The sequence below is a fragment of the Callithrix jacchus genome, chromosome 1 (genome assembly GCF_049354715.1).
Source record: "Callithrix jacchus isolate 240 chromosome 1, calJac240_pri, whole genome shotgun sequence".
NCBI lineage: Eukaryota > Metazoa > Chordata > Mammalia > Primates > Cebidae > Callithrix > Callithrix jacchus.
The window spans coordinates 155217235-155505592 of record NC_133502.1 but is presented as its reverse complement, the minus strand read 5'-3'; the positions used below and the strand labels follow the sequence as shown (position 1 = coordinate 155505592).

Sequence of the window (288358 nt, the reverse complement as noted above, 5' to 3'; positions counted from 1 at the left end):
CATGTCCTTTTCAGGGACGGGGTGAAGCTGGAGGCCATTATCCTTAGCAAAAGAACTATCAACAGAGGCCGGCGCGGTGGCTCAAGCCTGTAATCCCAGCACTTTGGGCCGGCTGCAGTGGCTCACGCCTATAATCCCAGCACTCTGGGAGGCCGAGGCGGGCGGATCACCTGAGGTCACGAGTTCAAGACCAGCACTTTGGGAGGCTGAGGCGGGTGGATCACGAGGTCAAGAGATCAAAACCATCCTGGTCAACATGGTGAAACCCCGTCTCTGCTAAAAATACAAAAAATTAGCTGGGCATGGTGGCATGTGCCTATAATCCCAGCTACTCAGGAGGCTGAGACAGGAGAATTGCCTGAACCCAGGAGGCGGAGGTTGCGGTGAGCCGAGATCGTGCCATTGCACTCCAGCCTGGGTAACAAGAGCTAAACTCCATCTCAAAAAAAAAAAAAAAGAAATATCAACAGAGTAAACACACAACCTACAGAACGAGAGAAACAATGCATCCTCTGATACCTTGAATTCCAGGCCATCAGCCACCTCAGGAACCAAGGGGAGATGGATGTGGCAGGCACACTGGGTGCTCTGGCCTTTGCTTCCCTTCTCACTTTCTAAGTAGACGGTGGCTCTGGAGAACTCAGGCATGGGAAATACATGTCAGAGAAGGTCACTTAGAGAAACAAGTGAAACCCTCACATTTGGAAGGTTCAGGAATAAATTGGACAAGCGGAGAGATCCAGTATGGCAGAGACAGGCCTTCTGGCCTCTGGAAGCTGTGCTTTGACCTCTGTGCGATAACGCACAACTCTTCTCTCATAGTTTTCCAATCAAGGTGGACTTTGACTGTGACATGGTTCTGCCACCCTATCCTACTTCAAGGGCAAGTTGGGGAATGTCCCTGATACCTTAGCCTTGTCAGATAGGAAAACTTGCCTGCATAGACTAAAGGTGGAGGCAGGTAGTGTATTAGTTCCTTATTGCTGCTGTAGCAAATTACCATAAGCTTTGTGGCTTAAAACAGCACAGATTTATTATCTTATAGTTCTACAAGTCAGAAGTCCAACAGAGGTCTCACTGGGCTCAAAGTAGGGTGTCAGTAGGGCTGTGCTTCCTTGTGGAGGCTTTAGAGGAACATCCATCTCCCTGCCTTTTCCAGCTTTCAGAGACAACCCATATTCTTTCACCCATGTGCCCCTTCTTCCATCTTCATAGAAATGTTGCATCTTTCTGAATCTTCCTCCATTGTGGCAGCTCCCTCTCTGACTCAGCTGGGAAAGGTTCTCCACTTTTAAGTACTCCTCCATGTGATCATATTGGGCCCACCCAGATAATCCAGGATAATCTCCCAATTTCAAGGTTTGTCCCCTTAATCACATCTGCAAAGTCTCTTTTACCCTGTAAAAGGGGATTAGGGCATGGACATCTCGGGGGGCCCAATTTCCTTTATATCATAGAAGTTAAAGCAAGCAAGAGAACAACAGCTAGAGAGCCCTGGATGTTAAAACCAAGGAAGCTAACATTCACCCTCAAGGGGCTAGAAGTCGGAAACAGACTTAAGAAATTTGTACATGGGGAAGACACATGAGTAGGCCAAAGGGCAAGGACAGAGCCAAGACTAGACAGAGAAGGTCTATGATCATTGGAGGACGAGAAGGGAATGATGGGGTCTAGCATGCAGGTTTATTGAGTACTGACTGGGCCAGCCTTGACTCCATGGGTAACAGGAGAGAATACCTTACCATTTTTTTTTAACCTAACAGTTTTAAATAGCAGTAAGACCTGATCAAATCTGTACTGTAGAAAGAAAAGTCTGATGGCAAGGCTAGGGGGTAGATGGGAGGCACCAACCCTGTAAGCAGAAGGAGACCAGTTATAAGAAGAGAGGTGGTGAGAGAGTTACCCAGGACTGTAGCAAGAGAATGACGATATGAGACACTTCCTGGGAAGTCAGGTGATGGTGCAGAGAATGCAAACAGTCAGGCAAACTGAGGACCTATTGCTCCTGGGTCCTTCCTCCCTTCCCCTCTTGTCACCCCTTGTCTTTTGATCATATTTTTATAGACTCTTTTTATTTTGACTCCACCCCTAAAGAGATGGGTACAATCAGAATTAGTTGTTCATTTCATACACATTCATCCTCACCAATATCTACTTCAAATACTTTACTCCAGCCTCTGCTGACCCAGCTCCATTGAGCTGGTATCTTCCAGACACTTTCTATCTGGGGAGGGAGGTAGGTTGCATCTTCCGTGAGGCTTTGCTACACTCTCTGATCCCAGTCCTAGTGACTGGGCCTTCCCTGCTGGGGCCCCTTAATGCATCTCAGTGATCTTTTGCTGCTCATGGGGGATGCCCTTGGAGCATCTTTCCAGGCTCGCATCATCTGTCTTTTCCCAGCCATAGGACTGGCCTTCTGTCTTGGTTTCTGCTTTCTGTGCATTTCCTGACTTTGGAGCGTTGGGGTTCAGCTGCCCACACCTGGATTTCCCAATTGTCATCACGTGTGCCTCACTCTAGGGCAGTACTTCTTGAAGGGTTGTCTGTGCACCTCTGCAGGGTCACAGATCTTTTTAGGGAACTCCCAGAGTCAGAGCCATTTTCACGATAGTACTAAGGTATCATTTGTCTTTTTCCGTTCTCATTCTCTCAGATAGTAAAGCTTTCCAGAGGCTATTATAATGAAATGTGTCAACACTCCCAGATTTACAGACGATCTCTGTAAATCTGGGAGTCAGTAATTTCCAAACGACCAATGTGTGATATTACAAAACATGCATGTGCAAGACCAGGTGCGGGAGCTCACGCCTGTAATCCCAGCACTTTCAGAGGCCAAGGTGGGCAGATCGCTTGACTCCAGGAGTTCAAGACCAGCCTGGGTAACATGGCAAAAATCTACAAAAAAAAATACAAAAATTAGCCAGGTATGGTGGCACATGCCTGTAGTCCCAGCTACTAGGGAGACTGAGGCAGGGGGATCACCTGAGCTCAGGAGGCAGAGGTTGCAGAGAGCTGAGATCGCACCATTGCACTCCACTCTGGGTGACATGGTGAGACCCTGTCTCAAATGAAAACAAGAACAAAAACAAAACAAAACAAAAAACCAACCAATAACAAACCCAAAACATGCGTGTGTATAAGAACCATTCAAAACACAAGATAAACCAACAAATTTCAATGTTACTGAGTATGAAAAGTTTGTTGATAGGTATTCAAATGTCACATTGCAATTAGTTTTTTTTTTTTTGAAACAAGTCTCACTTTGTCGCCCAGGCTGGAATGCAGTGGCACAATCTTGGCTCACTGCAACCTCTGCCTCCCGGGTCCAAATGATTCTCCTGCCTCAGCCTCCTGAGTAGCTGGGACTACAGGCGCCTGCCACCATGCCTGGCTAATTTTTTGTATTTTTTTTTTTTTTTTTTTAGTAGAGACGGGGTTTCACCTCTTGATCTGCCTGCCTGGACCTCCCAAAGTGCTGGGATTGTAGGCATGAGCCACCGCACCCGGCCACAACTAATTTTTAAGAAGCTACCACACATTGAGTTTTGGTATGAAGAATAACCACAATGAAAGCTATTAAAAGATTTCTCCCTTTCCCAACTACCTATGTGTGTGAGGCTGGATTTTCTTTATATACTTCAAAGGAAACAATGTATTGCAACAGATTTAACAGAAGAAGCAGATGAGGAAATCCAGCTCTCAATTTACACAACTGTAAAGGCCATTCTTCTCACTAATTTTGTTTTGTTTCAGAAAATATAGTTCATTAAAATAAAAATGTTTTTTATGTTAACAGATATTATCTGAAAATACATTAAAAAATATTTAAAACATTTTCCGTTTTAGTTCCTTATGCAGCATTGAAAGACATTCACATAAAAACAACTCTTTGGGGTCTCAGTAAGTTTTATTAGTTGTTAAAGGGGTCCTGAGACCAAAAAATTTGAGAACCACAACTCCAGAGTCTCAGCTGCCCACTGGATTCCCTGCTGTGGAGCTTGGATGAACGGATCAGATTCTTCCATTCTGGGATTATAACTGGGTCATCTGTGTCTTCTGAGATACTGACAATCCTTAGTCCTATTGCCTTTCAAAGCTGGTCTGGCTGCACAGATCTGATTGATTCCTAGCTCAAGGTGACTTTGGGCAAATGATTTTTGATTCTCTGAGCCTCAGCTTCCCATTTAGAAAATGGGGCGTTAATACTTAGGAATGTGTTCTCCTGCTCCACCTAGGAGGGATAGACCTGGCTCCATTTTCTAACCAGTAAGCTCATTCTGTCCAAGAAACCCATACTGTTTTGCAATCACAGAAAGGACATATTTGATACCCTACAGCAGTGATCTCCAAGATTTTCGGCACTAGGGACCAGTTTCACGGAAGACAATTTCTTAGTGGGGTTTGGGGATGATCTTGGGTTAAAACCATTCCACCCAGATCATCAGGCATTAGATTCTCATAAAGAGCACACAACCTAGATCCCTCACATGTGCCATTTGCACTCCTATGAGAATCTAATGCTGCTGCTGATCTGACAGGAGGCAGAGCTCACACAGTAATACTGGACTCGTGCCAGTCCTCAGACTAGGGTCAGGGACCTCTGCCCTACAGAGCATCCAGAGTAACATTCTATCCTTGTGGAAACTGAGAGCAAGAAAGAAGGAAGTCCAGCACTTTTACTGTTTGCTCCACTTTGGCAATTAGCACAGAGACCCTGAGCATACAAATGTTGGGTAGATGTCACATGAACATTGGTGCCCTTTAAACTATGGTTAGAGCCCTCTGGCACTATATATGAAGGCAGTTATGCAGGAGAAACCCTGGGAGCCAGTTGACCAGGGCCACTGAATACACAGGAAGGCACCCCTGTGTATTGCCAGTCCCCTGAGAACAGGGACCTGCTGTCTGGATCATCTTTGAATCCCTAGTACCCAGTATGGTGCTTCGTATACAACAGGTACTCAATAAATGCATATTGAATGAAAGCATGTAAAACATAAGTGCCTGGAGAAAGAGCCAGGAGGTAAGTATAACACTCATGTTTTGGCAATGGGGACTTCTTCTCTATCTTTGGATTTTCCCAGTTTCTATAATAAGCAGGTAATACAGTCACAATGGGAACAAGTGAAATATGCATCTAAAAAATCTCGAGTTCAAATGTGACCTGGCTGCTTGCTGGCTGTGTGACCTTGGGTAAGTCGCTTCTGTCTGCGTCTGTTTCCCCGTCTATAATGATATCATACCTACCTGCTTTGGTGGTGGTGAGGATTAAATGACACCAGTGCTCGGGGCATACCAAGCACGCACTGCCGACTATTCGTTTGTTGTTTGCATACTGATCGTGTCTTGATATTTTAGTGGATACCTCAAGACTCCACCTCAAGGAAAGTGACAGTTATACGGTGGAAAAAAACTGGGGTTGGAACTAGTTGACCTGCCACTTACAGGCCAAGTGACCTCACACAGGGTCACTGTCTTCTCTGTGCCACTGTCCTTTTTGCCCCACAGAGACTTTTCTGTGAATCTAAATGAGGTGATGATGTAAGGTGCCCTCCAGGTGTGAGTCATTATTTTTATTGCCTAGAAGGTTAAAAAAAAAAAAAGAAAAGGGCTCTCCAGGCCTCTCTACTGTCCCTAATGCGGTTACTGCCTTCCTTTGGTTTGAACAGAGAGTTCCTTGTGCCTGAAAGTCCCCACGGCCTGGTCACGGGGCAGTGCCCACAGCCCAGGGTGACTTTTTTGCCAGGGCCTGCGAGGCTCCTGCCTCCAGATAACTCTGGGCCTCCCCTTCTCCTGCCCCAGCGCTTCCTACACAGCTGCGGCCTCATTATCCAGGGTGACAGTGAGCAGCTGAAAGGAGCTTAGCCAGGGGTAGGCTTTCAAGTGTTCATAATAAAGCTTCAAAGTTCACACCTTCATTAAGATGTGAAGAGGCAGGTCCTCCCCCACTTCTCCCAGGGCTATTGTTGGCTCCCCATCTGGCTGCAGATTCAAAAGACAAGTGGGATTGGTTTTCTTTGTCCAGACGGCTTTCCTAACCAGAAAGGCTAGACCTGTTTGTTAAGAAAGCTTCTATCCTGCAGCCCCTTCAGACCTGCTGTGAAGGTGTCACAGACGCTGGGGAATTGGGGCATTTTTCAGGGCTGGAAGGGCTGTCTCAGAGAGGCAAGACTAGGCTTGTTCACTGGGGTCTCAAGGGAGTGGACCTGGGGCAAAGGGGTTGGAAGGAAAGGCAGGTAAGTTTTAGAGTACCAGAAGGAAGAGCTCCTGAACAGGCGGGAACGTGCAGGACAGACCTTAGTGCTTGGGGCCATAATGTGCTCCCTGTCCCTTAATGTGAGACCTGCAAGAGCCAGCAGGCTGCTCCTAAAATAGATGCTGCAGAAGACACCCAGGCTATGGATGTGATGTTCAACAAGCAGATATTTCAGGCCCCTTCCAGTCCTGTCCCGCTGGGGTCTCTTGAATCCGTGAACTCTGCTTCTGCATAATCATCTATGATTTAGTTTTTAATTTCTTTTTTGAGATGGAGTCTTGCTCTGTGGCCTAGGCTGGAGTGCAGTGGTGTGATCTCGGCTCACTGAAATCTCTGCCTCTCGGGTTCAAGCGATTCTCCTGCCTCAACCTCCCGAATAGTTGGGATTATAGGCGCCTGCCACCATGCCCGGCTAATTTTTATATTTTTAGTAGAGATGGGGTTTCCCCATCTTGGCCAGGCTGATCTTGAACTCTTGACCTCACGATCTACCCGCCTCGGCCTCCCAAAGTGCTGGAATTACAGGTGTGAGCCACTGTGCCCGGCCTAGTTATTTTCCTTTCAGTTGTTTTTGTCCCCCGAACTCCCAACTGTGGCAATTTTCATGGGTGCATGTTTGGCCCCCCTTGCCTTTTTGTTTTCTTTCTTTTGTTTTCTCTTTCTTTTCCCTCCCTCCCTTCCTTCCTCTCTTTCTCTTTTTCTTTTCTCTCTTTCTTTCTTTCACAAAGTACAGTGGTGCAATCTCGGCTCACTGCAACTTCCACCTCTCAGGTTCAAGTGATTCTCCCAGTCTTAGCCATCGAGTAGCTGGGACTACAGGCCTGCGTTACCATGTCTGGATAATTTTTGTATTTTTAGTGGAGACAGTGTTTTGCTATGTTGTCCAGACTAGTCTCGAACTCTTGGCCTCACGTGATCTGTCTGCCTTCGCCTCTGAAAATGCTGGGATTACAGGTGTGAGCCACCACGCCTGGCCATCTTTTCTGTTTTCTTTTATTCATTTCAGAGTAAAGCTATCCAGACATCTTGGAGCATCCTTCATTATTGAGAAATTGTTTGCTTGCATTGGCTAAACACACAGGGTCTAAGGGACCTGTTTTCTCTGCACTCCCTGCTCCACGACAGGGCAGAACTCTCACAAGTCCAGACACCAGCCAAAGCTGGGACAGTAGGAATGTGTTCTCATAGGTAGGAGACAGCCTCGAAAAGAGGCCTGTCTTCTGTCTCCTGAGAAAGGAGGCAGAGGGAATTTTCTGTGAGGGCACATACCCTTCCAATGGTCCTCTTGATTTAATGATGAGCAGTGAAGCAGGAGGGTAGTTTTTAGGTGAGACAACAGGTGAATTGGAATGAGTGATTGCAGATGAGCAAGTTTCATGGGCAAAAAAATTGTTCTTTCTATTAAACAGAAAGAGGAGGCTGAAAAGGAAAATCCATGGTGTGCTGGAAAGATGGTGGACTTGGCAAACAGGCCTGGGTTTGGGTCACGGCTCTGTCACTTTATAGTTGGAAGACTTTGGGTGTGGCACCTCCATGCCCCGAGCCTCAGTTTCTTTCAGTTTCATGGGGAAACAACAATACCCACCCCGACAAGTGCTTGTAAGACTGAATGTGAAATACCCATGGAAAACTTCAGAGGCCCTCATTAGGTATTAATTCCCTGTCCCCATCATTATATTCAATAGCCGGTCTTTGAAAAATTGAGTTATTGATTGGAGTCTTGATACAGGATTATTCTATAGTACCATTATTTCTATTTTTAACTGTTCATGAATATGATTGAGACTGCTTGTATTTTAGGTATCTTTCCTGCAGACATATTGATGTATACTGCGTTGTGTGAACAGGAAGTTGGTCCTAGCAGTGTTTGTAATAGCCAAAAATAAGAGCTGGCTTATCTTTCCCTTCCACACTGCGTTTAAGAAAATTCGATTGCATCTATACCAAGGTGTGCCAGGCAGCCACCAAAAAGAATGTAGATGAACTGACGTGGAAATATCCACAAAACGTATTGCTAAGTAAAAGGGCAAGTGGCAGCCCAAGACACAGTGCGACATCATTCTTTCAAAGGGGGATTTGTATGCATGTGTCTACAAAGTACGTGTCAGTGCAGAGAAAGGGTCTTCAAGGAAACATTAGATAGTGGTGTCTAGTGGGTATGTGGAGTGGGATTGGCATGTATATAAAGGGGAAATTACTCTGTATACAACTGGGTTGGAATGTTTTACAATGAGAATGTATCCACATCTTACTAGAGTAATATTTTAAAAGATAAGTAAAGATTACACCTTTTGCTCCCCTTCAAAAGGTTTCACCCATACTGGTGAAAAGCAGTTCCTTGGATCCAATTAAGTAAGCAGCTTTTTTTCTTCCCCTTTAAGGAGTCAAGATTGCCAGGATGGGGGGCTTAGAGGGAGGCCATCTACTGGTACAGAGAGCTGGGCTGTGTAGAGTGAGCTGGACAAGATTCAGGACACTGCCACGCTAGACAAATGTGGGAAGAACATTGGTTCATTCATTCTTTCATGCAACAGACACTTATTCACCTATTAGGCCTGTCACCTATTAGGCACTCTTCTACGTGCTGAGGATAACAGGACAGAAGCAAGTACGTGGTGTCCTAGCAAAAGTTGCATTTGACTTGGGGGAGTTAGATACGAAACAGACACACACAAACATGACATCAATGTTCTGCGAAGACAAATGCAATAGGATAACGGGATGAAGAGGGAAAGAGTTGAGGTGTGGGTGGGGCTGGCATGCTGGGAAGCGGGGCTTTGAAATAACATAGTTGGGGAGGCCTTCCTGAAGAGGCTGAGTGAAGACCTGCATGATATAAAATAAGGGAGTGGCTCCCACATCAAAGCAGAAGCCTTGGAGTGGGACAAGCGTGGTGTGGTCATGGAACTCAAGAAGCTTCTGAACAGCACAAGGCAGGTCACAGGGCAGGGGCCTTTTAGGGCATGGCAGGGACTTTGGATTATCTGCACGCACAGTGAGAAGCCATTGGAGAGTTTTGAGGGAAGGATTCTGTGATGGCTACATTTTGGAAAAGGCCATCCTACTGCTTTGAGGGAAGAGAGGCTATGGAAATGCTGCATATGAAGTCCTCAGACTAGCTGCACAGATATTGCAATTTTCCAGAAGAGCCATGATGATGACTTGGGCTGCGGTGATTATGGGGAAGCTGGAGAGAAATGGCTGGAAGCATGGTGTATGTAGAAGGTAGAGCTAACAGGATTTTTGATGCCAGTTATGGGAGAAAGAGAGGAGTTGAGGCTGACCTTTCTGGGAAACTCTAGGCAAATGTGCCCTTTCATGATAAGAACACATTGTTAATAGCAAACCCTCCAGGGAAGCTTTACAATTTTCTGTGAGCTTTAACATCCATTTTCTGACTTTGTCTATCCTGTAAGGTAAAACAAAAACAAAAAACAAAACTGTTGTTCCCATTTAACAGAGGAAGAAATTGAGGCTCCGACAGGAGATGTGACTTGCTGAAGGTCCAAACCTGCAGCCTAGAGGAACCGTGTTTTGATCCTCTGATGTGCTATGCTCAGGATGCATCCTGCCCATGGTCATCACCAGGGATGGCTTGTTTGTTAGCAAGTTGTGCAAAGAGGCCTCCAGGAGCTTTCTATGGAAGATATTTGTGAGCCAGGTGAGTGAAGGAGGAGGTGGCGGTGAAGGAGGAAGGTGCTTCCAAATGGGATTTCAGCACCTGTTGTTCGGTTCCTTTCAAATGACAGTGAAAAGTAGCTCATGCTACAGCAGCCTGGCTGGGCAATCAGAACCAAGTACTGGCTGCTGAGATCTCCACAGGGGAAGGCAGAGAGTGACTCCCTGCAACCCCCACTGCCACAGTGCCAGGCACAGTGGGTTGCTCTTTAGGGAGTTGACCCAAGTTGCCTCAGGTCAGTCTTCCTGAAAGGTCAGCTCCTTTCATTGTCTCTTTTTCTTTATCTCTTCATCCCTGAACCCACTGCCTCCTGGCTCCTACCTCAGTTATTCCAATAAAAAATTCTGACCCTCTCTTAGGCCGAGCCAGTGAGCTCTTTCTTCTCTCTCCCTGCCCGCCTACCTCCTTGCAGCATTTGATGCTAGTCATCCTCCCTCCTCATTGTCACCCTCTTTTTCCTTAGGCTCTGTGCTGCTTTCTGATTCCATTTCTCTTCCCACACCAACATCTTTGTGCCTTGGAGCCTCCTCCTTCCACTCACAGTGCCTCCTCAAACACTAGTCTACCTGAGATTTCCCTTCCTCCCTCTTCCCTTCTCTTCCCCACCTGCACTGCCCACTAAGCTCTCCAGCTCTAAGCTTTCAGCTCTTTCTTGTATAGAGATATTCCCAATCTATGTCTCCAGCTCCGAGCTCCTGAGCTTCCTTATCTCCATTTGCTGCCTGGACCTTTGAACTCCCAGGCAGAGATAGAAGTCTTGAAAGCAGCTGAGGTACCCAGGAAATGAATGGAGAAAGTCTGTTTGACCTGAACTGGGGGTAGTAAGACTAGAAAGGGGAGACTGAGACCAAAATTGTTAGGGGTTCTGAAAGCTATGATAAAAGAATTGCATGCATCTTGAAATCAGAGTAACTAACACAAATTTCTAGGCCCAGAGAATTGGAATGATTGTGTTTTGGAAGAATCACTCAGCATCCTTGTGGCAGGTGGACTAGACTGGATTTTAGGAGTTCAAGAGAGAGGAGGAAGAAGCCTGAGGCGTGGCTAGTTTAGGAAGACATAAACAAACAAAGAAGCAGACTTATGAGTATACAGGGTAGGAGTTGAGTGAGAATGGGAAGAAAATGGTGAGAAGCGAGGAAGTTTTCAAGCTTGCCTTATAGCAGACTTGGTCACAGCTGTGCTGTCTCTCCCTAAAGCGGGATGTATTAATATATCTCGCTTAGGATTTTCTTCCCAAAGCCTAGCCCAGTACTAATTTTTATGGTTCAATGAATGAAACAAAATATTTTTCTGTGTGAGACCAAATAGATTCATTAATGCTTTGCTCTAACCAACTGGGCAAATCCACGTGCTTTTCATTGCTTCTGACAGTGTCAGGTTATTGGTTTGTTTGCAGGCCAAGAGCTTTATATAGTCTATATCACACTCAAACTCACATAATTGTATTTGATTCTTACAGTCAAGCAGTCAAGCCGATATTGCAATTGCCATTTTGCAGATGAAGAAAACGAAGGTCAGAGAGAAGTGACATGCCTGGGGTCACACAGTCATCAGTAGCAGGGCCTTTTGAACCCTGCCTTTTGACTCTTTGGCCAATGCTTCTGTCAGGCCATGGTAACTGACTGATTAAACCCATCAGGATGTCTGAAATCTTCAGCACTAAAGAGATAGAAGCTTTGTAGTGGACATGAGCTGTTTTGCCTGTTCAGTTTACAAATGTCCTTTTTCTAAAAAAAAAAAAAAATCTGTTCCTCTATTAGTGAAGATAATGTTAGCTGCTATATCAAATTCTCAAAATAGGTAATGTTTTTAACATGACAGAATATCCACAATGGATGTTTGTTGGGCAGTTCTCCATGTGGTAAAAGATTTAGGGACCTAGACTACTTTTTGATTTTGTGCTTCTGCCATCTTTCATTCACGGCTTTCAAAGTTAGATCGACCTAGAGGTAATACATATTACTTTTCCTCACTTTCTACTAGTTGGACCCCAGTCCCATGGTCACACCAGTCAAGAGGCTGGGAACTATTATTAGAATGTGTAGTTAGGGGCCAGGTGCGGTGGCTCATGCCCGTAATCCCAGCACTTTGGAAGGCCAAGGTGGGTGAATCATGAGGTCATGAGATCAAGATCATGCTGGCTAACACGATGAAAACCCATCTCTTCCAAAAATACAAAAATTAGCTGGTCAAGGTGGCACGTGCCTATAGTCTCAGCTACTTGGGAGGCTGAGACAAGAGAACTGCTTGAGCCCAGGAGGTAGAGGTTACAGTGAGCCGAGATTGTGCCACTGCACTCCAGCCTGGTGACAGAGGGAGACTCTGTCTCACAAAAAAAAAAAAAAAAGAAAGAAAGAAAGAAAGAAAAAAGAGAGAATGAGTAGTTAGGAAGAAGAGAAACAGACTTGGGAAAGAGTGAGCTACTCATCACTATAGGTGAGCTGTTGCTCCCTGTAGCTCAGCCCAACAGCCCAGGTGGAGTTGCCTGCCTCCTACCCTCCGCCCCTCATCTAAGATATGAGATGACACAGCCCTGGCCCCTCAGCTTATTTCATGCCCTGCACATGGTGATTGGTTCAGGCTCTGACACATGACCCAGGCTGGTTCAATGAGACTCAATCCGAGGACTTCATTGAAACCTTTGGCAAAGAGAAGCTCTCTTTGCATCAGGGTTGCTGAGCTGTGGAGATATGAACCAGTGAGCCACCATTTTATCAGCATAATAGGCAAAGTGGCTTGAGAATGAAGCTGACAAGTAACAAAGCAGCATTGAGAGATAGAAAGAGATACATTTCAATGATATCCTTTGAGTATCTATATTCAAGCATGTCTGATCAGTCCTACCTCTGAATTTTTCAACTAAGACAATCAGTGGATTCTTGAAAAAGGATTGTTTTTCTTGAGCCTAGTTTGAATTGCGATTCTGTTACTTATACAGAAAGAGGCCTAATAGAGGCTTATAGAGGCCTATTTGTAAGACTCTTGGACAATCTTTCATTTCTTCCCTCTATTCTCAAACCCAAGGGCTCTCTCACCTCGCCCTGCTGTCCTCCATTAGAACATACTCTCTGCTGGTGACTGAATGGGCCCTCTGAGATGGGCCTGCCTTTGAGTTATCCCATCTCCATATGGCTGGACTGCTCATTTTCTTACTTGTCTTAAAAAACTCATGGGAAATGCTTTGAATCAAATACACCATTTGTTGTTTTCTAAAGAGGTCAGAACTATTTAGAATCACATTGATTTTTTAAATATCCTACAATTTCATTATTTTAATAGCCGAAAAACACTTATGAAAGGATGCAAACTCAGTATAGGGTGAATGTTGGCCTTACATTGGTTGCCCATATGAATGTATCAGTTTTGAATTCTATAAGGAAAACTCTTCTAAAAATCAATCATGCAAGAGTGTTTTAAATGTCAGAATATGGCATCCATTCACAAAATTTTTACTGGTACAAAAACAGGGCAAAAATCTGGTAGAGTTTAGTGGACATGTAGCATCACATTCATGCACACACACACTTTAAGACACTGAGATGGACAGTAACATTACTATTAAGGAAGTTCAAAGAAAATGTATTGGAGCTTTCTGAGAAGCCCCAGGGCCATTGGAAGTTCTGTTGAAGAGGTGGCAGGAGCTAGGAGACTGCTCAGTTTTGGTTTTCACTGCTGGGAAGGGCTGTAGGAACCCAGAGAGACTTTGGAAACCAACCCTTCCCCCTCGTTCACAGTCAGCTCCAGCCACACTTGAGGTGGAACAGATTCTCACACATGGAAGCTTCCTGAACCCTGCACATATAAGGTACTTTCCACACTTCTTCACTTAGAAAATGTTATTTGAGATGCCTCAAACAGGACCACTTCAGTGATACTTTCTAGAGAAGAGTCGTTCACCCTCTTCTCTGTGTTCCACAGTGCTTGCACACCTCCATGCTGAAACTGATCACATTGTATATTTTTGTTAATGGCTTCCTCATTTCTCTCCCTGGCTTACCTGTGAGTTTTTTGAAAGCAGAGACTAAGGCTCAGCCATCTATGTAGTTCCAGTAAATTTAGGCTAGAGCTTGGCATATACTGAATGTATCAAAAATGTACAATAAATCAAAAAGATGCCACAAATCTTATACAATTACATATGAAGATTTATAGGAGAGAGAAAGAAGTTTGCTAAGCTCCTCGAAGAACACTAATAACAGAATGGTCATTCAAAGAGATGGTGCCAAAGGTTGTTCTGGACAGGTCAAGCAAGTTTTATGCATACTGTAGTCTGTGTCTGACTTAATTATTTTTTCTCAATCACATGGGAATAACTGTGACAGCTCTAATGAGTACTTTGAAATGAAATGACCTGATTTCCCCACTTACTTCATATAGACTGGTCCTTACTTGGTTAGTACTAGGGTGGCCACTCTGCCTGGAAGAGGTCAAGTTCACACCTGTTGTTCCTGGTAACTATTTATAGTGCTCCAGTTACGCCTCAAAAGTGTCTCAATGTGGATGTAAATTCTTTGGCCAGCCTATTAATGGAGAAGTCTGTTGGTCTGAGATAGCAAAGATAGAATTGTACTAAGACAGCTGCTTCTTAGTTGGAGACCTTGACTCTAGCCATCCTCCATGTCTTAACCACCAAGGAGGAAAGTTTTAATCTTGGTGCCCTTCTGTGGCTTTCTGCATGGAAAGATGGGAGTTTACTTTCTTGTTCTATTAATCTATGGTAAAAATTTAGTTGATGTTCTTTATTATTATTTTAATCTTTAGAACCACCCTGCAGTAGATATTAGTATTTTTTTTTCCTCACATGGACACAGGGAGGGGAGCATCACACACTGCGGTCTATAGCGAGGGTATTAGTATTTTATAGATAAAGAAGCTGGGGCCCAGAGAACTTAAGTAAATTGCTCAAGAGCACACAGCAAATAAGGATTAGGGTCAAACAATCTCATTGGTCTGACTCCAAGTTCACACCCTTTCTACTTTGCAGCATTGCTAATAATTTAGCAAACTGCTTTTATGCCCCAATTCCCTTATTTTGGAGCTGATTTTCTCCTGTCTAAATTATTAAGTAATGATGTAATTCTCTCCTTACCAAAGAATATCCTGCTTGACATCTGTTTGTTGTTAAAAGATCACTCTGGTCTGTGAAGTTCCATCTGTAGATTCGTGCATAGTTTCTGATAGGAAATGAGGATTAGGTTTGTGCGAACAAGGGTCTCTGTTGTAACTAATCCCAGCAATGATCTTTTGACTTAGGAACTATTAATAAATAATTAGATAGGTATGACTGGAAAACATTTTAATTATTTATAAATAGGGACAAACAGGAGAGTTAGAAGTGGGGACAGGAATTAGATAGCAGAGCTAATAAGACATTGCCTTGTGATTTTTTTCAGCATTGAAGATCACAGCATTGATTGCAATAGCAAAACTTTGGAAACCACCTACAGTCTAGGCTGTGTCCACACAATGAAATATTATGCAGCTGTATAATAGGCGATTGTAGGTACTTATCTATATGGAATGACAGATCTAAACCACTGCTAAGGGGAAAAAGCAGGTAATAAAGCTAAATGCATAATGATACATTATGATACACATCTAGGAAAATATCTCAGTAAGCATTCAAGTACCTCTGCTATCAAAATTATGAGTAGGTTTCTTTTCCTCCCATTCATTTATGTTAGTTAGACCTTGGTCTGTCCGCTCAAAATCCCTGGTCTGGCCACACAGCCTGATCTCCTACTCCCGCCTGTGATAGCTGCGTCTTGTGTCAACCCAGCTAAGCTGGATATGGGCTTGCCAGACTTGCCTTCCCTGTATAATTCTGGGTCAGGGTTGACTGCGGATAAATGTATGATTTAGGTGTATTTTCTAAGTTTTCTATCACTAACAAAAAGTGTGTGTATAAATTTTAAGTTTAAAATTAAGTATTTAAGAAGATAGAAAATGCAAATTTCTCTCTCATCACTATCCACAGGCTGTATGTCATTCAGTATCAAAAAAGAAGGAATTGCTACCACATGCTGCCACATGGCTGAATCTTGAGGACATTATGCTAAGTGAAATGGGCCAGTCACCGAAGACAAGTACTGCCTAATTCCACTTATATGAGGGATCTAAAACAGTTACACGCATACAAGCAGAGAGTCGAGTGGTGGTTGCCAAAGGCTGGGTCAGGGAAAAATGAGGAGTTTTTGTTAAATAGGTAGAAAATTTCAATTATGCAAGACGGTTACTTTCTAGGGATCTGCTGTATAGCATTGTGTCTATAGTTAACGTTGCTGTATTGTACATTTAAAATTTGTTAAGAGGGTAGATCTTATGTTAAGTGTTCTTATTACATACAAAACCTTCAAAGGCTGTATATGTCCTGCAAGGCCATTTCTTGGAGCTGAGTTCTTCACCACTACCTGCAGGGAGTTCCCCGAGTTTCCCTTCTGAGGACCTGGAGACATACGATTCAGTTACCGAATGCCTGTTGTGTGCCGGAAACTGTGCTACAGGTTTTCTTCTGTGAGATTTTCTTTAATCCTCCTATCAACCCTGTAAAATAGACATCATTATTCCCATTTTGCAAATGAGAAACTGATTTTGAGAGTCCTGAAATTTGTAATGGGAACTTGAACCCATCTGAGTCACCACTGTAGGGAAGAGAAAACTGAGGAAGGCACCACAGGCCCAGGCTGCCTCAGCTCAGACTGGGACATGTCACTCCTGTTCACAGTCCACTGGCCAGAACTGCATGCACCTGCCCAAGCAGTCACGAAGAAGTCTGAGAGACCAAGGGGAGCCCATGGACATTCAGGGCCAAGGCATGTTCCATGCAATGAGTGTTTCCTTCTGTCCTTCTTCTGAAGGTATGTGTTTGGAACTGAATTCATTCTCTTTGGTTCTAGCCAAGTAGAGTCAGGCCTTCACTGCTTTCATTTTACACTGCATATGAGGAGAAATATAAGTGACTTGTTCTGATCATGTTACACACTCATTTGCCAGTGGAAAAAAAATCAGAATTAAATCAATACCAACACCACATTTTGGGAAACGAATTAAATGGACTGAATGTCTCCTGAAAAAAGGAAGTGTCTTAATCTGATGTGTGCACATATATTTCATGTGTGTATCGTATCATAGGTTATTGGAACTGAAATTACCCTAGCAATTGTTTGCTTTTGCATTCTCATCTCAGCTTCTTCCACAAGGATTTCAAGCAGCTTAGAAAAAATTACAGAAAACTACAACAGTCAGTTCTTCCTGCTTCCTGTCTCCCACCTGCCAATCCATTCTCTACCCTGACACCGAAGAGATCTTTTAAATGCAAATCTAATCATGCACTTTGTACTTAAAAATAAAACAGAAACTTTCTAAGGCTTTAGTCTGTCCCCTCAAAATCCCTGGTCTGGCTGCACAGCCTAATCTACCCCTCCAGCATGTGATAGCTGTGTTTTGTGTCAACCGAGCTAAGCTGGACATGGGCTTTTCAGACTTTCCTTCCCTGTATTATTCTGGGTCAGGGTTGACTGCAGATAAATTTTCTGCAAGGGAGACTAAGGTGGGACTCATAATATTAGAAGATTTCTAATGAAAAGCTATAGGATGAGAAAATATGAGCATGTGAGATGCTCACTATCAACATGAACAGTGGACGAGCAATGTGGTCAGTGCCAGTCCAAAAACCCTTACCTGTATTGAAGTGAGCCACTGAGTCTTATTGTTATTCCCATTTTACAGATGTGGAAACTGACATTATGTCCCTTACCAGAAATCACCCACTATATGAGAGAGTCAGCATTTGAACCCAGACTGTGGGAATCCACAGCCATGCTTTTTGTCATGATTATGTTTATATACTACAGAAGATTCAACAGAATTTCTGTGAAATTTTACTTCTCTCTGAAAGACACACAGAAAGAATCATCTCTCTGTCTCTCTTTTTTTTTCTTTTTGAGACAGAGTTTCCCTCTTGTTGCCCAGGCTGGAGTACAATGGTGCCATCATGGCTTACTGCAACCTCTGCCTCTAGGGTTCAAGTGATTCTCCTGCCTCAGCCTCCCTAGCAGCTAGGATTATAGGCTCCTGCCACCATGCCAAGCTAATTTTTTGTAGAGACAGGGTTTCATTATGTTGGCCAGGCTGGTCTCGAACTCCTGACCTCAGGCAACCCACCCCTCAGCCTCCCAAAGCGCTGGGATTACAGGCGTGAGCCACCATGACTGGCTAGAACGATCTCTTTTTATATGAATATGATAACTGGAATTTTCAGTCCTCTCTTCAATAGCCTGGGATAAAGACAAACCCCAAAGAGGACAGAGATGATAGAAACTCAAATAAGTGAATTATAGTCTGATTGTGCTTGCACATGTGGGTGACCAGAATTTGTATGTCCATCTCCAGTTAGCAAGAGCTTTCCTTGAGGTCAAAGGATCCCATCAGCTGTGCCACCACACAGTCAGGTTGGGAACAGGTTTACCGCGGAAAGAATGACCCCCCCTTAACTCTTAAAACAAAAGAAGTTCATTCCTTGCTCATCTGATAGGCCCCTTGTGAGTTGGCTGTGGATCTGCTGCAAACTCTCTCCACTCCAGGATGATCTGGAGCTTTGCTGGTCCCTGCAGCAGAGGGAATGAGTAAGGCGGAATGTGCTCCGAATCCTAAAGATCCCGCCTGGAGTGACATGTCACTTCTGCTTCCATCTCATTGGCCAAAGCAAGACGCATGGTTACACAGGAGTCCACAGCATGAGGAGAAAGTATAATTGTCTCTCTGGAAGGGCCACTAATATGGGTGTTTAGTCAACCAGTGTGCCATGGAGATATTGATTCTTTAGCTACAGGGTCGATGAGCAGAGGCTGGATGATTAGAACTCTCTAGAGGTCATTTTTTGGTCACAAGAAATCCTTTTTTTTTTTTTTGAGACAGAGTTTCGCTCCTGTCATCCAGGCTGGAGTACAGTGGCATGATCTCAGCTCACTGCAACCTCTGCCTCCGCCTCCTGGGTTCAAACTATTCTCCTGCCTCAGCCTCCCGAGTAGCTGTGATTACAAGTGCCCGTCACCACACCCAGCTAATGTTTATTCCCAGTATTATCTTTTTCTGTACGATGAAAGAAAATCAACTGGGAATTGTGACTCTAATTGCCTTACTTACTTCTCACAAGAATTAGAGAATCACGACACCATTGGTTTGAGCCCAAATCTAGTCAGTAATACAAAGACAGAAGCAGAATTTGGGATTTTAGTCTTTACATGCAAGGTTCTGTGGCTTTAATAAGGGATATCTGGAGTAGGTCAATGGAATCTGTGGCCTGAACAGCCGAAGCCCCTGGGCCTTTAGTTCACCATGCCCCCATACCTCTCATTCTGGCTCAGGAAGAGCTAACTGGCTGTTGACAGGTTAGTAGTGACCACACAGGCTTAGTGATAACCAGGGAGAGTGTTGAGCACATATACACTCCAGACTGTATTTTTTCTTCTTATTAAGGCTCTGAAGACAAGAACATGACAACATTTTGGCAGCTGGGACTGTAGCCATGTGTGAGGAGAAAGTGATTTGCATGAGCAATGCAAAACCACCTGGTTTACTGCAACTGAATCTGAACAAGTTAAATGAATCAAATTCCCAGTTGGATACCAAAGGAGCTAACTTACATACACACACAGCCCCTGCAAAAATAAAAAAGAAAAGAAAAAAAAAAACGCTAAGAAACAGCACTCCGATGTTATACAAATGCACTACTAAGGAATCTTTGCCCTCTTGCTCTTACCACCCCACATCCCTCTCCCACCCACCCCCCACCCACGCTCCCCTTGTTCCTTTCCTAGCGAGCTTGTGTGAATCCTCTTACCCTGAGAGGTTTATGGTTGGGATTTCTCTCCCCAACTCCATCCCTCCACAGACACCCTCCAGAAGGATGACCTCAGTGGTACAAAAGAGCTGGAAGAGTGGGATTGCTTGTTCACCCACCAGCAATTAGAACTCCCCACAACCCCGCCTAACTGAAGATTCTTGGCTTCCACCTGGACATATTACCAAACTCCCTGCTGAGCCTCCTGCATTCTGAGTTTCAAAACCATTGTGTTAGCCTCTCAAATGCTGCTTATAACATCAGACAGGCCCTCACATCCCCTCCCAAGGCCCTGCCCTTTCCTTCAGGTATGAAAGCAAAGATTTATTTCAGTAATGTGTGGTGGGGTTTTTTTATTTTGCTGGAAGGGCCAAAATCAGGTTGTGTACAGGCTGGTACAGGCTGGGAAAGATAGGGCTGTGTCAGAGTATTGGAAAAGGGGGCATATGGTAGGAGAAGTCATAAAGAAGACTTTGTGATATAGGAAGAGAGTGCTGAGTAAGAGACTGAAGACCTGATTTCAAGGCTGACTTCAGCTACTGATGTTGGTAATACTGAGTTGACTTGAGCGGTCCTCCTTCACTCATTCACTGAGCCAACATATATTAGGTACCTACCATATGCCAGCATGACACTGCTTGCTAAGGGATAGAGTCGTTGTGGTAGCCAGCTTTCAAGATGGCCCTCAGTGATCCCTGTTTCCTGATATTCACACCCATGTGTGATTCCCTCCCACAATGAATAGGGCTGACCTGCATAACCAATCAAATATTGCAGAAATCACAGCATGTGACCTCCATGGCTGGGTCATAAATGACTCTGTGGCTTCTGCCTTGCTTTCTCTTTGAACACTCACTCTGGGAGACTCTGGCCTCTAGGTTGTACAGATGCTCCTCAAGTAGTGCATGGGGAGGCCCCTTGTGGAAAGGAGCCGAGGCTTCTGCTGATAACCAGTACCAAGTGAGTGAGCCTTTGTGGACCCTTCCACCCCAGCTGTGCCTTTGGATAACTGCATCCCAGCTGACATCTTGATTGCCACGTTGAGAGATTCCAATCCAGAGCCATCCAGAAAAGCTGCTTCTAAATTCCTGACTCACAGAAACTGTGAGCTAATAAATGTTTATTATTACAAGCTATTCTGTATTGGGGTAATTTGTTAAGCAGTAGTAGATAATTAATACAGTAATGAATGAGGCATATAAAATCCCTACTCTACCCTTATGGAGACTATCAGTCTAGCAGTGTAGGAATGGGAGTAAGGATAGACAAAAATAATTAAATCAAACAAATAAGCATAAATTGTGATACATGCTGTGAAAGAAACAAGCAGGAATGCTGAGCTAAGACGAAATTATATGCTGAGTGGGCTCATTTAGATAGGGTGGGCAAGGAATGCCCCTGAGGAGGCCCTTAAGCAGACACTGAAAAGTGAAAGAGCTTGGAGGAGCTATCTGCACCCAGATACAGAAGCTCCACTCTAAAGATGACAAAGCTTGCCTGGCTTCCCTTCACCACTCATCTGTGACTCATTTTCATTATTCATGCTTTTTTATTTACAATAAAATTTCACAGACCAGATGGGGTGGCTCACGCCTGTAATCCCAGCACTTTGGGAGGCCAAGATGGGAGGATCACTTGAGGTGGAGGGATCAAGACCAGCCTGGGCAACATGGTGAGATATCCTATCCCTTCACCATCTCCACAAAAAATAATAAAAAAATGGCCGGGTGTGATGGCATTCACCTGTAGTCCTAGCTATTCAGGAGACTGAAGTGGGAGGATCTCTTGAGCCTAGGAGTCCAAGGTTACAGTGAGCTATGTAAGAAAAAAAAAGTAAAGTCTTTAAGGATTTAAATGTAGTAGATATCACCTGCGCATCCTACTTCATTCCTTCAAGATGTGGTTCATCATCACTTGAGCTACACACCACCTTCCCTTTTCTGATCCAGTCTCCTCTTCTTACTCTTCATCGTGTATGTGAAGTAGGCCAGGGTCTCTTTTTTGTTCCTGGGCATGTTCCTGAAGTGTCAGCTGACAGTGTTTGTCAACTGGGCCTTACTGAGGCCCGGCCTGGTCTGCAAATTGTGGTGACATTTATAACAAGGTAGAGAAATAAACTTCTACCTGGTATCTGGGGGCCTCTTGATTGCATACCTCAGCTGATCCTCTACCCAACAGAGGGACCAGTGCCTCCATGTGGGGGTCTTGGAGGCCATGGCTTGGGGCTGGCTCTTTATTCTAACATCAGTGGAGAAGTCATTGGATGGTTTTAGGCAGCAAAGTGATCTCATTTATTCTTTAAAATGTTCACTCTGGTTATTCCCTGTGTTTGTGCTAAGTTTCAGGTTCCTAATTTATTAAAAAAGAGTCTGAGAGAATTTTCCACCCTGCTTATCCCCACAAAAGTCTCTCCTTTCCAGGCTAAACATTCCAGTTCTTTTAACCATCCTTTACACAGTTTGGCCTCTTCATGATCGTGGTTATTCTCTGCAAAACTGACACGTGGTCATGTCCTCTGGATTTGGGGTACTTCAAACTCCAACCCAATGCTCTATCCATGATATGTCCAGCGTTGGGCAGAGCAGGGCTGCCAGTCCTCTTGTGAGATCAGTTTTGACATGTATTAACAATCCTATTTCACTGCAAAATCTCTTTGCTGCTAACCCTGAAGGTGAATTGTATGAAATCATTCTTTGCTCCTCTGGAACTGTTTCCCTCTATCAGGCATTCTCTCCATAGTGGGCAACAGCAGGGCAGAAAGACCAGGGGTCCATGCCGGGCATTGCTTCTGAGCTGAGCTTGGGCAGGAGACTGCCTAATTGGGATTTAGGTACCACCCCTGTGAAAGTGTCAAGTTCTTTTGAAAAGTGGCTACAGAAACAATCTTTACATTTAGAAACACTGAAGAGTCACAAAGTGAGTCATCTGAGAATGATGCTGCAGATGGGTCTGAAACCTGATGGGTAGTTCTCATACAAAGGACCAGCTCTGCCTGGAGTTCAGATAAAAGATCACACTGGCTAATTTAGATATGAATGATAACTTTCCAACTGGGGTAACAGATAAGTGCTTCCAGAAACGGCTTCTTTAGGCAACGAAGCCACAGATGGCTGCCTTCAGAGAGAAGAGAGAAATGGTAGAAGACAGAGAAGAATTTAGGTCAGCCTGAATGGGGCCCCCAAAAAGTCAAGTTCAGAAATAATTTAGCAGATAGGGATCCAAAGAATATGTGGTTTGCCTGACAAATGACATTCACTTTGAAAGTGAAAATGAAATTGGAGAAAGCAAAATTGCTGCATAATAGGTCCCGGAGATTGAAAAGATTCTAGAGGAGAAAGGAGTTGTAAAGCCTTCCTAGTTAAGCACAGAACTGGAATGTATGAATTTTGGTCCATCAGGGGTCAGGTGAAGATCACACAGATAATGGCTTAATCCCAACCAGCTTCAAAATGACATTCATTAGCAGAGCATCTCAAGCTCTTGACAAGCGTGCCTGACCAGGCTCACGCTGCCTTCTCTCAGCGTCACTCATTCTGGGTAGAACTCTCTAACAGAATAAGACCACTTAATTTTACAATGAAGCCTAGGAAAGATGGAAAAAGACTTTTACCCTGACTGTCAAGGGGCCCAGAAAGAGCTAAGGAGGTGTGGGATGGGGGAAAGATGGTGTGCATTGAAACTGAAGAAGCACTGTGGGGCTGGCAGAGTCTCACCCGCGCAAAGTAATGATCCTTGGCCACCTCGCAAAAGGCACATGGACTTCTGCCTAAGGACATCTGGGCTTCATTCCTGCTCTAATGAACGACTCTCTGTGAGATTGTTAGACTACTCACTTCATCCCTGTGAGACTCATTTTATTCACTCTCGGGAGAAGTATAATCATATCTATTGACTTCTTTCTACCTTACAGAGAAAAAGGTTTACACACTGGTTTCATCAACATTAGCTTCACATTTAACCCTCACAATAATTCTGTAATGTGGCCTGATTGGCTTTATTTGATGGATGAGGAAACTGAGGCCCAGAGACGTTAAAGGATGTGCCCAAGGTACAGACCCAAGTGGAAGAGCCAAGATCGGAACAGAAATAACCTGATTTCAAATACAGGTCTCTTTCTTGGACCCCATGATCATTTGTTGAAGGAGAAAGAAAATGATGAGTGCATCTTCTGGGATATAGTATGCTGTGGTAAACAGCATTGGTTTTGGAATAAGCCAACTTGGGTTCAAATCCCAGCTTTGCCATTTTCTAGTGGCGTCCCTTGGTCACACAAACAGCATCCTTGTTTGTGAAATAGGGATCAAAATGGTCTGGTCCTTCAGTCATGAGGTTACTGTGAATTGAATGTCTACAGTGTCTGGTGAATCACTGAGCAAGTGCTCAATGGTGGACACTTACTCTCCTAGCCAGCCAGCCACAGGAATGTGCTGCCTGATGGGGGTGTGATTAGGAGGGATGGCTCCAAAGTCAGATAACATGGATTTGAATTCTGGTTCTGCCATTTATTAAATGCATGACATTAAGAAAAGTATTTGACTTCTCTAAGCCTCCATTTCTTCATCTGTGAAATCAGATATGTAACAGTCCATGTCTCATATTATTGTTGTGAGAATTGAATAAGGTACTTGGAAGAATGCCCGGTACATGGTGGGCACATCAGAATTATTACCCATTATGGTGCTATTGTCCTGTAGCTGTTTATTAATGAACAGGAGGAAGGACTAGGGCCTTGTAAAAGTGAGCAGTTCCAGAAACCAGTACACCACTTTCCAATAAAGTAAGTCCAGAGTGAAATACGGGGTTACTCGGGCTTAAAGAGTGTTTTTCAGTTCACTATATCTGCAGTCATATTTGCATTTTGGAATCATCTTAATCTCAGTGTGTTTCCTTTCTCCAGTATGCTTTGCAGTGAATCCTATCTCATCACTCTCTATAGTGGCTGCTTGGCATTCTTGCCATCCTCTATGGGTTTTTACTTTCATTAGTTCATTCTCTCATTTACTCCCTTTTTCATATATTAATTCATTTACCCATCTGTCTGTTCATCCTTCCATTCCACAAACAATTCTTGTGCATCTCCTAGGTATCAGACCATTTATGTTGGGAGTGTAGCAATAAATTAGACATGGTCATGCTACCCCAGAGCCTCTAGTGTATTGGGGGACATGAGACATGTGTATAGATCCTAAAGTACAAGGGAAGTGAGATAAGGGTCACTGAGGGATGGTTAATTTGGAGAAGAACAGGGAGACATAGCTCACAGCCCTCTGGATGGTGGGTCATGAGGAAGTCACCTTGAGCTGGATTTGGGTGGGAAAAGGAGGACCAATGTGAAATAGCAGCACAGCCAGAGACTCATGGGCTGTGGAAAGAGGTGAAAGGATGCCCACCTGGCTGCCTGAGCCTTACTGTGGGCAGTGCTGTTGGGTGTGTGGGGAGGTGGAAGGGACTCAGTGTGCAGGCAGTTGCAAGGAGCACAGAGACCAGGAGTCAGATAGACACACGCTCACTTTCCAGCTGTAGCTCATTCTAGCTAGATGGCTTCACTTCTTAGAGTCTCGGTCTTATTTGACATGGGATCATACAGCCTTTCTCATGAGAGGGTTAAAGAAACTCAGATTAAATAATATATGTGAAAAAATCCCCTATGAAACTCAGATCTTGCCCTGGAATAGGAAGGACATCTACTTTTGTTGCTAACTGACAGTTTCATCAGCAGTAGTGGTAACAGCAGGCGGTGACACCATCTGAGAGCTGGCCCCTGAACAATCTCATCTTACTTTTCCTGTAGGTAACTGATCTGTCACTCACTTGAGTGCACACCCATGGAAACTAAATGGCAGAGTACTTTTTGGAGATACAAACTGATAGTTTTTCTTGGTGTCCTGTTCTACCCCCTCACCATTTAGGCAGGGAGGAGGCTCTGTGCCTTCTTACCTCAAAAGAGGTTTATGACAGAATAAAAACCAGGAGTTGCTTGCAAAATACTTCCCTTTCTGGCTTTTGTTTCCCAAAATCTAAGCTCACTGAGGAGAGGAAGCCAAGTGACCTCAAGGGAGACTGCTGACCAAAGGAAACCCTGAAAAAGAGACCAAAGAAAGGATATAACCTAATCAGGTAGAGGCAGAAAGGTCAGCAGCAGGACCCTAATCCTGGTAGGCATCAGAGAAGGGCTGCCCATGTTCCAGGCTTGATCAATAGCACTTTGCCCCAGAAGCAGCCAGAAGCAATGGACCCCAAAGGACCATATGCAGTTGGGCTGTCTTAGGCTGATCTGTATAAACAAATCATTTTGCCCTACCCTGGTAGAAATCCCCAAGAAGACTAAGGTTAAATTCTCCATAGCTTGGAGGAAGGGTAGCTTTAAAATGTGATACCGCTTCCACCTTTGCACATACAAAATGATATTCATTTTGTATAATATACAGGTTCACACATTTTCAGTCCATTTTACTTGGAGATGTGTTTGGGGATATATTATTTGCATAATCTGTTGAACTAGATATTTAATCGAAAGCGAAGTGCTTAGTTCCATATGCAATTTTCTTGCCACGACATCACAGCAGGAATAGTCACTGCAACGTGCACTTTTGTAAATGTCATCACTGCTTAAAGTTTGGATCAATCAGATCATGAAGTAACTCAGCCAATCGGACCTCAGCTGGGCCAGCCTGCCACACTCAGAGGCTGCTTTCAGAGTGCTCAGACCGGCCTGCTTTGAGGGTTGGTGTGGCACTTCATATGCAACTTCAGCCCCTTGACTTACCTGCGGCTAGGAGGGAGTACAAAAATAATAGCGATCTTCCTTCTAGAAATGTCTACAATAGGACAAAGCCACACATTTAAATCATTGATAGAAATGTCTACAATAGGACAAAGGCAGACATTAAATCTGCTTCTGCCTTTGAAGTAGAGACCAAAAGGTTGATCTTGCTAGTCTGTGACTTTTCTGTAGGTCTCCTCGGCTTTAGCTACTTTTGATCTGTATTGACAAACATAGAGGTCTCTTTGCTTTTCACAAGTCACATCTGGTAGGTGATCAGGATTGAGGTGGTAATGGTAGTGGTGGAAAACTTAACCGTAATCTGCTCTTTCCTAACCCTATCCCAGAGTTCAATATACAGGCACTCAAAGCATATTTTCCAAACTGTATAAAACTTAAAAGAATGGGCTTCATTGGTATAGTTCAATGACATGGGCATCCTGCTGCTTAAATGCCAGAGATTGCTTCCCAATTTCTATTTCTTTCTCTTTGCAAGACCCCAGAGATCCTACCTCCCAGTCAATTTCTTAATAACGACATAACTTCTATCCTAGCTGGAAATACCTCCTTTTCAGGTTAAAGCTTCTTTACCCTTTATGATCACCTACTTTATTGCCAACTGTTGCAGTCAGTTCCACAGCAAACCCAGCCCTTGCTCAGACAATATCAGTTACAGAAGGAAAAACACTATGTATGTCAGATCATGGTCAATTCCCTCACATGCCTAAGCCTCAGCTACATGGGTCGTGTGGCCACAGGTGAGACGGAAAATTCAGGAGCCAAGTAGATTTTCTGGGGAAGAGACTTCCCAGGGTCTTGAGCAGTTTGAGGTTCTCCATCAAGGTGGAGGTTTCCGTGTGTAGTTTCCATGTGTAGTTGGATATATGGGTTTGAAGCTCAAGGGACTTGGCTGGAGATATTGATGGGGGAGTGATGATATGGACACAGATACAGTAGAAGCCATGTAAGTAGGTACCATGACCCAACAGGTGGGTAAATAGCAAGAACAAAAGGGGATTCAGGACAAATTTCCCAAGAACACCTGTATTTAAAGAATGAACAAAGATAAAATATCCAGGGAAAACTTCCTACAAGGATGCATATAGAAGGAAGAGTAAAATTCAGAGGGTGCAGTTTAGAAGACAGAGAAGAGGGTCTAAGTGGAAAGATATGGCCGAACTTGTCAAATGCTTTAGATGTATCAACACAAAGGTTAGTAAACACAAGTTGACTGGGTTTGGCAAATAGAAGACAATTTTAGAGGTGGAGCGATAGAAGAAAGAGACAGGTTGCTGAGATGTGTACTATTTCAAGATGATCATAGGTTTCAAGAGTGAAAGGATCAGCTTTGAAAAGAAGCTTTTCTTCCTAAGGGACCACAAGAGAAGAAATAATAATAGATATAGTTAACGTTCGAAGTGAATGGCCAGATCAGAAGCTGGAGGGAATCTGATAATAATTTGTATGTGGTGACATTTACTATGTGAGGTGAGACCAATGGCATTGTGACAGAAGAGGTGTAGAACAGGGCTTGAGAAAAGTGGTGGTGGTTTGGATCAAGCCTGTGAGGAATGGGAGAGGGGAAAGAATACAAGGTTGTGGTCAGATGGACGATGTTTTGATGTCAAGGTTTCATAGGCAAATGCTGGCAGGGGCAGACTGGGGCCCATAAATGTGAATTCCTGGAATGGCAGAGAAGGCTATGAAAATAGGTAAAGCGAGATTCTGGAAGATGAGATGCTGGAAGGATCTTTCAACAGATCTTAAGGGCATCTGAGATGGCAGCAGGGGTTGGGGGTGGAGAGGAAGACTGTAAACTGATGCCAACATTGAGCAAATGTTGAATGGATATCTACTTATTGCCAAGCACTAGATGCCATGGTCTCCAGTAAACACAGAGGATGAATTTAAATACAGTTCATGTGAAAGAGGGCTGGTGGTAGGAGACAATGGTACAGTCTAGCATAGTGGGTCATGGAGTCAGAAGAGTCTTGGAATTCCATAGGAATGGACATTCCTGCTAATCATTATGGGACCCAGGAGAACGCGAACCCCTGGGTTGTGGGCTCCGTGTTTTAACAACGTGGTGGTGAGGATTGTAGGCAGAAGAGCAGCCTTCCCTGGAGAAGGCTGCAGAGAAGCAGAATCATTAGGGACATACCACGTGCCTAGCCATGTGTTAACCACTTGAATAACGACAGTGTTTGGCCCTGCTCTGAGGGTCCCTGGAACCTTTTCGAGCACCCATCTGTGCCGCCAGACCTTGAAGGGTTTACTGTTTCTCTCTGCTCTGTTGGCTAAGCTCTGCTCACACAGGGATAATGAAGGTCTCATTTGCCTCCGACAATATGGTGCCTTTCTGCATAATTTACATGTTTTCTTCAAGGCTCAGACACTAAGTAATGAGGTAACAAATTCTGGTGCAGGGTCTTGCGACTGAGACATGGAAACCCAGACTCTGTGCCTTTATTCTTCTGTGGTCTTTTCCAGGGCAAGTTTGGAGCCTGGAAAGGTGTCTCTCTTTCTTGGTCTTGACAGGCACCTGTTAAAGAGAGGACTTGGACATCTCAGGGTGACTGGAGGCATCTAAGGGCTAGCTCTATGCCACTGTCACCTTCTGAAATTCAGCTGCAGTCAGTAGATTTATAAATACTTCTCAAAGATTGGATTTTGTTTCCAATTTGTAAGAACATTAACCCCCACTTATTGAGTACTATATATGTCAGCTGTTCTGCTAAGGATTTACATGAACTATATTTTTAAATCTGCACAACAATCAATGAAGTAGATTCTTTCTTTCCTTTCTTCTTTCTCTTTCTTCCCTTCCTTTCTTCCTTCTCTCTTTCTTCCCTTCCTTTCTTCCCTCCCTTCTCACCTCCCTTCCCTCTTCCAATTTTCCTTCCTTCCTCCCTCCTGTGTTTTTGAAGGAGGTAATTGAAACTTAGGGAAAATCAGATGTGATAGAGACAGCTCCTGATGAAGGTAAGATTCACACGAGGCAGTTGACTCCAGAGCCTGCCCACTGAGACACTACCAGATCACTTCCTTAGGTCTTCTATCTCAGTCATAATGTGGACTCATTCTATCAGTGTAGTAACAGTGTTTCTGCACTCATATATCAATTCATTCAACAGTCTTTTACTGAATATCAACTCTATGCTGGACCCCATGGGAGAAGGCCTTAAGGAGTTATGCATTGGTGGAGTGTAAAATAAGGCAGAGTCTGAAGGTCTCTAAGGCTAGAATGGATACAGGAGCCAGCTCAGCTCACAGCGGGTGGTGTTGGCCCCATTCAGTACTTTGGAGTTTCTTCTGCAGGTGATGGGGAGACAGTATTTCAAGTAGTGGAAAGAGCAGCATGCAAACCAATATTCACTACCCATCTCCTGCATGTCAGGTATTCAAGAGAGTGACAGTGCAGGAAACAGGCAAGTCAGAGCTCTAGCACACAGCATTTTAGGGCTCTTAGAGTGAGTGCTTTCTTAAATTTTGTGCCCTAAGCACCTGGCTTGCCTGGCACTCATCCAGGCCCAAGAGGATGCTACTTGGGAGTAAAGGACAAATACTACTTGGGTCTCTACCCTTAAAACATGATGAACTTTGGGGAGAGGAGAAGAAGAGTGGGTAGAGTTACATTTAACAACTTTCAAAGGAGTGACTTTAGGAGTATTAGATATTATTGATGTTCCTATTAGAGAAGATGAAGACCTAACTACATCCATAACCTTCTACCATCCTTTCCATTGAGCCCAATATTAAATGTTTTCAAGAGCTTTGTGTAAGTCTTCTCAGGTGGGCAATGGGATTTTACTAATTTCGTTTGCTTTCTGCTGTTGACTATACACCAGCCTCTGGTACACCAGGCCCAGAAGCTGGTTCTGTGATCTCCTACAATAAAAGTTCATCTCTGGTCACCAAGACCCACTAGGATTCAAAGTCAAGCTAGATAAGAGCTCAACTGCTTGGGATGAAAGTAGGATGACAGAGCAGCCTCTGTATTTTTCTAAGTTCTAGGATCCAAGATCGGGGAGCCTTCAGATCTTCCCAATCTTTTGACTCTTACTCTGTCAGTCCAAAAACTAGTTCATTGCTCTTTATGAATTATGATCACCTTTGCCCTAAATAAAGAGCAGCTGTCATTCCAGGCCACTTCTGCCTGCACCTTTTCAACCTCAATAATTCCTAATGATTTAGACTTGTGTTATTAATATGTAGCCAGGATTAAATGGCTAAAGAGCAAAATTGCAACGATGTATCACATTGCTAGAGGCCAGGGAACACTGCTGGCACAACGCAGAAGGTAAGTGTAGAGTAAAATGTGAAATACAGCCATGCAGACCCTGCCCTGTAAAGGGCCAGTTAGACATGAAAAATGTTCAATTCTGAGAAGAGTCAACAGCAAATTCAGTGTGGATTCTGTGAGAATGCTTGCCCACCCTGGACATCAACTGCAGTGTGTTTGAGATTCTCTTAGGAAGAGAGAAAAGACATCTGCTTTCAGTTTTTATTGTCAGCAAGATGATGAAAAGCAGCTCAGTTCAGTGGAAAGGGCATTGGCCTGGGAGATAAGACGTTTGGTTTGAGGCCAGCCCTGCTACTGTCCCAGGACAATTAACTTGGCTTCCCTGGCTCCTGATTTTTCTTCACCTCCAAATGACTAAATGATCACTCAGGTTACTTCCAGCTCACAGATTTCCCATTCTATGAATGCCCAGGAAAAAAGAACACATCACCCCATCTGGCTCCTACCATATACAGGATGAACTGTAGTTCTTTAGAGACAGATGGTTAAGCAGGTATTTGTTTCCATATTTGGTATGAAGTACAAGGAGGAGAGAAAGAAAATAATGATGTCTGAGCCAACCTACTTAGGCAGACTGGCTCCCCAGCCAGGCTCCTTCATCTTCTGCTCAAGGTATGTGACTTGTCACAAGACCCACAGCAGACGCCAGAGGTCCCTGCCCCACCCTCCTCAATCCAGTGGGTTGTTTACAGGGTTCTGCCCCAGGGAAACCTCTCAGTCTACCTGTTTGAGTATTCTTTGTTTTTGATGCTGCTTTCAACTGTTGCTCTCACAGTCCTCAGCCCTAGAGGTCTTCATTGAAGCCAACCAAACATGTAACACTTAAAAAAAAAAAAGTTGCCACATGTAAGACATTCAGCTCCAAAACTCCCCTCTCTGGGCACAGCTTCTGTCTTTCCACTTTTCTCCCAGAACCTGCAGTGCAGAGTAATAAATAGAGGAGAGGCTTTGGAGCATGGCAGAGATGTGGGACACTGGGCAGGGGCCTGCTGCCCCAGCCTCTATGTTCTGATTTGTAAAGAGAAAGTAATGGCATGTGCCTGCAGAGTGGATGGGAGCATTTAAAGAGGGGAACATGAGAACATGAGAAATACCCAAGGGCTTAGAAAGAACACCTGGGCTCCCTCCTTTTCCCCTTGCAGGGGCCATTCATCTGACTCCCCAGCATCTATTCTACTCCAGATGATATGTCAATCATGGAAACCCCTTCCTACTGCTGTGCTTGGCATAGACATGGACAAATGGCCTATTTCAGGCTAATGAGACATGAGAGGGAGTCTACTCGGGGGGGCTTTTGGAAACTGTTTCCTTCTTCCCAGTAAAAGACACAAGAAAGAGACAGTCCCAGATTTCCCCTGGATAATGTACTCTCTAGAGTGATCTCTGCAATTCTTGTAGCTGTTTTGCTACTGACCTGAGGATAAAACCAATATATAATAGAGAAGGGTACAGAAACTGCAGATTGTAAGAGAAGCAGAGCCCTCACAGTCTTTCTCTAGTGGTGCCTTACTTATGGACTTCTTGTTATATGGGTTAACACATCAATTTCCTTATAATTTAAACTAATTTGATTCAGAGTTTTCTGTTCCTTGCAGCAGAAAGAATTCAAATTGTTAAATCCTTTATTACAGGCTCCTACTCTTCTTCATCCATCCTTCATGTTCTTATGGTCCATCCCAACTTCCTTCTGTGATTCTCTGTGATTTATAGCTCAGCTGAAGCTCCAGAGCCAGCCATTGCCACAGTTGGACACTTTGTGCCAACCCTTACATCATTGACATTTGGCCATTTCTGCACTGGAACAAGTTGTGGTATTGTTCCTGTGCCCCCAATTTCCAGGGCTATAGAGTATTGATGGGGGAAAATAAAATTATGTCCAGTGGCCGTATTATAAGGTCATGCTTCCTTCTCCTGCTGGAGCCTTAGTTGCTGCTCCAGTCAATCTGGATTACTGGATATTTCCGCCTTTATGTGATTATTCATAGAGGAGTTCCTGCCAGTGGATATGCCCTCTCACTGTCTCTCCCCTAGAGCAATCTTTACAGGCCAATCCCAACTGCCACCTCCTGTGAACTTCCATAACATCACATCTCTTTTCAAATCCAGGTCAACCTCCTAAGATAGATATTTGTCCATTTCTTTTATATTCCCTAGTAGACCCTGATTTACTTAGACACACTCCGTTAAATATGAAGAGCCACACAAACATTCGCTAAGAGGGAAACCAAGGATAAAGAGCAAGGGGGCAGTTTTTCATTCAGCCAGACTTCAGTTTGAAGATGGGCTTTGCCACGGAACAGCCAAGGGAAGTAGGGAAAATGATTACAGCCTGTGTTACAATGTCTATCTGAAGGTAGAACTAATAACACCTACCTAAGGTAGTTTAGAAGATTATAGGAGATATCTGTATAAAAATATATGGAAATGTTAGGCACATATAGTTGGCCCTTGATATTATTTTCTTTTCTTCCTTTTCACCATAAGTCTGACAGAGCACGTCCTTTCTTTTTGCTGGCCAAATATGTATGTATGTATACATAAAACCTTTCTCCATGGATATCAAGTAATCTGTAATATTATAAAACTAAATTCATTTTGGCAACATTTAAGTAAAAATCAAATGCTTTTCCCTGCTTTGCCCATCAGATGGAGGTTGACATATAGACATAAACTCAACATTCAGTGCACACCATCTGCCGGCCAGCCCTGTGCTGCATGAAATGATATACGCATGAACTGAATATGGAACTCGTCTTTTGCCCTAAGATTTCTCATTACAATTTCTTGAACACGTGGGCCCTTCACAGATAGCAAATGCTTCTGTATGGTGGATTCCCTCACTCAGATGTTTACACAGTCCTCTCCATGGATAAAAGCAGAGGGAGGACTATGTAATTTTAAGAGTCTTTTCTGTTACTTTCCTGGAGTGCTTCTCAACCTTTCATCGGCACAATAATGTGCTGGGGTGTTCCTACACTGGCAGATTTTTAGCCTTACCCTTAGAGATCCTGCTTGGGTAGCATGGGTATAGCCCAGGACTCTGCATCTTTAGCGTGATTCTGTTTTAGATGAGAAACAGTGGGTGCTGGGTTGTGGATGGCAGCAAGGGAGTTGGTTCTTACAGAAGTGAGTACATTGTGACATTTCAAGAAGGCATGGCTAATAATTAAGGTCATTCAGTGGATCTCAGCAGATAGACCTTACAGTCTTACAACTAACATGGGAACCAGTAATCCCATACCAGAGGAAGAACTCCTGAGGCAGAGGAGATTTTAAGAGAGAACTGGTTGAATATTAATAAGGAGGAGCTTTGGCAGTGGTCCAAGAAACAGGATAATCTAAATCACTGGATCTATTCTGAACACCAGAATGGTCTAGGGACCATTTAGAGGTGAGATGGGCAGGTGAGCTTGATGAAGAAGATGAACCACCAAGGTATGGAACCATCAGGAACTTGGACTATGGAAGTGACAAAATTTTCTCAGCCAAATAAAAAATCTATTCATTTATTTTCTTTTAGCCTCCCTTATTAGTTTATATAGTTTCTGTGGAAAATATAAACCCAGTTTGAAGAAACAACTCTGGGTGAGGTCAGATCCTGGAAGGGGGGAATTAAATAATAATCATCACTCATTTTATGGAATGCTTTTCCAGGCAGGCACTTTACATACATTACGTTTAATTTTCACAAGCATACAGTAAGGTAGGTGTTAATTGTCTATTTTTTCAGATGAGTAACTGAAGTTTCAGAGAGGTTAAGCAGTTTGCCTAGGTTCACACAGCAAAGACAAAACTTACAACCACGGGGTGAGCCGTTCTTACTAGAGGTTCTCTTCGTGTCTCCTGATGCTCACATATTGGAAGACTTAATCCTTCAGTGACCAGGAAAAGACCTCCTAGGACCTACCAATCCAGTCTTATCAGACACCTGGCAGAGAAAGTGATTTCTGAAGCAGGAGAAAACCCAGGAAGATTGCTCAGTTCCTGTGCAAGCTGCTTCCCAGCTGGAGATGACAATTAATCTTGAAAATCAATTCAGTGCCTGCTCTCACTGCAGACACTTCCCAGGGCAGGCCACGGCTCCTCTCACCACTGTTAAACAGAACAAAAAGTGGAGAATTGAGCAGGATAAGACGTGCAGTGGCTGCCAGTGGGAAAAGGTCAGGAACAACTGTGTGCTGGGCTGGGGTCGCCCTAGAGCACTTGCTGTTGGGCTGACAGGTGGCACCTTCGACCTCATGGGCAGACAAGGTGTGGGTGGACAAGAAGTAGTCCTGCACGATTTAGCCTGAGAATGGGCAAAATCAGCTCATGTGGGCAACCTCAGTCTTTTTCTAACAGCCTGGGCACGGGCTGCTTTGGCTTTGCAGCAAGGCTGTTTTTATCTGGATACTTTCTGGTCTGTGACCCTGTGTCTTCTGAGACTCTCCGAAAGTGGACGAGGCTTACCCATGGGTGATGACTCAGCAGGGAGCCCAGGGCGCCCTCTGCGTGTGGCTGTAAGGCTTCAGATATCTCACATGTATGTTTTCTCAAGGTTGCAATTATGTCCCATGCCTCCAAGACTGGTAGACTAGGCCAGATTATTCTAGAATGTTCTCTCAGATTCTAAAAGGAAGGCAGAAGACACCGCTTTCAGAGAGAGAATCAATTCTGCTTCAGAAAAAAGTGAGAAGAAAAAACAATGATATCTCTGATGGGACAAGTGACAGTGTCATCTCATAGCACTGTAGTGTTCATCTTAATGTATTTCACTTATAAGATCAAGGTTCTGGGGGGTAGGTAGGCAGGGCAGAAACTATTGTTCCCATTTTAGAGAGGAGGAAACTAATGTTCAGAGACTTTAACAAGGATTGGAATGGGAGAATGCAAATTCAAAGACAGACTTTACTATAAATATCTGAGATTTTTTTATAAACCATTACCCCTTGCTACATGACTATATATATCTGAGACTGCATATCTTCTTTCCTGAGGATATTGTCTGCTTGAGGTGAGGGTAATTATGATAATAGCAATGTGTATATAGGAAGGTGGTGAGGAGTCCCAGAGACAATAGACTTGAAAGTGCATTGTAAAGCAACGTGCCATGCAAGGGAATGGAATATTAATGTTATTCAAACTCCTTCTACCTCATGTTCTCTTCAAATGTCTCTTCAGCAATGACTTGCCTTTCTGTCCTTTGCCTACCCGGCTTCATCATCTGAGTGAGTATAATGAGAATGAGCATACGGGGCCTGTGCACTTGGTGCTTACTATCAGTGTTTTACAGATGAGTAAGCTGAGGCTTGGGAAATGACTTTCCTCTTCATAAATCCAGAGTATGGCAGGATGGCGATGCTCCACCCCTCCTGCTGCAGCTCACCTCCCAGGTGTGTTCCTGCTCACATTCAGCGTTGCTTCTCTGTATGGTGACTTTGAGGCTCTCAGACCCGGCATGCTGAAGAGAGAGCCTGTGCTCTCCTTAAAGTATGGTCACGTCTCATTTACACATCACCCTGTACACAGTGGCTCTCAGGCAGGAGGAAATCTTATTCCATCTGAGGCCTGGGAACAGGGTTGTGTGAGGCTGCTTCCCCTAATGTCACAGTGGAGGCTGCCAAAATGTCTTTAAATACGGGATGGGCTACAGGAGCAGCAAATGGAACCCTGGTATCCTGCCTCCTACAGTCTATGGGGAGAAAGACACTTTCTCAAACCCAATTTGTCTGAGGATCTCAGAATTCAGGGAGGAAAAAGCCACCCAGTCCTCAGTCCTCCCCTTCTAGGAACAAGGAATGGTGGAGAGAACTGGGAAGTGGGCTCAAAGACAGGGTATCTGGACTTTTAGGAATGAGTGAAGTTTCCAGAGAAAGGCTGCATATGGTCAAATTCCAGTCTGCCATTTCTTCAGTGTGTGATCTTGGATAACTCACTTAATTCCTCTGAGTCTCAGTTATCCCATCTGAAAAATGGGTGTTTACTTGTTAATTAAAAACATTTATAACGCAGGAGCAAGTGATGCTGTAGGTATGGAGGATACATTGATGCAGATGAGGTCTTGGGGGTTGAAAATAACTCAAGGAACGAATCGCTAGTGAAGGAAGCAGAGCAGCTAATAAATACACAAGAAAAATTACATAGTGTGAGTACCATAAGGAAAAAAGCAGCATAAGGTGATGACGAAAGTGGCTTGTTTGGATTGGGTGGGTTACAGACGATATTTCTGAAGAAGTGACATTTGAGTAAGATAAGAGTGACAAGAATAAGCCAGCTATGCCAATACCTGCAGTTGGCCAGTGAGGATGTAGAAAGAGGGTTTCAGGTAGATAGGGCAGCCTGGGCACAGGTCCCGAAGGAGGAGCAACTGTGATGAGTTCAGAGAGCTGCAGAGTTGAAAGGCAGCCAGTGTGGCTGCAGAGAAGCAAGAAGTATCACTAGTGGTGGAGGAGGTTAGAGAGTGAGGCAAGCCTGATCCTGCTGGCCTCAAGGCATCGTAAGAAATATGCATGTCACTGCAGTGTGGTGGAAAGCCGTTGGAGATTTTAAGCAGAAGAGCAACATGACCTGATTTGTATTTGTAAAATCTGTCTGGCTGCTAGTAGGGAAAATAAATGGGGCGGACGGTAAGAGTAGAAGCAGGGAGATGATCTGTGGCATTGCAGTAGTCCAAGCCATCAATGGCAGTGGCTTAGACTATAGTGGAGTTAAAGAGGTCAGATATGGGATGTATTTTGTGGGAAGGGCTGGCAGAATATGATGGGGGATTGGGGATGTGGGAAAGAGAGAATCAAGATGGTACCTGGCTTTAGGAATGACCCCATAGTCATCTGGTAACAACTGATCTAGATGATGGATGAGTAGTATGGAGCAAAGTGCCAGATACGTAGTAAAGGATCAGTACATTTTTATCACATTCATGATTCCTGTAGGCTGCTTCTGCAACTGACATCCAGTTGCACTTTTGGTGATTGCCTCTCTGATCCTCAGTTTCCCCATGTATACAATATGGCAGGCCATATATTATACATCCATTTGACAAATATGTATTAGACATTTATCACACACCAAGCTCTATGGTGAGTATGAGAGATACAGGGCAAAGAAGACCAAATACTATCTGTCCATATGGGAGAGTGGAGAAAACACTATAGAAGGGAAAGTTACCAGTCCTCAGGAGGGTCAGGAAGGAGCTGCTGGGAGAAAGACCTTGTTCAAGTGTGTGTCCTGTATGGGAGGCTTCCTGTATGGGATGACATTTAAGTGGGGTCTCAAGGATGAGTAGGGGTTAGCAAGGTGAGGGATGAGGATGGGTGGCGTGGGGTGAACAGGGAAAGAGGGTATCAGATAGGGGTAGTAGCATGAGTCAACTGCTTGAGGCATGAAAGAGGGCATGGCCTTTCCAATGCCAAAATGTTCAAGTGTTAAACTGCCCAAACACACCATCTCCTGCTTGGGAGACCAAGGAATGAGAGGGTGCCAGGACTCATCAATACAGACCAGTGCATTTTCAAGTATCTGGATAAGCCACAGATTTGTTCAACATTTTTTTAAAAGATTCACAACCCACATTAAATGCTTGTGATCTTTTGGAAAGATCTGGTCTCTAGTTGTGTGTTGCTTAACTCCTTTGCTAAGATAATTTATCAGCTGTTCTTAAATAAGAATGTGCATCAGCATCTCTAGGGAAACAGAGAAAGTGGCCCCACTCCTAAAATTCTGATTCACAGGTTTCTCTATAGCTATTCCTGACATGCAGCCAGGATTAGACACTGCTTAATGATGGGACTATGCTTCACTGATTCTGCAACATGTTCTGAGTTCTGACTTGAGTGCAGCTGGGTCACTAAAAAGCTACTGGACTTTATTATCCTAGCTTCCCAAAGGATGAAAGCCTTAGAATTATGCACAGACGTGGAAAAAAGTCATCTTAAACATTTCTGCATTCCCTGTAGAACTATTTTTGAAGCTATTACCGTGTTTGTTTGTTTTGGAATTGGTTTCAATCAAAGAATTGGCATGCTTTCTTTTTCCAGATGATTAGCATTGAATAATCCAATCCAATTACCTTTTTGCCTTGGCCGCTAGGTATCTGAGAGTCAAATCTGAATCCCACCTATAGTAACTATGCTCGTCTGCACAGAGAGCCTATTGGCATACCACTTTTCCCCTGGTTTTAATTTCAAATGTTTAGTTTAATACTATGCCAAGTATATATGAAGAACCCACTGTTTCTACATCTGAATGAAGGTTCGTCACCAGCACCAACCTGCACGGTTGCTGGAGTCCATGGGAGAATGACAATCAAAGACCACAGACATCACTGCTATGTGGGTTGCAGACACTGTGAAACCAAACCACTAGGCACTGGGAAATAGAAGCATTTGTTGAAATCACATGCAATTAGATCAAAGACAAACATATTCTCACAATTTCATCCAGAAACAAGACTGGAGACCAGGTCTTGTGGCTCCTTCCTGTAATCCCTGCACTTTGGGAGGCTGAGGCAGGTGGATCACTTGAGGTCAGGAGTTTGAGACCAGCCTGGCCAATGTGGTGAAACTCCATCTGTACTAAAAATACAAAAATTAGCTGGGTGTGGTGGCACATGCCTGTAAGCCCAGCTACTTAGGAGGCTGAGGTGAGAGAGTTGCTTGAGCTTGGAAGGTGAAGGTTGCGGTTAGCAGAGATTGCACCTCTGCACTCCAGCCTGGGCAATAGAGTGAAAAGAAAAGAAAAAAGAAAGAGAGAGGGGAAGGAAAGGGAAAAGAAAAGAAAAGAAAGAAAAGGAAGGTAGGAAGGAAGAAAGGAAGGAAAGAAGACAGGCAGGCAAATAGGCAGACTGGTGTGAGTCAGGTTTGCCTTATGAATGTTTCCTCAAGAAAATAAAAAGAAGCAGGTTACATTATATACAATCAGTTTCCCTCACCTTTGATTATCACAGCAACCCCCAGAAGCAGCCTTTTCACAGAAGGGAAACTGAGGCTCAGAGGGTGTCAATAGATGATCTAGTGCTGCAGACCCAGAAGGTACAGACCCAGGATGTCTGTCTTTTCCTTCTGGATGTGTCTTTCTATTCCCTGTAAATGAGCCCTATTACAGGTACCAGCCTTATAACTGTGATTTTCTCCCTCTCCTTGGGTATTCTGCCAGGCCCCCCATTGCTGGCACTCTGCTTCTTTTCAGCCAATGAGGTCTTTCATGCCTCCCTGTCTCTTGTATTCCAATTTAGGTCTTGTATTCTGATTTTTCCTTTATCTCCAATATTACAGAGGATTCTCTGTATTCTTCTCAATGCCTTTCTCTCTCTTATCTCCCCACCTTCCTGTCTCACCTCAATCCCATTCTAAGCTTCATGTGTAATACCTGTATAGTAGAGGTGCTCACCCCCAGAAGCCATGGGATCCATCCTTAGCGGGGAAAGCTGCACGAGATGCTTTGCTGTTGCTCTTGCATGGATCCTGGGATGACTGTTGGAAGCCCTTATCCACTGGGCCCTCAACTTCTAGAAGGAATTTTCTCTCTTTTTCTTTCTCTATTTATTATTATTAATTTATACTCTTTCATGTTCCACAAAAAATTTAAGGGAGTTCAAATTTAGAAACATTTCCTACTGAAGCTAAAGCTGATATTTCACTCCAGGACAAAATATTTTTGCACTGATCCAGGGGGAGCTGAGACCCAGTGCAATGGGAAAGACTCGGGCTCAGAAGGCCCCTTCTGCCCATGTGCACCATCCCCTCTGTTCCAATTATGCTGTCAGCAAATGTATCCATTTTTAAAATCATACTATTATAGGTTATTTATGTAGGATAGACTGAAATGTCCATAATGCTTATCCATAAGGTGAGCACTTTCTTATTTCTGACTGCTCTCTACTCCACCTGTTTCCTGAATTTGAGCCAATTTGCCACCCATTTTTAATAGATGGTCCTACTTCTGTGCTTTTAGACTGTTATCCAGTTTCTTGAGTGCCACTGGTCTCTATTAGTTTACTGAGTTTAGAAGGGTCACAGTCTCTACCTACCAGGTTACAAAGACTGGTGAGTCTGTTCTGTTTTACACACACACACACACACACACATACACACACAGGGCGCGGGGAGAGAGAGAGAGAGAGACAGAGAGAGAGAGAGAGAGAGAGAGAGAGAGAGAGAGAGAGAGAGAGAGAGAGAGAGAGAGAGAGAGAAACATGCTCCCAAAGCTTTGTAGTCTGATTTGGGTGGGTTCCCATGAGCTCTTATTGCCTAAATGAATAAAGAAGTTGAAATGTTTTCCTTGCTCTGGAACCATCAGTGTCTGTCTAAGCAGTTTGTAGTTTCCTCAGTCCAGTCTACCAGAACTTCTTTCTTGCATGAAAAAAAACTGAAATGGAACTTGAATGATCCTCCTCTCACTAAGTACTGTTCTCTGAACCTTTCAGCTATGAGAAATTGCCTCCAAAGAGTTCCTGTTATTTTCCTCCATTTTTTCCTTTGTATTTAGATTGGCCTCTTTGGAGCCACGCTTCTTCTCATCTATCTTCTGTCCTGAACACCTTATTACTCTGTTCATGAGAGAGTCTTTTTCAGAACATACCTTCTAGTCCCTCAAGATTATCTTTAACCATCTTCTTCTTTGAAAACCTGAGTGCAAGGGAAAGCCATTGTGAAGATATGGTGACAGGCATTGGTAGGTTCAGGTCATTTCGTCCCAGCGATTGGCCGGCCAAGCCAAAGCACTAGAAAGAGTCGACCACTTCTGCATAAAACTTGGTCAGTGGGTGGCCAAAGAATTAATTTCAGTCCTGACCCCTTCAGAGCCTTGCCTCCTTCAACTGTGAAATTATTGGGTTGGATTGGAGGAATTCTTCAACTTCATTTCTAAAATTAGACTTTTGGTTTTGATAAAATTGCGGCCAACTGCAATTGCAAGAAATAATGCAGAAAGATCCCATGTACCTTTTATTTCATTTCCTCCCGTGGTAACTCCTTGCACAACTCTAGTACATATCACAACCAGGATATTGACATGGACACAGTTAAGATACAGAAGCTTTCCACCGCCACAGAGACCCCTCATATTGCCCCTTTGTAGACACACACATCTTCCTTCCTTGTCCCGGACTCCTAGCAACCGCTAATCTGTTCTCCATTTCTAGAATTTTGTCATTTCAAGAGTGTTCATACAACATGTAACTTTTCAAGTTGACTTTTTTCACTCAGCGTCATTACCTGGATATTCATCCAGGTTGTAGCGTGTATCAATAGTTCATTCCTTTAATTTCTAAGTAGTCTTCCATGGTATGAATATACCACAGATTATTTAACCATTCATCCATTGAAGGACATGAGGGTTATTCCTAGTGTGGGGCTATTATGAATATAAAGCTGCTGGAAACATTCATGGACAGATTTTTGTGTCAACGTAAGTCTTCATTTCTCTGGGAGAAATGCCAAGGAGCATAATTGCTGGGTCATATAGTAGTTACAGGTTTCATTTTTAAAGAAACTGCCAATGATATCCAGAGAGGCTGTGTCATTTTACATTTCCACCAGAAATATACATTTTTCTACATCCTTGCTAGCATTTAGTGTTGACGCTATTTTTTATTTTAGCCATTCTGATAGGCGTATAGTGGTATCTCCCTGTGGTTTTAATTTGTATTTCCCTAATGGCTAATGATGTTGAACATCTTTTCGTGTGCTTATTTTCCATCTGTATGTCTTCTTCAGTGAAATGTCTTTTCATCTCTCTTGCCAATTTTCTAATTAAATTTTTTTCTTTACTGTCAAGTTTTGAATATTGTAGATGCTAGTCCTTTGTCAGATTTCATGCAAATATTTTCTCCCATTTCATAGCTTGTCTGTTCATCCTCTTAGGATCTTTCATAGAAGAGAAGTTTGTAATTTTGATAAAGCTCAACTTATCAATTTCATCTTTTATGGATTATGCATTTGGTGTCATACTTAAATACTTTTTGCCTAGTCCTAGATCCTGAAGATTTTCTCCTGTTTTTCTAAAAGTTTTGTAGTTTTATGCTTTACATTTAAGCCTGTGATTCATTAACTGTTGCATAATGTATAAGATTCAAGATTTTTTTTGTATGTCTATGTGTATCCAATTTGCTGCAGTACCATTTATTGAAAAGGACCTTTCCTCCATAGACAGGCACACCTCATTTTATTGTGCTTTGCAGATATTGAGGGATTTTTTTTTTTTTTTTTTCAAATTGAAGGTTTGTGGCAACTCTGCATTGAGCAAGTATTGGTACCATTTTTCCAACAGCATGTGCTCATTTAGTGTTTCTGTGTCACATTTTGGTAATTCTTGCAATATTTGAAGGTTTTTCATTATTATATGTGGCATAGTGATCTGTGATTAGTGATCTTTCAGGTTACAACTGTAATTGTTTTGGGGCACCATAAACCACACCCATGTAAGACATTAAACTTAGTCAATAAATGTTGTGTGTGTTCTGACTGCCCCACTGACTGGTCATTTCCCCATCTCACGCCCTCTCTTTAGGCATCTAAATTCCTTTAGACACAACAATATTGAAATTAGGCCAAATTCAATAGCCCCACATTGGCCTCTAATTTGCACATCTCCTACTTTAAATCAAAAGCTACAAATGGTTAAGCTCAGTCAAGTTGTGAATTTAAAGGAAAAGCCCTTTAAGGAAATTAAAGTGCTACTCCGGTAAACATATGAATGATAAAAAAGGGAAACAGGTTGGGTGAGGTGGTTCATGCCTGTAATCCCAGCACATGCTGGAATTGATTTTTCTGTGTGTATTTTACATCCTGTAACTTTATTAAGTCATTTATTTGTTCTAGAAAGATTTTGAGGGGATTCTTTTGAACTTCCTATGCAATCATGTCATCTGATAATATAAGTGGTTTTATTTTTTCCTTCCTCTCTATGTAACTTTTATTTCCTTTTCTTGCCATATTGTACTTGCTAGAACTTCTAGCACTATATTGAATAAGAGTGGTGAGAGTGAATATCCCTGGCTTGTTCCTGAGTTTTGGAATAAAACGTCAGTCTTTTGACATGAAACATAATGTTAAATAAGTTTTTGTAGATGCTTTTTTTCAATTCAGGAATATTCCCCTTTATTACTAGTTTTTATCATAAGCATGGAATTTTGTCAAATTCTTATTGGATTTCATTGATGTGATCATTTTTTAAAGTCTGTTAATAGGGTGGATTACATTGACCAATTTCTGAGTATTGAGACAGCCTCACATTCTCTGGAATAATTTCACCTGCTCATATTTATATGTATTATAATATAATACATATAAACACATAACGATATTTGAATCTATATTTATGAGAAATATTGGGCTATAGTTTTTCTTGTACCATGTTTGTCTGGGTTTGATGTTGGGGTAATACTAGTTTTGCAAAATAAATGGGGATGTATTCCCTTTTCTACTTCCTAAAAGAGGTGGTGTAAAATGAGTGTTAATACGTCTTTCAACATTTGTTAGACTTCTCCAGTGAGACCAGCTGGGTCTAGGGATGTCTTTTTTGGTAATTTTTAAAATTATGAATTCAGTTTTCCTTAATAAGACTTTCTAAATGGTTTCATATTAGGTGAGCTATGGTAGTTTGTGTTTTTCACAGAAGTGGGTCCATTCATCTAAGTTGTCAGATTTATGTGTGTACAGCTATTTCTAGCATTCTCTTGTTATTACTTTGATGCCTTCAGGCCTTTAATGACTTCTGATATTGGTAATTTGTGTTTTCTTTTTTTTCCACTGGTTATCTTGTGAATGGTCTATTAATTTTATTTCTCTTTTCAAAAAACCAGCTCTTTGTTTCATTGTCTCTATTGTTTTCCTGTTTTGAATCACATAATTTCTGTTTTTATTTTTACAATTTCCTTCTTTCTGCTTGCTTCGGGTTTATTTTGCTCTTTTTTTCTCCCTTCTGTTCTTGGGACAGAAGATTTGACCACTAATTTGAGTCTTCCTCTTTGGAAATGGAAACATCTTCAGTGATAGAAATTTCCCTTTCAGCACTGCTTTAGTTGTGTCCCACACATTTTGATATGTTGTGTTCTAATTTTCATTCAGTAAAATGTATTTTTAAATTTCTCTTGAGACTTCTTATTGGTCCATTTCTTATTTAGAATTATATTAATTCCAAGTATTAATATTTAAATATTATCTTGTTACTTTCTGTTATTAATTTCTAGTTTGGTTCCATTACGGTCAGAGAACATAATCTTATTTCAATTATTTTAAATTTGTTGAGGTTTATTTTATGGCCCAGGTTGTGGTCTATTTTAGTATATGTACCATAGGCACTTGAGAATAGTGTATATTTTTGTGTTTGAAGGTGACAGGTTCTATAAATGTCAATTAGATACTGTTGGTTGATGATGTCATTGAGTTCTTTGTCAGCCTTGCTGATTTTCTGTCTAGTTGTTCTATCCCTTGTTAAGAGAGAGATTTTGAAATTTTCAACTATAATTGCCCATGTATTTCTCTTTTTGTTTCTATCAACGTTTGCTTTACATATTTTAAGCTATCTTTTTCTGTATTTAGTTGTGCTGTATCTTCTTGGTGGCTTGACCTTTTTATCATAAATAATGTCTCTTTCTGTCTCATAATTTTCTTGGTTCTAAAGTTCACTTTATATGATATTAATATAGCAATTCTTGCTTCTTTTTATTAATGTTTATATCCTTTTACCTTCAACTTGCCTACATTATACTCTATGAGTTTTTTATAGGCAGTATATAATCAGATCATGCTATTCAACCAAGTTGGCCAATCTCTGTCCTTTAATAATTGTATTTAGTCCATTTACATTCAATGTGATTATTAATATGTCTGGATATGTATGCCATTTTTGGTGGGTTTTTTTCTCTTTTGTTTCCTTTCTCCTGCCTTTCAGTGGGTTTCTTGATCATTAAAAAAATTATTTTATTTATAATGCCTTTTGGGCTATTATTTTTAATTGACACATAAGTATACATCTTTACGGGGTATAGTGCGATATTTTGATAGATGTGTGCAATGTGTGATGATCAAATCAGGGTCATTAGCATATCCATCACCTCAAACACTTATCATTTCTTGTGTTGGGAACATTCAAAATCTGGTCTTTCTATAATGCTTTGGAGTATACCTCTTTATATAGCATTTTTTAGTGGTTATCTAGATATTATATTGTATACACACAGCTTATCACAATCCACTGGTGGTATCACTTTACTAGTTCAAGTGAAGTGCCAGAAACCTTGCCTCCTTTTATATCCCATTATCCTCCTCCTTTTACAATATAATTGCCTTAAATATTTCCTCTCCATATGTTTGGAACCACATCAGACAGGGTTATAATTTTTGTTTCAACCATCAAACATAATTTAGAAAATTCAAGTGCAAAAGGAAAGTCTATTATATATACTCATATTTTTGTTTTTCATGTCTTTTATTCTTTCCCAAAATTCTGAAATTCTTTTCTTGTTTCCTTTCGGTTTAGAAAACTTTTGTCATTCTTTGAGGGTAAGTCTGCAGATGACAAATTCTTTTAGTTTTTCTTAATCAGTGAATGTCCTATTTTTCCTTAATTTTTGAAGGATAATTTGCTGGAGGTAGGATTCTGGGTTGACAAAATTCTATATTTTTTAGCACTGGAAAATGTTGTGCCACTGTTTTCTGACCTACATGGTTTTTGATGAGAAATCCACTGTAGTGTGAATTATTTTCCCATGTAAGTAAGGAATTTTACTGTGGCTACTTTCAAGATTTTTTTCCTTGTCTTTAGTTTTCACAGATTTGACTCTGATATGTCTTGGTGTGGATTACTTTGGGTTTATCTTGTCAGAGTCTTGCTCAACATTTTGAATCTGTAGATTTTATGTCTTTATTATTTTGTTAAGTGATTTTTCAGCCCCACCCTCTCTCTCTTCTCCTTTCATTACCCTGATGACACTAATATTAAGTATTTTCTTATAGTCCTACGAGTTGGTGAGTTTTTAAAAAAATGTTTTTTCTGCTGTCTCTGTAATTTCTACTATGCAATCTTTCAACTCACTGATTTTTTTCCTCTATTTTCTTCATTCTGCTGTTAAGTGTATTCTTTTTTTGTTTTTAACATTTCAGTTCTATTTTTAGTTCCAGAATTTTCATTTGGTCCTTTTCTATATCTTCTGCTTTTTTGCTGAGCCTTTCCCATTTGTGATTTGTCTAAAGTATGTTTGTATCGCTTATTGAAACATTTTGTGATGACTGCTTTATAATCTTTGACAGATAATTCTAATACCTCTATCATCTTAAGTGATGAAATCTATGGATTTTTTTCATTTGATTTGAAATTTTACTCAGTTCTTTCTGATTCTTGACATGTTGGATAATTCTCTATTGAAACCTGGGCATCTTTGCTACTGTGTTATGAGACTATGGGCCTTATTTAAGCTGTCCATTTTATCTGGCTTCCTCTGACACTGTTTCAACAAAGGAAGGAGAAGCAGTGCTGTGCTGTTACTGGCAGGGAGGGGCAGAACTCTGGTTTTCCCCACTAAGTCTCTGTTAACACATGAGATGGGGGCTCCTCATTACTGCTTGGGGATGGTGGGGGCTGTGGTTCTGTCTAGGCCTCTACTAATAACTCCCTGACTAAAAGGGATAAGAATGCCTCTTTCTCGTTCCACAGGTGTACTCTCTGACACCACAGAGGTGGAAGGGTGGCTTTATTATTGCTGGGCAGAGGTGAAAGTCCTGACACTCCACTAGGCTCCACTTATGCCCAGGAAGGAGGGAGGGGACACCTCGTTACTAACAGGTGGGAGGTAGAAACTCAGGCTCACCAGCCTGACATCATGAGGAAAGGTATGAGCTCATGACAACCCACTGAGGATGGACATCCCAGCTACCTTCTTTGGCTTTCTGGATACCACCCCAGCAGGAGAGGAGGTGTGGTGGGTGGGGCACTTCATTACAACCTGGAGAGGGTGGGAGTCTAAGCTTCACACTCCATGCCTTTGTGTGTGTGGTGGGGTGGGTGAGGATAGCTTTTATCTGTGTTGTTTGTCTACAGTACAGTGGTTACTACCTACAAGTTTCTATCTTGCTAGGCTGCCCCTTTCCTGGTCTCTTGGCTGGATACAACTGGCTTCTGTTGTTTGTGCTTATTGACATGTCTGGTTTGCAGCTTCAGTCCCAAGTCTAGGATGCATAAGGTGAAATGAAAACCCAGGGAACTCACCATGTCCAGAAGTTCCTAGCTGGCCTGTCTTCTTATGTTTACCTTTCAGAGTGTTCTTGTGTTTGTTTTATATAATGTCCAGAGTTTTAGCTGTAGTTAGGAGATAGGATAGGGAATGATCCATCTATCCCACCTTTCTGGAAGCAGAGAGGAGAGGTCCCTACTTCAGCATTTGTGTTTTTTGTAATAGTGGAAATATTTGATGGCTATCTTATATCAAAGTCCAGAACATGTTAATAAAATCTGTATAGCTGTCCATTCTGCTTAATGAGCAAATGTTTGAACTATTTTATCCACAGGTTTTGGTTTCTAGTTCTGTGTCTACCTAGGAAGTTTTCTAACAATTCTACAGCATTTCGGCTTGGGACAGATCCTTTCCAACATTTAATCTGTGCCCTGGATGAAGATATAGAAGGCATTCTTCTTATCTGCAAGGTTCTCAACTCTAGAAGTGAGTTTTAAACTATGTACTAAGTAGTCCTGGACAATTAGACATCCCTGCTGGAGACTCTGAGAGGATCATGCAAGGTAGCCAGTGGTTTAGGAAGCTGTTCTTAGAGTTCTTTGGTGACAAACTTTTGCTTTCTAGGGTTCTGTCATCCCTCATAAAGCTGGTTCACCTCTTGTTTCGCATGTTTCTGGCAGAGACAGTCAGGAAAGGAGGAGAGCAGAAAACCTGGCAGTAGTTATTTGTTAGCCTTTAATAAGAACAGGAGCACAACCAGGGAAATGAACCGATGTCCCATTGCAAAGGACACCAACCCCCTGAGGACAGCTGTGGCTGAGAGAGGGTTATCCTGATTTTGAGACTGATGTTTTACTAATATGGTATTAACTCTGCCTTTCTATCATCCTGGGAAATGCCAACAAGGGCCTCAGTGTTGAAATGCAAACTGTGGAAGAGACTTTAGTACAGGAACTCCTAATAAGGAAGTTGTTGATATTGCAGCTGGATTATTCTAGCAAACCTATTTTCTTCTTGGTAACTGCTCTGTGGAGGGGATGGAGTCTGAACTCCGTAGCCTGGTGGGTAAGGCTCCTGATGATCTTGTTGCAGAACTGAGGATGGCTCATAATAAAAGGTCCATAGCTAACACACAGGCTTTTTAGGTCACCTGATGCCCAGGGGTTCTAGTATCATAGCATTTAGCTAGAAAAATATTCACTTCTCCAGGCCTGGCACGGTGCCTCACGCTTGTGATCCCAGCACTTTTGGAGGCTGAGGTGGGCAGATCACCTAAGGTCAGGAGTTGGAGACCAGCCTGACCAACATGGAGAAACCCATCTCTACTAATAATATAAAATTAGCTGGGCATGGTGGTGCATGCCTGTAATATCAACTACTCGGGAGGCTAAGGCAGGAGAATCACTTAAACCTAGGAGGCGGAAGTTGCAGTGAGCTGTGATGGTGCCATTGCACTCCAGCCTGGGCAACAAGACTGAAACGCAATCTGAGAGAGAGAGAGAGAGAGAGAGAGAGAGAGAAAGAAAAATATTAACATCTCCAGAAAAGCCAGTGTAAGGAACTGCAGATAACTGAAGACCCATTTCTTAGTCTTTCAGACAGCGAGTCAACTACAGTTTTTGATGTCTTCTTTGTTACTTTGACTCTTGTGGTTGCTAAGTATTGCAACTCACTTATGCTCCATCCAGAAATAGAAGCTCAGTAAAGAGATACATAGGAAAAGACTTGAAACTCATAGAAAACCAAGAACCAACTCCACTGTGAAAACTATCTGAAAGTTCATGGATGATCCAGGTTGCAAGAAACATTGCAGCAATTCTCCACCTGGCCCAGGTGCTCTTAGGGTGGCCGTTTCCACCTATCAATTTTGTCACATAACCCCTCCAATCTTCTTTGCATGTCTCCTTTTACCATGCTTATTTATTCTATTAGGTTGGTGCAAAAGTAATGGCAGTTTTTGCATTATTTTTAATGACAAAAACTGCCATAACATTTGCACCAACCTAACGTCATACCTCTTTAGTTCACTCACAGCACCTAGTACTTATCTTCTTTGGAACTTGTGAGCTGTGGTTTCTGTTGCCAATTGGGTGAATCTGTCTGCATTTTATGGTTTGAATTTTTGAGACCCTGATCAGCTAATTTTGCCCCGATTTTGGTGGTACTTTTGACAACTAGATTAAGTCGTAAGTTGTTGGCATGCACCGGCTGCTCTTAGGTCAAGTGCTAAGAAAGAGGGCACCACACCATAAAGCATGACTGCCTAAGGCTGAGCCCTCAGCAGGGGCTCGGGAAGGGGCAGGCACCATTGGAGGGGCTCAAGGATGCGACCTTTACCAAAATTTACTTGTCTGGCTTTCTTGCACCATGATAAGCTCCGTGGATAGAGGTAAATTAAGGGAGCCCTTGATGGTGGGAGACACAGAGTCTAGTGGATATGGGACACTAGATCAGGATTAAGGTAAGGGATCTTCCATGTGACTATTGCAAATCAGGTGTTTTTAAACAAAGTAGAACATTAAAGGGCTTAGCAAAGAATTGTTAAAGGTAAAAAAGTAAGCTATTTATGGCCAGGTATGGTGTGGCTCTCGCCTGTAATCCTAGCACTTTGTGAGACCAGAGTGGGAGGATCACCTGAGATCAGGGGTTCAAGATCATCCTGGCCAACATGGTAAAACCCTATTTCTACTAAAAATACAAAAATTAGCTGGGCGTGTTGATGTATGTCTGTAATTCCAGCTACCCAGGAGGCTAAGGCAGAGAATCGCTTGAACCCAGGAGGCAGAGGCTGCAGTCAGCCAAGATCTTGCTGCTGCACTCCAGCCTGGATGACTGAGCAAGACTCCATCTCAAAAAAAAAAAAAAAAGTCAGCTATTTATAGAACCTAGATTGGAAACTTAAATAGTAGTTGAATTAAATCTAAACTGGGAAAGTGGAGACAATTTGAAGGAACTGGGAGAAGGATGCATTGCAATGGAAGGTAATAAAAATCCACTGCAGTGTAGTATTAAGAACAAGGACTTTAGAGTCACAGATTTAGGTTTCAGTTCTGATGTATCCCAAGCTAAATGAACGACTTTAAACAAGTTACTTAGGTCTCTGAAGTTTGGTTTCTTTTGTCTGAAAGTGGACTAACAATATTTACCTTGGAGTTTTTATAAGGATTAAATGCAATAATGCATATAACATACTTATCATAGAGCCTCAAACATAGATGTTCAATAAATATTAGTTGTTGTTGAGTTGGTGCAAACGTAATTGCGATTTTTGCCGTTAAAAGTGGCAAAATTACTTTTTGTCAGTACAGTAATTACTTTTAATGGCAAAAATTGCAATTACTTTTGCACCAACCTAATAATTAACAATGATAAAGATGCATTCATGGCTTCAAAAAAAGTTCTTGGTTTACAATGCCTGAGAAGTCAACAAAAGGTCAGCTTTGTGGCTAGGAGAGGAGGTCAACCTGAGCTGGTAAACATTGGGGGACCTTGTTTAGGTCCAGGGAGCTGGTCTATTAGCCAAAGAAGTTTCAGAAACTTTAGGCTTTGAAGTCCATCAGAAATTTTCCCCAGACACAGGACGTACCAAGCCACAGATGTGCACATCAACAGGAGTTCAATGAATGATTATTGAATCAGAAGGTCAAAGAGATCTGAAACTTTCATGAGAAAGGGGAATGCTATAGTTCCTCTTTGGACCTTGGTTACTCCAGCTGTCAAATGAGGTGCTTTCTTTGAGTTATGACATCTCAGGATTGTATTTTTATTATTTTTAAATTGGCAATAAAATGGCCTGTATTTATGATGTACACTGTGATGTTTTGAAATCTGTATACACTGAGGAACCACTAAATCAAGTGACTTAATGTGTACATTATTACCTCACATGCTTATTTTTTTGTGGTAACACTTAAAATATACTCTTAGCAATTTCCAAGTATACAGTACAGTATTATTAACTATAGTCACCATGATGTCCAATAGATCTCTTGAACTTATTCCTGTGTCTAACTGAAATTTTGTATACCTCAGCCATGATCTTCCCACCCACCCTCATACCCCCAGTCACTGGTAACTACCATTCTACTCTTCACTTCTATGAATTTATATTTTTTAGAATCACACATGAATGAGATCATGTGAAGTTTGTCTTTCTGTGCCTGGCTTATTTCACTTACATGATGTCCTCCATGTTCATCCATGTTTTCACAAATAGCAGGCTTTCCTTCTTTTTAAAGGTTGAATACTATTCCATTTTATTTACACACACACACATGCACACACATATATATGTATATATATAATGGAATACTATTATATATATATATATATATATAATGGAATACTATTATATATATATATATATATATATATATATATATAAAATGCTTTTCAGAAAAGACTCTTCTAGTAGATTAGAGTGGGTGAAGAGTAAAGAAAGGAGATGGCACCAGCATATGACACAGCTCTTTTCTCTTTACAGTCTTAGAGAAAAAGTTACTGAATTTGGAATCTTCTGAGATTATTGTTGATTTAATTTTGGAGAAGTCATTTGCCTGCATTTATTTCTGGGGACCCTGCTGTATATTTTTATTGTTGATCTTTCTTCCATAGATTCTTTACATTTCCTTCCTTCCACCCTTCCACCCTTCCTTCCTGCCTTCCACCCTTCCTTCCTTCCTTCCTTCCTTCCTTCCTTCCTTCCTTCCTTCCTTCCTTCCTTCCTTCCTCCCTCCCTCCCTCCCTCCCTTCCTTCCTTCCCCTCCCTCCCTCCCTCTTCTTTCTTTCCTTCCTTCCCTACCTCTCTCTTCTTTCTTTCCTTCCTTTTCCTTCCTTCCTCTTTCTCTCTCTCTCTCTTTCTCTCTTTTTTTCTCTTTCTTTCTGCAGAGTCTCACTCTGTCACCCAGGCTAGAGTGCACTGACAGTGGCTCACTGCACTCTGCCTTTCAGGTTCAAGTGATTCTCCCACCTCAGCCTCCCAAGTACATGGGATTACAGGCACCTGCCACCATGCCTGGCTAATTTTTGTAGTTTTAGTAGAGACGGGGTTTCACCATGTTGGCCAGGCTGGTTTTGAGTTTCTGATCTCAGGCGAGTGATCCACTTGCCTCAGCCTCCCAAAATGCTGGGATTACAGGTGTGAGCCACCGTGCCTGGCCACATTTCCTTTCTTGTCAGAAGTAATCTATGTTTCAGTGAAAACCACAAGACAATGTTCCATTTCATAGACATTATCAGTAAATTCCAGAGCTAGCATGGGGCCTGGTAGGTAGTAGGCACTAAGGAAATGTTTGTCACATGCTAAATAAATGAAGTGTCCTAGAAGAAAACATAGGCAAAACCATCCAGGACATAGGCATAGGCAATGATTTAATGACTAAAACACCAAAAGTAATGGCAACAAAAGCCAAAATAGACAAATGGGACCTAATTAAACTCAAGAGCTTCAGTATAGGAAAAGAAACCATCATTAGAGTGAACTGGCAACCAACAGAATGGGAAAAAATTTTTGCAATCTACCCATCTGACAAAGGACTGATATCCAGAATCTACAAAGAACTAAAACAGATTTACAAGAAAAAAACAAACAAACCCATTCAAAAGTGGGCAAGGGATATGAACAGACACTTTTCAAAAGAAGACATATATGAGGCCAACAAACATATGAAAAAATGTTCATCATCACTGATTATTAGAGAAATGCAAATCAAAACCACATAGAGATACCACCTCACTCCAGTTAGAATGGTGATCATTAAAAGATCTGGAGACAACAGATGCTGGAGAGGATGTGGAGAAATAGGAACACTTTTACACTGCTAGTGGAAGTGTAAACTAGTTCAACCATTGTGGAAGACAGTGTGGCACTTCCTCAAGGACCTAGAAACAGAAATTCTATTTGACCCAGCAATCCCATTACTGGGTATATACACAAAGGATTATAAATTATTCTATTATAAAGACACAAGCACAGGTATGTTCATAGAGGCACTGTTTACAATAGCAAAGACCTGGAACCAACCCAAATGCCCATCAATGATAGACTGCACAAGGAAAATGTGGCACATATACACCATGGAATACTATGTAGCTATAAAAAATGATGAGTTTGTGTCCTTTGTAGGGACATGGATGAACCTCGAAACCATAATTTTCAGCAAACCGACACAAGCACAGAAAATCAAACACCGCATGTTCTCACTCATAGGCGAGTGTTGAACAATGAAAACACATGGACATGGAGGGGAGCATCACATACTAGGGTCTGTGGGAGGGGACTAAGGGAGGGACAGTAGGGGGTAGGGAGATTGAGGAGGGATAACATGGGGAGAAATGCCAGATATAGGTGATGGGGATGGAGGCAGCAAACCACATTGCCATGTGTGTACCTATGTAACAATCCTGCATGATCTGCACATGTACCCCAGAACCTAAAGTACAATTGAAAAAAAAAAAGAGGAATCTAGTATGATCTGCCTATTTTACAGACTGGGAAACTGAAGCCTGAATAAGAAAAATGAGTTACACAAAGTCATCAGTGACAGGGCAGGTACACAAACCTAAGATTCCTCCAAGCCTAAACATAATTATAAAACTCCAGGTTTGTAATGACCAGGTAAATATGATGATGAACAAAAGAGATTCAGTTTTAACTAGAAAATAATCTCTGGCAGGCATTGGCAAAAATTTTATATAAAAAAGCCAGAGAGTAAATATTTTAGGCACTACAGGCCACATGGTATTTGTCATATCTACTCAGCTCTATTATTATAGCACCAAAATAATCACAGATAATATGTAAGTGACTGAACACGCTTGTGTTCCAATAAAACTTTATTATTCATGGACACAAAAATCTGAATTTTATACAGTTTACATGTGTCATAAAATATCATTATTCTGATTTGTTTCCAACCATTTAAATGTATATAAAAACATTCTTAGCTTTCAGGTTGTACAAAACAAGATGGTGGGCTGGATTTGGCCAAACTTTGGTCTGTGACATTACAAAACAGAAAAAGTTTCACCATCAAAACTATCTTTTTTCTCCAGAATTTTTGGCAGCTGCAGAAATTCCCTTAGCCCTTCTCTCACACTGCAATTTGGGAAGAGTGCCATAAACTTAGAAGAATGGAATTCCAAAACTTATTTTAATTGTAATCTGTTTCTGTCCACAATTTTTCAAAGGCTATCTTTTCAGGATCAGGCTAATTTCTTTTAGAATAGTTCTGTGGGTTTGCTCGGTACTGAAAAAACTGAAATGGTCTAATGAGGGTTGGTTAAATAATTATTTGTTCATCCACATGAAATAATAATAAGCAGCAAAAATATTTATAAGATCTATTGATACGAAAAATTTGTTAATAATTAAGAGTGGAAAGGCAAGTTATTAAACATTATCCTGTTCAATCTCATTGAAGTAAATTTAGTGCTATGTAAATCCATAGGAAATGATAAATAAATATAACATGTTAAAGATAACAGGTGTTATTTGTATTTTTTCTTATATTTTTATTTTTCAAAAATTCATAACGGTGAATTGTGTAATAATTTTTAAATTACATGCAACAGAACCTTTAAGAGAACAAAAGTCTTCTGATCCTTTTTGGAAATTAGGAATTTATTATTCAGTTTTACGAGTTCCTTAAAACTGTATATACGATCTGTATATAAGTCCTTTATGAAATAGGTGATTTGCAGATATTTTCTCCTAGTCTATGGCTTTCCTTTTCATTCTTTTCAGTATGTCTTCAATAAAGCAAATTTTTAATAACAGAGTCTCTAACTTGTGATCTTGATGCAAACTGTACCAAAGACCAGATTCTACCCAAATAATGGCATCGGCTTAGATCCTTCCTGTTCTGCATTTTTTTCCACACATAGCCCTGTTCAAAGGGCACAGATGCAGCCATGCATGACTATTTCTCTACTTGTTTTTGTTTCTGTTTTTCTGTTTTTTTAAGCCACAAATCTTTCCATTTTACAGATATACCTCTTGGACGGAGGAAGCACTGATAAATTTGTTAATAGATAAATCAATTTCAGTATTCCAGAAAAGAACATTGTTTGTCAGTACAGCAAACTTCCAGCCTTGTTGGGGGTAATTTCTGTAACCTTTTGTCTCTTGTAAATCTAATCCAAATGTTAGATATAATTAATTACTCAAAAATATTTCAGGGACGTCATCTCTTTTGCTTATGAATAAATTCTTAAATTAGATGTGGAGGAAGGAAGGAAAGGAAAAATAAATATTCGTGGAATAACTACTGAGTGCTAGACGTTGCACCTGTCTTTCTTTACTTACTTCTCATACAACTGCGTAAAGAAGTTAATAGTCCCTCTTTGTAAGTGAGCGCTGCAAAGCTCAGGGAGGTGAAGTAATTTGGTCAATGTTACACAGCTAGTACGGAGAGGAGCAGTATTAAGAGTACAACTCCACCTGGCTTCAAAGACCTTGTGCCTGTCATAATGCAGAGGTTATTAATTCAGTTTTACACATGTAAATGGGGCTCACTCATTTTTCTTTTAGGAAAAATTTGAGAAACAAAAGTTTAGTCAATGTCTTTAAGTCTCAAAACAATACTGAGTAAATATTTAATAAGCATATCTAAAAGACACAAATTTATGTAAAATTAGAGTACACATCTCAGGAACTGTAATGAACAATCTGAAAACTGTCCTAGAATTCAAGATTTTTAGAGACAGGAGAGAAAGAGACCTTGGTGATTCTGTAGTGCAATCAGCTCATTTTACAGATGAGAAGACTGAGGGTCTAAGAAAGGACATGGTTTGTTGGAATTCCTAGAAATCAGTGAGACAGCTGGGGCTAGATTCAAGTCTTCCATCTCGTCTTTCCTTCTGCCAAGTCACAGGGCTTTATGTTTTTCTGTTCAGCAAATAAGACTCTGTGTGAAATGTCCAAGAGGTTTTGAGAGCTCAAATTGAGGAAGGAAACAAAGATGAGTAAGAAAAATGTCCTGCTCTTGAAGACCCTCCAGTCTATTGCAGGAACATCCCTGGGAAATGAATTCAGCACGTTCAGTGTGAGAATAGAAGGGGACATACATTGATAGTTCACACAGCTGCAGGAGGTAAATCTATTTTATTTTTTTCCTGTGTGTGCTTGTGTGTGAGTATGTGTATATGTGTGTGTCTTTTCCACAGGTGACCTCTTAAATTCTCAATTAAATTATGTTTTGAATCACAAAAACCTAATTTTAAAGGTATCCCTAAATTGTACTTCCTGAGATATAACAGTTGGATTTATAACTGGTCAATTGCTTAGTCTCTCAAGAAGTAAAATTTAGGGATACCATTAAAATCTAGTTTTTGTAATTCAAAGCAGAATTTAATTGAGAATTTAAGAGGTCACCTGTGGAAAAGACACACTTCTTGAGATGTAAAAGTTGGATTTATAACTAGTCAGCTCCTTAGCCTTTTGTTTAGGTCCATGTGGCTTGAAGAAACAACTCTGGTTCAGAGGGAAAAATTGCTGACAGTTTACAACAGAGCATTCCCCAAGCAAAACAAAAGTGTTGAAAATCTTTCTGGGTAGCCAAACTCTTGGCAAACAAGGAGTTTGTCAACCTGCTTGATTCCTTGCCAAAAGCCTTTGTTGTACAGGCTCACAGCTCCTAATAAACCCTTTTGAGGCACAAACTTGTTGTAGGCCTCTTGGTGCTTCTCTTTTGACAGCATCTGAAGGTCTTTATGAAGAAAAATCATCTTTAACCAAGGAACTGGCCTGTGTTTTAGACTTGTTGTGTAATCTTGATCTAGTTTTTTCTCTCTGGACTTCAGGTTCTCTCTGTAAAAGGAAAATGTAGGACTATCTCCAGGACAGCGAATGCATGCCACTTATACCAGGGGTGTGCTGGAATTTCCTTGCACCAGCTCATGAGAACTAACTGTTACATTTTTAGAAATTTTGTGAGACAGTTCACAACTTATTGGTTGCTTGAAATCAGCCATGTGAGAAGGTTTACACGACATATTGATAAATGCTACAAATCAGAATGTCACCATCACACTGCCATCAACCCTGAGAATTAGTTACTAGTACTAAACATTTGCCAGTATACTATTGTCTTTATCCCACATCTGTGCTGTTCTACACTCATGGAAGATAATGCTAATCATTCACAGAATTCTCACCTAGTCCAGCCTGCATATGACTTAGCAATCTTCCCTTTCTCCCTTCCTAGCTCACCTCTATTCCTTGCTCTGCCTTTCCTTTCCCTCTCCTCCCCTCCCCTCCCTTCCATTCTCCTCTCCTCCCTTTCCTTCCCTTCCTCTCCTCTCCCTTCCCTTCTTCTCCCTTCTCTTCCCCTCGAATTCCTTTCCCTCCCCTCCCCCTTCTCCCTCCCCTTCCCTTCTTCCTCCCCTCCCTTCCCTCCCTTCTTTTCCGTGTCTTCCTTCCTTTCCCTTTCCATTCTTTAAAGCAAAATAATCTTTTAAGTGCCTTCATATGCCAGGCAGTGGGGACAGAGTAATAAACAAAATCTGTAAGATTCTTCTCATAGCATTTATTTTTTAGTGGCAAGAAACAGGTATTAAACCAGTAAAAATTAAAAGCAAACATAACTTCATGTAGTATACATGCTGTAAAGGAATAAGATCCAGGTGGTACGATAGTGCCTAAGAAGATACATTCATCAGGCAAGACATCCTTGAGAAAGTGGCTTTGAGCTGAGCCTGCATGATTAAAAAAAAAAAAAAGATTGCCTTGCACACCCAAGGGAAGGGCATTCTGGGGAGAGGAAACAGCAAGGGGTAAGGGTGGGTGAGAATAAACTTGTGTTGAAGAAAGCACAAGCTGCATGCCTAGTGTGCAGGATAATAAGAGAGGTGAGAGAAGTAGGCAGGTTAAGATTTTAGAGTCACATAGTAATGAATGTGGATTAATTGCAAAAGAAATAGGAAGTTGATGGGGCAGTGGGAAGGGTTCAGCTACTATTAACTGATGAGATTTCTAAAAATTAATGGAGTTGAAATTCATATAACATAAAATTAACCATCTGAAAGTGAGCAGTTCAGTGGCATTTAGTACACTCACAATGTTGTGCAGCCAGCACCTCTGCCTAGTTCCAAAGTATTTTTATCCAAAAGAAAACTCCAGACCCATTAAACTCTACCAACAAGATCTGAAGTGCCAGATTGAGCTTTCTTGATAGTGGATCACCTCTCACTTTTGTTCCACTTCATATGAATCTACGATTCCATGAGCCTTCATTACATATAGCAGAGCTTCTTAGGATGCTGAGGCCTCAGCTTTTCAGGTAGAGAAGAAAATGTATCAGATTAAACCTAATGTCTTAAAAGAACCTGGTCTCATTACCAGTGCAGTTCTCTCTTATAATGTAAAACATTGTGCTAAAATTTTAAGAATTAAATTCTTAGAGCAACCTTATTTACTCTCACAGTTGTTGTAGGTAGTATTTCCTGTAGTAGTTAATGCTAGTTACCAAAATACTTGACATGGTTTTTTCATTACCTAGTACCAGTTTTTTCGATTTGTGAACCAAAATCTCAATGCCTATGGCAAGGACTCTAGAGGTCTTCATTTTCCTCTTTGATCAACTTCTTTAACTCAGTGTGGCCCATCCTGCTTCTCTGCAATAGCGTCTTCACCACCTGGGATAGTGCTCATGTGCCCAGCACTGTATAGTAGACTGGTAACATGCGGGTGACTTCTGGAGTTGTTCCAAACCATCAGAAATGGCTCCTTCGTGAGCATGTCTTACCACACAACATAAATGTCACAGGAATTGAAGATTATGCTGTTAACCTTTTTTTTTTTTCCTTTGGAGTGCAGTGGTATAATCATGGCTCACTGCAGCCTCAAACTCCTGGGCGCAAGTAATCATCCTGCCTCAGACTCCTGAGTAGCTGGGACTACAGGTGTGAGCTACTGCACTCAGCCTTATGCTGTTGATCTTTAATATATTCTTATATATCCTCAAATTTCAGACAATCCAATTCCAAAAGCATTACAAATCTCACAGCTTGATTAATGTTGCTCCCTCTGCTATGCCTTACTCATGGAGAGAGGAAAAATGGGTAGATGTCAGTGTAATTTATTTCTCTCTCTCTCTCTCTCTCTCTCTCACACACACACACACACACACACACACACACAGAAAGTGGAAGAGAGAGAGAAGAGAAAGAGAGAGAGAACATGAGATAAGAAGATTTGGAAGCCAGATAATTTTGGACATATTTGAGAAATAAGCCAGTACAACATCTAAGTGAAAATGTGGCCATTGTGTATGTGATTCTAAGGTTGGGGAATGAAGTCTGTGTTGGGGGTTTAAATTTTAGTCATCAGATTGTATATGGCAGTTGAAACTGTGGGATTACATGAGATGGTCCAGGGAGACAATATAAAGTGACCATAAAAGACGACCTAGGGCAGAATACAGTATCAACATTTAAAAATAGAGAAAGAGAAGATTCGGGATGCCCAAGAGCTTTCTAGAATAGGATGTACGGCAGTCTTCAGGGCAATATACTTTCATGAAGGGACACGATCTCTTCTCTGGGCCAGGAAAAGCTTTGAGGTGGTGCAGAAGCACCGGCTGTGATACTCTTGAGGAACAGTGTTCACCAGATGTCCTCCGGCCACGTCTACTTCAGTTTCTCTCAACTCTTTCTTCCCAACAAAGAACTTGAACTTCAGACCTGTATTTTCCAGTGCTTCCCCAGTACCCACCAGTATCTCATCCTTCTTCGCAAAGCCAATCCCCATTGAAAAGTGTTTAGAAGGTGGATTATCAGGGATCAGAGACTGACTAATGGGAAGAGTGAGGACAAGGAAGGTGTTCACCAATCAAAGGCTGCAGCATCCTTTAAAAAAAGACATATAAGGAGAGAAAAGCTGTATGTTTTTAAAGAAAAGATGTGCTTTCAGAAGTATTTCCTGTATTAAACTTCTGCATCTACTGTAGACTCGAGCTCTTGATAGCTAATGCTGTATTATTTATTTCTGTGTCCGAGTACTTAGAGCAGTGTCTGGCACAGATAAGAGCTATGAACAAATGTTTATATCATTGATTTGAATGCACTTTCAAATGGGGCCAGCAACAGCTTCCCACGAGGATTTATCACAAACATTCCCTAGTCACTTTTACTTAGGCAATAATTTCATCAGTTAAATGAGGGAATTGGGTCACATTCTGGGACAAGCAGCATAAAACTTTTCTCAATTGCACCAGACTAGCTTATTACACCTATCTACACTTTATCACTAATATCATTGTTTTCACTGCTAGCTTTCGTGTGTGTGTGTGTGTATGAGAGAGAGAGAGAGCACATATGAGAGCACATGCAAGGGAGCTCCATTTTATATATATACACACAACCATTATATATGTATAAAACCATTACATATACATAATGTATGTACATTATTGTGTATTATGTATACACATACATTACACATGTGTATATGTAATATACATACATCACTATATATGTACAGGTGTAAGAATAATATGTAAGTATATTATACACAGAAATATATAGTTTTTATATATGTATATGGAATGGTTATATATTATATACAATGAAACTAAAACCTTGGTTTAGAGCAACTGAATCATTAATTGTCCATGATAAACTCCACACTAAGAAGAACCATCAAGGGAGTGAAGGATGGGTGTTATTGTTTAATGGGGACAGTTTCCGTTTTAGCAGATAGAGTTCTGAAAGTGGATGGTGGTGGTTGCACAATAGCGTGGATGTACTTAGTCATTTAACTGTACCTTAAGAAACGGTTAGAGTGGTATTTTATGTTATATATATTTTGACACCTTTATTGGGAACCACAATTAAAAATAATAATTAGGCCATGCGTGGTAGCTTACACCTGTAATCCCAGCACTTTGGGAGGCTGAGGAGGGTGGATCACCTGAGGTCAGGAGTTTGTGACCAGCCTGCCCAACATGGTGAAACCTTATCTCTACTAAAAATATAAAAATTATCCAGGTGTGGTGGCAGGTGCCTATAATTCTAGCTACTCTGGAGGCTGAGGCAGGAGAATCGCTTGAACCCAGGAGGCGGAGGTTGCAGTGAGCCGAGATTGCGCCATTGCACTCCAGCCTGGGCGACAGAGTGAGACACCATTTCAAAAGTAATAACAATAATAATAATAATAATAAAAGTTATAGCTCAATTTGAAAAAAAAGAAACTATCATTTCTTTTTCTTTTCTTTGTTTTGTTTTGTTTTTGAGATAGAGTCTTGCTCTGTCGCCCAGGATGGAGTACAGTGGCACAATCTCAGCTCAAATCTTTGCCTCCCAGGCTCAAGCGATTCTCGCACCCCAGCCTCCCAAGTAGCTGGGATTACAGGCATGTACCACCATGCCTACCTAATTTTTGTATTTTTAGTAGAGATGGGGTTTCACTATGTTGGCCAGGCTGGTCTCAAACTCCTGACCTTAAGTGATCTGCCTGCCTTGGCATCCCAAAGTGCTGAGATTACAGGCATGGGCTGTGGTGACTGGCCACTATCATTTTTTAAATAAGGGTTTTGGGGTTACTGCTGTCTCTCAGCAGGAAGGTAGAGAGGAGGTGTAAGCTGGGTTACTCATCTGCAGTGCATGAAGGATGGCGTTATGTGACTCTCTGTGAGTAAGCTGTACCGGGAGGGCTGTGGGTTGAATTGTGTCCTCCTGCGAAAGATGTTTAAGTCCCAACCCCCACTACCTGTGTATCTAACCTTTCTTGGTACAGGGTCTTTGCAGACATAATCAAGTTAAGATAAGGTCATACTGGGTTAGGATGGATTTTAATCCAACATGCCTGGTATCCTTATAGAATAAAAGGGACATGGGGAAAGGAGACACCACGTGAAGAGGGAGGATTGGAGTGAGGCACCTACAGCCAAGGAACACTGGGGCTTGCCCACAGCCACCAGAAGAAAGAGGCAAAGAAGGGCTCTGCTGCTGCCTTCAGAGAGGGCATGCCAACACTCTTATTTCAGTCTTCTGGCCTACTGAAATGTGAGAGAATAAATTTCTGCTGTTTTAAGTCACTCCATTTGTGGTAATTTGTTACAGCAGCCTGAAGAAACTAATACAGGTGCCAAGGAGAAGGGGACCCCCCACCAACCCTTTCTGGGTTGCAAATACATTTGATTGGCTCACAGGGATTGGCTGATATTAATCATCTTTACAGAACATTCTGACTGTATACCAGCCTCATTAAGGAGTATGTGTGTGTGTGGGGGTGTGTGTGTGTGTGTGTGTGTGTGTGTGTGTGTGTGTAGGAGGGAGGAGGGAGTCTTGCCATTACAGGTAAGGATTCATAAAAGAATGACTGACAGTCCTTCTTTAATGGGTGACAAGAGGCAGAATTTAAAGGCTACCTATGTGTTAAGAAGCTATGACAACACCAATCAAATGTTTCCATTTCAAGGAGACAAACTATCGAGATAGTTTAGCCACTTCTCTACAGGAAAGAGGCAGTTTGGAGTATTGGAAAGGATGCGAGTTTTAGCATGAGATGAAAGAGAATTAGTTACATGCTTTAGGAAGCTTATAGTCTTGAAAGGGTAATAAGATACAAATAATTAAATCTATTAAAAGGGAGAATGATTCAACGCCATCTGTGAGATACAAAATGCCCCAAGAGTACATATGATTCTAACTCTCCAGAAACATTTCCAGGAAAGAAGGGCACCCCAGTGAATTTCTGGGAACGTGGGGGCAGAGAGGGCTGGCCATCTAGTTAGAAGGAAGAGAGTGAATGAAATGCAGAGAAAGGGACAATCAAGGCCTAGGGAAGTTTAATGAGAGCCTTCATTCCATAATGGCAGGTGGCATCAAGGGCCAGGCTAAAAATTACAGGTTTGCTTTACCAAATGATGAGAAGACGCTGAAGGTTTCTGAGCAGGAGAGCAATGTGATCAGAGCTAGGGCTTTGAGTAGAGTATTATGGTGGCTGGGTTTAATATGAGTTAGATACACAAAAATATGGAAGCAGGGAGAACAATTGAAAATTTATTATTAAACCAGTTGTATTTTCTTGGGTGACAACTTGCTTCTTGATTTTCTATTCTTTAGAGATTTAATTACAAACGAGGCTTGGAATCCACAGAGAAAGTTCATAGAACAAGAGAGTGTTCAACAATGAAGTTAGAACAAAGGAGCAAGTCAGCTGCCTCCATTTACCCTCTTCCTGTCACCATAAATAATAATCAATAAATATCAGGGGAGCTACTGATTCATTTGTTTTTATCATTTCTTTACAGTTAATAGAATGTAAGAAAAACAATTTTTCTAAACAATTTAATTGTGAGCCCCTGATTTCTAATTGTAATACAGAATTACTGTAGGCTAATTGAGATTTACTAGTCACCTACAAAGTCTACTTTGAGAAACCTTAGTTATTTATTTCCAAAAGTGTTAGAAATATTCTATCCAGTAACAGGAAACCTTTTATTTTACACTCTCTCTCCCCTCAAAAAAGTGTATATGACCCATTTTCTATTTTTCTATCAAACAAAATGAAAAAAAGCTTTATTGATTCCTGTGGGAAAATGTATATTCTAATAATTTTATATCTGTTATATTTCAGTATAGAAAACCATGTTGAAAAATGCCAGTTAAAGAATTTGGCACTGCCTTTTTGTCACTAAAATGTTAATTTCTGGGAATATTGTAGAAATTGCAATAAAGAAGCAACTTTCTAATTTCTAACTTTATGCTTAAGTTATATTGAAGATAATATTTACTGTCATAACACACAAATTAGCTTATGTGTGTAACTAGGTGAGCCAATGCATTCTTCAGGCCAAGAGTTTGCTCATTGCTGATTTAGGCAAAACCTTTTATTGCACACCTGGGAAAATGAATTCCAAAGATGTAAAGTGATTTGCCTGTGGTCACATTTCTAGTAAATTATTTAATTCTAACACAGGTCATTCATTTAGGAGCCTGCATATTTAGTGTCTTATTATTTTTCTACTGTTTATACTCTCACGTAGATCCTTCTCTTAGGTTACACAGAAAGCAATTTGGGCTAATACCTTGTCATTCACTCCTAAAAGCAAAACACCATTCACAACTTTTCAACTCATTTTCAGAACTGTAGATTGTTGGGGTTGCTACCACTGCTTGTATTGGTTCCATGAGAATGTAACCAGGACATCAGTTCTTTCCTGTTCTCTTATCTGAACTAACTTATAGAATTAAATTGTACATCAGCATTTGTGAACACTGTGGATTTCAATGGAGACTGTATAAAGAACACAGAGAAGGTTTGCACCATCCACTGAACAGCATTCAGCTTGGAATCCCAAGTTCAGACATCTCTATTTATCTCAGTCCTTTTTCTATTGCCCAACCACAAGGAGTCCTTCTTTCTATCCTTTGCACCAATGGCAAGGTGGCCATTTTCCTTTCCCACAGGTCAGCTCCACCCCAATTGCTACCTCCAAAATACCTCCAGAGGATCAGTGAAAGAAAAGGTTGGCCAGTTCATAGACCCACCACTGTAGCAAGCAAGGGAGAAGCCCCCTTCTGCACTTGATCTCTTTTGAACTCTTGCTCTTATATACATAGCTTTCGCAGCATTTTCCCACAAATTATAGAAATGCTCTATCAGAGGAGAAATTCTATTTTCTACTCATTATGGGGATGATAGATGAGCAAAGCAGATGATGCCCCTCAGATGTTGCAGATGAAAACTTACTGTGCACAGTGGGGACAAGAATCTTTAAAGCCAATGACTGAGATTTTGTGTACTCTTCTGTGCTCAAGGTTGGTTGTTTAATTAATACCAACTGGCTCATTCACCACTAGCTAACACAAGGAAATACTTAGAGGACCAGTTTTCTGATATTAAATATTACTTTTGAAACTCAAATAGTTCTTATTATTAAGCTTAGATCAAAGTTGAATTTAATTAGCTTTAAGAATAGAATTGTAAATAGAAAAGGCATTCATCCACAAGCATATTACACGTCCTTAAAGATCAGCTCACACATCATGTATCTCTTCATGACGATGAAAAATAACATGTTTGGGGAAAAATATTAGCATAACACTATCAAAGGAATTTGCCTGACATAAATGTATATTAAAAGAAGTCTTTTTATATACAAATGTATATATGTATATAAATACTACTGTGATAAAAGAAGTCTTTTTATATACATATATTTGTAGAATGTATATCATATATATATATATTTGTATATATACATATAAAAAGACTTCTTTTATCACAGTACTATTGTATTTCTCCATGGCTTCAATATTTTTTCCTAAGATTTTCCTCACCATCAGACATTCAGAAACATTTCCTGAAGGATCCTTTAGTAAATTAATACTGCTATATTAAGATTCTTAAATCCTTTAATAATTCTTTGAATAATTCCTAAATGACTCTAAGAACTGTAGCCTTGGAAATAAATCCTAAGAACAAAACGAACATGGTTTTGTTGGAAGGACCAGCCAGAGAAAATCGGCATCTTAAAATGCAGTCTAAAAGTGGCAAAAGCTTTTAAACAACCATTAGCTATCCTCGTGGAGGAATAGATTAAAATGTCTCAAAGAAATAGAAATGTTAAATGTTCTAATTTTGCATCAAGTATGTAATTTTTTATTTTGTTTCATATCCAACCAGTTGGAACCTACGAAATAATACAGCACAGATTTCTTTTTGTTGGTCCTATAATACTTCCCCGGGAACAATGATGCATGCGATTTGGGGACTGTCACAGCCAAACTGATGTCCTCCCTTGGGAACATGAGGAACAATTGCCCTTCCCCATGGGGTGGCTCTAAAAGCTGAGCCCATTTAATGAATGGCAGCAGCCCTCTGGACTGTGCCACCCTTTGTAGATGGGACAGAGAGGCTACACAATTGGGCCAAAATACTTTCTCCCAAATGGTCAACTGCAAATTGTGTGTGACTGCAGTAGAGCTCTATAAAAACCAAGGAGGAGAAACCATGACAATTTAAAAAAGCACTGAAAAACTTGTTTGTTTTTCCAAATCCCTAAGGGTCTTTTTTTTTTTTTTAACTTGTCCCAGTTTGTTTCCATCCTTTTCTAGACTTTTATGTCATTAAATGAACAAGGCATGGACATTTTATTTGCAAACTGGGTTACACATAATATATTTCTGTGTTCCAAACCCCACATGATGTAACTTCAAATCCATAATGTGTGAAAAACATGTATTAATTTAATCACTCTCTAAATATCTATCTTTTAATTCTCTCTGAATTGCTCTCCCATCTCATAGGGTTTTAAACTTCCAGAAAATGCAATGATGAGTTCTAGTAGACCCTGCTTTTGCCTCTGGATACTGGAACTTAAGCATTTATGTCAGGCTTTAATTTGCAAAAGCTATGTACACATTAATAAAATAGATTATGTTAGGGGAGATGGTGGTGTCAAATTATTGCTTATGTCATTTCTTAAGCAGTTCTGCTCTTAATGCTTAAAAGGAGGCTAGCATTGTTTGCACAAAAAGTTGGTGATTTCCTCCCCCAATAGTAATGAAATTACCTCTGTTGAGTAAACTTGTAAAGTCATTTTAAAAGCTGAAAAGTTGAAAGAAAAAAAAAAAACCTTCCAGAAAATGAACCTACAGAATGTGTCATAAATAGGGTCAAAATGTGGGCCTTGGAGGCAGGGATTGAAATCCCTGCTTGGCTAACACTATGATTTTTAGAAAAATGTTTTAGCTTCTCTGTAACTCAACTTGTTGTCCATAAGATGGGCCAGTAAAGCTGTCAGCATACCTGAAATGATTGAATTATAGATGTGAAATATAGCTGTAAGAGAGGAATAGAGGTTAGGCCAGGGGTTCAGGAGCCAGCAGCCTGGGTTTGATTCCCCATTCAACCACTTACTATGTACGTCAAACCCCTTCACTTTGTGCTTCACACTTTCCTCATACATAGAATGGAAACAGGCCCAGCGTGACGTCTCACACCTGTAATCCAAGCACTTTGGGAGGCCAAGGCAAGTGGATCACTTGAGGTCAGGAGTTCAAGACCAACCTGGCCAACATGGTGAAACCCATCTCTACTATTAATAAATGTAAAAAAATTACTTGGGAGGCTGAGGCAGGAGAATCACTTGAACTTAGAAAGCAAAGGTTGCTGTAAGCTTAGCTCACATGACTGCACTGCATCCTGGGTGACAGAGTGAGATTCTGTCTCAAAAAAAAGAAAGAAACAAAAACATTATGTACTTTGGCTGGTTGTTGGAAGGCTTAAATGACTTCATACATGCAAAACTCTTAAACAATGCCTGCCCCACAGCAAACAGGCGATGAATACTTGCCACTATCATTGAACAGCATAACTTCCCTGCTCTCAGTCTACCTTCTCATGTTAATGGGGTGTCAGAGGCATGTCTTCTCTCTCCACCTTAAGCTCAAGGATACTTGAGTAAGCCTGACTAGGTCCAAAGTTCAGCTATTTTCTCATAGAGAGATAACACAGTGTCCCTTTATGAGTTTATGAGTGTGTGGTGGTGTAGCTGTGGGGTGCCCACTGACAATGGTTAGATTTCTGTCTTGCAAGGTTTAGAAGTGCAGGTAGGGTGTAACAAAACTTAAGCAGTTTTGTTGATGGCATTTTTTCCAGGGAAGAAAAAGTTGCAGAGCTAAGTGATGACCCCACCCACCAAATGGTCTCATCTGCCCTGACCAGTCTGTGGGGTTGGGGTGAGTGCCTTAGTCTAGCAGGGCTCTGGGTTATGATCCTCATTCAGGTTACACCTGAGACACCTGAAGAAGGCCTAGTGCTTCTGCAGAGCTTCGGATTACACAGTAAGCATCAAAGAGCTGACCCCCAAGAAGTACTCGCCTAGTCATACCAGGCAGAGTTGGACCCTTGCTTGTATACAAGGTGCAGGGAATGATTGGCCTAAGGGAAGTTATAGTGATCCAGTGAAATAATTGATTGTCAGAGATCTGGTCATGAGAACAGCTGCAGGAGAATAGCCCAATACACTTGAGTCGGCCAAGTGGAAGCCTAGACCTACTCTGCAAGAGGAACTTAAGACGTTTGACACCTGCCTCAGACAGGGAAAGCAGAGTGTCCAGGCACAAGCTTCACAAGTGGAGTTTTATTAGACTTGCACCCTCCCATTGAACTGGGGCCTTCTCACAGTAAATTACTATTACGTTTGTCCTGAAGCTGCACGCATACTATGTTAATCTTGGCCTAAAGGTTTCTTCATGCATATTAAGCTGTAACCTAACTTGCTGTGTACACAGAGAGTAACGTACTCTCATAACAGGCAGCTGAGCCTCAGCCAACCACTGCAGCTGAATTTCAGTCCATTACAGGTAGCCAAATGTTTAAACAGTGTTCGGTTAAGGCAAATGCCAACCTGTACCTAATCCTGCTCTTTCTGTACCTTGCTTCTGTGTTCTGTATGTCACTTCCCTTTTTTGGTCCATAAATGTCACTCAAACAAGTAGCAGCCCTGGAGTTGCTCTGAACCTATTCTGGTCCTTTAGACTGCCCAATTGGTAAGTTGATCTTCATTCAATTAAACTCTGTTACATTTGATTATTCTAAAGTTTTTCTTTTAACACTATTTTCAGAATTTTTACATCATCTGGGTAAATTCTGATAGGACACCTACATACTAAAACACCATCTCTCCTATAATCTGGGTGACTTTGTATAGTGGGATAAGCCGGGCATAGTGGGTGAAGCGATGAGTACCTGCCTGTGTATTTCCTAGTTGTGGGCTCCTTGCTCTTCCAGGCAATGAATGTGTAAGCAGGTGGTTGTCCGCCTTTGAACCGGCACACCCAGTGACCCTCTACACATATGCCCCAACCTTGCAAATGATTGCTTAAGGCCAGCAGTTCTGATTTGTGAGTTGGGTGCCTGGTCTGTCATATACACAGGTCTTTGGTAGTGTGATTTGTAGAGTCCCTTTCCTCTTCATTTTTGCTCTAATGTAATTTAATCCCAGGCCCTCAAAGCTGATTTTTTACATAAGATAAGGACTTAATGGAATCTTGTGAAGGCAGAACTCTAAATACTTGGTCACAGGCCTCCCTTTACCAATCCTCCAAAGGTGACAGGCAGTGGTGGTAGAGATGTTGGGGTTATTATTACTCCCAGAGCTTCCTCTCCCTCTTAAATAGTACCCCAGTCTTAACGGGATAACCTCAAAATAGATCACTAAGTAGTTTAGCAATCCAGACATAATCCTTCACAAATATCCTATAATACCTCTAACTGCCCCAAAGCCATCCTATTCTGAGAAGCACTAAATGTACCCTGTCAGCCAAGGTCTTCTTTTTAAAGATGGACAGATTTTTGCTACAGCAGAAAATAAATGTGTTCTCTGCAGGTCATCAAAATAGCCAAGTATTTGGGGAAATAAGTTACTGTATTCACAGCCTTTTTTTTTTTTTTTTTTTTTTAAGAAAACCATCATGAGGTCTGGACTATGAGATCCTTAGGGACCCAGCAATTAGTTGGGATATTTTATCTGAAATATTTGGCCATCAGAATATTGGAAAGGTTATTCTGGGACAACTGTAGGCACTTCTCATGATGACTTTTTAAAAAGATAGTTTAAAAACTTTTAAAGCCTGCCAACCTCAAGTTACCTAATCTATTTGAGCCGTGTTTCTAAAGCTCAATCCTAAATAGAACCCATGAAATCAAAAGCTTTGTCCCTCCTTGGGACATTGTCTCTAGAGGATTATTGTAGAATGCTGAGGAAGTCCCTTTACCTGAATAAAGGGTTGTGGCATGGGAGAAGTGGTGCTGATGCATTGAAGACTCAGTATTTGAATGACTGATTTGGCCTTCGTCTAGCTGGGATCTAACAGAGTAGATCTCACACCAGCACTACAGCACTAAGGTAGAGACAACATGATAATGGCAAAGTAGAATTACCACAACCTCAGCAAGTCAGTACGGTCAGAATCAAGGTTGTTTGCTTGGAAGGAAGTATGCAGAGGAGAGTTAATACTGGCAGTAAAGTGGGTGTGTCCCTCTAGGGGTCAGTATTGAGCTAACATTCTTAAGGTGCTCTCACTGGCATCCAAAAGCAGATACTCATTTAACTCATGCAGACATCTGTAATATCCAGCAATTGCCATCATCTGATTTAGCTACCAAGACCTCCCCTGGAAAGCCTATGACTCCCTTGCATGTTTTATGCACAGACATTTCCATCTTAATTTGGGACAATCCCTCAAGAAGACACCAACATCTTGCTTTTATTTTTTGCAGGTGATTTCTCTGGACTTTACCCTGTCTTTGTCTTGATGTCTGTAGAGAGTGCTGGAACACTGGCCTGGCCGCAGTTACTTTCTTTTTTAGCCTGGCTTGGCTTGGCTACTGAGTGATTTAAGACCTGTTTTGGAACTACGTGTGGGAGTTGGAATGATGTGGAAGTGAAGGTTAGATAAATAACTGTCGTCGTGAAGAGACCCAGGCAGAAATGGGTCTGCAGAGGCACAGAGAACGTTCTTCATGGGCCCTGTTCCATTGGTTACAAATGGCCCTTTTATTTTCCTTGGAAGGGCTAAAGAAAGTTGTCTCCTAGGAATGTTCTCCCAAATCCAAGGCCCCTTGCTCTTGCAGAAAGATATAAGAGCTTGTAGTCCTGAGGGTTATCTCTTTCCAGGAATTCCTCCCTTGGAAAAAGAGATGGTGTTGGAATCCATCTGAGATGCTCACATGTTGGGGTCAGAAGGTAGAGACTGGATGGATGCCATTTTTCTAGTTTAGATGAATAAAGACTTCCTTTGCTACTGCACTAGCTGAGCCTTATACAAAACACAAACCAGATCATGTCCCTTCCCTGCTTAAAGCTCTCTGATGATTCACCATTGATTCCAGATTTCCACCTGCCATTTTAGCCCTCCATGATCAGCCAGTGCTTGCCTCCCTGGCCTTTCTCCTCAGTGTGGACCCTCCCTACTCATCCTTTATGGCAAGGGGTTGGCATACCGCCATCCAAATTTGGCTCTCAAGGACTAAACTATAAGCTAAGAATGGTTTTTACATCTCTGAACAGCTACATATTAAATGATTATGCAAGGAGTTTGCGAGGCAAAAGGGATTCAGTTAAGGTTTTCCAGGCAGAGGAACAGCATGTGAAGCCATACAAGTGTCAAGACTTCATATCAGGAGGAAGTTGTTGTGGGGTCATAGAAGGATGTTTCACAGAGAACGGCAAAGTCATATACGCCCCATATGGTAGGAGCAGAAAGGAGAGGGCAGGGCCAAGCTGGGTGCAGGGAGACCAGACAGGAGTTAATTTTACTCGTTCAATTAAGCAGTCACGATGTATAAACTAAGGCAAAGGTGAGGGTGAGGGGAGGAGGATGAGCACTCAGATTTGAGATTGCTTAATGAATTATTGGTTACAGATGGGCTGTCACTGTGGGGTGGGGGAAAGCTTCGCTGTGGTTCCCTCTTAGAGATGGTTAGTTCTAGTCACTTCAGAGATGATGGAGAGACACCTGAGCTAGAGAATGCCTTGGAAGTCAAGGCATTGGCGGGCAGGGAGAATGAGGCATTGGGTCTCTCATTCAAATGTGAATACCTTCAGGCATCACCTCCTCTAGGAAGCCTTCAGGCCAAGTTTGGGTTCTTCTCTGTTGGAACATTAATTAGTCATTCAGAACCTTTACCAAGTAGCTCTTAATTGGTTTATACATTTCTTTTTTACCCCACTTAGATGGGATGAACTCATTGAAAGTTGATGTAGTGATTAATTAATCTTTTTTTTCCTCAGGGCCAGGCAGCATCCAGTTGCTTAATAAATGATCATTGAGCTTCACTGAGTAGAGGTGGGGACTCTTGGGGAAGGTCCCCCAAGGTGATGTGGTTGGCAGAGTAACCGCTGTGTCCTCTAACAGACCTGGTTAAAATCTTTCCACTTTCTGCCTTTGCGAGTGTTGATGAAAAGGGTCAAACTGTGTAAAACATTTAAAGAGATTTATTCTGAACCAACTATGAGTGACCATGGCCTGTGCCACAGCTCTCAGGAGATCCTGAAAACAAAGGCCTAAGGTGGTCAGGGTGTGGATTGGTTTTATACATTTTAGGAATGCATGAGACTTGAATCAAATACATTTAAGAAATACATTGGTTCAGTCCAGAAAGGTGGGACAACTCAAAGTGGGGGTGGAGGGGTGTTGGAGTTATGGGTTCCAGGTTAAGTTACAGGCAGATTTAAAATGTTTCTCATTGGTAATTAATTAAAAGAGTTATCAATAGAAAGGAATGTCTGGGTTGAGATAAGATGTGGAGACCAAAGTTTTATCATGCAGATGACACCTTCAGGTTTCAGGCCTCCCAGAGGATAGATTCTACAGGCTTTTTATCAGACTTAAGGTTGATGTTGGTGTTAAAACTAGAGAGACATAATGAATTATGTCCCACCCCCACTTTTCTTCATGGCCTGAACCAGTCTTTTAGGTTAAATTTTAAAGTGTCTTGGCCTAGGAGGAAGTCCATTCAGATGGCTAGAGGGTCTTAGAATTTTATTTTTGGTTTACATGAGTTTTGCCAGATCACTTCATTTTATTGTGCTTTGTTTCATTATGCTTTCAGATTTTGAGTTTTTGACAAGTTGAAGCTTTGTGGCAACCTTGTGTTGAGCAAATCTATGGGTGCCTTTTTTCCTACAGCATGTGTTCACTTTGTCTCTCTGTGTCACATTTTAGTAATTCTTGCAATATTTCAAACTTTTGGCCAGGTGCGGTGGCTCACTGCTGTAATCCCAGCACTTTGGGAGGACAAAGGCGGTTGGATCATCTGAGGTCAGGAGTTTGAGACCAGCCTGGCCAACATGGTGAAACCCCATGTCTACTAAAAATACAAAAATCAGCTGGGCATGGTGGCAGGTGCCTGTAATCCCAGCTACTAGGGATGCTGAGACAGGAGACTCTCTTGAACCCGGGAGGTGGAGGTTGCAGTGAGCTGAGATCACACCACTGCACTCCAGCCTGGGGTACAGAGCAAGACTGTATCTCAGAACACTTTTGCATTATTATTATATCTGTTATGGTTATCTGTGATCAGTCACCCTTGATATTACTATTGTAATTGGGTTGAGGCACCACAAATTGTGCCCATCTAACAGAGCAAACTTAACAAATAAATGTTGTGTGTGTTCTGACTGCTCCACCACCGGCCATTTTTCTCTCTCTCTCTCTCTCCCCTCCTACCTCCCGATTCCCTGAGACATGACAATATTGAAGTTAGACCAATTAATACTCCTACAACGGCATCTCAGTGTTCAAAAGTGAAAGGAAAAGTTGCACATCCTTCACTTTAAATTGAAAGCTAGGAATCAATTAAGTTTAGTGAGGAAGGCACACTGAAAGCCGAGATAGTAGGCCTTTTGTGACAAAAAGCCAACTCGTGAATGCATTGGAAAAGTTATTGAAGGAAATTAAAAGTGCTACTCTAGTTACTACACAAATGATAAGAATGCAAAACAGCCTTATTGCTGATACTGAGAAAGCTTTAATGGTTGGGATATAAAATCAGACTGCTACGACATTCCCTTAAGTCAAAACCTAATTCAGAGCAAGGGCCAAACTCTCTTCAATTCTATGAAAGCTGAGAAAGGTAAAGAGCTGCCGAAGAAAAGTATGAAACTAGAAGAGTTTGATTCAAGAGGTTTTAAGAAAAGATGCTGTCTTCATAACATAAAGGGTGAAACAGCAAGTGCAAATGTAGAAGCTGCAGCAAGTTACCCAGAAGATCCAGCTAAGACAAATTGATGAAGGTGACTCCATTAAACAACATATTTTCTTTTTTTTTTTTCTTTGACACTGGGTCTCACTCTGTCGCCCCAGGCTGGAGTGCAGTGGCGTGATCTCAGCTCACTGCAACCTCTGCTGCCTGGGTTCAAGGGAATCTCCTGCCTCAGCCTCCCAGGTAGCTGGGATTACAGGTGCCTGCCACTGCACTCAGCTAATTTTTGTAGTTTTAGTAGAGACGGGGTTTCACCATTTTTGGCCAGGCTGGTCTTGAACTCCTACCTTGTGATCCACCATGCCTGGCCCATTTTCTTTCTTTCTTTTTTTTGAGACGGAGTTTTGCTCCTTACCCAGGCTGGAGTGCAATGGCGCAATCTCAGCTCACCGCAACCTCCGCCCCCTGGGTTCAGGCAATTCTCCTGCCTCAGCCTCCTGAGTAGCTGGGATTACAGGCACGCGCCACCATGCCCAGCTAATTTTTTGTAATTTTTAGTAGAGACGGGGTTTCACCGTGCTGACCAGGATGGTCTTGATCTGTTGACCTCGTGATCCACCTGCCTCGGCCTCCCAAAGTGCTGGGATTACAGGCTTGAGCCACCGCACCCGGCCCGCCTGGCCCATTTTCAATGCAGACAAAACAGCCTTCTCTTGGAAGTAGGTGCCATTTAGGACTTACCATAGCTAGAAAGAAGTAATCAGTGCCTGGCTTCAAAATTTCAAAAGACAGGCTCTCTTGTTAGGGACTCATGCAGCTGGGGACTTTAAGTTGAAGCCAACGCTCATTTCCCATCCTGAAAAGCCCAGGACCCTTAAGAATTATGCCAAATTTACTCTGCTTTTGCTGTATAAATGGAATGACAAAGCCTGGATGACAGCATTCTATTTATACCATGGCTTATTGAATATTTGAAGCCCACTGTTAAGACCTACTGCTTAGAAAGAGATTCCTTTCAAAATATTACAGCTCATTAAGAATGTACCTGATCAACCAAAAGCTCTGATGGGGATGTATAGAAGATCAATATTTGTTTTCACGCATGTTAACAGAATATTCATTCTTTAGCTCATGGATCAAGAAGTAATTTTGATTTTTAAGTCTTATTGTTTAATAAATATATATAATGTTATAGCTGCCATAGATAGTGACTCCTCTGATGGAAAAGTTAATCCCAACCTTCACAGATCACTATGAGGCGTTCAAGATTTTAGTGGAGGAAGTAACTGTAGATGTGGTGAAAATAGCAAGAGAACTACAATTAGAAGTGCAGCCTGAAGATTTGACTGAATCTCATGATAAAATTTTATTATAAAATTTGAACAAAGGAAGAGTTGCTTTTTATGGAGTTGAGAAGAAAGTAATTTACTGAGGTGGAAACTACTCCTGGTGAAGATGCTGTGAATATTGTTGAAATGACAAAAAAGATTTAACATGTTAAATAAACTTAGTTGAAAAAGCAGTGACAGAGGTTGAGAGAATTGACTCCAATTCTGAAGGAAGTTAGGAAATTCTACTGTGAGTAAAATGCTATCAAACAGCATTGCATGCTACAGGGAACTCTTTCCTGAAAGGAAGAGTCAATTGATGCCACAAACTTCATTGTTGTCTTATTTTAATAAATAGCCATAGTCACCCCGATTTTCATCAGCCAGCACCCTAATCAGTCAGCAGCCATCCATATTGAGGCAAGATACTCCACCAGCAAAATGATTATGACTCCCTGAAGGCTTAGATGATATTATAATTGGCATTTTGTTTTAGCAATAAAGGATTTTTAAAATTAAGGTATGTACTTTTATTAGACATAATGCTATTGCACATTTAAGAGACCAACAGTATAGTATAAACACAGCTTTTATATGCATTGGGAAACTAAAAAATTTATATAATTCGTTTTATTGTGATCTTTGCTTTATTTCCATGATCTGGAATAAAATCTACAATATTTCCCAGATATAAAGAAAATGTACTTTTCCTTCCTATTTTTCAGGGCCACCGTAAGAATGAAATGGAGGCAGCTTGCATGGGTAATGGAAAGAACATGGGAGTTTGGAATTTGGAAGGTCTGGATTCCAATCCTCGGTCTGACACCAGGAGTAACTTATTCCTGCTCTCATAGCCTCAGTTTCTTCATTTGTAACATGAGGGTGTTGGATTAGATTATATTCCCCTCCCTTCTGGAATTCTATTAGAATTTATGAAACTAGATGACATGTAGAATTGTCATGTAAATGTAAATCCAGAAGCAAATTTCGATGGTTTGAATGTATCCCCCAGAAAGCATGTGTTGGAAACTTAATCCCCAATGCAACAGTGTTGAAGGGTAGGGCCTAATGGGAGGTGTTTAGGTCATGAGGGCTCCACCCTCATGAATAGATTCATGTCAGTTATTAAAGGAGTTCATGCTAGGAGTTCAATCTCTGGCTTTCCTGCCCTCTCTTCCACCTTCCACCATGGGATGATGTTAACAAGAAGGCCCACACCAAATGCTGGCACCTTGATCTTGGACTTCCCAGCCTCCAGCACTGTGAGAATCTTTTTTCTCTATAAATTACCCAGTCTGTGGTATTCTGTTACAGTAACACAAAACAGACTGAGACATAAGTGACAGACAAGAGTCATATTTTAGAGTCCAAAGAGGGCTTCACCAGTAAATTGTATATACGTAAAGAGTGGCCTCATGGTAGATATGATACCACTCACATTCCGTCTTCAGAGCTGAGGCATTCACTCCCCAGCTGCTGCAAGTGTTGCCTACTGACTATCTACGAAAACATCCTTAGCTGAAGGGAGCTGCCTTTCCCAAGGTGGCCCCTCCGTGGGGGACAGCCTCTGTTCAACCACTAGTCAGGTTGTGGGGATACAAAGTCCCAGCCCTTTCATCTCAGTTTTGGAGATCTCTGAGAGGCATTTCAGCCTCAGAGCTCCCCTGGGTTCTGTTGGAACTACATCTCAGCTCAACTTCCCCTTCGACTCCACCCAATTCCGCTTTCTTCACTTCTTCACAGGTATTCTTAGGGCATTCCCAAGAAAACATCTGCACACAAATCCAGGCATTTCTCCTTGGACTTCATCTCTGACTTCTCTCCTGGCTTCTGAACCTCTGTGGACTTGGCTTGGGCACCTCATCGATAGGCCAAGGTGGAAGGCGGCAAAACCTGGGCTCCTTTACGCTTCTCACTCAACAGTTACAGAAATGCAAGTTGGGACCTTTTACGCTAAAGATAACATCCATGTGTCCCATTGTACTTTAAAATGGCAAAGAAGATTTCTCCTCCCAGGAAAACTGTTCTAATAGCAAAGTCAGACAAAGGAGTAAGTCAGAAGGACTGGTCAGTAAAGCCCCCTCCAAATGGTGCCATGGCAAAAATAAAAACAAAAGACTAGGAAAATAAATCATACGTAACGAATCTTAGCTCTATAAATCAACAACTGGAAGGTGGGGGCATCAGCTTTCTCTTTCACGGGGCTTGCACCAATGTCTGAGCCTCACAGTTTGGTCAAATCTCAGCCACAAGTTTTCTTCTGATATCACAAGGCTTGGAATGAAGAAGCTAAAACTTCATTCTGTTCCCCAAGGTCTGAGTACTAAAAAGAATACTGTAAAGAACTAGAACTTCATTCTGTTCTCCAAGTTCCGAGTACTATAAAGACTACTGTAAAGAACTAGAACTTCATTCTGTTCCCCAAGGTCCGAGTACTATAAAGAATACTGTAAAGAACTAGAACTTCATTCTGTTCTCCAAGTTCCGAGTACTATAAGAAAAGAAAAAAGAGATCAATGGTTACAACTCTTTGAATAGCTAGATAAATATTGACTAAGAGGGCCTATGAGAAAGAGGCATTCAGATCTGCCTGGAAAAATTAGCTTCCCTTCCTCCCTCCCTCTTCTACTGTTCAGCATCTCTGCTGCAAGAATCTGGCTCCGTTATTTCTCTCAGTGGGAGCTGCCATTTTAATGACTCAGCACAGCACTTTTTCAGCAGGAGATCCTGCCTCAGGTGGCAGATCAGGCCTGGGAGAATTGAGGTCTCATTTAAACTAAGTCAGAAATTTCCCAACTTGTTTTAAAGTGAAATAGATTTGTAAAAATAACAATAATAATTACTTGACAGTGCTGTTATAGCTCCCATATCAAAATTTAATCTTTAAAGTAGAATCCATTCTTTTTCTTTCCCAAGGAAACTAACTCTGTCAGGCATTACCAACCTGAGTTGAAACATTCACCAGCTCAGAGAAACCTCATGTACTTGAATAAGACAGCAGCAGAACAACTCATTTGAGTTTGACGTCTTTCTTAAATACTCATTATTGTTCACATAGTAGGCATTATATTTAGATTTTAAAAAGTCGTTTTATCTTCTCTATACTTTAAACCTCTGAAAAAAGTATATAGAACCCAAACTTCTTCATTTGGGGGAAATGGTTGATATATTTCTATGTAATTTACATCATTTTTTAAAAAGTTGCCCTCATGAGCTTTTATTTCATTTTTGAAAATTGGGATATAATTTATATACAATGAAATGCACTAGTCATAATGAGGCTTGCTGTCTTCCTCAGTCCAAGGTCCATCTGGTAAGCTCTTCCCTCCCATTTCCTCAAAATCCCACCCTGGTCAGCCCTGGCCCATTCTCAAGCCATTCTCCTCTTGGGATCTCTCTCCATTGGGCCTCTGTAAGATCCCTGCCTATCCTCAAAGGCCTCCTGGTATGCTCTCTGTACTGCTTCACCTGAACTGAGACCTGGTTGCATCTGAGCCCACTGTATCTTTCATGGCTGCAATGGACTGAATATTTGTGTCCCTAACATTCATATGTTGAAACCCTAACCCAAATGTGATGGCATTTGGAGGTGAGTCCTTTGGGAAGTTAGTAGGTCATGAGGGTGGCACTCTCATTAATAGGATAAGTGTCCTTTTAAGAAGAGCCCAGACGGTTAGTTAGCTCTCTTTCCTCCATGTGAGGACACAACGAGAAGTTGACAGTCTGCAAACCAGAAGAGGGCTCTCAGGAGAACCCCACGTTTACTGGCACCCTGATGGTAGACTTCCCAGCCTCCAGAACTCTTGAAGTTAATTTCTGTTGTTTATAAACCAGTCTATGGTGCTTTGTCCTAGCTGCTGGAGCCAACTAAGCCTCTCAAGCAAAGGCTGCTCCTGCTCTCATACCTTCCACCTCAGGGCCACACCATGGAGCTGGGAATCCTCCTTTCTGCTCACGTGTCCAGAACACTATCTGACTCTTTCCTTATGCATCTTCTTTTAGACAATCCCACTGCTCTTTTCCTAACTCCAGTGATGTTCTTTACCAACCTCTGTGCTACTTTCTTTCAGTCATCAGGGATTTTTGCACCCTATTCACAGACTTTTTCTCCTCCCACATACCTGTCATCTTTTTAAAAGACTTAAAATCCACAAAGTTGAGCTTTTCAACCAACCCCTTTATATATCCCTAAGCTTGTGTCACTGTCTAGTCTTGATGGCCATGTCTACCCAGAACTATCAACGTGTGGTATCTCCCTATTGCCCTGGACTTCTGAGGCCCCAGCCCTCTGTCCAACTCACCAGCTCATGAGGCTCATGAGGTTCCTGCAAGCTACATTTCCCACACTAGAACTAATATCTGATCTTCCCCACCATCTCTTCAATGGCTTTCCATTGATTTGACAAGGATTTGCAAGTGCTGCCATGCTCTTTCCAGCACCCCAATTCTATACCCTAAAGCCAAATTCTCATGTAATATTTTAAAATTTGGACCTTGCATATCCATATCATGGTAAGCTGGCTGGCTTTTAATCAAACCCATTCACTCCTCCTGCTCTGCTCATGCAGTAAGATTACGTTTCCTGCCATTCTTGCTGTTAGGTGGGGTCATACAACGGCAATCTGGCTGATGGAATATGAGTGGTGGTGAAGTGTGTCCCTCTGAGGCCTGGCCCACCAAAATCTCCCACATCTAATGCTCTTCTCCTTTTGCAAACTGGATGCTAACACCAGGATGACCTGGAAAGTGACTTGATGCAGATGGCAAACTCTGCCACCTTGAATCCCTAAATCTCTACCTTCCCCTGAGGACTGCTCCCCTGACTGAAGAAAAACATACACATTGACCACAAATAAAAACAAGCTTTTAACAGAGTTAAGCCACTGAAATTTTAGAATTTGTACAACAGTTAGTTTTATCTAACAAATACAAATGCGTAAGGAAAAGGAATTCCAAAATGGATCATATTCAAATAGAGTCATCAGGGACCAAGAACTGGGCCACACTGAAGGGAGCAAGCTTTGGGCAAGGCAACAAAGAGACCTGAGGTTCTCTCTTTATAGATTTTTTTTTAAATAAAATGCTTTATTCTTTCCAGAATGTTCCATTCATGGAACTGGTGCTATCCCTGTCTCTATGTGTAATGCCAGATAGGAATGAGGGAATGATCCAGAGAAAAGGAGGAATTCAGCAGGCGAGAGGAGCTAATAATGACCTCCCCTCCCACAATCTAGATGTTCCCCCACCCGCAGCCCCTCGGCCATCCTAGTGACAGACAAAGTGTTTATGTTTTTTTTTTGTGGTATGCACCCACGAGGGACCTGTGACATCAGTAAGCAGCTAGGGAGGGAATTTGGAATCCTGGATCCTAGCTGTCTTTTCTTCTGTCATAACTGACCACAGGAATTAGGGTGAGAAGTGGAACACAAGATAGGTAAGAGAGAAAGGTTCAGGATCAAGGCTGTGAGCAAGGCTCCGGAGCCCCTGGCAGTCTGTTTAATGTGTGAGTAGCGTGTGGCCCAGGGGAGAAACTTGTGAGTGTTTCCCCAGTGAAAGATGCCAGATAGGTCTGAGCATCTGGACCCAAGATCCCCTAACTGACAAACTGGCGTTTCTCTGTGCTTGCTGTAATGGATTGTTCTAGCCGTGATGCTAATGAGAGAAATTACTTAAGGACCAAGTCTTCCCCCTCCACCCCGCCTCTGTTCTGTCTAGCATTCCTGCAGTCTGGCATCTTCACTTAGAAACATTATCTCCCCAGATCTTGCAGAGTCCCTAAGTGCTAGCTGTAGCATATCGCCTTGGGGAGTTCAAAGCGCCTTATGAATATTATCTCATTAAATCCCTCAGCCTTTTCCCCCAGGAGTAAAGCCACGCCCCTCCCCTACTCTAACTCACAATCCCTGCTTCATTGAAACCAGACTCTGAATAATAAATATTGTGATTTATAGCAAGTCATTTAGAAGGAACTGTAAATGGACCCTCAACTTCCCCATCCATCTGAAAGGAACCATCTTAATGTGTATATAGAAGAAATAATGGCTGTTCTGACACCTACTTACCTGGGACACTAGTGATTTATGGTTCTTGGGCAGAGAGTGCCAGATGCCCTTTATTCCCATGGGACAAAGAAATGCCAGAATCCTTATTCTTTCCCTGAATACTGGCATTTCACACCTTCCACTCCTCTCACTATCCCAGCAATACAGCAGGCATCTGGAAGTATTTGCTGCTCTTTAAATGTACCAATTTTCTTCACACTTTCAAAGCTTTGAATAAACTGTTTCCTCTATCAGAATGTTCCTCTCCACCCCAATCATCCTCTACTTTGTGATCTCCTGTTCATCCTTAAGAACCAGCTCAAATCTCGTGTCTTTCATCAAATCTTCTTTGACTTCTACAGGATGAGTTAGATGATCTTTCCTCTAATCTGCCACAGCTTCAAATAGAAGAGCAACCACTTCTACCAAGCTCTAGTTACATGCTGTACATATATATTATCATTTAATTCACATGATATCCCTCTGAAGTTGGTGATACAATCATAACTAATTTTACTGATAAGAAAAAAAGAGGCTTAAAGAGGTTAATAACTCTCCCAATGTTTGTTTCATTGATAATCAGGAGGTAAAGCCAAATTTCAAACCAAGGTCAGACCCCAAAGCCCACAATCTTTTACTTCATAAGCTGCCTCCACTTTTTTTTTCCTTGATCACTTGTTGGCTTCTCTATTAGGCTTGAGCTTCTTAAGTGAAGGGATGACCTTGATGCTTATATCTTTGTACCTAGCACAGTGCTTAGTATAAAATAAGTGCTCAGTAAATGTTTGCGGAATAAATGGATTAAAGAAAAATGAATATTAATTTTGTTGCTTCAGATAAATTTGTGTTGTATTTTTAAATTTGGGAGAGCATGTAAGTTGCCATATTTCCCGTCTGATGAAATGTTGGGAAGAGGGGTCCCTATGGAGAGGAGAGGATTATTTCACCAATGAGGCAAATCCAGGAGTCGTTAAAATTGGGCTATACACTTGAACTCATGGAAGCTCTTGAAGAGCTCAGCCTCTACTGGGCTTCCCCATAGAGTAATTAAAATATAAACATAATCTCTGAGCTAATTCATCCTTTCAGCTAATATCAATAGAGTTCTCTTTACGTGGCAAGCATTGGGCTGGGCTTTGGGGAAACAAGAGTTAGCACAAATAGTCGTGGTCCTTAAAGTGGACTTCTGTTGTTTGCTTGCCCAGCATCTCTTCTGCTAACAGAACCACTATTTTTTCTTGGGAAAATCTTCTTCCTGTTCTCAGTGTGATTTAGGTTGGGCTAACTTCTGGTTCTTGGCTGTAAGTTAGGGCACTCAGCCAGGCACGACCAATCACTGTGTTGTGTCCTCTCTATCCACAGTGATTGGTTTAGGAACGGTCATGTGGCTCAAGTTCGGCAAATGATTGTCAGTGATGAGTTTTTGACTGGAACTATAACATGCATCAGGTCTCAATGGGATTCATTGAGAATACATTCTGAGAAATGTGACCTTAGGTAATTTCATCCTTGTGTGAACATCACAGAATGTACTCACACAAACCTAGATGGGATAGCCTATTACATACCTAGGTTGTATAGTATAGCCTATTTCTCCTAGGCTACAAACCTGTAGAGCATGTCACTGTACAAAATACTGTAGGCAGTTATAACACAATGATAAGTATTTGTGGATCTAAACAGAAAAAGTACAGTAAAAATACAGTATAATCTTATGGGACCACCATTGTACGTGTAGTCCATTGTTGTTTGAAATGTTATGTAATGCATAACTGTGTTAGAAAAGTGAATGTTTATTTCTTCTGGTTAAATATAAACCTGGAATTACTGAAAGAGAATAAAATCAAAGGAAATCAGAGCTGAGGTTTTGAGGGAGCAAGAGTAGACTAATGGCATAATTTCAGGCTTTAGAAATAGCCACATCTAAAGCCAGCAGAAGCCCTGGATTTCCCATTCACATGAGCCAATACAATTCCCTTTTCTTCCTAAGCCATTTTAAGATGGATTGCTTTCACTTGCAATGAAATGAGACCTCAATAACAATAGCATTGGCTCTTGGAAGTGAGGTTGTGTAAGTGACATCCTAAAATGTAGAACTGGCTGAATCACAGTAGGTTGCAGAGCACCAAGTCTGCTCTTGGCTGGGAAGTCAGCTGGGTTGAACTGTTTTAGGTAATATCTTAAGGCTCAAACCATGTTCTAGAGATAGAAAATATAATTATATTGGAAAGAACTGTCCATTTCTTATGGCCTTCAGTAATGCCCTATAAGGAAGAAGCAAGCTTAATGGGAAGAAAAGAGAGCCTCTCTCAGAGAAGCCCACCCTGTATCAGTCAGCAGTCCAGAATGGCAGAGAGGAGTACTGTGAGTTGGAAAAGCTAAATTCTCTATCCCAGGATAAACTTAACATAAATGAAGTGAAGGGAGGCTAAACACAAAGGGAGGAGATTAGAACCTGGAGGTAGCATGACATCCAACCCTTCCAAACATCATCTTTTGTAGCATAAAAAGCCATTCTTTGGGATGCAATGGGGAGCAAAAGGAATTTCAGTCTTGCCTCCCTGCCTCAGTGCATCATTAGCATAGTAGATGGAACAGGAAGGCCTGCTGCCAAGGGGCAGAAACTTCCAGATGGCGGTTGAGATTCAAGGACCCATCTTTCTGACTTTGGATTTGACCAAATGCAAATCAAGTGTTTAATAAGATTTAAGAAAGTTGTAATGCCTGAAAAACACAAAACCTGACAAATGATAATCTGTAACACAGTGGTCAACAATTGGGGTAGTCCCAGGCTCATGAACTCACTAAGACAAAGCAAGTAGCCGTGGGAAGGGAAGCCTCTTGTTGTCCCGCTTAGTTATGGCCACAGGATCAATAGACAAGGAATTTCCCTGAAGGGAAGACAGATGGGTTAACCAAGGAATACCTTTCATCACAGGGCAGAGATGCCCTGGTTATTCCTACCCACCATGCTCTTTTCCCCATGGTATATGCTATACACTAATGATTACAATATATTGTTTCTCTTTTGTCCAAGAGGGAGTTTTTAGTTGTAGTTATCTTTTTCTTTCTCGTTGTATATCATGTATTTTGGGGAGGAGGGGTGAATTTGTCATTTACCATGAGTTTCTAGACACAAGAAACTTTATCCACACCAGAATAAGATTTTCATTGCAGAAACCCTGTCTTTGAAGAGAAATGCAGTCAACTAGTGAAGATTGTATAGATATTATGAGCACTGGCTCTGGAATCAGATTGCTTGTGTTGATATCCCAAGTCCACTACTTAACTTGCATAACTTTGAGCAACTAGTAACACTCCACTGTGCCTCTGCTTCTTCATATGTAAACCTGGAATAAAACAGTACTATCTTTTTTTAAAAATAATTTTGTGAGAATGAAATAAGTCAATACATGTAAAGCAATTGTAGCAACTGGCATAAATTAAGAGCTTAATAAGTGTTAGTTATTTTTATTATTTATATGGACTTCCCTTTAGAAATGTATGAGTGTGTTTTCAGTTTTAGATGGAATATTTGTATTATGTTAAGTGGGGGCATTTTGGAAATTGTATGTACATATGTTGGGCAATGGAGTTGCCTGAATGAATACTATATTTTTCTTCTGGTAACTGAATACTTTTTTTCCTTAGAGAATCATTTTTGTGGTACGTGTGGGTTGGATAAAGATTATCACCTTGGCCCCTCTAATATGGGGCTAAGAGCACATACTGCACAGAGTTGGTCGTATTAAATGAAGCATTCTAAGGCTCTAGAACAATGCTGAACACATAATAGTGAGTCCAAAGTCTCAGGACTCTTCACTGATGCTACCTATACTATTAGACCCTGGAACTCAACAATGGCAAAATAAATAAAAGATTCAGGGACCCCTCTCCCCAACATCCTTACCTGCTGCTTGACTCCTAATCTATTACTTCCTGAAATGGGCTGTTCTGACAAATGTCTATTAATTTGGTGCAGGGAATGGGTAAGGGGAGAGAGTTAAGGGGATCACTTTGAGCCTAATACAGTCTAATTACCCACATTCTGGTCTTACCACGAAGGCTCTCAATCTCCCTTCTGTGCCTGTTCAGTGTGTGCCCTTGCCCACAATGTCCTCCCTCCTCTCCTTCCTCTACACAGAGTTTAAACCACTATTTAACTTCAAACCCAAATAATTCCTTCCCTCCTCTCCAGCCACCTGTACCTAACTTTGTCTTGGCCGATGCAACATTTTTTGCTCTTTCAAGTCTCTAGAAGCAGAGTCAGTAAATTATGACCCACGAGACAAATCCTGCCTTTCCCACCTGTTTTTGTAAATAAAGTTTTAAAATGCCCATTCATTTATGAATGAAAATGCCCATTCATTTATGTATTCTCTGTGGTTGCTTTCAGGTTATAACGCAGAGTTGAATAATCGCCACAGACATTCTATGGCCAATAAAGTCGACAACATTTAATATTTTGCTCCTTACAGAAAAAGTCTGCCAGCTCCAGCTCTAGAATGTAGGCATGACCTAGGAGCTTGTTAGAAATGCAGAATCTCAGGTCAATCTCAGACCTACTGAATTAGGTTCATTAGTTTAACAGATTCCAGGTGACTTTTATGCACATTGAAATTTGGGAAGCTGCGTTGAAGCCCTTTTAGGGCAAGCAGGTAATCCTGTCTCAAATTCACAGCACTTAGCCCACTTCAGGATATGCACGAGGGTCTCAGCTGGTGCAAGCTGATTGAAATGGATAACTAGGAAAGCCCTGGGCCTAGACAGTGATTCTCAAAGTGTGGTCCTCAGCTCCCCCAGCATCCACAGCACCTCTGAACTTGTTAGAAACGCAAATTCTAGGGTCCACTTCAGACCAACTGAATTAGAGACTCTGCAGGTGGAGCTCAGCCATTTGGGTTTAATGAGCCCTCCAGGTGATTCAAATGCAAGTTACATAAAGCTCCAGAGATTGATTAATTTGGTTTAGGGTAGGAGCCTGTTGAGATATAGCATATATAATCTCCCAGGTGAATCTAATTTTTAGCCTGGATTAAGAACCTCAGGTTTAGATCCTCTCATCCAAAAAGTATTTATTGTGCACTTACTATGTGGGCATATATCTGTATCTATATTAATCTCTGTCTCTATCTCGATATGAATAAACAAAATCCCTGCCCCCCAAACAATCACCTAATAGAGGCATCATGTAAATCAATAAATTTCATTCAGGGTAATGTCTGCTATAGAAATGGCCTGGCACCCAAAGGAGGAGGGTGATCAACTCACTTAAAAGGTCACATTGGCTTCCAGAAGGAGAAAATATTTGAGCTGAGTTTTAAAGGATGAACAGGACTTCCCAGGGAATTTCAGACAAAGGGAACAGCATGTGCAAAGGCACCAGGGCACAGAACAGGAACACATGAAATTGCACAGTCAGAAAATTACAAGAAGCTTGATGTGGCAGTGCCGACTCTGAAACTGGAAAGGTAGCTGAAGAAGTTCCCAATCTACGGGGAGAAGTCTAATGAGGTGGACTTAAATAGTCTTTAGTCCATGGAGCCTTTGTGCCAAGGTTGGCTAGAATCCATCTGCATCTCATTGCCTAGTGGAGAGTGGCTACGTATGGAGAAATTCAGGTGCAGATAGAACACTGTGGAGGAAGAAGAGAAGACCCAGTCGCTGAAGTTCCCAGTCAATCTGCTTGGTCCCCACTGTCTTTGAAGGGAAAGCAGATTTCAATGAGCAGGAACTGCCACAGCTCTACATCCAGGTAGCCACACCCACAGGCACACCTGGGCTGAGAGGAGTTGGCCCGACTTTTCCTAGGAATAAATGCCCGCTATCTGCCGCCACCCAAGCCAAGAGGTTTCCTCCTCAGCCGGTGGGTCCGACAGACAGCTGAGGCTGGCGGGGCTGCCCTAGTCGTGCAGCCAGGGAGTGGATGTGCCAACACACAGCTGCTGACTTTCTCCCCCCTCACGTTAAACTGGAACATTCTGCACTTTTCTTCTCCAACTCTTTCAAAGCAAGTCATTTTCCTCCTCTGGAAGGACGCCCATTGTTCCTTTGACATTAAAGATAGGTCTTCACTGTTTTCTCTTAAGGCAGCAATTGGTGAAGTTAAGATGTATTATGGTGACTTGTCAGAAGGATACAACATTATACAAAGGAATGATGTGAAACAAAAATTGCTCTCTTCAACCTTCCAACCTCTCCCGCATACAGATTTCAAGCCATTTTTCTGCCCTCGTGTGTTCCCGGCACAGCTGGGAATTCGGGGGTAATTGAAGAGATGGAGTTTGTGGTTCTCTGCTGATGGCCCCTCCGGCTGCCGGGGAAGCAAGGTGGAACAGGAAATTGTTCAACGGACAGTGCAGGAGGGGAGAGGGAGGAGTCAGGGGACAGGAGACTCAGGAGGAAAACCTCACACATGTTTTTCTCAGGAATTTCTTAGGAATGCTTGCTTCAGGTTCTCAGGGTTGCAGGATGGTTGGTTAGTTTTAAAAAGCTAAAGGTCTTCTCTTTCCCACAGTGAATTCAGAGTTGATTTCCCAGTGACTTTTACTCAGGATGACATGGTTAAATATTACTACTGAAAAGTGGTTCTATCTCAATTTTGAGCAGAGGGTCGAGCCAGAGTCACAATTTTCTCCTTCATTCATTAATTTGATTGGACTCTGGTCCCCACTCATCACTTATGAAATGTGTCACCTTAGGTAAATTAACATCCCCCTGCATTGGTTTCCTCATTTATAAAATGGGAATGAGAATTAGAGTTTCCTTATAGGGTTGTTGTATGGGTTAAGTGATACAATGCCCATAATTAGTATGGTGCCTGGCAGTGTAAGTCCTCCATAAACGTTTGGCACATGTTATTATTTTCATCATTATTAGTCCACAGGCATTTAAGTGCCACTGGTACTGACCTGTGCTCTGGACAGATGTAGATCAACAAAATGGGAAGTTGCTGGTGTTCCACTGGGAAAGGCAGTGATGGTTCAGGGTTGGTGGTAAACTCTGGGAAAGAGGGGTCACAGGCTGCTATGGCAGGCAAGGGAGGGGTACCTGCCCTAATCCAGTGGTCAGGGAGGGCTTCTGGAGGAGGTGGCTCTTGAGGGAGACTTGAAGGATGAACAGTGGAGGAGGAGACAGTGGTAAGTGCAGAAGTCAGCAGAGTCTCTTCCTGCCAGAGAGAACAGCATGTGCAAAGATATCAAAAGACACTGAAGCTTTCCCAGAACTGTGTGCAGGTCTAAGTGCCTGGAGCATAGATAGAACTGTTTGATGGGGAGTTGCAGGGGATGTGGCTGGAAAGGATAGACTCGCCCCCTCAGGAAGTGCTTTGGGCAGGAGATAAAAGGCTGGGATTTTACCCTGAAGCAATAGGGAAATACTTCACGGTTTTCAGTAGGCATGTGGCATGGCTGCTGGGAGGAAAGTGCCTTGGGTGGATAGGAACCTAGTCAGAAAGACACTAAAGGGATCCCTCAGGGCCCTGAAGAGAAAGAACTGGGACAGAGGTCGTGTAGATGGGGACCTGGGGGTGCTCCTGGGGAAGTCGGAAGCTAGAATATCTGGCATTTGGTAATAACCTGATGCAGGAGGGGTTGAGGAAGCATCCCCCACATAAACTACCAGGTCTCTGCCTTCAGTGACCCATGAGTGGTCCTTCACAGAGATGGGACACCAGGAGTAGCTAGTGAAGACTCTGATCCATTACAGACATGCTACATTTGAGGTGCCTTGTGAACTAGCTGGGGTGAATGCTATCAAGAGGCTCAGCAATCTCGGGAGCCCTGGGTAGGTGATGTGCATTATCCACGCAGAGGGAGCAGTTGAAGCCATGGGGTGAATGAGGTCACTCAGGGCAAGGAAAATGGCAAAAGAAGGTGGTTGAACACAAAGTCCTGGGGAGAGCAAAATTAAAGAGAGAATGAGGCACAGAAGTCAGTTAGGAGACTTAATTTGGGAGGAGAACCAGGAGAAAAGGGATATTATGGAGAATCATGAACAAGGAGTGGTCACAGGCGTTGGTGGCCTCTGAGAAGCCAGTGAGGTAAGCATCTGCAAGTGGCTCCTGGATTTACAGTGAAGGCAGGTTGTCAGTGATGGAGGCAAGGACAGAGCCAGTTGTGGCGACAACATAAGTTGAGGATGGAAGATGGATACTGATGAGGCAGGGTTTGCCATTAAAAACTTTGGCAGTTAGAGAAGCTGCAAGAGAACCTCATGCTTTTCAAGCTGTGCAGGTACCTGTGGAGTGTGTTATAAACACATCCACACAGGCCCTTACCAGATCTGAACCAGAGTCTTCAGAGGTGGAATCTGAGAACCTACCCTTGGAAAAGGCTGCCTTGATGATTCTGCTGTGAGAATTCCAAATGCCTGGGATTAGAGCATAAACACTGGGGATAGCATCAGCAACGTTGGGTCTAAATCTAGCACCAGCCCATGTGAGTTGGAAACCACATGAGTGGGGTATAGATTTGACTACAGACCAATGGTAATTTGCTGTCTGTGAGTGGGCAAATCATTTGCTTCTTCTCATCTACAAGACAAGGAGAGTACTAACCCTCTCTGGGTTTTTGTAGGTGTTGGTGAAAAAATCCACAATTGAAAGCACTCATTCTTGCTTTATTAATGTTGTTGTTAGCTGCATGACCTTGGGCTAATTTTACAACCTTTCTGGACGGACTCTCATTTCCTCATTTGTATAAAGTAGCAGTTGTTTCTTACTTAGCAGATATTAGAAGACCAAATCAATAGTGCATAGGAAAGTCCCTGACATTATAGCAGGTGCTCAGTGAATGCTAATGTTGTGCATTAGGGCAGAGGTTACTCTCAGAGATGGTCACTGGTTAGGAAGACTATCTGCAGTGGCAGCTCAAGTCGGCCCTCTGCCTCCCCAGCTCCTAGCAGGGACTGTGACTCTGAGGGTCCTGCAGGTGAGCCACAGAAATCTGGGTGGCTGGCTCTGATCAAAGGCTTTGCAGAAGCAGTGAAGAGGCTGGAGCCAGCTGCCAACTGTTAACCATCCCAGTCTGGGGTCCTAAAAAATTGCTGTTACCCCTTCTAGACTACGGAGTAGCCTCTGATACCATGGGAGGAAGGTGGCCCAAGGACAGGGTCCTCTACATACCTAAAGGCCTTGGGAAACAAGGAAAAGGCTGAGAATTGAGATGTTCACCCCAGCAGGAAAGAACTAGCCGAATGCCTTGGATTTTCCTCATGGCTATTGCACAGCCAGGGACTGAGAGCTACTGTGCAACATGGGAAGATTGATAGCCCACTCTTCTCAGGGCCCAGCGGGAAGTGGACAGAGGGAAGGATGGACAGGGGAGTGGTGCTGAGGCCAGCTTTCTGCCTTCTAGTTGTTCTGGGGACACTGTTCTGCTGTTTTGTTTAGGGCTGCTGTTGGAAAGTTGGGCTCCTTTGGGATCTTGGCTACAGATGGCAATAGGACAATGAGCAGTATTCATTCAGCGCCTTACAACTTACAAAGCGCTTTCACCCAAGCTGGATCCTTTGATCTTTTTAACCACACAATACAGGAGGCCCAGCAGGAAATGGCTGTCTCCATTTTACAGATGAGGAAACAGTAGCTTTGAGAGACTTACTTAGGCCTCAGGATTGGTGTGTGCCAGGGCCTGGATTCAAGTTCATCTGGATCCACAGCTAGTGCTCTTTCTACTAGCCAGGAGTTGCTTTAAATATGGTAGCCCTGGACTGAGATAGGAGAACTGGTTTCTTTTCAGGACTTGTCCCAGCCTTGCTCTATGGTCCGGGACAAGCCACTTAACTGCTCTGGGGCTTGAGTTAGCAATGCTAACAATACAGATCTTGGAACAGAAAATTGGAAAGATTTCTTCCAACTGGACTATCTCGCTGTATTGATGCTGACAGTGCTCTTAGCCACCAGTTGTTCCACACTCAACCTCTGAAATGCTAACTTCTGAAGGGATCCTCTAGACTCCACCCAGCACTCCAGGGAAATATCCCTTGCTGAAGAGCTCTTTTTTCCTACCTGAATGCCATGATGAAGTATCTGAGAAGAACAGAGCTTGATTCAGAGAGGGGGAATTCCACAGACATCAAAAATTACCAGCAGGGTGATGCCATCCTTCTTGCCAGTTCCTGGTGTCTGTGCCCAGCTGCTCTTCCAAGCATGACCCCAAGCCTGGCTCTCTCTGCCCCTTTAGGACCCTTCTGTAGCATCTGCAGAAGGTTTTAGGCTGAATAGGTCTCCCCTACTTTTCTGATCGGCTTGTGTGTCCCTAGGGTCTGTACAAAAGCAGCAGCTCAGCAGGACCTCAGCATGGTTTGTGAAATGAATCAGTAACAGAATTATCCATCACTCTGTGGCTTTATGTCCACTTAGGCTCTGCCGAGTGGCGTCTTCACTTCCCAGAAGGACCTGCTGTTTTCCTCCTGAGCATCAATTTTTCCTTGGGAGCCAAACTTTGGTTTCTATAGTTTACAATCACAGGAAATGCAAAAGAAAAATGTTAAAAATTAATGAAGCCCTTCTCTCCTAGAGCTCACCTTGTCAGGCTTCTGGCTGGAAGGATGGAGGTTAAATTTCTTTGTACTTGGGGAGAGCACATCTGGGCCTGGTGGTCTCCCCGGTTCTGCCAAGCAGAAAGAAGGCTGGACTTCCTTGGGGTCCATACCCTGGCCTAAAGTCCTCTTCCTTTATTTTGCTTTGGTTTCTTTGAACTTTTGGCTCAATACACAGGTTATGGAGAGGGGTCTAAGGAACAAACCCTCTCCAGTGTCACATGGATTATTCAGGAATTAGGCCACTGCTGTCAATTTTATTTGGTGATCCCAGTTGGATCTCCAAATTATACCTGTAATTTGGTGCACTCCGTGTATTGCAGTCTGTCAGAGAAATCCTATAATTATTTTTTAAGTGACAAAGTTTTAAGGAACAGCTAAATAAATGTAGCTAAATTTAGTGCACTGTCTGTACAATGAAATGTGGCAGGAGGCAGAGATATGATCAGTGGCTGGTGGAAAGAGAATTTTGTTACTATCCAAAAGGTGGCAGCAAAAATTACCTCAATTAACTTAACAAGAAGCCCGTTCTACTCTGCCAGCCTGCCCGGGAACCCTGGCACGCACCTTTTCCCTTTTCTGCCAGGATTCCAGGCCTTCCTCACCAAGCAGTCCCCGGCTCCATCTGCTGCTCCTGTCTGAGGCTGATCCTTTTGCCCTAGTCACGTCCTGCCTCCTCCCCGAGATACTCCAGCCCAGCATTCCAGAAGGAGCAGTGTCAGGAGTTCATATCTCCAAGAAACCTCAGTGCAGATCATCACCTAACAGGGAGGCCAGATAGACAAAGCAAGGGCCCATTTCTGCCCTCTACTTACTCCATAGAAAGCAAGAGATTTTCTACAAACCCAAAAGTGTAAGATTGTGGAAGAAAACATGACCCATACCTCACACTGCTGTTCATTTACGCTTTTAATTGTTTTGATTTTGTTTTCTGAGATGGAGGCTCGCTCTGTCACCCAGGCTAGAGTGCAGAGGCATGATCTCAGCTCACTGCAACCTCTTCCTCCTGGGTTCAAGCGATTCTTCTACCTCAGCCTCCCGAGTAGCTGAGATTACAGGTGCCTGCCACCATACCTGTCTAATTTTTGTATCTTTAGTAGAGATGGGGTTTCGCCATATTGGCCAGGAACTCCTGACTTCAAGTGATCTGCCCACTTTGGCCTCTCAAAGTCCTAGGATTACTGGCAGTAAGCCATCGCACCCAGCCTAAGGTTTTCATTCTGAGAATATGCTCTGTGCTGGATCTTTAGAATGACTTAGATGACTGAATGGATTCATTAAGAAAATATTGTGCTTTTTCTACGTGTTACATGCCCTGCGAGGTTCTGGGTTTACAGAAGTGTACAAAAGGGGAGTACTTGCCTGCATGTAACTAACATTCTACTGGGGACACTAGATAAGATAAATGGAAAAACTATGTGCTTGATTATAAAATTATGTGCTTCAGAAGTACAAAGGAGAAAGATAAAACAGGATAAAGGGCATGGACTGCAAAGGAGGCTGCTACAGTTTTAGATAGTGTGGCCAGGGCCAACCTCGCTGAGAAGGACGAGGACATGAAGGTGGTAAGGAGGCAGCCCTGTACTGTATGAATAGACCCTGAAGAGGGAAATGTGAAGTGGGCTGTTGGAGAAACAGAATAAGAACTGCAGGTTTCTGCTTAAGAAGGTCAGGGGAATTGGAGAGGAGAGATACGTTTAAAAACTAATTACTATTCTAAGTTCATTGTAGCTGTTTAGGCCAGGGATCAGCATGCTATGTGTTTTTGTACAGCCTGTGAGCTAAGATTGGTTTTTACATTTTTAAATGGTTGGGAAAAAAATCAAAAGAAGACTATTTTGTGACACATGAAAACTATATGAAATTCAAATTTCAGAGTCCATAAATAAAGTTTTATTGGAACAAGGCCATGCTCATTCATTTATATATTTTCTATGGCTGCTTTTGTGCTATAATGGCAGAGTTGAGTAGTTATGATAGACAGCATATGGCCTGCAAAGCCTAAAATATTTACTATTTGGCCCTTTACAGAAAACATTCACCAACTCCTGCTCTAGGCGATACGAGAGAGCGGTTAGACTTTGGCTTTGGGGTCAGGAGCCCCTGATTCCAGGTTTGGGTAGGGCCAACCACTTGGTGGTTGTAAGGCTTTGGGCAAATGTCTGTGACTTTTCCTCATTTCTGAGACAGGGACAAAAGTACTGTATTATTACTCCATTTAACAGTGCTATAAAGGAACACGCAAGGCTGGACCATTTATAAAGAGGTTTATTTGGCTCATGGTTCGGAAGGCTATGCAAAGTATATAGTGCCAGTATGTCCTTCTGGTGAGGGCCTCAGGAAGCTTTCAATCACAGCAGAAGGCGAAGGGGGAGCAGGTCTGTCATGTGGTAAGAGAGGGAGCAAGAGAGGGGAGAGGGTGCCAGGCTGTTCTTAACAATCAGATTTTACATAAACAAATAGAGCAAGAACTCACTCATTACCTGTTACCACCAGGGGAGCACCAAGCCATTCATGATTGATCTGCCCTGGTGACTCAAACACCTCCTACTCAGTCCTACCTCAAACACTGAGAGGACCACATTTCAAACTGAGATTTGGAGGGAACGAATATTCAAACCATATCAATTACCTACCCTCTTAGGATAAGAGAATTGAATGAAATAAAAAATATGAAGCACATAGTAAATGCTCGATATTTGTAGTCATTATAATGATTATACATAGTAAAGTATGAAGGTAGGATAAAGGGATTTATGGAATGAGGAATGTTTGTACCCTTCTGAAAATTCATATATTGAAGCCCTAACTCCTAATATGATGTTATTTGCAGGTGAGGCCTTTGGAGGTTAATTAGATTTAAATGAGATCCTGAGGGTAGAGTCCTCATAGGTGCATGCCGTTATAAAAAGAGAACAGAGAGCTTTCTCTCTGACTACCATGTGGGGACACAGAGAGGAGGCAGCCACCTGCAACCTAGGAAGAGCCCTCCCCAGACCCTGACCATGCTGGCACCCTAATCTGGGACTTCCAGCCTCTCAGAATTGTGAGAAACGAGTGTGTTGTTTACACCACTCAGTTCATGGTGTTTTGTTTATGGCACCCTGAATTGACTAATGCAAGGTAGGAGCAACTGTCTTTACCTGGGTACGTCAAAGAAGTGGTCGCTGAGGATGAACAGAATTTCCCCGGGTGGAGAAGGAAGGAAAAGGCAGACTGCATGGGCAAAAGCAATGATGATGTGAATGAGCATATGAACGGGCATGGGGTGTTTGGGGACTGGAGAGGACAGTTCTGGCAACTTGCAGCACAGACAGCAGTAGTGGAGGTGAGAGAAAAGGGTGGGATTTGGTAGAGCTGAGGCTGGAGAAGCACATTTGTGAAAGGCTTGCATCCCATACTCTGGGTAGGCTTGTTTGTTAAGTTCTGCCTATTTGATATTTGAAGTGCTCCATTCTCTGTCCCTGAAGACATTTTAGACTACAGGGAGAAATGTCAACTGATAAGAAAACCTCCTCCTTGTTCTTTCATGGCTATGGATGGTTCCTGAGCTGCTTCTCTGTGGTTAACAGCTGCTAATCATGGGAATATACAGTGGTGAATAGGAAAGACACAACCCTTGATGTCAGGGAAAAAGTGTTATGAGAAATAAGGATTTTCTTTTTTTAAGAAAGGGGCTGGGCAGAGTGGCTCATGCCAATAATCCCAGCACTTTGGGAAACTGAGGTGAGGGGATTACATGAGCCCAGGAGTTTGAGACCAGTCTGGGCATCATAGTGAAACCCCTAACTCTACAAAAACTAAAACAATGAGCTGGGTATGGTGGGATGCACCTGTGGTCCCAGCTATCCCAGGGGCTGAGGTGGAAGGATCACTTGAACCCAGAGATTGAGGCTGCAGTGAGCTGTGATTTTGACACTGCACACCAGCACAGATCTTTTTTAATAAAAGGAAAGAACACAAGATGCTAAGGAAAAAGCATACTGCAGCATAACAAGGGTTTTGAAGGGTTTTAAATATGCAAGTGACATTACAGGTTTTAGGTTTTATTTTTTTATTTTATAAATGGGGTCCTGCTATGTTGCCCAGGCTGGCCTCAAACTCCTGGGCTCAAGTAATCCTCTAGCTTCAGCCTCCTGAGTAGCTGGAATTACAGGTATGTACCACCACGTCCAGCACTGGCCGTCTTTTTGAGCCTGGAGGGAGCTGAAATGGAAGAAGTTGTTGCTGTAGCCCATGGAAGAAATAGTGGCAGCTTAAGCTAAGGAAGTGACTGTGGGAATGAGGGAGTGGATCTGAAGCAAAACGGGTGGAAGGAAGAATTCATAGGGCTTGCTGATTGGGTGTAGAGTGTGAGGGAGAACAGAAAGATAATGAGCAGAAATCTGCCTGTGCAACTGCTGGATGATGATGCCATTTACTGAGATGGGGAATGGGAGAGATCACTAGCTTCAGGGGAGTGAGGGTGTAGTGGGGATCACGAGCTCAGAATTAGGGATGCTGAGTTGGAGATGCTTGTGAGAACATCCAAGTGGGGGTCCTTCCTTGAGGTATTTTGCTCTCTCATTCTGAAGATCAGGGAAGAGATCTTGGGCTGCAGCTAGAAACTGGAGAGCTGTTAATAAATGGACGGTAACTGATGCCCTCCCTGGAGTGGCAGAGGTCACTCAGACACAGGTCCTGTGTGCCCCCCAGCCATGGAATAAACCCTACTTAATAGTCTGCCTTTTGAAAACAGACAGACAGCTGGACTGAGTGGCTCACACCTGTAATTCTAGCACTTTGGGAGGCCAAGGCAGGCAGATCATGAGGTCAGGAGTTTGAGACCAGCTGGCCAGCATGGTAAAACCCCATCCTACTAAAAATACAAAAAAATTAGCCAGGCATGGTAGCATGAACCTATAGTCTCAGCTATTCAGGAGGCTGAGCCAGAAGAACGACTTGAACCTAGGAGGTGGAGGTTGAAGTGAGCCAAGATTGTGCCACTGCATTCCAGCCTGGGCCACAGAGTGAGACTCTGACTCAAAAAAAAAAAAAAAAAAAAAAAGAATAGAAAACAGACACACACACATGTGCATACACAAATAAATAAACACTTCCATCCCTGATGACTCAGTGGCATGTATCTGGCCCTGACTGTGCAGACAGTTTTACAGGAAGTTGCCAACACAATGAACCATCTGAAGCCTTTAATGAAGCAATTATATTATGTGGAAGGAACAATCAATCAACTGTAAACTGGGTGGTGAGAATTTTACAGAGACAGAGGGTCGATGACGGGCTTGCTGCGGTTAAGTCAAAGAGAGTAACCTGATCCCTTATTGGAGATGAAGTACACATAACATGGGAAATTCCCCACCCCTCCACCAGCAGGCACAAAGAAAAAAATTCCTGTAACAAGACTGCTGCCTCACGCCAATCAGTGCTGCTCTCAAAGTGTTGTTGTGAAATCCTGAAAACACAATTGCCCACATTTTGGGATGTTATGCCTTATAAATACCTTTTTACCCCAGTGAGATCTCTGCATGTCATGTAGCTCAGCACTCCACCTTTCTCATTTGATTCTTGAATCTTCAAGAGCTGTGCTAAGGGAGATGTCCCATCTAAGGCAATTATTATGGTATTCTTATTTGCACTGCTCTATAGCAGTCCTCTACATGTATTACTTCTAATTCTCATGAGCCTGCAGAATAGGTATTATTGGGCTTAATTTATAATAAGGAAAGAGAGACTCAGAGTTTAAATAACCTGTCCTGTGTCACAGAGTTCAGATGTGACAGAGCTGGATCAACCCAGGACTGTGTGACTCCAGAGTGCATCTCCATCCCCATGCCCTGCCACCTTCCAATCTGCGTCTCAACACCTTGAGTGACCTTCCCTCTGTTCAGCCCATTCTCTTGACTGCTGGGCTATTAGATTCTTACTGAAATCTCCACCCATTGTACTAGGTTTACCTTCGAGAGACACTCATACAAAAGATTTAGGATGTTTGAAGACAGCAGTCATACCCTCTCATTATTCTCCCCTGCAGTAAACACTTCCAGTTTCCTCAGCCCTGTCCCACGTGCTGTGGGGAGGCAGCCGCTGCTGGCTGCCTTCCTAACAGCCATTCTCTCTTCCCCCGCAATTTCCTCGCCAGAAGCTCACCTCCTACTGTGGAAGCTGAAAGGGCCAGAAACTCGCTCCTCAGATCAGAATATCGAAAAGCTGATTTTGGAGCTAGGGAATGAAGACATTGGAGATGCAGAGATGACTGTGGCATAAAGGAAGTACCTAGATCCTGATCCAGATCCCCACAGCTGCGGGCAACTTGTTTAAACTCTCTGAGGCCTCAGTGTATTCACCTCTATAATGGGGATGAGCATACTCACTGCAGGAAGACAGAATTGCATTAAGCATATAAGCACCCAGCATAGCGCTGGACACAGGGAAGTTATATAGTAGAGGGATGCTATTGCTTTTATAACCATTGCTGAAGATGGGAGCTGCAGTTGTTGACAGACGTTTGTTTACTTTATGCAGTATATGGCATGAGATTCACACATAGATTAGGCAAAGGGACATTCATATCCTGTTTATCCATGTATGTTTCCCCTCCCTGTAAAATATAACACTTGAGCAGTAATATTTGTGTATATGTATTCATTATTGACTTTGTTTTGTTGGGTAACATGTCATCCCAACCACAGCTGCCAATATTTGTCTCAGGAAAGGAATGCTCATATTTTGGGAAACACAGATACATTAATTGTTTAGCCTTTCTTTTGAGAAGCTTACAATCACTGAAAGCCAAAGATATACGTGTAAATTATAATCACCTACAGAATTCAGTACAGTAACAGGCTGTACATGATTGCAGCCTAAAAGCAATAGGCTGTATGCCATACAGCCTAGGTGTGCAGCAGGTCATACCATCTAGGTTTGTGTAAGTACACTCTGATGTTTGTACAATGATGAAATCACCTGACAACACATTTCTCAGAACATAGTTTCATTGTGAAGTGATGCATGACTGTGTTTACACACATTAATGTAAAAATACATATGTATCTATATATGCTTATCTACATTTATGCATATACATATACATTCCTGTGTTCTTCAGATAACTCTGATTACTCTCCCTCCTGGGAACACAGGAGACATAACGTCTCCCAATCTCCTTATGATGGAGTGGGGTCATATGACTAGTTCTGGCCAATGAGTTGTAAGCAGAAGTGACGTGCAAATTCCGACATGTGTCACTTCTGGATTAGAACATTTAATTGGCAGGACACACCCCTTCCATCTTTTTTACTTCCAGCAACATTTAAATCAGTGGTTGCTTCATCAGCTTTGGTCCCAAGTAAGGGAATGTAGAACAAAGTTCTCAGCTGCCCCTCAGTGTACTAATAATAGTGTGAACAAGTCAGAAACCTTTGTCACCAGCCACTGGGAGATTGTGGTAACAATCTCCAAGCATGGCCAGTCCCAACACTGAGGGCCTCCAGCAGCCCAGTATTTGTAGGTACAGTTCATGGCTTTAGCAGAGGGAGAAACTCTCTCTTTTAATCATCTTAATAGGCTGATTCATGGAGAGACCCTCTTTGGCTTTCTTTTGTTATGTCCTGTCCTTTGTATCCATCACTGAGGACAGGAAGATGTTGTGACAGAGTTGACCAGATCTAGACCATGTGGCTTTCATCTAGAGAATGAGGAAACACTACAATAGGTGGTCCTCCTGGAAGCATTTCTCAAACAGAATGAGGGAGGCAGCACAGAAAATACGACAGGGATGGTGACCCATGGGTATAGCGAAGGAGCTTTCTCTTTCCTTTTTCTTTCTTAGCTTTGTTCCTTCCTTCCCTCTATAGATCTTACTTCCTCCCCTACCTCTTATCCATGACAGTACATTTTCAGATTTCAGAAACAATGTCATAGCTTCCTTGGTGTCCCCAGTATCTGACATAGGGCCTCAATAATTGTGGAGGGAATAAACAAATGAAAGAGGACGTGTGAGATAAGACAGAGCCAGAATGAAGAAGCACTTTTTATTTTTTCTGTGACTGGGTGATCAAACATCAAACAATGGATTATATTGACATAAAACCTCCCAGGATAGGCCAAAAAATGTTTAATTCTCACTCTTCAGAATTCCCTTTAACAAATGCAACCAAACACCTGGGAATGAGAGATCTGCCACTGCATTATCCATTTGATTTCAAACTGGAAACCCTAGACAGATTCCCTTGCCTGCAATTAGCCAGGTGGAACACAGACAAGTTAATATCAACAGCTCATCTTGATGCCTACGCTGTCTCCAGAATCCAGGGAAAGGTGTTCTTCCCTTTAATCCTCTGTGGCAGGACAGATGGCACTTACAACCCAATGCAGCACTTGGGAAATGTTTTTTATGCCGCCAATTAAGATGCGTTTCCTCCACTGTGTCCATCACTTGCACCTGCAGGACAACCAGTACCCTCACCGTGAGCCTATTCCATCTGATCGTTCCTTGTCCATTGGGGCGTGTTGCTACAGATTCAAACAGTGTTGCCAAGGAAGAAAGTGAGAGTTGAATCCATACTGGAAACTTTCTAGTATGCTCCTAAAGCGCTCAGCAAGTTCTTTTATGTTTTCCTCCTATTGACAATTACTGTGAACCTGCTATGTGCCAACTGATACTAGAGGGAAAGCAAAAGGTGAACAAGACTCTGCCCATGAACTCACAGTGTTGTAGAAAGACAGATTATTATATAGCTCACTAAAATGTATTGTGAAAATGCTTTAAGTAGAGACAATTTCAGGTACTGATGAACACAGAAAAGGGAAGGCTCACTAACTTGGGGGAAGGGCCCAAATCAAGCCTCAGTTACAGAGAGGCCATTAGTCTGTATTTGTATTAAAATAGTAACCCACCTTTTTATAGTGAAACATGGTTTTAAAAGCATTTCCACATATTTGTCTCATTTCCAACAACCTTTGCATAGAAATTACTCTTCTTCTCTATTTACAATTTAAGGAGTTAGGGCTCAGATAGGCTAAGATGTTTGCTCAAAATTACAAACAAAAATGGAAAAGCAGGACTCAAAACTAGGTGTTTTGATTTCAGAGTTTATTTTAAACTTATTTTTATTTGATCAGGTTCTCATCTGCAAGCAAAACTTAACAACGACAAAATTAAAACAAATAAACACCTCTCCAGCACTAAGCTTGGAGGCTCTGTAGCCAGGACCCAACCAGGATCAAGAACTCACAACTGACTTGGTGAAATCACCATTGTAACCTTCACTGAGCATTAGATACCATAGCATGCATACTGAAATCACCAACATACTTTGCGCTACCTCTTGGACTTCTGCTTCAGATGCTTCTAGAAACTCAGTAGAGTTGTCCCACCCCTTGGCAGGTGGATTATCAGTAATCCCTGCTTTTTGAGTTTGTAACTTCAGGTAGAATCTGGAGATAGGGTACTGATGGGCAGCGTCTCCATCAGGTCCCCTAAATGCAGGGAAGGTAAGTGCCTGGTATTTTCAGTTTCTTTTGTGGGCATTGGACTCAACTTCACACATTTGGTAATTTCCAGTCATGAGAAGGAGGTTTAGATGCCAGATAGCAACATTTTATATTCCCTTCAACATTACCTCTCAGTAGTGCTTATTTCCCTGTTTAAAAATTGCATTTACTCTATTCAGCTCAGTCACTCACACCCTGAAGCCCTTTTTAGCCCAGCATGAACAAGCAAGACTGCTCCTAACCACCTCCTACATCCTGAAGCATGACCACGGCTTCATCATCACAATCATGCGAAAACCAGCCCACTTCATTATTGATCAAACCCATTCATTTAGGTGTGTGGTTAAAGCTTCTTCCCTCAATGACTGGCCAACCAAGCTTTAATCATGAAAAGTCAGTGACTTTCACTTCCGAGCACTGATTGAGAAAGAAGGAACAAGAGCCCCTACTCATCTGTGAAATGAAAAATGTCTTTCTCTGTTGATAGGAATGGTGCTGGTCGCTGTGCTTTGAAAAGCAGTCATATGGGGAGTGACTCGCTGTCTCAGATCTGTAAATCTTTTAGATCCACGATTCCTTTTTTTTTTTTTTTAAACTTTAAGGTCGCGGTGCAAGTGAACTTAAATAACTTTACAAAACAAACAAAACAACCCCATAAAAAGGTAGGCAAAAGACATGAACAGACATTTCTCAAAAGAAGACATACATGTGGCCAACAAGCATATGAAAAAAAAAGCTCGTTATCACTAATCATTAGAGAAACGCAAATCAAAACCACAATGAGATACCATCTCACACCCGTCAGAACGCTATTATTAGAAAGTTTAAAAAAACAGATGCTGGCAAAGTTGTGGAGAAAAAAAAACACTTACACACTGTTGGTGGGAGTGTAAATTAGTTCAATCACTGAGGAAGACAATGTGACAATTCATCAAAGACCTAAAGACAGAAATACCATTCAACCCAGCAATCCCCATGGTGGGTATATACCCCCCAAAATATAAATCATTCTCTTATAAAGACACGTGTGTATATATTCATTGTAGCATTATTTACAATAGCAAAGACCCGTGATTCTTCAAGTGTGGTCTCCTGGATGTTAGCAGCAGCAACTGGGAACATTTTAGAAGTGAAAATTCTTAAGCCCCATCCTGGACCTACTGAATCAAAAATTCTGTGGGTGGAACACAAGCACTTGGATGTTGACAAAACCTTTCCTGTGATTCTTGGGCATGCTGAAGCTTGAGAACTACTACTTTAGACCGAGAAACTACTTCTGATGTGGGCACCAAGCTTAAGATCTTTCATGTACTCAACTATCTTTCAGTTTCCCTTAGAGAATCTGGATGGGAACTGAAGAAACTTTATTCACAGCAGTAAATGTATCCCATATCATCCTTTTAGGTAAGGCTAATAGTAAAAAATTCAGCCTCAAAGAAACTATAGTGGGCACTCCAACAAAATAATTAATGTTAACTGTTGCATTATTTCATATCCATTATCTCATTCTACCCACATTACAGCCCCAGAAGGAAAGTAATTTTCAAGGTGAAGAAACAGACTAAGAAAGGTTAATTTATTTGCCCAAGGTTACATATCAAGGAGTAGGGAAACTTACAAAGTCTATACTGTGCCAGAGCTATGGGCATGATGAGAGACCTGGGAGGGGCAGAATTCTCTCACCACCTGTCTTTAGTTATATCACAAACACCTCAACTGATCATCTCTTTCTGCTAAAGAAGTATGCCTCTTTGACTTGGTGAAATTCTCGATAATTTTTCTTTCTTGAGGAATCCCTCTTTATAAAAGCAATTTTATTCAAATCTCCCATTATCTCTATGGCTTTATAACAAAAATGATTGAACAGATGAGTCCATCCTAGGAGAGAAAAGCAGAGGGTACAAAAGGAAGATCCACTATCAGCCACCAAATCCAACTCTTAAGGATTAGACACAAATGGTCCCTTCACAAGTTCTTGTGAAATAAGATACATTTTAGAAGATACTCCTGGGCTGGGCATGGTGGCTCTCGCCTGTAATCCCAGCACTTTGGGAGGCCGAGGCGGGTGGATCACGAGGTCAAGAGATTGAGACCATCTGGTGGTCAACAAGGTGAAACTCAATTTCTACTAAAAATACAAAAAATTAGCTGGGCATGGTGGCGCATGCCTATAATCCCAGCTACTCAGGAGTCTGAGGCAGGAGAATTTCCTGAACCCAGGAGGTGGGGGTTGTGGTGAGCCGAGATCACGCCATTGCACTCCAGCCTGGTTAACAAGAGCGGAACTCCATCTCAAAAAATAAAAATAAATAAATAAATAAAAAGATATGCCTAAGCCCTCTTTACTTTTACTGAACTATTTCTAATCACATATAACTATTTTCCCCCATTAAATCCTATCTGTATTAGTCTGTTCTCACACTGCTAATAAAGACATACCTGAGACTTGGTAATAAGAGAAAGAGGTTTACTTGACTTACAGTTCAGCATGGCTGGGGAGGCCTCAGGAACGTTACAGTCATGGCAGAAGGGGAAGCAAACACATCCTTATTCACATGGCAGCAGCAAGAATTGCAGGGTGAAGGTGGGGACAGTCCCTTATAAAACCATCAGATCACAAGAGAACTCACGATCACAAGAACAGCATGGAGGTAAGGTTCTGGCCGGGTCCCTCCTACGACTCCTGGGGATTGTGGGAAACATAATTCAAGATGAGATTTAGGTGGGGACATGGCCAATCATATCATCCCATTTTGCTTCCTTCCTAACCTATCCTGAATTCCATGGACAGTTATAGTAGCTACATTCAACTTTCTCAATTTCCCCCTCATCCCCCAAAACACACAATCCCCTCCTGTCCTGGATAAATTCACTGTTCTCTTTGCTCTTATTCCTAAACTATTGTTCATTCCCAAATTAAAGTACACATCCATGTTTTGGATCAGCTTTCCTTAAAATCTATGCCTTTCTAGGCAAAGACTTCATGACCAAACACCCAGAGCAATTGCAACAAAAGCCAAAATTGACAAATGGGATCTAATCAAACTAAGGAGCTTCTGCTCACCAAAAGAAACTATCATCAGAGTGAACAGGCAACCTACAAAATAGGAGAAAATGTTTGCAAACTACCCAGCTGACAAAGGTCTAATATTCAGAATCTATAAGGAACTTAAAGAAATTTACAAGAAAACAAATAACCCATCAAAAAGTGGGCAAAGGATATAAACAGACCCTTCTCAAAAGACATATTTATGTGGTTAACAAACATATGAAAAAAAAAAACTCATCATCACTGGTCATTAGAGAAATGCAAATCAAAACCACAATCAGATACCACGTTATGCCAGTTAGAATGATGATCATTAAAAAGTCAGGAAACAACAGATGCTGGTGAGGCTGTGGAGAAGGAATGCTTTCACACTTTTGGTGGGAGTGCAAATTAGTTAAACCATTGTGGAAGACAGTTTGATGAGTCCTCAAGGATCTAGAAGCAGAAATACCATTTGACCCAGCGACCCCATTACTGGGTATTCACCCAAAGGATTATAAATCATCTACTATAAAGACACATGCATACGTATATTTGTTGCAGCACAATTTACAATAGCAAAGACTTGGAACCAACACAAATGTCCATCAATAATAGCTTGGATAAAGAAAATGTGGCACACATACACCATAGAATCATATGCAGCCATCAAAAAGAATGAGTTCATGTCCTTTGCAGGGACATGGATGAAGCTGGAAGCCATCATTCTCAGCAAACCAACACGGAAACAGAAAACCAAACACCACCTGTTCTGACGTATAAGTGAGAGATGAGAACATATGGACACAGGGAGGGGATCATCACACACCAAGGCCTGTCAGGTGGTTGGGGGGAAGGGGAAGGAGAGGGAGAACACTAGGACAAACCTAATGCATGTGGGGCTTAAAACCTAGATGATGAATTGATAGGTGCAGTAAACCACCATGGCACATGCATACCTATGTAACAAACCTGCACATTCTGCACATGTACCCCAGAACTTAAAAAAACTATAGCTTCCCTCAAAATGGGGTTCTCCATCCTGAAAAGGCTTCCACTGCCCCGTCAATTTCTTCCCTTGCTCTCCACTGCTCTATTCAGAAATCTTACTCCTCTCCTCTGGCTCCTATCACACCCAGATCTCATTCAGGTGTCTTTGCATCCTGTGTCTCAGAGAAGATAATGGCCACCAAACAGGAGCATCCCCAACTCTCCTCCCCTCTACTTCCTGCATGATCTGATTGGTACCTCTATCCACCTCTTCCTCCTTTTCTCTTATCACAAAGAAAGAGATGACCTTTCTTTCTGCCAAGTCTAGTCCATCTATCTACCTCAGCTTTGCTTTAACTTAATTTTTTTCATGTATTTCATATTTTGTCTTATCCTCTCCCTCCTATTTCTTGCTTCATCAAACTCCCTCCTCTTTTACCTTCAACCTCTATTTCCCTTCATTTTTCTTCCACTCAAACTATAAATCTGATCAAGTTTCTCATTTAAAACCTTTCTTCTTCACTGTCTTCTATAATGCTAAAACATCATCCATGACCACAGATTCTATTTCCTCTTTCTTTAACTGCTCAACCCAGAGCCATCCGATTCCTTCTTCCATCACTTCTCTAAGATGGCTGATTCCATGTAGGCATATCCATGGGCTTGCCCAGAATCTTAATGTATCTGTTAGGTGCGTTTGAGATTCTTGAATCTTCTTTTAAACCCCTCACCATTTAAAAAAAAATTCCCTAATACCAATCTTCTTCTGTTCTATTCTTACCTCTTATTTCTGCTTTAAATGTTGGTGTTTGCCATGATACAGTTTTCAATTTATTGTTCTTGCTCTTTTTTTTTTTTTTTAACAGGACTTTACAACACCCACATGGTGATGTCGAGGTGTTGCCACGGGAGAACAAAGGGGAAGCTTGCCTCTGTAAAGCTCCCATAAGATCACCTTAATTGTGTTGGCATGGCTGTTACCATCTGACTTCTATTTCACAGCTCTACAGCCTCCCTGCAAACCTGATTCTTGTCAACACATAAGAGTAGATTTATCTCTTTGAAGTGAATGTACATTAACCAAGCTCAAAACACGTATGCGTAATTCCAGAAAACCAATTTGTTAATTTATAATAGATATAAAAATTGTGTTGGACCTATATTTTTTCTTGGATAAATACTTGAGAGTACAATGTCTGGGTGACTAGGTAGGTTTATATTTAACCTTATGAAAAATTGCAAAACAGTTTTTCAAAGTGATTGTGTCATTTTACATTTTCACCGTCAACATATAAGACTTTAAGTTCCACATTCCTATCAACATTTGATTCTGTTAGTCTTTTAGTTATACGAATGGATTTGAAGTAGTATGTCATTAGAAGTTTAATTTGTATTTCCACTGATGACTAATGTATTAAATATCTATTCACATAGTGACTGGTTATATCTGTATATATTCTTAACAGCCAAAAACTGGAAATAAATCCATTAAAAAATGATATATCCATACAACAAAATACTAGTCAGCAAATGCATTAATCAGTGTTCTCTAGAGGACACAGGAATAATAGGATAGATGTATATATGAAAAGGAGTTTATTGAGGAGTATTGACTTACGTGATCACAAGGTGAAGTCCCACAATAGGCCATCTGCAAGCTGAGGAGCAAGGAAGCAAGTCTGAGTCCCAAAACCTCAAAAGTAGGGAAGCCGACAGGGCAGCCTTCCATCTGTGGCCAAAGCCCCAAGAGCCCCTGGCAAACCACTGATGTAGTCCAAGAGTCCAAAAGCTGAAGAACTTAGAGTCCAATGTTCAACAGCAGTGAGCATCTAGCACAGGAAAAAGATGAAGGCTGGAAGACTCAGCCAGTCTCTTTGCATAGCAAGAGTGATCTTTACTCCCATTCTCAACAAGTTCCTCATCTCCATCCGAGACCACCGCAGCCTGGACTTTATTGTCCATATTACTATCAGCATTTGGTCAAAGCCATTCAACCAGTCTCCAGGAAGTTCCCAACTTTCCCACATCTTCCTGTCTTCTGAGCCCTCCAATTCTCTAGGAAGTTCCAAACTTTCTCACATTTTCCTGTCTTCTTCTGAGTTCTCCAAACTGTTCCAACCTCTGCTCGTTACCCTGTTCCAACGTTGCCTCCACATTTTTGGGTATTTTTACAGCAGTGCCCCACTACCTGGATCCCAATTTACCGTATTAGTCCATCCTCAAGCTGCTATAAGGACATACCCAAGACTGGGTAATTTATAAAGGAAATAGTTCTGATGGGCTCACAGTTCAGCATGACTGGGGAGGCCTCCGGAAACTTACCATTATGGTGGAAGGGGAAGCAAACACATCCTTCTTCATGTAGCAGCAGGAAGGAGACTCACGAGTGCCCAGCAAAGTAGGAAGTTCTTCATAAAACCATTGGATCTCAAGAGAACTAACTCACTATCACGAGAGTAGGACAGGGGAAACTGCCCCGCCATGGTTCAATTATTTCCACCTGGTCCCTCCCACAACATGTAGGGATTATTGGAATTACAATTCAAGATGAGATTTAGGTGGGGACACAGCCAAACCATATCAGCAATTAAGAGGAATGCCTACAAATTCACATAGCAATGGAAATAAAATTTACAGACATATAAGTGAAAGAAGCCAGACACAAAAGAGCATACACTGTATAATTCCATTTATATGATGTTTAAGAACGGTTGCAACTAATTCATGGAAAATGTAACTCTGGCAGTGGTTGCTCGGGAGGTGGTAAGACTGAAAGGAGAAAAACACAACAGAACCTTCTGGGGCTATGAAAGTAGTTTATATTTTTATCAGGAGTGTGGGTCACAAGGGTGTATGCATTTTGTCAAAATTCATAGACTTGTAAGATCTGTGTATTTTGCTGTATGTTAAGTTATACCTCAATTTCTAAATTAAAAAAAATATTATTGAAGTCTTTTACTAGTGCCTTCTCCCTCTTAAGTCAGAACTGCTTGGCGGAGCAGGAGGTGGGGCCTGGGGAAGGGTAAAAGATTGTTGGGTGAGCCTGGAATTAGCGCAGAGGGAGTAAGGTGAATTGAATGTTTGATAGCATTGCACTAAGATGCCTGATGAGGGCCTGCCCTGAGGACTTGAAATCTATAAGCTACAATCTTCCTTGGGTCATCTAAAGCTAAAAAAGAGAAAAAAAAACCCCACAAAATTCAGTAGTTTAAACAGAAAATTCTATAAAATTATCCTGGCTTAGCTGGGGGGTAATTTTACTGGTCTTACTGATATTTACTGGCTGTTTTTAGTTGACTGGTCAGTGGGGGCTGAGCTCAGTCAGAACCCTGGGTTGCCTGGGTCCCCTGGGTCCCCTCTGTTTCCATATAGTCTCAGGACCTCTTTCCCCACATGGATTTCTGTAAGGTCTCTCCAGCAGAGCTACCCTCTTTCTAATGTGGAGGCTCAGGGCTCCAAACAGCAGAAAAGTAGAAGCTGCTAGGTCTTGAGGTTTATGCCCATGCCTGGCACAGCATCACTTCCTCTGCAGTCTGCTAGTTAAAGCACATCACAGGACAAGCCCACACTCAAGGGAAGGGACTACACGAAGTGTGGTTCATTGAGGGCCATCACTGTAACAAAGTCTTACCAATATTTTTCATATATTGATTTATACCATAGAAAAGAAATTTTCAATATGACTGTCCACATCTGTTTTTGAAATTCTTGATGTTACCTAGAATTTCTAACTCCATATTCTGAATAATATATCTGCTAAGATATCATAGGGCCCAGTTTATTTTGGGTACCACTGTCTTGCTCAGGTGACTTTGCATATCTTGAAAAGAAAAAATTTACTTCCAAGTTCTTGGCAGAACATCTTGGCAGAACATCTTTTAGCTTTCAGGTACTGACAATTATGATTTTAGGGAGCTTTTGCCCTTGCTATGTCATTGCCTTCCAGGTCTGGATTTTAGAACCCGCACAGATTTGAGCTCTGGCTGTTTTCAATGGTTTGACAAGGCTGCAGGTACTTGGCAAATAAGCTAGGATAAGATTTTGAGTTAACCCGAGAATTTTCCCTGCTTCACACACACATACCTCCACATTTCTAATGTATCATGGGAACCTTCTACTTATTTCAAGGCAGCAGCTAGGGCAATTGGAGCTCACTGCCTCAAAGAAGGGAGGCCACAGCCAAACGAAAGACAACAAAGGCATCAATTCTCAATCTTCAGTTTCAAAAGAGCCTTTCAAAGTTCTGGCAAAGAAAATAGGTTGATAGAAAAAGTTGTTGAGTTTCAAAAGCTTGGCTTTTTTGTGCCAAAAGCCACATACTATGAGAATTGGGGCTATTGAGTGATAATATATAAAAGCTAACGGTCTACTTCTGTAGAGTCTGTAAAACTTCCAAGTGCTAAACTGAGGGAGGGGGATCTGAGGGAAGCAAGAAACTTGCAGAGAGTATTCATGAGAATTGATCATGAACATGATTCAGTTTACCAAAAACGGAAAGCTGGGTTCTCTCAAGTAGACTCTGAGATGAGGTTTGGGATGCAAAACACTGATTTGCAGTTAATGATTAGGAAAGGAAAAAAGAAGAAAGCAGAATTGAGTAGAGGGAAAAGTTGAGCTACAAGTCACCTTCGACAAAACCTTAAGCAGCAGGAACTCTGGAGCAAATAGTACTCCCAAAGTGATTCTGCATTGGGCAGAATGGCTGGACCTCCACCTTACTTAGTCACTGGATACAAGTTGCTCTGGGAAGGGCATGACCTTGGGCAAGGTAGCTTTCTGTAGCTGGGAGAAGCTGACAGCTGGAGACCATCTGCTGACTGTCCTCAACTCCCTGCACCTGAGTAGCAACATCTTGCATAAAGAGGGATCTGGGCAGTTGTTTATCTCCATGTCTGCCACACTAATTCCTCCTCCCTGAGTTTGATCTCAGGCCAGGAGATAATAGAACATCTGAATAGGTTTGAAAAGCCTGAAGAAAGAATCTGTGTAGAACTTCCCAAGTGTAGCCCAAAAGTAGTATCGTGAACACGAAGCAGAGAGGAAATGGGAATAAGATACATAGAGGCCCCAATTAACACCTGGAGTTGACAGTGGGGCCCAGGATGTGTCAGCCAATTAAAATGAGATTAACCAAAGACTACACAGAACAAAGTTCTTAGGTGATTCCAAACAATGGCAGATGCCAGCCGAAAACCAAGTGTCCCTATCCTTTTTCTGACAGAGGCTAGGATTCCATGAGGCCCCTCTGAGCCCTACGATTTCCATCAATTAGTATATATCTCAGGTCTTAAGCAGAAGAAAGGGGTGGGGAAAACCCAGATTGACTGAGATTAAACTTGAAGTGACAGAGAAAATCCTAAGTGACTGAGTTCCCTTAGAATTAAGTAGATTGAGTTTTCTGCCATTAGACAACATGGTGGCTTTAGGTAGCTACTAAGTTTAATTATAAGAAAAAGCATTTTAAATGTTATATTTTGATTCACATGCACCATGGACTGAAAATCCATGCTGCTATATATATAAAAAATAATTATTGCATTAACATTAGGAGAGACAGAAATATAAACAGAAAGATTTAAGCTTGCTCTTGGCCAAGTGCATGGCACAAGTGAGGATGCTATCTTAAAATCCAGACACTGTTGGTGCAGTTGATATTGGTAAATGATTTCTGTTAATCAACTTGGAGATATAGATATAGATATATATAAACACATATATAATCAAGAACCTTGAATTATTTATTTTTGCAACTTTACTTTTAAGTATGAGGCTTAAGAAAATAACCAGCTATCATTCTGAATGCCATACAAAGAATAGAGAAAGTAAGAAAATGGGTTAGGAGACTAATCTTACAAGATTATGGACAATAAACAATAGTATTTTGCACTTGGGTGGTGGCGGTAGAGATGGAAGATGTAGGAAATTGGATTTTTTTTGGAGGTAGAGGTAAGACTGATAGACTAAATGTGTGGCAAGGTTAAAGGTAGGACTTTTAGTTTTTGGCTTAAGCAGTTGGGTGGATAATGCTGGCATTTACAATACTGGGAAGATTAGAGGAGGAAACATTTTTGCAGAGAGAAGGTAGAAAGCAAGTGATTTATTACGGCCGTATTGAGTTTTTGATGATATTAAATATCCGTAAGGCTCTGTCTCTTTGACATCTAGTCTGGAGCTTGGTGGAGAGGAAAGAGTTGGAGATATTAATTTGAGACTCACGCACATAAAGACAGCATTCAAAGCATGAGACTGGATGAGATCATTTACTGAGGGAGTTACTGAATGTAGATATAAAAGGAATCAAGTGGATGATTGGATCAAGTGTATAAGATTATTACAGATTTTTATTTGCTTCTTTATTGTTTTCTATATTTGCCCAGTTTTCACAATGAAAATACATTAATTCTATAAACAGAAAACAAGTAAAATTATAATAGGTCTGCTGCTGCCACTCAGAAACACATCTATGAAACTCCCTGCTTTCTTTCCCCAGAAAAAGCATTTCACTTAGTTGGGCCTTAAGAATCTAAATGTGCCTATTTAGTTGGGAATCTCTGAGATGGTGTTTGCATGAAAATCAACATCTCACCTCTTCTGCAGTGCAAATGAGCCACTCAGCCTCTCGCACACTCCCCAAACCTGCATCTCGCTGCTGATTGAACCTGTGCCTAATTATGTGTTGCTGCTTGAATTCTGAAGTATGTAATAGCAATGTTTATTTGCCAAGATTGACAGTGATGACTAAGTAATTTTCCTCTTCATGGTTTTCTTTTTCTTTTTTTAAGTGAAGTAGAGGGTAGCTCTGCCTGTCGTGCTACTACCCCAGAGAGTTGGCAGCATTGGCCCTGCCAGCGTGAATTGAGGCAGAAACCCAGATATCTCAGGAGCATTTTGTCTGAAGCCCTATGAGAGAGGGTTTCCATAATTCATCTGGCGTGACTTTCAGGCAATGGTAAAAGGACTTCTTGGCCTAAACATTTATTCATTCCACTGAAATTCACTACGTCCCTTCGTTGTTCCTGGCCCTACCTGCTGAGCTGAGACGCAAAGATAAATATGACCTTGTACATGCTCTCAAGGAATGCAAATTCTAGTGATTCAATTTGAGTTCAGTTTATTAAGGGTAATGATGAGGGAAGTGTGGGATAACACAGGAGTGCACAACCAGAGAGCGGGGTATGGTTCAGGGTCAAGGCTACTTGGAAAGGATAAAATAGCTAACATCTATTGAACTGCCAGGGGCAGTTCTTCATGCTTTACATGGATTAATCCATTCATTCCTTCCAACGACCTGTGAGGTAGGTACTCATAGAATAAAAGGCTGTTATTCTCATTTTATGGGAGAAAAAAAATTGAGGCACAAAGTGGTTAAATATTATCTGAGTTTTTAAAGTCAAAGAAAAGTTAGTTAGTCTGGGGGTGAAGGGAAGTGTTCCCAGAAATTGGAGCAGCATGTGGAAAGGCAAGAGAATGATGTCACTGAGGGACTGCAGGTATTCATTAATTCATTAAACATTAATTCATTTATGTTAGGACGGTGCCAGAGAAAAAGATCAGAACCCACACCCTTGATGACATCATTGAGCTGCTGATCCTACTGCATGGTGTATCTGACTTCTGATTTTTTGGGGGAGACATGGAGATGGCAGGAACCAACCAACCAACATCTCTCAACCTGCCTCTTATCTGCAACCTGAAATTTCAGCATTTTCCTGAAAACTGAAGGGGAGGAAGATCTTAAAGATGTTCTTACAAGCAAGGGGTGGTAAATAGAAATTAATTGGATAGCACTTGTTATTAGTGTTGTAATACGTGTTAAATGTCACTGACATTTTATGCCTTTTTAAAAACTCTATTTTAGAAAAAATTTGAAACATATTCATGAGAACTTTCCTAGGTTTATTATTGATGTTTCCTCCTCTTCCTCCCACCCTCTGTTCTCTGTAAGGTTGTAATTTCTCTAAACCCAAATTCTCCTACTCTGACAGTTTAGAAGCCCAGTCTTTCTGGTAGGGAAGGCAGGTCTTTATTTATTAGCATCCTATTTCACAGAGAAGGAAAAGAAGACTCGTAGACAGTAAGTGATTTTCTCATGATCTCATTCTGAGTCAATAGTGGAGCTGATGTTTCAAGACAGACCCTTCAGGTCCCAAAGGCCCGTGTTTCCACCCACTCTCACCAGCTCCCTGAGAAATAGGTTGGGTAAATGGAGGACACAGGCTTGGAAAAGGGGCTGCACTCCCCTCATCGTTTTCAAGCAGAGTCTTCTGGTTCTTTAAAAATAATGAGCACTGAACAGTTTCGGTTGTAAGTAAGATAAGGGCAGCAGATCTGCTAAGCTCCTTTTTAGAGTCAAGGGTATGGTCTGAAATGAAGGGATGTGGTGTTGCTTGCAAAACTCTAAAAGTGCTTTCACCTGGCTAGAGAAGTTTACCACTATCCTCTCTAAGCAAAAGGATGGTTGAGAGAGAAGCATCAGACTGGACATGGCTCTATTGTGCCTAGATCGGTTAAAGATTCCTTCAGTAGAGGACATTTCAATGCCAGGAGAGGTGCCATGAGAGCCCTAGCCCCTCCCACTTTGTTGATGGACTTCCCTATTGGAATAGTTTCTAGGAGCACCAAGACACATTTATTTATTCACCAAATAGTTATGTAGCACCTATGCAAAGTATACTGCCGGTTGCTTAGCCTACATCTGGCTCTACTTTCCCCCTTTCTAATTAAACCTAGATTTTTAAAAATATCTCATTCCTATTCTAGATAGAAACCATAATTTGAGACAATCAGATGTTGGTGATTACCTCCCAAGGGCTGTATGTGTGGGCCAACCTAAATTGACGCAATCAGATTACAAGGAAGGTTTTATAGACTATGCTTGGGAAAGAGGTTTCCCTCTTCTCTCTTCTAGATGTGAATCATAAAGTATGTGGTATTGAGGGTCATGCTGTGATCACAAGGGCAACCAGCTTAATGGTGGAACTGAATTGATGATGGCGAGAGAAAAAGATCAGACCTTAATTCTTGATGAGATCATTGAGCTGCTGAACCTACTGCATGGTGTGTCTGACTTCTGATTTTTTGGAGTTATACATTTCCTCATTGTTTAAGCCAGGTTGAGTTTGAGTTGGGATCTGCTGTTGCTTGCAGCACGAAGCATCCTAACTAAATCAATGACTTCTTTGTTCCAGGCTCAGCGCCAGGACCGGGAAACACTAGTCAATAAGACCCAGTCTTTGCTCATTGTGGAGTGAGGGAGGCTCACAAGTAAGCAGAAGACTTCAATTCTGACTTATCATTTAAACCAGGACAGTGACTATATTTCTAAATCTGACCATAATCAATAACCAATTTGGGATAATTAATAGAAACAAGATGTTTCTACTAATTGTCAAAGCATGACCAATTATCACTTGGGAAGCCTCTTCACTGGCAGTGCAGGTGTGGGGTGGTGGGATGCACGGTGACTGGCTGGAACTCTTTAAGTATGATAACCCTCTGAAGTGGTAGAAAAGCATTTGCAGAGCAATACTGCTGTTTCTAGAAGACTCAAACAGAGCTGCAGTACAGAAAAAAAAGACTAAAAAGTGAGGGTGGCACTTGTTCAATCAATTATACAGAGTGAAATTAGAGGCTCCTTGGGCCACACCTCCTTTCAAAGGGCAGCACCGAGGTCCTGCCTCACTTCTACATCAGTCAGGGTGTAAATACTTATGGAGCAGCTTTACGACAGGCCAGGTATGCTCATAAGTGTGGGGATATGACAGGAAGGCTGAGAGAGCCCCTGCCCTCAAGGAGCATGCATTTCACACTCCGCAGCCCTCTTCTGGCCCAGACTGCCTTATCACATGGCATTTTCACAGTGGATAGTTTTATTCCCCTTTCTACAGATTAAAAAAACTAAGGCATAAAGGAGGCTAAATAGCACCCAAGGTTTCAAAGCTCGTAAGAGAACTCAAACCTGGCTCTATCTGACCCCAGAACCTGTACTGTAAGCTCTACCCATCTTCCATCATTATACTTATGACTGAAGAAATCAAGCCGTTTACATTTCTGCAAGGCCAGCAAGGGAAAAATCAGTGGGTGTAGTAGAGATGTACTAAAATCAATGGTCACATATCAAGTGTCTACCACATAGCAAACACATCATAGTCTCTCTAATCTGTTTTTATCTTAAGCCACCCTAAGGAAGGAGATCTTATTGTCCTTTCTTTACAAGTGGGGAAACAAAGATTCCAAGTCACTAAAGAATTAACCACAATAACAATGAGAATGAAGATGATCAGTTATACCAATTGAGCACAAACAGAGAAAGGCCTTACTTATTGTATTTAATCCCTGTAATATGTATGTCACTAGGTACTTTTATGTCAGTAACTTTTATGCCAAAAATAGATGAAGAAACGGAAGTGTGAGAAGGTTAAGTGCCCCAGGCCATACTAGAAATGGATGTCAAGATTTGAACTAAGGCAGCTTGGCTTCAGAGACTCCACTCTTTTTTTTTTTGAGACAGAGTCTTGTTTCATCACCAGGCGCCAGGCTGGAGTGCAGTGGCGAGATCTTGGCTCACCGTATCCTCTGTCTCCCGGGTTCAAGCAATTCTCCTGCTTCAGCCTCCTGAGTAGCTGGGACTACAGGCATGCGCCACCATGCCCAGCTAATTTTTTTATTTTTATTTTTAGTAGAGACGGTGTTTCACCATGTTGGCCAGGATGGTCTCGATCTCTTGACCTTGTGATCTGCCCACCTTGGCCTCCCAAAGTGCTGGGATTACAGGTGTGAGCCACTGTACCCAGCCCAGAGACTCCACTTTTAACCAGGATTGTATTATATTTATTCGCAGTCAACTGTCATGAGATGGAGTGAAAATTCAATCGTGTTAATTCCTAGTTCATGCTCCTCCTCCTGTTCCACAATACCGCCAACATTTTGGCATCTAGGTTAGCATTAGGAAGTCCATCGGGGTAAAGTCCCTTCCCTGATCCAAATCTGAACATGCAGTGAGTGCTTGCAGACTAGACCCATCAATTTAGGTTCCACTTTTTTATATTTACCCTTTGATGACCTCCCTCCTCTTTTGGCATCGGTGACATTCCTAGAGCAGCATCTCCCCTTCCATATGCCCAGCAGCCCTTCAGGCTGATGCCCTGTCAGGGACAGAAGGACAGACAGAGGCAGGGCTTTCCTGCTTGACAGGCTACCGGGAGCCAGAGTCTTGAGGACGTGTAGATGGGCCCAGGCTTGCATCTGCAGTCTTCCAAACATCCCCTGGAGGAGGTTCTTCCTGCTCCAGGGAAAGGTCAGAATTTCAATCTCGTGTTTTCACACATCGTAAATGAATTTCAGAAGAACTGGGGCTGCCAGGTTCCTCTTTTTAAACAATGTGGTTAAGCTGCTATAGCGTTGCTAGAGACTACATTCCTCCCTCATTGTGATGTGGTTTTAGGAAGTCATGCATGCAGTTAGCTAAACCAAACTAAGCTGTTTCATTAATGGAAGCAAACTCAAGAGAGAAATTGTGAATAGAAACCAGGCAAGTTTGCTATCCAGCTCTAATTCAAAAAGCCGGATAATTAGGTAGGAGGGGAAAGGTAGTGTTCCCTCAGATTCCTAGAGTGACTCTCTTTCTTTTTTTTCTTTATTAGATGGTGGTGGTGGTGTGTGCATGCTTATGTGCATTTGTGTGTGTGTCAAGGCATGTTGTGAAGGGAGCCCCAGAAAAAGATCTATTACTCTGGGTAAGCTTTCTCTGCCTTATGGAGAGTGTAATACCGACTAATCAGGTTAAGCTCTGTTCAGCTTCCTTTTCCCTCCACCCGTTCTCTTGTATATGGCCCTCAGCAGCAGCTCCAACCCTTCACCTTGCTGCCTACTCAGACCTCTCCTCTGACTTTGGGTCCCACCTCAGCATGAACCCCGTCACTCCCTGAATCTTCCACCTGCATGGAGAATAGAGCACATTCGCTTTGCTCTTCCTTCCCTTGTCATCTGTAAAGCCACTTGTTCTCCTGTGCCCTGTATCCCAGTAAGAGTTTGCTTGTCAGTTCCCCTATGACTGCCATGGCTCCTTCTTTCCAGTGTGATAAACATGTCTAAATCACGTGTATTCTAAAAAACAGTCTTCCCTCAACCCCACCTGTCTCAAGCCACCATCACGCTCTTACTCACTTGCCTTCACCACTAAGCATCTTGACACAGTCTGCCCTGCTAGTCACAGCCAAGGGTCTCCACTCCCATCACAGCCAATTCTGGCTTTTCTCTTCTCCTCTACTAGCAGTCACCGTTGCCATCTATTATAATTTTCAGACCCAGGGAACCTCTTCATCCATTTCCTATTCACCTCTGGGCAAGGAAGGAGGAGGAGGGTCAAGGTGACCTCTGAAGAGGGAATGTTGGTATTGAGTTCTCTGGCGTTTTCTCAGAGAGAGCCTGGAGTTGCAGACAAAGACATTTTTCATCTACCAAGCTGCATATTTTTACTTAGATATTTTAAAAAGCAATATCGAGCTCTGAAAGAAAATGTAACATTGATGCCAAATCAGATGAGAACTAACACTTGGTATCAACAGGAATATATTTGAATTTAAAAAGGCTAGCTGCATCTGACAGCAATGTGTCTCAGCTACTTAGAGGCTGAGGCGGGTGGGGGTGGGGGAGAGAAGAACATTTCATCATCTATCTCTCCATCCATCCATCCATCCATCCATCCACCATCCATTTCCTCCACAGACAGTTATTGAGTCCTGATTCAGGGCCAGGTTCTGTGCATGGCACTAGGGAGGCAACAATGAATAAGACAAAGAGAACGGTGTAGGGCAGTGGTTAAGGGAATGCACATTGGCTGGTTGAAGTGCTCCACCCCTCCTGAGCTGTGAATCTTGAGCAATTATCTAACCTTTCACTAAGGGATCTGATTTATAAAGTGGAGCTAATAATAGTCATCACTTCATATATTTTTTAGGGGGACTGTAGTGGGTTGAATGGAACTCCCCCCACCCTCAAAGATATGTCTATTTAGAATCTGTGACTTTGATCTTATTTGGAAAAAGAATCTTTGCAGATGTTATTAAGGATCTTGAGAGAGATCATTCTGGATTAGGGTGTGTGCCAAGTCCAATAACAGGTATTATTTTCGAGGAAAGGGAAAAGACTCAGAAGAGAAGGTGGTATGAAGGCAGAGGCAGACTGGAGTAATGCGTCTGTAAGCCAAGGATCACCAACGATTGCCTACAGCCTCCAGAGGCTAGGAAAGAGTCATGAATCAGGTTGTCCCACAGAGCTTCCAGGAAGAACCAACCATAATGACACCTTAGTTTTCCACTTCTGACCTCCAGAACTGTGAGAGGATACATTTCTGTTGTTTTAAGCCACCAAATTTGTAGTCATTGGTGACAGCAGTCTTAGGAAAACCTAAAGTATGACCTACTGGTAGACCAGAAAGTTGAAGGAGGCTGGGTTCCTAAGTGCATGGTGGTTATGCTGTAGAGCCTAGATGGACTCATCCTGAATTCCTTCTGAGATGACGTTGGGAAGGGGAAAGACATTTGTTTACTGTCTTGACTGTTATTTAGGCTTTTTTATTATTTATAGCTGGAAGCAGTTTCTACTGCTGAAAAGTGAGATGATGTGTGTAAAGTGTTTAGAACCATTCCTGGGACATAAGAAGCCTTCCATAAATGTTTATTAAGATGGGGGTTGGTGATAGTTACGGTGTTAGCCTATACTTGTGACTCATAGGGAGACAGGGAAGGCCTCACATCAGAAGTGACATTTAGGCTGAGTCTTCAAGGGGAGGGAATTCCAGAAGAGAAAAGGAGCTTTAGCACTCAAGATATGTGCAATGCGAGTTGTTTAGAAAGGAACTGACGTTTTCAGGAAATGATGAGCATGATATTTCAAGGCATGTTATAATATCTACGATAGAATGCTATTCGGTATCTACCTCTAGGCCCTGCCAGAGAAGCTTACTAGAAGCAATTTATCAACACTTCTTCTGTTTCCTTTTTGTTCCCTACCTGAGGCTGATAAAGAAGACAGTGAGAGGAGAGACACATATAATTCCTCATATTTCCCACCTACAATCCAGCCTTCCATAGCCCCCTTATAGCTATCTGACATAATGCAACTGCTGGAGTTGAATTCTCCCTTCCAAAGGCTTCAAGAAACCACTAGCCCAAGCTCAATCAACATAGAACATGGAGGCTTTCACCTTACCGTTGCTTTTGGAATTTTTTCACTTAGTAGAAACTGCTTCCAGCTATAAATAACAAAAAGCCTAAACAAATGTCTTTCCCTCTCCCAACACTTCCATCTCAGAAGAAATTCAGGTTGAGTCCATCTAGGTTTCTACAGCATAACCACAATGCATTTAGGAACCCAGCCTCCTTCAACTTTTGGGTCTACCAGTAGGTCATACTTTAGAAAGCATCACACTTTCATACTCCTGTGGTCTCCTGGTTGTAACGTGGCTGCTCCATATTCCAGAAAGAAGAAAAAGGAGGAGAGGAGATAAAAGGGGATGTAAAAGGGGAGAAGAATGCAGTGTGGAGAAAGAGGTGATATCTATAATTGGAAACCAAAAATTTCCCAGAAAGTTTCAGCTTACATTTCATTGACCAGAAATGTGACATATGGTGTTCCTAGCTGCAAGGGAAGCTGAGAAATGTGGTTTTTTTTTTAAAGCTGGGTACATTACCATTCCAATTAACATTAGGCTTCAACTAAGTAAGGAAAATGGGAGTGATAGCTATTGGGCAGGCAACTAACCAACTACTGTGGTCTTTGTTAGTTGAACATAGTCTTGGTTAAACTGAAATCTGGTTGTGTCAATCCCTTTCTTAAAATTCTTTATTGGGCTCACAATTCTTACAGGCATCTCCATTTCTTTATACTGAAACTCTTTGGCATGGTATTGAACGCCCTCACGAATTCTCTGATCAACCTTTCTAGTTTTGGCTTATCCGCCTCTCTTGGCATTCGTCATTGGGTCATCCAGTACCACCTGCCTTCCCCAGAACACCAGGCTCAGCACGTTTCACCTCTTTGATTACATAAATGCCCCCTTTTCCACCTGGAATGTCCTCTCTCCATCACTCTTGCTTCCTGGCATACACCCCACACCAGTCATTTAAGACTCTGTTCAATGGCCTAGCTTTTCCAGTGTCAACCACTCCCCATTCCTCAGGCAGCCAGTTCCTCCCTCCTCCCTGTTTCTAAATGACCTTATCATATTGTTTTATGAATTACCTTTGTAAGCCCCAAATGAAATCTACATGAACAATTTATCATTGGTGCCTGCCATCAGTTCTGGCATCATAGTTTTCAGTGGGTCTTGGGCCATACAAAACTGGACAAGAATTATTCTCCTAATTAAGCACATTTTGTTGAGTCTTAGCATTATTTTAGAGATAACCCAAATCTGAAAGTTCAGCCTCTCGATTGTGAATATCTTGGTAATGCTGAAATATCTAGAAATTTTTAAACTGCAATAAAAGCACACAAGGTTGAGTATCGTTACCTTCATTTTACAAATAAGGAAACGAAGACATAAGAGGGTTTAAGTAGCTTGCTTGAAATCACACAATTAAGTGGATCAGCTGGGATTTGAATCCAGGTGGGCTGACTTTAGAACCTACATTAATGATCATGGTATCTCCCTCTCTTTTGTATATGCAAGGGCATGCTTCAGTTATTATTTCCATTCATGACTGGTGTTGGTGCAAATTAACAATACCCTTTTGAATGCTAATTGTAACTCTGAGAATTTAACAAAATTATCCAAAAAACGTGGCTGAGGAAGCCATGGACAGGAAGATGTTGACTACATCATTATTTATAATACTGCAAAAATCTAAAAATCTAAATGTTCAATAACACTCAGGAGTTATGTGTTTCCATTCAATATGTTACGTGGTTCTGAACATTTTTAGTTATGATGTCTAAGCAACATGAAAAATAATTATACTATTAAGGGAAAAGAAGCATATTATAAAATTGATTAGAGCCATGTAAAAAGTGCTCAGAAATGAAACTGGTAGAAAACGTTCCTGGATGTGGATGTGGGGGGTAGGACGGTGACTTTATTTTAATGTCTCCTCTAATATTGTCATATCAATAATAGTAAACATAACTTTTTAAGTTCTGAAGGTAAAGACTTCTCCAATCCTTAAGGCTATGCCCATTGGCACAAGTGGAGTGTACACACAAGTGTACAAGTAAGGAAGTGAGAGAGACTTTTGTTTTGCTAAGCTTATTCCTCTGAGAATGGTGGCAAATAGTTAATCAATAAGGATAGATGCAAGGGAAGAACATACCCTATAGCAATTTTTGTTAAACTTAGGACTAAAAGACTCAACAAATGTTATGTGAGTAACCAATTTATTTTATGCCTCCCTAAGTCAAATATGTTCTTTCGGATGGACAGAAAAAACACATTTACTATCAAGTCCATGTTTACCAAGCGTTGCCAGTATGAATGCAGAGGTGCAGTCAGAGCCTCACACCAGGAAGCTAACGGGTCTAGCAATCCCCAGGCATCTCCAGTGGAAGTCATGTCTCCAAATGTTGCATATTTATGCTCACTATTCATGAGCTGTCAGATGATACATCTCATGTCTGTCCTGTTTCTTGCCATAGCTAGCACCAGATATTTGCTCCAAAATCTTGGTGAAGTGCATGGGCAATGCAATGGGATTAGCATCCTGTACCTTCCAAAGAACAGTTTCTGTCTCTACCACTTCCTGATTATGGTGGAGGCTGCTTTGTCATGTGCACTTCCTAAGCACACTGAAAGATCAAACACTTCCCAGCCCCTTTGTGGATAGGTGGAACTGTATGACCAGCTCCAGCCCATAAAGAGACTGAAAGTGATGTGTGCTACTTCCTGGATCAGGCATTTGAGTGGGTAGAACACTTCCAAGCTCTTAGCAGTGACCTTGAGAATCATGTGTTGACAACAACACTAGATGGAGCAACCTGGACTCCCGAGTCAGTAGGTCTAGGGCACCTCACAGACATTCACAGGGTATTTGTGTAAGAATCAAACCTCTATGATGTAAGGCAGAGATTTCAGGATTTGCCTTGTTGCAGCCCCTACCATGACTTATATAGCGATAAATTCCATTTCTTTTACATAAAACAAAGTGAGAATATGGATTAGACATGAACTCAGTAAAAGCAGTGTTCATAAAATATTTCATGAATACCATGAGAGAACAGCGGTATCACATTGAAGCCCATTAAGCCACGTTCTTTTTCGAAAACTGTCGGAGAAACTTCTCATCTTGCAGTCCTAGAAAAGGCTGAGTATCTCTTGAGCACTGGAATCTAAAGTTACTCAGAATGCAGTCTTATTGATTGATCCTTTGTTTTTGACTTGCCTATCAAGCAAGCTCATGGTCAAAGGTGTGGCTTATGTGTGGCCTCATGAAATACATTTTTGTCAACTATCATCACTTTGCTACTCAATCCTCATTTTCCCTTTAGGTCCTACTTTTATCTAATTTTCTGCTTCCTCCAAATGTGTTGTACATATTCTTGCAACAATGTTCCTTCGGTGAAGGGGTAACAGGCATGGGGATGAGGAAGAGTAAGAACCAAGTTTTTAGAATGAATGCCGCACAAATGATCCAGGAGCCATACTTCTAAAACTGGTAGAGGCTGATAGTATAAATCAGCTCTGAGTTAATAATTAACGCTGTTGATTTTAATTTACTTTTCTTCTAGGCTTCAAGACTATTAATTTTTCCATTGATTTTGTAACAGGGTAGCGCAAAGAATACGTTAATGGTGATAATTATTGCTGCAGGATGTGCAGTAAGATAGTCTGTGGCTCAGGCTTTCATGAGGCAAGTGGGGCAACAATGAAATGGATCCTATGCAGTGGGTGTGACTTGCAGTTAGCTTAAAGTGACTGTGCTTGTGAATTCAGGGTTTCCAGATGATGTTTGATCAGTGGCGCTTCCTCCTTCAGAAGTTCACACATCACTTTGATTCACGTTTTTGATGGAAAATATTCCTTCCCTAAAACTCCCTCAGTTGGTGATGAATATCTGATGCAGAAATATTAACATCTGAAAATCCCAGCTCAACCTCATCTTGGTTTTACCTTTGCTTTCCATACTTACGTAGATTCAATGGCTTAAAATATCTCTTGCGTATGAGCATTGAAAGGTAGCGCTGTATTATTTCTAGATTTCATAGCTGTAGTCATATCTGTAAATGATTTACAACAGATGCACATAGACACATGTGAAAAAAATTCTTTATTAATTTCTCACATTTCATTACAAAATGTATGTTGCAAACAACTTGAATAACCTACTTGTGGTTTTCTTTGTTTTTTTTGTTTTGTTTTTAAACCCTTGGCTTCAAGGACTCAGGGTCTCCCTATCTTTTATGAAGTACTGGGAAACACTGATTACTGGAGTCAATAGGTTATCATTTTGCTATTTATTTTCTTCTCTCAAGCTCTGAAAAAAATGTCCTCTGTATAAATTAAACAACAACAAAAAATGTTGTAAATTCTATGTCATTACAAGTCAACAGAATTATAATAATGCATCCAAAATGTGCGGCCACAAAATATCAGGTATATGTTTGAAAAAGAAAAAAATGACATTCTAGCCTTGTTAAAAGGATAATGGTCCCATATTTTTTATTAACAGGTTAGCAAAACAAAATCCAATGGATTACAATATTTACATGTTATTTGAAAAATAAAGTAGTGATAAAAGCATGTCACAATTCTCTTTTTTTCCTTTTTCTTTCTCTTTTTGTTTGTTTTTTGGTAACCATTACAAACACCCAATCCAGGTATGGAACTGTTTAATACATTTGAAATGAGGCCAATTAAAAACAAATAGAGACACAAAATGAATCTTTGTCTGGATAGTTCACACTTTCCTCATTTTCTGGTTTCCACATCATGGCCCCCATCCCTTAAAAATTAAATTAAAACAAACATCCTACAAATAAAAATTCTTAACAGTAAGAAAATAAAAGAAGAACATGCTTTTCAAGTAAGCACTTATTCCACAAATGCAACATCTTTCCATGGATTTTATTTGAAGCTGTGTGGGACACTGTCATCTCAGCAATTCCCCTTCCCTTTCTTCCCTCCCACCCTCCCACAACCCTTCCAAGTAAAAAAAAACAAAACATGAAAACCAAAGGACTCACACATGCACACACACACACACACTCATACACGCACACACACATCCAAGCACACGCACACATGGGCTTCTAAAACCTAGGCTTCAAGAAAAGTTCTTTTCTATTTTTTGGAACGAAACCCTTTGTTCACAATCAGAACATATTATAAATGTAGGCTTAGATTTAGTCTAAGCTGCTCCCTCCTGAAAAAGCTGATATGGGGGACAGAGCAGCTGGCAGCTAGATTTAAAGGAAAAAAAAAAAAAAAAAGAAAAGAAAGTAGTTCTCCAGGCTCCTTGTAGGATATACATTATTTCTTGTCCACACTCACCAAAGGGATGGGATTCTAGCACATCCCCTCGTCCCCTAAATAAATGAAAAACCCTCACAAAACATAATGTCAGCAGAAACAAAACACAGATTTTAAAATCACACACAAAAGTCAGCCAATCCTAACAGAAATTATTTGTGTGAGACGGATAATGCGTGAATTTGACAGGCAACAAAAGGGTGAGGAGGACCTCCTCGTCTGGCCCACAAGCTGCATAGCTGTGCCGAAAGTTTGGTTCTTTAGTTAAATTAAAAAAAAAAAAAAAAAAAAGAAAGTTAACTTCTTTGTTATTTTCATGTTTAAAATAAAAACATTCCTATTCACAAAAAAACTAAATCTCCCTTGCCCCCAAATTAAAACAACAGTAACAACACACACACAAAAAACAATTCATATGAAAAACTGAATTGTGCTGTGTTTGTAACACTCAAATTGATAGAAAATAAACATGTGGCAAACAAAATTCCACAACCACCTTAAAATTAGCTCACATGAATCTACCAAATTCTAAATTATAGTTGAACACTAATAAACAGCTTACCTGGAATAAAGGATGACAATTCACAAACAGTTATCTAATAATTAAAGTCTGTTTCTTTTTTTTGTTTTGTTTTTTACTAAAATAATTAAAAAAATCACAGTATTTTAAGAAATAAAACCCACATGGGGATTTTAAGCACAATTTGTGTTCCTTTCTTTAAAACTCTTTTTTTTTCTCCATTCACCATCTTGCCCAGCAGTTCTCTCTACATTTAACCACAACGACGACAGGTAGTACTGACAAATGCAGAGAGTTCCCTTGGTTAAGTTTGAGGTACTAGGAAACAGGTGACTGTTTTATGCAAAGCAGTTTTTTTTTTGTTTTCTGTTTTTTTCCCAAAGCGGCTGCAGTTAGGTCTTGAAAAAGCTTAAGGTATTAAAACTAGAAAAACGCACCAAAAGTTGTGCGTCAAAAAGTTGCTCCCCAATGAGAAGTCTTGTACTGTCACGGAGCTTCTGTTTCCACATACTGTCCAAGACCACCACAGAGTGCACCGTACCCTTGGGAGGTGCTTCCATATTCCGCAACAAATGAAACTTCCATGATGAAGATCCGGAAGAAAAGATGTAGTGATGGAAAAGGAGCCACATATTCCAACCATTTAAATAACTTTAATTTACATACTCACTCACACAGGTACCAGTGCTTTGAAAATAGATTGTTCAGTCCTAAAAAGCAGCTTTGTTCTGTCTTCTCTTTTCTGTCCCTCCCTTCTCAGCCCAAGCCAGCCCTCCCACTTTTTCATCACTGTTCAAGTAAGGTTTGATTAAGAATTTCACCAAACGCTTATTCGTTTTTGGCCTCTGCATTCTCCAGGAGAGATTTGTCGGCAGTTACTACACAGATGGCTACTGTTTCATTCTTTAGGGAAAAGTCTATCCCAATGGGCTCGTCATCTTCCTTTTCCTCTATGGAGGGCATTTTAACACTGTTCTCCATGATCTCTTTTGAGTGGATTTCTTCTCTGCTCACCTGCTTGGTGTCATTCAATGCCCTGGAAAAACATTTATTGAAAAGACACATGAGTATAGTTATCTATATTTCCCTTATTAAACAAATAAATAATAAAAGCCCTCAAGTGTCTTTATTTTCCTGATCCTGTAAAAGCTTTGGGGTTTCCTTTAAACAAATGCCATGGGTGTATGACAAAAATCCACGTGATCCGTCCCTCCTATATGTTTTGTTTAAGTCATATGTTTCTGTATCTTAAAGATTTGAACTTACAGAAATATCCATTATTATTTTTTATTATGCTTTAAGTTCTGGAGTACAAGTGTGGAACATGCAGGTTTGTTACATAGGTATACCTGTGCCATGGTGGTTGGCTGCATCCCATTATTATACTATATTTTGATTATACCATGTTTTGTTTCTAGATGAGCACTGTCACATTATGTCACTTCCTCTACTGGGTCATAAGTGGTAATGGCAAGAACTGTTTTATGCTCAAAGTGATAAGCTGAACCCAGGAGCTTGGATATTATTTATATTTATTAAGTCTAAAAGAGTAACTTAGGTACTAAAGATTTATTTGTCAGATCCTGAAGCAAATTATGAAAACAAACTAAAGCAAAAACCTGAAGATGGAACCCATGTCTTGGGAAGCTTGGTTACATTCTCTGCTGTCTAGACCCTTGAGGCTTTAGGCTTCATATACCAGACAAGCCATATTTCCTCCTGAAAAGACGATATCCTATGTTCTCTCTGTGTCTGGTGGACTAATGGTACCTTGCTGAGGGGCTGATTTAATGTTCAGGGATCTCATAAGTATTTTACAAGTATGCTCTCACCTACCTGGGAGGCAGGCAGAAGCTGGCTCTGTCCCCGAGGCAGGACATGGGAATGTTCAGGGCCACTCAGGGAATGATCAGTCACAGAGGCAGGAACAGAAGCCAGATCTTTTGACCTCGATTCACGTTCTATTATAGAATGTCATGCTAATGAAAACTAAAGGGACATTGGCTGGAGAAAACACTGTACTTCTGCCCATGGGCTTGAGTGGGACTTGTCATTCATGAAGATGATTTTTCCTCATTTGACTTGCGACTGGGTGACCATTTTTTAAAAAACAACAGAAAAGGAGAAACTTGGCTCCTCACGATTGCCTCTCCTCCCATGGCCCAGAAATGTGACACAGAGGGGTATATATACTGTCAGGGGAACAAAAACAAGAGCCCCTCCCTCCCTACCTCTTGCTTTGGACCAAAGCATCCTTGGGATGGCCCGACTTACATGCCGTGTCTCAGCACATGTCTTTCCCACTCAGAGCCCTGTGAAAATGCCCGTCCACAAAATTCACATGGAAAACGCTTCTCAGTGTTAATAGCAGCCCCGTGGTCAGAAAATCTCATCAGCTCTGCAAAGAGAAAGCCGAAGTATTACCTGTGTGCTGTGGGAATTGGCAGAATAGATAAGTCAGCATTCATTAGGATACCCTCTCTCCTACCTTCACTTAGAATGGCATGCGGTGAAAGCAATTTCCAGATTCCTTACTTTTTCTTAGGTTTCCTGCGTAGGGCATTTCTTGGATAGCATTCAAGAACTGTTTCTAGTTCTTGGGCCCCAAGACCTCATTCTTCCTCACCTCCCCAGTGCCTCTCCCCAAGACCTCATTCCTCCTCACTTCCCCAATGCTTCTATCACATAATCTGGGTCTTTCTTGACTGAAGAGACCCTTGCTCATTCCAAAGGAATCTGAGCATTATTTTTTCTGATTTATTCTTTCCCTTGTATGATGATCTGTGTCAGTGCCTCACAGGTTAGCATCTATTCATTTCCTTTTTGACACAGGTTTATCTTTGTTCGCTAAAAAGAATACAGGCTACAGAAAACCCTGGACCAGGTTGTGTGTTGTGGACCTTAGGCTTTCTACTTGTTCCAAGTAAGGATGAAGGCTCATGACTTGTGGGCATCCAACATAGATATTATAATCAATACCTTACAGGGCAGTTATGTGCATTGAATGAGATATGCAAATGAAGAATCTACCATGAACATGAATCTGGATGAGTGGGAACCAGTATGTGAACACATGTCCCCAGCTATTGAGAGATCCTGGCCAGCTGCCCAGCACCTACCCCTCAACTGGTTATATTCATGAATAGGCAGATATTTCTGGACCGTCTGTTGTAAGCATCAAATATTGACTTAAGTTGTTTTGTTTCCTCCATGGTACTGGGCACATGCTAGAAGTCAGATAAATGTGGATTGGCTGTTTTCAGGCCACGTCTCCTGGCAAAATCAAAGATAAGAGCTTAAATGGCCATTGTGTTAGCCTGAGTTCCTAGCCCATATGTGTTTCATTATGCCACAGAGGGCGAAGTCTTCATGTGGGTAATAAACGGCAGGACCTTGCCAGTTCTGCAGCCGTGTTGCAAAGTAAGGGCATCGCACAGGGAAGTGTTGATCATCTTTACTCTCTGATCACTCTGGTCCACACATACGAGACATTACAGGAAGATGCCTCCTGCATGAAATGCCCCATCTAATAAGATTCTCAGGACGATGTCAACAGGATGGGGGGCTCTGTGATGCCTTAATCTTCAGCACAAAAAGCTATGTGACTGGGGCCAGTTTTAACAAAAGATGAAACATTTTCTCACAAATTAAGAAGATCACCACACAAGCCATTAAAAATAATTGCACAGACTATCTTCCTTGATTCTTTTCATTGGAAATGAGACAGCACCATCTGCTCTGCGCATTAATTCCTTAGCAGGGATTATCTTGGGCAAGAAATCAACAGAATGCCTTCCTGACTCCTCCCCAACTGCATAATGAGAAGGGGGTGGGGAGGATTCTGCTTGGGTTAATTTTGATTTCTTCATGCCTGGATTCTTCTCTTTCAAATCTTCCCTGAGCTTCCTAGGCAGGACCTGCAGTGTGTCCATATTCAATCCAGTGCTTGCATTTAGAAAGGAGCTGCGAGGCTGTGAACCCCCTAAATTGAGGGTGTCTGATGAAAGTCTAAATTACCATCTAGAGGAATAATGTTCCTGGTACACTTGCTCCTTTACCCTTAATCTGCAAACAGAAAACCAGTCATCTGCCCTTTCCAATGGCATATAATAAGTTCTGCCCTCAAAGGAGGAGGTCACTGGACACTGGCCGCACTTCCAAGAGCTCTCCACCAGCCTGAGAGCTGCCTACAAGCCACCTCCTGCCCTCTTGCTCCTAGAAGCAGGGATGTCTGGCAGAAACATCCGAGGGTATTGTGTGCATTTCTTCTTCTTGCCAAGAATATACCTAGATGGTGGAAAGTTGATTCTCAGTCTCTTCAAAGGAGATGAGACAAAGGAGGCTGCTCTTTCAAGGATCAGCGAGGGGGAAGGGAAGGTTTAGTCTAGTAATTCCCATTAACATGACTGGAAGTTACTCATGTAAATCCCCCACCCTCTGAGAGGAATACGTGCTTCTGCAACCTGAGGGCTTTTTTTCCCCCATGTGGTGAAACTCATGAATGTGGACGGTATACTTTTTCCAGTGAGAAGAGGAGACCCTGAAGTCCTTTCCAGCCAGATCACTCCAGTGGAATGCCACAGTGCCAAAGTAGAAGGGGGCTGGCAAGTAGGGTAAAATGGGGAAGTCTGCCTGGTGTCCCTCATACATCTCAACCACCATCTTTTAAATTCAAGTTTTCTTTCATTCCTTTTCCTTTTTATACGGAGTCTTGGGGAGAGGAGGCCTAGAAGGTTTTATTTTTTTTAATTTTTTTTTTTTGCCTTGGTAATGCTTATAACCTTTGAAATCACACATGCTCAGATTTAAAGATTAAAAAGTCATGATAATATCTAATGAGAAATAATTTATTTCTTGAAAAGGGAAGGCAAGGCTACAGAGCATCATGAAGAAAGAGGAGTCTTTCTGTCAAAAGAATCCTCTTCCCAGAAAATTTTGGTAATAGTGCAGAGATGTTAAGAAATCATTGTGAAATAATTACTTAACATGAAATGGTCTGAAAAAGAAAAAAAAAACCATGCTTCTCTGATCACAACCATTTTCCTTGTAAGTAATGGATTAATACAGCCCCTACTCATAAAAGTACTCATGTTATGAGAACAATCCACTTACATCGTAAGGATGTTTTATTTGTCCATGTATTTTTCAGGTTGACTGTAGGCACAGGGTTTTTGACAGGATAGTGTACCTTGGCTGTCATTTCCTGCTGTCTGTCTTGGTTAGGGGTTCAAGAGACAAACTGGAGCCCCCCTTTGCAAACCCATAGTCTTTTGCCTTGGCATCATGGTAGGAGGGTGAGTGCAAGTCAGGAAAAGGAACGGAGAACATCTTGAGGAAAAGTAGCCCACCAGTAGGCTTCCTTATGTTTGCAGGCAGACCAAGCAGAAAACACAAAGAAATTCTGCAGAAGTCCTCCTTAGAGCAGGGTCCCAAGGGCCACTGAATCCACAGATTTCAGGGCCAGGTCCTCTTCAGTGAAGATTACACTACTCAAGGCACTGGGAAAGTGGTGTGGTAAGAAGAGGGTTTGCCTTTGGAGTCAGAAGACCTAAATTTGAACTGAATTTGATCTCCAGGGTTTATGTTTTTTTATTTGTTTGTTTTGATTTTACTTTGAACATGCTCTTAAATTTTCCAGGTCTTCATTTATCCATTTGTGAAATCACAGTAATAACACCTATACTGTAGGCTTATTGTTTATTAGGTGATTGCTATATTCTAGAAACTGGGCTAAGGTCTTGTGTGTTATCTCATTTAATCTTTACAACAACTTATGGGACCACACCCTGGATAGCCAAAGCAATCTTAAGCAAACAAAACAAACTTGGAGGCACCACCTTAGCTGACTTTAAAATCGACTACAAAACTATAATAATCAAAATGGCATGGTACAGGCATAAAAACAGATACACAGACCAACAGAACAGAATAGAGAGCTCAGAAATAAATCCACACATTCATGGTCCATTGGTTTTCAACAAAAGTGCCAAGAACACATAATGGGGAAAGGGCAGTTTCTTCAACAAATGGGATTGGAACAGGTGGACATCCACAAGCAGAAGAATGAAATTAGATCCTCATCTCACATCAAATACAAGAATTATCTCAAAATGAACTAAAAACTTGAATATAAGTCTTGAAACTATAAAACAACTAGACAAAAACAAAGACAGAAAAGCTCCATGACACTGGTCTAGGCAATGGTTTTTTGGAAATGACCTCAAAAGCATAAGCAACAAAAGCAAAAATAGATAAACAGAATTACATTAAACTAAAAACCTACTGTATAGCCAAGGAAATAATCAACACAGTAAAAGACAACCTATGGAATGAGTGAAAATATTTGCAAACCATACATCTGATAAGGGATTAACACCCATGCCATATTAGGAAATCAAGCAACTCAATAGAAAATAACCTGATTAAAAAATGGCAAAGGATCTGAGTAGACATTTCTCAAAAGAAGACAGACAAATGACCAGCAGGCATATGAAAAAATGTTCATCACTAATCATCAGGGAAATGCAAATAAACCACAAAGAGCTATCAGTTCACACCTGTTACAAGGCTATTATCAAAAAGAGCAAAGATAACATGCTAGAGAGAATGTGGAGATAAGGGAAGTCCTGCACACTGTTGGCAGGACTGCAAATTAGTACAGCCATTATGGAAACAGCATGGAGGTTCCTCAAACAATTAAAAGTAGAGCTACCATATTGATCTAGCAATCCTGCTTCTAGGTATATCCAAAGGAAACGAAAGCAGGATATTGAAGACATATCTGCACTCTCATGTTCACTGCAGGGTTACTCATAATAATCAAGGTAAGTAATCTAGCTAGGTGTCCATCAATAAAGGAATGGATAAAGAAAATGTGGAATATACACATATGACATACAATTCAGCCTTAAAAAATACGAAATCCTGTCATTTGTGACAACATAGATAAACCTGTAGAACATTATGTTAAGTGAAATAAGCCAGGAACAAGAGGCAGGCACAAATACTGCATAATCTCACTTACATGGGGAATCTAGAAAAGTCACACTCTTATAGGCAGATAGTAGAATGGTGGTTGCCAGGGGGTGGGGGTTTGGGGAGATGTTCAAAGGATACAAAATTTCAGCCATAGAAGCATAAGCTCAAGAGATCTATTGTACAACAGTGACTAGTTAACAACAACATTTTGTATACCTGACAATTGCCAAGAGAGTAGATTTAAGTGTTCTCACCATTAAAAATGGCAAGAATGTGAGGTAATGCATGTTAATTAGCTTGATTTAACGTTCCACAATGTATACATATTTTGAAACATGTTGTATATCATAAATATATATAATTTTTATCAATTAAAAATAATTAAAAAAATAAAAAATGTCCAAACTCAGATGTTTGGACACTTCTTTTTTTTTGAGACGGAGTTTCACTCTTGTTACCCAGGCTGGAGTGCAATGGCGTGATCTCGGCTCACCGCAACCTCCACCTCCCGGGTTCAGGCAATTCTCCTGCCTCAGCCTCCTGAGTAGCTGGGATTACAGGCACGCGCCACCATGCCCAGCTAATTTTTTGTATTTTTAGTAGAGACGGGGTTTCACCATGTTGACCAGGATGGTCTCAATCCCTTGACCTCGTGATCCCCCTGCCTCAGCCTCCCAAAGTGCTGGGATTACAGGCGTGAGCCACCACGTCCGGCCTGGATGTTTGGACATTTTTAATTTTTTTTTTTTTTAAATCTTTAAAACAATCTTAGGAGGGAGGTAATATTATTCTCATTATAATTATTGTTATTATTTTATAGATGGATGAATGTACAACGAGTTAAAATAATTTACCCAAAGCCATCTAGATAGTAAGTAGCAGAACTGGAAGCCAAATTCAGGCAGGCTAAATGTATAGTCCTCTTCAGTCCATGAGATTAAAGAAAAGTGTTATATAAAAAACACCAGCACTGAGGGTAGCACATAATGGTGCTCAGCAATGGCAACTCGTACTATTCTCATCTTTGGATTGATATCTGCAATGTTGATTTCTGATGTTTATATTATCCACGTGCAATAACTAAAGTAACATATCCCAACCTATATTCTTGTATGCATAGTCTGGGGTTTTCCACAATATTCTACGTTAAACAATATAGAAAACCAACTCTGAATCGCATAAATGTATATCTACAACTAAATATACTTTTGAAAACTTTTTCGTTTTGAATTAATTATAGACTCACAGGAAGTTAGAAAAATAGTACCAAAGTCCCACAAAACTTTCCCTAGTGTATTCTGTAAACTGTAAGCTGAATGAAAGAGGTGGTCTCTCTTTCTCTCTCTTTACAAAGCAAGTCAGAGCACAAAGTGGGTTAGGAAAAGGGCCACACAGAAGGGCATCATGGGGTGGGGGCTCAAGTTCTTTGCAGCCTCCCCTACAGTTCCAACTGTGTGTGTGTGTGTGTGTGTGTGTGTGTGTGTGTGTGTGTCCCAGCAGCAGTAACTTTAAATAAGCATTCAACTGGAAGTTCATTCTCATTCCTCTATCGCTCTACAGTGTCATCCATCTTGCTGTCTGCTTGTCCTTATTCTAAAGATTCCCTAGATACCAGTTTTCCTTATTAAAAATGAATCACTGCTATCTATTTTTCAACAAACATATATCTATAATTAGGGAGAAAATGTCTGTTTTCCTTGGCGTTTCTATAGCTGGTAATAGTTTACAAAGACACAGCCCTTTATGTGTTTCCTAAGTCAGTCTGTTGTGCTACTTAACTAAGAAGGATCATTCCTTCTGTTATTCCTACAGCAACCTCCTGCCTCCCTTCTGTCTCACCACGGACATGCCAGATACCATCTGGGACTGGGAGGGCAGGATGAGACTAACCTCTGTCTTCAGCCTTGCTGTTCATTTCTTCTTCCTTGTCCTCATCATCACTGCTGGAGCTCTCCATTTTTTCCTTCATCTGTTCCAGCTGATCCAAATTAACCCGTCCAACCAGCTCAAAGTTACGGCTTACCTGAAAAAGGCCCAAACAAATGATGGAATAATAAGCTGCAGACCAAATGGGGTTCTCCTTGATGTAGACATTCTTCCAACATCATTTTCCTAGGATTGTGGTTTTGGAACCAGGACCAAACAACCCAGGGGCCGAAGAGGTCTTTTTCTTCGTTTTGGTACTTTTGGAGATGGAGCTGCCCTTTGCTGGACCTTTTTGCACCCTGGACCTGCATTACCAAACTTGTGAAGAAACATGAGCTATAGTGTGCAGGAGACCAAAAGTAAGATGAAGCCTAGAGTATAAATATCCAAAACATATGTTTTTTAGTTGAATTCAAAGGTGTAACTCTCATAAGAACTCAAGTTTCAAATACTTCTGTAGGTGAAGAAGTTCTGCAAGCATGCTGGCCACCAGCATGAGACACAATACAACCTTCTTTACCATGATCCCATCAACCAGGGTGTTGTGGGGTGTCCCAGGTTAGGTCAGATGACAGCTATCTGATCGTTAACTTGAATTTAAATGGAAGATAATATTACTACTGTTAGTGTTACTACTACTGCTTTTGAAGCTACCCACAGCCTATATATCAAGGGTGGGAGTATCTGAAAAAAAACTAGAAAACTAACCCCTAAAAGCCCTTTAAAAGTGTTAACTATGGCTGGTTTCTATTTAGGTAAAATGTGGTCGGAATAATGTGGGAATCCAAGCTTTCTTCAAAATATCATTAGAGGGAAACAAAAGTTTACAATAAGAAAAATTTTCAGTGATTTTCCATTTTGGGTTCTCAGATCAATGGTAGCATAAAATTTACCTTCTTCATGAATCGCTTTTCAGAACCTCTCCAGTTGCATGCATAGAATGATCAGAATTGGCAAGCTGGTACAGGGCTAAAGCCAAGAGACAGCCATGGGCTACGCCTCTATGTATGGTGTTATGCTCCCCTTGTTGGAGGCCTGGGGTGGGGACACACAAGATAAGTGAGACCTGGTTCTGGCCTCCAGAGGCTCACAGTGAGTTGAAGAGAGAAGACAGACATCATAAATCAGATTCCAAGGCAGACTTCCCTAGCTGCCAAAGTAGAGACAGAGTGGTAAGAGGGCACAGGAGAGGAAAGAGATAATTTACAAGACAAGTCCAAAATATTCTCTGGGACCAGACTGGAACTAAGATTCGGTGAACACCAATTCCCTGTGCCTGGGAGATGGGAACATCATCACTGACTGTGACAAATGTAAGGAGCCTCAGAGTACCAGGTCTAAGACACTGAGGCAGAATCCTGTCCCAAGAACATCCTGTAATACATACATAGGTGGCACTCAGAAGGAGAAGAACTCGGAGAAAAAAACCCTTTTAAAACAAGAGAAAAAATACACTGATGTATCTATCTATAACAATGAAATCCATGAAATTAGTTAACTTTGAAAACAACTCAACATGAGGGTGGACAAGACGTAGAGAACAATCTCAAGACTAAACACACAGGAAAGGCAACTTCTTGTTTTTCTCAATTAAAAAAGTTTCAAAAATGAAGAGACTAAGGCAAGAAGAAGGAGAAAGAGGTCAATTCCAAATCCTAATTTATCTTTCTTACCCTCTAAGTCCACAGTAATGGTTTCCAAAGGACTTTTGCTTGTAGCATCTTACTAACTAGGGCTTTAACATTTTCACTGATTTCCTTCTATGACATAAGAGCAAAAAGGGATAGCACAAGGATCATGTGCTGTGACGTCAGACAGACCTGAGTTCAAGTTTAGGATTTGTCACTAACCACTAGATTCTGAATAAATCACTCAATATATGTCTCTGATATCTTTATTTGTAAAAGAAGATCAGCATAATGCTTGAAACACAACAGTCCCCCAAAATGTAATTTACTTCCCCTTTCTAAGAATGTGAGCCTTTTCTAGTTTTGGCTCTTGGAAGTGCTTACAACAAGCATTGTAAATGGGTATTTATGAAATTATGTTTAGCCACAGAGTCTACATTTTAGCCAAATAGCATTTATGGTAAATATTTGAATAAAAAGTTTTCTGGCTTGCTAGTTTTTCAGGAAAAGTGGGCAAAGTTCCAATTTGCCTAATTTTTACATACATTTGAAGAAAAGTATTTTGAAGTGACTAGTACATAAAAGGCAGCCTTTCCTGGGTCACTTTCTCCCATACTTCCCACCATTAGTAATCAGGGAAACTATAAATACATGTAAAGGACATGAGGGGTGGGCTGTCACCAGGAAACAAAAATAATGAAACCAAGAAGACCAAAACAGAATCCTCAAACATCTGCTTTAAGCCAGTTGTTTTCATTCATTCATTCATTTCATTCATTCATCAAGGATTCCTCGAAGGCTGACTTGTTGTGTGTCAGCCCCTGGGGTCCACATTGGAAACCCCTGCTTCTTTTGGAGTTCTTGGTGACAGAAAGAGAGCTGTCACCAAACCAAATGTTATTTCCCCCCCCTCATTCTGGGTTTTTTTTGAAGACTGTATTTGTCCATTTTCCCAGCACCATCATCCCTTCACTGGAAAACTGTTAACATTTTAAATTCTGCACAATTTTAAAATAGTACATGACATTTTCACAGTATGATGTTCATCCCAGGCTAACCCAGGATTTATTTGGTCCTGAAGATTTCTAAAATCTTTGCTAGGCAATTAAAAGATTTAAAAATGCGAACTAAAATTTTTGCTATGTAACTAGAAGATTTTAAAATAAAAACTCTTTATTGTTTTGGGTTATGATGGTATTTGAAATCCCCAAGCCATCCATCCAAATATTAATCCTAACACAAAAGGAAGACTCTTTTCTGCATTCCTGAGCCCATTATCATCTCTTACCTGGATTATTACAAGCCCCTTCCCCTCCCGTATTGGTCTCCCAGCACCTAATCTTGTCCCTTCTTGTATCTGATTCTTTAGTGTAGTCAAAGCAATCTTTAAAAAAATTTAAATCTCTTCGTGTCAGTCTCTGCTTGCCCTGAGGATGAAATACAAATTTCTTACTGTCGTTTACACAGCCAGCTCTCATGTTATTCTGGCACATCTTCTCCAGGCTGCTCCTTGCTCCCACCACCCTGAATTTACTGAGGTCACGCCCTTGAGGAGTCTGTGCCTCCACCATCTCACCTGTCTGAAACTCTCTCCTGCCTGCTGGCTTCACGTGTTGACTCCTTAATCTCCTAGCCCCGCTTCTGTCACTTCATCTGGGAGAGCTTCCTTAAACTTTTCCTGCTCAATATTTTTGCTCCATGCTTTCACAGCACTCTGCATTCCCCTTTGAGGGCGCCCCCACTCAGTAACGAATTGTTTATGGCCTGCACTTCCCCAATCCAGCTACAAACTATGAGGAAAGACTTGCTGTGAATTTTTTTTTTTTTTTTTTTTGAGACGGAGTTTCGCTCCTTATTCAGGCTGGAGTGCAATGGCGCGATCTCGGCTCACCGCAATCTCTGCCTCCTGGGTTCAGGCAATTCTCTGCCTCAGCCTCCTGAGTAGCTGAGATTACAGGCATGCACCACCATGCCCAGCTAATTTTTTGTATTTTTAGTAGGATGGGGTCTCACCATGTTGACCAGGATGGTCTCGATCTTACAGCTGAACCCCCACATAGTCAGCATAGTGTCTAGATTAGACAGCATGTTATTTTTGTCTCCTGGCTACTGGACAACTTCATTTTCACTTAAAAGTTTCTTTTACATAAACATTCACAAAAATATTTACAAGAATACAAAAAAAAATCGCATTTAGAGTCCAGTTACCTATATATAATAACTGTTAATGAATTATCATATTTTTGTATTCCTGTTCTCTATCCATAGATTATTTACATTGCTTTTATCATGTTAAAACAAACAAGTGTATATCATACTTTTTCATGCCTGGCATAGTGTACACATCATTCTCTGAATAAAGGTATTTTTTAATCACTACATAGCATTTCATCAAGTAGATATATGATAGTTTACTTAACTATTCATTCCTGTATGAATTTACCACGGATCATTTCTGGCTTCTCACTATTAAAAATATTTATTACAAACAGTAATAAACCTTATTGTATTTCAGCCTTTCTTTCATGCTTAGTTTTAATTTTATAGGCTAAATTTCCAGATGTGAAATTACAGGGTCGAAGTCAAAGGGTATAGATTTTATAAAAGCTCCCATCTATTTCTGAACTGATGACAGTACTTTCTGGGTCTGGAGACTGGTGGGTATCTGAGTAACTTCTTGATGGTGTAGATGACATATTGAGAGAAATAAACTTTTTTTCTCTAAAGATGAGAAGGAGTTTATTATCATTTCCCCAAAGGTCCACAACAAAGGGAGAAAGAGCAAGCCTAAGAGTCTGAGATTTAGAATCTGGTTCCTTGCAGCCTTCTGCAGGTGAAAGAAGCCATATATGTTCTTGAAGGGTGGCTTTTTCAGATACATAATCATTCAGACTAGAAAACAATATACAGATCTTTATTCCTGTGAAAGCTATTTGTGAATGCCCACTCACTCAAGGTGCCCTGTGAAGGCCACTAACCCAGAATTGGTGAAGTCATCTGTCCTGTGAGTATGCGAGATGAGGGCTGGGTGCAGTGGCTCACACCTATAATACCAGCACTTTGGGAGGCTGAAGTGGGTGGATCCCTTGAGGTCAGGAGTTTGAGACCAGCCCGGCCAACATGGTGAAACCCCATCTCTACTAAAAATACAAAAAATTAGCCGGGCGTGGTGGCCTGTAATCCCAGCCACCTGGGAGGCTGAGACAGGAGAATTGCTTGAACATGGGAAGTGGAGGTTGCAGTGAGCTGAAATTACGCCACTATATTCTACCCTGGGTGACAGAGCAAGACTTCATCTCAAAAAATAAATAAATAAAAATGAGAAGAGATGCCAAATGTTTTATCCTTTAACCCCGAAGTGAGGACACTGCAAAACCACTTCCACACTCAAACTTAATGTTCAAGCTTTGTCTATTTCTTGGCTTTTAATCATTCAGGAAAAGGGTTTACATCTGGTCTTAGCATATATTTCCATACTTCTGGCACATTCTAAGGCGATAATAATTCTATGTGATTTACAAATATTATCAAGTTGAAATGCATTTTCGTATTGTACTAGGGTAGCAAACCCAGTCTGATAGAAGCCTGATATAAACATGCTTGTTAATAACAGAATGGAACTGAACCCTTTGTCTTCAGATTATACTGCAGGCATCAAATAGGAGAGATTATGATGGAGAAAGCCTACTTATTGTCTCCAGAGTTTTTAATTGCAAGGTTGCCTCTCTTATTTTTACATTTATACCTTCAAAAAGAGGCACCTAACCAGGATGCTCATATTACCTAATACTGCATGTCGATGTTAAAAAGAATGCGCAGTGCTGTGAAGATTCTGAATGACTTTTTGCATAAAGGGTCAGATAAGTAAATATTTTAGGCTTTCGGGACCCTATAGTCTTTGTCACAACTATTCAACTGCTGTTGTAGCTCAGAGGCAACCATAAACAATAAGTCAGTGGATGAGCACAGCTGCATTCCAATAAACCTTTATTTAGGGAAAGTGAAATCTGAATTTAATATAATTTTACATTATATATATATTTTTAAATTTTCAATCATTAAAATATGTCAAGACCATCCTTAGAGAGTGGGCCATATAAAAACAGGAGGTGGGCCAGATTTGGTCCATGCACCATAGTTTGCCAAACCCTGACTTACCAAGTGGTCTACTCAAAATGCAGATCTTCTCTGCCTGTCTTTAAAAATCAGAATGGGAATGAGAGAAAGAATTCAATGGGAGAAAGATTCAACAAAGTATTGTCTCTACGATCTCTTACAGCAGGATGGTCAAAAGATCTTGAATTCTCAGATAAGAGCATCTCAGTTAGAGTTGCTGTAAAAGCTTCAAGGAAAGATATTCAAAGTTCATCCATACTGTCCCAAATGGTAGAATTTCTTTGTTTTTCATGGCTGAATAATATTCTATTGTATATTTATGCACTACTTTTTAAAAATTTTTCTATCAATGGATAGTTAGGCTGCTCCCATGTCTTGGCTATTCTATGGTGAATACACGGGGGTGCAGTAGCTCTGTGAGATACTGATTTTGTTTCCTTTAGTTAGCTATCCAGAAGTGGGACTGCTGTATCATGTGTTAGTTCTATCTTTAATTTTCCAAGGAACTTTCATGCTGTTTTCTCTAATGGCTGTCCCAATTTACATCCCTATTAACAGCGCACAAGCGTTCTCCTTTTCTTCACATATATCAAACGGTCACATTGTACACCTTACATACATACAATTTCATTCATCAGTTATACCTCAATAAAGCTGGGGAAAAAAAAGAAAGAAAAGGTATTCAGCCAAACAAACCAGTTAGGCAGTATTACAGTTCTATGGAACCTGAGCCATGAAACTGTATTTGCTGGGCACTGTGCTTCTCCCCAATTTTAAAGCTACCTTTTCTCAAGCATGTAACATGCTGAATTGTGCTTCTTTGTTTAAGTTTGTCTCACCTACTTGCTTATGAACTCTTCCAGGGTATCAACCATTTCTTATTTAGCTTTATAGGCTCAGTGCAGAGTCATCCACTTGACACACAATAAATGCTATTTGAATTTACCAGTAACATTAAAACCCATGAGAGATCATAAAGTATAAAGACTTCATAATATTGCCAAAAGATTTGCATCCCATGAAATAAATTTGCTTGTTAACAAGAGAATAAAAGTGGACACTTTCTAAATGATTTTGTTTCAATACTTATATGTATTATGTGCTAAAAATGCCCCCAGTAGTTTTTATGTGTTTTACTTAACCCTGATGACAAGTGTGTCGTAAATGTGTTGTCAATATCTGTAGATGAAGAGCACAAAACAGGTAAGTGATAAAGCTAGAATTAGTTAGGACTCACATCTCCAGATGACACAGCTCAAGCTTTTCCCATTATAATGCAAATCATCTGCAGAAATGCAAAATTACTCAAAAATATGTCAAAACTACCATGGTTATACTGGCTGAACACAGGAAGAAGGAAGAAAAAGTATTAATAATAACATTATGCTGCAAAATGTGATGGGACAGAGCCGTAGAATCCTTTCAACATTTTTTCAAAATAAAAGCCTTTCTAAGAATATTAAAAACAAAGGATCATAGAGTACCCAGAAGGATATAGAGCATAGAAGTCAAGGAAGATAACTATTTTCTTTTGCAATCACTGTGTCACAATCAGAAAACCTAACTTAGAAAAAGTCCAGACAAAATCACTTATTTGGAGGAACTCAGCATAACTCCAGACACAAGTACTCAAGGAAGCTAGGTGAAAGACATCACTAAGAAAGGCTCAGAGCTTTGTGGCCGGCCAGTTGAGAAGTTGCCAATCTCCTGGACCCAAAAGGCAGAGGGTAAAGATGCTAATGGATGTTGCCACTTGCTTATTTAAACAGGATACTTAAAATTTTGTATTTGAAAAGTTGGTTTCATTTATGGATTTATTTAACAAACAACTCCTGAGGCTTTATGGTATGCTGGACACTAGGTTAGATTTTGAAAGGTGAGATAAATAAATATGCCTTACCAAGGAAGAAGAAAGGTCCTGTGAAAGTTTAGAAGCTGGGACAAATAATTTTGACTGGGGAGTTTAGTGGATGGTTTCAAAGGTACAGGTAAAGAACATCTTCAAATGTCTATGTGTGAAATACTGTTTAAAGTTCTGTCAGACACACCCCTCTAAAAAATGGTCACACTACTTGCTCATCCACTTCTGGTTTCTCTGTCATGGAAGAGACAGAGGTATGGTTAACAAATCAAGAAGCAGAACTACATGAGGGAAAGCAGAAATGAAATGGCACAGTCTTCTAGAGAAGGCTTCAGCTTGCAGAGATCCTTGCAGTTGCTAAGGCTAAAGCTGCTAGCATTTAGTTCAGAAATAAAAAGCAATTAAAAAAAAATGTGGCCAAAGGTGTGTTTTATAATTTGGGAATAATTCTTCTTATGATTTGTTTGGGAAGAATATTTGGAGAAAGATTTTCTTTCATTTAATTCTCACTTCCTTTCCTGGAAACAAATGTCCTATGTGACTTTTATTTTTTTCCACTGTGGATTTCGCTAGTCAAAAAAAACTGAGCAATTTTATTAGAATTAGAATCATAAAATGTTGATGATTCCTTCTGAGCTTCATGTTTTGCTGTTTCCCCCAAACTGGCAAAAAGTAAGATCTGAGTTTCTTAAGAGTTCAGCTGCCTGAGGCTCCATTTATATAAAAAATTAAAAACATTTCAAAGTAAATTCAATTAGTGAATGTGTATTGCCTGAATAGACTATCCTTCTAAATTTAATATACTGAACATGACAATTTTACGAGCAGACCAAGTTAGAGATAATATATTTTTATGTTCCTTAAACCAGCAAAGAGAGTTTAGAACTATAAAGAACACTAACAAGGTACTGCATATACTTAAACTTTCTTTTAAATAAAATTATGTGTGTTTTTTAAATGTGAGAAGTCCAAGGTTTGATTTTCTTCATGATTTTATGTTGTCTTAGGCCAGGTGCAGTGGCTCACACCTGTAATTCCTGTACTTCGGGAGGCCAAGGTGGGAGGATTGCTTGAGCCTAGGAGTTTGACACTGCAGTGAGCTGAGACTGAGTCATTCCACCTCAGCCTGGGCAACAGGGCAAGACCCTGACTCAAAAAAGAAAAAATATATTGTCTTCATCTTTCACCAGCATTGCTAATAAAGAGCATTACTGGTAGATAATTCATATGTGTGTTGGGTGGGGAGGATGTGGGGAGGGCAGAGAATGGAGGGAGTGAAGAAAGAAGAGGGAAGGGAAAGGGGAGGAAAAAAGAGGGAGAGACTAGACTAGTCAACCTTCTAGAGAACCCAGTGAGATTAAAAACAGACAGGGAGTCAAAGGATGAAAAATATAAAATTTCAAATACCCTGTACTGTTTACTTTAGATCCCAGGAGATTATAAGTGATTCCTTGCTCATTAGTAACAAAGAAAAAGATCTAGGAGGAAAGATTCTCTTTATCACCTATAAAATAAGGGTTCTGATGGTTATCCCTTCTGCACTCTGGCTTCTGGCGATACCACATGGAAGCCTAAATAGAGTGCACTGGAGATTTTGGTTCTTAAATGGAATGGCATATTTGGCTTTAAAGACCTTTCTTGCTGTTACCAGGATTCCATCCAGTCCATGAACGATATAGTCTCAATCTTTACAGATGTCCCTGAGGTTTACAACCTTTGCAGGCAGAATTCAGAAGTCCAGTTTTGAATGTTCAGCTCTTTTTCATGAAATCCTTTGACTGAAAATAGTTTCAGTCTTATAGTTTCTTCTAGAGGTTCTCTCCACCACACAAATCACCTAATGCTGTTTGTAGAATAATATAATGAGCAATGCACTGTTTTATTGGAAAAAAAAAAAAAAAGATAAATCCCTGTTTGGAATCAATTGCTAAGTCTAGTCCACATTAATCCAGATCTTGGGTATCCTGTTGATATAGTTGTTCTCAGGATAAAATCCATAAAAAAAAAGACTATAGGAAATTGTCATGTATTGAGGACCTACTGTGTGTTGGGTTATGGGAAACTTGCATCTGTTTTAGGTATCAAGGTGTAATTTACCTGCCATAATATTTATCTATTATGAGTAAACAATTCAATGATTTTTAGTAAATTTATATATTTGTGCAACCCTCACACAATCCAGTTTAAGAACACTTTCATCACTCTGAGAAGCTCCTTCACATCCTTTATAATCAACCCCTGCTCCCATCTTCCAGGCCCAAGTAGCCTCTGAGCTGCTTCCTGTCTCCACCAAGTTGCCTTTTCTAGAAATTTCATATAAACAGAATCATACAATATGTTGTCTTTTGTGTCTGGCTTCTGTCCACTTAACATTTTTGGATTCCCCTATGCTGTTAAGTGTATCAGTAGCTCATTTTCATTGCTGAGTAATAATCCACTGCATGGCTATGCCATATTTTATTAATCCATCCATTTCATATGAAGGTAGGATGCGTAGGTCAGATGGCAAGTGTACGTTTAGCTTATAAACAAATTCCAAACTGCTCCAAGGTGGCTATGCCATTTTACATTTCAATCAGCAATATGAGATTCCAGTTTGTCCGTATCTTTGCCAACACTTTGATACTATCAGCCTTCTTAATTTTAGCCATGTTAGCTAGTGGTGAGGGAGGAGAATCTTATTGTTTTAATTTGTATTTCCCAGTGGTGAATCAAGTTGAACATCTTTTCATATGCTCATTTGCCATTTGCATATCTATCTTCTTTGGTAAAGTATCTATTCAAATCTTGTGCTCATTTTTAACTGAGCTGCTTATCTTCTTATCATTGAGTCCTAAGATTTCTTTAAATATTTTGGTTAAAGCCCTTTGTTAGATTACTTTGCAAATATTTGCTACTAGTCTGTTGCTTGCCTTTTTATTTCTTAATGATGTCTTCTTTTTTCTTTCAGTTGTCCATAACTTTTTCATCATACATAAATTTTTTCCCCTAACCCAAGATTATATAATATTCTACTATTCTAAAAGTTTTACAGTTTTAGCTCACACATTTAAGTTTATGGTCCATTTTGATTGGATTTTTGCATAGAGATTATGACCTTTGATTTTTGTAAAGGTCAAAGGTCATAATTTGCATACACAAATCCAACTGTTTCAGCACCATTTTAAAAAAAATCATCCTTTCCCTATTACATTAACACTTTTTATAAAAATCAACTGACCACATATATGAGGGTTAATTTCTTGACGTTCACTTATGCACTACTGATCTATGTGTCTACCTTATGTCAGTTTATAGTGAGTACTGAAATCAGGAAGAGTGAATCCTCTGATTTTGTTGTTTCTCTACATTAGGCTATTTTAGGTCATTTGCATTTCCATATAAATTTTAGGGCCAGTTTGTCACTTTCTACCCCCAAAAAGCCTACTGGGATTTTGATCGAGATTATGTTGAATCTATATATCAGCATGAAAAGAATTATCAATATTGAGTCTTCTAATTAATAAACATTATATTACATTAATTTAGTTTTATAAATTTCCATCAGCAACACTGTAGTTTTCAGTGTATAATTCTCATGTTAAATGTATTCTTAGAACTTTTATTCTTTTGATGTTATTGTACATGAAATTGATCTTTTTAAAATTCCATTTTCAGGTTGCACATTACTAGTATATAGAAAGAGAACTGATTTTTGTATATTGATTTTATATCTTGCAACCTTGCTAAACTCATTCATGTTCTTGTAGCTTTTTTGTAGATTCTGTGGATTTTCTACCTATAAAAATTACATGGTCTATAAATAAAAAGTTGTATTTTTTTCCTTTCCAATTCTCATGCCTTCAGTTTCTTGTTTTAGCTCTACGGGCCTTGACTTTTGTATTTGAATTGTCAGCATACTTCTCTTTAGTACATTGTATACTGACATCCCTATACCTCTCTCATGAATGTTGAAATCAGGTGTTGTATATCTTCCCCCCTAACAAATGACGATTTTTAGACAGCATGTAATTCCACTGCCTGTCAGCCACACATTCAGTTTCAATAGCACTGCCATCTTTATTTACAAAACAGTGTTTGGAGAATTATTTCAAAAATTCGAATTGCATTTTGCACTCATCAGGTAGGGGAAAAAGGTTAGAAAATGAGGGAAAAAAGTGCTGCTATCTCAGTAATGAGCATGTGTCTCATAAACCTAACAATTGAGACAAACATGAGAATCACTAGGCATGCTGAAAATGCCAATTCTTTAGCCTCAATTAGGTGCTCATTGGACTTAATAAGCTGGCCAACCATGAGGAAGAGAAAAAAATTAAAGAACATCATATGGCATACTGAAAATATTACATCAAAGACTGTGTCTAAGCTGAGAAATGAGACAGACAGCAACACAGTAATAGTGGGGGACTTCAATACTCCACTGACAACACTAGACAGGTCATCAAAACAAAATCAAGAAAAGAACAATGAATTTAAACTATACCATGGAACAAATGGGTTTAACAGATATACACAGACCATTCCATCCAACAAACACAGAATATGCATTCTATTCAACAGGGCATGGAACCTTCTCCAAGGTAGACCATACAATAGGCCACAAAATGAGCTTCAATAAATTAAGAAAATTGAAATTATATCAAGCACTCTCTTAGACCACAATGGAATAAAACTGGAAATCAACTCCAAAAAGCAACCTTCAAAACTATGCAAATCATGGAAATTAAATAAGCTGCTCCTGAATGAGCATTGGGTCAAAAATGAAATCAAGATGAAAATAAAAAATTCTTTGAATTGAATGACAGTGATGACACAAGCTATCAAAACTTCTGGGACACAATAAAGGCAGTGCTAAGGGGAAAGCTCAGAGTCCTAAACACCTATATCAAGAAGACTGAAAGAGCACAAACTGACATTCTAAGGTCACAACTCAAGGACCTAGAGAAATAAGAACAAACCAAACCCAAACCCAGCAGAAGAAGGGAAATAACCAACATTAGAAAAGAACTAAATGAAATGGAAACAAACAAAAAATGATATAAAAGATAAATGAAACAAAAGCTGGTTCTTTGAAAAGATAAATAAAATTGACAGACCATTAACAAGATTAGCCAATAAAAGAAGATAGAAAATCCAAATAACCTCATTAAGAAATGAAATGGGAGATATTACAACTGATACCTTGGAAATACAAAAGATCATTCAAGGCTACCTTCACACAAATAAAGTAGAAAACCTAGAAGAGATGGACAAATTCCTGGAAAAATACAACCCTCCTACCTTAAATCAGGAAGAATTAGATACCCTGAACAGACCAATAACAAGTAGCAAGATTGAAATGGTAATTTAAAAATTACCAACAACAACAAAAAATCCAGGACCTGACAGATTCACAGCAGAATTCTACCAGAATTGGTACTCAAAGAAGAATTGGTATCAATCCTTTTGACACTATTCCACAAGATAGAGAAAGAGGGAACATTCCCAAACTCATTCTATGAAGCCAGCATCACCCTGATACCAAAACCAGGAAAGGATGTAACCCACAAAAAAAAAACTCTACAGACTGATACCCCTGATGAACACAGATGCTAAAATCCTTTTTTAAAAAAATACTAGCTAACAAATTCAATGACATATCAAAAAGATAACCCACCATGATCAAGTGGGTTTCATACCAGGGATGCAGGGATGGTTTAACATACACAAGTAAATAAATGTGATATACCATATAAACAGAATTAAAAACAAAAATCACACGATTATCTCAACAGATGCAGAAAAAGCATTCGACAAAATCCAGCATTGTTTTATGATTAAAGCTCTTAGCAAAATTGGCATACAAGGGGCATATACATCAATGTAATAAAAGTCACCTATGACAAACCCACAGCCAACATAATACTGAAAGGAGAAAAGTTGAAAGCACTCCCTCTGAGAACTGGAAGATGACAAGGATGGCCACTCTCACCACTCCTCTTCAACACAGTACTGGAAGTTCAAATAAGAGCAATCAGACAAGAGAAAGAAATAAAGGGCATCCAAATCGGTAAAGAGGAAATCAAACTGTCACTATTTGTTGATTATACGATCATCTACTTCAAAAACCCTAAGGACTCCTCCAGAAATCTCCTATAACTGATAAAAGAATTCAGCAAACTTTCTGGATACAAGAGTAATGTAAAATCAATAGCTCTTCTACACACCAACCGTGACCAGCAGAGAATCAAGTCAAGAACTCAACCTTTTTTACAATAGCTGCAGAAAAAGTAAAATACTTAGGAATATACTTAACAAAGGAGGCAAAAGACCTCTACAAGGCAAACTACAAAACACTGCTGAAAGAAATCAACGACAACACAAGCAAATGAAAACACATCCCATGCACATGGATGGGTAGAATCAACATTGTGAAAATGATCATACTGCCAAAAGCAATCTAAAATTCATCTGCAGTGTGCATCAAAATACCATCATCATTCTTCACAGAATTAGAAAAAAACAATTCTAAAGTTCATATGGAACCAAAAAGAGCCTGCATAGCCAAAGTAAGACTAAGCAAAAATAACAACACTGGAGGCATCATTGATACGGTTCAGCTCTGTGTCCCCACCCAAATCTCATCTTGAATTGTACTCCCATACTTCCCATGTGTTGTGGGAGGGACCCATGGGAGATAATGGAATCACAGGGGCACTTTCCCCCATACTGTTCTCATGATAGTGAATAAGTCTCATGAGATCTAATGGTTTATCAGGGGTTTCCGCTTTTGCGTCTTCCTCCTTCTCTTTGTGCCTCTGCCAGGACTTGCTTCTTCTTGTCTTCTGCCATGATTGTGAGGCTCCCCCAGCCACGTGGAACTATAAGTCCAAATAAACCTCTTTCTTTTGTAAATTGCCCAGTATTGTGTATGTCTTCATCAGCAGTGTGAAAGCAGACTACTACAATTACACTACTTGATTTCAAACTGTACTATAAGGCCATAGTCACCAAAACAGCATAGTACTGGTATAAACATAGGTACATAGACCAATGGAACAGAAGAGAGAACTGAGAAATAAACCAAAATACTTAGAGCCAAATGATCTTCAGCAAAGCAAACAAAACATGAAGTGCAGAAAGAACACTCTTTTCAACAAATGGTGCTGGGATAATTGGTAAGTCACATGTAGGAGGATAAAACTGGATCCTCATCTCTCACCTTATACAAAAATAAACTCAAGATGGATTAAGGACTTAAATCTAAGACCTGAAACTATAAAAATCTAAAAGATGTCATTGGAAAACCCCTTCTAGACATTGGCTTGGGCAAGAATTTCATGACCAACATCCCAAAAGCAAATGCAATAAAAACAAAGATAAATAGTTGGGACTTAATTAAATTAAAGAGCTTTTTCACTGCACAAAGAACAGTCAGCAGAGTAAAAAGACAACCCACAGAATGGGAGAAATCTTCACAATCTATCCATCTGACAAAGGACTAATATCAGAATCTACAATGAACTCAAACAAATCAGTAAGAAAAAACCAAACAATCCCATCAAAAAGGAGGCTAAGGACATGAATAGACAGTTTTCAAAAGGAGATACAAGTGGCCAACGAACATATTTAAAAATGCTCAACATCACTAATAATCAGGGAAATGCAAATCAAAACCACAATGCGCTATCGTCTTACTCCTGTAAGAATGGCCATAATCAAAATATAAAAACTAGCAGATATTGACACAGATGTAGTGATCAGGGAACACTTCTACACTGCTGGTGGGAATATAAACTAGTACAGTCACTATGGAAAACTGTGTGGAGAGCCCTTAAAGAACTAAAAGTAGAACTACCACTTGATGCAGCAATCCCACTATTGGGTATCTACCCAGAGGAAAAGAAGTCATTATTCGAAAAAGATACTTGCACATGCATGTTTATAGCAGCACAATTCACAATTTCAAAATCATGGAACCAACCCAAATGCCCATCAGTCAATGAGTGGATAAAGAAACTGTGGTATATATATATATATATATATATATATATATATATATATATATCATTCAATGATAGACTGGACAAAGAAAATGTGGTACAGATACACCATGGAATACTACACAGTCATATATATATATATGATGGAATACTACTCAGCCTTAAAAAGGAATGAATTAACAGCATGTGTAGTGACATGGATATAGTTCGAGACTATTCTTCTTTTTTTTTTTTTTTTGAGATGGAGCCTCCCTCTGTCACCTAGGCTGGAGTGCAGTGGCACGATCTCGGCTCACTGCAACCTCCACTTCCTGGGTTCAAGCAATTCTCCTGTCTCAGCTTCCTGAGTGTTTGGGATTACAGGTACCCACCACCATGCCAGGCTAATTTTTGTAGTTTTAGTAGAGATGAGTTTCACCATGTTGGCCTGGCTGGTCTCAATCTCCTGACCTTGTGATCTGCCTGCCTCAGCTTCCCAAAGTACTGGGATTATAGGCGTGAACCACTGAACCTGGCCAGAGATTATTATTCTAAGTGAAGTGACTCAAGAATGGAAAACCAAATATTGTATGTTCTCACTGATATGCAGGACTTAAGCTATCAGGATGCAAAGGCATAAGAATACTACAATGGACTCTGGGGACTTGGGAGGAAGGGGGATGAGGGATAAAATACTACAAATAGGGTGCAGTGTACACTGCTCAGGTGATGGGTGCACCAAAATCTCACAAATCACCACTAAAGAACTTACTCATGTAACCAAATACTGCTTGTCTGCCAATAATCTATGAAAAAATAATTTTTTAAAAAAGACTGTGTGTCTCTTACACAGTTGGTAGGAGTGTAAATTAGTTCAACCATTGTAGAAGACAGTGTGGTGACTTCTCAAGGATCTAGAAATAGAAATTCCATTTGAGCCAGCAATCCCATTATCGGGTATATACCCAAAGAACTATAAATCATTCTACTATAAAGACACATGCACATGTATGTTCATTGCAGCCCTGTGTACAATAGCAAAGACCTGGAACCAACCCAAATGCCCATCAATGATAGACTGGACAAAGAAAATGTGGTACAGATACACCATGGAATACTACACAGTCATAAAAAAACAATGAGTTTGTGTCCTTTGTAGGGACTTGGATGAATCTGGAAACCATCATTCTCAGCAAACTGACACAAGAACAGAAAGCCAAACACCATTTGTTCTCACTCATAGGTGGGTGTTGAACAACGAGAACATGTGGACTCACGGAGAGGAGCATCACACAGTGGGGACAGTTGGGGGGTTAGAGGAGAGATAGCGGGCTGCGGGGAGGGATGGGAGGGTGGGGAGGAATAACATAGGGAGAAATGCCAGATATAGTATGCACCTAAAGTAAAATAAATAAATTTAAAAAAAACCGACTGTGTCTAAGATGCAAACTATAATCAGTGATTTTATAATATGTTTTAGGTCTTTGGGAACATAACTGCTATTATAATAGGTAAAACTATTATTATACTTTAACATAATTCAATTAACAAATATTCTAATGAACTGGGTCTCAAAGTGGGTGAAATACAGAACTTCATTTAATCTTACAAAAACTTCAGAGAAAGGTGAAACAATTCCCACTTATGAACTGAAAAACAGACCCAGAAATTTACGTAACTTGTTGAAGTATGCACAGTAAATGGTGGAAACAAGATGAAAATCCAGATCTTTTTGGTTCAAAAGTCTTAATTGGGCCCTATGTGCCTGAGCAACTCATTTCCATGACCCATACCTCAAAGCCTCAGCCTTCCATCCGCTGTTGAAGAACCCTCTGGTTCCATGTCTGTTACGGTTCCTAACCTTTTCTGGATTTCCCCAGTGATTTACAAGCTACCGTGCAACAACTAGAGAAAAATCTATCTTCCTGATTTGTTCTGTCTTAAAGTATCAGCCTGGAGGCTTAAACACTGTAATAAAAAGGTCTGAGGTAGTTATGTAAATAAGATACATGTGAATAATTATAGAAGGCTTGGTTTGAAAGAGATGAGTAATTTATTCTTAAGTTTGGGGAAGAAATACCCAAAAAGTTTGAATAAAAAAGGATAATAAAAACTTTAAGGGAGGTAATTTATGCTTTTCCTCTTTGCTTCATTTTTCTTTGGGCAGACACATGGGAAAATAAATGCATTCCAAAGCAGAGAAGTTACCATTAAACTGTTCCATTGTAGACAGGTGACAAAGCTCAGCCTTCTCTCTCAGCACCCCACAGAACAATTCTAACCCACGGGTGCAGATGATTCAGACTAAACTCTTTATAATGTGGGTTTGTAAGGCCAGAGAAGGACTATATTTCCACTGATGAGGACACAGAGCAAGGAAAAAACAGACAATATAAACTGTGCTTCTCCTTGTACCGTCAGTAAACACTCAATAGATATTTTGGACTTGTTGGCTAATTAAAAAGCATTTTGATAGGCTCTTGTCATTAAGCAAATACTAATTATACCTCCTCCCATACTCAAGGTAATACACAAAACCAGAAATGATCATCTCAGTTCCTGAGGTGCCAGATGATCCCTGTGCAGAGTGACAAAGCCGTCCTGTGTGATTTCTACCCCTCTGATAAGCAAACCTCTGGAAGAGAATTTTTTTTCCACAAATCCTCTATTAATTTATTTGTTCTTGAGTCTCCTTCTCCCCTGAAACATATATTTTACAATTCTTATAAAGTTCAGACATACTGAAACTGTAATGCCTTGAAAAATCTTTGTAGTTAGCAAAATATTGGAAACCACCTACATGATTGAGAAACACAGAGGTAAATCTATCAAAATAGGGGCTGGCAATTATGGGCCCACAGCCTGTTGCCTGTTTTTGTAAATAAACTTTTATTGGAACACAGCCATATTGGTTCATTTATGTATTGTCTATGGCTGCTTTCTTTCTTTCTTTTTTTGTGACAGGGTCTCACTCTGTCACCCACGCTTGAGTGTAGTGGCACTGTCTCAGCTCACTGCAACACCACCTCAGGCTCAAGTGATGTTTTCTCCTGAGCCTCCCAAGTAGTTGGGACCACAGGTGCATGACACCATGCCTGGCTAATTTTTTGTATTTTTTGTAGACAGGGTTTCGCCATGCTGCCCAGGCTGGTCTTGAACTCCTGGACTCGAGCAGAGCGATACACCCCATGGCTGCTTTCTTAATTGCCATGAAGACTACATTTTAGGCCTGCAAAGCCTAAAATATTTACTATCTGGTCCTTTACAGAAAATTGTCAAACCTTGTGATTTAAAATGTATTAATATTTCAAATAATACAGCAAAATACTTCTTTTAGAATTAAGCTTAAAAAATGCAAGGTATAATGTTTTATGTGTAGTATAATCACAATTATGTTAAACAAATGAAAGTAGGTATAGAAGAGAGGTAAGAAATGCTCAGCATTTGGACTGGTGTGGTAGAATTATGGGTGATCTCCCTTTCACCCAACCTGTATTTCACACTTTTTAAAAATGACCTTATGTTTCTTTTGTAATAGAAGAAACCAGACCTCACTTTAAAAACTCTTTGAGTTCATATCTCCATCTGGTACACAGTGGGCGTGACTAAATGCGATATTTTCCCCCCTTGGCCCCTCCCCACGAGCATGCTGAGGCGGAGGCAGGAAGTCCTGGCAAGTACCTTATGCTCATCCCGAAGGTGGCTGTCCAGTTCCTCCGTGTGCTTGGTCTCATAGTAGCAGAGCTGGCATTTGTAAGGTTTCAGTTCATTGTGCTTTTCTATATGTTGCTGGAGGCTCTCATCACTGGAGCAGGTGAAGGTACACTTATCACAGCGGAAAACTACTCCCTGCAAGTATTTGGACAGTTTGGACCGGCAAACTTCAATGGGGACAACGCGCTCTTCTGTGGAAACAAATTGGATGGAAAGATGGGAATTTTTACTGATGGCAAAGCAGATGTTTTTTTCTTTGGAACATAAGAAGAAACTCACCCAGTCTTGCTATTCCTCATGAATCTGTTTCCTTGAACTGACACGCATGCACACTGCCCCTCCCCTAACCCCCAAACAACATATTCCGCAGGAACAAGTGGGTGTTTTTAAGACCAAAAGCTCTTTCAGTACTTAATACCCAGAATGACCTACAAATAGAGGTGGGGCAGGCTAGTAGGTGCTTGCTAATTCCTGAATGGAGTTGATTAAGGCAAGGGGGAGGAATGGAAGTAGCTGTGATTTTTACCAACATTAATGATTACTGACAACAACCATTAGCATGCCTTCCTTCCTCAGCAAGTGTGATTGAGGCTGGACCTAGAGACATCTTTAAGAGGGAAAGAAATTGACATTTCACCAGGCACCTATGTGCTCTATCAGCAATTTTATGAGGCTGGAGTTAGTACCATTTTTACAAATAAGTACAAACGGGCAAAAGAATCTTTAAGTAACTCTCCAAAGGTCATGGACATTGCAGTTGGCAAACCAGAGCTATGAAACCCGGTCTGCTTAACTGTAAATCTATTATTTCTCACTATTTCCAATTCCATTCTCATTTCCCCTTCTAAAGTATTCTCAGAGACTCTTCCCTCGTTTTGAAACTAAGGGGTTTTCTCATCTAACATTGAGTCTGAAAGCAAACCTATACACTTTCATTCACTAAAACTCCAACTATGAAGAGCTCACAAATGAAATGACTGCAGGCAACATTCGGGGGAGGTGGGGTTGCGCAGGGGACGTGGAGGATTTGTGCCTTTTTAGACAGTCTGTAATCTGATTGTCAGAGGGGAAAAAATAAAAGAGAGAGAGGATTTGGGTGCTTTTCCCGTTAACATACCAAATGCTGTAGGGCTGGAAATGCGTGTGCTTGTTTATTTTGCACTCTCTCACCCTTGTGTTTAACTGCTCAAATTAAATTTCACACCAGTCTGCCCAGAGTATCAGCGCACGCGCCAGATATCCATAACTGGGATAAAATTAAAATCTGTGCTATTTATGCAAGAATCAAATATAGCGTGTGTTTTCATGCTGTGTCTGGATTTCAGAAGACTAGGAAAGTTTACAAATGGACGCACACAACATATACTTATATTATTTAGAAACAGCAATGTATTATTAAGTCAAGAAAGCATGATTTATTCCCAGAGTCACTGAATGGCAACGTTTCCAGAGCATCGGTACGTTGTGTGCTGATGGAACTCACTCTTGGAATCCCCCCCTTTATTGTTGGGCGGTGAGCAGGCCCTAGGGAATTTTCCCCACCCAATGTCATGCCTTAGTCTCAACCACAACACTGATTGCAGGGCAGTCACTGCCTTGGGAGTCTTTGAATGCAGCGATTAATCGGCCAGCAAAACCCTGGGCAAAGGAAGCGTAGAAGGTGGTGTCTACATACTTCCTGGAGCTCTAATGCATGTTATTTTCTCTATACAAAGAATCAGTTGCTTATTTAGAAATATAAATATTTTTAAACCCAAGTATAGCAGACAGCTAAGAAACACATGATTATAATGTAATCCACACATTTTTTTAGAATAGCAACTGTTTAAGTCCCTGTAACCATTCAGTTGTATGGTTTGGTGTAAACGGAGAAAAAAATGCTTTGGCATAAACTAGTAAATCTTAAAGGAGCTCATGCTAGGATATTCTATTCCTGTAACCCAAGGTTCCTAAAAAGTAGCATTATTGAAATTTTGGAACAGGATAATTCTTTGTTGTGGGGAGCCAGCCTGTGAATTGCAGGATGTTTAGCCTCCACTCACTAGGTGTCAAATGCACCCCTTCTCTCCAGCAGTGACAACCAAAAACGCCTACAGACTAACACTCTCTGGGGAAGCAAGACTGACCCCAGTTCGGAACCACTGCTCTAAGCAAAGTTCCAGGCATTAACTGCAACTACTCTGGGTAAGGTACTCACTGACAGAACCCATGAACAAGCTGGTGTCAAAAGCAAGAGATGGGGAGGGCAGGCTGAATCAGGGGAAATTCCCCCTATGCTGGGGATATGCCTTTAGACCGTGTAAGTTGGTGGGAAGTGTTGACATGAACCTTACTGGCATCTTCCTTGGGGCTGCATCCCCCTTGCTCTCCCTATCTTTGTTCCTGATTTACATGTTGTCATCTCTACTGCTTCTACTTTCATTCTTTGGCTTTGCCCTGTCCTGCCTGCCTTGGTTCTGTTGACCTCTGCAGAGATGAAGAACAGCCAGGTATCGTTTTCCATATAATGATGTCCCACACACCTCAAAGACAGTCATTCAGTGACTCTCCAGTCTTCACTTCTCCACAATCAATAATCGGTTCTTTCAAACTTTTATGAGTCTCCTTTTCAATTCCTCTACCACTTTGGTTAGTTTTCTTTGCAGTTTCCAATTTCACTATGTGTGTCCATGTGAATTTTACATAAAGTCGTGAACAGTCAGAATGAGGTTCACACAATGATTAATGTAACACCACTGCAGTCTATTAAGTGCTCTCTAAGGTTCAAGCAGCATTAGGTGTTCTGCCCTTGATAGAACTTTTTACACTCATAACACCCTGCAAAGTCAGTTCTATTTCCTCAGTCTGTTGATGTGGAAACTGAGAACTGATCAATTAAGCTACTTCCTCAAAGTCACACCTCTAGCTCAGCACAAAGCTGTGACCTGGGAGCACAGGTCTTCTGATCTCTGCCAGGGCACCCATCCTGTACCCCTGATAAGAACTCTCTAGTATGTATTTATGTGCTTATAAGCCTTTCATTCATAGTATTTAAAAAATGCAAAAGCTACAAATTTCTAAGGTAACCCTTTTCTATGAATGTCTTTCAAGCATCTTCTATACTTCTGAGGAAAGGGTCAAGTCCCTGCTTAACTTAGTCTGAAATCTGGGACTTGCCATTTCCAACCTAAGACATTGCCAGTGTAACAAATCTCCTAATTATATGAGTTTTTAACTAAGATATTAATTTTAGAAAAAAGTTAGCTTTTTCCCCTTTCTAAACACATGGTTAACATGACCAAGATAAAAATAAAAAAGACAGATTTTAAAAGGTGGGCAAATGACTGACAGCATTTTCTGAATGAGGTCATTCATTCTTGAGGCAAATGAAGGGCATAAAAGTTAAAAACTGGAATGTTTCCAGGTATAAACTGGGCTCTGCCTTGGTTACAGAAGCTCAGTGCTCAGGGCTTTTTCTAAGGGGGCAGTGACAACTGTGGGTCTTTTTGACTTCACACCTCTCAAAATTACCTTGGGTGACAACTCAAGGCCTGAATCACACTCATTGTGACTCAGCTTCTAGCACTGGCTGAAAAAATATTATGACTTCTCCAGTTCGACTACAAGATGGATTGTGTCTCTCATCTCCTCCTACTCAAAAGATGCTTGGTGCTGCAGCAGGACATAAAACCGAAGAGGTTGGGCCTGAGAGTAATGTCACATTGTAGCACATGTGTACTAAGGTGCAACAAGAGCTGAGACTAGCACGCTGTCAAGCCTCCACGGAGGTGAGTGGAAAATTCTGCAGAGTTGCAATACAGAGGGTTCGATTCTGCTCAAATAGGCAAGAAACCATACCACTGCAGAGCCCAGATTTATCAAGCAAAAATCTTTCCTGAAAGGCAGACCAAAACTTAGGTGGGTTTCCTTCCCAGAACATGCAAAGTCTAAATGAAGCAATGAGATTGGAAGTTCTTCACTCCACCAAAACTCTGAGTGCAAATTGGTATGTTAGAGGACTGAGTCCCTCTTTGCACCAAAGCAAAGAAGTGACAAAGGCTGAGTATTAGAGAAACTTTATTTTTTTCGAGACAGAGTCTTGCTCCGTTGCCAGGCTGGAGGGCAGTGGCACAAGCTCGGCTCACTGCAACCTCTGCCTTCCGGGTTCAAGCAATTCTCCTGCCTCAGCCTCCCGAGTAGCTGGGACTACAGGCACGTGCCGCCATACCCAGCTAATTTTTGTATTTTCAGTAGAGACGGGATTTCACCATGTTGGCCAGGATGATCTCGATCTCTTGACCTTGTGATCCCCCTGCCTCAGCCTCCCAAAGTGCTGGAATTACAGACGTGAGCCACCGTGCCCGGCCAGAACCTTATTTTTAAAGTATCAATCATCCCCAAACATGGCCATAAACAGACGCACATAAACACAAGCAAAACAGCTCCTGGTAGGAAGTATGAGGTTTTGATGTTAGCTAGGCTGCCATCCTCAAGGTAGAAGGAACTGGAAATGGTACCTTTAACTCTACCAGGCAGAGGTATTTGGGGAAGTTGAAAGGAAACATTTTGTTCAGTAATTTCACTGAATAAAATTAAAGATTGGCAATCTCACTGTAGACTTTATTCTCAAGAAACATGATACTAATCAGATAAATTACGGGAGATTACTTCCATTCCAAAGGCTCCCACTTGCAAGGTTCAGTTAAATTCAGCATTTGTCTATGTATTAGGAAACGGAAACTTTAATACACCAATTCAACACTCATAGCAGTGATTGCATGGCTCCAAAATTACAATGTAAATATTTGGCAAAACTGTGTTTCATCCCTAAAATCTGTGGCCAGTTTTTAAGGCTCACTATGGATGTGCAAGGTACATACATCAGGGCAAAGCTATGCATGAAACACTGTGCTTCCAATGGTGATCAATAGAAATACCCTCATGAAACTATTTATTCACCTTTTTCGTCTCTCTTCTCATTCAAGTTCAAATTCCCTCTATGTGCAAACCTTGCCTGTCTCTTCATGGCTGTATCCCTACAGCTTAAAACAATACTAGAGCTGTCTCCTCTAGCTGCCCAAGACGCCAAAAGAAAAAAAAAGCCAAGGGGAAGAAGATGGCCTTGGCTCCTCTGTCATGAATAAGCAGGCCAAGAGAGTGGTGAATCCCCTGTTTGAGAGAAAGGCTTAAGAAGGTTGGTATAAGAACCCCCAGCCCCAAAGGGACCTTAGGCCCCCTTTGTCAAAGGTCCCCACCACATCTGGATATAGCGGTAAAGGGCTACCATATAAGCAGCTAAAACTGCCTCCTGTGATTAACCAGTTCACCCAGGACTTGGACCCCAACCTATTCAACTGCTTAAGCTGGCTAGAGACAAAGCAAGAGAAGAAGAAAAGATTGTTGGCTTGGTTGAGAAGAAAGCTGCCAGCAAAGGGAATGTCCCCATGAAAAGGCCACCTGTCCTTCCAGGAAGGGTTAATACTGTTATCACCTCAGTAGAGAACAAGCTCAGCCAATGGTGACTGCACATGATATGGATCCCATGGAGCTGGCTGTCTTCCTCCTTGCCCTGTGTCCTAAGAAAGGAGTCCCCGACTGTATTATCAAGGTAGGATGGACAAACTGGGCTGTCCAGTCCACAGGGAGATCTGTACTACTATTGCCTTTGCACAGGTTAACTTGGAAGATGAAGGAGCTTTGGCTAAGCTGGTAGAAGTCATCAAGACCAATTTCAATGACAGATAGGAAGAGATCCCTCATCACTAAGAAGTCGACGTCCTTGGTCCAAAATGTGTGGCTTGCATTGCCAAGCTGTAAAAACCAGAGGCCAAAAAACTTGCCAATTAACTGAGTTAAATGTACACTGTAGAGTTTTCTGTACATAAAAATAATAAAAAATCACCTTAAAAAAGCCAAAAACAAAACAATGCTGGCATTTAGTGGGTGTTCAATAAATATTTGTTGCATGAATGAAAACATACCAAAAGTCCTACCACTGACTTCATCCTTGAAACAAAAGTTCAGGGCTTAATTTTTCCCTAGTTAAACTCTTCAAATCATGGCCAATCTCGCCAACTGTTGATCTGACCCGAGTTACTATTTCCTGAATGTGATGGGTCTACCAATCCTTTGCTTCAACCTTTGCTAAATTAGTATTCAATGAGTGTCTCACCAGTAACCTGATCAGAATTTGTCCTGGCTTCCCGTCTGTCTACTGACTAAAGTTCCAACTTCTATATTAGTATCCAAGCGCTTTGTACTTTGGCCAGAACATACTTCTCTGGTATGCTTCCCATTCTCTTCAGGACCTTGGAAATGTCTAATGCTGTTCTGCAAACACACAAACACATCTTGCTGCCACTCACCTCCAAGGTTTATTAAATCGTCTCTTCCCTCATGTAGTGGGTTGAAGAGTGTCCCCCATTAAACTTAAGTCTACCTGGAACCTCAAAATGAGACTTTATTGAAACATAGGGTCTTTGCAGATGCAATCAGTTAAGGCCACACTACATTAGGGCCCTAAATCCAATGACTGGTGTTTGTATAAGAAGAATGGAGGGCACAAAGGGCTACACACAGGGAAGAAGCCACATGAAGATGGAGACAAAGACGGGAGTGACACAGCTATAAGCCAAGTGGTGTCAAGGAATCCTGGGAGCCATCAAAAGTCAGAAAGAGGCAAAGAAGGATCCTTCTCTTGTGCCTTCAGAGGGAACACAGCCCTACTAACACCTTGATTTCAGATTTCTAGCTTCCAGAACCGACTGTGAGAGAATACATTTCCATTGTTTTAATACACACAGTTGGTGGTCACTTGTTATAGTAGCTCTTGGAAACTAATACACCCTGCCTTAAGGCTTCTCTGCCTGTTGAAATGTTGCCATGGCTCAGTTTGAAAGCCACCCCTCTCTACTACAAACACATACTTATCACTCACTGTCTTGTCTATACTATGAACATGCTCATCTCCTTGAGGAGAGTGGGTACTGGGTCTTATGTTCCCCATTTTGCCCCTCCAGCCCCTCTGATAATTCTGTCCTTGGAACAAGCAAATAATGAATGTTTGCTGAACATATGAGTAAACATCATACTCTTTTCACTATGGCCAACATAAGTACCTGATTAATTCACATTCAGATTTCTTCCCATGAGTGAAGTAGATTCTCTCTCTACTCAAATATATCCATTTATAAAGACCAAAAGCAATGGAAACTCTATTTTTGTCAGCAGTAGCTCTGTCTCTGGGCCAGTTCAAAAGTTGGTTTTCTTGCTTTTCATCCCACATACTTTAATTAACTAAGGCTTCAGAAAGATCTTGTACTTGGACCCGAGAGATCAAGGATGTTTATTCACGCACAGAGCAGGAAGAGGACAGGTGCAGAAAGAGCCACATCTTGTTGCTTTGAGATCAGCCCCAATTCAAAACTGCAAGGCAGACACCCAACCCTGTTTCTTGACTTGTCAAGGTCAGCTTCCCACTGAGCTGCCATTTTGAGTAGAGATGGACACCAAACCCAGGCTGGGACACAGATGGTAGGTACAGCTGTGCTGAAGCACTCCACTGCCTGTGGATCCGTGGTCTTCCCCTCTGACCTCCAGCCCCTCTGATAATTCTGTCCTTGGAACCAGCTACCACAGCTACTAGAACACTCAGCCAGGTGACACTACCTCTCCCAGGGGGAGAGAGTGATGCCTGGTGGTTGAAGGCAAGAGCTGTGGGTCAGACTAGGCTGGGTTCAGAGCCCAGATAGATTACTTAGTAGACATTGCATCTTCGTCAAGGTATTGGCCTTTCTGAATCCATTTATTTCTTCATCATGGGGGATAACAGCCATCCACCACATAGGGTTTTGTGAGAATTCTATAAAATGACATTTTGTAAAGTACTTAGTACATTACCTGCTACCTAGGTAAACAACCAGCAATAGTTACCATTGTTATTATTAATGTTGTCATTATTACTATTAATCCTCAAATGCTCATGTTCATTTCAGATGGATGTTTTCTGACCTTGATAAGGACTCTGAAAATGATCTTTACAAGTAAACAGAAGAGACCACAATTAACCAGTGAAAGGTAATGTGATGAGACATGGGATCAAAGGAATGGAACTGACTCATAGCTTCACTGCTTACCAGTTAGGTGACTCTGGGTAAATGATTCCAGCTCTCGTGGGCCCTGCAAAACTTACTATTGTATTTACGGTGGGCATAATATGCACTATACATTATACATCATTTCTTCAGGAGAACCCACTAGACAAATTCCTGTAGGTTTCAGTGTTTAGGATTCCTGAAAATTTCCTGAACAACATTTCAAAAAATGCCTAACAAGTTCTTGAAATCTGGTTGCTTCCATGGTTTTCTTTTCTACCACGGTAGGCAAGGAATCTTAGGGCCAAATCTGCAGCCCACTATGAACAAGTGCATGGCACCTCATGGTACCCATTGGGCATCCAAACTCCCAGGTAGCTTTTTAATACTTAGAGGTGAACTTTCCACTAGTTTTCCCTTATTTTGCATTTATTCCAATTACCTCATTTGTTTTTTAATCCTATAGTCCTGCACAGACGTCTTAAAGATATCTTAAAACCTTTGTGAAATGAAGTAGACAGCATTTCATTAAATTTAAAAAACGCAGTTTGTCTCAGTCTCCAGTTTCTCATGCATAAAATGGGAATACGAGTAATAGTATCCTTCACGATGCTGCTGGAAGATGAACTGACTGTGCGTGTAAGCGGCACTTTGTGGAGCGTAGAATGCTATGGGAGTATTTGCGGTCTTAGTGTTTAATCTCTCTTTGCTTCCCCCATTCTTGTGCTCTCAGCTCAGGGAGGGAAAGTCATTGAGCTTGTTAGGCATCAAAGCTTGGTTCCTGCCAGGCAGCAATATGGGAAAAGAAAGGAACCAACCACAGAAAGTGAAGACTCGCCGTGTCTGTTTGCTCGGCAGCAGCCCTACTGATGGCTCCTTACCAAGCTGTGATAGGGCACTGAGCCACTGAAACACATGGGCTGGAGGACCGGAAGCCAGGTGACTGAGGCAGAACACCAGGCGGGACCACTCGGGCCAAGAATTCCTGCCTAAATATTCCTACGCTCCTTCTCCCAGCTTGCAGGTGGACATCCTAGCCAGCAACGATCGTATGTCTCATTAGAGTGCAAGGGGGAGGAGGGAAATCTGCACGTGTTAAATGTCCAGCCTTCCACTGAGTTTGCACAGACATGGGTGAGTATGTCACAAATGTATTGGCCAAAGGCAATGGCTCAGGGGAAATGTGAGACGTGTTGCAAATGTCCCCCAAATCCTCAGCATTTCAGAGTGAGTGACATCTCAGCAAGACAAGAGATGACACTCATTGCTTTTGAGGCATATGTGACAAATATTGAAAGGCGTTCTAAGAGGCAAAGGAAGGAAGATAGGCGGGAAGAGGAAGAAAAGAAGGGATGGAGAGAAAGAATGAAGTAGATGGAAAGATTATAGAAACACCAATCAAAATTGCCCCTGAGCACTCCAGTAATCTTCTATCCACCTGTGGCTTGAATCTTTTCAGGACAAAGCAGATTTTACATAAACATATTTTTCCTTCCAGTGCAAAGGAAGCCTGGTGTTTAACTATGTTTTAATTGGCCAAGGGTAAATGCAACTCAAAGAAAGACCAAAGTGGACTTAAAAGAAGTATCACTGTTTATCAGCAGAAACCAACATTTATGGAACAGTCTTACTGCATCCATTACGAAAAACCACTGGACACTTTACCCATTATCTCATAGGTACAAACATCTCTTTTAATGGATGGAGAGGTTAAACACAGTAAGCTCTAAAACCAGAATTTAAATCCAAAGCCCATGAATTTTTCTAATTATTATTAGAATATATAATATAGACTATTAGAATGTGTAACATATATTATTTTAAAGAATTCTCTCTCCCTCCAACCATTTCAAGGGAAGTTCCACGTTCTGCTTTGGAAATCATTTTGGTCTTCTTCAAAGAATCTCTCACAACCAATAAGAGAGCTCTTCACATTTGCTTTTACCTACCCATTTGTTTTTTGTTCATTCCTTCTGTGCAGTCTACATAAGGCTGTGGGTGGCAGAGTTTTCAGAATGTACAAATCCCCCATGCTGGGAAGCCCTACAGAAGTGTTCACTGCAGAATCCATCACCTTTACCTCCCTCCAGGTGGAGGAAATACTCCCAGCAGGAAGGTGTTTTTACCCTGTTGGCTGTCACAGCGGTTATCACTGTGGTTTCTTGCTCGAAGAGAAGGTGAAGAACAAGGAACAGGTGCTACTGCCACTCTGAGAGAGCATCCCTAGAAGGCCATCCCTGCTACCTGCCCACCCTGCCCCGCATCCAAGAAAACCAAGTTACAAAGGCTACCTCGGTGCAGCACGATATGGTCGATCATGTTGCGCTTGTATTTGGTGTGATAGAGACAGAGAGGACAGCGAAGATCTTTGGGGCCCTCCTCAGGAACCGCCGAATGCCCAGCTTCCACATGCATAGTAAAAGCAGATCTAGGAGAGAGGTTGGGGAGAGAGGTGATACGTGTGACCAGGGATCATTGCATTTTCACATTTCCTGCTGGCAAACCTATTATATGTGCTGAAGTGTGGCTCTCCTGCTTGTGGGGCTAAAAAAAAAAAAAAATTTGTTAATCATGTTTATTGACCACTCAGAAACTTTGTCACTAAACTGGTATCTGAACACTGTCAAATGCTGGTAACTTCTTTTTGGAAACTGTACCACTTGGCTGGGTTCAGAGCTTAGTTTGAAAAGAAAAAAATTCTCCAAACACTTTATTCTTAGAAATTAAAAATTGTCTATTAAGAGTATGAAGACAAAATCCCAAACAAGGAACTATTTTTCATCATGTTTGGGAGAAGAGAGACTATTTTAAAGCTAGGTTGACTTACAAACTGCCTGTATAAATAAGTCGGGGAGGACAAGTTGTCCAGGATGTCAATCATCATGACTGATGGTTAGGTAAACTAAGAGTTGTACCAGCCTAAAAGTGGAATGGTACTGCTGCCTCTTCTTCCATCCTTTTCAAATTTTCAGAATTTGCAAAGCCTAAAATGGATAAAACCAAGACTTTAATGGGCAGGGACCCCTTCTTATGAACCCAAGTGCTGCTCTCTGGACAAAGTGTATGTCTGTCTGTTGGCCCTTGCTATCTGGGTCCTCTAGCTTTCTCTCAGTACCAAATAACACACGTATTTATCTGAAAAGTAATTGGAGCAAGTTAATAGAGATAGAACACATATTCCATATCAAATCCCAGCTACTATGATGCTGGTGGGAAAGAAACTTCTTCTAATTTGTCTTTTTCTTTGGACATGAAGCCTACTTTCCACAGCCCCTCTGTGTGAAGTATGTATTGAAGTAGTCTAAGGCTTAGATCCTAATTATAAGAGTAGAAACTAATAGCTTTATATCTAATGCTAGCTTTCTACCTATATTATTACACTTAGTAGTGTTTGCTTTGTGCCAGACACTATTCTAAGCACTTCAAGATACACTGGTTCATTTATTGCTCACAAGAGCCCTATGATGTAGGTACTAGTATTATCTTTATTTTATAGTAAGGAAATAGGGACACAGAGAGGCTTAGTGACTTGTCCAGAGTCACCCAGGTAGTCAGGCTCCACACTCTACACCTGTAACCACTAACCTAAACACTATCTCCCAGGATGAGATTCAATTGCAGAAATTTAGATGACATCATAGGAAGCATTCCATTCTTTAACTGAGTTCATCATTTCCGTCATCCACAGGAGCAAGGGTGACTTTTTCTAGATTGGAACAATCTCTCTAAGATTGTTCAAGTGTAGTCTTAGAAGTGCTGGGGTCTTGATTTTCTATGTATCTTTCAACACTATGATCTTAAGAATGAAAGAATTTTCTATCAGGGGAGCAGGGAAGACACTACTGCCGGATGTTTTCTCTTTTGACTTTGACTTTGCTTCCAAGAACATACTTTTTTTTCCCCCAAAGCTAAAAAAAGGAGAGGAGACAGTTCTCTGAAGGGAAACACCACTCCAAGCATGGGAGGAAATCATTTGCTTCAATCTCACACTGCTTTGGAGCCCATGTGCTCCAATTTTAAAACTCACTTGTTCTGATCTAGCTCTTCATCCCTTCCCAAATCCCAAAGCAGTCTTCTGAAACTAGCCCCCTTCCATGAAGCCTGGATCCAACCCCTACATCATCTGCATGGGCAGGGCCTCCCATAAGCTCCAAGTAGGAAAGTGTAAGGGAAGCCTGCAGTGAGGGGTGGAGCAGGGGCAGCCACCTTCTTTCCACAGCTGTTCATTACATCACTTACTTAAAGCCTGTGTAAAAGGAGCAGTCTTTGCACTTGAAAAGCTTCTTCCCACCATGCTTATCCCGGTAGTGGCGCCTGATGCTCTGGATGTAGCCGGAGGAGAATTCACAGAATTCGCAGTGAAGCACGGCTTCGGTTTTCTGCTCAGTGCCAGCAGCAGCCCCAGAAAGAGGCACAGGGCTAACACGGCTATTATTTCTTGCCAGGGCAGCTGACTGATAGTGGTTCAACTGCTGCTGAACATCTGGGGGCTCTGAATATGATGAGTCTGTGAAAAGATGGGGAAAATGACACAGGGCACAGAGACCAGAGTAGAGGTTCGATGCTTGAAATCCCCTGACATCAGGTTTCTTTTCTTCCTCCAGCTTTACTAAGGTACAACTGACAAATAGAAATTGTTTATATTTAAGGTGTGCAACATGATGACTTGATGTATGTATCCATTGTGAAATGATGACCACGATCAATTTCATGAACATATCCATCCCCTCACAGTTATCATTTGTAATGTGCAGGGAGCACACATAAGACCTACTCCCCAAGCAAATTTCAAGTAAACCACACAGTATTATAAATTACAGTCATCATGCTGCACACTGGATCCCCGGAACTTAATAATTTTGTAACTGAAAGTTTGCAATTCTTGACCAACATTAGTTTTTAGTTTTTTGTTGTTGTTTGTAAGAGGGATGATGATGATTCCATCTTTTATCTTCATTTTCCTTCTACAACACAGATCTGGGGAATGCATGTCAGGAGGAACTATCACCTCTTTTAATCTGACTTTGATGGCTCATGGTATTTAAAAATAAAATGTTGAGGTTAAAGGTTTTAAAGCATAGGAAGAAAGTAAACTGTTTGTTTGTTTTTAAACGAAATCGCAGCATGGCAACAGGTTGCTACAGAATACCCGTCTTTGTAGGTGAGATAAATAAACCCACCTAATGTACACAGGAGTCTACACAAGAAGGGAAAGGACATGATGCAGTATCTCCTCCTTTGCAGCCCAGATTTTTTCAAGCCAACCAAGTTTTTTAAAAAATTAGTCTTTAACAGAAATGCTCAAGTACAAGGCACTCACACAAATATAAAAATGTTTTATGCCTTCACACTCAAGTGATTTAAATTTTAAAATATAAAAATCCAATATCGTTCTCCTGGAATGGATGTTTAAAGCTTAGTCAGCATTAAGATGGAGATTTATTCATAAATCCCATTAAAATGAAATTCCAAACAAGTTTCCCTGAAAGGTATTTTAAAGTTTGCGATTCTGAGGAAAACGTCGGAAATGACAGGCACAAATCTTAACCCTGAGAAGCTTCAATGGTATGTGGTGGAGAAATGTGATCTAGGAGGGAGGAGGGGAAATCTCAGAGTTTCTTCTCTGAATTAAAAAAAGGAGAGAAAAGTAAAAAAATAAACAAATAAAAAGGTTACGGGAGAGAGAAAGTAAAAGGTCTTGAACCTTTTTCCAACATGCTGCTTTCAATGTGGAGGTTAGAAATTCAACAACATTGTCCTATATAACCTACAGCTGCCTATGAATGACACAAATGAAGTCCATGAATACCACACGGATGAATTTCAGTGTAACTTTCCTTGAAAAGAAAACAAAGGGCTCTTTTCTTAAGCCTTTCAAAAAGCAGGGGGAAAGGGGATAGAAACTGTACAAGCCTCCTCCTGATTTGATGGACACTTAATTTTCCAAAGCATAATTCCCTAAGGCAGGACATGGAGGAATTCTCTAAAACCCATATTTGATGAAACCAGCAACCATCCCATCAGCCTCTTCGAACAGGAAAACAAAAGCAGAGCAGCCTCCCTGATTGCTGGGCCACCGCCTGTCTGCAAAATACTCAAATATCTTCCCCTTCTTTTTCTTCTCCCCGCCTCCTCAATTCATATTCCTCAAGATTGAGAAGAAAACCCTTTGGAAATTGTTAACAAACCTGCCACACACACAAAAATAAAACAAAAGGAAACTTGAACAATCTCTCCAAGCCTCCATAGGTTCATTACCAGGTGTAAACGGAAGACAAAGGAAGAAAGGGAATGACAACTGAATTCATTTTACCCAGTTCTTTTATCTCCTTTTTCTTTATTCCTCTACCCTAGCTGATGAACCCACTCTGGATCACAATAATGCAATTGTCAACTTCTCATTCTTTCTTTCAATAGCAGGTTTGTTTACCATTTCATGGATTGTTTGAGATGTTTTCTATTTAAGCCCTCAAGTCTAGTTTCTGCTTGAAATATACGCACAATGAAGCACAAAACACACTCCACCTCTCTTGTTATCAGTCTTGAGCTGTATGTTGAGCACTGTCAGCCAGTATTCCCAGATAGCTTCCATCCTCTTGGTAATGTTGGTCCTAGTTTGCACTCTTAGCTCTGCCGAACAGAAGTTCTATAACAAACAAAGCCAAAGCCAGGTCCTGCTGGCCTGTAATCCGTCCATCATCCAGAAATCCACCCAGAGACCAAACCAAATATCCCAAGTCATGGTCTAGGTCCTAATAAGGAGTCACAGTCCCCTCCACAACAAGGCACATCCCTGGATCTCCCAGATTAGTATGGAGGCTGGCAGTCATCTCAGACACCAGGTACTTGACATCTTCAGTCCCTTTCTAGCAAAACTATAAAGAAATGAACAGCTCCCAGCCAGATGATGAGCCAGATGAATGCACCTCCCACACCTTCCATCCACCCCCAACTCAACACATGCACTAATCTGTCAGACAGACCCCCTTCAAGGACCCCAATCTCTTTTAGTTAACACATTTTTATCTTGTCTCTAGGGCCTACTGCATATTATTTCATCCACCTCAAAAAACAAATTCTAAATTTTAACTCTGGTATTTATACAGTACGGAAAACCTGAAGAAATAAAAATGCAAGAAGTCACGGAAAAAGCATTCCAAGAAACAGAGGCTCATCACCCTTCTCAAATGGCAGTGCAGAAGGAACAGCTGATGTGTCCATGTCATAAATTCCTTTCTTTTTTCCTCCTGGTGAAAATCAGATGGACAGGTTTATTGACAAAAATAAGCAAATCCCATCATTTATGATACATGTGGAATAATGCCCAGGTTACAACTTATTGGATTTTTCTTAGGGCTTTTCTTTCCTCTTTGCTGCCAACATTCTCAATTTTGCTCTCGCTCACGTGGAATTTGTGAATAATGTAGGATTTTAGCACTTTTGGCACTAAAGTGATAAAGACATGAGTGTGTATCATTCTACCAATCCTTAAAAAGCCCACTTGCTAAGCTACATAAAATTCCTGTTTGTTCATGAAGCATTGGCCTGAAGAGCAGGGAAGAGGTCATTTTGCGCCCAGGTTAGAAAGGCAAACAGACTGTTAGCTGTGAAGGGCACGTCACATAAGTTAAAAATCATCATTAAGACTATTTTCTTTCATTTTGAGCTTAAGGAAAGAAAGGTTAAAAATATCCCTGTGTTGGGAGACTCAGACTTCTGGTCATGGGGAAATGCAGCAGCTGAATCACATGGATGTGAATTCAGTGGGAAGTTCTGCAGCCAACTGCAGCTCATACAAATTACATCTTTATCACCTGTATGGCCAGTGGTATCTACAATGAAACCAACAGAAAAGACTAAAGTGGTCCACCTTAAAAGCAGGTCATGGCTTAGCATCATCATATACTGCCAACCAACCAACCCACCCACCCTGACACATGCAGTCTGAGAAAAGAGTTTTATTCTCTGACTTGTGACTTTAATTACATGCAAAGTTTTAGAAATGAAATTATAATGTATAATTATAGTTATAAAATAAATTTAATTAAGTTATATGGAGCTCTCTCCAGTTTGTAAGGTAGCATAAGAAATGAATTAAAATCAGGATCAAGCTAGAATTTTAGCACTGATGGTCAACGTGCCTATAGGATTTAGAATTCGTTCAGAAGCCAGCAATTAATTCTCAGATCTATGGTGTGTGGTCTAATTGGGTTTACATCTCAATTTTCCCAATGAGGTAGCTGAAGCTGAGGATGGTTGGTCACACAGATACAAAGAAGCAGGGGTAGGATTTGAACAAAGACCTGTCTGATTATAAAGTCTGAGTCTTGTGTCTTAGGCATCTGTACTCAATGGTGACCTCTAGGGTTCTCTGATACAAATCAGGGGAGCCAGAAAGAACATGAGAATTCTCTCAGCAATAAACACATAGTAGAAAGGAAAGGGAGAAAGTGATAGAAAGGTTGAAAGAGTTAAGAAAATAACATTAGTCATGCCTGTAATCCCAGCACTTTGGGAGGCCGAGGCAGGTGGATCACAAGGTCAAGGGATCGAGACCATCCTGGTCAACACGGTGAAACCCTGTCTCTACTAAAAATACAAAAAATTAGCTGGGCATGAATAATCCCAGCTACTCAGGAGGCTGAGGCAGGAGAATTGCCTGAACCCAGGAGGCGGAGGTTGCAGTGAGCCGAGATCACGCCATTGCACTCCAGCCTGGGTAACAAGAACGAGATTCCGTCTCAAAAAAAGAAAATAACATTAGAACAGATGCAAATGAAAACAACAGACAGAAAATAACATTAAAATGAATAGGGAAGAAAACACTAACATTTTGAAGCATTATGAAAAAAAAATAAAGCAAGACTCAAAGAAAAGAAAAAGATTATCTGAAATTTCAAAATGCTTATAAAAACAAAATAAAATAAGGGACCACACAGGAGACATTTCTAGAAGCGTGTTGTGAAGATAAGCCCTGCAAATACCCAGAACTGGAAACCTGTCTGTCTAAATGTCATGCTTTAGTTAGATGCTTGATGAATTGTCCTTAAATAATAACACTATAACATTTCTCAAGTGGGATTTGGCTGGGAAAAGAAAGATACACAAATGCAAATGAGAGATGGGTGCTTTTTCATGGCTCTTGAACAGCTCAGGATTTCAAACCAGGTAAGGGCTGAATTTGCAAGGGGACATCCTAACTCTCTCATTTTTCATGTTCCTGGAGAAACTGGAAATTTTTTGCTAATTCCAGCTCTCCAGAATAACAGTTTGAGTTGTTTCGATTTTCTTCCCTTTTTTCTCCAAAACTTAGCCAGCACAGAGACAATCACAAGAAATTTGACTTTATAAAGGCAAACGACAAATAAATTGACTATAAGCCCGAGAGAATGAGACTTTGAGTATTCACAGTTCCGATTCCACAACATTTAGTTAACATGATCCTAGTGCCAGGCTATGTGCTGGCTCTGGGGATTCAAAGTCATAGAGGCCTTCTCCATGTCTAGCAAACTTACCCCACTGTTTGAAGAAATAAAAGAGGCAAAGAGAACAAATGAACAGTAACAGGAGAGAGCAGCTATTGTAAGATTAAGGAAGACACAAGGAAGAATAAGAGTCAATTGGGCAGCAAATTGTAGAAGCTGCAGAGGACAGCCCCTTGCATGCCCTAAGTGATACAAAGAGGAAGCTGTGCCAGAGAAGTTTTCTGCAGCTCTGCATAGAGAATATGAGTGAGGGTGAAAGGGAGCAGAAGTAGCTTGGTGCCAGCAACTACATTTAATTATATTGAGCTAGATTTTCATGCAGACCCGGAAGATAGGCTTGTTGGTCAGTGTGAATCAAGTACCAAGAAAAAAATAAAAGACAAGGAATTTTAGGTAAGCAAATTTTAGAGGTAGCCAAGGGGCAAATGATTCAATTATACCCATTCATTCAGCAAATATTTACTGAGCATTTAAGTAAATAGGAGAGACCCTGCTCTGGGACAGTAAGACTTGAGTCCTGACCTCAAGCAACTGACTTTCTCAGACAAACATGTGAATAATTGATTGTAATACAATGTAAACAAAATGTTCTAATAGAAGTATTTATAAAGAATCAGGAGAAGGAAGAAAAAATCAGCAGTACCTTGTGCCTGATACAATGTGGGAGTGAGAGAGATGGAGAGGGGATGTCAAGAGAACGATGAGTGTCCATTAATAAATATAACTAGTGTAATTAGTGTGTTAATTAATGAAATCAACACTAGACAAGCAGCTACCTAAATGTAGCTACACCTCCCACTAATGTAGCTACATTATGTAGCTACAACCCACTACACCTCCACCTTAAGTCATACATTTTGGAGAAACTAAACAGAAATTCAACAACTACATTATTATCACAATGAAAAAAAATGACTTAATTCCCCTAGGGTAAAGAAATGAGTCTGAACAGAAAAACATGTACATCAGAGGGTGGGGTAGGTTGTGTAAGGGACAATTTAAAATTGCCAAGTTCTAAAATAGCATAGGAAGTCCAAATAATAGGTGGATTGTAATTTTCTTCCAAAAAGCAGACTATTTAGCAACTAACGGTTGCTAGCATGAGCAATCAGAAACAGAATATTATCTGTGGGTAACTTAAAATAGTGTAAATGCCCAAAGTGAAGAAGTTGAGGGAGAACCCAAATAAGCTAGAAGTATAGACCATTATTTCTAATCAATAAATAATAGAAAATTTGAGGAAGTCACATAGCAAAGGTAAGAGAGCAGCTACAAATATACTTTATTTAACAACAGGAAACTTGTAGAATGGCATGCAACTTCTATTATACAACTGCTAATAAACTTAGGCAAAGAACAAAAATAATTTGAGTATTTTCATGTATGCGACAGTGATCCAGGAATCTGTAGTGACCAGATACAGAATTCTGCAATGGGAAATCTACTGAGCTTTGTGATCATCTGACTCTTCATCTAAACCTGAAAAGCTGTTCAAGCTTTGTGTCTGATAGAACTTGGCGATTTCAACGTGGCTCCTGAAACTCACCATGTTGAGAACTGATATCATCTTTCCCTAAACATCTCCTTCTGCATTCTGAATGTTGGTGAATGACTGACCACTTTGTTTAAGCTCAAATTGTGAGATTCTTCCTTCAACATTTCAGACTTCTCCCTTTCCTGTGGCAGCACATTTAAACAGGTATCATGCCTCAGAGACATGCCTCATGATCCACCTCCATTTATTTTCTTCCACAGTCCTCCTTCCCCATACCTTGTTCATTCAGGTCCTCCTATCACATATGGGCAACTCTTAAAGCCTCCTGGTCTTTCTTCTTCTAAGATCAATTCTAGTTCAGCCAGCATACACATCATACATAAGTAACATATATTACTCACATATGATTATGATATGACTGTGCCCTATTGGTTAAGAGGAAAGCTCTTCAGTCTGGTCTCAGCCCATGTCTCCAGTCTCACTTCCAGCTAACTTCCAATTCCTTGCACATTCTCTGTAGCGCATCATTGAGGATCCTTGATCCAGCTTACCGGTGGCGCTTTCTCTTCTTTTTCCCTGGCAAATTCCTACCCATCCTTCAAAACTCAGCTGAAACTTCACCTCCTTTGTGAAGATTTTTCCCAACAATCCAAACAGAACTTTTTGCTTTCCTCTATGCTTTGCCAACACATATACGTTGTGATTCTTGCCCTGATCTCATTATACCTCATATTGCGTTTACAAGTCCTCTTAAACAAACTTGGCTAGATCAATGTCTCTGACCTTCAAACACTCTAACCAAAGAAGAACCATGGCAACAGTGGTGTCTAGGATGATGTTGGGAACCATCCTCTAGCAGGTCCATCCACTTCTGCTTCTAGCATTGGACCTAATGCTAACAAGAATCATCAGTTTCATTTGCTCCTAAAGCTTTTTCTACCAGTTATATCTGCTACTGAGTTCATTCAATTTAATTAATATTCTACAAGATAAAATATAGGTATAAAAGTGTTATTTCTCTGAAAGCTATGTGGAATGCTTTGAAAAGACTTGATAAAGTCAAGTTGCTAAAAAAAATTACTGTTAAGTTACATTTTGGCAAGATCAACTATAAAGATTGAGAACATAAAAATCTAGAAGAACTCTGCTCTAAGACTGTTTCACAAATGTCTAAGTTCTCATTCCACTTCAAAGAAATGGAAACGGGAAGTAGCACAATGCAGTGTAGGTTAGTGTGGTTTACGCCAGAGAGAAAACAGGGAACTTCAATCAAAAGAACCAGATTCAAATACTAGGCTTTACCCTGTATCACAATACTGGTGAATAGATGTATTTACATTTTAAATGAAATTAAAATGCTTAAGGCATTTTGAAAAGGATTCCCTAGTTAGACGGTGATTATCAAAAAAAGAAAATAAGTGCTGGCAAGGATGTGGAGAAACTGGAACCCTTGTGTGCTGTTGTCTGGAATGCAAAATGGTACAGTCTCTATGGAAAATAGCATGGAATTTCTTCAAAAAATTAAAAACAGAACTCTCATATGATCGAGCAATCCCACTACTGGGTATTTATCCAAAAGAATTGAAATTAGGATCTTGAAGAGTTATGTACTCCCATGTTCACTACAGCATTATTTACAATAGCCAGGAGGTAGAAACAACCTAAGTGTTCAACATGTGAATGAGAGAAAATGTGTATAACACACACACACACACACACACACACACACACACACACACACAGGAATATTATTTAGCCTTGGAAAAGAAGGAAATCTTGTTATATGCTATAAGCCAGTCACAGAAGGACAAATACTGCATGCTACTTCCATGAGGCACCAAGAGCAGTCAAACCCATACAGACAGTAGAATGGTGGTTGCCAGGGCTGTGGGTAGAAGGAATTAGAGAGGAGTTGTTCTACGGATATAGTTTCAGTCATGTAAGATGAAAGAGTTCTAGAGATCTGCAGTATAACAATGTGCATATAGTTAACAATATTACACTGTATACTTAGAAATTTGTTAAGAGGATAAATTCCCATGTGATGTGCTTTTTACTACAGTAATTTTTTTAGGTGCCTTTAGACAAGAATCTGTTAGGTTCTTTACAAACTTCATCAACTTTAATTATCACCATAAATACTTAATGATTGTACTTAAGAAAATATCCATTAGATTGAATTTGTGGACAACTGTGCTATACAGGCACACAAGGCATTGTTACCGTCAATCTAAAATGACAACCAAGCAGGTCATGTCAGCTCCACAGGAGCAAGGGTTCATGCTGTCTTCTTCGCTGATGTATCCCAATTGCTTAAAGGTGCCTGGAAAGGTACTTAAGAAAATGTTTGCTGGATTGAATTTGTGGACAACTTTCATAACTCCAGGTACATATATATTGTTTTAAGTTACCAAAACAGTGTGTAACACAGAGTTATCAAGATAATTCACAGACTCAAGAAAAGTCTGATTTTAAAATTTTTTCTTGTTTCTATCTGAAGTCCTTTGTACCTTGATTTAATTCCCTTTCTCAAAATACCTATTTCTCAAGTGCTATTAACACTGAGCAGAATTTGACATCCAGAGAAACAACAAAAACCACAAATCACCAATGCAACCTTCCAAGTATTTCCTCTGAAGATCATCAAAAATGTTCTTTATCTATGGGCTATTCCAAAAGAAAATATTTCAGACTAAGCTTTGGAACACAAACCATTTCCATTCCTTCTGGATAGTGTCTAAGGGGGAACATATGTCTCTAAAGGCAGCCACATTATTTTATTTCCTTCTTTTGATTATGCCTTGAAAATCTCCAGGCCAAGAACTCTGGCACCTCCTTGTCTACTGTCATCAGTGGAGCTCTCTGGCCTGGACGCACAAGATTATGATACAATGGCCGGGGTGGGGGGGGACAATGGATGTTGGATGACTATATATAGGAATTCTGGACTTCGTTGTCATGGAGGCAAACGGAAAAACAAACGCCTAATCCTGAAAATAAGGTTGAGGCCAAACTTGAAGGAAACACACACTGAAAACTTCCTGTCATTCTGATGAGTAAAAACAAAACCTTGAAATATGATCAGGGACTAGATTGAGAAAACAAAACAAAACAAAATATTACCCTGCAAAATGACAAAAACACAACAAAAAATGGGCAATCTTTCTCTTGTCTGAGATCGAGTTTCCCATCATACTTAAATTCATTGAAAGCGTTTCTCAAAGGACTTATTTTGTGTGAAGCTGCATGTTTTTTCTTTATATTTTTGAGGAATCCAGGCAGGTGTGACCTGAGGCCAAGGAGGATTCCTGGACTTTTCACTTCACTAGGTCTTATATTTGGGAACACATCCATTTGTCTTTCTGTATTTTTTCTCAATGGCATCACCATTCATTGACCCAGTCAATGAAATTAGAATAAATCATTGATTCATTTCTCTCTTTCATTCTACACATTCACTGAGTCAAAAGCTCTGTTGGTTCAGCTTCCTGAGAAACTCTATCTTTGTGATCCACTCACTAGTCCACTACCATGGCTTTTGTTCAGGCCTTCTTGGTTGCTGTGTGAACTCCTGCAAAATGTTCCTAACTTGCATTCTATTTTCCAGTTTCTTCTCCCCTAACATTCCTTTTTTTTTCTCAAATGCAAATGTCATCATGATACTCACCTTCTTACAGAAATAAGCTCAAACTCCGAACCACGGAGCTCACACTCTCCATCTTCCCAGGCTGATCCTCACTCCCATGCCCACACTGTTCCCATGCTGTGCTTAATGCAAGTCACATACAAGGCTTCTAATATTCACTTTTTATGCATTTTTCCCCTGCATCTTTATACATTCTTGCAATATTTTTCTTATACTTTTCAGTCTGACAAACTCTCACTCATCTTTCAAAATTGAACTCAGTCCAAATTCTGCCGTCACGATGAATGTTTTCTCTGACCTTCTAGATACACTTAGTAAATTCCTCCCTCAGACTCCCCTACTACTACATATCATGCTGTATTGAAGTTAATTTATTTTGCCCCCACCAGACTATGATCTCTTTGAAATTACGTGATCCATCTATTTATCCATTCAAGTAGCCATGTGTCCATCCATCCATCTATATATAATTTTTTTAAGTCAATGTACCCCAGAACCTGGCCTAAAACAAGTGCTCAACAAACATATTACAAACATCCAAAAATTAAAAATAAAATAAAAAAGAGTACTGTTCTGGAAAACCTAGATTTAAAAAGAAAATGCAATTGATCAAATGCTACTCTCTCTTTGGACATGGAATTTTAAGAGTCTTCCCACTCAAACACTGAACCACATTTGCTGAAATAAGCCTGGATCTTTTTTAATTACATGGACAACAGCTTCTGAACATTTAAGAACTTGAATGTAATGTAATTCAGAATCCATGACTGTCTCAAGAAGCCAAAGGCATTAATTTCTAGTTTTGCCCCTAAATTAGCTAGAAGCCAAAACTCAAAACAGATGCTATCAGCACATCTGGAAGCCACTTGAGATGATTCAGGATGCAGCTCTCTATTCCTCATTTTTTTCACCCATCAGTAGGCATCGATGTTTGTGAGATACTCAGATGTAATGGGTACCACGCATTTAAATGCATCATGGCTTTCTGATAAATAATCAACCCCTGAGACCATACAAATAGAGCCCTTTGCAATCCATAAGAGGGTATTCATGGATTATCTTCAGGCATTTAGCACTATATTTTCACTGTATATAATGTTTTACCAATTTTCCTACATCAGAAATACACTCTTCTCAGATATGTATCCTACAGACTATCCATTTTGCATAAGGACTTTTAGTGGGTCAGAAAAGCAGAGACAGGTTTACGTTGCTCAGGTAATCAATGAAGAAACAGAAGCATAACCCGGGGCTCCTGAATGCCCACTCTCAAAAATGTATGTGTTTGTTTTTTCTGCCACTGTAGATATTCCTTCTTCATTAAACAGTATTTGTAATTCAAAGTGTGTGTTCTTAAAAACCCTCCTTGATACAGGCAGGAAACTTGTAGGGAAACAAACGTGAGGTGAAGGATCCTTTTTCTAATGTTTTTTGGAGGAAACTCTGGATGGCATCTGTCATTGCTAATTGAGAAGCTCTCACAATACCCAATGCATAATTCACCTGTGACTCTTTTGAATTGTGTGATGAGGAAGTAAGGTTTCCTGCTGTTCGTTTAGATCATATAGATGTCTTTACCACACTGAAAAAAATCCAACAAAAAGTGTTGAGTACAAAAGCCTCTTTATATAAATGACTTGGCCTCCACCGTAGAGAGCTTGTGAACAACCTCAGATGGTATTTAGAGCTCACAGGCCACGGGCAAGGCCACAGTGCTTCCTCCTCAAGACTTGACTGGAGGGACGATGCCTACTGACTTCAAGGAGTCGGTCACAATGGATGGCTTGCTATGAACAGTGCTGTGAGAGCCTGGAGGGAACAACCATGGAGATTCTTAAAAGATTCGATAATCAAGAGGAAATAACACATCTGGGTATAAGCAGATATATATATTTAGATACACGTAGAGCTCTAAGTGATGCTATACGGAAATCAGGTGAGAAAGGCTATGGCTGATCAAGAACAAGAATGAGCAGCCACATTTCAAAGCACAGAGCTCTTCTAAAATTGTCCCCGAGCGGGAGTCTCTAAGCCAACAAACCCAGTGGGTTTCTTACCCTTTTTTCTTTTATTTTCACCTATTTCTATGCAGTGTAAGAAAATCCTGGCTCTAGGTTAAGCTGTATTTTTAATCATCATTAAAGCAGTAGGTTATTCCCTTAGGATAGCTCCTCCACCCACTCCAAACTCACCCACAGAAATATTGCCCAGTGATGCTGGACTCAGGTGTAGGTATTAAATTTCCAAGCAGCTGGAGGGATCAGGTAGTAAGATCCAGGTTCACCTTTCACTGCCTTAGCCAGCTCTGTCTAGCATCTGTGTCAGGTGCTTTTTATAAAGTCTCTTGTTGCCCTTCACTATGACCTTATGAAACGAGAATTATTAATTCCCATTATATAGGCAGCAAAACCAAGGAACAACTGGAAAACAGAGAACTTTTCAGCTCTCCAGTATGCGTTGATGAGCCTCCTCCTAGGTCTGTGGCAAATTTTAACCCAACTGACCTCTGCATCCTCATTTGTCAAGCAAAGAAGATAATCGGCAACTTCGTAGGGTGCTCTGGAGATTATATAAGACCAATGTGTGAAGTCCAGTGACTGGCACATAGCAAGTGCTTGCACAGACCTTAGATCCACAGCAATGAAGTCTACATCCTATCAATTCTGCACCGAATAAGTGTGTATGGAGTGTGTTCTACAGATGAAAGCATCTGGTCTCTTTTATTGAACTGCATAATCAAGTGAAACAGGGATCTCTGACACTGCTGTGAAATATGTAATATTCATCCCAGCTCTAGGCACGTGGGGGCTACTTTTTGACTGACCAGTTCTGGCAGAGCCAAATGTATTGCTACTTATGGCAGCAACTTGTCTACTGATTTTGCAGGTGGAGACAGCTGAGTGGGGAGGGGATTGATTGTGGGGCTCAGATTCAGCTCAAAGGCAGGACTTAACCTGAGTAATACCACAGATGGAATTATTCACTACCATTTTGTTAGTTAACAATGCAGATGGAATGGTCACAAATCAACTTGCTACAGAAAAGTCATCTCAGGGCAAATTCAATTCCCAAACTGTACAGGCTTTTCTGGCAACAATTCTGGGGTCTATTTACTTTTCAATATTCTTCAAAATTACCTGCAGCTTTGAGCAAGGTTCTTGGTGTCCAACTGATAGGCTTAGCCTCAATCATTCCTGTCATCAATGATGCCCTCCCCAACCACCTTACCTGACACTCCAACTCCAATCCTTTCTGCCCTTCACCTTGGTTTTCTTTCTCTTGTTAGCACTTCTTGCTACCCCATCTACAGTGGATATGTACTGGTCAACTGTCTGGTTCTCACTGCTACTGAGGAGGAATGTTAGCACAAATTTCTCAGGGGGCATGGATCTTTGGATTTTATTTCATGATTGATGAGGGCATCTCAGCTTCCTCGGGAACTTCTGGCTCAGCTAAGTATGGGTTACTCTTTAGGGGTGTTTGCCTACTATTCATTTTGGGAAATCTTAGGCTCTGTGCTGAGTGGTGCCGTCTTCCCACCATAGATCTACAAAATAACTGGAAGAGAAAATAAGCGGAGCAGGGCATTCCAGGAAGAAGAATAGCAAGGCCTAAAGGGTGAGACAACAGGACCCTTTTAAAGACAGGATATTCAGCATGTCTACAGCACAAGGGAAGAAGCGGTGAGGACTAATCCCAGTGAGAAATGCAGGGCCCAATTAACCACTTTCCATGCTGAGCTTGGAATTTATTCTGAAGACAATGTAGACTGAAGGGTTTTAAGCAGGAACAGGTGAGACAGAGGCCTCATAGTCTTACCTTTACTGTGTCTATAAGTTCTACCCCCAGTCCTGACCTTCCAGATGTGAAAGTGGCTTGGTAGAAATGCATGCCCATTCTTAGAAAAACCAACTGGCAGCACATTCCCTAGTGATGATGGAATATCATCAGTAGCCCATGATTCCATATTTTGTTTTGTTAAGTAGAAAACAACATTTTCTCTCCTCAAGATTTTACTAGCAGGTTAGAATTATTCATCTAAACTGTTCATCTCCTGTTTCTACTGAGCCCAGTACACTCACATCTGGAATGGACATGGCCCTACCTATGGGAAGGAAAGAGAGGAACTTAGTTGGCTACCTCCTCTGCTCCCTACCAACCCTGCATGTGCAAAAAATAATAATGTAGAGCAGGTGGCCAAGTGCTTTTACCCATGGGCTGCAAACCACAATGTGTAATCATCAGCCACCCTTTGGTCTATTTCCTGAATACAAACTCTCAGCAACATCCAAAATATTTCTAGAGCTGCATTTTACTCTTAGTTTTAACATCCATGTGTCAAACTCAGATGCTTACTACATATTTTCTGGATTCATTTAGACTCGACTCAGTGATCAAAATAGTATTTTGCAAAGTGATGTAATATTCTTCTGGATATCTTAGCTTCCTCTAAAAGGTCGATTAGTCATGACACATGTTACATGTACTATACAGGCACACCTCATGTCACTGGGCTTTGCTCTATTGCACCACACAGATACTACATTATTTCCAAGTTCAAGGTCTAACTCGAGTAAGTCTATTGACATCATTTTTCCAAAAACAGGTACTCATTTCCTGTGTCTGTGTCCCACAATATTCCATAATATTTCAAATATTATTATAATTTCTGTTACAGTAATGCATGAACTTTGGTGTTACTATTTTAATTGTTTTGTGGCATTATGAGCCATGCCTATGTAAGATGCAAATTTAATAAATATGTGTGTATTCTGACTGCTCCACTGACCAGCCATTTCCCCCATCTGTTTCCCTCTCCTGAGACCTCCCTATTATTGAGCCACCACAATTTTGAAATTAGGCCAGTGACTAACCCTAGAATGGCCTCTAACTGTTCAAGTGAAAGAAAGAGTCACATGTCTCTAGCTTTAAATCAAAAGCTAGAAATGATTAAACTTAGTGAGGAAGGCATGCTGAAAGCCGAGGTAGGATGAAAACCAGGCCTCTTGTGCCAAACAGTCAGTCAAGTTGTGAATGCAAAGGAAAAGTTTTTGAGGAAAACTGTAAGTGCTACTGCAGTGAACACATGAATGATAAGAAAGCAAAACATCCTAATTGCTGATATGGAGAAAGTTGCAGTAACCTGGATAGAAGATCAAATCAGCCACGACATTTCCTTAAACCCAATTCTCTTCAATTCTGTGAAGGCTAGGAGAGGTGACAGAGCTGCAGAAAAAATTACTGGAGCTAGCAGAGATTGATTGGTTCATAAGGTTTAAGAAAAGAAGCTGTCTTCAAAGCAGAAAAGTGCAAGGTGAACAGCAAGTGCTGACGTAGAAGCTGCAACAAATTATCCAGATGATATAGCTAAGATAATGAATGAAGCTGGCTCCGCTAAGCAACAGATTTTCAATGTGGGCAACACAGACTTTTATTGGAAGAAGATGCCATCTTTCACAGCTAGGGAGAAGTTAATACCTGGCTTCAAAGCTCCGACGGAAAGGCTGACTCTCTTGGTAGGGACTAATGCAGCTGGTGACTTGATGTTGAAGCCAATGCTCCTTTCCCATTCAAAAGATCCTGGGGCCCTTAAAAATTATGCTAACTGTACTCTGCCTGTGCTCCATAAATGGAACAACAAAGCCTGGTTAATAGCACATCTGTTTACATCATGGTTTGTAATATTTATTTGTAATATTTATTTACATCAAATATTTGAAGCCTACTGTTGAGACTTACCACTCAGATGAAGAAAGATTCATTTCAAAATGTTACTACTCATTGGCAACGAACTTCATCACCCTAGAACTCTGATGAAGAGGTACAAAGAGATAATGTTGTTTTCATGCCTGCTAACACAACATCCACTCTGTAGCCCATGGATCAAAGAGTTATTTCCATTTCAAGCTTTATTATTAAAAAAAAATACATGTCATAAGGGTACAGCTGTCATAGAGACTGATTCCTCTGATGAATTCCTCTGACTTAGGCAAAATAAAATGAAACACTTTTGGAAAGGAGTTACCATTCCAGATGACATAAGAACATCTGTGATCCATGGGAGGAGGTCAAAATATAAACCTTATCAGGAGTGTGGAAGTTGATTCCAGCTCTCATGGATGACTTTGAGGGGTTTAAGACTGTGGTGAAGAAAGTAACTGCAGATGTGGTACAAACACCACGAGACCTAGAATTAGAAGTAGAGCCTGGAGAGGTGACTGATTCTCATGATAAAACTTGCAAAGATAAGGCGTTGCTTCTTATAGAAGAACAAAGAAAGTGGCTTTTTGAGGGGAAGTCTACATTTGATGAAGATGCTGTGGACACTGTTGAAATGACAACAAAGGCTTTAGGATATTTCATAAACTTAGTTGATAAAGCAGTGGCAGGGTTTGAGAATATGAACCCTAATTTTGAAGGAAGTTCTACAGTGGGTAAAATGCCATCAAACAGCTCTGCATGCTACAGATAAATCTCCTGTAAAAGGAAGAGTCAATCAATGTGGGAAACTTCACTGTTGTTTTACTTTAAGGAACTGATACAGCTACCTCCAATCCTCACCAACCACCACCCTGATCAGTCAGCAGCCACCAACATCAAGGCAAAACCTTTCATTAGCAAAGAGATTATGACTCACTGAAAGCTCGGATGATCATTAGCATTTTTTAGCAATAACGATTTTTAATTAGGGTATTTTTGACATAATGCTATTGTACACTTAACTACAGTACAGTGTAAACATGACTTTTATGTGTACATACAAAAGATTTGTATGACTTGGTGTATTGCAATATTTGCTTTATTGAGGTGGTCTGGAACCAAATCCGCACTATCTCCAAGGTATTCCTGGATGTTAGATATTCGATAGATACAAAGATAATCAGATCTCATATTTCAAGAGCTCTCAGGTTGTTAGGGGAAATGACAGCAACACACACTAAGATGAGTGAGTATTCAAAAGAATTAAACAAATGCCCATGAGTCCATTATCTGTTGTTAGTAGAGTCGCCAGAAGACAGCAGGGCTCTGGGGTCAGAAAAGCATTCAAATCATGATTTACTACTTTACTACTGTGATTATTTATAGGACACAATACATTTTCATTTTACATTTGTAGGACATCTACTCTAGGAAGGAAGCAGCCTTATATCCATTGCTTAGAACTAAAAAATGACAAAAACCCTGCTCCTAAAGAGCGCCCTCCTGGTAATATTATGGAGTCAGCAGAATGAACCGCATGTTCTCAAAAAGGTAGGGCACAGGACTGAGGGCTTTCAGAGGAAGAGTTGACTCACATCTTGGAGATCAATGTTGCATTACAGAAATGAAGGAATTTGCATGCAGCTTTGAAAGACAAGCAATGCCTGGGCATGTGGAGATGAAGAAAAGGGGACACAACATGAACAAAGGCAAAAGACTGAGGAGAGAGATGCTCATTCCAGTTAGGCTAGAATATAGGGAGAATTAGGCAGCTGACAGCAAGAGAAAAGGCTGGGTATACACATGGAGAAGGTTGAATGAGTTTCTTTTTCTCTTTTAAACAGGCTGATATGGTTTGGCTCTGTGTCCATCTTAACTGGAATCCCCACGTCATCTTAATTGGAATCCTCACATGTCAAGGAAGGGAACTCATGGGAGATGACTGGATCATGGGGGTGGTTTCCCCATGCTATTCTAGTGACAGTGAGTGAGTTCACACAAGATCTGATGGTTTAAAAGTATGCCACTTTTTCCCTCCCTCACTCTATCTCCTGCCGCCTGGCTCCCCCTTTGCCTTCTGCCTTGACTGTAAGTTTCCTGAGGCCTCCCTAGCCATACAGAATTGTGAGTCAATTAAACTTTTCTTTATAAATTACACAGTCTCAGGTAGTTCTTTATAGCAGTGTGAAAACGGACGAATACACAGGCCATGCAGAGCTGTTAAAGACTTCTGAATAGGAGAATAATATGAACTTTTTTCTTTTTTTTTTTTGAGACGGAGTTTCGCTCTTGTTGCCCAGGCTGGAGTGCAATGGCGTGATCTTGGCTCACCGCAACCTCTGCCTCCTGGGTTCAGGCAATTCTCCTGCCTCAGCCTCCTGAGTAGCTGGGATTACAGGCATGTGCCACTATGCCCAGCTAATTTTTTTTTTTTTTGTATTTTCAGTAGAGACGGGGTTTCACCACGTTGACTAGGATGGTCTCGATCTCTTGACCTCGTGATCCACCCACCTCAGCCTCCCAAAGTGCTGGGATTACAGGCTTGAGCCACCCGCCCAGCCCTAATATGAACTCTTAACCTTGCTTAGAATAGAATGAATGGGGGACTTTGCAGGTGAGGTAAATGTGGTGATGAGTTAGCTAAGAGATGAGGATGGGAAGGAGGGAGATGGATGTGAGAAGAATTAAGGTGATATAAACAACAGGACTAAGCAGGCAACAAATGATTGGCTGATGGAATGTGGGTCCAACAGAACCTGGAGTTGCAGAGGATTCTAGCTGGGTCCCAAGAGCTCTGGCAAAGGGACAAGTTTAGTGGGAAATTAATAAGTTCCATTTTAGAGCCTTTGAAATAAAGGTTGAATGAGACCTTCAGGTGGAGAAGGTGGGGAGCACGTAGAACAGAGGGTCTCAGACTTAATAATACAGGTTAGCACTGGAAGTCTTAGTGGCATTAGAAGAGGGCAAGTTGACTTAATGCGTTTGTAAAGAGAGAGACAGAGAGAGTCCAAAGAACAGAACTGAGAACCAGACCCAGGTACATGTGAGGGTAGCAGGAGAAAGGTGGTAAAAACAAGGTAAAGGGAAGGCATGAACAGAGAGGCTGGAGGAGAGGCTGAAACACAGAGCAGGACCAAAACCAAGGGAAGAGAATTTCCCTGGGAGGAAGGTCAGCAGCTTTAAATGACACAGGCAAAAAAAGAAGGATGAGGCAAGAGCAGAGGCCATGACCTTGTTTGTCTGAAGTCACTGATGATCCTTGTGAAAGCCTTTTCATTATAGTCACAGAGATCGAGGTCACATTGCAAGGAATTCCAGAGAGAGGGAGGGGGAGCCAAGGAGGCGGCAGGTGTAAACAGCAAGAAGAAATGACTCCTTCCCAGAGAAAATGCCACTGCAGTTAGCCAGCATTAGATCACTTCATGAAAGTGGTTTCAATAAAATGCTGAAGGCAGAACATTGAGTCTAGCAGTTTACAAAAAGAAGGAGTGAGTGGGGAGAAAGTAGAAGTTGGGATTATTGGTTTCTTCCTTCCAAGAGATTTGGAAGATAAGATTGCAGAAGGTCATATCCAAGAATGGTTTTAATATTTCAAACACAGAGCACTTTTCTGGGGCTCGTATGTATAACCTTTTTAAGATCTGCCAGGGGAAAAACAGTGCATCTAAGAACTGAGGCTTAGGGAAGCAGTGACACAGTGAACAGAATTTGGAGTCGATGTGCCTTCTAACCCCAACTCTGCTGGATTTAACTATAACCTGGGGCACACCACTTAACTTGCTTAGGCCTATTTTCCTCCTTCCTAAACAGCAAGGAGCTGGTCATGGAAGTTCCTGCCTCATGGGACTGTTGCATGGCTTAAATCAAATGAGACAATGTTTACAAAGTACTCAATCAGTAGAAACGCAGTAAGTGACAGTTACCATTAATTTAAAATGATTATCGATTAATGTCAGTAATAATCACAGTTATAAAGTCCAACACTGGGACTCATCAATGCATCCCTCTAGCCCATTAGGGTATCAAATGCTAAGGAGTTTCTTATGTGGGTAGTTTCAACTAAACCCTGAAGTTCCAATAGGTTTGTATCAACAAGGCTCCAGACTAAGCACCACCATCCAAGCACTGAATTGTTTTAGGCTCCCAAGAAAACTCATGATCAAAAAAACCTTCATTTAGTTTCTGAGGCTAGATGTGACATTTTTTCCTTTTTTACTTAAAGAAAACCCATTCTATGGTTGATTAAAAATGATCATAAATTGACAACATATTTGCTTCAATTTGCTACTATAGTGCTTTAACAATAGTGACTATTTCTACAGTAATTTAGAATATGAAAATACTTCCATTGCGTTATCTCATTTGATCCTTGAAATAATCCCATAAAGTAGGCATCATTATTTTGCATATTAGAAACTACAAGCCTCAGAGAGGGTAAATGGTCTAACTAAGGATGTGCGTGTGTGATATGGAGCTAGACAGGACCTCTGCCTAAGGCTGCATATTTCATTAACAACAACGTGAATGGTACTTCCTGGACTTGAGCCTGCAGCAGCTTTCAAGTCAAATCTCAAATTCAGGGTTCCAACATCTCCAGTGTGATCTGTACACTATTAAGTAAAGATGATCTATACGGAGAACTGGTTTCAAAAAGATCATTTGCCCCTAATTTTCACTAGCTCCAGTAGGGTGAAAATGATCCCTCCTGGCATTTGCTCAATAAAAATGAATCCAGTGATATACCGCAAGAGGCACACTTGATGCCAGTACAGCAGCACGACTCCAAAATTCCACTGGAAAAAAAAAACTGTTATGACTTGAGGAAGATGTTCCATGGAACATTTGGATGCTTCCCCCGAATGAGAGCGCCGGATTGGGGCCGAGGCAAGCAAGAAGGCCTGGGGTGGAATTTGGACAGGCTTGTGGTGTCCTCAAATGTTGCAGATCCGTTGCTGTCAACAACCTTCCTTCCCTTTTTGGATACAGGAAGCCCAGGGGCACAGTGAGAGCTGCTCCACCTGGACTGGAGCTGTATGGCTGGGCTGCTCTCGGTACTTTCTTAACAGTGGCTGTATATGGCCAGTCCTAGTAGAGTCACCTCTTTTCATTGGGATTATTGTCATTAATATAAAAACCACCACCAGTGTGTGCAGCATGGTCTAGTTTTCAAAGCTTCTTTCTAATCCTATGTTTTACCTTTCTCTCAATTTAGAAAAAGATAATAAATAAATCTTAAACCTACGCTTGCACAGAATTACTTCTCCAACCTGAAGTTCTCATTAAACACAGAAAGTAGAAGTACCCTCAAGAGGTGGCAGACAGGAAGGAAGGTACCCACTTGTCTTCTTGGCTGCTTGGAAAGAAAGAATTCGTTGCTTCATTTGCAGAAAGTTGAAAGGGCTATGGAGTTGCCATTGGAGCGGGAGGAAGGGAGAAGTTATTAACTCAAGGAGGGGAGAATTGTCAGTGAAAACAATTACCTATTTACTTAACGTTGTCTCCTAGGCATGCTGTGATCTAGAAAATATCCCAAAATTAGAAGAGGAAGAACAGTGAAAAGTACCATAAACCTTTTTGTTAAGTTATAGGGGTAGAGGCACATCATAATGAAGTTATTCAAAAAGTAACTAAAAAGCTTTCATTTTAAAAGAGAAAAAGCAAATCTTTCAAATATTTTATTTAAGCCTTGAACTTAATTTTCTAAAGAGTTGTTTTCCAGATTTCCATGATGGAGATAACAAAGCCAAGATGCAAAAGTATACTGTAACCATATGAGCAAAAATGATCTTATTTTATTGTTAATATAACAACATATAGAATCTATCAATGTTAATATGCTGTCAGGGAACTGCACTTACACTTCACTGTCTGCCTGTGGTTTAGTTATCACAATTATTGTTTCTTCTAACAGAAATGTTGATGGCATTATTCTTGTTTGCATGCAAGGTAGATGTGAATTTCCTCATCTTTCCTCTCTCTATTCCTAATTAAAAACTTACCCATGGGCAAAATTTTAAAATACTATAAAATCAGAGTAACAATAAAATCCCAACTCACAAGTACAATAATTTGTGATTGCCACAGCTACTAACGATACAGCTGCTCATTCCATTTAGTCTGGGACAAGTAAGATAGACTGCAGCTATTTGCAACTTCTAGCACCTTGGCTGTGGCTCTGTTCCTGTCTCTTTCACTTAAAAAAAAATCTTGAAATTCTTAGGTGTAAACTGACATTACACAGGGATAAGTCTGAATCAGCTCCAATTTTATTTGGAAAAGTATATCGGATTTGTGATTAACAAACATCTCCTGGAAAACAGATTGGAAAAGATGGAGGTTAGAATCAGAAAGAGTGGCTAACACCAGAGGAAGGGCAGGAGTGAAGGTTATTCAGGGTTGGAGTCTGGCAGGTTCGAAACCCGAGGACAAGGGAGCAAGAGAAACCAGGATACTGGAGAACGGCTAACCCTCACATCAGGTCTAGGTTGGATTGGATGGGGGAGGAGACAACATGCAGTGGTCAGGGTAAGGGCAAATCTGAGGTGCGAGATGGAGCTGTTTTGGTGATTTTGGTCACAGGTGGGCCGCTGGAGGACAGTCAGAAAGGAGGTGAATCTGGCTGAGGTGACCGAAGTATCTGTTGAGTTATTACCATCGAATCTAGTCTACTCTATTTTTTTTTTTTTTTTTTTGAGATGGAGTTTTGCTCTTGTTACCCTGGCTGGAGTGCAATGGCGCGATCCCGGCTCACCGCAACCTCCACCTCCTGGGTTTAGGCAATTCTCTTGCCTCAGCCTCCTGAGTAGCTGGGATTACAGGCAGGCGCCACCGTGCCCAGCTAATTTTTGTATTTTTAGTAGAGACGGGGTTTCACCATGTTGACCAGGATGGTCTCCATCTCTTGACCTCGTGAATCCACCCACCTCAGCCTCCCAAAGTGCTGGGATTACAGGCTTGAGCCACCGCACCCGGCTAGCCTACTCTTAATTCTAGAACCTGAAGGTTACATTTGGAGTAGAAAGAAAGGCTGTGAGCCAAGCACTGAGTTCATAGAGGAAGACAGAAGAATACTCCAAAAGAGAGGAAGAAAATAAGCAGAAAGCAGGCATTTGAAAAGGGATCATTACACAAAGGAAGAAGAAGTATTCTCAAGAGGTGGCACAAAGCAAAGAAGGTAGTCATTTGTCTTCTTGGCTGCTTGGAGAAAAGGGAATTTGTTGCTTCATTTACAGAAAGTTGAAAGGGTTATGGTGTTGCCATTTGGGGTGGGAGGAAGAGAGACATTAGTTAACTCAAGGAGCGGGGAAAGATCAGTGAAAAGTGCAGCAACATGGGATGGCACATTTTGCTATACACACAGCCAGAATGCACTGGCTTTTTCCAGATTCTCAGGCTTTTTGTTCTCTTGGCTTTCCTTGTGCATGGTTGCTTTTGCTGTCCTAATTCAGAACAATTTAAGAAATATTTATTGAATGGCACACCCAGTGCTAGGGCTCTAAAAATGAGTAAGAAATGGTCCCTGATTTTGGAGAGCACATGGTTTAGCTGGAGAGAAAGGTAAGGTAGCTAGTAATTATAAGAATATTTGGCAAGTCCAGGAATGGAAATAAATGCCAGGGTCAGAAGCTACCCAACATACTTTGTATTTATCCCTTCAAGAAATCTTCCTTTTTTTTTTTTACACTAACTAGAATAACCAGCTTATACAAAATCTTATTTCTAGCTCATTACTCTAAACAGTCTAGATAGTCTGTAATCTTGATTTTTGTCTTTTAAGAATCATTTACCGGCCGGGCGCGGTGGCTCAAGCCTGTAATCCCAGCACTTTGGGAGGCCGAGGCGGCTGGATCTCGAGGTCAAGAGATGGAGACCATCCTGGTCAACATGGTGAAACCCCGTCTCTACTGAAAATACAAAAAATTAGCCGGGCATGGTGGCGCGTGCCTGTAATCCCAGCTACTCAGGAGGCTGAGGCAGGAGAATTGCCTGAACTCAGGAGGTGGAGGTTGCAGTGAGCCAAGATCACGCCATTGCACTCCAGCCTGGGTAACAAGAGCAAAACTCTGTCTCAAAAAAAAAAGAATCATTTACCAATGTTGTAAATGTATTAAGTCTCAAGTAAGTAGTAGGGAAATAGATTCTACTTAAGTAATTTTTGAGGAGGTGAGTCAGAGTTAAAATAAAATAAATAAATTTTTGATTGGCAAGATCTTGAAGGCCTTCTGTAATTCTGAGAATCCCACCTTAACTATACTATATATGTATACATAATTTATTATATATAAAAATATATTTGAAAGCTTTAAGTAATCAATATTTATTATTTGAAAAGGAATTATTTTTGTTTTGAGATATAAACCCTTATAAATCATGTGGAGACAGAACCTATCAAGTGAGAGCAAAAACATATGAAAGAAAAATAGCTTGTGTAGTACGGTTCCAGTTTAGTAAAACAACAACAACAACAACAAAAAACTAAATGACAACCAATGTTTGTATACTCAAGGAACAAATATCTAGATGATTTCAACAAACTGTTAATATAGATTATTCCAGGTAGGAAGAGGCTGCCATGATGGGTGATCCTTAGATTTTGTTATGTACTGCCACTAGTCTTGTAATCAGAAGGAAAAAATTCCATGCAGCCATCTTTAAAGAAGATGACCACTACCCATAACTAACTTCATTGCACATTCCTTCTTGGAGACCTATTGATGCTAGCTGAATGCACCTACATATCAAACGTACCCTGGAACTTGGAGAGAGGAAGGAACCTTGCTGCCAGTCTTCCCCATTCAGTCTGTTTCTTAACAAATCTAAAGTCTTCTTCCCATACCTCTCCTTACCTCGCCAATTACCCTCCCACTAACTTTACCACACATCCTTTAGTGCAGCCACACTGGTTCTCTGCAGCCCCAGGATCCTTTCTCTTGTATGTCTGCTCATGTCTGATACTCCTCCCTTCTGGCCTGCTTCAATCCACCTGCATACATCCACTTACCCTTCAAGGCCCAGCTTGAGTCACACCTCTTCCATGAAGCCCTACATAACTCAATTCCTTCTCATATCCACAGCTACAGCCTTTCAAATCCAGACACACAATTTCTCACTTTATTCTGTTCAGGTCTTTTGATATTATCTGTACATCTGTTAATTTAAGCTTCAAATATCAGTAAGTAATAAACACTTGTCTTTCATTTCCTTTAGAAGATTCCAGAGCCCGCAGACATATAAGTAGCCAAGGCTTCACCACTCTGGATCATTTCTTGGGTATGTGTTTTTGCTATTAGACTTTACTGAAGCACAGAGTTCAAGGGCACAGGCTTTGGAATCAGACAAACCTGTGAGTGAAACTCAGCTCCACCACGTACACGCTTTGTGACATTTGACTCACCATTTTACTTCTCGTGGCCCTGGCTCCTTCTCTATCAAATGAGATTAATCAATTATACCTCCAATTCATTAGACATATTAGATGACAAATTTATGGCAATTGGTAGAATTTTTAAAAATAATTATTATTTTTCATCACTTGGGAATTGAACAAAGGGACTTGCAGAACCCTTATGTAAACCAGAATGGATGACTTTCAAACTGACTAAGGGGAAAAAATAACTAGCAGTGCTAAAAATCCACACACTGATTAAGAGTTTAGAAGGTCCTGCATCTCTTGATGTGGCCATCACAGCAGCTCTGGTGAAGGACTCACAGGGCATCAAAATAAAAGATGACATAAGGGGAGTGACTTGTGTGAGTCATCTAAGAATGTTTTGTATCCCCATGGAAGCTAAAGAACCTAGCCCTGGAAGGACTTCTCCACAAGCAGTATGCTGGGAAATGAAACTTTAGCTGGGGCCTACATTCTCAGCCAAACACTTCCTCTGGGTTGAACTTGACAACTCCGAAACTGCTTGCAAAGTGGAAGAGCCCCAGTGGCAGGGACATATCCTTTCCCAGGCATAAAAAGAAAGGGACTGAATCCAGCAGTGAGCAAGCGGAGTCTCCCACCTACACACTTGTCTCTCATGTCACTTTGGCTACTGGTTTTATGTCACCATTTTTGCTTGATCACCACCACTGGGATTTTTCTGTTGGTTGTTATTTACGGTTAATAAAACATGTTAACAAAAACGTGTATATCATTTGGATATGCTTTGCCAGGACATGCAACCAGAATGTATATAATTTATTTCTTCCAAAAATAATGGTAGCTACAAAGTTATTTCTGGCATCTTATTCTCACATCCATACTAATTTATTTTTATTTTTATGTTTTTGTAGAGATGGGATCTTGCTATGTTGCCCACGCTGGTATTGAACTCCTGGCCTCAAGAGATCCTCCTGTCTCAGCCTCCCAAAGTGCTGAGATTATATAGGCATGAACCACAACACCTGGATCTGGACTCTTCACACCTTAAAAAAAATTCTTTTTTACATACCCATCTTTTCTGAGTACATACTCTCAGCGCTAGCAAGGCTAACGCAGTATTTCTACCTCTGAATCATGGCTCACTCTTGTGACTTCTCCCAAACCTAATACCCTTTCTTCTGCCTGTGTAAAATCCTCTCACACAGAACAGAAGGAGAAGAGAGCCCTATGAGTCATAAGAAGTCTCAAGACAGTTTGAGGGATTTTTATCTCAAGAACAATTGGGCTGAAATACTAGCTTCAGCTCCAGGGACAGAAAATTTGAGGTGGGCAATGAGAAAGACAAGGAAAAATTCTTTCTTTTAAAAAATATCTGAAATTAGTTATTTTAGATGATTCAGCTAATGACTGACTATATTTTTCTGCCAAAGAATAAAGTAGATTTCTTCTCTTTTAGATACTTTCCACAAATGAGGACTGGAAGACTTGAGGTAATCTCCAAGCAGTTCACCCAGAGATGTGAAAGTCAGATGTGGAATTATGGAGCAAACTCCAGTGTTGCTGGGAACTAGCCCTGAATAAGTTTAGTAGTATATGGTTATACTTCTGATGAACAATGTTTTTGTTGGCATGGGAAGAGGAAGATGGGTTAGTTGACTAAGTTCCCAGGACATGGAAAGCCTACACTTAAAATGTTTTCATCCTTGGCACAAAGGATGATATTAGCCACAAAACTATGGCTAATTCAAAAAGTCACAAAAATCCCAGGCAGGTTGATTTCTTGGGAAGTCTATCACATAACCTTTGAGTTAGAGTGGTGATAATTTTGGGGTGTTGCTCTTTGCCACTGACGCAGAGTCTTAACAGTTTAATCCTGATAGATTTCCAGGTAATAACAGAAGATTCAGGGTCTTCAATGCCACTTCACTCCACGGAAGTTGCAGTCCTTTAAGTCTTTATAGTAAAAATATAGTAAGTATTAAAATAAACTTTAGACTACATTTTGATGTAGAAATTCTGATGTCAAAAAGAGAAGGTTAGTTAGTAGCATCTGGTCAGATAATTTTGAGACCAGCAGAACCTGTTAAAAATTATAGTCAAGCCATTAAAATTATGCCTTACATCACACGTGCTAAAACAATGTAAATTTTTGTATTTTACAATTAATTATTCACTTGGGAGTCTCCCTTTCATGATTATCGTTTTTAAAGAAACCACCTCATTTTTTTCTTTCAATCTGATTGCAATTGGAACCTGTGTGGAAGAACTGATGCCCTAGCAACTAACTGGATTCTCTTAAAGGTAGGATTTTATGTCTGACCTATTTAGAGATCTGAAAAGCTTCTCTTCAAAAATAAAGCATCTCAGATTTTAATTTTTAGGTGTCAAGCATTGCTGCAGCCAAGGTTAAATGAGCTGATAGTTTGGAGCTAGACTCAACATAATTCTTAGAGAAGATTTTCCTTTTTAGCTTAAATGTAATTCATGCACTAATATTTTTAAAGCTTTATTTAATACCTTACACTTCAAATATGAATCAAATAATATATTTAGGTCAAGATACATTTTAAGTGACATCTAGGAATATTCCATATGTTAAATATAAAGGCCTAGAATGCCATTTATTAAAGACTGGATTAATCTCATGGGTACTGCTGTAATTATACCCACAATCATCTCATGTATGGCATAAGTTAGTGAAGTATGATTCACGGGCCTTCCCTTTGTTTTTGTACATAAAGTTTTATTGGAACACAGCCATGTCGTTTGTTCATATATTGTCTATGTCTACTTTCATGTTAGAATGGCAGAGTTAAGTAGTTGTGACAGAGACTATATGACCTATTGTGCTCAAAATATTTTCTGTCTAACCCTTTTTATAGAAAAAACTTGACAATAAGCCAGCACAGAAAGACAAATACTGCACATTCTTACTTCATATGTAGAAGCTAGAAAAGTTGCTTATAGAAGTAGCAAGTAAAATAGTGGTTACTAGAGAATGGGAAGGGCTTTAGGGTGGTTAATAGATACAAATTACAGCTGGATAGGAGAAACAAGTTCTAGAGTTTTACAACATCTGTAAGATGACTAGAATAAACAACAACTGATTATATACTAACAGCTAAAAGAGCAGATTTTGAGTGTTTCCAACACAAAGAAATGATAAATGTTTGAGGTGACGGAAATGCTAATGACCCTAATTTAATCATTGCACATTGTATGCATATATCAAATTATCACACTGTATGACACAAATATGTATAATTATTATGGGTCAATTTGAATTCTTTTTAAAGGAAAAAGTTTGCCAACCTCTAATATTTAGAAAAACTGAGTCTCACAAAATGAGTCTCTTCTACCAATATATTGTTTTGAAAGTCTGATGGGAAAAGTTTTCACGTAGAACAGAAAGTTCTGCTCATTGCCAAGTTTGGTGGTTCAGTTTATCACTGTATCGTCTTTCAATCTGAATTTAACTGCAACCAAACGCTGTATATTGACAGAGAACAAATTAGCCCACTCTAAGATCAATGATTGTGTGCACATGCTCCAAGAAGCAACTCTGCTAACGGGTGACGATACTAGAAATGTTCATCTCTCCAGCTTCATCATACTTTCTGTAGCCTTCTGAGGGACTGAAGGGCTTATACTCTGTCTTAGCCTTCAGCTTCCCACCCTATACAGAAGGTCTCATCATGCAGGGAACCATGACAGCATGTAAAATGTTCTTTGTCAAGGAAGATCTTTTCATCTTGGCAGAGTAACTGTGTCAGAGAGTTTATGTTAGAGTATTCCCTAAGGTTTCATCTTCAGATTGTTTGTCTTTTGACCTGCCTCTCAAGTGGAAGTGAAATAAACTCATCCTGTGTAATTTGGTTAGCAGAGTTAAGATGTGTTTGAGGACACAGTACAATGAACAGAGCTGAAAACTGTGATGCCTCCAAGATATCATTGGTCCATCAAAAGAATAAGTATTTAATAAGTGCCTACCCAACTGTCCATATTGGAAAATTAGGGGACAGAAAAAAATAGCATATTCACAAGTATAAATAGAACACCAGGAAGATGAGTGATAGAAGAGTAATCTGAGTACAGGTTGGGGCCAATGAAAATCAACCCTTAAAGAAGTAAAAGTCAGGGACTCGTAGAGAGAAGCAGACAGGGAAGAAATCCCTCTAACTTCCCAGCAGAGCTTACTGCAAGTGGGTAGAAGAACAGAGGAAGACAATAGATGCTCAGGGTAATAAGTAGAGAGATAGTAGGAATGTCAATATCTGCTAGTGAAGCCACTGCGCAGTAGAGAAATCATGACTAAATGGTGAACTTTGGATGTGATGCTGAGGAGTTTGATATGACAGACAATAAGTACATGTGGTTCCTTGATGAGAAATGTCTTGATAAAAACAGTTTTTCAAATATTATTCTAGAGTTTAGAACAGAAAACCCGATTGAGATTTATTAAAAAAAAAATCAGTGCAAAAGGAAATTGCAAAGCTCCTTGCAACATTTTCCTATTAAATCATGATATCACAGACTTCTCTTTTGGGTGGACTCTATCAAGTTTTGTATTATAAATGGAGGGGTATCACAACCAAGTGTTCTTTGTGTTTTCTCTGGGTGGCTAACTAAGGCATGGGCAAAAAAACAAAACAAACAAACAAAAACCACTATGTTGCCATCATTCACCTTATTCATTTTGCACCTGGTCTGATTTTTGCTTTGGTCCTAAATGCATGATAGTAGCTATTTTCTAAAGCAGGCAATTCCATAGCATAAGTGCACAGATAGAAGAAGCAAAATAACTTATTAGTCCAGGAGAAACTAGAGGGAGGAAAAAGATGGAATGTCACCAGTGGCTTGCTGTCCTATAAAACATATAGTTGAATGTTAAGTTACATATCCATTGCTCATGTACTGTATAGGTTCTCAGACCTAAAAGAAATCTCATAGCTAAACTATGCTGTCCTAGTTTCTTTGTTATTTTATAGCTGTGTGTGTATGTGTATTTTTCTGTACTGAAAGCAGAGACTTGGAAACAGCCTGATAAAAGCCAGTCCTGTGTTGTATATGGCAGAAGGAACACAGTAAATACAAACACAGCAGAGCATTTCCCTTTGTTGACAACCTTATTGTCTCCCCTTAATGCATTGTTTAGAATAGCAATTATGTGTCATTTCCCATTATCTTATACACAAAACCAATACCATACAGCCGTTGCTTTTCTTTCCAACAACTGATCATCATGAATATATAGAGGATTTGTGTGCTGGTGAAACATGTCAAGACTGACAGCTCAGAGCCCAAGAGCATGGTTGAAGCAAAGAACAGGTGTGTGGCCAGGCAGCTGGAGTGAAATCTCCCCTCTACCTTCTCATTTTTGCTTTCTCTGCTTTCCTCCCTCAAAGTGCTTTCCTCTGGGTTGGGAGGGAAAACAGCTTAGAAAGAACCTCTCTTTTCAGGCTGTTTCCCTCTGCCAGAGAAGACTGGCTCACTCTCAAGACGGTAAGCATTTGACCACTGCAAAGAGCAGTGAGCATGTCAACTTGTTTTATTCACATCCTCACTAGGGAATCAGAAAGCCAAAGATACAATGGTGATTTCCCCGGTTTTACGGATCTTGACTCCCCCTAGGCCTGCAACACATTTTTGGTTGGTGTGTTCACATTGTCCTGGCATCTGCAGTGTGGGAAATCTTAACTGAGAGCCAATAGTCCCACAGCTTCTCTCTATTAAAATGTGCAACTGGATTTCACATGTGTGTTTCAAACACCATTCAAAGAATAATTTAGCCCCACAGCTGCTTTACCATCCTATAGACTTAGCTGTTTCTAGGAATCTACCATCCAGCTCCTTAGCAAATAGTCTCTTACTTTGGGGCTGCTCAGCCATTCTTGGCCTTGAAAAACTATACAAAATGCATAGTAAGGATTCAAGAAAATACCTACTGAATGAACAAACTATTAACTATTCTTTCCACAGAATTATCCATTCATGTGAATCGCCTTCTTTTTGTTTACCCCACCTTCGAATCGGCTTTTGTGTCATCAAATTAAACTAATCACTGCTGATCCATTAATATAGGTTATTTATATACGTTAAAAACAGTACAGGATGAATCACTTTTGTGTAGGCCTCACTAAATAGTTACCACCCAGAGCTTTCAGTTACTATGTTGTTTCTTAAGAAGAAAAATAAGAATCAGTTTTATATATTGCAAATTATTTCTCTGTGGCCAGACAAATACAGGCTGTGTTATACAGAGGACTACTCGATATCACTTTGTCATATTTCTGTGACACCCACTACTCCCCACAGTCCATCCTCCAAGAATCTAAAATCACTCCACAAATAGGTTTGGCCTGAGGCTTAGGGTGGTGATTAGCTCAAATGTAAGAATTAATAACGTCATCTGAACAGTTGATTTTAAGCTGTCGGCAGGCCAGACAAATACTATACTCTTTTCTGATTCTTCTGTGCATACTACAGAAAAGAATACAGGCTCAAGAATTTAATTGAACTCAACTCTTCTTAGTCTATGCAGAGGTTGACGATCCAAGCAGTGGGTGGGTTTAAAGGAATCTCTTGACCTCTGACTGAGACTCACCCTTCAAGGGAGAAAGACAAAGGAAAAAGAAGGTATGACTTTGAGAAAAATGTCCCAGCAAAAGCCTTTGGTAGCAACGGCACTGAGATGAATTGATTTCATCCAAGCAGCTCCAAAAATGTAGCTTCCATGTCAGATGAAAACAATTAATTAAAAATCACATTAATACAGATCTTACAATTTGGGTCAAATTAGATTTTGCCCTTTTGGTTGCAATCTATCAACCTTTCCTGGCGAATAGACTATTCCAGGTGGAAAGGGGACATTTTCTTTACCCTTCCACAGGTACTCTCATCCAGCCCTAGATGCGTGACTCTAAATTTTCCCAGAAGAAAAAACAAACAGCATAGGCTTCCTTACACATTTTAAACTACTACACAGTACCTAAGGAGATTGGGTAGTTACTTCATTACAAGTCGTGGCCATCATAACAAGCCTTCTTTGTTAAACAAAGTCCTTTAAGGCAGGCATACCAGTAAGAAGCTATGGTGTCGAACACTATAAATGATTTGCAAAGGAAAGTCCACCAAGCTTCAAACATTTTTTAAAAAGCAGCTTTTCATCTTAGGACTTACCATTCCATTTCCTCCTACAGGTGTCTGCTCACAGATCTCATGAATAAAGACTACTCATTTACTCTTTTGATAATCTGAGAATTAGACCATGTTGACAAGCTGGGTTGTCAGATCATCATGTTATCTGAAGAGTGTCTTGTTTTAAACACACACATTAAAAATCACCAAAATTCCTACTTGTTATAAATGATCCCAAAGTCCACAATTGCCAACAAAGGATGAAAAGTACAAAAACAAAATGACCATTTATTAAATACCTACTATGTGTCAGATGCTGTATGAGGTATTTTACATGTGTGTACCTTTTCTCATTAATCTCTGAAGATAATTGGTTGAGGTAGATATCACTATCCAGTTTTAAAATGGGTACAAGAAGCTTGCCAAGGGAAACATGACCACCATTGAAAGAAGCAAGATTCAAATCCAGGCTTTTGTTCTGCTTTCTTTCCAGTCCACTAAGCTCCTCCCAAGAATGTAAAAGTAGACCTTAGGAGACAGTCGTTCCTTGACCTGGGAAGTACTTAAGCTGATGGTGGCCAACTGGCTATCGCAGAAGGGAACCAAGAATTAGAAGGGTCTGGAAGAGAGCAGCTCTACCTCGAAGAATCTGCAGACTTCCTCTACTTCTCTCTTAAGTAGCTGATTCTGCAATCAACTGAGGTGAGCTGAGAAATCAAAACAGATCTGCTTCTGGGTCTTATAAAAACAATAAACTATCCCTTTGCTTACTATGCCATATCTGCAGGCCCCAAGGTCTAGAGTCTCACTTTCTCTCCCTATGGCTTTGGCCACACTGCTAGCAAGGAGACCCTCTCCGTGGCTTCCTATATTTCTTCTCAAACTCTAAACAGTAAAACTCTCCTCCCAACTCATGCCTCCTTAGCATCCTTTAGCTGTAAGAAATCTCTATGTCACCCCTAAGGTATGACGTGGCTCAGTCAGACACATTTCCCCACTCATTCATCCTTTGCATTTCTACTCTGAACTCTGTGTCATTAATGTACATATCTGTCACCCCAAATGCTTCACGGCACATCTTTTTTAGAACAACACAGGATATAAATAAAAATGAACAAAGAAATCGGCCTGGTACTCCATTCGCTTTCTTGCTTGAAACCACAGTGGAACAATCCAAGTCGACAGGCTCTTTCCACCAGCAAGGCTCTGACGAGCATGGATGGCCATTTTCATCATGGCGTCACACAGGTGCTCAACAAGTTCATTTCCCCTTCCCACTCCAATTTCTACACCATTTCAACCTTTTCACATTTCTTCCCTCACTTGAACCATGATATTTACACATAAGATTTCCCACTAAAAAGAATGATTGGCAATGAATCCCAGCCCACCTCAACCCTGAGTGGTTAACTCCAGCTTGGAAGCCCCTTTTTACCATTGGAGTCTTCCACTTCTTCGGCCGGGGTAGGCTTTTGGGAGGAGTGGTGGGAATGTGAGGAGAGGAGACTGACGATCCGTGGCCTGGGGAGGGTCAGGGCTTTTCCGTGGACTTTAAGGGAGTGTTCCTTCAGCTGGCTGATTGTCATGGTGGAGAATGAGCACCAAGAACACTTGTAGGCATGCTCACCTGGAAGAGGATGGTGACAAGAAATAGAACAGGAAAAAGAGGGGAGAAGGGTTTAAGGTCAGGGTGGAAACAAGAGAACACAGTTAATTCATTCTCGAGAAGCGCTTCTCAAGCTTCATGTTCTATGAACAAACCCTCATTAACCAACAACCTGCCCGTTCCCACAACCACAATGCTCCTTTGGAGTTGAAACTCCTCCATGAACTCCAGGCCCTTTTTCATTTTGGCTCTACTTACAGGGGTGAAGCTATAAACTGATTCCCCAATAGGAGGTGAAACCCAACTGCCTATGAAACCTCCTTCAGAAAAATATCCAATCCCTCTTCCTCCCTCTCTACACTAGAAATGACCATGTCAGGTTTCATACAAGGTTGCCTTTTTGTCAGTCACAGAAAATAATATGCTTAATTCTTATTCCAAAGATCTATTAGTGGCTTTGTAAGCACAAAGTCATTCAGTGCAAGCTCTGTTGTGCTATTCTATTCTATACTTCCTTGCTAACTATACATGTTCTTATCCCACATATATACATTTTTGGACCAGCTCACAAACCTTAGCATAGAACTCCATTTCCCTAGCTGGGCAATAGCACAGAAATGGGTAAAAATAAGTCATAATTCATTTCTCTAAGGAAGAGGGCTGTTATCTTCTGTAAACATGGAGGTTTAGGGGGTACTGTGTGTGTGTGTGTGTGTGTGTGTGTGTGTGTGTGTGTTCATTTCTCTAAGGAAGAGGGCTGTTATCTTCTGTAAACATGGAGGTTTAGGGGGTACTGTGTGTGTGTGTGTGTGTGTGTGTGTGTGTGTGTGTGTGTATCTCCAATATCCTTCAATAAAGAGTGCCTCTCAGTAAAAATAAGCACTATTTTTTAAATTAATTTTATGCCACTGAAATATAACACAGATCACTATGACCAAATTAAGTTAGAGTGTGATTTACCTTCACCATATGTTACCTTTTAAATTAATTACATTTTAAGAACTAAGAGTGTTAAGTAGGCATGCTTAAATTGTTGGACACATATACACTGGTAAGATCAATTCCGAAAGCCATTTTGCTTTTAAGAACAATAGACTTAGAATTGCTCATGTTTTTCTGGTTGTGGTGGCTCAGGCCTCTAATCCCGGCACTTTGGAAGGCCAAGGTGGGCAGATCACCTGAGCTTGGGAGTTTGAGACCAGCCTGACCAACATGGAGAAACCTTGTCTCTACTAAAAATATAAAATTAGCAGCTGAGCGTGGTGGCACATGCCTGTAATTCTAGCTACTTAGGAGCCTGAGGCAAGACAATCACTTGAACCCGGGAGGCCAAGGTTGCGGTGAGCTGAGGCCGCACCACTTGCACTCCAGCCTGGGCAACAAGAGTGAAAATCCATCTCAAAAAAAAAAAAAGAAAGAAAGAAAGAAAAAAGAAATAAGAAATACTCATGTTTTCCAACCCAGTAATTCCACTTCCAAGGGAAATAAAAAGATATCCTTTAATAAATATAAAGCTTCACTTAGAAATATACATTATTTATGCTTGAAAAATGTATTAAATAAACTAAATTTATAACCACAAGAAACAAGTAAATCTGGGCATATCCTATTGATAATTTATTTTATTCAATTAAAATAAATTCTTGGAGTTTACAATAACATAAAAAATAAAAGTAAATAGAAAGGCTAAATATACATATTCAATTACATTAGAATTACAACTGTTAAAAATAATTACAGAGAAAATGACTGAAAGGAAATATATGAAATGTTAACAAGAGTGGTGTTTAGATAACAAGATTATGAATGACAGAATTTCTTCTTTCATTTCCAAATTTTCTCTAATGAATATGCATTTTTAAAATTAATTTTAAGGTGACATTTAAAAATCAGCAAAAAAAGAAAACAGAATCACAAAGTTTAGATAACAAGATTATGAATGACTATTTCTTCTTTCATTTCCAAATTTTCTCTAATGAACATGTATTTTTAAAATCAATTTTTAAGGTGATATTTAAAAATCAGAGAAGAAAGAAGAGAAAACAGAATCATAACGTTTTGTGGACCAGTGAAAATGAACAGAGCTGTGGCCTAAGGATTAAATGTAAGAAAAACAGATATTGGAAGATAATTCTTTGTTCTGCTTTTAACCGAGATTATTACTTTTCTGCCACCATGAAAATTACTAAATGGGTTCACATGTATAGTGACCATAGCATCCAAGTTCTGTAATTAAGTGTTCCTCTCACCACTCATGACCCTCAGAGCTTGTATTTCCACAGAAGTCTTGAAGAAAACCACAGAAAAACTTGAATTCCCCAACATCACAAAGCACGAAGCAGGGCAGAAGTTCAAAAATGTCAGAGGACCCAACCAGGAACACCAGTCAGTTGTATCTCTTTAGGAGCGAGATGACAATGCTGAGCATGCTGTTTACACAACAATGTATAGAATACTACTGCTCTCTTTATTCTAATTTTTCATTTTTTTTTTTTAAACAGAAGCTTGGTTTTGTGAACCTTGCTGGTGGCTGTGAGTCGCACGACCTGAGAGAGAATTCAAATCCTGATGTTTGAGTTACCATATGTTACCTTTCCTCCTTTGAAATAAAATAAAATAATCCATCTAGAACAGACAAGATGAGTCAAGAGTCTTTCACAAAATGTACTGGCTTTTTCCAAGCCACGCTGCACTTAGTGGCTCAAAGCCATGTCATGGAGGCCAAGGTTCCAAGGCATGTCAAGAGCTGGATTACATTGCTCCCAATCTCTCTTACTGGATGCTCTCTTCTTGCCAGCCAGTGAGCATAGGGAGGCCAGTTTGCTGGGTCAGCTCCAAAAGCAGACACGTTAGCTTAATATGCTGGCATCAGTGTGCAGTCTCTGATGCTCTCTTAAAGTCTTTCCCACAGGCCAAATCATCTCCCAGCTCTTGCTAGTAAAAGTACGTTTGACAAGTCTAAGGCCTATGGGCAAAACTCACCAGGATAGTGTCCCAGCTGGATAATTTACAAAACACACGAGTTAGAAAAGAGAGATTTGAATCCTGAAGCCACTCATACCATGGACTTTAGTAGAAATTTCTCAGAGACAGAAAAATACGAAAAGATAGAGAAAAAGCCCCTATAGCTAACTTCCCTGTCCCATCCCTGACTCCTAGTGGAGCTTGGGGCAGCTGGGATCCCCGGGTAATGTTACTGCATTAAGTCAGTTCGACAAAATCCAAGACTCAGAAGATAGTGAAGAGACATGGTCCTGTTTACACAGAGTATGAGGAGCAGGCAATAGCGAAGGACCTAGGTTCTGAGTGGTTCTTACAACACTGTTCAAAGTGTTGCCAAGGGTTATACAACGCTTCCCCTTTAGGAGTATTGCAGGACTAAAAAAGATGCACGTAGCACACCTAGTGCAGAGCCTGGTGGGTAAGGAAAGTTCATGATGCATTGGATGTCAACAGCAGTGGTCTTCAGATAAGATTATAGAAGACTGGCTGTAGCTCTTTCATTTCCAAATTTTTTCTAATGAATGAGATGAAACTACAAAATCATAGAGACCAGTGCAGCTCCTGGACACTCACAACCCAAAGTCAGTTTCTATCTTATGTACAGAAATGTATCTAAGGGTATCTCTTGAAAAATCTCAGACACCTTGAGTTCCCTTTGTCCTTTGTAACTTCTTAAAATGATAACTTTATTTTAGTTGGTAAGTCCTTTTAGTAGATACAACAATTCTTGGCAATTGCATCAGAAAGTTTAGGCAATTTAGAAATTTCTGTAAAAATCATGAACAGTCGAATTCTAACTTGTTAGTGGCACAGACAAACCAGGTGACATAGGCTTTGCATTATTTTGGACTTAGGTGATTTTGTTTAACTTTTACTTTTTTCTTTATTTTCCTTTACTAGGTGTAAACAAAACTGAATATGCATCCATCCCAAGAATAACATTCTCACGTGTAAGGCAAGACAGTATTTCACTCAATAAAGACCATCAGGTCTCAAACTCAGAGAATGCTAAAGAACTTGTGCATTATCAATGCACAACTCACCAGCATGAGCTTTGAGTATATGTGTTTTCAGCCGGCTGTTATAGGAGGACTTGAAGGAGCAGAGTTTGCATCGGAATGGTTTATGGTGTCCGTGGTGGGTTTGCATATGGCGATCCAAACTTGATGTAGAAGGGAAACAAAAAGAAGAATGACAAAATTAAAAACTGCATACAGCATTTGCTCATTACCTTTTTTCAGGAATCCCACTTCTAGGTCGTTCAAAGTCCTTCTGTTTACTTTCCAATAATGGCATTTATCTAATTAATTAATTAATTTTCAAGAGTTGTACCTACTCTAAGAGGACAAGAAGCTAAAGGAAGAGATCATGAGATTTTTTTTAATTTAAAGATATGGCAGTGGTAGCAGGTCATGGTAAGAATCTTAATTGTCCCTTCTTAGACCTCTGATAACTGGAAGAGTGTATCTAAAAAGAGAAGGTACAATATGGGTGAATTCAAGCTTCCTGCCAAGCCAGTGAGAGTGCCTATCAATTAGTCTTCTAACTTATTCAAATAACAGAATGGGAATTAGAGAAATTTAGCATTTGAAAAGAGCTGACTTTCTTTTGGAATTCTAATTCTACTTTCATTGTGAACCCTAGAGTGAGGAAGGGAGGTTTCAAAGTGGCTGACCTTCTTGCAATGGGCTGTCTTGTTGCCAGGGTCTATATTAATATGGAGGCACAGTGCAAGCATGTTTAAAGGAGTCACATGATCAAAAGGCTGCACATACCTTCTGATACACACAGCCATGTTTGCTGTAGGTCTTTCAGAGGCAACTTACAAGGGAGTTATTTAATTACAATAAACCCCTACTTCATAATAATTATTAGTCTAAAAAATAATAAATCTACCAAACAAGGTATGGGAAGAAGTTCTAATTTGTGTCAGTACTCCAGAGAACTAAATTCTATTCTAAATGCCTCATGTGGGAACGGTACTGCTTACCATTTCAACACATAATGATCATCTGAGCTCCAAAGCAACATTTTCAACTGCCCCTGGACAGCTCCCTCTGGGTGTCCTTTAGTTATCTTAAACTCAAACTGTTCTAAACAAACCCATCAGAGTATTTTCTACAAAACAGATTCTCTCCTTCGTTTCCTTATTTCTATAAATGGCACTAACCATTCTCCCAGTTGAGTAGACTGGAAACCTAGGTGCCATTTGTATTTCACTTTGTGAAATACATACATTAAGTCCAGTTTGCCAAGTCAGCGAATCCTTCCCTTCAGTCATTCCCTAACTTCTTGAACAAGCTACTATTATTGCTTCTTAATTCTTTGCTCCCAGCAACCATCTTTTTTTTTTTTTTTTTCATCTCAAGAGCACAAGCCATGGAGTCAGACTACGGGGATAAAATAATGGCCATGACTTATAGGCTGTGTGTCCTTAGGCAAATTACTATCTGTCTAATGTTTACTTTTCTTATTCATAAGATGATTATAATAATGGGGCCATAGTGTTTTCAGAATGAAATTAAGTAATACTTAAAGGTACTTAGTACAGTGCCTGGTATACAGTGAGATGCAATAAATGTTAGCAATTATAATTACTTTATTAATTTGACTCTTCCTTTTACCAGTAATTTAGATTATAAAATTTCCTGGCACTTAAAACTCCAAATATGGTCTCCTTTAAAGTATTTAGACCTTATCTTTCACTACTCCTTTACATGTAACTTAAGGTTAGTCAAACTGAACCCTCACCTCAGCTAGGTCCCAGTCAGCTTCATGATTTCCTCCCTCAGTTGTTCCTCTACATTTATGTCCTTTCTGAATTATTCAAGTCCTGTTTTCCTACCTTAAGACTTGGCCCAAATGCCCCTTAAGCCATAAAACCTACCTGACTCTTTCAAAGTTGATGTAACATTTTCCTTCTTTAAAACATCATAGCATTTTACTGATATTTTCAAAGATGAGCTTTATTTTGCTGAGTCAGTGTTTTTTTTTTTTTTTTTTTTTAATTTAACAAACCAATCCTAGATCCTATGTTCCCTTAGGTGACAGACCATGGCCTATGTCTTTATATTTCTTAAAAGCACAGTACCTAAGACAGGATACATTCAATTACTCACAATTATTTACTGAAGTTCCACTGTGTGTCAATGTGATAGATGCTATTCAACAAATACTTCATGAATTAAAGAGAACCCTACAAGTTTTATGCCAATGTATGGATCTGATGACAAAGATTAGAAACTAGGTTCCATATAATAATAAAGTGTTTACAATCCATTATAACCTCTGTGAAAACACCACCTCCTTCTTCTGTTTGACAACCACGAACTGGCCCTTCATGTTTTGTAAGAAGCAAACAGTCTGATCATTTATTCATTAAAAAATTTTTTTAAAAAAACATTTCAGTCTTAGTCAACTTTATCCAAGACTGTCCAAATGCATTATTGAATCTCTCTTTTATACAGCTGAAAGAGAAAGGCAACAAAAAGTTCTTAAAACCACCCCTTTCCATGGCCCCAAAAAGCCTTACACACCTATTCCAAATTTACACTTTCAAAGTTGTGATGAGTAATGGGAAGCCCCCTCTCTTCAATCTCCCTTTATGTTAAGCAAATCTTTGGAACCCATGAACTTCCTTACCTTTCAAGGTCTGAAAAATTGCAAGCAATGTTTCTTTGGTCACATGGGTTCATAGTCTTAATTTTACCTCTTTAGCAACTCAGTTTTCCAAACGGACTTTACTTCCTCAAGCAATGATTAGATTTTGGCTGAATGTTTGACAGATGAATCAGGAGACTCATCTACTCTCCATAGCTGCATTTTCCTTTGGGCAAATCATAGAATTCCTCCAAATTTCATTTTTAAAATGCCTCCATTTGCCAAATCTAACACCATCCAATCAATCTCCTGTCCTCAGCCCCATTTTACAGATGTGGTGACTGGGGATCCAGGTAACACAGCAGTAGGTGTGAACCATGAGTGGGGCCTTCTTACTCATCCAAGCTTCTGCTTTAGCTTACTGCTTTCCACTGACATCTTCCCCCAGTTACTACCAGTGACCCCCCAATAGCACTTACTTGTGCCTGAAAGCAGAAACAAAGGAGCAATACTGGCAGCTGTACTTGTCCTCGCGGGTAAACATGGCCAGGGCCAGGTGGCTCCTCTCATGAGAACGCAGCCCCTGCATGGACATCAGGACTCTGTCACATTGACTGCAATGGTATCCCCCCGGCCGGGTTTCATCCTCCAACATTCCATCAAGCAAGCAGTGTTCACCATCCACCCGGCCCACCAGGGCGCCACTGGCGTCTTTGGCTGCTTCCAATCCATCCAGGAACAAGTGGGCAGGGTCATCCGCCTCCTGCTAAGAGAACCACACACACACACATGCCCCACCAACAAAATAAATATCCATCATCATTGTCCCCAGCTTTCTTTTTCTCCCTTCATTCTCCCAAACTCAACAGTGTTTCTTGTCAAAGTTTCCTACCCTGCCTCTCTGGCTACCCCTAGAGGGAGAGCAAGCCCAACTCTCATTCTTCATGCAGTGGAGGTGATTTTAGGATAACATATCTGGACAAAGGTTGCTACTGTTTGGGAAATGTGAACAAGGGGTTCTCCCACTCTGAAGAGAGTTCACTCACTTCTCCCCCATCTTAAAAGAAAATTCAAACTGCAATCCCATCTAAGGTGACATAAAGTTGGGATAGGGTTGTGGCTCACAGAAAAAGAGAGAAAGAAAGGAAGAGAAAGAAAAGTAAAGGCGTGTGGTCATTGAGGAGCCTTGGGCCATTATCTGGAAGGGAAGTAAAACAAAAGATCTTGCTCTCTGCCCCTACCCTGTAGATGGTGACTTCACCCTATGACTGGAGACTGCTGCATAATCAATTCAAAAAATTAAGGAGCAGCCTAGTTTTAAGTCACTTGTTTTTTTTTTTTTTTTTTTTTTTTGAGATAGCTCCTTAGATTACGGATTACACAGGAAAAGCCCTTCTGTCTCTCTCACATGATCCCAGGAAACAAGCCTGGGACACACCACAGTGGTGTATGAAAGAAGCTGACTGCTGCTATCCCTGCATTACCACTGTGCTGTCAAAAGACAGAATGCTTCAGTCTTCAATGAAGAAAAGTAGAGGCTTTATCTTCACATTAAAATTGGCAAAATAGGATGTAAGCTCAAGAAGGGCAGATGACAAAAATATATTCGCATGTACCCATAGAGAAAGGGCAGAACCCTGAAATGACTTCTGTTTTAATAAATAATAGGGCTTAGCAATATCCTGGAAGACGGGGATGGTGGCTTGGCTATTGACGTGGTGGCTGCTATTAGGAGTATGATGTTCAAAACAGGTGGCCTAATAAAAGTCAGGGGGGAAAAGGGAATACACTTGTCAGCATCATATGGGAGAGGGGCTGGAGGAGACAAACCAGGTCAAAGGGCTTTCGGGGTCAATTGTGACTTAAATGCTTTTAGTTTTAGATTTAATGTCTCTTGCAGTCCCCAGAGGACCCAGGATAAGAAGACAAAGAGATTCTCCTAGGCTCTCTGCATCCTCAGCCAGATGAGAACAGTAAGAAGTCAGGAAGTGGGAGGAGCAGAAGATGATGGGAACAGAACCCACTTGATTCCTCTTAAGAGCTCAGGCAACTTGGAAGAACGAAGACCTAATGGCACTAAACGCAGAATAGAAGGACGACCCGAAGCCTCCTAGACCGAGAATCCCGGACCTTCTGTTGCCACCAAACTATCCGCGTGGAAGGAAACCAGATCGAAACTCGACCTTCCCCTGTACAGAAAGATGAGGAAGGTCCAACCTGCAAAGAAATCAAAACAAGCCAAACCAATCCAAGCATAATTCAGGAATGCCCACATTCTGAGATGCTCTTTTCTGAGCTGCTTTGGGCAATGGGGTTAATAAGTAACTCAAATCGCTCACACACAAGAATGCTCATCCAGACCTTCCAGTTCTCACCTTCACAGCAGCTGACACAGCTGGGACATTGCCATACTGGACGTGCTTTCGGAGGTGATTGCAGATGGCTCGGAGCGTTGGGTGCACTTCCACACAGAATTTACATTTGTAGCCCACCACTTTCCTCTCCTTGATCTTTGGCACCTCTTCTAAGTGACCAAAAGGCTGGTAAAATACAGTGGTAGCCATCAGTACTCCGAGCCCTCCCTCAATCGTCGGAATTTATTCTTGCAGTTTACCAACATATTTTATTTTAAAGCAGATTAGCAGGTTCAAAACCAAGGGAGAAATAGGCGAGTATTTTTATATAACATATTTGTCAGCACCATGGCACACTGCCTACTATGCAAAGTCTTTGGAACAAATGCATTACGGCTTGTGAGTAGAGAAGATTTCTGTGCAGAAGCTCATCGTCACTGCCACTAAGTTGTCTGGTTTGCAAGCCAGTTTCAACTAGGCAGGTGCAACGTTGCATAGCTGTGCCATTAATGAACTTCTTGATAAAATAAAATCTACTCCTGGAGACGTTAGGTTCATGAAGCAAACACTGAAGACCAAGACATGGCTGAGAAGTGCTAATGGTACCAAGAGACAGCCCACACTGCCTTAGGAAAGAGCGAGCGTTGTTGTAAAACTAGGCTTCAGATAAAGCTACTTGGCAGAAAGACATACATAGAAACCACCCCAAACCTCCCTTGGGGAGCCATGGGCGGAGTCAAAGGGAAGGAGGGAGGGGAACGGGACCAAGGAGAGGGGTGAGCACAGAATGGGAGATAATCAAGCTCGAAATGTTTAATTGACTTATTGAGCTCTCTGGCAAGCTAAGTCACTAGGAAGCCTGCAGCAGTTTGGCTGGCAACGAAGAAGTGCATGTGGGCACCAGTGATGAGAGGCCTCCTGGGGGAAGGGAAATCAAAACATATCCTTACCCTCTCTTGTTTGAAATCTGCAAAAGCACCATCTGCATATTTCTGCTTGCTCAAAAGCTGTTTCCTCCTCTCCTGACGTTTGGCACGCTTCTGGAATTCCTCATTGTGAATGTTCAAGTGTGAGGTCAGCTCGGCTGTGCTTTGCAGTTTGCTATCACAGTGCTTACACTGGTAGGTGGAGTTCTGCAAGCGGGGGCCGTTGCCCAGAATGATGAAGTCCCTCTTTAGGTCCCGACTGTGGTGGTCAGTGTAATGCATGCACAGCAGCTCTGCAGTGCTAAAGGACAGCTTGAAGCATTTGATGCAACGGAAAGGAAGCCACTCGATTTCCTGAGCTTCACCCTCCACTTCGGCTTTCTCAAAGCTGCCTCTCTCCTCTTCTTCCATCAGTGTGGGCTTCTCATGCTCATCTGCATAGACGGCCGTGAAGTAGCCCCCCAACTTGCTGGCATGCTGCTTCTTTGGGAACACCCCTGGGTGGCGCTTCATGTAATGGGACACGATGCCCTTCTTGCTGAACGACTGGAAAGAACACAGGGAGCACTTTTTCTTCTCCACTGCCCGCCGAAGTTCCTCGCTCAGCTGAGGGGAGTCATCCTTGGGCGGAGATGGGATGATCACCTTGTTGGGTTTGTCACTGATGGTCCTGGAGGCTGCCAGGCAGTGGGTGTAATACGCATCGATGTCATGGCGCTTCTGGTAGTGGGCTGCCAGACCTTTGCGGATGGGGTTGGTGTAGGCACACAGGGCGCACTTGAAGAGGTTGTTCTTGCCTTCTGGCTGGGCTCGGACATTATTGTGCTTGATGCGGTAGTGCCTGGCAATCCCCTTCCTCGTGGAGCAGAAGTACTTGCAGAGCTGGCACCGGAACACAGTGTGGGAGACCAAGTGGGAGGCAGAGAAGTGAGAAGTGGACACGGGCTCCTCTCCCACCTCCTCCTCAGTGATGGAGACTTGGGAGGGGCTCACTTCAGTGGTCATCTCGGGCTCGAGGGGAACTGGCAGCTTCGGGGGCGACTGGGAAAAGACATCAAATTCAGGCTGATTGTGGTACTTCTCGTAGTGGATTTTGAGTTTCTCCAAAGTGCCGTGAGTGTACGGACACAGTTTGCACCGGTAGGCGCCATACCCTTGCTTGAAGATCCTGCTGGTCTCCTCCACGTCGTTCTGGGATATGTCAGCAGACTGCTCTACGTCGTGTACAAAGTCCTCGGCAGTCACCTTGATGGACGGGTGTCGCTTCTGGTAGTGGGTCAGGACGCCATGGATGCGGGTGTTGATGTATGGGCAGTGCCTGCATTTGTAGACGGCACCTGGGTTGATGTCAATGTCCTGGGCAAAGTCAGCAGCCTTCACTTTCATGCCGGGATGCTTCTTCCCATAGTGGGTGAGAAGACCGTGCAAGTTGTTATACTCAGATTGGCATACCGTGCACTGGTATGGGGTGGAAGATATGGCGGGGTTGGCTGAAGCTAGTTGCAAGCTTTTCTCTGGGGAAAGTCTTGCATCCTCTGGACATTCAGCTTCCTGCTCTGGGAGAGGGGTGGGTATACTGTTTTCACAATTCACAGGACCTGCCAACTCTTCGGATGAAAGAATGGGCTTCTCCACAGCATCTTTCTCCTTGATGATGTCCAGCAGCACTGACTCATCACCATTCATGGCCCAGGGATGGAATGCTTGGTAGTGATTGGTGATGTCCCAGATGGAGACAGCTTCAAAAACACAGTCCCTGCATCTGTAGGTTTTGGCTTCGGCTGGCATTGCGAGAGAGGGAGGGGATGGGTCTGGCCCAGCCCAGAGTTTAGTAGCCATGTAGGTGTAATCAACATAGTGCTCCGGATGCCTCCGTTGGTAATGCAGGAGCAAACCACTGGGCTCCGTATGGGAGTAGATGCACCACTCACAGTGGTAGCCAGCTTCTATCAAGCCGTCTAGAAATGCCCATCGCATGATGGACGTGACTGTGGCTTTCAGGGCAGGGTGGTCTTTCTTGATATGCTTCCTCAGTGCATAGAAGTAGGGGGAGGTATATGAGCACTGCCTACATTTGAGTGCTCGGAGTTTCGTTTTGTCCCGCTCCAGGTTAGAGGGGGAGACAAGCATGCAGCTGGCAGGCTTCTTCTGGTTTCGGTCACAGAGGCTTCGGATGGTGGCCGTATGCTGCCGGATCACATCTGCATTGGCCTTGAAGTCTCGGTGCTTCTTCTGATAATGAATGAGTACCCCTTTGACCGTCCGGTTCCCGTAATCACAGTGCTGGCAAAAGAACATCTCATTCTCCACAGGGGGGCCATCTCTCTCAGAGCTGCTTCGGTTCAGCTGTTGCATGGGGGCGGGTGGCCGGGGGGAGCCTTGGGGCCCTTCGACCCCTCTCATCATTGCAGCTGTGGGAGGAGCCTGTCTGATATATTTGGCAGTAACCTTTATTTCTGGGTGTCTTTTCTGGTAGTGGACAAGCACTCCCACAACTGACCGATTGCTGTAGGAACAGTGTTTGCAGTAGTAAAGCTCAGTACTGAGGTCTGGTGGCGGGGGTTGTGGGGGGGGTGGGGAACCCATGTTGGACATTTTGGGAGACATTGGAGCACCCACCTCAAATGATAATTGAGAAAGGGCAGAGCCCCTGTCCACAGACACCATTCGCATAGTTTTCTGGATCCTAAAGTAGGAAGCCTTTTCTTCGGGGTGTTTCTTCTGATAATGAACCAAGACAGAATGCATGTTGGGGCTTGCAAATGAACAAACATCACAATCATAAACAACAACAGTGTTGACCAAAGGGTCCTTCTGATTTTCACATTCAGGACTAAAGGTCTTGGAGGGAGTGTTTTTGTTGAACGTAGCTGGCAAACCACCACCACGAGCCACGGGCGTGGAAGTCGCCATGTTCTTGGGAGCTGAATTCAGAATCTCCCTCAGGGTCTGGGATTCCGTATTCAGCCCTTCCTGCTGCTCCACGACATAGCTGGAAAATATCATCGCGTTGTTGATCTTCACCGTGGGATGCATTCTTTGGTAATGCGGCATCAGGCTTCTAACATTCGGGCTTGTGTATGAACAAAACCGACACCGGTAGATCAGGTCTGAGTGATCAAAGTTGAGTACATTCATGGCTTCTGGGTGGTGTTCGCCATAATGCTGCTGGAGGTCTTCAAAGTTGGTGTAATCGATGTAGCATTCCAGGCACCTGTACACCGCACTGTGATCATTGGGGTCCAAGATGTACCTAAAGCTGAATTTAATATATGGATGCATTCGTTGGTAGTGGGTGCTAACACTCCGGGCAGATTTGTTGTTAAAGTCACAGTGTTTACAATAGTAAAGCCTTCCAGAGTCACCAAAGTCTGTGTTTTCATTATTGTGCTCAGTCCCATAGATGGGAGTTTGGGTATTCAGCAGAGCAGTATTGGAAATTTGGTGATCTTTCATGTTTGTTGAGGAGCCGTAATAATCCTCTTCATCTTCAGAAAGGGTGAGCTCAATCTCAGCCCCATTGGTTGCGTTGTAATCGTGAGTGATGCTTCTGAAGTTGGGTTCCTTCTGGGACTCACTGGTATCTCTTGCCCATATCTGTTGGGCAGAAAAGGAAGTGGGAACCTCTATGATGGGTTCTGTCGGCTCTTCCTCCCTGTCCAACTCAACCTCTATCTCCACTTCGTTGTCTTCCTCTTCCTCTTCATCATCCTCAACATTGATCACTGCATCTTCCTGCTGTTTGGTTTGGTTAATTTTGCTCTGAAGGTTGCTTGCTATCTCATCAATCCTGGTTCTCTTCTTCACGGGCGACAAATCTAGAGGAAAGTCATTGGCGAGCTTCCTAGAGGCCTTAGCTACAAAATTGTTCTTGGAGGACAACCCAAGAATTGAGGTCTGACTTTTCTTCACAGTGTTGCTGGAAGAGGGGTGGCTATCTGTCTCATTTTCCAATGGTAGGCTCGAGGGCTGCCCCTCGAATTTTGGCAAGTTGTCACAGAATGAATGTTTATGCTGCTGATGGACTCTTAGCCCTTTCAGAGTCGTTGTGGAGTAATTACACATGGTGCATTTGTAAGGGTGCAGAGGTGCGGCTTGTGTGGGTGGCTGTGGCTGCTGCGTTGGTGGTGGCTGTGTTTGTGGCGGGGGTGGCACCTGATGTGGTGGCTGCAGCTGTGTAGGCTGTGGCTGCTGCAGTGGTTGTGGCTGTGATGGTGGTGGTGGTGGCAGTGGCGGTGGTGGTTGTGGTGGCTGTTGTTGCTGCAAGGGATCCAACATGACTCCTGACTTTCTACCATTGATGCTTGAGCTCTCGTAAGACACCATACCTTCATTCAATGAGGAAGAAATGCTTTCACTCTGGGAATTCACAGCATCCCAATCTGATGTACCCGTGTGACACTGTTTGTGAGCCCCAAGTTTCAGTGAGCTCTTGCAAGTAAACGGACATTCGTCACATTTGTAGACAGCTGTCTTTCCAGATAAGTGGATGTTTTCTATGTGACGGGAGATGCTACGTCGATGCATGGTGAGGAAAGGACAAAAGGGGCACTGGAACCTATTCATGAATCTTCTAAATGGAATCCCCTTGGTCTCCAATAATTTGTTGCCATCTGAGCCCATCAGCTGCTCTGCAGACAGGCCTGATGTCTGGTGATCCATAGCATTTAAACCATTCTCACTGTCTATTTCATTTAACTCTTCATCAGAACTAGAGTCATTTAGCAGGCTGTTAGTTTCCAGGTCAGCAGAAGAATTGGTCATATCAGTCATTCCATAACGGGATCTCTCTGCCAAGTTAACTAGACCAGAATTGTGAGGTGACTTCGGCTTCATCTGAGGGTAAGACATGGGCGAATACTTGGAAGCTGAAGAAGAATTGGGTCTCATGATGGAGTTGCCTATGGAGCCCCTGAAGTTGGAGACGGTAGTATTGGGTATCTCCCGGCTGGCAGCATTCATGGTCAGATAGGTAGAGTTGGAAGTGGGGCTGGGGCAATTCTTGTTCGGCACATCAGGTAGATTAGTCCCTTCTTGTTGCTGTCTGAGACTGGAAAGGATCTTGACCATACTGCGGTGTTTCTTCATCATGTGGTCACACCAGCGTTCTCGGCGGGGGGTCTGGTAGCTGCACCACTCACAACAAAAGTTGCCTCGAGATTTGGTCAAAGGCTTGACCATAGACTCTAAGATGCTGCGCTCCACAACTTCTGCTGGCAGTTCCTTGCAGGGGTCCTGCAGGGATACGGGCGGAACCACAGGGTCTGGCATTGGAGCAGGAGCAGGTGGGATAGCAGAGGTCTCCTTCAAATTGTTTTTGTGATACATCTTCTGATGCTTAATTATTCTTGCCCTTCTTGGTGACTTGTATGTGCAAAACTGGCAAGAGAAGACCTTTCCAAAACCCTCGTGCATCATGATGTTATAATTTAAGGATCCTGGGATGGGGGGTCCTGCCGAACTCCCTTCAGCTTGAGCTCCATGGACCTTTCTAGTGTGTTCTATGAGGAGGTTTTTTGACCTGAAGTAGCGTACACAGAACTTGCATTGAAAAAACTTGTTTGTTGGTTTGGGATTAGCAGCAATATGCTGACCATAATATCCTGGACTGTGACTATAGTAACTTCCGGTCCCCAATGCAGTTGCATTTTGACCTAAAGGAAAAGCATAAGGAAAGTGAGAGGTCTAAACAAAGCAAAAGAGAATTAAGACATTCAGTCATGCAAATCAGTACCATCCAATTATTCCTCGTTACTAAACATCACACGCAAAAGGCCCAAAGTCTCAAGATGAGGCCCTGAAGAGGATTTGCGAAGCATCAATGAACCTACATGTATCGCACCTTCTCATGGATAAAGGTGCAATGCACAGCTTTAGGTATCCTCCTCATCTCCATAAATAAGCCACACAGCTATAAAAATACAAGTTTCATAAATTTTAATACTTTTTCTAGAACTTTCCAAGCTATTACCCTGTTCTCAAAATTAAAAGGTAGGATATATAAGGAAGCTTTTGAAAGGATAACCACCTAAGATACTCAAGAAGAGATACATGATGCCCAAATCAGAAAAATGGCTAGCAAAGCACAAGAAACTATTAAGAAGCATGGCTATAGGCCAAAAGGAAACAAAAGCAATTAAAATACATTGGACATGCTGAGTTTAGTACAGATTTACCTGATAAATCTTCTGCAATGGCAAATTCATCCTTTATAGAAGAAAACTCCACCTCTGTTTGATTACTGGCATTCATGGACCCGGATCGTGGCTCATTCGCATTGTCCTCAGCAACATCAGTTGGCTGCAGAAATGCTGTGTGGACATCCTGAATGTGTGCCTTGAGATCTTCATAAGACGGGGCTCTGAAATCACAGCCATCACACTGAAGCACCTCCATGATCCGGGTCTACCCTCTCACATTAGGAACCTGTGGCAGAAGTCAGAACAACACATCTTAAGGAATGCACAAATCACATACCTCGAGCTGATGGGCCTATATATCCATTAATGGGAAAACATTCCAGTATCAGTAGATTTCTCTTACTGGACTTTGCCAGTTGGAACATGGGCTAAAGACAGGCAATCAGATATAATGGAGATGGTGTCCTTGACTTCATAACTTCAAAGAAGGAAAAAACCAGATAAACATTTTCTTGCTTGATATATCTTCCAATGCCATTTGTCAAGGAAACGCTTAATACTTCAAAAGTTTTAGAAGTTTCTTAGTTTCTCCACTGAATCCAAATTTCTTGGTAACTTAACATTGGCTTTGGTTCTGCCTTGGACTCATTTTCTTTTTAAACTGGAACTATCTCAAAAGTAAAGATGTCCACACAGAAGAAAAGGAAAATTTCAACCTTCATTAGCTGTTTATTTAATATTATTACCTTGGTGTTTTATTACCAAATGGTGTAGCATTTAACCTTGTGAGTGGAGGTAGAGTGTTTTTACTGTAGCTTTTCTTATTTTAATAACTTTGCTGATGTTGAGGTGTACCTCTCTTTCCTTCCTTCTCCAAATAGTTTAGTTGTGGGCTTTTTTATTTCCATGAGCTAAATGACTATTTGATCTTTTACGACCTACCAATTATAACCTAACAGCTTCTTCAATCTAATTAGGTCATAAAATATTTCTCATGAGGTTTTCAAACAACCAACTTTGGATGACAATCCAGTTTCTGTTTAAAAGTTGCACCTTGGCAGCTCAATTTGAATTAAGCAACAGAAACTTGCATTTTTGAAGAGGGGCTTCTAAGTCATGACTTTTTCTTTTTCCACTTCCTTCCTTTACAAACATGAAGTATATACCTGGATGCTAAAAGCTATGAACCTCCTGTGGAATAAATCAAAACTTTACCAGCTACCTTCATTCTGCTATTTACTGTATGAATTAAATATATAGAAAACTTCACTCTGACTGAATGGAGAGTCCCACCATCAAGAAGTCAAACATATATTAGAGAAAGGTGGAGTCCTATCTTGATGTATATCCTAAGTTGAGATACACTGTTATTATCTTAATGAGTAAGTTACTTCATTAAGATCATCACAAACTCTACTGAGTCACTGTAATCTAGAACCAGATGTCTAAGAACTAGTGCTGCAGCCAACGTATTTTATGATGTAATACTCTATACTTTTACTGTAAAAGATAAACTATTTCTGTAGGAAGAAAAAAGTCCAGTAATAATATGTCAATGTAGTGAAAGGAGTCATCACACAAGGATTTTCTATCAAAGAATGTTCCTCCTGATCGCCTGCTAAAATAACTTCTGGCAAGTCCAGTTCTGGACAGACTGAGCTTGCAGAGTGAGCCACAGATATTTACCTCCACTTCTTTCACCCAGCAATTTAACCTTTTTCAATAAACATTGAACTGTGCACCAGACTCTTTTCAGCTAAGTCTCAATATTCCAGATACACAAGCTTTTATGTCTAAGCACCAACCCAAATTGTGTGGAAGAGGTTGCTATCAGCTCTGGATCAAATTACAGCAGTCACTGAGGCCCCACCCCACTTCTCCTTTCGCACAGTCCATTAGACCTGAAAACAAATTTTTCCATGGTGCAGACAACTCCTGCATTTAGAACACTTCACAGAAAAAAGCAGATCATCCAGTGTGCACTCCCCATCCCCCAAGCTTAGTCCTTTCATCTCAGCCAAACAAGCCACAGCTCTGCTGAATGTGTTTATCACACTTTCAAGAGATATGAGCTCCTGCGTCACTGAAGCTCTAAGACTCACTAAGCTGCCCTAGTCCTCTGAGCTTTAGGGGCAGCCATTTTAGCTCAGAGCTTCTCCTCCGTGCACAACATGGCTTCTCCTGGATTCTGCTAGGCTAACAACCAGAAATGAATGCTAGAAGAGCAGGCTGGGCTCCTCCTATGCTCTTCTCTTCCCAACAAAGAATTAACTGTTTTCATTTCTCTCTGAAAAGCAGCACCTTTCTCCTCCTCAAATGTCATTCACCAAGATCTCCAAAGGTTCTTTTATTCCATGATTGATATGCTGGTTCATTAGTCCCAGCAGAGCTCTGGTCAGAGCAGGATGACCCTGGGCCAGATCCTGTTCTACACCAGGATTTAGGGGTGCAGTGGGGGGACCTCCAGAATGCCTTGGCTTCTTGGGAGTCGTCCTTCCATACACAGAAGACATACCATCCGACTCTGCTTGCCAGATTCCAAAGTCTAATGACCTTTGTTAATCACCAGCCAGTCTGTCTGCATCAGCAGACCCTGCCAACAGACACACCCTTCAACACAAAGGCTGTAGCTATTCCTTTTAAAGGAGGTTCTCTGAAAGCTCCATTGTGTAGCAGAGAGGAAAACAAAATCTCTTCCCTTCAAAACTTCAAGCCTTTAGAAATAATGCAACAAAAGGCTTTCTGCTGTGTGTCTTTTGGAAAGTTTGAGCCTGATTTGCACAACATCAACAAAAGTTACGGTTCTGCAGAAGGCAAGCAGGGCATCTTCGGCATTAAGTCATCCACCTAGAGATGAAATTTATCTCTCTATGCAGTTCTCTAATATCTAATATTTCTTGATGCCTTCTGAAGCTATTATCAAGGATGTTAACTTCGCTGGACACAAACACAAACTAACAATCTCCTTGTTCTGCTACAAAGGAGATTAAAGGGTTATGAGATCAGAAAAAGAGCCACTGATTTGGAAAAAGAAGAGATGATGAAAGTGATTTCCTAATGGGTTCTAGCTTTCATGTTGTTGCAGTCTCTGACTCAAAAATAGCTCAGAGCCTTAGAAGAGGTTAATCTCCAGGCTGCTGAGAGAACCAGCATAAGATAGGGTGAATGGCCTTCAATTTCATGTCTGTACCATGTACTGAAAGGAGGATGTAGCCTATTTTGAAAGCCATCTTGCCTTTGTGTACACATTTCTCCTGAAGAGGCTGACAGAAGAAGCAAACAGAAATTGCTGGCATGGCCCAATCACAGGGATAGAAACTTGATGTGTTTATGAGACAGTGCATGGGCACATGTGCAAAAAATGAGATCAAGTGGAGAAGGGAGTAGGGATCGACAGAGACACAAAAACACTGGACATGAGGATGACCCATTCATCAACTACAGTATGTTTTCCCAGCAGATGGTAATCCTCTAAGAAACCAAAACTGAGAAAAAAAGGTGAGAAATAAGCTCTGCATATTTGACTGCTTCATCAGTCCTGAAGAGCAGCAACCCTAAGAGGCTAACCTAGTCACTGATCTGCTATAATATTATGATTTTAAATTAAAAGCTTTGATCTCATATCTACTTACTTCATTTAATAATACTATGATTATAAAATTAGCAGTATAGTTTTTTTCTTACCGAAATCAGCAAAATCAAAAGTAGAAGAGGAAGTTTCTGAATTAACTAAAAACAGCCTATTTCAAAAGGTCATGAGATGAATCTACAAATCAAACAAGCACCTCTGTCTCTTACCCCAGATGTATCTCCAGGCCCTTGAAGGTCACATAGGCTTCAGATGCCTAGACTTTAAACACCCCCCATCATGATGCCTGCAAGGTGAACACAGATTCATTCTAAAATAACTAGCACCTAACGTGACTGGTCCTCCTAACATGAAACCCCTAGACCATCCTAATTATGCACTGCCTTTAGCGCCACTTATTGGTTGATGGTTGTTTGCACTTACAATTTGAAGATTTCAAAATGTGAGGTTTTGACAGGAAACTCAAAATCCAATTGTTTATGTTTGACAAATTCTTGAAGATATAAAGAATATTCAGAGATGATGTCAGAGATTTCAAACATACATACAGAAATGGATAACAATAAATTACAGACAAAGGCTGCTCATTTTCAATCTTAAGAACACCAATTTTAATTTATACCACCTGCCACCTACTTTCTGTGCTCAGAATTCCAGGGATTCATTATATCTCAGTTTTCCCTCCTGTGAAGGAGGAAGGAGACCAACCACAGCTTCATCGTCCATCCTTCCAACTTACTGCTCAGACGTTAACTGGAGCATAGAGGCGTTGACACTGTACAGCATTCTTACAGGCCCGCCACCATCACTTGGTCCAGGTCAGCTTGGCAAACACTGCTCTTTAGTTTGAGGGCCCAGGAGCATAAATGTGGTCCTCAAGTAAAAATCCCAGCTGTCTTCAGGAAGTGACCAAATTAAAAGGCATAGGCCTTGTCTGGATCTAACCTGTTCTCTGACTGAAGGACTGCAGCCCAGAAATAAAGCTGTGAAGTACTACAGCCATGTGATTCAGTAGCAACTAATTATAACCTTCAAAGCCTTTGAGAAATAGAACCAGAAACACCATAAGGTGCTTTTCCTCTGTCCACTCCAGAAACCTACTTTCATTTATAAGACACTAAACTCCCCAGTTCTCCTCAATCATAATGCTAATAAAAGGTTCTCATTAGCACCTGTTGTTTGAACTTTTGTTAGTTTCCTTTCTTATGAATGGAAAACCAGTTATCCAAGGACAGGTAATAGAATACATAATTCTGGAATAGTTCAGCTAGAAAAACAGAAAAATCAAGAACCTAAAGATCGTTGTAAAAAATGTATTTGCAGATCAGAAATCGTTGATATGCTGAGGTTAAAGAGTTGTGATGTGTATTGAGATGTTAATATTTTTAATTGCAAGCCCCAGGACCTTAAGATGAAAAAATGATTTTTTAAAAAAGGCACTAGTAAATTTGTGAATGTTGGGTTGCTATTCTTAGCAACAAAGGGAGTTCTGTGTCACTACTAATCATTTACTCTTGTTATGGCTGAAGTAGAAGTTCTAATAATGTAATAATCATTTAAAGCATCTTTCCACAGAGTAATAAAATGAAAAGTTGAGGCGAAATCTCTTTCAGGAACAGTAGTTATGGAATCAAAACTACAACTGCAAATATAGAATGTCCAAATATATATATATAATTAATTACATACATATATATGTAATTAACTTACTTGATTTAACTTGAATTCATATATGGGCATATGCCCTTCTAATTTAACAAGAGCTGGGGCAGAATCAGTTCTTTTCTGAATAAATACAAATGACATAGGTACTAGTTCCATGTTATAGTGTAAAAAAATAAACCAGCAAAGTAAACCAACAAGCAACTTCCAACAACAAACTACCTCCAACAATCTCATAGCAATTGGTACTACTATAGATTCCGGCTCACCACGTGGTCTTCAAATGTCCTATCAAATGTTTCATACTGTTTGCTACATGATCTAAGCAGTTCTGTGTACTATTGGAAATTCACCACACTAATGAAAGGTTTAACATATCAGGGCGGATAAATAATTAAGGAATTCATAAGGGAGACACAGCTGTTCTTCAAAACCAAATTTTCAGAAGAGAAAGGATTAATTTGCAATCACATATGTAACCCCCAATACGAGACTGAATTTAAATAGTAGCAGGGAAATACCATGAGACCAAGTCCTGCCAATGCATGTGGCCTCTGTTGTATACACTTGGCCTGGTCCATCTGTGGGACCTTGTACATAAGCACAAAGTCTGAAGCACGTGATTTGCAGATTAGTAACCAGTCACCTACTGGCCAAGGATGCTAGCCTTCAGGTTACTTTTTATTTTAGGTTTGTTCTCCTGCATAAAGTTTTCAAGTGCTACAGAATACACTGGAGTACTATTTCTTAATAGATAACTTTGGGATCATCATTAAAATGAAATGAGCATCTAGGGAGGTAATCCAAGGGGCTAAAAGTGTTGGATATGTAAATAAGAAGTGATTCTGGCTGAGTGACCTGTTATGAAAGCAGGTAGTGAATGTCTCATACAGAAAGAGATACTACATACCTTCTGGAGAATTCATGCATTCCTTTGCAATGATATAAGGCTAATTGAGGCCAACAGGCCAATAGGCAGTCTGCCAGCTCTCCTGTCCTTAGAAAAGGAAGCATGTGATTTGAATAAGGAGATAAAAGGAGAGAAGGGACAAGAAAAGAAAGGGAGGAAGCAGGGTGATATCTCAGTAGCTTTCAGACTTCATTGTCTGTAAAGGGGAACTTGTGCTGGATAATTCTAATTCTGAGAAGCGGCTCGACAATTTTCTTGAGATGTGGCTTAGAAACAAAACAAAACAAAATGAAGATGCCTCCCCCTCACTGAAATTCTCAAAATGCAACCATGATAAATGAGATTCCAGCTCATCATGTCCTTTCAAATGATGGGAACCCATTCTTGTTGTCCCAAGAATGAGTAAGTGAGAAATAATAAGTCTAGAGGAATTCTCTGAAATGTCATGGGTTCACCAGGAAGTTCCTTGGAAACTCTGCAGCCGTTCTTGCCCTTGTACTTATAATAAGAGATAACTGATTTCTCTCTTCCAGAGCTAAACCTCGCCCAAACAGCAGAGACAGAAAATCACGGTGCTCCTTTATCGACTCTTCAGAATGCTGGCTGGGTGTCTACAGACACTTTTCACACAAGAACTCTCATTATAAAAATTGTAAAATTAAAGGGAAGTTGCAGATATGCTGCTGGGTCTTCATTACAGAACTGATTAAGACGCAGAGTAAGCAAAAGCTGCAGGAAAAGTCATCTTCCACATCATGAAAGACCAAGACATGGATTGAGAACTTTCCCTCGGGGCCAGTAAGGCTGACTGACCTTGAGCCTTGCGGGTGTCTTCATGGCCTCTGCAGAGTGTTCCTGGCTCACAAGATTCTGCCAAACATATCAAGTCTCAATTCTACAGACTGAGTGAATGATTCCAGAAACCACTTTTAACAGCTTACTTTGTTTTCTATTACTATGCAAAGAAAAAAAAAATGATGTATGGTCATTGACTTGTGGAGGGTGTGAGGAAGTTTTGCTGAAATAACTTCTTTCATCTGGAGAAAAATCTCACTCTAATCTCTCTGAGACTTACTCACTTTTGTGTGCTCATCATCTGCTCAAAATATTCAGACAATTCACTTCCTTTAGATGAGAACTGATTCTGAGTCTGCCTCTATCAGTGGCAGGCCCTGATGTAATAACCCTTCCAGTCTATTTTCTTACAGTAGACAAAACTGATTACCTAAGTCTGGCACCTGGATCTGTCTGTCTGTGTGTCTTTCTCCAAACCATGGTTTCTAATATAACTACTCCGTGAAGATCAAGTCCTAAACAGCCTGCTTTCTGAAAAGGCAAACACTGCCTGGGCCTATGTAGACCACAAAGGCTTTCAAGTCCTCCTACCCAAGGAGGCTGTGATTTTTTTTTTCTTCCTCTTGGCTTCTGCAGGCAGAAGCCATTAGAAGGCTGTCCTCTCTTATCAAACTAACCAACCAGCCCATTCACATCCACTAGTTTTCCTACCCTTGCTTCATCAAATTAATGCAACCTTATAGCAGGAAAAACATCATATGTGTTTCTATATGGGACTGGAAGATACCCCAAAATTAGAATTTTTTTTTTTTTTAATGAAAGCCAAGAAATTTCTTTTCTCTTGCAATCCCAATCTACTTTCAGCAAGTAAGTTTCTTTCTGAAAATTTCCTGCATCCCAAGAACCAAGCAGAAAGCTCAGACATTTGTCCACCAACACAGCAGGAGACTTTATTACCAGGTGAAAACACTACAGTGCTCAGTTAAGTAGTCAAGCCTCACATTCCACAAATCACAAATGATAAATCCCACGTTTGCCCAACAAGTTAGGTTTTTTAGCATATTCACTGTTGAGCTGTTTTTTTTTTTTTTTTTTAAAAAAAAGGCATACAGAAATGCTTAGCCAGCCAATTAAGGAATTTGTTCTCAGGTCACTAAAACCAAAAAGTGACAGTAGGTATGATGTCTCTGCCTGCCATCTTCACCTTGAGAGCAAGTCTTCTGAGGCCCTTACTTTGATCATTTTGCTAAATGAAGAGATTAGATCATGATATTCAACCTTTTTGTACAAAGGACCTATTTTACAAGATTTTCTTCTCATATTTTGTAAGACTTTTTCCTGATTAAATTCATTCCCTTACATTTTATTATTCAGAGACATATAAATGCCAGTCTTCATGTGATTGCCTTCTTATAAATTAAGTCTCAGGTGCAAAGATTCTATTCCCCATAGGGCTTTCTTTGACAACTCTATCTAAAGTTAGCCACCACTCACAACCCCTACAAAATTGAAACCCCTACTCACAACACCAATCCACACAGTTTCTCACTACCACAGTACACTACTTTATTTCCTTCACTATTGGCATGACCCTTGTTTGTTTGCGGTCTTCTTCCCACCAGAACACAAGCACCCTAAGAGGGAGTCTATGTCTATCTGGCTCACATTGGGATCTTCCGCCCTGGGAACACTTGGTGTACTCAACAGGTATTCAGAAATATGTGTTGAATGAAGGAAGAAACAATGAATAAACTAGAGCGTCTGAATGACAGGATTCCAACCAACCAAAAAAAGATTGGTTATGAGTGTTAGATTACTCTACTAACCCCATGTTATCATAAAGCAGTGGTCTGAACCGGGGTAATTTTATTCCCCACTCCACCCAACCTGGGGCTATTTGGTAGTATCTGCAGGCAGTTTTAGTTATCATACCTGACATCTAGTGGGTAGAGGCCAGGGATGCTACTAAGCATTCGACAATGCACAGGGCAGCCCCCAAGACAAAGACTTATCTGGCCACAAATGTCAATAGCGCTGAGACTGAAAACTCCATCTAAATGATCTCCAAGTATTTTCATTCTCTGGATATAACCCATCTGTCTTTAGCGGCTCTTTATGTGGTCCTGGCTGGGGATTCTCTGGACCCTTAGAGGATCAACAAGTTCTCTCTCAGGTAAAAGATTTTATAATTCTGTGGTTCTAAATGATCTTAGCAGCCCTCATGCTATATGGTATCATGAGTTTTCAGTTTTATTTTTCTAATTTTGTATCTTACCAAAAATCTTTTCAGAAAAAAAATATCCAAGGTGAAGTCATGTGACTGGTCTGTCTCTCTTAGTGATACGGCCCTTGCACCCACCCTTGCACAGTTGATAACCCTGTGGGTTTTGTGAGTAAGGGGCAAATGTCATTAAAAATGGTCAAGTCAGCTGGGCACAGTGGCTCACTGCTGTAATCCTACCACTTTGGGAGGCAAAGGTGGGTGAATCACTTGAGGGAAGGAGTTTAAGACAAGCCTGGCCAACATGGTAAAACCTTGTCTCTTACTAAAAACACGAAGAAAAAAAAAAATTAGCCAGGCTTGGTGGCAGGTGCCTGTAATCCCAGCTACTCAGGAGGCTGAGGCAAGAGAATTGCTTGAGCCTGGGAGGCAGAGGTTGTAGCGAGCCAAGATAATGTCACTGCACTCCTCACTTCAGCCTGGGCAATACAGCAAGACTCTGTCTCGAAAAAAAAAAAGGTAAGTCTCTAAGCATGTGGCCTCTGACTAAAATTTCTGTGAAAAACAATGCATATATTCTCTCCAATGTGTAAAATCATCTTCTTTCAAAGCAACAGGGCCCCAGGCTACTATAAATCACTCTTCAGAGGACAAATAATGCTTTCTTTTTTATTCTTACATCCCCAGGGCCCAGCACAGGTCTGGCTCTGATGAGATTTGTGCTATGAGTACTAACTGAACGCATGCCTGCTTTCCAGGAGAAAATTAACCAGTGGTACCAAATTGAACAAAATGTTGAAGAACCTAAGGAATTCCAGAGAGCATCCATGACCAGAAAAACAAAACTAAACAAAACGTAGTGCTTATGAAGTGAATGAAGCTATCACAGTGCTTAGCAGACTACTGGGACACAAGCAATTCTAAGTCTCCACTTGTCCGTGAGTTTTAAGTAAATGACCATCCTCCTTTTCTTCTTCATCCATGGAGAAGCTGCCTCTGGCTGCATTGTTCTACCTATGTGTTTATAACACTGCTAAGCTACCCTGAACTGATGTGACACCTGGAGTCATCACCTGACTACACTTGAGACCATTTGGTTGCCTTCCCTCCACAAAACCGTTTTTATTCTTGTTTGCAAAGCATCCTGGAAAGCCTGAGGAACAATTCTGTCCTACAGCTCAAAACTGTATAAACATTTTCAGTGGCAGGAGTGTAACGAAATTAGGTAGAAGCAGTTCTTTCTTGTCGACCTCCCTGAAAAATAGTGAAACAATATTATTTGTGCCTTCCTTAAGTTAAAGAGAAGAAACTACTCTAAAAGTTAACCATCAAAAGGTTCATCATGTCCACTGGAGAGGAGATCTTAAAAGACCATGTAGTCCAACCTGGTCCAACATCTTCATTTTCCACAGAGTGACACTGAAGTCTCAAGAAAAATAACCTGCCCAGCCCTTCTGGCACATGAATTTTCTGAAGCCAGAAAAAAAAAATCTTTTGAATTCCATAATTTGAGAAAGGAACTCACAAGTAAAGACACTCCATACATGGCAGTTGTTCAACAGCTATTCACGCTTAAGGTCCACGCCCCATATATTCTCAGTAATGAGTCTTTCTTCATCAGGGAGGCAGATTTCAGAATAACCGCAAGTGTCTCCTCTACCCTGAATTCACACCCGGGAGAGTAACTGAAAAGGTACAAAATCAATTTTTTGCAGTTTGACTATTCAGATAACTTCTTAGGCGTGCAAGTAGTGTGTTTATACTTTGGAAACATGTTTGGAAGACTGAAAGTTGCTGACAAAGGTATACACAGAAGAACAAGAGCTATTACACTGAATTATCTTTAGAATCCAACCTCATGGAATCGAAACAAGGTTATGTAGTAGCTTTATGCCCGCCAAATCTCCCCCACGAGAAACATCGTCTTGTTTCTTATGGAAAACGTGCACTGCCAACAAAGTCACTGAACAGGCTAGCTGAACGAGCCTTAGGAGGAACTCGACATGGCAGGATCGGTTCATGTAAAATGGAAAAGAAGAGTAGTCAGTCTTACAAATGCCTGGGAAAAATGCAAGCCTCTTTGTTGTACATCTAGTAAGTGACTCAGATCAATGATACCAGAATATTGTGGATACTGGATTTCCCTTCAAATTATATACTGCATTCTGAAACCATCTGCAACTTGAAATATTTTTCTCTCTTCACTAATAATTTATCTTTACCCTTTCTTTATTTATTTATCTAACTTCATTCCTAGAAGGTATCTATATCTACTTGTTGGATATAAAAAATATCTAAATATATCAGAAAGTCTGGGACTTGCCTTTAACTTTTAAAATATCTTCCCTAAGAGTGTCTTACAAGAGTCTGTTATCATTCTGAAGAGAATAGCTTAGGAATCAGGAAGATGGTGAGATCTCTATGTGTGTTCATGGTTTTCCTCCAGCTTGAACACTTTTATCTGCTTTTGGAGGGTCTAATTAATTTCTACCCTGTAAGACAGTGGTTCTCAAAGTTTAGTTCCTGGACCAGCAACATCATATCACCAAAGAACTTGTTAGAAATGCAAATTATCGGGTTCGCCACAAGACTTGAATCAGAAACTCTGGTGTTAAGGTCTACTGATCTTTTTTTTACATATTTTCAGGGTGATTCTGAGGCCCACACAAGTTTTAAGACCAAGCTCAGATTTTCCCTCCTGTATGAAACAGTTCCTGAGACCACCAGCCAGAACAGTGAGCGATCCCTGCTCCACTGCATTGGAGCCCTACTTTAAAATGCTGCCGATTGGATAAATAGCTATGCAGTCCTTGAAGAGCACAGGAGACAACTACTGTTTGCAAATATTTAATTTCTTATTTAGCAATTAATGAGAAAATACTAAGATGCAGACCCAGCATCAGAAACTAACATGAACACACTCATAAAAGCCAATTGCTGGTCTTGAAAGAATGAAGACTGTGTCTACTGCAAGTGCTGACGCTGATACCCATCTCCCTTAAAAACTTCAGAAAGGTTCATGACATGGTATCGTTGATATTTCTAAAGCAGGACATGGCAATCCACAAAGGAAAGGATCAGATTATTTTACCCATAAAATACTAAGAGTTGGGTAACTCCTCAGGATCCCAGACTCTTCCATGACAGGAAGCTTTCGTGTTTAAATAAAATCTTATTAGAAAATACCTCCAAGCTTAGAGTGGTCATTTGATTGCTGCCTTAAAGCTATATTTCAGGGCTAAATTCCCAGCTAAGAATCAACATCTGAAGACACAGATGTGTCTGGAAATCCCTCAAAAGAAGGATATATGCTTTAAGCTAACCCAAGAAATTTCCAGAAAAAAACGGTAGCTCATGGTCTCAAACTGCTAACAAAGGATTGGCTGGGGAAACAGAAAGACAAAACACAGATAAAGAGGTTGGGTGCAGTGCTTCATACCTGTAATCCCAACACCTGGGAGGCCAAGGCAGGTGAATCACCTGAGGTCAGGAGATCAAGACGAGCCTGGCCAACATGGCAAAACCCCGCTTCTGATAAAAATACAAAAATTAGCCAGGTGTGGTGGCGGGCGCCTGTAGTCCCAGCTACTCAAAAGGCTGAGGCATGAGAATCCCTTGAACCCAGGAGGCGGAGGTTGCAGTGAACTGAGATAGCGCCACTGCCCTCCAGCCTGGGTGACAGAGAGAGACTCTGTCTCAGAAAACGAATTAAAAAAAAAATAGACAAAGAAAAGAAAAGTTTGGCCACACCAAACCAATATACTTACAGGACCCTTGATCAAAAACAAGACTTAAAACTTAGAATCATCAAGTTGAGAAAGAAAAATCCAATGGTATCCTGCCCAGGAACCTAGCCAGAACCCTTTTAAATTGCTGAAAGACTACAGAAGCAAGTCAAGCCAGCAAGACACAAACCCAGGTTCTAAATGCAGAATTAAGCAGGGCTTGAGAAGGTGATTTAAAGAGATGTTTCTCTCATTGTTTGAGGGCCAAGAAAATGTTCTGCTAGTTATGCCCCAAAGACAAATAAGTTAAAAACAACAGCAACAACGACAAAAACTTAGACAAGAAGTGGAGGATTGGAGGATGACAGAAAAATACGGCATGGAAAAGACCCATGAAAAAAATCTATTTTGAAGGAACAGGACACAGAAGAAAATTATATACAACAATTAGCAGAGATTCTATGAAAGGAGATCAAAGACAAGATGACAAGACATCAGCACAACATGAAAGAGAGGCTGGCAGTTGAAGAAAGAAAATGATGACAAAAATAATATCATTGCAGAACTAATAAATATATTAAACTTATAAGAGGTAAAATCCACAAATCAAAAACAAAGTTGATGATGTGGCAAACAGTCTTCAAAAAACTGCACAAAATGCAGAGGAAAAGGACCAGGAGATGAAAGCAAGTGGAGAAGATGACAGATAAGAAGGTTTGAAAACAGATCGAACATACAGATAAAAGGTATTCTAGAAGTAGACAGCGAAACAAAACAAAGCAAAACAAAATATGCTTAAATCTGTGGTAGAAAATACTTAGTTGAAATAAAAGAGTATCTGATATTCTGAGAAAAAGTAAGAATGAATCAGTAAAATTAAAGCATCTTGGTAAAGTTACAAAATTTCAAGGCTAAACATTAAATTCTATATACCTCGAGATCTTTAAAATTAGTCAGTTACAAGAGAAAATGTCAGGTGTCCTCTGACCAACATTTGATTGGCAGAAAATGTGAAGCTGTGTCTGTAGAGGCTCAAGAAAGAGGGAACTCCACCCAAGTATTCAATTCTCAACTAAGTTCACAATTTTTTTTTTAAGTATATAAAAGTAATTTAAAAAAAGATTTTCTAATCAGCATAGTCAGAGAATGAAGCACATAAGGAACTTTTCTTCAAAATACAACCAAGAGAAGGTTCAAAATCAAAATCTCAAGAACAGGAAATTTAAAGGTAAGCAGAGGCTGTGAGCACTGAACCTACTTACATTTACAACTACAAAGGAATAATTAATAACTTGTAAAATAAAATTATAATTCTTTAAATGTGGTAGTTATAATAACAATAAATCATTCCATAATAACTATAAACGTATGTAGAATAGGGAAAAAAATCCTTAATAATAATAAAATATGCTGGTGGAAGTGAAAAACCTTTAGAGGATAAAAATAAATGGGTGTGGTGGCTCTCGCTTGTAAACCCAGCATTTTGGGAGGCAGAGGCAAGTGGATCATTTGAGGTCAGGAGTTCAAGACCAGTCTGGCCAGTCAGGTGAAACCCCGCCACTACCAAAACTACAAAAATTAGCCATGTGGTAGTGCGTGTGCCTGTAATGCCACCTGCTTGGGAGGCTGAGGCAGGAGAATTGCTTGAGCCTGGGAGGCAGAAGTTGCAGTAAGCCAAGATGGTGACACTGCACTGCAGGCTGGATGACAGAGTGAGACCCTGTTTCAAAATAAATAAATAAATAAATAAAATACATATGTGTGTATATGTGTGTACACACATATTCTCAATTTTCATAGCAGGACAAAAATAATCATACTGTTTCATTTTTGAAGTTAACAAATTTCCAAATAAAAGTATAAGAACTTTAATTAATAATAAAAATAAAAAAGACTATATAGTCTTGAATTACTAGAGGAAGGAACTCAAAGAAAATGCAGATTATGTAATAAAAAGAAGAGAACAAAGAAAATTGCACAGAAATACAAAAGAGAATGCATAAAATTAATTAGAATTAGGCATATGTGATATATCAATAAATGTAATTGAGTAATTCTTCCTCTGAAAAATATCCCCAGAGTAAATTAAAAAACAATATTTAATTGGATTGTGTCTATAAAAGACACACATACAAATGGTATATGTTTTGTAAAATGATGCAAAAAGTCTGAAAGTCTAATATCATTAAACATCTATCAAGCAAAAGAAAGTAGAAATCATGATTAATATTACCCATGGTTAAATTCAAGATACAAAAACTTTTAACATGATAAAGATGAACACTTAATAATGTAAAAGTACAATCCACAATGAAGATTTATTGTGAATATTTATGCTCTCCAGCAGCATCAAATAGATAAAGAAATAAAGATGGCAACAGATACAAGAAATAGGCATAAGCACTTAATAGATTAACTGGAGAAAGTCCACTAAGGATATAATTCATATAATTCATAAAATTGAGTTAAGAGATACATTTCATATTCTGTATCTGGAAATAGAAAACATATTTTCATTTCAAGCATCTGTGAGACATCTACAAAAGTTTTCAAGTAGCCATGGAGGTTTAGAAGCTTTAATGCCAAAATTAAGAGACAATAAATTACAAATTTAAAAAAAAGTATATAATTTTTACCTACAGTGAAATAAAGGTAGGTTAAAAAAAAAAAAAAGACAAAGAAAATAAAAGAAAATCCCAAACATTTGAGAAAATTTTTAGCATTCTCCCAAGCAATTTCTGGGATCACCAGAAATAATACTCACAAGTAGACTATGGTTTTTTTAAATGTTACATATATGGAATCTGGTAAAAGTTCTACTTAGAGGAAACTTCACAGCTCTATGAAAAGTATAAATCAAGAAATAACAATGCCAAATGAATCAAACATCTAACTCAAGTATGGGGTGAAACTGAAGGACAGAAGAAGACAAGATTTGATTATGATAAAAACAAACTCAGGAATCAATATATTAAATAGTAATGTAATGCACTTAGTAATTTTTATTTTTTAAAAATATAAAGCTATATAAAATTAAAACAGCTAGCCTAATTAGGAACAAAAAGGGAGTAGGGCAAAACATAAATATAGAAAATAAGTATAAGAAGTAGACAATATCCAAAAATGTAAAGGAAAATGTATTATAATTCTAAAATTACCATGTAAAACTAATGGTGATATACATAAAACTAATGTAATAGGTCTAGAAACAATTATATTACCAAAATTAATCCAAGAAGAAACTATACCAATGAAAGACTAGGAAAAAGTCAAATAGTCAACCTAATCAAGACTGTTACTGTCACCAGTGTATTTCCAAAGCCAATGTGACATAGATTACAGAGCTTAGTCCACAGCAATATACAATAAATACTAATGAAAAGCAGAGCAATGTCACTTAGAAATATTAAGGCAGAAATTCAAAATAAAATCCAGGAGCTCATTAAAGGAATATCTCTCCCAAATCAACTGGGGTTGACTAAGGAAAGTCAGTTTCAATACAAGAAAACTTATCAACACTCCACTATATTAAAAGGTCAAAAAACACACTTTGGGAGGCTGAGGCGGGCAGATCACAAGGTCAAGAGATCGAGACCATCCTGGCCAACATGGTGAAACCCCTTCTGTACTAAAAATACAAAAATTAGCTGGGCATGGTGGCATGCACCTGTAGTCCCAGCTACTTGGGAGGCTGAGGCAGGAGAATCGTTTGAACCCAGGAGGCGGAGGTTGCAGTGAGCCGAGATCTCACCACTGCATTCCAGCCTGGCGCCTGGCAACAAAGCAACACTGTCTCAAAAAAAGAAAAAAAGGGTCAAAAAAAAAATAATAATTTGGTACCAAAGAGGCTGAAAAGCACTTGACGCAATTCAAGATAAACTCAGTGTTATACTTAATGATGAAACATTAGAAAAATTAAAGTCAAAAACCAAACGAGGATTATCACTGGTACTCAGCATTGTTGTGGAAATGCTAGCCAATACATTTGTAAAAGAAAACAAAGTAAGAGAAACAACTACTAGAAAAGAGGAGATAAAGTTTTCAAAATTTACAAATAAGGTAAATTATCCAGATGTGGGCCCAAGTGAATGACACTTTCATTCTCTACTTAATGATGTGAACAGATTTCAACATTTTAAACATTTTTAAATAATCATCAAATGTAAAACAACTGGAGTGATTGGCAAAGTACTAGTTATCAATAAACTTGTTATCAATAAACTTTCTTACTTTAGATTACTAAGATGGTTGACTCTTCTAATAATGACATTCTTTTTTCCACCTGGTCTGGGATTCTTGAATGACTATTTCTAAGTCAATAACCTCAGACAATCCATATTCAGTGATTTTAGAAACTCTAGCCTTAAGGTTATAAAGATAATTTTTTATTAATTATATCTGTGTATCATCAATTTTCAATCAACAAGTTGCTCTACCCACACATTTAAAGGAAAAGCAGGGATTTCTGGTATCATGGCAGACAGGAGGCAAGACTAGCTTGCAGCTCCAGACAAAGCAGTGTGCAGAGGCTCCAATTGTAAATGTTAGCTCCATATCTACTGCAAGAACAAACCAGCAATCCTAAGAGGACCCACAGACACTCCTGAAGGAAGCGGACTGCTCCTGCAGGACTTGGGAGATGTACAAATACTGTGAGTGCCCCAACTGCAGAAGTAGGAAAGGGAGAGCCTCCTCTCCCAAACACAAGCACCCACTGGAGAATGTGAAGGTCTGTTTCCAGGAGAAGTTTCTGACTTTACCTGGAGCTGGGTCAAGTTAGAGAGCCGAGTGAAATACAGGGGTAGAGGAAACAGCAGAAAGGCCCTGGGATCTCACTGGGTTAAGCAGCCCATTCCTTCCTGGCACGACAGGGATCCACCGGGAGGATGACCAGAGGAGTAGGGGGTAAAACTCCACAGAGAGAAGGAACTCTCTAGCTGAACTTTGTAATAATTTGAAGACTTCACAGGCACACAAGAACTAAAACCCCTTTTTCTCACAGCTGAGAGGTGGAGAGCCTCAGAAATTTTCAAGCCCATCTCACCCTTCACCTGGAAACAGACTCAGGCTTGTTACTGATCACGGTAGGAGTGAGACCAGCCCTTGGTGATTGCCAGGATTCTTCCACTTCCCTAACAACCTGCATGACCCAGCAGAGGCAACCATAATCCTCCTAGGTACACAACTCTAGTGACCTGAGAACTTCACCATCATCCCCTACTGCAGCCTCAGCAAGACCTCCCCAAGGAGAGTCTGCGCTCAGACACATCTTGCCCCACCCTCACCTGATGATCCTTCCCTACCCACCCTGGTAGTGGAAGACAAAGGGCATATAATCTTGGGAGTTCTAGGGCCCTGCCCACCACTGGTCCCTCTCTACATTACTATAGCTGATGCTTTCTGGAAAATGCCACCTCCTGGCAGGAGGCCAGCCAGCACAAAAATACAGCATTAAACCACCAAAGCTAAGGCCTCCTCAACCAGAACAGGCTCTGGCATCCATGGCTGAGAGACCCATAGACAGTTCACACGACTCTGTGCAGAAACCCCCAACCAGCCTGGTGCCGGGTAGACTTGCTGGGTCACAGGAAGCCATATCCATAGGAAAAGGGGGAGAGTATTACATCAAGGGAACACCCCATGGAACAAAAGAACCTGAACAACAGTCTTCAGCCATAGACCTTCCCTCTGACAGACCCTACCCAAATTAGAAAGAACCAGAAAACCAACCCTATTAATAATGACAAAACAAGGCTCTTCAACACAACCCAAAATCACACTAGCTCACTAGCAATGGATCTGAACCAAGAAAAAATCCCTGATTTATTTGAAAAATAATTCAAGAGGTTAGTTATTAAGCTAATCAGAGACAGACCAGAGAAAGGCAAAGCTCAATGAGAGAATGAAAAATAATTCAAGAGGTTAGTTATTAAGCTAATCAGAGACAGACCAGAGAAAGGCAAAGCTCAATGAGAGAAAATAAAAAAAAAAAAAAAGATACAAGAAGGGAAGGGAAAGATAGTCACGGAAATAGCTTAAAGGAAAAAAATATCAAAAATTCAGGAAACTTTGGACATACTTTTAGAAATGCAAAATCCACTGAAAAGTCTCAGCAATAGAATTGAACAAGTAGAAGAAAGAAATTCAGAGCTCAAAGATAAGGTCTTCAATTTAACCCAATCCAACAAAGACAAAGTAAAAAATAATAAGAAAATATAAACAAAACATCCAAGAAGCCTGGAATTATGTTAAATAACCAAACCTAAGAATAATCGACGAACCTGAGGAATAAGGGAATTCTAAAAGCTGCGAAAACATATTTGGGGAAATAATCAAGGAAAATTTCCCCAGCCTTGAGAGAGACCTAGACAGCCAAATACAAGACGCACAAAGAACACCTGGAAAATTCATCGCCAGAAGATCTTTGCCTAGGCACATTGTCATTGGGTTATCCAAAGTTAAGACAAAGGAAAGAATCTTAAGAGCTATGAGACAGAAGCACCAGATAACCTGTAAAAGAAAACCTATCAGATTAAAAGCAGATTTCTCAGCAGAAATCCTACAAGCTAGAATAGATTGGGGACCTATCTTTGGACTCCTCAAACACAATTATCAGTCAAAAATTTCGTATCCAGCAAAACTAAGCATCATATATGAAGGAAAGATATAGTCGTTTTCAGATACACAAATGCTGAGAGAATTCACCATTAGCAAACAACCACTCCAAGAACTGCTAAAAGGAGCTTTAAATCTTGAAATAAACCCTGGAAACACATCAAAATAGAATCTCTTTTTTGGAGACAGAGTCTTGCTCTGTCCCCCATGCTGAAGTGCAGTGGCATGATCTTGACTCACTGCATCCTCTGCCTCCTGGGTTCAAGCAATTTTCCTGCCTCAGCCTCTTGAGTAGCTGGGATAACGTGTGCACCACCATGCCTGGCTAATTTTTGTATTTTTAGTAGAGATGGGTTTTCACCATGTTGGCCAAGCTGGTCTCAAACTCCTGACCTCGTGATTCACCCGCCTTAGCCTCTCAAAGTGCTGGGATTACAGGCCTGAGCCACTGTGCCCAGCAAAACAGAATCTCTTTAAAACATAAATCACACAGGACCTATGAAACAAAAGTACAAGTTAAAAAGGAAAAACAACAAACCAAAGTACACAGGCAACAAAAGAGCATGATGGAGGCAATGGTACCTCACATCTCAATACTAACATTGAATGTAAATGGCCTAAATGCTACACTTAAAAGATACAGGATCACAGAATGGGTAAGAAGTCACTTACCCATCTGCTGCCTTCAGGAGACTCATATAACACATAAGGACTGACATAAACTTAAAGAAGTGAGAAAAGAAAAGGCATTTCATGCACATGGATACCAAAAGTGAGCAGGGTTAGCTATTCTTACATCAGACAAAACAAACGTTAAAGCAAAAGCAGTTGAAAGAGACAAAGAAGGACAGTATACAATGGTAAAAGGCCTTGTCTAACAGGAAAATGTCACAATTGTAAACATATACGCACCTAACACTGGAGCTCCTAAATTTATAAAATAATTACTAATAGACCTAAGAAATGAGATAGCAACACAGTAATAGTAGGGGACTTGAATATTACACTGACAGCACCAGAGAGGTCATCAAGACAGAAAGTCAACAAAGAGACAACGTATTTAAACTTACCTTGGAACAATTGGATTTATAGATGTATACCGAACATTTCCTCCAACAACCTCAGAATACACATTCCATTCAACAGCACAAGGAACTTTCTCCAAGATGGACCACATGATAGGCCACAAAACAAGACTCAATAAATTAAGAAAACTGAAATTATGTCAAGCACTCTGTCAGACAACAGTGGAACAAAACTGGAAATGAGTTCCAAAAGGAACCTTCAAAACCATGAAAATACATTTAAATTAAATAATCTGTTCCTGAATGAGCACGGGATCAAAAACAAAATCAAGATGGAAATTCAAAAATTCTTCTAGCTTAATGATAATAATAACACAACCTATCAAAACCTCTGGGATACAGCAAAGGCAGTGCTAAGAGAAAAGTTCATCACCCTAAATGCCTACATCAAAAAGTCTGAAAAAGCACAAACAGACCATCTAAGGTCACATCTCAAGGAACTAGATAAACAAGAACAAAACAAACCCAAACCCAGAGAAGAAAGGAAATAACCAAGATCAGAGCAGAACTAAATAAAATTGGAAAAAAATACAAAAGATAAATGAAACAAAAGCTACTTCTTTGAAAGGATAAATAAAATTGATAGACCATTAGCAAGATTTAACCAATAAAAGAAGAGAGAAAATCCAAATAACCTCACTAAGAAGCAAAACAGGAGATATTACAACTGGCACCACAGAAATACAAAAGATCATTCAAGGCTACTATGAACACCTTTACGCACATAAACTAAAAAACCTAGAAGAATGGATAAATTCCTGGAAAAATACAACCCTCCTAGTTTAAATCAAAAAGAATTAGGTACCGTGAACAGAACAATAACAAGCAGTGAGATTGAAATAGTAATTTAAAAATTGCCAACAAAATAAAGTCCAGGACCGGATAGATTCACTGCAGAATTCTATGAGACATTCAGAGAAGAATTGGTACCAATCCTTTTGACACTATTCCACAAGATAGAGAAAGAAGGAACCCTCCCTGATTCTATGAAGCCAGCATCACCCTAGTATCAAAACCAGAAAAGGACATAACCAAAAAAGACAACTGCAGACCGATATCCTTGATTAACATAGATGCTAAAATCGGTAACAAAATACTAGCTAACCAAATCCAATAACATATCAAAAAGATAATCCACCATGATCAAGTGAATTTCATACAAGAGATGCAGGGATGGTTTAACATATGTGAGTCAATAAAGTGATACATCACATAAACAGAATTAAAAACAAAAATGAATGATCATCTCGACAGATGGAGAAGAAGCATTCAACAAAATCCAGCATTCCTTTATGATGAAAACTCTCAGCAAAATTGGCATACAAGGAACAAACCTTAATGTAATAAAAGCCACCTATGACAAACCTACAGCCAGCATAATACTGAATGCGGAAAGTTGAAAGCACTCCCTCTGAGAACTGGGACAAGACAAGGATGCCTACTCTCACCACTCCTCTTCAACATAGTACTGAAAGTTCTAGCCAGATCAGACAAGAGAAAGGAAATAAGGAGCATCCAAATTGGTAAAGAGGAAGTCAAACTGTCGCTGTTTGCCGATAATAGGATTGTTTACCTGAAAACCATAAGGACTCTTCCAGAAGCTCCTAGACTGATAAAAGAATTCAGCAAAGTTTCCAGATACAAGATTAATGTACACAAATCTGTAGCTCTTCTGTACACCAACAGCAACCAAGAGGAGAATCAAATCAAGAACTCAACCCCTTTTACAGTCACTGTAAAAAACAAAAAAAACTTAGAAATATACCTAACCAAGGAGGCAGAACACTCCTACAAGGAAAACTACAAAACACTGCTGAAGGAAATCATAGACAACACAAACAAATGGAAACACATCCCATGCTCATGGATGGGTAGAATCAACATTGTGAAAATGACCATACTGCCAAAACAATGTACAAATTCAATGCAATTTGCATCAGAATAGTACCATCATTCTTCACAGAATTAGAAAAAACAATTCTAAAATTCATACAGAACCAAAAAAAAAAAAAAACAACCAAAGCAAGACTAAGCAAAAAAGAACAAATCTGGAAGCATCACACTACCTAATTTCAAACTATACTGTAAGGTTATAGTCACCAATACAGCATGGTACTGGTATAAAAATAGGCACATAGACCAATGGAAAAGAATATCAAGAATCCAGAAATATCCCAAATACTTATAGCCAACTTATCTGTGACAAAGCAAACAAGAACAGAAAGTGGGGAAAGGACACCTTTTTTTAACAAATGGTGTTGGGATAACTGGCTAGTCACATCTAGGAGAATGAAATGGGATCCTCATCTCTCACCTTATACAAAAATCAACTCAGGATGGATTACGGAGTTAAATCTAAGACCTGAAACTATAAAAATTCTAGAAGATAACACTGGAAAAATCATTGTAGACATTGGCTTATACAAGAAGTTCATGACCAAGAACCCAAAAGGAAGTGCAATAAAAACAAAAATGGGACCTAATTAAACTAAAGAGCTTTTGCACAGCAAAAGGAACAGTCAGCAGAGTAAATAGAAAACCCACAGAGTGGGAGAAAATCTTCACAATCTTTACATCTGACAAAGGACTAATATCCAGAATCTACAAAGAATTTAAACAAATCAGTAAGAAAAAAACAATTCCATCAAAAAGTAGTCTAAGGACATGAATAGACAATTCTCAAAATGAGATATACAAATGGCCAACAAACATGAAAAAGTGCTCAACGTCACTAATGATCATGGAAATGCAAATCAAAACCACAATGTGATACCACCTTACTCCTGCAAGAATGGCCATAATAAAAAAATCAGAAAATGGTAGATGTTGGCGTAGATATGGTGAACAGGAAACACTTCTACACTGCTGGTGGGAATGTAAACTAGTATAACCACTATGGAAAACAGTGTGGAGCTCCTTCAACAACTAAAAGTAGAACTACCATTTGATCCAGCAATCCCACTACTGTGTATCTATCCAGAGGAAAAGAAGGCATTATTCAAAAAAGATACTTGCACATACATGTTTATAGCAGCACATTCACAATTGCAAAATCATGAAACCAACCCAAATGCTCATTAATCAATGATCAGATAAAGAAACTGTGATATGTACATATATATTTATCATATATATATGATGGAACAGTATGAAGCCATAAAAAGGAATGAATTAACAGCATTTGCAGTTACCTGGATGAAACAGGAGACTATCATATTATTCTAAGTGATGTAACTCAGGAATGGAAAACCAAATATCCTATGTTCTCACTGATATATGGGAGCTAGGCTATGAGGACCAAAGGCATAAGAATGATACAATGGACTTTGGGAACTTGGGGGAAAGACTGGGAGCGGGGTGACAGATAAAAGACTAGAAATATGGTGCAGTGCATATGTGGGTGATGGGTGCACCAAAATCTCACAAATCACCACTAAAGAACTTATTCGTGTAACCAAATACCACCTGTACTGCAGTAACTTATGGAAAAATAAAACAATTAAATAAAAATGAAAAAAAAAGCCACACTATCTCCTCCTAAAGGAATTTAAGCAGGTGGAGGGAAAGCTCAGAATGAGTTCTTGCTAAGCAACCTAGCCCTTTGTCTATTCCCCATTTTTTTCCATGAAAAAATGTCAACTCTGGAACAATCTTAAATGAGTGCTTTCTCCCAAATTCTTTTTGCATATCCTCAGATTCGTGTTCCTGCAAATTCATGGTCTCAACTCCACCCCGTAATCTTATGTTGACATAGTTAAGTTTGCCTCCCATTGTTCACTGTGTCTAACTGAGAAGAAGAGATTTCCATTTTCTCTTATGGTTTCCCTTCCTCATCTACGCAGACACCTATCCTTTCTTATCCTTCTGCCACAATGGAAGGGGTGCTCCCATGTCTCATTATCTGAGGCTGATTCTTTAACTTGAGCTTCAGAGTCAGTCCTCGCCTGCCTCATCTGGGGGATGACCTGATAGTTACCCTTTCTGCATTTTCAATTTATATTTGACCACTAGCTAAGTCATTCCCACCTTAAACTCGCATCCATCTAGGGGAGAAACACACACATTCTCTCTCTCTCTCTCTCTCTCTCTCTCTCTCTTCTCTCTCTCTCTCTCTCTCTCTCTCTCTTCTCTCTCTCTCTCTCTCTCTCTCTCCTCTCTCTCCTCTCTCTCCTCTCTCTCTCTCTCTCTCTCTCTCCTCTCTCTCCTCTCTCTCTCTCCTCTCTCTCTCTCTCTCTCCTCTCTCTCTCTCTCTCCTCTCTCTCTCTCTCTCTCTCTCTCTCTCTCTCTCTCTCTCTCTCTCTCTCTCCTCTCTCTCCTCTCTCTCTCTCTCTCTCTCTCTCTCTCTCTCTCTCTCTCTCTCTCTCCTCTCTCTCCTCTCTCTCCTCTCTCTCTCTCTCTCTCTCTCTCTCTCTCTCTCTCTCTCTCTCTCTCTCTCTCTCTCTCTCTCTCTCTCTCTCTCTCTCTCTCTCTCTCTCTCTCTCTCTCTCTCTCTCTCTCTCTCTCTCTCTCTCTCTCTCTCTCTCTCTCTCCCCCCCTCCATGTCCCTCTGGCCTACGGAAATTATAGGTAGAGTCAAAGAGGCCTAAGGTTGAATCCCAACTCCATGAGTTATGAGCTATATGAATCCTTGACAAAGTATTTAAATTCTTCAAACCTCTATTTTCTCATCCATACCAAGTAATATATATATATCACAGGGTCATGTAGAATAATCTGGGTATGGAACATAAAGCATTTGGCATAGCTTCTGGCATATACAAAGACTTAATTACAACTGCCATTGTTATAATTAATTTCTCCTTTTCACAAACTGCTTTCATGTTCCTTCACCTTCAGTCTTCTACATCTAGATTTTGTAACTCTCATTCTGCTAAACCAAATTCATCATGGTCAGCAACAACCTTCTTAGACCAATAATAGAATACTTTTGCTTCTAAACCTTACAAAACCATTGTTTCTGTGCCATTCTCCACCATGGCCACCTTTTCCTCCAAATAACTCCCTTCCCTGGATACCTATGACTCTCTCCACCCTGACCCCGTCCCCCAGCATCACCAATTTGTATTCATCCCTCAATCTCAACTTAAAGGAGGGTTTATCCACCTTGGGGTGCTGTGCACATTTGAAGCCAGATAACTATTGTGAGAGGCTGTCCTGGCATCGTAGGATATTTAGCAGCATCCCTGACCTCCCCACCAGATGCTGGTAGTATCTTCCCCTATTGCCAGTAGTGACAACCAACAGTGCTTCCACTGTCTCTCTGGAGACACTGCCAAATGATCCACCTCCACCTCCACCTCCATCTCCAGAAAGGTTAGGGCAAAATCATCCCCATGAGTATACTTTCTCTAGAAGGCTTTTCCTGGCACCCCAAGGCTGGACTGGACCCTTCCTAGGTACCCCTGAATCTCCCAAACATTTTCATACAGTACCATCCACTTAGTTGCCCTCTTTCCCCACAGTGCATTATAAGTTTCTTGAAAGCAGGGACTGTGTTCTGTTCAAACTCATCTCCAGGCAGAGTCCAGAACCCATATATTGTTATTCTTCTATCTGGAGTTCTTCCTCCAAATTTATTAAAACTCAGTTTAGTAAGAGATTTTCAAGGTAGGACTCCATGCACACTAAATATAAACTGATGATAATATGCATCCCTTTTGAGAAATGTATAAATGTGGGGAAAAGTGTATCTTAGCACTGACAAAATAAGGAATTACACATTTGCTAATGCTGAGGAACTGCAAGGCTGTATGTGTTGGGGGAGGGAAAGGGGTGGTGGAGAAGCTGAGGATCAGAATTAGAGCACAGCTTTAGCCTCAGTCCCATATGGCCATGAGCTAGGGGCTGGATTGTGGCTGTAGGTGAATCCATGGATCAGCAGGGCCCTGCTGCTGGCCTCTTTCCCTCTCTATTCTCCTTCCCTAATCTCAATGCCATCCTTGTCTTATGACTCTCTAGCAGATTTAGCAATTTTGAACCTATGGATACTTCTACCTTTGTCTTCCTTTTCCCATATCCTTGTGCATATTACTGTGCTCTTTATTCTGTTCCTGCCTCTGGCAATGAATTTCAAACAAAGAGGAGTGCCCTTACAAAACATAATTTTTACTTATAAAACATTACTACATTCCAGAAGACTGGTGTATTTAGGGGATGAGAAGCATCAGGACTGAAAAGAACTGGTCTGCAAATAGTTTATTTCCATGGAATTACTAATGAAGAAAAGTAAGTCTTCAAAGATCGACATATTAAAGTAGAACGAGGTCACTGATGGCCAAAGTTCAACAGTGTAGGCAAAGTTCTCTTGTCACCAAAGCTAAGAATCCCAGGCATCTGGTTCTTTTTCTTGCATACCAAAACCTGTATTTCTTCTTAGGGAATTCTTAGAGCAAAAGTTCTCAAACATTTATAGTTAAGAGAAAAACTAAGCTGCAAAACAGAACACATAATCTGTTGCTATTCAAATACTGATAATAATATGATACTAATATATAAATATGGAAAAATGACCATAAGCCATATACATTAAACTTTTAATAGTATAGTTTTCTCTGAAGGTGGGGTTGAAAATAACCTTTAACTTTTCTGAATTCCAACTTCTATAATGTTTGTATGATTTTTATTAGTATGTGGGTTTTATAAGTTGGAATTTTTGTTTGTTTGTTTAAAGGTTTTCAGAGAAATCAGAAAACAAACCAAATAGTCTCCCTCTTAGAAAATCCCCAGGTTCATGAATGGTTGGCCAACAAGTCAGCCCACATTTTAGGGAATGTGTGGGTGTGCGATCACTTTGGTGTTTAAATACTTAATATGAATCCACACAATAATATGGGCACGTGAACAAAAGAGGCACAGCCAAGACTGACCACAGAACATTAACTGCCTATTAGCAAGTGGAGCAAATGTCAATGCTTTGTGAGCTGTCTTCATAAACTTCAGACAGGAGCAGGCGTATCCCATACAAGAGATGGCAAGGTTTAGCAGAAACACATATTTGAACAAAATATTTCATCAATCAGTCGACCCCACTGATCTAGTGTTCAATTTTGTTCTAGGAAGCCCTAAGGAGAACACAAGTTCTGTCCTCAAGGGATTATATACTTTATCTTATACCCCCAAACACAAATAAACATCTTAAATGTCACTCCAGGAAATATTAGATGTAATATAACCCATTACCTTCTGGAGCTATATGGGATACTAGCCATGATCACCTCATCCCGCAACCAAGATCAGGTGGGAAATCTGAGACGCCATGAGGTCAAGTCTGGCTTAGAATTGTCTTGTCATTGCCAAGGTCCATTCCACCTCACATCTAGACTGGTGAAGAGGGAATCATTGATCTGGAACTCTCTGCCCTCATTTAAAAAAAAATCATTTTCAATTGAGCCAAAGCCAAATATTTATTGACCAGCTGCCACATGCCAGCACCATCCACTTACTGAACATTTGAGTGCCTACTAGGTAGCTGGTATGGTTCTAGACATGTGAGAAAAACAAAAACAATGAGGGGACAGAAGGCTGGTATAAGGGATGTTCTTTCTCATGGAAGTTTAAAATATAGTTGGGATAAGACTAACATAAAAAAAAACTCAGAGAATGAAGAATTCCAAACACTCTATAATAAGGTGTAGATTGTTAAGGTACAGTTTCCAAGTACAGAGATGAAGAGGGCAGTTATGATTAGACCAATGGGAAAGAAAAGGACATGACTGAAGGCTAGGAAGGGTGGGTTAGATAATGAATGTTCTTCTTTGCACTGTATTTCTTTTCATAAGGAGATAAAACCAGGATGTAGAGGGGAGGTGAACATCATAACCAGACTGAATGGTTTGTCTATGAAGAACTCCATGAATATATGTAAGAAACAGGCATCCAATACATATTCCCAACCCCAAAAAGATGGTATTACAGGAGTTACAGTTTTTGCTTCCATAAATGCTCTTGAAAGCTAGCAATTAGCACAGGCCACTAGAACTAGCATAGGTTTTAGCAAAGAAAGACAAAAGGACCTCACCCTAGCATTTGGGATCTAGCTCCAAGGCCTACCACCTGATCTTAGGCAAGATACATAACTACTTCCTGACCTGTAAAATGGGACTAAAAAATATCCATTTCATAGGGATTATTAAATAACATAACATCTATCAAGTTTCAAATGTCAGAGCTTTCCCTTCTTCCCTTCATTTGGAGAGAAACAGGGATCTCTTATCATCCTTAATCAGGGCAATGTGATATAATGAAAGCTGTGTCCTATCAAGATTATTCTGTCAGCATTATAGGGACTCCTCTGGGTGGAGAGGATGGTGGGAAACAGGCTGCTAAGCAGCTGCTGAGATGGTCCAGGGATGAGATAAAGGAGGCCTGGGCCAGACGATGCACTGAGGGTGAAGAGGAGGGGTCAAGCCTACATGATATTTAGAAGGGAGCAAGGACAGAAGCTAATGCTTGGTGCACTCTGTCTAATAACCAGGTCACTACTTTCTGACCCATCCAGAGTAACTAATGAGATGTGGTCTAAGCTCAATTTTTTCTAACATATGTCAAGAACAGTCTGCTCTTTGGTGATAGATGAAAAATGATACTTTTAACTGAATTTTAAAAGAACAGTGCCAATGAAGGTGTGGAATATCATACAAGAAGAACCAGACCTTAGGTTGGAATAGTTTAAACAAATGGTGCTCAGAGACAGTGCATCAACCTATGATAATGGTATTCCCATAAGTTTCCTATTTAACTAGAGAGCAAGGAAATTACCTAGACCAGCAGCATCAGATTAAAAAATCATGCCAGCCATGTATGTAATTTAAAAATTTCTAGCAGCTAGAAACAAGTATAATTAACTAAAATAACATAGTCTGTGTAGCCTAACATATCCAACAATATTATCTCTATAATATTTTTATATTTATCAATATAAAGTTTATATTTATCAATATAAAACCTACTAATGAGATATTTCATCTTTTTTTCCTAATAAGCTTCAAAATTAAGTATATTTTAGACTTACAGCTGCACATCCATTTGGATCAGGCACTGTTTCAAGTGCTGTTTCACTGTTTCAAGGGCTCAACACCCACATGTGGCTCAGGGCTACCAAACTGGACAGTACAGACTCAGAAAACCTTGAAGGATTCCTCTGAACAAAGTACTTATTTAAGAGTTTTCATTTGCACTCACCTTGAGGTAGTTACCTAATGCAGCTGAACATCTGGAGTGAGAGATTTAAAATGCTAATCTAATCACATCTGTTGCCATGCTTACAGCCCTGTAATACCTTTACATTTTCCTTAAGATAAAGACCAAAGAGTTAGGGATCCCTCCCACTTAAAAAAGGAAAGTCTGTTATGTTGTTTTATGGATGGTTGAACTAATATCTTTTTATCTTCTCTCTGTAATAGAGATACAAAGGTCTTTCTTAAAGTAGTATGCCTCTACTACCTACACTGTCAAACTGACCATTTACAGAATGTAGCAACCCCAGAGCTGAGCCAGCTGAAAAAAAATCTTCAGCCAACAGGGCTGTGTTGAACCTGGGCCTAGCAGCACCCAGTATGGCAGTGAGGAGCATGGGCTTGCAGCCCACCCACCAGTTTAAATCCAGTCTTTATCACTTAACAATGGTCAGAATGTGGCAAGTTGTATAAGCTCTCTCTGCTTCCATTCCCTCACTATAAAAAGTGGTAAAGATAGTACTATTTCACAGGATTATAACAAGGATTAAATGAGGTAATACATAAAAATCGCTTTGCACATAGTCTGTTGCCAATAATTCCTAGCCATATATTTTCACGGATTTCTCTAGTTCTCCGGAAATGTCAGGATCACATTTCTCAACAATCTCAAAGAGGTGTGTAGGCAGCACTTCACAGCACATAGAGCACAAATGACCTGCGTTCACATCCCTGTTTCGACACCTACCATGTAAGTGAATCAAAGTGTAAGTTACTTAACCCATCTAAAGCCTCTTTTTTCTCATATGCTAAAGAGAAATAACAATAAAATTACATCCATGGCACAACCATATAGTGAGGTTAAATGAGACAACAGAAATACCAGGGAATCTGACTCTTAGAAAACATAGTTCCTCCCGACTCCTGAGTACTGTTAGGATTATCCCTTTGTCTCTCCATCAGAGCATGTTGCTTTCAGCGTATTAGGTTGGGGATGACTTGGGGGACATCTCTTTGAGTAGAGTTAAGGCAAATGAAAATAATTATGACAGTACTATTTACTATTTCCCTGGGCATTTGTTATATTACCAAATATTTACCATGTCCTTTATCATCACTAAAATCCATCCTACAAAAGCCATAACAAGCCATCTCAGCAACTGACTCCAAGGACTACTCTATGAGGCGATTTCCTTACATGATGATACATTCTCACAAGGTTAGAGGATGTCCCCTGAATATCCCCAACTTCCTTTAAAACACTACAAAGCATTTGTCATTTTCGGGTGAGTCATCTATGGTGTGCTGGAAAGGGCTGGTCAGAAGAAAAGGTTTGGGTCTCTACTGACAATCAACCAGCTATGATTTTGGGGAAGTCACTTGACTTCTGTGGGTCTCAGAGAGCACATCTGCTTCACGGTATTGTTGTGAAGAACACATTTATATAACGTAGACTGAAAGCCCTTGGTCTGATTTCTAAAGAGCTTTGGAAATCAATGGAAGGCAGGGATTTACCTAAACTTGATTTCCACTTTTATGTTTTGGTAGAGTATTTTAGGAATTTGCTCTGAGATACAGAAGGGGACTCTTGCTTTATGTCACCAGTGTCATCTCCCCCCTAGTTTCAAAGTCAGTAACTGGAGATCCAGACCTCTGACTTTGAGAGCAGCAATAGGATGAGGCAAAAGTGGGAAGCCTGGGGCCAGGGTGACTCACAGCTGTGGAATCTATTAACGGTGAAAGGCTCTTTGCATTCCTCCTCCATGTCAAGTCTCTGGGTTAGCAAGGTACAGACGACAGATGGAGGAAACAGGCCTATTTCTTTGCAGACCAAATATTCATCTATGCATAACGTGTGTGTGTGTGTGTGTGTGTGTCTGAGAGAGAGAGAGAGAGAGAGAGAGAGAGAGAGAGAGAGAATATGCCTCCGAATATGAAGGCAAACATCTAAGCAAATTATTCTTCTGTTAAACTATATAAAACCAGAAACTGACTTGATACAGTTGCCTTCTTTTCCACTGCCTTGGAGTTCACATCACCACACAATGGTAAACATTTTCAATAAAAAATGTAAGTGAAAAGAACTCTAGATGAGCCACTGAAATTCTCCAACATTGTGAGATGCTGAGATTGTAGTGTTATTGAGTGGGACATGGGGATGTGCAGGTTGTGTGAGAAGCTTAATGATGCCCAAAAATGTTTTTAATGGTAAAAACCTAGAGCAAAGAAAGCCTGCATGACATGCTTATGTGTAGAGCTACTAATCTTCTGAGTTGCACTTTTGTTAAATGGATGCCAGGATTATTACAGAACAAAAGGAAAGGACCTCAAAGGGAACATTCCAAATACCTTGTGTTTAGATTTTCTCACAGCTGTAGTTATTAAAACTCTATTAAACCAGCTGCTAATAATTTTCAAATGGTCCATTAGTTCTACCAATGACCTCGGGCCACCACCAATTTCAGACCTTGTCTTCTTGTCTTAATCAACAGCCTCAAATGAAATCCCTTGCTCTTTCAATACAAAAATACATTTAAAAGAGATTGTTGATTGCATGGGTTCTTTGTCATTAGGGAATTTGTATAATGTGGAATTTAACCTAAGAACCCCAATCCTCCAGAAAGGAAGATGGTTCCTCTGAGATTTCCTTCTCTAAAGCAAGGTGAAAACTAAACTTTATTATTATTATTATTATTATTATTTTCCTTGTTTAACAGAATAGAATGCATGGGTGGGTCTCTCAGGACTCTCTGGAACAAACTCTTGAATGTGCTTGATCAACAATGGGAACTCATCCAGAGGAGGGGAAAAGGCCAGGGAACCGTGTACCCTAAGCTACTTCAGATAAATATCAAGAAACGTCACCTTTTCTATAATCAAGGGTGTGGAGAGGGGAAGAACTTGCAAAAATGATTTCATTTTCAGATGTGATTTATTAATGAGACTAAAGATAATTCAAAGAGGAATCAACACCATGAAAACGAGAATACCAAGACTAAAAGGAACGTCCTTTTCTTAGGCTTGGAAACGAAAATATTTTCTCTCTCGTGACCAACCATCTTAACTTCAAAAGCAGAAGCAAGGAATGTCAATCCGTATGGAGTTCCTCTGGCCACTTACTATGTTTCCATTCTTTCCACAGAGAAGGGGAGAGGCAGCCCATTGTATGTCTCCGCCAACAAGATGAGAAAAAAAAATCACTTGTTTTTAAACTTTCAGAGGACACAGATAACTTGGGGAAAACAAAGAAAATAGAGATGAATAAAAATTATTTTGGAATTGAATGTTAGATTTTAAAAATCAAGAAAGTCCAAGAATTCAAGACATGTTCAGAATTTTCCTAGTGGCAAAAAACATGAGTGAGCTTCAAAGTTTATATACCAGGGAAATGCATTTTTCTTTTTTGCCTTTTTGTTACTTATTAAGTACTTTTGTTCCAGGAAGAACTCTTCTTCATTATTGTAAATATACCAAGCAATCTCCCATTTCCTAGAAATTAATCATCTGCTTTTTTCAGCCAGTGTATTTTCTGTTCCACCTCTGACTTTTTGACTAAATTAGCTAAAAATTTCCTTGATTTCCTGAACTAGCCATATGATTTGTCCAAAAAATAAAGACTATCTTATTCTTTACCAAACCAGAAGGGTATAAAGAAAACCATCAGATTTTAAGGATGCCATTTAGTCTTCAAGAATAAAAGTGAGAGAGTTGCTTGGGTCATCTCTTTGTTCACTATTCTGGCAAGATTCCAGGCAAGAGTATGTGGTAATCTCATGATAATTGAACAACATAGTCTATTATGCACTCCCTATGATGCAATATTGTTTCATGTCACAGCATGATGCAAGTGACATGAGCCTTAGTGCAGACAACAAAGGCAGGAATGACCTCCAGAATTCCATGTCAAAGCATATGCCCTCTGACCTCGACACATTTAGCTAACCTGAGACATTTACCCATTTTACGAAGGTAAGACTAAGTGCATCACTGTGAGTGGGGATTAACTTCAAATGTTTCTCATTACACATGGAGTTGAGCTTAACTACAACATACAGGTGTAAAATTATGTTTGTGGACATAGAGAAAGAACTGCAGGTGGGTGGATATGATATTTGATTAAGTGGCTTCAAGTGCTAGCTTTCTGTATGCCCATAAAGGACTCCAGAAGGAAATGAAGGAATTCTCCTGACAATGTTTAAGTAACTACAAACCAAGAGACCAGAAGATCACCAGTGTTACTGGAAGGGGCACTGCATGCATTGATGGGCTGATGACTGAAATTCTTGAGGTCCATACACACAAATGATTGTGGAACATAGGCTGACAACAGAATTGAAGAGTGAGGCCACACATAGCTCAGTCAAGGCCACAAAATTCTCACATATTGTTTTTATGGCCGAAAGAGCTAAATGCCACCACTAGATTTTATAAACTTTTAGGGAGAATATATACAATGAAGTATGCCTAGTCTAAAAATCCTGTGGAATGGTAACTGGATGGCAGCTGGAGAGTAAGGTGGAGTCAAGCTCTATACTGGAGCATAAACACTGAAAGAAATGGTCTCACTTATTAGTTGGTCTGGATATGCCTAAGTATCAATGCCACGGTAACTTCTTAAGACAGTTATGCTGCACTCTGATCACCTGGGTAAGCCAACATGTCTGAAAGAATGGATAACAAGAAAGATATCCAAATAGCTTTATTTGGGGGAGTTGAGCATCAGCAAATAAAGATAGCACAGAAGTCAAATAAAATGCATTAAAATGCACCACTCCTTGCTGTGGTGGTAATGTGTTAGACCTGCTGACAACTGGAGATGTAAATACTAGATTATGAGCCTCTAAAAGGCAGGGTCTGGGTTTTTCATTTTTGTAGAGCCAACATTTAGCATAAAGCCTGAGAAGCAGTCAAATGCTCAGAAAGTATTTAAATGAGTGAACAAATGAATGAAAAAGAGTAAAAAACAAGTAAGCCCAGGGTCCAGTATTCAGTAACAGGAAAACAAACTGCCTCTTTTCAACTAACCAAGGAAAGTCTGAGCCGGGGAGTGGGTGGGGGAAGGCCCTGTAAACACCAATGGCAGCCACAAATCAAAGAGCAGGCCAGGGGGATTCACAGTCTGACAAAGAGAGTTCTCCAGCCCTGCTCCCTTTTAACCAGACTCCCCCATACATATACCACATCCCATCACCAGCATTACTTTCAAATCCACAAGACAGCAGCAGGGACAGTAACACCCTAAGCTCGTTAAGGATCACAACCCTCTGAGCTACTGAAGCACACAGATGCAAAGAGAAAGGGAAGTTTTACAAGATAAATGGGGAGGCAGCATTTCTGAGGCCTCCCTTTTAAGAGGGGTGGGGAGGAAGGGTGTGTACATAGGGAGTGGACATACTTACTGACTTCCACCTAGGTGCCCCATTAGGCCAATATTTTGCAAAACCAGGTGTGTGCAATTTGCTTATTAAAGTTCTCACCCTGGGGCAACTGACAAGACTCATCAGTCCTGGGAGATGTGTGCTATGACCCCAAGGCAAGTTAAAGCATATCCGGAATATTTTTGGCTAGAAAGAGAATCTTTCTGTTAAAGTGAAAGGGGATCATTCTGCTGAAACAACTAAGAGGAAAAGGAATTAAAAGTGGTTTGTTCCCGGTTTTGTGTAGAAATTATATCATTATCTTCCAAAACAAAGGCTCAAGGTTAGACTGAGTTTCCAGAAGGAACATGAGAAATGTTTTTAATCGATGATTCTGTAAGTGGTGGCACTTCAAAAGGAAATATTCCAGCAGAAGGTAAAAGCTTCAAGGTGGCCTACGTTGCCTACTTTCTAAGAGGTCCAAGAGTCAACACTTTTGAACCCAAGATCTCTTATAAATCGGGGTAACCCTCCCTCGTCGTTGGCTAATTCGGTGGGAAGAGTGACAGATGTGGGGTAGCCAATGGCAATAGACTGCAGTGGCATTGCCTATAAGGAGCTATCTGATGCTGAAGATGCCAAAAGAACAAAAGAGCCCCGATTATGTTTTCCAAACTAGCCAAGATGGGCAAATGGATGTAAATGAATGGAAAATGGCAGTAGCTTTTTCTATGCTGTTATTGATAGCATTCATCTTGAATTAGACATTAACAGACTGCTCTACCTGGAAACATAGCTTCTTCCCTGCCAAACACTAACCCTATTCACGGCGAAGCAGTGTTAGTTAGTACATAAAAGGATAACCATGATGGAGTTCTGGTGGTAGCTCTAAATCCACATTTACAGAACAACTATCATGTACCTAACACTGGGCTACACAACCACGAATTCATGGCATGCTTTAGACTACCAGGCACATTTATCCTCCACATTCATCCTCACAACAAACAGCTTGTCTTTGGAAGTAGAAAAGGTTCCAAAATTACACTTGTGAGGGTCGTGTTACGGGTAAATTCATTATCAGTCTTTCCTTCTAAATGTATTAAATGAACTATGTAAGGATAACCCAAAAAGTTCTTTTTAGTCAGTTTCATCATTCTATTTGAAATCTATAGATTCTAGTATGTTGCAAGGCAATCATGACCCCTGTGAATATAACGATAAACAGTTCATTTGTCTCATCAAAATAAGAGAGAAAGGAAGGAAAAAAATATATATCCAAGGTAGGTTTAGCTTTCAAAATCCAGAGGGTGTTTGTGCTACTAAACAACTTCCTTACCTTGAGCAAGTCCCTTAAATGTTCTTGGATTCAACTTCTAAGATAACATTAAATAAATAACCTCCAGGGTTCCTTCTAGTTTCATTGTAACAAGTAGGAAACCTCTCAGGAAATATCTTGGAACAACCATGGTCAGAGAACCAAGGTTCCAGTTGGGCTCCGCATTATCCAGGGCAAATTATGACCTTTTACACCTGTTTTTTTACTTCCATTTATGGAGGGAGAGGATTTATTAGATGGCCTAGGAGGATGTAGGCAAGGAAAGGCCAGCTGTGGATAACATGTAAGAAGACGGTGGTTAAACAGATGAATGACTCCTCAGCCTTATCAGGGTTAGACAATACCAACAACGCAGAAAGACAGCTCTTTGGGATAGGTTATAAAACTCATGGTAAAAACCTTATCATTCATTCAAACTACTACTCAACAACTTAGTTACCCTGGATAAATCACCTGGACAAGCTATTCTGAATGAGATTCTCTGCCCTTGACTAAATATTCTCTTCTTTGTTTGAAAACATTTGGAAATAGGATGTCTTCATGAACACCAAGGGAGAAAGTGTTTTGGTAAGGAGTAAGTCTGTAATTTTAAGTCACATAATTGTAAGGGACAGCAAGTATAGGGAAGTGCCACCACCTGTCATTTACCATCTCCCGCCTATCACAGTCTTCTCTGCTTGATCTCCACACTCTTTTCCAACAAGCCTAGACAAGGCATAGAATCCTCAAAGTAGAGCTCCAGGCAGTCTCCACCAATCAATCAAAATTGGCACAAGAAATAGAAGCTATCTGCCAACACTGGTGTAGTGGAATAAGCATGGATCACCAGGTCAGAAAACTGAGATTCTATTTCAGGCTTCCTTAACTAACTTCCTACATTGTGGACTTTGGACAAATTATTTCAGCCTTTCCAGAGAAGTAAAATGAAGAGGTTAAGTGGGATGATTTCCTAGGTCCATATAACCAGTGACTTCACATTCACTGCAGATGACAAGAACTCCTTCCCTTTCAGACCCGATCTCTTTCTATTTTCTTGTAGCTGACATTGTTGTGTATTTGAGGATGAAGATTTCGAATGTACTCACAGTCTATGTCTGGATCCTCAGGGTGGCATCCTGGCATTTTATTTTTAAAAGCAGGATCCAGTATCATTGCCAACATGCAGTGGCTTGAATCCTGAGAGTTGGATACCCTTGAGTCATTATCAACTTTCGAAATAGGCCGCACATTCACACAGCTAACAGAAAGACACTTCAAGCTTTAAAATAATTTTGGATCTACATAAACATATCCGAGTCATGAAAAGACAGAGAAAGTTTAAAGAGCGGTCCAGTGAGGTAACAATCCCAGCCACCTTCTTAATCACCCCACCACCCCTACTTTTCTTTTTTACTAAGTCAGTAGTGCTTAATGAGTCATTATGTGGCTACCTCCTATCAGACTAAGGCCAACAAACCCACTTCTTGGGTATGAGTTACCTCTTGATTATTATTTAATAAAATACAAACTGTTCTAGTTTGTTACCTTATTTACAATAGGCATCACACATTTTTTTTAAGGCTACCTGGAACATACGTTACCTTTTCCTGAGGAAAATAAAAGCTTCCGTCTATCTAGATGAGGAAACATCCAAAGAGCAAGTAATTATGAGAACATGACTCTCTCTGGCATCCTCCCCTTCTCTCCAAGTGGTTTATGTGAGGACAGGGAATAGGGATAGAGGAACTGGAAACTCTTAGGAGTCAGGTGGGCTCCAAAAACATCAAGCAGTCCTCAACATCAGTCCCATGTGCAAGACAGCCACTTCAAGTTGTCCTTGTTCTGGTCTTGATGGTAGCATGAGCTCTGCACCATCCGCCTAAAGGGTGACCTAATGCTGAGTTCTGCCGGGGCAGCTGGAACAGGACAGGATTGTTTGCCACAGTGACCTGAGTCACTTCTCAGCAACATCTCAGGGTTAACAAGATCACATGTTCAGCTGCTACTTAAAGCCTTGGAGGCACTTCAACCTCTTAACTTGGGTAAGCATTAGGAACCTAGTAGGTAGTGTCCAACTCCTCAAAATAACTTTAAAGAGACTATACTCCCTTTCTTGAAGCTTCTAAGCACGGCAAGGACACAACCATCAGCTCTTGGGCCATGACTGCTGCTTTCAGTTACTAAAAAATTACTGTCAACCAGACACATTTTCTCAATTACTTCCTTTTTCTACTCAATTGTTTCTTCTCTTCTACTTCTAAGACAACATTCTTTTCACTCCCATGAGACTCCTAAAGTTTGAAGGAAAGTGAAGAAAGATGAAATTCTCTTAACAATTTTATTCTAGAGGCACTTTCTTTAAAGTGTACAGAGAGTGTTTAATAGTAGTAGTGATAGTTGTTTTAGGGGTAGACAACATGTAAAGAAAATAAATAAATTCCTTGCATTTTCTTGGGAAGCTGAAGTGTCTGACTTGCCAAATTTTGCAACAGGGCAATTTCCCTTTTTATTGAGATGAAAGCAGAAAAGACTCTAGAAAGGTTATGTTGACCACATGCATTGCTTTGAAGCAGAATCTTCACCTCTCCAAGTTACTTCTTATCTTTTGAAGAAACGTCTACTGAGCTGCTTCAGTCAGTCATTCACTAGTAAGCACTGAGGATCAGCTACACATCAGGCACACTATTAAACCCTAGACCGTGTTGATCCACTAGCCAAGGTTACTCTAATGCACAACTAGGTCAGTTAGCAGTGGTCCAATATCAGAGGCAACAGCTTCAAACCAGGCCAGGCAGGAAGCCATATGGAACAAGTCCTTGGTCAAAAAATTGCATCCCTTATTGTTAATAGAAAAAAGAAAGCAAAACAAAACAAAACAAAACCCCAAACATTTACTTGGGTGAATTCATAGCAATTTCTTTGTATACAGAAATCAACATAATGTAACTTTCCTTTGTTTCTGCCAAATCTATTAATATGAAAAAACTGCAACCAATTTACCTGATGAATGACCGATATTCTGTTTACAACAGAGGTGATGGTGGTGGTGGAGCACAGTATGTAGCCTGCCGCTGAGATGACATTTCCCAAACCTATATCACTTAGTATATAGTACCCTTAAGGTGCTCTGAAGGTACTAAATTCCTAGAGAAGAAAAGACGAAAGCCTATTCCATAGCTGAAATTATTAGCAGCCACAAATATCAAGTTCTGACAGCAAGTGTTTTCCTTTTCCTAATTCCTCCATGTCAACCCTTTGAGCACAGTGGCTGCTTCTTCCTCCCTTACTTAATGATACTACATTCCCAAGACCAGTGGCTCCTAAACCTGCCTTCCAAGAATAAACATTCTAGGGTCCGACCCAAGACCTAATTAATTCCTTTCCTGGAATTCATAAGATACGAAGCAAGAAGAAAAGCCACCATATAATTAAAAAATACTTGCTCAGTGGTAGAACCTGAAGGTCTATTTTTAATAAATCCCTTTTTGATTTCTAAGTTCTTAGAATAATTTTGAAGCTCTGCCTGGTTTAGGAATCACTGCTGCATACCACAATTTTATGGTGATTTTTTAAAAAAACTTTTTTAAAAGGGAGCTGTCCACCCTCCCCCCGCCATATATACACCCTTGTGGTTGCTCAAACATTTTTAACGAGCAATGAAGACAGCAGAACAGCTTCCTCTATTGCCACCGAAATATCCAGCAATTAGCAGACTAGACCCACAGATTCTTCACATTCTGAAGCTGTTAAAACAAACACTTGTGTGCCTGGTGTAGCGTTTGCTCACCAGCTCCCATGACTTGGGGAGGCTCCCTGTCCATCTAAATGAACAAGCCAGAGCTTCTGATTTCAGGTAAAAGGATAAATAAATCAAAGGAGCCTCAATCTTAGCTCTGAACTCCATCCAAACTTCAGAGGAAAAGATTTATTAATCCCCTGTTTACAATACAAAAATAATAACACAAAAACAAAATCATCTGCCATTAGCCAACTCTAATCTAATCTTTCCTTGCAGTAATAATTTTACTTAGGGTACTTCACCACTAAGCTTGGCCTAGCATGCACTGAAAAATGAACTGATGACACAGGCCTTAGGTACGAGGTATTCTGGGGAAAATGCAACTCCTTAGAATGAACTGGGATAAAATGTGAGGGTTAAAATCAAAATTAGCAAACAGGACCTTGAAGAGAAAAGTCTTTTCATTTTCGATCCACACACTGTTCTGCCTTCGCTGGGCCAGCATTAATATGGTCTCTGCTTCAGAAAGGCTTTGACTTTCCTGCTATTATCCTAGTCTTGCTTTAACACATACTTTATATTAGAATGCGTTCCAGGAAGCATATGGCATTAGAACTAGGTCAACCATTAACCAAATAACAGGAAACTGCTCGGCAGCGCACACCCTTCAAAAGCTTGCTTAATGAGCTGGCTCTTCAGAATATGTCCTTCAGTGAGGTTGGAACTAACAGGATCCATGGGTTTCTTTAACGCTGCAAGGTCACCTAATACCTAGAAGGCTTCTGCATATACTAGACTTTCAATGATCTAAATCATTCCATTGAAATGTTCAAGAACTAAAGTCAAAGGTGAAGAAGCATGCTTTCTGAATCTGCTTGACCATCTTCAAAGAACATGACTATCATCCTGGTTCGTTGCTTCATTCTTCCAATTCTGTTAAATTAATAGGAATCACTATATACTCATCTTTTTTTTTCATAACATTTTCCTCTATATTCCTTGAGGCTTCCATACCACCAATTTACCCTAAAAAATACATGCCACCATCCATTTAGACTTAATAGGTCAAAGAAAGTATTGGAAAAAGACCTGTCTTCCTCTTTTACATAAAACTGCAAATGAGTTTCCTCCAGAACCAATGGCCTTGAATCACTGACTGCATTTGAGTTTTTCTTCTCCAATGTTTCAGACTCAGTTCTATGAAATTTAACTCTCTAGTGCACTGAAGAATCATTCAAGATCGTACTAATAAAATGTCAACCGCACATTAGTATCTTTCAGAAGCTACCAACAACCAAATTCTCCTTGGCTTCTTTAACCTAGATTGTTAGGCATTCTTACTTCAAAATGTACATAATATGAATAGAGGTGGGTAGTTTCCTTTGATTAAGAACTTACATTAACTTTCATTTTTTAATTGAATGTTGTATTTCAGGCAGCAGTGACTGCTCAGAAGCAACTAAGATACTATTTTGTTTTAGATATATAGGCATTTTTAAGGAATAGATATTTAGGACCAAGAGGACATTTTTAAAAATGCTGTTTGGTTTACAGACTCCGCACATTTTGACTGTGTACATCTGTTTTAGGCACTGCTCAAGGTAGTGGTGAATAAGAGAGACTCAGCCTGCCTTTCTGTAGCTTCTAGTCTACTCTTGTTCAGGAACTCATTATGAAACAAACCAGTGGTTGGCCTTCAATGTTGATCAGCTACATTTCAACTGAATAAGATCTTTTTCCCTGAAACCAGTCAATAAGGCTTCACTGCATACCAACATAAAGAGTTGCACACCTGACTAGAGGTGGTAGAAAAAAGGCTTTAAGACACTAAGACTGTTAAGTCTTTTGGATTCTAGATAATCAAATAGCTCACATCTGGGCCATTCTTGGAAAATTTCAGGTTTACTATAGAGAAGTTAGTTGGGTAGCAACAGTCAAAACAGAAAACCAGAACCTCATCGAAGGAATTTAATATATAATCTATTACACAATGTTCAAGATAGTACAAACAGAGGTTAAGTCACTTTTCTTTTCTTTTACCAGATTTTGGAGTCATGTTTCATAGGGAAGCCCACTGGTTTTGAAAAGCCACCATATAATAAAAAATATTGCTCAGCTTCTTTAGCCAAGAAGGTGTATATTTATCAATCTCATCAGTAAAAGCTTCAAGGAGCCCTCAGTTGGGATTTCATGTAAAATTCAGGTATATTCTGACTTCTAATCAGATAGTCACTGTTTATCAGTGCTCCACCAATAATAAGTGATTAATAAAAACTTAAAGATGTGAGGAAAGAAAATTAGGATTCTTTTATATGTCCACTATACGTCAGGCTCTGCACCAGAGATTTATAATCATGATTTCCTTTATTCCCCATAAGAACTTTACAAAGCGGATTTTTTTTCCAGATAAAGAAATTGGGGATCAAAGATTAAACCATTCCCTCGAGGTCACCCAGTAACTCACTGGCTCTGAGGTCTATGATCTTTCCAGCATACACCATGGCCCTCACCACCAAGGTCCTCACAGGCCTACCAATACTGACAGAAAAGGGTTCCCCTTCAATGTGTCCTCTGTGCTATAATCAAGTGCTCCTTCCTCGTATGAGTATGCTCTGCTGCTCCCAACATAATCTCCAGGTCTAGTGTTTGAAAAGATGGTCTAGAGTTTCTCAGAGTGCCCAAACACTGATGATGGAACAGGGTCAGGCCAGTTCCTAAAATACGAAGCCAGATGAACTCAGCGGGTCCTCCTGCCAACTGTCCTCGTCCTTACTCATCTGGCGAAGCATGCCAAGGCCTGCCTAGAATGACGCAGGAAAGGGTCACCATGGGTGATCCTATACCCCTCCAAATTGTTACAAAATAAAAGCTCAGTGCTGAGGCAGGCTGGTTCCTTGAAAACCTGCCAATACTGTTTTGTAGGAATCAGAATTCTTGAACTATTTGCATCCATCAACCTCAGAGTTAAACCCAAGAGGTACAGAGGAACGTAGAGGTCTAAAGGTGAAAGGTCTAGGAATCTGTGGACCCAATCCATCTTGGGAGTCCAGGTCCCCACACTGCCTACTAGACATTCCTTTTTAATTCACAAAGAAGCCAGAATGTTTTACTTTTCCCTTACAGTGAAGTTCTGACTACAAACATACTTAAATAGAGACATATAGATGAGTATCAGTTCTGAAAGGCCCAACTTAAACCATTAATAAAAATGTAACTCAACAACCACTCTTTCTACTCTAGCAGCTCCACAAAACTGACACCAGAAAGGCAGGATCACTGAAATTTAGAGTTATTTAATGTAAACAAACACAAAGTCCACACTTGGGTTAGGAGACGTGGCTAATTTTAGATTAGTGTTTTACACAGGATGAAATGAAGCCTTGGACTTCTCACTGATTTAATGCAGCCCTCGTACCTACATTTAGCCAACGCCACCTCAAAGTTTTCTCAACTATGGAAAACAAGCAGTGAGGTAGCTGAAAGAAGGAATTCATTTCTGCACGGTGAAGTTCTCACAGGCAAACTGTCCAGTATGTCCTAGCTCCTGGACTGAACAGGCTCGGGCTGCATCATGAGCTGACCCTGAGAAGATTTCAGCATTTAGGAATATCTGAAGAGTCAAACTTTGCAGTGCTTCCACTGATCAGCATCTGAGGCAAGTATTCATTCAAGAGAGGCTGTGACAATCCTCCTGAGCAGGCGGCAGACATTGAGAGGGCTCTTGGTGATTATGAGCAACTCTGTTCGTCCCGTTCCTAGGAAAGCTCTGGAAAACTCCATGCCTTAAGTGCATAGAGACACAGCCCCAGATATTAGAAACAAGTCAAACATCATGTTCAACTGCTACAAGTTGCTACAGTCCCAGATATGAGAAACAAGTCAAATATCATGTTCAGCTGCCACAATTCCAAGAGTCATTGAGTTGCTCTCTCTCCCTTTAACACAGCTGTGAAGTTCACTGAATGTCCAGCCAAGTGTACTTGTGAATTTCTTCCCTTCTCATGCCAGTGAGAGGACCCGGTTTCAGCCTGGTGGTGTGATGTATCTGCTCATCAGCTTTCAGGTTTAACAAGGGAAAACAATCTACCCCTCAAATTGTAGAAGCTTTCTTTCCAGGAGAACTAGACAATCCTGATGGCTCTCTCCAGTTACATAGCAATTATGTAATTGCTAAGCTTCTGCAGAATCACTGGAACCATTCTGCAGCCTTCCACCGACTACAGCTGCAGCACAATGTTCCGAGATGATTGCAGCCTTTGAATGGATGGCCGGTCTCAAATCTGAGCACAAAGGGACATACAATGGGATTCCATCTCAAGCACAAAGATGCTCCTGCCTAATGAAGCCCTTTCTCCTCCTCCCAGTCTGTGCAGTAATCTCTTTCCTTTGCCCGCCCTACATGTGTGTGGAATGTGGTTTACTCTGTTTATGCTGACAGGTTCCAAAAGAGGCAGAGAAATCAGCTGAAGTTTTGCCATGGACCATGCACAAGGTAATCATTTAACAAATAATGTGAAAGCTCCAGAAGAGGACAAGAGACAGGGGTAGGGGGTGGAAAGCATCTCTCTAGGCTTCCTGCATTGGCATGAAATGACTGCTTCCCTTCCTTCTGCCAGCTCCAATCCTTCATGTTGACATTACACATCCTGTACTGTAGATCCACCCCCATGCTGCTGCTTGCCCAGCTGAATTATCTCCTGCGTCACAGCGGTGGTAACAGAACTGCTGGCTCGGCAGACCTGAAAGCACCATTTCAATGCTTAATGCATTCAGCAACTGGACACATTACCAGTGCATCAGGGCTGGTTTGTGGCCCTCTCAGCAGCCATACAATACTTGACCTAACCTTCTGCTAACCAGATGGTCTGTTTGCCTCTTGGGACCAAACCATTAAACTTTACTTTATTAAATTCTATCCAAATGTGGGGACAGTTTACAGCAGCGTGTCTGGTTCATCTCCAACAGGGTTGCTAAGATGAAAATGACCTAAAAATAACTGGAAACTCTACTTCACACCAACAGAGAACAAGATATTTTGGAGTAAATATTTAAATGATCTGCCAGATTACGAACCACAGCAGCACTGACTATATGGTTAGCAGATTATATTGTAAATATATACACACAAAAACACAGAAATGAATGCATCTAAACAGGAATCCATTACCCACAGCCTAAGCCACTCTTCACCATCCCCTGTCTCCAAGCTACCTGAATGTGGTTGACGACACCTATCTCCATCATAATCACTCAATTACCAAAACAAAGAGCCTAACACAACTGTGACAGAGAGATCTCATATCACCTGGGTTTGACCACCTAGGCATACTACAGGCATGCTTAGTACTCAAAAGGAGCTTAGTAAGTATTTGATGAATGAATAGAGGTATGGGCACACATTCCTTAAATAAGCAGCTTCTATAAAACACATGAAGATGAAGACACTAAATTCTTTCCACAAAGATGGGAAGAAACCAGAGTTGGAAAGAATTTAGTGTCTTCATCTTCATGTGTTTTGTAGAAGCTGCTTATTTAAGGAATGTGTGCCCATACCTCTATTCATTCATCAAATACTTACTAAGCTCCTTTTGAGTACTAAGCATGCCTGTAGTATGCCTAGGTGGTCAAACCCAGGTGATACGAGATCTCTGTCATCATCCCACAACTGCTAACTAGGCATGTAAAAGCAGGCATCGGATGAATGGCAAGAGCAAGCCATCTGTACCATAGGCACTGGGTGGCCCCTGACTGATCATTGCAAATGAACTGTAGAGGTGGCTATTTATTGGGCACCTGGCAGGGTACTGAATACTTTACATATATTGTGCCTCTTAGACTTCACCAGAAAGAGAATCCCACTTTCAAGATAAGAAACTGGAGCAGAGGAACAATTAGGAGCTTCACCTAGGTTCACAAAGCTAGGAAGTGGCAGGAAGGGGTGTGAATTCACATCATACTCCAAAGCCAGTCGCTTTCCTACTACTCTGTAGTCACAAATAAGCAAGGATCCTAGGACATGAAAAGAATCGAATCCATGTGAAAGTGGCATTCCCAAATACATCTCTTAAGGACGTGGACAAACAGACAAGTCTTTCAAGCATCCTAGGGAGTCCGGGGTTCAATTCCTACTCTTTCATCCCATATTTCTTAGTGTATTAGGGCATTCTGTACTAGTAACCATGGTCACACACTCACAGCTACATCTCTGCTCCTTTAGTTTTGGGTTTACACTTTGGAAACCAAAAATCTCTCATTTAAGAGGATCCTAGAGATTTGAACAAGAGTAAATAAACACAAGGTTTTTCTTTCCTCCTCAAACAGCCCTGGATACAAAGTTAGAGTGGCAACTCTAAAGTTTACTTATAATTAAAAAATAATAACATTCCAGCTGGGTGCAGTGGCTCACCCCTGTAATCCCAGGACTTTGGGAGCCCGAGGTGGGTGCATCACTTGAGGCCAGGAGTTCAAGACCAGCCTGGCCAACATACTGAAACCCCATCTCTACCAAAATATATAAAAAATTAACTGGGGATGGTGGTGCATGCCTGTAGTTCCAGCTACTCGGGAGGCTAAAGTGGGAGAATCACTGGAACCCGGGAGGCAGGGCTTGCACCGAGCTGAGATCATGCTTGGGCGAGAGAGCAAGACCTAAGCTCAAAAATAACAACAACAACATTCAAATGACATCTTTTTTCTCTGGAAATTTCCCAAACGTAAAAGTAAAAATTATGAGTACTTTGCTTGTACAGGTGAAAAAATCACTATTCAGTTTTACCAAAGAACCACTAACATGTTCTTCATCTTCGCCACTAACATCCACACCACCACCACCACCACCAATAAAGCTACCAATGAATGTTCTTTGGGCCAGACCCAATAAGGTAAGTCTGGTTAAGCCTTACCAACACCATTGCATGTTTTCCAACATTTTAAAATATCATCTACCCTTAAAACACTCTAAAATTAGTCTCCTTACCCATGAGGTGTGAAATCATCTGATATTATAGTACATTAGTGAGACCGAGTAGACGTGGCCTATTAAAATAAACATTTGCACAGAGAAAAACCAAAGCATTTCTAAGCCAGGCTAGAGGGCAGTCCTAAAACTGGCTAAGAGATAGCTATGTGAGTAGAGCGACAGGGAGGCATACAACATTCATATAAACAGCACAGCCAATATTTTCTCTGCAACAAGGACAATTTTCTTAGACATATCATTTTTGCCGGAATGATACCAAACAATAGGAACAGTAATAACATCTTTCTTCTGAAAAGCTCAAAAAACTTCATGCTTATTAAAAATTGTTCCCTTACAACACTTCAGGGAATAGCTCTGCAAGGTCAGGTTGAAGGCACTGTTACCATGTAAACGTACTTTTCCAAAAAGAAATGCCATCATTCTTGGGTAGTTTACAAGCACCTACTGAATGCACACACAGCAATACAGAGTGTTACTTCATCCACAGACCATCCGTTCAAGATGTAATATAGTCTACCTGGGAATGGACGACCACAGCAAAGACTACTTATCAGTAAAGACAGACACAGCACCAAATTAAACAAGCACAATTCTAAAAACTGGGTTTAAGATCAAGAACAAAATACCTAATATACTGACCAAAGATAAATGGGGCAAAGCCCTGGAGAAGATCTCTGCCTCAGTTTCTCTATCAGTTAGGAAGGAAGAAACTATCCCTTTTTTGAGTGCCCATTATGAACCAGGACTCTTATACACACTTTTTTAAAAAAAATCCGTATGTTAGTTCTACAGATTCAAATTATAATAATTCCTATTTTACTGGGTAGGAAATCATGGGGACAGAGAAGTTTAATGACTTACTCAAGGTCTCACAGCTAGTAATGGACAGAGACAAATTTCAGCCTCAGCTTCTGTAGCCCCAAAAGAATATGCTCCATCCACTAAACATCACTTTCTCAAGAGAGACCCCTACACAGAGAACTGCATTCTTACCCCAGAAATTCTAAGTGATGACTGCTAGGTGGAAATTTGTACTCTTGATGTTTTAGAGAAAAATAAGTGCCTAGAGAGCATCTCTATGTACAGAGATACACATGTGTACATATATACATATATACATACATAAATATATATGGTAGCTGAGTTCCCAGTTGTTCTTTAGACAGATAAATTGCGCTGAAGTTCAGCCATAGTGCGAAAGTTTTAAGTGCATTATTTTCCCATATAATTGTATGTCAGAAAGGGAAGGCTGCCAAATGACAATCTGGCCCAGTGATTCACGGTGTCACACTGACATACTCACACCGTATCACTTCTGATACAGGTTGTTGTTTGTATTTCCTGGAAATCATTGACTTCATCTGGGAGACAAACAGTAAATGTCCCTAGTAATTACATGTTCTTTTTTTATACTAGAATACACTGGCAGCAAATTTCATAATTTGGAGGAAAGGAAGGGGTGATATAAAGTTAAAAGTTCTCGATTTACAGTTCCTCAAATCTTAGTGATCATGTTGCTAAGGCATTATCTTAAACACAGATGACTCTCTTTTTCATCTTAAGATTATGCCTTATAAAGTAAAAGATCTATTCAAATGAATCACATTCAATCGACTTAACAGGTTTCATGTGCTGAGGAAAATAACAATCCAGCCAATTTGGAATTTTATGCTTCAGGATTCCTATTTGCTGATTTACGAAAGTGCTGCAGTTATATCTGACCCCTAAAAATTTAAGAATTTCGTTTTCTGTAGACACCAGCACAAGCTATACAATATGTGCATGGTCACAGACAAAATAATATTGCTACCGACCTTTTCACTAAGATGGGGGAAAGATCATGGAAAAGTGGCAAGAGGGGAAGAAAGAACAGGCAGAAGCACATTGAAAACATCAGATATTCACTATTCAGAAGCTGCTTCAAATAAGATTGTTAACACTTACCTATGCTGGGGTCAATTTTGATAATTGTAGTTGACGTCTAGAAATGGGGTTATGAATATAATTATCATGAAGCAGCAACTGGGCAATCACAACCTAATTAAGCCCACTGACTAGATTATCTTGTTTTCCCCTAATAATCACCTAACATTTAACACTTGCTAATTTCAGGACCTTTGGGTGATGTTCACTCATTATTAACAAGCTACAACCACTGGTCAGAAAAAGAATGGGTGAGGTATTCTGAAACACTGAGTCAACCAAGGGGCAAAGATGAATTTCAGGAACAGCTGACATCTGTTCTTCAACACCACTTCAGTTCTCAGGCCTGCAAAATTTCTAATTGGAGGCAAAGCCACAGGAGAAGATGGAATGAATGACAAAATCTTCCACACAAATGGGAAAGATACAGTTCTGCCTCCTTAAATAGGTGCTATTTTATGTGATCTGTACAATGCACTTTTTAAATTACCATAAAATCTATCTTTGTAAATGTGGTTTTCCTTTCAAGAGGATTAATGATTCCTTTCCAGGCCTGTATACATACACTTTCTACGTTTACTTCCTTAGAGTATATTCCATGCTTTCTCTCCTATGGAACCCCTCATGTTGAATGTGTTCACAAATTCCGAATTCTCACTGTATCTACAAAGCTATGTTGACCCAGTTCACCTGGCTTCCTGCAAAGCAATTCCTGAAGGTAGCCTGGGTAGATTTCCTCAAAGAATTAAAAGGAAAACTGAAGAAACCCATTGAGAACTGGTCTTTGAGTCAGGCTGGTCTGAGGGATTATCCTAGAATGCTAGGCACTAGTGCCTCGGGTCACAGTTTATGCTGTCTAAGGCTGAATGGAGTCCCTATTCCTCTAAATTAGAAATTCTGCCCAGAGAACAACACGCTTCAGTTCCACTTTATTGTCTTTAACTATACAGTTCAATTGTTCACTTTATATATTTTTTTCTGAGCCTTTTTTTCTATTTTAGTCCTTTAAGAAAATAACAGTTTTTATAAATTTGGTAAATAATGATACGGATGAGAAGTAAAAATGGATGACTCCATGGCCTCCTCTGGTACACTTTATAAACAGGGCATGTGTTTATCCTTCTACAAAGGTTTTGATTATGGGTCTGTCCAGGGACCAGAGATCTACTGAATAGATCCACGGCAAAGTGAGGATTTTATAAAACCACTTAGTTGCTTCAGGGCTCAAGAGTGTACTCAGCAACTAACATCCAACCACCATCTTGCAGAAAAGCTACTCTCCTGGATATCGTAGGGCTATCTGGATCACTCTGTCTCCCTTAGCACAGTGTGTCACTCTATTACGACGTCTGTGCTCATCCGTGAACTTCCTTACTATCCTGCAGTGTTTCAGGGAGAGGCAAATCAAACCAAAGTACTCATCACCTCTCCGTGATCTAAACAGAGCACACGGTGATCACAAAAAGGGGCAGGAAGTATTCGCATTCACATTTTTAAGAGAATCTGCACCATTTTCCATAAATGACCATTAAAGAGAACTAATTTTCAAATGTCTGTGTAGCTTTTGAAAACATTTCTCAGGCTGATAGTAACCAGAGCCAACACAGGGCACTGAGACTTCAAAAAGGGCCCTATGAAGAAAAAAGTAAAACACCTTTTCTACAATTAAAAAAAAATAAGTCACATAGCATATCTTTCTGCCATAACAAGTAGGTGGCTCCTTTTTTCTGAGTCTGATATAATTTTAAAATGTTTATTCCTTAAAAATGTCCCTTACGGCCAGGCGCGGTGGCTCAAACCTGTAATCCCAGCACTTTGGGAGGCCGTGGGGGGTGGATCACGAGAGATCGAGACCATCCTGGTCAACATGGTGAAACCCCATCTCCACTAAAAATACAAAAAATTAGCTGGGCACGGTGGCGCGTGCCTGTAATCCCAGCTACTCAGGAGGCTGAGGCAGGAGAATTGACTGAACCCAGGAGGCGGAGGTTGCGGTGAGCCGAGATCGCGCCATTGCACTCCAGCCTGGGTAACAAGAGCGAAACTCCGTCTCAAAAAAAAAAAAAAAAAAAATCTGCAAAAATGTCCCTTACACGGCCTCTTGCTGTTTTTCCTATCGTCTCCTCTATAAGCTCTTCAGTTAAACACACTTTCTCAACCTATTACAGTAAGTTCTATCTCTCATGTCAACTAATATATTACAATTAATGTTCCATTATTCTCAGATTTACTTCCAGAACTCCAAGGATATACTCCTGGCATAAGCAACTGGAAGAGACAAACCATCAAGAACGTAAGCTATGAGCAGAGCAAGTAATAACCAAGGCCAGGTCCCACCAGCTGAGAGCCAGGCTTCTGGAGTCAGGCCCCACTTCATGTGAATCCTGGGTCACCAACTTTGCAGCCTCATGACTTTGGCTAAATTACTTTACCTCCCTAAACCTCAGTTTTCTCTACCCTATGAACAGTCCCTGATTCATATTAAATGTTAGAAAAAACAATTATCCAGTATTACCTATGAGTCAGTTCAGGAAGGGAGACAGCATTTAAGGTCTATGTGGTATTCCCACTCTACAGTGTTGGCAGATTTTTTTGATGAAGGAATCATTTATTTTCTATTGTTCTTACCCAATATTAGAACAGACAATATTCAATTGACAGCAGAAAGGAGAGAAGTTCTTGCAGCTGAACTCTGACATTCAAATGAGAAGGGTCTCTTCTGAGGCCAGGTGCAATGGCTCACACCTGTAATCCCAGCACTTTGGGAGGCTGAGGCAGGTGGATTGCCTGAGCTCAGGAGTTTGAGACCAGCCTGGGCAACATGGTGAAACCCCGTCTCTACTAAAATACAAAAAATTAGCTGGGCATGGTGGTGTGTGCCTGCAGTCCCAGCAACTTGGGAGGCTGAGGCAGGAGGATTGCTTGAACCCAGGAGGTGGCAGTTGCAGTGAGCTGAGATCATACCACTGTACTCCAGTCTGGGTGACAGAGCAAGACTCTGTCAAGAAAAAAAATTTAAAAAAGAAAATGGACTCTTTTACAAAGACCCCTTCCCACTTATTATTATTAAATACTAATTAGTCTTCAGAGAAGACTATTTAAGATAGAAACCACAGAAGAGAAAAGATTTTGGGTGATAAGCACTTATTACTGAAATCCTTACATGATCTCTAGCTGGTATCTGTCTTTGGTCATCTTCAGTCAATAACCCAGCATTCAAATTGTACCCCAAATGAAGGACCCCTCTATCAGGCCCATGGCAACCTGGGTTGAATGCTGGTGCTCCATTGCTAACTAAGTGGTCATAACACAGAGGGATGATGTAATTAGGGATTAGAATGGCTCAACATTCTGAACCGCAATGGCCTTATTTTGGATTTTAAAATGCTGGGACTGGATGGAGATCAGCTTGTGACGCTTGGCTCAAGCCAATGGCTTAATCCCAAACTGACACCAGGCAGTAGTCATGGTCCATTCCTTTCCCCTCTGAAAAGGCATGTCTTTGTTCTTCATTTCTTCTAATACCCAGGGCATAGGTAGAGAAGTTCTATGGATCACTTTAGAGAGGACTATCACATTTTCTGTCCATTAATAATGCAGCTATTTTCTGCCGTGCTCTATTCTCTACTTTGTTCATTTTCCAGGAAAATCTCCACCTAGGCCTACTTAACCAGTTCCCTCCAGTTTCCATCTGTCCTTTGTCAGAAAGGCTGTATTTGTAACCCCAAAGTCACATAAATTGTCCTCCAAACCCAATTCTATTTTTTACAATAGGAAGTGGCCAAAGAATGTGGATCTGAGCACGGGTCTTCATATTTCACATGTGTTAGGTACCAAATTACAAGGTCTTTTTCTACTTGCTTTATTGTTTCTTAAAAGCAATGCCTTAGTTCTTCCTGTAGGCTCTTCCCAGTGGATAGACTTCTATTTCAACTAGTCAATTACTTTCCTGCTTCTCTTCTTCTTTTCCTTCTCCCATCCAAGCAGTCACTCCTTCCCAGCAAATTTCCACCATATAATTACAGCAATGCTTTAGCCTACTTTCCTGTTAGCTTTAACAACCTTGTCTATTTTCTACTTGTGCTGATGCCACTGTTTGCTTTTCTGACCGGCTAATCCATGTATCCTTTCAAGGCCTAACTTCCCCTACCATGATAGCAGCTGGAGCTCTAATTCACAGGTGCCTTCCAAAGCTTTTCATTAGCAACAGAAATGAGATGGTTTAGAAACTCATTTCTTAATCTGCAGGTGAGTATTGGAACCTTTGTGCAGCAAACATCTTTCAAGTATCCCACATTGTGCCACTGCACAATTATTTCTGGAGTAATAAGTACAATGTTAAGGCACATTTGTAGTGTTAACGGGGAGAATTTTCCCTTAGAGGAAATCAGCTCCCACCCCCCAGCCTCTGGCATTTCCCAGTTCAGAAGAGAAGCACTCAGCTGACAAGAGCAAAACCGAAGAATAATGGTGTTACCTTCTTAAATCAGAACAGGAAAAAGAAGAATTCCAAAATTTGGAGGCTTTAGCGTGTGTTCTGGTTCAACTGGCCAGACGAGAACTTCGGAGTGAGGCTGGCCTTCCCCAGCTGGGCTCTGTGGCAGCTAAGCCTCTCCACAAATCCTGGGCTTAATTACTTCTGACACAGTTGTCTCACCTGGGCCTACAGCTCCTTTTGTGCTCCAACCAAGCTGAATCCAAAGGTAAGACTTCGCTTCCTCATCTTGGGCAAATGCTTAATTTCCTGCTAAGTGATCCTAAAACATTTTCATCAGGATCTATTGGTTCCTAGCAGATTTTTCTCCATCTTTCCTTGTGTGGTCTTTGTTAAAATTTGTCTATGTGAAGGTCTAGCAAATAACTTCCTGAATTATACAGTTCTCTTCTTCAAGTATTAATTTTTTTTTAACAAGTAAGTACCTATCAACCTTCCCTTCACCCTAAAGAGCAGGGTCTACTCTTTGAATAAGGTTAAGGGTAAGATGTGGACAGGCACAGCACAAGTATTTTATTAATATCCAGAAGCAACATGCAGTGAACTGAACAAGCAAACACATGAAAGCAAGGAAATCAATACCAAAATACCCATGACCTGGCACACACAAAAAAAACCCTTCTCTCCAAGAATAACTCAAGAAAAAATGTCTCCAGCTAGGAATTAGGCAAGAATGCTTTGAAGACACCAAGCAATCCGCTCACCAGAAGTAAAAGACAATGCATTTGTAGGTGACATTACTAGCACCTCCTCACACCACACCACTCATTTCTTGTCTTTCTAAGCCATGAAAACAACTAACTTTGTATTGGTATCATACATCCAAAGACGTTAAAAATCCTCTGTGTGCTTCAGCTGATGAGGATAGGAGGACTTAGAAAAGAGATACATTTTATGATAGCATTTCCAGGCACAAAATGTAAATCCAAATTGCTTCCAATGGACTTCCCATTTATCAGTGTGCACAGTTCTCCAAATACAAAGTTCAAGGGGACAAAAAAAAAAAAAAAAGAATCCAAAAGAGCTTCCTAGTAAACTGCAAATACAATCTAAATTCGTAAAAACCCATTTTCCCACATTTGGAAACTTCTCCTGGGTCTTATAAATCCAAGGGACAGTTCAACTTACAATTATCTTTGCTCCAATGCCCCCCCCAACCCAAACTTTTTTTCCTTCCTTTAGTACTGGCATGCAAACCATGCTGTTTTAACTTCTTTCCTGTTCTCCCAGTTCTTCTGGAACATTTTATTTTCGACAGTCAACTCATTTGGAGGAATGCCACACTGAGGTTCAACTGTTTACAGCGTTAACTGTGTTTCTGCCAGAAGTCCACATCCAGCACTACCTTCTCCACACTGCCTCCAGGATTAAAAATTGATGCATTCGTTTGGAAGAAGCTTAGAAAATGTGGAAACTTCCAAACATCACTCTTCTTCTTTATAAAATCGCTTTTGCTCATTCAAGAAGAGACAGAAGTAAAAATCCACTGTACCCTTCCTTATGGGACTGTCCTATTGCTCATGGTTAAACGGTGTTTGTGTTGTTAAAAGTCATTTTAATGATGATTTCATGTATATTGGGAAAATGGGAAAAGGTTAACCGTCAGTCTGCAAGACAGAATTGGGCTCCAAGAAGATACATGGAGGGCACATTTTGAATGAGTAAGAACATTGGAAAACCACCAGTAATTGTTTCAGACTGGATTTCACCTCTCAGCCATTCATCAGTATTACAAAATGGCATCTCTGAAAGGAGCCAATTTAAATCTGTACCACGTTGCAAAATAGATCCTCAGAGTCCATTTGTGGCCACTATTGTAAGTTGCAATAGACTCAGACAAACTTCCCAAAAAGGACATTTGAAAAGGGCTCCCAAGCCCTTGGATGATGGAATGAGAGATGAGAGCAGGAAAGATGAAAAGTACAGCTACAAACCCAGGAGCTAACACTTTACTGAATGTCACGTGAACAAAATTGGTCTCTGGATCTATGAATGAAACCATACTCAACTCTGAGCTCCCCAACATGTTAAATCCAACTAAGAAAAATCCATACCTCTGCCCACTAGTGTGTGAGTACAGAGTGTCTCAGAAAGCCTTGAGCCCTGGAGAAGAGAGTGGCTATTTCACAACCCTCAACAATCAAATGCAACGGGGTAATGGAAAGGGCACTAGGCTGGAGTTAGCCGACCTGAGTTCTAGGCCTGGCTTGGTTACAACTGAACTTTCTGACCTTGTGCAAGTCACTTCATGTCTTTGTGCCAGTTTCCTCTTCAGTATAATGCAAGTGGAGGGAGGAGACTTAAACTCTATGATTTCTCTAAGGCCTAAGACAACAAAATAAATTGGAAGGTCTGCCTGGTAAATATTAAATACCTCATAGTTCTTACTTACTTGTCACTTTAAAAATAATTTTTATGTTAATTTCTACATGAGAAATAATATTTTTGTTCCTCACCCCAAAACTTCAGTTTTTACTCCCTACTCCCTAGAGTTCTTCCACATAACATTAAATGCCTCTTTTCCTTTCTTTCCTATTTTTTTAAGCAACCTTCCCCAAACGAAGACTTGTGCTATTAAAAGAGCTTAGAACTTCCCATTTCCTTGCTAGGGCTAAAATTAAACTGTCCATTCCTTAGGGCCCGACATAACATCTGCCAGATGTCTTGGCATATCACACAAGGAGAGGAATTTTCTTCTAGCATTATCTACTCTCCTCTCTGTTTTCTCATAATCAATTAATAGGTCACCAACACCCAGCTAATGTTTCTCTCAAAGCCATCAACTCCATCAGTATGTGAAACTCACAAGATACTTGCTTTCACACACACCCACCCCCCACCCCCCACACACACAGTTTTGGTTTTTTTTTTCAGTCCACTGGATTTTAGCTTTCAGTCATGGAAATATTGTTCCTCCACTTCTATCAGATATACCAACCACCCGAGTCATACATTCATGCCAGATTCTTAGCAGTAAGAGTCCATTATGTATATGTCTCCTAACTGTGACTGTGGCATTATAAAATAACATCTCTGTTCCCCAACTATCAATTTAGAATATCTGATACAGCTTTCTCAATTCCATGATGCAGTGAACTATAAGTCTGAAAAAGGCACATACTGGAAAGAGTAAGTAAGGTTACCTTAACCAAGAAATCACAGCAACAAGGAATAATTTAAGACAGACTAGACCCTATTAAACTCCATCACACAGAAGAAAGGACTCTTTCCCATTGCAACTTTACCATTCCTTTCTTTCAGGAAAACTGACCACAAGTACTCTAAAGTCCATTAGTAGAGTTGGATTTTTTTTCTCCTTCTGTCTTCCGGAAGGCTCATTATGAAGAGTAGATAAGTTTTTTTTTCCCCCCCTCTAAAAGTTGTTTCCAACACCAAAGAGTACGGGGGAAAAAAACAATTCATCAGGGAATGTGGTCAATGAATTAGAATGACATAAATCCAATATGAGAAATATTATGGAATATGAGAATCCAACAAGAATTTTTCTTATGTCAGTGTGCATCATAGCTTGCAAATATTTCCCATGATTTCTCCTTGTGATAGAGGCATGGCAAAAATTTGCATAATAAGCCACATGAACTTGTCTCATAAATAAAAATGATCTTTGGGTTTTGACATTAAATGAAAATGTCTAATTTGACACTTTTTCTCTCATGGTGGTTTATCCAAAATGCTTGTCTTAATTCAAATGGGTATGTCTAGAAAAATTCAGGAAGCCATGTCCTTAAATATTATGGAGTTTGCCATATTGATGAAGGGCATCGGAGATGAATGTGTCTTAGATAACCAGTTAGAACACATTCCCAAATTCCAAGATGCCTCTTAAATACCTATTTTTTGCCCTCCAGAAAAGTTCAGCTCTAAGACACCAAAACATTTGGTTGCAAAGTGAAAAATGTGGACAAACTGCTGAACTGGCAACCAGGCTGTTAGATTTCTCCCCCCTGCTGAAATAAGCAAATGAACCACTTGTCCTGCTATCAGTAACAATAAAAAAAATCATGAAAGTTTGTTTCAAGATCATTATATAATGTACTTATGTTTACATAAACATACATGGTTAATTAGATGTAAAATTATCTGGTAATTACTTTTCCAAATAACTCTTTATCCATTGCATCTGAACTTCCCGGTCTGGACACCTGGTTTGGTGCATCCATTTATGCATTAGCAAATTTAAATATAATATTGGTGAAATTTCACTTCAGAGCAAAAGTAACGCTATCAAAAGATAACGTTCAAAAACAAATAATAAAAGTTATGATTCCAAGAAGGATTTTTTAAAAGTGTTCTTGGAGAGGCCTAGGTTTTTCATAAAGGAGCAGAGATCTGAACAGAAGTATTTTTAAATGAGCATACACATCAACTGAAAACCATAAATTCTTGTCTGCACAAACATGGTTTTACTTCATTGACCATGGACAATTATCAGCTAAAGAACCATGTATTTCCCCTCTCCTTTCACACCCCTCAGAAGAACAATAACCCTCAATTAATGACACAACAGTTTGGTTTGAAAAATGTGATGTTGTCATATACAGCACTGTGCATTTACTGAGTGACAGTGCTACCAGCTACTCAACAGAATATAATTACATCTGGAATCTAAAACCACTTCAATATGCAGAAAAATGCTGTAGACATAAGGAACTTTACACACAAAAAATATGACACATAATGAGAAAGCAAAGCAAGAAAAATGCTGTTACAAGTTGCTCACCAATGTGTTCCTTATTTCTCTTGAAGCTGGTACCTTTCTATTATTTCTCCTTAGTTGAAAGCAAGGTCCAATTAGCCTCCTTAGAATATATTAATTGGTTCTGAATCTCCTCCAAGTTTTCATTCCACCGTGGAGCCCTCCTCACCTATCTTCAACAGTTCATCTAAAATTCTTCCAACATCTTCCCTCATCCTCAAGATGGCTACCTCACCTAATGGAAAAGCAACATCTTCATGGTTGGCTTTTATAAATTTCTGAAGCATTTCAGGATTTAGTTCTTTGCTTGGGTCACTTATGTAGATTCTCTACAACTAATCAGTGAAGAGCTCCCATCAATGTGTGGACTAGGGTAGGAACTCCGTCCTTTTTTCAGATTATCCTCACAAAATGTCTTCCTACATGATTAATAAATTCCTCCCAATTAAAAAGGTGAAGACACCTGGACATAAGTTTTTCTCAACCGACATACTGTTTTTAAAATTTGTTTCCATAGTGACATTGTTAAGAAGACATACTGATATTTCTGAAGACTTAGAGTACTTCAGAACACAGAAAAAAATAGCCGAAGGAAAGGGAAAGGGGGAAACAAAGGAACTAAAAGAAGGCCTAACATACAAATGGAACGACCTGAAGAGAATTGGAGAACCTGGAGAAACTGGTGTTAGTCAGTCAGTCTTAGAGTCCCTCTGAGATCTTGCAGGATTATTCTTACTATTTTTTATATTTGCAGAAACCAACCCAAATCAGACAATAAAGTCTTGCAATGCATCAAAACATGATGATAACCAAGCCCTAGAACTCAAAAAAAAAATCTCAGCTTAGGGCCATCACCATCTTCACAAGGAGGAAATAACATTTCCTGGTGACTTTCATGAGACCTGGTGCAGCTTAAAGTTGTGTGAAGACCTCAGTGGAAATGTTTTAAGGTTTTTGCCTTGCCTTTCCTGAAGGAGGTCAAAACCCTTCAGGTCCACTCAAAAGGAGAAAAAAATTCCAAAAGTTTACTTTAAAATGGAAACAAACGCCTCAATAACTTGTGAAAACACTCCTTTGGTGGGAGAAAAATCTGAGGAACCCTTAAAAGCCCTCATTTCCTTGCATAATGAATAGAGAGTGAGGAACCACCACAAGATTTCCCTCTGGAAAGGGAGAAGGAGTAGGCAAGCAAGCCTCCTCCTCCTCCTCCTCCACCCATCACCAACAGAGCTTCAAAATGGAGACATCCATAATTTTATAAACACTTCTCATCTCAGCTTTGTCTCCTGGAAACCCGCTCTCCTCCATTTTCTGGTGGAGTTACAACATGACACGGCTTACCTGACTCAGTTCCCAGCTCCTAACCAAACTAGTCACTTCCTCCAAAAACCTGCAAGCAACCTCCAGAAACAGAACCAAAGCACACCAAACAGCCAACACAGACACTCAGACACAGCCCCCGGGAGCCCTGGGAGAAAGCCCCAACTGGTTGGTGTATCCCCATCCCAGACGCGTGCTTAAAAATGAAACTTTTTTTTTTTTTCCTTGGTTGGGGAGGAATATAAAAGGAACTCCAGGCAGCCTCCCTCCCTCTCTGTAGGTTAGAAGCTACAATGAAAAGAAAATGAGGGTTCCTTCAGGAATGGTGAACAGCCTGGAGAATGAACGTGAGAAGGAGCTTTGTGTTTTGGAGTCTGGACTGGAACCAAAGCAGACAGCTTGCAAATGGAGGACAGGGAGATAAAGAAAGGGAAAGAGGGGCTGCTCCAATGGGGGGCGGCTGCGGCTTCCCCTCGTGCCTGGAAGGAGGGCAGACCCCTGGGAACTGCACCAGGAGTGAGACGCCCCCCCAGGCCCCTGCCTTCCTTTCTCCTTTCCTCAGAGGAGAGCCAAGCGTGTGTAATGGCTTCTCCTCTCCAGAAACCGTTGTCCTCCTCCACCAGACGCGTCTGAACCCCCAGCCTGGAGACAGCTCCTCAGCCGCTCTTGAACCTGCGCCCCCCCACCCGGCCGGTGCCCCCAGCTCCTCGCCTCTCTGTTCACCAGCAGCACCGGCACCAGTGGCTGCAGCAGCCACCCCCCGACACATCCCGACCCCGCATCCCAACTTCGGGGAGAGAGAGAGAGGAAAGAGAGACAGAAGAGAGGAGAGAGAACCAAATACCTGAGGAAGAGGGGGGTGCCAATCCGCACGGCTTTGCCATCGGGCGGGGGACAGGCAGACAGAGTGGGGGAAAGGAAGGAGAGGGACAGAGAAAGAAAGAGGTCAACCCGCTCAGGTCGGGGCCGCTGGCTCGGAGCTCTCCCTCCTCTGACCCTCGCTCGCTCCCTCTGGCTCTCGGCTCAGGTCTCCGGCCTCCCGCCCTCCGCCCCCCTCTCTGTCCCTACTCCAGTCCCCACACTCGGAGCATCCGTCCTAAGCCTCCAGCTCTCTTCTCACTCATCTTTCATTTTCTCTTCTCTTCATAGAACTACACGAAATTAATTAAGCCACCGCGCTCACTCCCCCCAGCAGAAGGAGCAGCCAGCAGGAAAAGCACAGCCACCTCCACTGCCACCACTACCACCTTCTCCTCCTCTTCCTCCTCCTCCTCTTCCTCCCTCGCTTCTCCTCCTCCTCTTCCTCCTCCCCCTCCTGCTCTCCCTCCTCCCCCTCCTCCTCTTCTCTCTCGCTTCTTCTCCTCTTCCAACAGCCAGTCCATGCAGGGGACTTCCTCTCCTCCCCGCTCCTCCAACCCTCCTTGGCCGAATGAATGAGCGCGTTTGTGCCTCCACCACCCCGCGCTCTCCTCCCCGGAGCACTCGGACCACCCCGAGGTGGTTGTTAATTGCAGTAACTTACAGAAGAAGCGTCCCGGCGCCGGGAGGTGCTTCGGTTTCTCCAGCCCCACCGCCTCCTTATCCTCTTTCTCTTTCTCCTCTTCCTGCTCGGGTTATTGTTGTGGAAGTTGTTTGGGAGTCTCATGTGCTTCTGCCGGGTCTCAGCAATGGAGGATCGCCATCTTCCCTGCCTTCCTCGGCTCCTCAGACTCGCTGCAGCTGCAGATGACCTGAGATATCCGTCTCTCTCCCTCTCCCTCTCTCTCCCTCCCTCCCTCTCCCTCTCACTCTCTCTCTCTCCCCTCTCTCTCCTCTTCTCTCTCCTCTCCTCCCTCTCCCTCGCGCGCTCTCTCTCTCTCCCTCCCTCTGTGTCTCTCTCTGAATAATGAGCAACCAGGGGGAGAGAGAAAGCAAGACAGAAAGAGAGAAGGAAGACAATCTTCTCCTGCCACACAAAACGCCGGAGCACCAGGGGGTGCGCGAAGCCTTTCTAATAACAACAACAACGTGCAGGAGAAAGAAAAAAAAAAAAAAGAAAGAAAGAAAGAAATGAGGAAAAAGGCTAGGGGAAAAAAGAGGAAGAATTATCCAAGAGCTGGAGAAGAGCAGAAGGAGAAGCTGGAGGAGATGCTGAGGCTGCTGCTGCTGTCCCCCCTCCCCCCTGCTGAACCCCAGAAGGAGGCAAGGTGGTTGCAAAGTTAAGGCTGGGACATTGTCTTTGTCACTCAGAGCAACACAGAGCCAGGCCAGTGAGATGCAAGAGGAGGAGGTGGCGGCGGCAGAGGAGGAGGAGGAGGAGGAGGTGGTGGTGGTGGAGGAGGGGGAGGAAGAGGAGGAGAAGGAGGCAAAGGAGAAGGAGAAGGGGAAGAGGGAGATGAGATGAATAAAGACCTGCGGAGAAGGCGGTGCGAGGAGCGCGGCAGCCGAGCCAAGGCGTGCGCGCTCGCGTCCCGGTGGCGCCCGGCAGCCCTGACCCGCAGAGGAAGCCCCCGGTGAGGACCCTGCCCGGCAGATCATAGCGCTCCCACCGTCAGCTCTGCCCGAGGCACCGAGCCCGGGCCCCAGAGGGTCCCTCACTTGCATCCATCTAGAGGCCAACCTTTGCAAAGAACATACAGGGGAACTGGAGGTTGCAAGTCTAAACCCAGATCAACCACGTGGGGCTTTTTAATCCCTTTCCAGCTTGCGGTGTGAGTATTTCCAGTGAAAAGCTCAAATTGTCCATTACTGGCACGTATTTTGAAGTCTTCTCCCCTGAAATAAAGGCTCATTGTGCGTTTTATTTCTTTTCTGATATGGAAGGTGGGGGGTAGAGGAGGAAAACAGCCCATCATTCCGAGCTTCGGAACCACCACTTTCTTTTCCTAACTTGTGAAATGTTTTGACTGCGCACCAAAAGAAAAAAAGAAAGCCTGCTTAAATAACTTTACACCCTCCAGCCCCGCGTTGTTTGCACTTTCTGGTTGATCATCTAAAGGCTCGGAAAGTAACAATCAGCGCTCCTAATGATAAGGTGTCATGGTGTTGAAGACACGCGAGCCACGATGAAGCTTTCACACCTTGAATTTTTATTTAGCGTAATTCCCCCCCCCCGTATCATTCAGAACTATCTCTTTCGCAAACGAGTGGTTCCCCCCTCCACCACCAGGTCGAAAGTCTCCTAAGGCTTTAATTGGACTGGGAGCGTTGTGGGGTGGGGGTAGGGGTTCTACAGTATCAAAAAAAATCAATGCAGTAAGTCAGGAGCAATTGAAGTTCAAGGGCATGGGCTGATTGTACCATTTCTATTTCTCGGATCTTGGAGTTGGACATCAACAACCTCAAGAGAGAAACGCGCAGCGCGCGGGGCAGAGACCTTAATTAAAGTTTCTTTTGTCCGCGTCTGAATTGGGGGATGTTGCTGGATTCCTTTGCATTGAGGAGCGCGCATCCGGTGAAGGCGCGGTGCTAAGGATCCTGGGCAAGGCTGTCCTCTTTAAATACTCGCTCTTTCTTCTACCATCCCTCCAAGCAACAGTCCGAGAAGATATATACCCATAAATCCATACAATAAAGGAGAAGTAGGAGACGCGCGCGGAGTTGGTTCCCATCCTATAGCGGGGCTTCCTAAACCGATCTAAATCGTCCTTTTCCAAGGTTTTCCCGACCCTATGATTCCTGAGCAGAATCTCTCACCCCGAGGCACGATTTCACCCACTTCCAGTCAACACTTCCTGCCCTTTTCTCCTCCCACTCACATTGAAAAGCTCGGGATCCCTAAAAGGGTGTTGATGGCGGGGGTGATAAATAAATAAATAAATGACACTCTACGCGTGCGGTGGGGAAGAAAGGAGGGGGAGGGAGAGGAAAGGCGAGGAGAGAGAAGAGAAGTAAGGAGAGGAGAAGAACAAGGCGCAGAAAGGATAGAGGCGAAAGGGGAACGGGAGTCACCGAGAAGAGAAAGAAGAAAGAAGAGAGGAGGAGGAGGACGCTGAGGCTGTTCCGGACTGAAATGATCCTGGCTTTGTGCAGCTTCGGGAGGACTCCCCCTTCCGAGTGCCCAGAGGGAACCAGGGAAGTCCTCCAGCCCCGAGCTCCTCCCCACCCGGACCCGGGGGTGTCTGAGCGCTGGCCGCCGCCACCCCGTAAATTCCTCGTGGCAACCGGAGGAAGCGCGCCAGGTCTCCGCCGTCCCTCCACTGTCCCGGCTGATAATTTACCTCTTTGTCTTTAATAAAAAGCTGACTTTTTCTATCAAGCTCTGCACCGAGAAAATAACAACCGTATTTCAGGTTGAAAGCTCCTATGACTGCTGGGTTTTGGAGACTGCGATAAAATCTTCATCGACGTGAAGGTACCTTCTGGGTTGGCTTTGGGTGGTAAGTCCTAAGAGGAGGGCCGTCCTTCCCTGGGGGCAGGGACGCAGGGAAACAGGCGGTGGGGAGGGAGGAAGGAGTGACGAGGTCCGAGGAAACCTTGGGTTTCCAAGGCTCCTGGGGCACCAAAGGGCTTCCCGCAGTCGGGGAATGAGCCCTGGGGAGGAGCCTTTTGCGAGAACGTGAGCGCGCCCCAACACGCCTCAGACCTCGTAAACCCACTTGGCAAAGACAGGGGAAGCGGCTGGCGGACCGACTGCGGTGAACTCAAGAAATTAACCTGCGCTGCAATTAAACGGGCTGCCGCCCTTTCAGACTCACCTCGAGCGACCGAAATAGAGAGAGCTCCCGAACCGGCCGCGGGGGGACCTGGCTCCACCCTCCCGTCCCAGGAGAAGAGGACAAAAAGGGGAGATGGACTTGGAGGTGGCCCCGCCCTTCAAACGCTCCAATCCTTGGAAACCAAACCTCCTCTCCAAGCCTCCACGTCTAGAAGGGACAAAGGCTTTCAGGCTTCTGGTGTGGGTTCATTGGGGGAAAGGTACAATGGTTAAGTTTCCATCCCAAATACGGTACCACAGGATGGTCTTTAGAAGACACACTCGGTCTTCTGGTTTAGAAGCAAACTGACTTCCTGAAGCTGTGAAGCGAACTATTGCAAAACTCCCCTGCTTTTTTAATGTGGGGGCGATACAAATTCAATTAATGATGCCATACACATACTCTTTTAGACTTTTTAGAAGTCACAAACGCTTTAACTCTACAATGATAGTAATTGAAAGAGGTTAAACATGAATGGGCTTTTTTTTTTTTTTCTTTTTGTTTTTATTTGGGGCAATTTTTTCAAATGATAAAAAAAAAACTATGAATAAAAGCTGGGTCATTCAAGGAAAGCGCTGTGCCTGAGGGTTTTCGGTGAAGACCTTAATACACTTAGCATTTAAGTAACTGTAATTATGCTTTGCCATTAGCAGACCATTAAGATAAACAGGAGAAAGTTCACACCTCCTGCTATTTCATTCCCTAAGAATATTCACAAAGATAATACCAGGCTAGTTGGGGTTGGGTTATCTTCTCCATCAGGAGGTTTAAATTTGTTAATTAAAATAGAAAAAACTTGGTTTCCTACACAACAAGCAAGGTGAGGGAAGTCTCACAGGGACATCCCGACTCCTTGAAATTTACCTTTTTTTTAGTTTACCCTATGGCATTATCCCCTGGAGTCATATGGGGTTTCAAGACTATTAATGTTCCAGGGAATATGAATATGTTAGAAGTCTGGACTTTCTTCTCCCTTATCATGGGTGACTGACATACACACTCCTCATAAAGAGAAATTATGGCTCATCAAAAGAGTGACTTTATGAGCATTAATAGAATAATAAATCTTGCACTTTTAGTTCAAGAAACAGTGAAGTCCTATAATCAGAGTGACCCATGCAAATATGATCCATTCACTTGCCCAACTAACAGGATACAGATAGTCTATAAATCATTTTAGTTTTTAAAACCTTAAAAGGAAGGCACCCAAATCCCCCAAAGGAAAGTGTTTATGGAGGGAAAGGGACTTCTAGTAAACCTGCAAGAAGAGATCATGGAAAAATGAACAGTCAGTCCAGAAGCTTAATTAGATAGAATTTCAACGGCAACAAGAATGGATAGATGTTCTAATGTCATTGTTTCAATATTTACGTTCTATCATTTAAAAAGATACAAGTCTTCCTGCTTCCTGAAAGCTATATTTAAAACAAAAAATCCAGTTCATAGCCCCACTTTGTAAATTCCAGCTGGAAAACTGTTCAAGTAAATGATTTTAGCAAAAGAAAGAGTAGGTGAACACAATATGGCTTTTTAACCACATTGTCACACATCTCTTAACTTGGTATTTCCCTGCCTTTGTAAAACTTCCTTTCTATGCAATGCAACATAGTCTTTTTACTAATTTAGTTTGTTTGTGATTTTTCAATGAATTACCTATTTTAAATTCTTAAGAGCTTTACTCTTGCTGGAAATTACTGTCTTCAAAAAAATTTTCTCAAAACTTCAAATCGGATAATTGCAGAACCTCCAAATACCAAAAAAGTGAAGTCACTAGCACACCTTTCTGATCTCTTATAAAAAAATCAATATATTGTCATAAAGCCATATTTAAACATATGTAACTCGTTAGCTAGTGTCCATGCCTAGGGAAAGTGACTGAAAGAAGACAAAGGTGGATTAATCATGATTCTGAACCTCTCTCAAAGGAAGAAACATTGCAATAACTTATATTAAACTTAGTCCATATGAATCTTGGTATATATACCTTTGGATATTAAAGATGTTTTGAAAGTGATACTTTAAAATTCAAAAGAAAGTTTCCATAGGTAGAAGTTAAATGTACAGTTCTATCAAACTAATTATTGTAATATGTAGTGTATTATTGCTCATTCGGTCATTGAATCTTTGTTTAGCGTCTGTATTATGGCATTCTCAGAACTGAATACTAGAGATACAGAGATGAATAACTGAAATGAGTGAGATTTTTGAGGCATGATCTACTTCATGAACTACTAGCTTCAAAATCACATTACTTAGATTTAAAACTTCAGATTTTTTACTCAAAAGCAATACCAGGATTTGGCCAATGATGAAACCATAATTAATTTGAATATTTCTATTCTCACAATGAAGCCATTAAGGAGTAATATTTTGTCAAAATATAATTTTTGGAGTTCATTGTAAAGCCAATGTCTTAACCCATAATTTAACATGAAACTCTTCCTCAAAGAGATCTATTTTATTTTATTTTTTATTTTAGATGGAGTCTCGCTCAGTCGCCCACGCTGGAGTGCAGTGGTGAAATCTTGGCTCATTGTAACCGCCACCTTCAGGGTTCAGATGATTCTCCTGCTTCAGGCTCCCAAACAGCTGGTACTACAGGCACACACCACCACATCAAGCTATTTTTTTTGTATTTGTAGTAGGGACGGGGTTTCACTGTGTTGGCCATGCTAGTTCTGAATTCCCAACCTCAAGTAATCCGCCGGTGTCAGCGTCCCAAAGTGCTAGGATTACAGGCATGAGCCACCACTCCTAGCCAATCATTTTAAAAAAAGCGAAATAGCAACCTTATATCAACTACATTCTGAAGACAAGACTCAAGTGAACGATTGCCCATTTGTTGAAGCTTCATTTCCAGCAAAAAACCAACATTTCTAGGTTCTTACTATTTGTTCTCCAATTGAAGCTTGGAGAAAGAAAGTGACTTATTCAGGAACACAGAGCTGGTAAAGAGCAGTCAGCCCTAGAATCTACACTTCAATGGTAGTTTCTCCAAAGTTATCATTCTTATATCACAGTCAAGATTTCTTCTTTTTCTTTTTTGGGGGGATATATTTTCATGTTACTTGGTCCTGTTATTTAATTAATATACATTTTTAAAGTCAACTTTAAAATTTTTTTTAACTTTATCATAAGCAATAACATTCACAAATCACAGGTCTGATGGACTATTTATATATACAATTTCAATGCATATCTAAATACGTATACTATTATCAAAATTGAAAGATAGATTTTTGGATTAAAAAATGTCTGACAGTATACTTGCTAAACTGAATGCTAGTGACAAGGAGTGAGTGAGATGGGGAGGAAACCGTTGTTACATTTTGTGTGTGTGTGTGTGTGTGTGTGTGTGCGTGTGTGTACAAACATGAATCACTTTTATAATTTAAAAAAAAAGTCAAAGAAAAAATTGTGTGACATAGTAGCTAGTCTATCTCTAAATTTTGTATATTCTTATTAGGAAATAAAAATTAGCACAAATCTTTTTTAGAGCAATTTAATAATATACATTTAAAGTCTTAAAATGTTCACACTTTTGTGCCCTAATTCCTATGCTTAGAATCTACCCTAAACAGAAATGGAAAAATATGAATATAAGAAATGATAAAGTAAGTAATCAAAAATAAGTAAGGAAGGAATAGTTAGGTAGATAATAATCTATTCCAGTTATGACATATTAAGTAGCTTAAATTGTTTGAGAATGTTGTGATTAAATAGAAAAATGGTCCAATATTAGGTAAAAGACCTGGATATAAAAATTATGATCATGAATTACTTTTCTGTTAATTGCATAGACCACCACTGTTCCTTGGTCTAGCTTCTAGTTAGCAGTGCTCTGCTGGAGCACAATTTGAAAACCACTGATCTATTCCAGATGAGAAAATTGTCTCAAGGAAAAGTGATTTGCCCAGGGTTACATACCAAGTTATTGAAGAAGCTAAGATCCAGACGTACTAAATCCCTCTTCATGGCTATTTCCACTACATCCAATTTGCCTATCCTAGCAAAAGAGATTTCCTTGAGCTGGTATTGAAGAAAAAGCTTTTACCTTCTCTCCTCCCTTTCTCACTCCTTTAACTTTCTCCTTCTGTCTCTTTCTGGCTTTTTCCTCCCTCCATTCTTAACTTCCTTCCTTCCTAAGTTTTCTCAGAAATGAGATCCCGTACTTTATGTAACCAATAATAATTAACTGCTTAGTTGATCAATAAATACTTTTTATGTTTTCTCTAAATTATTTTGATGACTTTTATTTCATTTCATTTTTTTTTCTAACCTCAGAAGATTAGTGGACTAGCTAATTGTGTTCTCTATATATCAGTATCTTCTGTTTTTGGGGGTATTTGGAGTTATCCTCTACCTTTTTTTTTCATTTTTCAATCTAAAATGATTTTCATAGGCTTAGGATCAGGAAATAAAAGAGACAAAAGAAGCATGTGACTTTTCACCTGGAAAAATATAATTCTCCTTTTATTTCATATATAAATATAAATGGGAAATACGGCATTATTCTGCATTATCAGGGAGCATATGAAATAAAAATTGATTCTTTAGATCCTTTAGCATTTTTCTATCATGGCACACTCACAAAGGACTTATTTAAATATTATTCAAAAAGAAGGACGGTCAATGTTGTCATTTGCCTTATGATGGAACACAGAATTTGAAAGTAGTTGAGACTTTCTGAATGTCATAGACAAGAGATTAGAACAGCAATAGTGAGCTTTATTACAGTTTCCCATGTCAATTGCTTCACCACTCAATTCTAGTATGCACAAAGTTAATTTCATTACCATGTGTAATCCCAGCACTTTGGGAGGCCGAAGCGGGTGGATCACGAGGTCAAAAGATCAAGACCATCCTTGTCAACATGGTGAAACCCCGTCTCTACTGAAAACACAAAAACTTATCTGGGCATAGTGGTGCGTGCCTGTAATCGCAGCTGCTCAGGAGGCTGAGGCAGGAGAATTGCCTGAACCCAGGAGGCGGAGGTAGCGGTGAGCCAAAATCGCACCATTGCACTCCAGCCTGGGTAACAAGAGTGAAACTCCGTCTCAAAAAAAAAGAAAAAAAAAAGAAACCTTTACACACTTAATTGAAATGTCATTTTATTATACACTAAAATTTTTATTTATCATAAGATATGTTTATGGACTATCCATTTGTTTCCATTTATCTGTTCGTCCACTTCAGCAAGTGTGTGTCAGTTATATTTTTCTTATTGACTTTAAACTGAAAAAGATCACAATATTAAATATTGCTTAGATTTTATTAAATATTTGAGCAAAACTTCTGTGTGTGTGTGTGTGTGTGTATTAACTTCTCAGTCTGAATTCTCTCAGTATGTACACAAGTTTAGCTCATGACCTAAAACGGTGGTTTTTACAAATTTGCAGATACATTAGGGGGTTACAAATCCATCAAAAGCTTTACATGAGCTTTTGAAAAACATATACAGTAGGCCCTTGAAAAACTCAGGGGTTAGGAGCATTAACCCCTGTCAAAAATTGGTATGCCTCCACCACAGTCAAAAACTGGTATATAACTTTTGACTCCCCAAAAGCTTGAGTAATAATAGCCTACTGTTGACTGGAAGCCTTACCGATAACAAACAGTTAACACATATTTTTCCATGTTATATGTACAAAACACTATATTCTTACAATAAAGTAAGCTAGAGAAAACAAATGTTATTAAGAAAAAAACATAAAGAAGAGAAATATGTTTACTATTTATTAAGTGGAAGTGTATCGTCGTAAAAGTCTTCATCCTCATGTCTTCTCATTGAGTACACTAAGGAGGAGGAAGAGGAGAAGTTGGTCTTGCTATCTCGGAGGTGGCACAAGGTGGACAAAAAGCTGTGTATAAGTAGATGTGTGGAAACTCATGTTGTTCAAGGGTCAACTGCAGTTAGATTCAGGATGCTATCTGTTTAATATCTTACACTACTGATCCCTTTTAGATATTGTTGCATCTCACTGAGAAAGCAGTAAAGATGATGGAGCAGCAACTTTAAAACTCATGAAAGAAAAACAAGAAAATTCAATTAATGTGGTTAAAACAAACCCCACAAGATTATATAATAGAAAACATGAACACAATGCCAGAAATAAGAATAAGATGTCACAAATAATACTGTTTGGCTAATATGCTTGTCAATTTTCAGAATAGATGTTAATAGATAAAATTTTCTTATCGAGATACAGAAACTCCTACTATTACGCCAAAGAGATAACCACAGACTTTAATCAGGTTTACTAAATGGTTGTTAATTCCATGTATTCTTCTTTTTTGTTCAAGAGTCACAGAATCTGTCAGTTTCTGAAGAAGTGATGTGAAATAAGATAGTCTGAGAAATGGAAAATGTAAACAGCTCTTCGAATAGATCACAAATAAAACTAAATGATCAAAAATGTTTGAAATAAAATAGACTAACCAGAAATCAGGCAAATACTATACAAAAGAAAGCAGAAACTGTAGTAGTAGCAGACAAAATAAAATCCAAGGTGAAAAACATAAATGAAAAAGAGAAGAAAGTTTTAATTGACAAGAGGAATGATTCATTATTTTTATATCCAATAAAGCTTCTTAATATGTGAAGTATAATGGGTTGCATATACAAGGAAGAATTGACAAAACTATAGTGGAAATTGTAGATTTTTGACACGCCTTACCAAAAAATGACAAATTAAATTATCCTCAAATACAAAGTTATAGAGGAGTTGAATAATACATTCATTAAACTTGATTAAGTGGATGTATGCATAAACTCTAGTATCCTTGAAACAATTTTTTTAAATGGCCAATTATTTAGTCACACATAAAAAAGCTCTACAAGTTCAACAAATATGCAAAATAGATCACAAACATAATGCAATAAAACTATAAGCTTAAAGGACAGAAACACACTAACACAAAACACTAAAAAACTTTTAAAAACCTCTTACACTAACCCTTAGATAAAAAGAAAATCAAGCTAAAATTGCAGGCTTTTTAAGTAAAAACAACAGTCAGTATACTACATATCAAAGACCTGTGATGTGACCCAGTTGTAGTCAAGTAAAAAGTAATATCCTTAAATTTATTATTTAGAAAACAGAAAATATTAAAAATATATGAGCACTTTCAATTAAAGTAGTTAAAATTACATAAAAATTTTAAGTAGGAAGTATTGAATTTTGGAAATAAAAGCCTATGAAAATGAACAAGTAAACTTTACCAATTAAACTATCAACTGAAAATCAGATAAGTCTGATGAAGAAAGAAGAAAACACAAATATGT

At 40.8% G+C, this 288358-nt stretch overlaps 2 protein-coding genes and 1 long non-coding RNA gene across 17 annotated transcripts; 2 read left to right on the top strand and 1 right to left on the bottom strand.

The window, feature by feature from the left end:
- Window positions 1–124700: 124700 nt before the first annotated feature.
- Window positions 124701–281129, bottom strand: ZNF462 (zinc finger protein 462). 15 transcript variants are annotated; one of them, XM_035253893.3, is made up of 13 exons: window positions 281074–281129; window positions 216811–217060; window positions 210659–216288; window positions 209730–209894; window positions 207834–208120; window positions 204798–204916; window positions 200581–200772; window positions 166552–166819; window positions 164604–164740; window positions 154208–154431; window positions 134925–135057; window positions 128331–128454; window positions 124701–127092 (listed from the first exon to the last, which is right to left on the bottom strand). In XM_035253893.3, exons 2-13 carry the CDS (start codon window positions 217028–217030, stop codon window positions 126885–126887), a joined length of 7707 nt encoding a protein of 2568 aa, XP_035109784.3. In that variant the 5' UTR covers window positions 217031–217060; window positions 281074–281129; the 3' UTR covers window positions 124701–126884. The 15 variants fall into 15 exon arrangements, 13 of the variants coding, with proteins under 13 accessions (XP_035109784.3, XP_035109754.3, XP_035109788.3 ...); XM_035253863.3 differs by lacking the exon at window positions 281074–281129 and adding an exon at window positions 277920–278109; XM_035253897.3 differs by lacking the exon at window positions 281074–281129 and adding an exon at window positions 277920–278109 and having other exon boundaries at window positions 207834–208117.
- LOC144582649 (uncharacterized) lies at window positions 280230–286365 on the top strand. The gene is made up of 2 exons (XR_013535808.1): window positions 280230–280730; window positions 283553–286365. It is a non-coding gene; the product is annotated as an uncharacterized LOC144582649 (long non-coding RNA).
- Window positions 280735–281436, top strand: LOC118151359 (uncharacterized; the record flags this gene model as incomplete). Its single annotated transcript, XM_035290685.2, is given in 2 exon segments — window positions 280735–280900; window positions 280903–281436. Coding segments are annotated over 2 exon segments (570 nt in total), but the record flags the coding sequence as incomplete, so codon positions are not given.
- Window positions 286366–288358: the final 1993 nt, after the last annotated feature.

Coding starts and splice junctions, on each gene's coding strand:
- ZNF462 (XM_035253893.3), bottom strand. CDS start 217,030: ATGGAGGTGCTTCAGTGTGATGGCTGTGATTTCAGAGCCCCGTCTTAT. Junction 204,917..207,833: donor GTTTCTGCTTTCAGGCACAA/GTAAGTGCTATT, acceptor TTCTACATCAAG/TTTGGATCGCCATATGCAAA. Junction 135,058..154,207: donor ACCTTCGGGATGAGCATAAG/GTACTTGCCAGG, acceptor GGCCTTTTTCAG/GTAAGCCGTAACTTTGAGCT.